The following is a 288358-nucleotide window of genomic DNA, read 5'->3' on the forward strand; positions in this document are numbered from 1 at the left end:
CGATGCGCCCAAATCTGTGATTATTTCTGAGGCAAATCCCATCCTGGACATATACCCCACCAAGGCATCTGCCACTGTGTTAGTTTCAATGTTAGTCAAGGGAATGGCTTCAGGGTACCTCGTGGCATGGTCCACAATGGTGAGAATGAACCTGTTCCCCCTCTTTGTGGCCTTGGGCAAAGGTCCCACAATATCCACCCCTATGCATTTGAACGGAGTGTCAATCACAGGCAAAGGGCACAACTTTGCTTTGGTCCTGTCGCGGCTATTCCCCTGCCTTTGACACACATCACATTGTTTACAGAACTCCCTGATCTGCTTCCCTATGTCAGGCCAGTAAAAATTCTGTGTGATTCTCTGCTGTGTTTTGTTCACCCCTAAGTGCGCAGCAAACATGTCAGAGTGCCCCCTTTGTAAGATCATGGGGCGATACTTTTCAGGTACCACTAGCTGACTTCGGATCCCATCTCCCCCTTTTGAGATATTCCTCAGGGTCTCTCTATACAAAATCCCCTTTTCCTCTAGAAATCTCACTGGGGTTTCAGGTGTTAGCTGGGCGTCAGTCACCTGTTCAAAACACTTTTGGAGAGTGGCGTCTGCCTTTTGCTCTTGGCCAAATCGGCTGTCTGTGGTTAAGGTTTCCACCACAGCTTCTGAACTCCCCTCTGCTTCCGTCTCTGGCTCATCAGTACCCCCCTGAACTGTCCCCGTGGTGGCTTGTGAACGTGTAATCACTAGCACCCGTTTCATATGTTCAGCCAGGTCATTTCCCACGAGCACGGCTGCTGGCAGAGTCGATGAAATCGCTAGCCGCCAAACTCCCCTCCAGCCTTGAAAGTTCACAGGTACCTCCGCTACTGGCAGTGAGATCACCTGCCCCTCAATCCCTGCCACCTTCATGCTCTCATTTGGGATTATATATTCCCTAGGAATAATATCTGGATGGCACAAGGTCACCTGGGAACAAGTGTCCCTCAACCCCCGATACTGATGGTCAAGTATTCCTACGTCCACCCCTGCTGTTTCAAACAACTGAGAATCTGTTCTCACAAGTAAGCAGCACTTGACCTCCACAAGAGGACCATTTTCCTCAGCCTGATCAGCAGATGTAACTGTTCCAGATTGAGTAGCCATGGCAACAGGCTCCCTCAGTGACAAGGAGCTTTGCTCTTTCTGGACACAGAACACAGCTTTTGGCTTGGTTCCACTCGAATCCTGAGGCACAATTCCTTTTAGCTGCTTTAATTTCTCACACTCTGAGATTAGATGGCCCTTTCCCTGACAGAAATAACATTTTCTGCTATATTTTGAGTCTTTCTCATCTTGTTTTGGTTTTCCCTCCAAAATCTGAGGTCTTGGTTTCATGTCTGAGGGCTTCCCTTCACCATGGGCCCCTCCCCCTTGCTGGCTTTTCCCTGGTCCTTGAGAGTACTTGCTGTAGGTTTCTTTAGGTTTCCCCATCGATTTCCCCTCACCCAAGGGCTTTCTTATTTGGGAAATAAAATCTGCGATCTCGGCGGCTTCTGCCACAGATTTCGGTTTCCTTTCCCTCACCTGGAATTTCAGTTCCCCATTCAGGACTGAATAGAACTGTTCCAGCGCTATCAAGTCTTTGAGCTGCTGAAAGGTCTCTGTCCCCTCCTGAGATAGCCATTTCTCTAGCAGCCTCACCAATTGGGCCCCCACTTGGGTAAAAGTCTGCTCTGGTTTCTTGGTGATTGACCTGAATCTTTGCCTCAGCTGTTCCGCATTTATCCCATGTCTGGCAAACACCAGTTTTTTAAACTCTGCAAAATCTTTTAACAGCTCCTCTGGCATCTCTGCATAGACTTCTGCCAGGCTGCCACTGATTAAAGATCGCATGATGGTCATCTTCTCAGTTTCCCTTACTGAGAAGTCCACAAACGCTCTTTCCACTCTCTCTATTTCAAATTGCCTTTGTTTCTCTCTTTCCCTTTGCTCCATTTCAAATTGCCTTTCCCTTTCCTCCCTTCTTTCTCTCTCTAATCTTTCCTCCATTTCCCTCACCCTCAGTTCATGCTGTTGGGCTAGGAGTATTTTTCTGAGCTCTGGGTTCTGTTCTCCCATGCTGTCACCCTGCACTGAGCCAAATTCATCCTCAGAACCTTGGTCAACCTGGGGGTCTTTCACTTCACCCATTTCTGCCATTTGGCTTCGAGTCAAGGGCATAATCCCCCCCCAGAACAGGCTGCTTTCAAAAGTCAAGCCTCAAAATAAAGCGACCACTTTTTTTTTCTTTTGCCTCAGAACCAGCTTTCTATAGATTACTGCTGTTCTTCAGCACTAACTTGCAACAGTTGCGAGCCAGAGTCTACCCCCCTCTGCTAGGCCTCTCAGCAGGCAGGCTAAATCACTTCTACTTTACACAGTTTTGCCTCAGCCTTTTTCCCGCCAAAACAGGTTGCCTCAGAGCTCCCTAATCTAGCCCCCAGTTGGCACGTTCTTCCACTAGCGCACCTCCCCGTGAGGTACACCTAGAAGATTACCTACGCGCCCTCAGATTGTCCCTGACTAGACCCCCCCTTGCTCTGGGCACACTTGCCAAGGCTTTGCTGGACCACTGGACAACTGGACCAGTCGTATCCCACACGCTGGACACCAATCAATGTGACAAACCCAGACCTACTGGGATATGCCACAGTTTCACTAAGCTGCCACCAACCATTCCCTATAAGAAGTCACACAGACCAGGGATGGATTTTTAACAAATAAAAGAACAAGGTTTATTAAATAACACACAGGGAAAAATAAAATGATCAAGTGAATAAGATACAGTAACGTGGCTTAGTCTCAATCATACATACACACAGTTTGGTTCACACAGAACACTTAACTTGAAGCACAGACCCTGAACCTATCAGTTCTGGCTAACCATACAGACACCTGAACCTATCAGGTTGGTACTGACTGACACACAGTAGTACCCTGTCTGACACACAGACTCCCACTCAAGCTTCTTCTCTCAGCTTTTCCTCCAGCTTCTAAACTTCTCCACACACGCTCCACATATATATACAGTACAGCCCCTCCTCCTGATGTCCCGCCTTCCACTCCCCATAGGATGGAACTTTCCCTCCAAACCCATGACAGACAGGTAACATCAGTGCTGTATGTAACAGGCTGTACTTCATCCTCTCTCTCATAATCTAGCACATTTGAAGATACAATTGGGGAAGACTGTATTCTCGAAGGCTTTCATGGCTAGGATCCGATGGTAGGCTATTTTGTGCAGCACAGACAGAGTTCTGACTCCTGTCCTCTGAAGATGCCGGCTACAGAGACAGGCAAAACGTTAGAAAGAAAAACCTCAAGAACATGGCCAGACAGCCCGAAAAACCTACAATAACCATTGGGGAAGACTGTTTAAAAATGTATTCCCTACTGGCTCAGGCAGAGGGAGAACCTGAGGAAAAGAATTCTCTGAATAAGAGGAATCGAATTGAAATGTGTGAGATATCAGATACTGAAGAAGAACACTCAGTGTCAAATTACACACCCAGCAGACTTTGACTTTTCATGTTTGGGGCTACAACTTCCACAGTTTCTTACCACTTACCATGGTGGATGAGGCTAAGGGGTGTTATAGGTCAAACCTGTGGCAGGCCAAAGGTTCCTCAGTTCATACTGGAGTCTGAATGTTGTAGTTTCAGTTCTTGCAAATTAGTGGTTAATAGTGCACTGCCAGCTATTGCAAGACAGCCATCTTGCCACATAAGAAGCATCAAATTCCTACTCTGAAGAATAGTTTGTGTGGAGGTTGGTTGGAATTGTCTAAATCATATTGGGGATCTTGGAGGGCCTGATAAGGTTCTTGAGCCTTATGTTTATTCCACTGAGGTGGACAAAGTGTTGTGCATGGGCCACATGTAGCCATCAAGACCATTTTTGTGGATCCGGGCCACTTGATCCCCTCAATCATAATAAATAAATAAATCAGGCAAAAATACTATTTTCCACATCTGCAGGCTCTAGGCATGATAAACTTGTAACAGAACAGGGTATAGGGTACCCTCCCAAACCTCCCACGTTTAAAAACAAAACAAAACAGAAGCAGACTTTTAGACACTTGCACTCCGCTTTTCAATATTTTGTCAGTAATTTTGTAGTGATGCGGGCCCCCTGGTGTATCATGGGGTCATCAATTTGTCTTCCAAGCCTTACAGAGTTGCCCATTCCTGTTTTAGGATCCTGATTTGGACAACTAACCTCTAGGAGTCTTACAAAATTTTACAGATCTCCTAGGCAAAGAGAACAGACTCTGTGATTTGTCATAGCTGACATTATTCCAGTAAAGGGTTAATAGCAGAACGAAACCAAATAATTAGCCACAATCTGTTTGTAAACTCATCTGGGTATCTCATTTTACATGTCTACATTGTTGCAATAATTCCAGGCCACTCCAGAACATGGTAATTCTATACAAGTTCTATTTATTTAAATAATTTCTAGGTTTCATGCTTTAAAGTAGCAGAGTCAAAAGTTATCAAAGACAGTTTCACAGAGGAAGAAAAAACTGTAAGCCCATATACTTAAATCCAGAAGTCATGTAGACATGCAAAAATAATAGATTCAAAATACTTTAAAATCCATAAAAACTGAATTTAAGCTTTGAACAAACACTTGTGTGAGAGATAGCTCACACGTCACTCCTATCCGTCAGGTTAGAGCTCTGATGTGGGAGCCTATGACAGGACAGGAGGGGCGGAACCAACAGAACGAGGGGGAAAAAAGACAGTTTGGGACAGTTAGGGCAGTTGCAGAGTTAAAGAGAGGAAGAGAGAGATATATAGAGGGATTGAAAGCGTTAAGATAGACAGGTTAGGATTAGGGCAAGGACTTGGAAAGTTGGTGTATTTGAGAACTGAAGGAGTTACAAGTAATAAGAAATAAAATAAACTGTTTGAATATTGTAACACCATGATTAAAACACCAGCATAAAAAGGATGAAAAAAGGCGTGCCCAAAGGCGAACCTGGGTGTTAGGGAAAACAAACAGGGAAGCTGGGGGAGGGGGTGCAACAACTTGTCAGAAAATACACCTCATTTGTAAGCTTATAGCTATCCAAAGTCCAGACAAGAATTTTAGTTGTGCCTGGATCAAAAGTTACAAAAACGTTATAAAATAGGAGCTCATAGCTTATGAATGCAGAGAATACATCTTTATAATATTTCATTTAAAACTAAAAAGCAGTATAACTCCAAAGGCTTTAAAAGCTTTTTCAAAAACACATTGAAGAACATAAGAGTTTTTTATAATAAGAAAATATAAAATGAAAAGCATTATTTAGCAATAGGCATATAGTTGACACACAGAACAGTATTTTCTCTAAAAAAGAAATGCTCGCCCATCTTTTCAGCCTTTATCTATGTTATTCCCATGGTTATCTCCTGGCTGCTCTCAGTCCATAAGCATCTTCCCACTTGTTTGCAAGAAGCAGGTGGCTGTGGTTCTTGGGAGATATGCTCTGTGAGATGATATCCAGCTTTTGGAGATGTTTCCCTCTGAGATGTTTCATAAGCATGAGAGAAGTCTCTATTTAAATACCTTTGATGTTTAGAGTTAGTCAAAACACCATGATACCGAATGTTAGCTCTCTCAGGAACAAGGATCTTCAGAGTTGGGTTCCCTTGGGTACAAGATATCTAACAGCTGGGAGACCTATATGAGGAGGCAGCTTCTAGCCAAGACATCTTGTAGTCAGGAAAATGTCCTCACTTGGAGTAACTTCCTTAAAACCATATTTGAGCAGTACATCCTGAATTAATGTTACATGCTTTAACATTTTAAATGTTTCAAACATAAATACTGTATTACACAATGTTTTATGAGTTCATACTCCTCATTGTTACCACACTGAATTAGGGAACTATTACTTATTATGAGGCTAAAGCTTTATAAAATGAACAGCACTTTTGTTTTCCTTTTCTACTTGCTTATCAAGAAGCATACTTAAAATAATGTCCCCCCCCCTTTTTACATTGTGTTGTAAAAGCTTGTATGGTTATTCTTATTGTTCAACACAGGCTTCCGTATCTAATTCTTTGTTAATCAACATTTTAGGCAAATATAAGTAACAAAACAAACGGTGCTCTGGTTTTTGTTGTTGTTATTCTATCTGTTCACATAATGTAAGCATCACTGTTTACTTCCTCATCGGGAACACTGGCACAAAACTCAATGAATTGAGTTACTGCCATCTTATCAGTTCTTTGTGTACTGAAAACGAACTGGCTATGTTTTGCTTTTGTTCCCAGCTGTAGTTTTTCAATAATACTTTCTGAGGCAAATTTTTAAAATGAAGTATCAGAGGAGAGGCAGGGGAAAGGGGAGAAGTCAGGATGTGTGGAAGGGATTATCTGATGTGGATTACAGCAGTGGTCCTCAACCTTGGGCCTCCAGATGTTCTTGGACTTCAACTCCCAGAAATCCTAGCCAGCAGAGGTGGTGGTGAAGGCTTCTGGGAGTTGTAATCCAAGAACACCTGGAGGCCCAAGGTTGGGGACCACTGGATTACAGGATATATAAAAATAATTAAGTTGAAGTACAATGGCTGAAACCCAGGAGTAAGTCACAACTAGAGAATGCCCATTGAATCATACGTAGCTCCTGACTTGTCAAATCCCCACTGATTCAGCGGGCCTACTCTAGTTGTGTCTTGCTGTTAGATTTCAGCCATTATTTCCAGATGTATCCAACTATTCTTGTAACTTACCAATATGAATCTTACCTGTGAACGTTGCTAAACAGTACCGCCTGTGGAAGTGCCCTCAAGAGGATGACACAATTACTATTAAATGCCCTAACTCAAAACACAAAGCTTAGTTTGAACCCTGGCTTACCTGTGAGTTTGAAGCAGCACAACAGATATCTGAATGAAGGAGGTTTTGATCTACCTTTCCCACTTTTACATCCAATCCATTGCTGGTTCTGTCTATATACATATATGCAGGAGAATATAGGTCTTTATTGTTACGTGTCTTTTTAAAATAGTGCACATATTTTATTTTGTGCACCTTGCCTAAACATTCTCTTCCTACTCACTAAAGTGTTTCTAAGCAATGTTTTCCACAAATATGAAATGTATTCATTTTTCTATATGCACTTTTTAAATGTGTGCATGGGGGAGACAGCAGTGGAATGATTCAAAAGCTCCAATTGCCTCCAAGCACACACCCTGTTTTGAAATCTCATTGCAGTCTTGGAAGCCTCTGAGAAACACAATGTGGCATCCAAACAATGTGTGCATTGCCTGTGTCTAGGCTTAATAGGAATGGCCAGATATGAGTTGAGATCTTGTTCCTTTGGAGTTCTGGATCATAGCCATTTATTTCAGTCCAGTGGCACAGAGATTTTTAGCAGTTGTGGAAGGACACAAAATAATTTCCCTTTGTTCCTTAGTCTGGAGAAGTGGTTGTTTAGATAATAATGTGGTTCAACTAGATTCAGAGCTAATTTAAGTCAGGGTTGCATCTCAAAGAATGTGGTCTAATCTATTTCCAGACAAGATATGAGCTAAAATTCTAAAAGCTTGTCCCTAATAAGGGTCAAAAGTAAATGCCTTTTAGTCTGGAAAACTTAATTTCTGAAAACTGTTGGGTTCTAATTTCAAATAAAAGGTATATGTTAGAGATATGACTAGTATAAGGGACCTTATACTACTGATTACGCTCTGCTCACCAACACAGTCAGTACCTGAATAAGGGCACACAGATTGGCGCTTGACTACTCTATGTAGTTTTTTGGAGACACTCAAAGCTAATTCTTGATTCAGATCATGCTGGTATTTGTGTTTCCAGATAGTGATGAGTATCATATCCTTCCTTCCTTCCTTCCTTTCCTTCCTTCCTTTCCTTCCTTTCCTTTCCTTCCTTCCTTCCTTCCTTGTGATTTTGAAGGATTTTAAACTGTTTCAATCAGAGTTTGATGTTAATACAACTTATTATCTTTGTTTTATTATTGCAACAATTTAAAAATCTGTATCTGCTTTAATCTGTTGTAAGTGGCCCTGGGTTCTGTACTGCAGGAGTTCCCAGCCCCTGGGCCATGGCCCAGTCCTGATCTGTGCACTTGGAAGGACTGGGCCACTCCAGAACAATCGCATGGTTATTTTAGAGATTATGAAGTCCTAAGCCACATCCGAAAGTAGTTTCAACATGAAAGGTGAAATCTCCCAGTCTGAAAAGCCAGGGCCCCTCTATGTCAAACTTCGTATCACCTCAGGTATGGAGTTTGCTAAGTAGCAGAGTGGACAGATAATTAGTTGAACCCTATTCTGTCTTGTGTCCAACAGCACTTGAACTACATTTTAAAGCTCTATCAAAAGGGAATCCTGTAGAGTTCTGTAGCACTTTAAAGACTAACAAGTTTTATCTGGCATAAGATTTCATGTTACAAGTGCAGCCTTCCACATAATGCTGGAGTGGATCTCCCATCAGCACAGCTAGTGGTGAACCATGTTGAGACAACATCTGGAGAAGCACACTTTGGCCATCTCTGCTGTAGAATCTATGTAGGTGTGTGTTGAGAGCCTAGCACAGGGATGGGGAATGTGTAGCCCTTCAAGTGTTGATGGACTGCAGGTCCCATCTGCCTTCCCAGCTATATACTATAATCTGGCTAGAGCTAGGAAGGAGAAAATGTATGGGAATTCAAAATTCTAACAACAGAAAACATATGGAGGGTAGGAATTCAAAACCAAGACCAGTGTTCTTCAATGAATCTTGGCGAAGTAGAATGTTTTATATCCAGTTACAACATGTCAATCTTAGAGGCCAATGTGTCTAGGTTTTTGTTTTTGTTTTGAAGAGTGTGGACTCTTTCCCCCCCAACTTGTTCTCTGGAGCAGTTCTCTATGTTTTAAAAGGAATTTCAACTGACTGAAATCCTATGCAAACTTGGAACCAAGTTTAGTTGAATTCAGTGGGACTTATTTCTGAGTAAGCATGGGCTTTAAGTGTGTTTTGGAACACTGAGTAAGAATTAATGGGAAAATAAAGAAAGGAATGTTTTATGTATAACAAGAGTATTATGTTACATTGTTTACTGGGCTTCCTTTCATATAGCCATTGCTTTAATACAGGATTAAGATCTTTGAAAATTGTGTTGTGTTTTATAGAGATGCATTAACTTTTGCAAAACATCAGGCTGAACATTTATATAACTAACCAACAGCCCAAAGATAAAACTAAGGAGGAACAGATTACTGTGTACTTGGTCTCATAAGACTATATTGTCTGGATTATGGTACATATGTGGGCTTATACTTCCCTTTCTGATCCTACAATAAGAAAACAAAAAAGAGAACCTGGATGGGTCCATGATTAGACCTCAGAAAAATTAGGTTCAGATGCTTGCTCTCTTACTGGTGGCTGGTGTCCATTGTGATTGGTGGAGTAGAAGACATAGTTGGAGATGGAATAGAACCAGGAGTGTCAGATGTAACCGGAGCAAAAGTCCATACATCCCTATCCACCCGCCCATTCTCCAAGGCAACTGAAAAACATACAGGAAGGGAACAAAGGCATAATCCTGACCCTTTGCTTCTGGTAAGGGGGCAGACAGGAGGTTTGCCAAAGACACTTTAAGCTTAGGTGAGGCGGGCAGCATCCATTTGCCCTAATGGATGAGTCAACACTGCCACTCATCTGTGCAACACATTATATGCTGAATCAGTCGCAGTGTCTCAACTTAAAACAGCCCTGTCAGGTAGATGGGTACAAGTGAACAATCTATGCAGTGATCTGTAAGGTCTTAGAAGGAAGTGAAGCAAGAAGATATAATAAATAACAAGTGAAAACATTCTGCCTGATCCTCAAAAAATTAAACAGATGAAATTGGTGAGTTCTTTTAAGCTTTTGTTAATAACAAAGATGAAGCACTTTGGTCTTCAGAGCTGTGCAGAATTTTCAATACACTATGCATGGCTCTGCCATTTACATATGTGGCTAACATACTGTGGTAATTGTACACAAATTGTGGTTTTATACATACACACTATAAGGCTAGCTTTTGTGGAATATGTCTGATCCTGGAATTTGTTTTCTAGGGAAGACTGTGATCAGCACATTAATATCCGGTTGTGTTGGTTTGTGTTTATTTTTATTTCAACAAAACTTTATAATTTGCAGAACCTGTCATTTAGAGAGACAGGTCAAAGCAGTACCTTTTTTGCTGTTTCTTGTGAGTGGATGTGGTTTTCTTAGAGTTCCAGACAAAAATTAAAACTGATTAAGAGAAGACAGTCTGCTCTATGCAGTGAATCTGAAGTTTTATGTTGCTTGTGACAGTTCGCCTAAATAAGTAAATACAGAAATCTTGATTTAACTAGTTCAATAAAGACATACTTCTGTTGCCTAACATTGGACCTGTCCAGACAGGGGAATCAGGAGTGGTCTGGTTTGCTGCTTAAAAGATTCTTATCTTCAGTGTGTGATCTATTTTATCTCCCACTTGAGCAATCCTTTTCTTCACACTGGAGATGTTTATTCTTATTCTCCTGTGAGAAGGGTTCACAGAGATCTTTGGATTGCTGGTTTACTCATAAGCAAGTCTACTCATGAAAACGTTTATTGTACCTGACAAGTAAGGAGGCAGCAGCAACAGTGGCAGCATGAGGAGAAAACATTGGGGTAAAGATTGGGAAGATGCAAGGCAGGTGACCCCCACCTTTCCCATATTTCTCCTCTGCTGGTTTGTGCTGCCTTGTTGGGCCAGAACTGATGGAGTGGAAATAGCCCCCTTCCTCACCTTTTCTTGTGGTCCTAATTATGAACATATTTTTAAAAAGATGGAAATAGAGGAGGGGGCTTCTCTGTCCTCCCTTTTAGTATCACAGTCCACCTAATATATCATGGGGTTCTCTGGTAGGCCCGGTCTACCCCCCCCCGGGAAAGCTGCCTCCCTGCCACCTATTTCAGTCCCCAAACTGTTAGAATACTTCACCTGATGTTGGTATCATGCCTCCATACTGTTATCTTGTTCACAGGAGTTGTGACTTCTGGCAATGGGTGATTTCCTTTTGAGAGGGGGGGAGTATAAAGGCAACTGCAACAAAGGCAGTAAAACAGATTTGTCTTCCTCACACCACTTGTTTTGTGGGAGGAAAGGTCTTGGGTCTTTTCCTCTTTTTTTGTTTTTAGAAGTTGTTGCCAAGCTGTTTTCCATGATGAGTCAATCCAAGAAACAAACAGCTCCGGCCGCAAAATTTTGAATCTACTTGCCAACAGAGCTCCTTGTAGGCCCCGTCTAACCCCCAAGGAAAACCGCCTCTGCCTCCGGAGGACTCCCTGGCCTTCCCTGCCACCTATTTCAGTCCCCAAACTGTTAGAATACTTTACCTGATGTTGGTATCATTTGAGCTGCCTCAAAGGACTCTGGGAATTGCAGGCCCACCTCAAGCCCAGAGGAAAAAAAATGCAGGCAGTCAGGGAACTTCTTTACTCCTGCAGCGCAGGAGAAGGAAGGAGAGGCGGGGTGGCTCCAGATCCTTCACAATTGTTCTTGTTTCCTGGTGATTCCTTTGGTGGGGTATAAACGCAGCTGCAACAGATGAAGTATAAAACCCTTGGTTTCCTGACCCATTGTTTTATCAGACGAAAGGTCTTGGGTCTTCTCTGGTAGGCCCGGTCTAAAGCTCCCCACCCTCCAGGAAACCCACTCCGCCTCCAGAGGGCTCCCTGACACCTATTTCAGTCCCCAAACTTTTAGAATACTTTACCTGATATTGGTGTTATGCCTCTGACTCTGTTCTCTCTTTGGAGTTGTCATCAATTGCCAGCCGTGCTGGTGATTGCAGTGGAAAGACACAAATGCAACATAAGCAGCAAGTTAGAATGAACTTCCCTGCCCTGGATCTCTTGCTTGAGGAAACGTCTTCTGGGGTCTTTTCCTCTCTCTTTTTTGGTTATGTTGATAGCGAGCCTCTGCTGCTTTCCAGATTCTTGTCTCCTGAGGACAACATGGCTCTACCTCAAAGAGGGGCAAAAAGTCTCTGCTGGACCAAATATTTATAAAGGTGATGAACTGCATCACAAAGTGGGATGACAAAGTTTGGTCAAGGTATTGTTACCCAGCAGGCCAAACATGGGAGGCCTGCCTTGTTTTCCTTACTGGTAGCAAATTGGAAACAAGGACACAAGTATACAGAAAGCACTTGTCTTTGCTTTGGAACCATCGTTTTAAATATATATATATATTTCTAGAATTTTTCTTATAATATTTTTAACATTTTCAGACTGTGGCTAAATGAATCAGGAGATACTGGTCCCACAGATATGGGGGTCCTACTGTATACATATTACTTGGATCACTGTTGGTATAATTTCGTTCAAATCAAATTATGGTCTCCACACGTTTCTACTTTGAGAGCTGTTCTGTTCCTTTTTGGCACAATGCGAGAGGCTTGTTTTGTTGGTGCAACTTAGTGCACTCCTAATTATCCTATTTTATAGCCTGTGTGGATGATTATTTCACACCGAAGTGGAGCTGTGGGCAGCATTATCCGAGGTGATAGGCATCCTTCAGTCTCGAGAGACTATGGTAACTTGCTCTGCATGGAGGACTTGGAACAGCATCTAGTGTTTTGACGCTGTATGTGAAGCTGGAGTGTCACCAGGGCACAAAGCCTGGGTAAAATAATATGGAGGATAGACTGTTCCCCAAGCAGCAAATCTCCCCTCTCCATGTCACTAAAATAGTCCAATGGAACGGCAAGAGCCAATACAACTGGTTTCAGCGACGTTGCAGGAGTTGACAGAATGACACAGACTGCCTCCGGGACTCCGGCTCCGGATTTTGCTTGGAGCTAACTTCTGAATCCTTTTCCATTGGTGGATATAGCCACAAAGCAGTGGAGGTTCGAAGTCAGAGTTGTTGTTGTTGTTGTTGTTGTTGTTGTTGTTGTTGTTGTTGTTGTTGTTGTTGTTGTTGTTGTTGTTGTTGTTGTTGTTATTGGTAAGCATTTGCCGTTTCATCTCACCTCCATTTTTTTTCTTTGTGTGGACATGAAAAACAAACCAGACCAGCACTGCCACTATGAAAATTTATAGTGCATATATAATTGTTTTAAATAAGTATAGGTATGAGACATTGACTGGTAATTCCCAACTGATCCAGGCTTGTATTTGTTTAATAGCAACACAAACAATGGGCTCTGCTGGTAGCTTCTAGAGTAGCTGTCTAATCATGACATCACACTGGCTGTCATAGTATATAACAGCATTAATAAGCCATTAAACATATCCCACAGAAGCTCTGCCTTTTATCTCCTTGCCAAATTCCTTTGTAAAGAAAATAATTTCATAAGTAGTTCCTTCTGTTCTCATTGGCCGCCATGTTTAGATGAACATGGCACTAAGAGAGAAGGCAGACTAGGGAAAGAATAATTGGTGGTTTTTTCTTATCCCCCTTTTGCCCTTTGAGGATTTAGAAGAGCTGGGAGGGAAATCATAGCGCATATTGGGTGGTTCCATGCACACAGAGGTTTGTGAACTGTGATTTTGCTACATGCTTAGTTTTATGGATTGTATCTAGGTTAATGAATGGTGAGGAGTCAATTTTAAATTTCAACTTGGGGTTCTGCAGCTGCATGTTGGGGCTCCAGGTTTTTCCTGTAAAACAAATTCCAGGACCACATGTGATCCATCAAAGCTAGCCTTGCCTAAAATTGGGAAGGGTGAATGGGTAATAATTTTCACACCATTGCCGCAGCATATTAACCACTTGGGCAAAAGGTACAAGCAGAGACATGCAGAAAGAGGGCACTTAAAATTATGGAATGCTTGGAAGCAAGGAAGGCAGAGATTTAATCCTCCGTATTTAAGAATGATAAAATTCAGCTGCCCACTATGACTTGTTTCTTCCTTGGGCAAAGCAACCTGGCTCCTTTTTTAATGTGACTGGGGGAGCTGAATAGGTCTGGAGATGATTTTAAATGTTAGAGATACTAGGTAAACATGCATATAGAACAGAAAACAGTGGTTGAATAGGGATAAACTCTCATAAGACAATAAAGTTTTTCTAAGCTTTTGCTGCTCAATGTCTAATGCAATATTTTCCAAGTTACCCTTTTTGGAATTTCAAATATTGAAGATAAAATGTCTCTTTCCTCCAATGTTTTTTGGATTACTTCTAGGATTTATATAGATTAAAACTACTGTACACTGGTTTGAGCCTTAGCGGAATGTCTGTGGGTCCCTCTTCTCTCACTCCCCATCAGGAAAGGATGCAGATGCCCTAATTCATGGGTCCACTCCTTCCACTATGTCTTTTTTTAACATCTCACTTGAGGAGGTAATCTGGACATCCTCACTGTTTGCACTTTTATGTCCTTTTTCATGGCCTACCAAAGCGATCATTATCCTATGTCAGTGTGCTATAGGCCCCTCATTGTGTACTATGAAAGATACATCAGCTGCTCTTGATATTACTGAGTGAAATATACATTTTATTAATATATATGAATTATACCCTTTTGCTTCTGTCAGGAACAAAAAGGGTAGGATTTTTCTAACCCCGCCCCCCAGAGGCCAGAATGGCTACCTTTCCCTGTTTGTATATCTGAAGATTCAGACATACGTTTGTCCTTTATTGAGGCACAGGAAATTAAGCAGCCCAGAGTAGACTCTGTCTAGAGGGGCGGGGTATAAATCGAATAATAAATAAATAAATAAATAAATAAATAAATAAATAAATAAAAATAAATAAATAAATAAATAAATAAATTAAATGCAAAGTGGCACATTCCCATTTGGTTCAATTGTGTTTGATTTCTATTTATCACGTCGAGGGGCCATTTGTTTTAAGGCCGTGAAGGGTGGGAGGTTCGATAAACACAATCATTTAGCCTCGTAGCGTTGGAAGTTACTTTTTTTGCCCTCCAACCTCAGACTCCCCCAGGCAGTGTGACTATGGGGTTGGGGAAATTACGGACGCTGCGATTCCCTCGCCCCCAATAACTTTTTCCGGCCAGAGACCGGTCCCGGGCGGGGTCTGGCAGCCAAATTAACTGTGGCTGCAGGAGGGCGGGCAGGGAACAGAAGAAAACCAGCTCCAGGCAAGAGCACTTTCTGGGGGCGAAGGGAGAGAAAGCGAAGCCTCGTTTCCTCCCTCAGGAAAGGTTCGCCTTTCTCACGCGAAAGAAAGCCGCGGAAGCCCGCTCTTAAACAGCGCATGCGTGCCAGAAAACAACTCGCAACCTAGCGCACACAGAGGCTGGAAATGACGGAGGGGCAAGAGAGTTACGAGACAACGAGACTCCTTGGGGGGGTAATGCGGTTCTGGTCTCTTTCTTGGAGGGCTTTGCCCAGCTAACTGCCAATACAGTTCGCTTTCCTCGTCCTGGAGATCCAGCAGCTGAGAGACGGTTGTCGTGGGCTTGCAATACGGACATTAAAGCTGAAAGACAGGAATGTCTGAGGCTTCTTTGCATACTACTTGGTTTCTTCTCACCCCGGAAGGAAGAGAGCCTTGTACAACGAAGCCTTGCATTGCAGCCATGGTCCTCATCAAAGACCGTAGTTCTCGGCGCGTCTACTCAACAAGTAAAACCCCTCCGATTCAGTGGGCTTTATTCCCACTGAACAGGTAAAAGACTGCGTTCTTAATGTTTATAACAGGCTTTGCAGTTCGGCAGAAAACTCACGAGTTCGTATTATTTTCGGGAGGACCGCCAAACGTAGACTCCCATTGCTATGCACGGGCCAGTTTGCGCCCAGAAGTTGAGGAAAAGCGGAGGGCGGAAATGCTACCCGGAAGTGTCGGAACAGTGTGCGACTCTCCCGGGCGTCAGTCTGTGGTCTCAAGGTTTCGGCGCGCTCCAATGCGGTGCTCGCTTCCAAGGGTGCGGCGATGAGGGCTGTCGCGGACGGCTTGGGCGGCGGCGCTGCAAGCGGAGGCGGCACAGGTGCCGGGAGGAGGAGGAAGATGAGGAGGATGAGGTTCCCACACCCCCGGCAGGGCCGAGGCGAGGCTAGGGCCTCTCAGCGGTGGGTGAAAAAAAAAATGGGGACGGGGGGAGGGGGTTTGCCCGGCGGAGGTGGGGCTGCGCGCCCGCCCCTCTCCGCTTCGCCACGTGCCTCCACAGGGACCCCCGTCTCTCTCCCCCCCCGCCGCTTCCTGTCTCCCGTGCCCGATCCATGTGCCTGAGAGGGCGCGGGCTCCTTTGCCCGTCCAGAGGCATTTAGGTTCCCCCCCTCCTCGACGTCACTTGCTTTTCCGATGGGCAGGGTTTTTCCTCTCCTCGCTCCTTACCTTCGCAACAGCCCTGCGAGGTAGGTCAGGCTGAGAGAAAGGGGCTGGCCAAGATCAGCCAAGTGAGTTAAAGCAGTGGTCCCCAACCTCAGGCCTCCACATGTTCTTGGACTACAACTCCCAGAAACCTTCACTACCACCTCTGCTGGCCAGGATTTCTGGGAGTTGAAGTCCAAAAACATCTGGAGGCCCAAGGTTGGGGACCCCTGAGTTAAAGGACTCAGTGGGCCCTGAAACCGGACTCTTCCCAAGTCCAAGGCTGACACCCTGCACGGGTTCAGACTGGTTTAAAAGCCCGGAGACTTCACGGCATTGACTTATTGCAGCTCCTACAACAAGACTGTCCGAGGTGCATAGTGTCACCTTTCTGTTGTGGCAGCATAAATAAATTGTGGAAGGAGAAGGGCCGGGGAGGTAAGGTGGGATGGTGGTGGGGGATTCTCAAGAGCACGGGACCCTTTCACCATTGAACACACAGGGCGAGATTTCACTTTCTCCACCCTTCACTTTTTGATTTCACTTTCTCCACCCTTTGGGGGAGAAAGAAACCTGTATGTTTTGAGAAAGAATGATTTTATCCCATTAAAAATGTGGTAGGTTGCTTAGCTGTTATGAAAGGTGGTTGTGACTCAAAAAAGGTCGGAAACCACTGCCCTTAGAAGGATCTGTATACAGAAAGGTGTGGTATCTATAATTACAGTAGTAAACAGAGGTGGACCACAATCAGTATGAAAGCTTATGGCAGTGACTTCCAACCTTTGGCCCATTCCATGATTTGGACTTTAAATCCTGGAAACCTGTGCCAACACTGGCAGTTGTTATGAATTCTGGGACCTGAATTCCAAAACATCTGGAGGACCAAGGGTTGAGGAGCTTTGGTGTTTGCCAGGAGCAGTCTATTATACTGTAAGGCAGGGATGGGAAAGTTTGACCTTTCAGATATTTTGGGCTACAACTCTTATAATCCCTTACCGTTAGCCAGGGTTTTAAGAAATGTTTAACAATCTACTTTAAAGTATGGTATTCTCAGGACTTTCATCAAGCCTCAGTTCCCAGAGTGTTTTAAAGGAAGGCTGTAGCAGTTAAATTAGTTGTATGAGCATAGCATAAATTTGTGGTGGTAATTAGTCTTGCTAGTCTTGATTTAACTGGTAACTTGATATCTATATTATGATTCCAATTTATGCCTTGTGATGTCAATGCCAGTGATTTTGTTAGGATTGTATAATACCAGAACATTGTGAAGGTGGCCAGTGAACACCATGCTTTTATCTTAGATTATGATTTTGATTATTATAGTAATAGGATTTGGGACACATACAGATTTTGCCTGATTAAACTTTAGTTGTGTCTGCATATACTGTAAATAAAACCAGGAGTGCTGAAGGATACTTATGTTGTTTTCTGTTGTCTTTTTAACTCAGAGCTTTTTTTAAAAAAACGTATTGATTGGTCTAAATTATTAAACATTGCAATCATAGTTACAAAAGCATCTATATTATTATAAAAATACTAACAGTACATTGGTTCTTGCCTGTGTCTATGGGTATCACAAGCAATATTAGGCTAAGTCCATTTTTTAGTCCAATTAGGTTACACCCATTGAATGACTGGGACGTTACATAAATGTTGGTTTACAGTCTACAGATCCAATGAGTCTACTTTAGTTGGGACTAATAGTTGGACTTTGTGTGTTGTTCCTTTTAGTGTGATTCTTGAAATGGCAGTCTGGCATGCATCCTCATTCCCTTGTATTTTTTGTTTTTGTACTCTCATTTGGGCACGCACAGAGTGCATACGTAAGAGTGTATAAGAAAACAAAACTGGCTAGCAGTGATAGCTGGCAATGTATTTTACCACTTCTGTTCCATGGCATTTGGGATAATAAGCATCTCTCATTTTGAACTCTAGCTGCAAAACATGTTGGTGAAGTTGATGCTTATTTGCTTTCTTTGTGAATGTGCATGTGATTTTACTGGCTCTGCTGGTAATGAGCCAAACAAAGAGAAGCATATATATACAGTATATATATATATTGGACGTTGTTGTTTAGTCGTTTAAGTCGTGTCCGACTCTTTGTGACCCCATGGGCCACAGCACTCCAGGCCCTCCTGTCTTCCAAGGCCTCCCGGAGTTGGGTCAAATTCATGTTGGTTGCTTCGATGACACTGTCCAACCATCTCATACTCTGTCATTCTCTTCTCCTCTTGCCTTCACACTTTCCCAACATCAGGGTCTTTTCCAGGGAATATATTGGACTAACTCCACAAACTTCTCAGCTAACAGCAGTGGCGGGGAGATTCTGGGGGCTTTTGTGCTAAAAAGTGTGATTGTAATCGGACAGGCGTTTAGGTTGTTGTTTGGTCCACTGTGGAGACAGATTGGTTTGATCACATTATGTAATCATTGGAACAAACCAAATTGACCCCAGAGTGTTTCCACCCACACATTTCTAAACCCCTGTCATGGGGTTCTACTTTTTTTGGTGTGGGTAGGATCACTCTGGTTTAGTCCATTTCGAGCTCATGTGATCCTTGGGAATGAACCAAAAGTGAACCTCTGGCTGTCAAGGCTCCTTCCGGTTTGAATCGTAAAGTGGCTTAAGCAAGCCACTTCAGGATATTGACAAATTGAAAACTCCCCCTGCTTTTCAGCAGAGAAGCATGGAAAATGAAATTGCAAATTGTACCTCTAACCAATCCCAAGCAATCCTATTTAGCCTGCAACAGCCCACTCCAAAAGGCCTTGTGTAAACAAGCCCTGGGTTTACTAAACTCTACGGTCTGGTTCAATTTCTCTCACTCATGCATCAATTTCAATATACTGTAGAAAAAGAGCCAGGTTTCTGCTTTAGACCTTTATGGGGCAAATAGAAGATGAAAATAATGGCTGATAGAGTTTCACTCTAACATGGATAGCTTACATATTTTGGTGGCGGTGAGATACCTACAAGTAACAACTTGCACTATTAAAATATTTATGGTGGTTATATTTTGCAAATCTGTACTGATATAGGTCATGCATGTTTGGGCATTACCTTATTTCCATATTTGATATACTGTATATTATTTTATTGTTTATTAAAGGCATGTTTTAACTGCTTCTACACACAGGTAACCAGTCTTGGATTTTCCATGCAGTTGCATTCTTGGGACGACTTCAACAAAAATTATTTCAAAATGATAACAAATATTATCATTTTGAGTGTACTTATATGCATCTCATTATCCTTTTGGATTGTGTCCATGACTGCAAGCACATACTATGGTAATATTTTACATTGTTAGTTTCTCATGAAATGATAATTCGGATACAGTGGTTTTACCAAAAGTAATTAAATATAATTGTTATTAATATTTATTTTCCCTTATCCTAAAAAACCAACAACAGCAAACATCTAGAAATCTCTTATGTCCTTTCTACTCCATAGTATTAATTAGGTTCTTGCAGACCTTTCCTTTCATTTAATATATTCTTTAAAGCTAATTGGATTATAGCCCTTCTGTCTGCAGATTTAGTGTAACCATAAATTATTACTAGGTGCTGAAATACAAGATTACTGAATGTAGTGATCTAGACAAAACTGCATGTTTTGTACAGTTAAATGGGATTACTGAAATCTGAAGCAGTCCAGAATGGATCCACCCAAGGGCCAGTGAGTCTGAAGGACCTGGGGCATACTTGTGATACCATAAGTGTGCAGCAAAAGTGGAGATTTTAGAGCAGGTTTATCTGGAACACTGGTGAAATAGATTATCTACTCTGCTTATTTCAACATTTCAGGTAATGTAGCAAGAGTAGTGGTGACACAGGTGGTGGAGACCCAACCCATATCAGGCAAGCTTCAAACTGCTGTTAAATGAGGGAATCTGAGTTTGCCCAAATCTGATGGCCTTGTGGAACTGTTTGGAAAGGTGTATGGTCTTTTAAAAAAGGGTCTCTGCTAACCTTTGGAGAGTCATCCAGGTAATAAGGGGGGATAACAAAAAACTACCACTGTTAGAATGCTCATAGGAGTATTCATAGGGCCCAGTTGCAGATTTTTGTGGCCTCTAGGGATGTAGATGTCATGTACTAAAAACATGTTGGACAGTAGAATAATCTTTGGCCTGAATGGGGAAGATCAGGCCCCCTCAGTTTCCCTCAGCACCAACATGCAAAGCAGAAATGAGAGAGTGAAAATTTGCATGGCAGAATGGGCGTTCACCTGTTTTCTGGCCCATGGCCTTTCTTTTATGTTCTGTTCCCTTGGCCGCTCTTACCTATATATACCTTTGGCTGAGGAAGGATGTGATTAGGAAATAGTGCTAGGAAAGAAAAATGAAAGACAGGACAAGGGATTAACCTCCCACTCAGTTTACAGTTTCCCCTGCCTTTGAAGTATTGGATTAGAGTTAGAGGGATGCTCAATGAGTCATGGAACTCTCCAGCTGAACTATGTTACTTTTCTTTACAGAATTCTGTTTATGTAAGTCCAGTGCATATGAGTGTGTGTGAGAGAGAGAAAGAGAGAATCACATATACTGTACAGTACTGCCCTGAGTTTCTGGGCAACTTAAAAATATTACGAAGAAGTGGCAAACTAGGCATTGAAAATCTTGTAGTCAAACATGTAGTTCCACCCAAGGCTTAGAAAGGCCTTCATTCAAAGTAGATGAATGAATTTTAGCCTCACATTCCATGGCACACTCATGGTCATCATCAGACTCTTTGATTTCACGCAGAGATTCTCCAAACAGAAGATCACTGTATTGATTTGCTGGGGGAGTGAGTGAGGCTCCTCATACTGAATATCATCTAGTGACCTTGAGAAGCAAAGCAGACATGGGAGAACACAGGATAATTGGTGTCAATTGGAGGTTTAACAGCAGTCTTTGAAGCCTTTTATAATGAAGGCCCTTACTTAATATGTTAATTTTTCCCCAAAACCAGATATCAAAAGTGGCAAGAGATAGTTTGAATTATAGTCACTCTATTTGTGTGTAAATAAACAAGGAAGATAATTTCAGAGTACCTCCATTTTAAGAGGAGCAAATGCAACATGAACTGTGACTCTCAAGTAGTTGAACTCTGTTTGTGTTCTGGTGTTCTAACTCCTGTCCTCTGAAGATGCTGGCCACAGAGACTGGCGAAACGTTAGGAAGAACAACCTCCAGAACATGGCCAAACAGCCTGAAAAACTTACAACAACCATCAGATCCCGGCCGTGAAAGCCTTTGAGAATACATTTTTTAAATGGTTTAAGAAATCTTTTGTGGAATGTATACTGGGAATATTGCTTTTCTGACACTTTTACACACATTAAATACTGTTGTTAACAACTCCTTTAGGTACTCTGCGACCTATTTCTCCGTGGCGATGGCTTTTTTCAATCTTAGTTCCGCTAATAATTGCTTCGCGAGGATTTAAGAAAAAGAGTCTTGATCATGGTGGAGCAATAGGAGGTATGTTCTGTGCCTTAATGTTGATTGCATATTTCTGGAGATGTATTGCTTGCACATACCTACATACATACAAATACAAATACATACCTGCACATGTACATGTAAGTTGCTTTGCAAATCATTCCAAAGTTATTTGTCATTGTAGAGATGATTCACTCATAAACAATACTGATATTTTCCAGTTTGAAGTTGTTGGAACCTTACTAGTATTAAAGTTATATGTCAAGTTCAAAATACAGGGTTAGCAAAATTAGTGCCATCTGTGAGCTGATTGTGGTGCATAATAGTTCGGAAGATCTACATGCGAACTAGAGATGGTGCTCATTTTATGTCCAACAAGTATCTTAGATAAAGAAACATTTGATGATGATGGACTATTGATGGCAGTTTGTACAAATTCAGCATTTGTAAAAGGAGAAAACCCCAAATTTTTAGTGCTGAAAAGAAAAAAGCACTTGTATTTGGGAGGTACGTAAGGATATGTTGTGAAAATCCAAACCAAAATGCAATATCAAACAAATGCGATCCTTGGTTAAAGGAAACCAAGCATTAGAGCAGTTGCTTCTTTATTGAGGCTAACACCTAAATCTAGCAAAACATTGACAATAAATAATAACTGCATGCCATCAAGTCCTTTCCAAGATCCTTTCCAGGGTTTCTAGGTAGAGAATACACGGAAGTGGCTTACCAGTCTTCTGGGGGTGTCCTGGAACTGCGCAGCTTATCCATGATTACACAGGTTTGCACAGTGGGGAATTGAGCTCCCAACGTCTGGCTCCACAGCCAGATACCTAAACCACTGAACTATTCAGCCAGCTAGCATAACACTAGCCAAGTGAAACTCCAGTGTAGTTGCACTGGATTACACTGTTACAGAGTGCACCGGCATCTGCACAACAAAAATAGTATTGGATATGACTCTTATGCTAACTCTGAAGTGCCACAACAGACCTTGCACTAGTGTAGTGATATTATGGGGTACAAGCCTAGTAGCAGACTCAAGGGTTGCTTTCTAATGGAAGTAGCTCCTGGTTAGGAAAAATGAAAAACAAATATGCTTAAGGCAATCCAAAGGATTTAAGATGCAGAACAGATATTTTAACTTTCTGTTATAAAACAACCTAGTGAAACTTGGTTGTGTTCAGTAGCCAATGAATGCTGAATACATTCAGGAAGAAAAACAATGAGAAGAGAAAATAGAATGGAATATCCTGAAAAGAGGTGTGGCAATGTTTTTGTTTTAGGGCCCCTTATGTGTAAGACTCTTTTGCCTTATTTTAAAACACATTTTCTTGATTTATCAGTTGTGCAAAGCAAGCAAAGCAAAGTGTGCTGCTTATATACCGCCCCATAGTGCTTCAGGCACTCTCTGGGCGGTTTACAAGTTAATTATACAGGCTACACTTTGCGCCCCCCCCCCCCCAGCAAGCTGGGTACTCATTTTACCAACCTCGGAAGGATAGAAGGCTGAGTCAACCTTGAGCCGGCTACCTAGGATTTGAACCCCAGTTCGTGAGCACAGTCTTGGCTGCAGTACAGCAGTTTAACCTCTGCGCCACGAGGCTCTTCAATATTGCAGATCAATATTGGCTTGTCTTCTCATTGCAGTCTATGTAATGAAAAAGAAGACTTATCTGAGGTTTTTTGGCTTGCTTGATTGCTTTGCATGTATATACCCTGCTGTGGACAAGGCAGTGATACTGTTGTATTGTCATCTTACTCTGACCTGAGTCTGAAGTAATTTTTCAGAGCCAGGAACTACCAAGTAATTTGGTTGCAGCCTAATAGGTTCTGCGCACAGTAACTTGTCATTTTCCTCCATCCCTTAGGCTTAATCGTTGGATTTATCCTCACAGTTGCAAATTACAGCTTTTTTGCTGCCTTGCTCATGTTTTTCATTACTTCCTCCAAACTCACCAAGTGGAGAGGAGACGTAAAGAAGCAAATAGATGCAGAATACAAAGAAGGTGAGTTCTGAATATTATTAAGACGATGGACAAGTAACATTACATTTTGACTGAACAAAGGATGTACATACAGTGCACAGAGCATACTACAGTTGGCCCCAAATATCTGCCTGCTCTCAAGAGTGGGTGGAAACTGTACTGTCCCTTCCTCATCCATAGAACCCTTACCAGCTGAATCCTTCCCATGATTCATATATGCTGCTGGGTGGGGTGGACTGCACCATTAGAGTAGGGGCTGAGTGGTGGAGGTGAAATTCATGGAAAACCCGGTGGATCTCTATTCAGAGAAGGAAGCTGCTCTGAATAGAGATCCACAAGGAACATTTGGAGGGGAAGCACTAGGTGGTGTTGAGTACAGAGGGTGGGAAAGAGAGCATCCACCTGTGTTTAGGCAGGTCTGTATCCAACCCTGTACTGTATAAATGTTTTTGGCATCTTTTTAATGGTGTATCAATTTTGTACTGGCATTGAATATATTAGTGATGGTCATTGCTTCTAGTTAATAAGGAAAGCCCTGATGACTCATGATAAAATATTTTTCACTCCTAGCTTTGATTGCCTTAGTGTAGGATTTCATGGGTGTTACATATGTTCCTGACGGCTTCTAAAAAGTTGTAACTTCCCCCTTTGTACCTAGGTGGGCAGAGAAATTGGGTGCAAGTGTTCTGTAATGGCGGTGTACCAGCAGAACTAGCTCTCCTTTACATGATTGAAAATGGACCAGGTGAAATTCCAGTTGACTTCTCTAAGCAGTATACAGCATCCTGGATGTGCCTGTCACTATTAGGTGCTTTGGCCTGCTGTGCTGGGGACACTTGGGCTTCAGAAATTGGCACTGCTATGAATAAGGAACCCTGGTTGATAACAACCTGGAAGAAGGTTCCAAGAGGTAGGCATGCATTTCTCCTTTTGTTTCAAAAATCCTGTTGGCTTAGTGAATGTGCAGTCGGCAACCTACTAAATTCCTTTTGGTAGGCTGGAAGACTGAAGGTATATGTTGTGTGCAGCTGCACACAAGTTTAGTCTAAACATAATGTTTGCTCAGTTAACCACCCACTGTGTCCCAGGCAAATGCAGCAAAACTTGCTCCTCTGGGTTGGCCGTATTCATATTTCCTTGGACTCCCACCTTCCTAGTTAATTATTATTGTAGTTTCATCCATAACTTATTGTGCTTTTAAGCATTAATTGTTTTAACATTGTGAACTGCCTTGGGTCCCGTCACCAAAAGAAAGGCAGCCTGTAAATCATCCATCCATCCATCCATCCTTTTCTTGCCTGTGATTCACTATAGGGTTATCTCAGATGGGGTTAAGGACTTATTACTGAATTGTTCGTACTGTACTGGCTTCCTAGATAATTAGGTTTGTATCAAGGCACATGCTTCTTCTTTAACTTTAACTCTGTTTCATTTTAAAGACACACTTTATCCTAGTTTTTTTTTCTTTTTCTCACACTCTACGCTCATACTAACTTACAAAGCTCTAACTTTTCAGTGACGTTAACCTCCTTTCCTTCCTGCACTTTTGGAAACTTAGCTCCCCACTGTCAGCTTTCAAATATCTGCACTTCCAGGTTTCCTTCCAAGGACTGATTGACTGGGCTTGAGAGGCAATGGAAGGGCAGATACAGAAGCTGGCCATCACACCCAGTATCATCAGCTTCCCCCGATTCAGTGATGTACCAGTATAATTTGGTGGAATGTCTAAAACTGTGGGGAGGGGTTATGGCTGCTTCTGAGTATGTCAGAAGTAGGTAGGGTTTTATGTATATGTGCTCATTGATTTTCTTTAAAAAGTTCTTGAAAAAGATGTTCAAAATGTATCATCTTTTTAAAAATGTGCATATATTTAAAATTTATTCATAGGAGACCACCATATTGGAAAGATTCACATGCTAAAAAAAATTATACTCCTTCAAGTGAAGCTTACACTTGAATAATTCTATTTTTTGAGTCACAGCTCTAGGGAAGAGTACTGACTGAGATAAATTAATGCTGGTATTACTGTATCTTTCCTCATCTATCAAAATGTGTTTTAAATTATAATTCTACACTTACATGGAAGGATGACTAAGTGGTTTAGCCAGAGCCAGAAGTTGGGAGTTCAGTTCCCCACTGTTATTTTTATTTATTTATTTATTTGATTTTTACCCCGCCCCTCTAGACCATGTCTACTCGGGGCGGCTTACAAAATAAAACAAAACAATATAAAAAAATATATATAAAAATATATAAAATCATAAAAATTACAACTACAGTTTCAATTTAAAACAATTAATTTAAAGAGAGGATTACCAAGATGGAATAGCAAAGAAAAAGAAAAAGAGAAAGACTTAATTGACTGGAGGGAAGGCCTGCTTGAATAACCAAGTTTTTAACTGGCTTTTAAAAAACTCACTGTTCCTCCTGTGAGTAGAGCCAGCCTGTGTGGCCTTGGACAAGTTGCAGAGTTCCAAGATGCCTCAGAAGAAGGGAGTGCTGAAGTACTTCTGAGTACCACTAAACCCTGAAAAGGGTTGTCGTACATTAGAATTGACTTGGCAGCTTATTATTCTTATTCGTCGTCGTTGTCGTAGTAGTACTATGTTTTCCCGAAAATAAGACAGGGTCTTATATTAATTTTTGCTCCAAAAGTGCATTAGGGCTTATTTTCAGGGGATGTTTTATTTTACAGTCATGTCATTTTCTGGTTGCTGCACAATGCTGCATAATGGGGGAAAGTGGAGTTTAACTTAACTGGAGCTTATTTTGGGGGTAGGGCTTATATTATGAGCATTGTGAAAAATCATACTAGGGCTTAATTTCAGGTTAGGTCTTATTTTCAGGGAAACATAGTAGTAGTAGTAGTAGTAGCAGCAGCAGCAGCAGTATTACTACTACTACTACTAGTAGTATTCACTTGACTGCATAGTACTGCAGTTGAACAATAAGAAGACAAAAATCATGACTACTGAAGAACTGCACAACTTACATGCTGACAATGAAGAAATAGTTAAAGACTTTGTACACCTTAGTTGAATTACCAATCCCAATGGAGATTGCAGTCAAGAAATCACAAGATGACTGAGACTTGGAAAGGCAACCATGAAGGAACTAGAAAAGATAATCAAATTTAAGGATGTGCCAGTGCAGGCCAAGATCATTCACACTATTGTGTTCCTAATTACTATGTATGAGTGTGAAAGCTGGGCATTGAAGAAAACTTATTTATTTGAAATAGGATTCTGGAGGAGAGCTTTGCAAATACTGTAGACTGACAGAAAGAAAAAAATGGGTTCTAGATAAAATCAAGCCTGAAATTTCTCTGGAAGCAGAAATAACAAAACTGAGGCAGTCCTACTTTGGGCACATCATGAGAAGGCAAGATTTGCTGGAAAAGACAATAACGCTGAGAATCGTTGAGAGTGTGCAGGTAAAACGAAAGACCAAATAAGAGATGGGTTTATTCCACCAAGGAACTACAGCCTTGAGTTTTTAAAACTGGACTGTTGATGGCAGGTCATTTTGGAGATCAAACAACAATAGTGTGCCATCAAGTCAGTTCTGACTTATGTTGACTTTTTATTGGTTATCTAGATAGAAAGTACTCAGACGTGGTTTACCATTCCACTTTCTGGGGGTGTCATGGGACTGTGTGGCTTTCCTAAGGCCACATAGGCTGGATCTCCTGGGATGCACAGTGGGGAATTGAACTCCCAACCTCTAGCTCTGCAGCAAGGGTCAGAGGCAACTTGAGCTATGTGACAACAGCATTATCACTTTACAATATTAGACTGATACAAGCCTAACATTTTTGCTGGCGTAATTGTAATAAAAATGCTGGAGGAGTTGTTTGCAATCTTCTTCTGCCCTCTCTTATGCCAATTTCCTGTTCTCTTCCTTTTCCAGTGGCAACAGAAACTTAGATTCAAAGGTAACTTAAAAGCAGATCAAAGAACACAGATATTCTGCTTCTCTGCTTTTAATACTGATGTGCTATGAGTAAAGATTAAAAACTATAAACTAGTCTTTTAAAATAAAGTTTGCACAAGTTAGTTGTCTTTTCTGTGATTTCTGCTCCATTTCTGGGCACAATTCAAAAGACTGGCAATTATCGGACAGCCAGTGTGGATACAGTGACAGACTGAGACCCGAGTTCAAATATTATTTATTATTACTATTATTATTTCATTTTATACTGCCCATCTGTCAGAGGCCACTCTGGGTAGCTTACAACATAAAAATACCATCAAGTATAATTTAACATAACAAAAATTTAAATAATGAAATACAAATAAGCAATAAACTCAAAGCATAAAGATACATCAAGTAAAACATTTTAAAACATTCAAAGTATTAAAACGTTGAACATGGCAGACTTTGGTCAGATAGGCTAATTGGATTCAGCCGAGTTAGCAGTTATGATGTTTTTGAATGCCTGCCTAAATAGTCAGGGTTTTAGTGACTTTTAAAATATCACCAGCGAAGGGGCCAAGCGAATTGCAGGGAGAGTTCTTTCTACAGCTGAAGAGCAACTGCCAAGAAGACCTAGTTTCTTGTCTTCTCCCTCTAGGCCTCTCTCGGGGTTAGCATCCTCAGCCAGCCTGCTTGGGATCTTCTTGCAGGGTGGGCAGATCTTGTTGGAAGCAGGTGTTCTGCCAGATAGTGAGGTCCCAAACCATTTAGGGTTTTATAGGTTAAAACCATCACCTTGAAGCTGGCACGGAAATGGACAGGAAACCACTGTAAGGCAGCCAGAATTGGGAGGGATATGTTGATATCTATTCACTCAGTAGTCTGGCCGCTGTGTTCCGGATGTGTTGAAGTTTCCATGACAGTCTCATAGGTAGCCTCACGTAGAGAGCATTGCAGTAGTCTAATCTTGAAATTACCGGTGCGTGGACCAATGTGGTGAGGGACCCAGTGTCAAAGAAGGGCAGTCCACTTCAGATAGAAATAGGCGGAGCAGACGACAGACAGTCTGCGACTCCATTGATAGTGCTGGGTCCAGAAATATGCCCATGGTGGTAACCTTATCCTTATCTGCTATGCCATGGAAGCTCTTGGGAACTGGGCGTGGCAGTAGTAAACCACTCCTTGAATATCTCACATAACTCAAAAGCCCAACTAGGGTCAGAAGTGACTGGATAGTCCAGGTTATCTGAAAGACTGTTATTCCATACACGTCTGCTGGATTTGGAGGTCTGTGCAAGAGGCTCATCCCTCAAAGGTATATGGTGATGACACGAGAAGGCATTTTCTTGATAGCTGCTTCCAGGCTGTGGACCATTGCCTACAGTGGCTAGGGTGGCCCCTGATGCCCACAAATACACAAAGAACTTTTTATTTTGCCTGACCTCCCAGAACTGGCTGGTTGTTTTCAAAGGGTATATGTTGTACATTTTAGTTATTATTTTATTTGATGTACATTTAAAACTGTTTTTAATTCAGTTGTGTTTTAATGATGGAATTTGTTTGTTTTTAACATATCTCCAGCCGGTACCCTACTGCTTAAATGTAGAGCAATTGTGAAAGTGTCCCCCGTACTCTGGCAGGTTCTTTGTTGTTCAGTCAGTATAAGAATGTGCATGCAAGAAGGGGCCTGTTGGCACAGGGGATGCTTACGCAATTGCCCTTCCGCTCACATTTAAGCAACAGGACATTGCCTCTGTTTCCATCTGTACTGCTTTTTAAACTCACTATATATATTGCCTTCATTCCCAATTCTGGGAGAAAGGCTGAAAATAAGTAAAAGAAGATGAAATCCTTATAGGCTGGTAAATGCATAGCTGATTTTTCTTCTGCTTCACTGAATGCACATTCTAAAATGTTGAGAATGTGAATCCTAATAGATTTTTAAATGTTGTTTTAGGTACCAATGGTGGTGTCACTTTAATAGGCCTAATTGCAAGTCTCCTTGGTGGCTCATTAGTAGGTTTGGCTTACTTCATCTCCCAGATGATTTTTGTGAATGATCTGGACATCTCTGCCCCACAGTGGCCCATTATTGTGTTTGGTGGATTGGCTGGTTTACTAGGATCTATAGTTGATTCTTATTTAGGAGCAACCATGCAGTACAGTGGTAAGTTGTTTTTGTGTTTTGGTTATTACAAAAGTAGTGTAGTCTAACTATTGGAAGAAGATAATTTTAGATGATTTTAGAATAGGCGTATTTAAGACTTGTAATTCATACAGGTTGAAAGGATTTTAAAAGTTCTAATTTAATTCCAGTTTCCTTTGGGAAACCAGGTTTGTGTTGGTTTGTGTTCTTGCATTCTTGAGTTTGAAACTGAATTTAATAATTAGCAGTAAGTACAGCTGGAGAAATTCATGACCAGAGCCAGTAACATAGTGGAAATACAGTGGTGCCTCGTTTAACGAGTGCCTGGTTTAGCGATGAATTCGCATAATGATGTGTTTTTTTAGAAAATAATATGCACAATGTTTCCTATGGGCAATTTTCGCTTAGCGAAGTTTGGGACCATGCTTCGCATAACGAATGCGATTTTAGGTACCCTGCTTCACTTAACGATGTTTTTTTTTCAATTTAAAAAGTGTCTTAGAAGGGTCAAAAACGGTTCTAAATGCTTGGATTCGTTAGAGGACCCCCTAAGTCGTGTGCAAACCTGATTTGGCTTTGATCTGACTTTTCGTTAATTTATGGTGAATTTTTTCTTTTTGGCCCATAGGAGCCAATGGACCTGTCAAAATCTGACAGCTCCATGCTTTCCTATGGGGGAGAAAACAATTCACCATAAATTAACGAAAGTTCAGATCAAAGCCAAATCAGGTTTGCACATGACTTAGGGGGTCCTCTAACGAATCCAAGCATTTAGAACAGTTGCTGAGTCTTCGTTAATTTATTGTGAATTTTTTCTTCCCCCATAGGAACCAATGGAGCGGTCAGATTTTGACAGCTGTCAAAAGTTGGGGGAAAAAATTCACCATAAATTAACGAAAAGTCAGATCAAAGCCAAATTAACTTTTGCATCCGTTTTAGAGGGTGCAGAAGCTAATCCAAGCATTTAAAATCATTTTTGACCCTTTTATGACACACTTAAATTTGCAAAAATTGACTTCGCAAAGCCATTGAAATGTATTGAGTCAGCTTCAATACATTCCAATGGAGGAAACATTGTATCTTTTAACGATGTTTCCTATGGGTTTTTTCGCTTAAGGACGGCAATCCGTGCCTATTGGAATGGATTAACCGGTTTCCAATGCATTCCTATGAGAAATGGTGTTTCACTTTTTTTTTTTTTTGGAACCAATTAAAATCGTTATGCGAGGCACCACTGTACTGTCTTTCAGTCCTGTTTACATGATTCAGGTAACAGAAATTGTGCGCTCTAAATTGTTTGGCCTAACTAAGTGAAATGAACATGTAAACAACCAGATGGTACGACTGCTTATTTGATCTATTTTTAGTGGTCTTTCAAGATCATAATCTTCAGAAGATGGTACAGATATACTGTATTTTTCCGTGTATAAGACTATACTTTTGTCTAAAATCTTTAGACTAAAAATTTAGGGTCGTCTTATACACGGAAGTAAGCTGAGGAGAAAAACCAAGTGGATGGGAAAGCAAGGATCAAAGTGATCCTGCAGGGCTTTGATCCCTGCTTTCCCATCCACTTGCTAAGCCTTGGCAAAAGGAAAGCAAGGATCAAAGTTTTGCAGGATCGCTTTGATCCCTGCTTTCTCCTCTGCTTGCTAAGTCTCATGGGGCTTAGCAAAAGGAGGGGGAAGGATCAAAGCAATCCCATGGGTGTATAAGGGGGAAAGGGATCTAAATGATTGTGCAGTTGTGGAATTGCTTTGATCCCTTTCCCCCTACTTCTAAGCCACGTGAGGCTTAGCACAAAGGGAGAAAGCAGGTATCAAAGCCATCCTGCAGCACTTTGATCCTTTTTACCCTACATTTGCTAAGCCCCACTTAGATTTCTTAATTTTGGGTTAGAAAAGTGGGGGGTGGGGTGTCTTATACATGGGCTGTCTTATACACAGAAAAATACAGTAATCGTATTTCAAATACAATCAATTTAAAATAAAAACATATTTAAACATACAGAAAATCTGTCAGCAGATGATGATATTAAGACTAGACGCCAATCGAGGATATAACTGATGGAAACAATTCTGCCAGCAGCTGAGCTGTTGGAGCAATTTCTGTTTCCTGAAATAGTGATTAAAAGTAATAATGACTGCTATATCTTTCAGTCAGTGTATATAAATGATGCATCGTGCTCTCCAAAATGGAAAGGGGAGCAATTTCAACTCTCCCCTCCACCAGCACTCTCAACACACCTCTAAACATTTGCTTTGGTTTGGTGGTGAAGGTTGGGTGGGAAGAAGAGGGGGAGAAAGGGCGGTTGTCTTCCACCAGCCTCATGCTGGATGTTGGTCCTCCACATTTATAGAAAAGCTGGGTAGTTATTTAGAATTAGTTATTTAAACCCACATAAAAAGCAGCTATAGCTGGGGCCAGTCACACCTCTCTTGGGAGAGCAGCTGGAACAGGACTAATATGATCTGCCCTATAACCTCCGCAATGATTTGTGATTGATCACACGTGCACCTGCTTAAGTTTCCAAGTCACATTCAGAGGCATGTATACACAGAGTGTATGTCAGTGGTCCAAGGATTGAGGCTACAGCCCCCGTTCATAGAGTCAAAATCAGCTAGTACACTCAAGTCTTAAGGGGAGCATTTTACCCCTGCCCTTTCCATCCCTGGTTTTCTCACCCTTGTACATGTGGAGGGTGAGGAATTTGAGTGGTAAATATTATGTTAAATGAGCTTTACTCTCAGGCAAGTGTCCAACACATGCACACTTGTATAAAACAATAATTACTGGTTGTTGGTAAAATCAACAAAATTCAATAGGATAGTAAAAAATGATTCTACATTTTGAATGTTTGAAATGTTGATCGCTGTAAGTAAAAGGAAAGAGTGCCTTTTCACTACTGCACATTTGTAAACATACTATTTTTATGGAATGCATCTTAATTATTGGAGCACAATGCCCTTCCCAGGTAACTGATATCTGTATTTTATTTATCTCTTTTGTCAGGTTTTGACACTCGTACTGGAAAGGTTGTCAAGCATCACACAAAAGATACAAAGCACATTGCAGGAAAACCTATCCTGGATAATAATGCAGTGAACCTCTTTTCTTCTGTGGTCATTGCTTTGTTGTTGCCTGGAGCCGCCTGGGGATTTTGGCCAAGGGGCTGAAGTTAAAGTATTGACTCCTGTACATTTTATGCAAAACAAGCTGTGATTTAAAGGAATCTTCACCCAGCACTTTAATTTAAACACCTGGCTGGAATATATTTTCCTGTAAATTCTTCTGAAGGTGCCAGGAGTCACTTAAGTTTCCTATGGCAGCTACAGGTATTTTTTGGCCAAATGGACTGTGGAAGGCTGTACTGGCTTGACACCACTTTATCTGTAATGGAATACAATTTTCACGTGAATTATTTGCCCTAATACTTCTACCAGACTGAATACTTTATCTCGACTGATTCCCCACAATCTAGCAATTAGAAGAGCAAGAAATTGAGAAATAAAAATCTTAACATGTGACACTGTACTACTGTGTTCACCAAGCAAAACAAAGGATCTTTGCCATTTTACATCTCTTTTGTTATTTTAATGCTGTATCTCTTTTGGAGAATAGGGGAAGCACTCCACCATTGATAAGGTTTTGAGAAAGCGACACCTTTTTTTTAGTTTCAAGGGAGTGAATGACCTGAAAAAAAATATCAGTGTTTCTGGTTCTTTTCAGTAGTATATCAATAACAAGCTTGGCCCTTGTGGGAATATATGCTATTTTTGTTAGCACTGCTGAGAGAAATAATAATACAAAATTAGTGGTGTCAAAAGTTTAATATATAATTTATTGAATTTAAAATCATATGTTTAGAACATAAGAATACTTGGTTTTTTGCTTTTGTTTTGGCCAATGTCTGTAGTTAATAGTTATGGTTTTATTCTGGCATCTTGAACAAATGGTATTTTCTGCATTCATCACAAGCAGTTCTGTTTTTATCCTTGGTGGTATTTGTTTTTTTAAGTCTGAAGATGGTGATAATCTGAAGAGTTTCTTAAATTGTCCAGAAGTGCTGTTCTTGTTTGAACATTTAATGTGGCCAATCTAGACCTGGATTCTTCTGCTTGTGGAAAGTTTATTTTGACATAAAAACCAGGATAAAGGGCAGTAAAAGTTGTTACTTCTGTATACCCAAATATAGTTTTTCTCATTATATGACTAATTTTTTTGTGCTGATAAAAAAAGTAGTTGTACAATTGTATATATATAACTTATTCTGCTGAAGTTTTTTGGCACCCAGAAATGCTAACATCTTGAATTTGGCATTAAACATTACGAAAGTGTCAGAGGCAGAGCATACAAAGAAAATATGTCCTTCAGTTCACTATAAAATGGTATCCATGCACAAATGCTTTTCCACCCTCAAATGATGGTTACAAATCTATGTTGGACTTAATTCTGAGTCATTGCACTGAAGTGATGAGCCACATTGCAAGAAAATGTTAAAGGTCATTATGGGAAACTAAACACCTGGATGCTCTGAAATGTACTTTTCAGATAATAAATACCTGGTTTCTGTGCAATATTTAATACAGAGAATTTTCTGTAGTGTGGATAGCATTACATTCAGCACAAGGGAGTGAATGGAATATCCCAAATCAAGATTTAAATGAGATGACTGATAGCAAGTCTAGAAAGTTGACAGGCGGGTAGGAAAAAAAGGAAATGAAAAGTAATAATTTAGAGCAACTCTGATAGACAGTTGTTTTGCTACAGAACCTCCAGCGTCACACAAACTGCCAAAACTGGCTGGAAGTCCACTTATAGTTTTTTAAATGGGCATTTTGATGTTGGTGAAGGGGTACCTTGCAACCTGTCTGAAAGATGAATTGCTGCTTCTGGAGATTTCCAGGAATGTCTGTTTGCATTGCTAACCCTGTCCTGAGACGAGACGAGAAGGTGTTGATGGAATTGGAAGATGGTTGGCAGGCAGTCATTGCCTCTGGTAATCCATGCATTCTAGCAATCACAGAGAATAGCATGCTGTCAAGAACAAATTGCAAAGAAAAGTGGAGGAGGATTAACAGACAAGATGTACGAAGGGAATTTTCACAGCATCTAAAAGAAACATAGATTAAAGTATTTTCATTGCCTTTCTGCCCTTGCTTTGAGATAAATGGTATCAGAAACTACTGATATTGAGCGTGTAAAGAGATTCATTTATGATCCAGAGGCAGAAATTCTGTTGCTTAGTGTAATATGTTGCAACTTGAGTAAGCCCATTCGAATAAATTGAATTTACAGAACAGTTGACTCACCAAATCTCCACTAATTGGCCTACTCTAGTTGCAACTTATTACAGTAAGCAACAGGATTGTAGCCAGAGGGGCCTTGTATATTTTATAATCTTGCTCAAATAAATCTCTCTTCAAAATGCCATCTAAATTTTAATGGCAGAGCTATTAAAATTATTTAAAATATAAATTAAAAGAAAGTCTCATAATTTGCTTGAAGACATTCAGCCATTTGTGGCAGCATCAGTTGTGTCTCTCTTAGACCACTGATTTACAGCATATTAAAATAGTGTATGAAGAAAAAAGCTTAATTGCCTTTGTTAGAAAATTAATGAAATTTAGCAAATGACAGCAGATAATCCAAATCTGTTTAGATAAATGTTTTTTTAAAATTACCATATTTTTTTCTCCATAAGACGCACCTCTCCATAAGATGCACCAGTTTTTTAGGAGAAGAGGAAAATAATAATCTGTTTTCTTCTCCTAAAAATTGGTAAGCCTTATGGAGAGGTCCATCTCATGGAACACACCCTAGGACCCTTTGGAAGCTCACGCTACCCCCCCGGGGGGCCAGAGGGGGCGAAATCGCCACCTTCAGGGACTCTTCCAAAGCTTCCCAAGCCTCAAAAGAGTTCCAGAAGGTGGCGATTTCACCCCCTCTGGCCCTGGGGGGGGGGGGCAGGGTGAGGCTCCAAAGGGTCCTAGGGTCTGTTCCAGGACCCTTGCAAGGCTCCCCCCACTCCCCACGGAGCCAGAGGGGGTGAAATCACCAGCTTCCAGGACCTTTTCTGAGCCTTTCAAGCCTTAGAACAGGTCCTAGAAGCTGGCAATTTTGCCCCCGCTGGCCCCATGGAGGGTGGTGGGAGCCTCGCAAGGTTCAGAGTGAGCCTTCCAGGACCCTTGCGACACTGCCCTCCACCCCCCCACAGGGCCAGCACGGGTGAAATTGTCACCTTCTGGGGCTCTTTTGAGGCTTGGGAAGCTTCAGAAGAGTCCCTGAAGGTGGCAATTTTGCCATGTCTGACCTCCGGGGGGGGCAGAGTGAGTCTCTAAAGGGTCCTGGAACACACCCAGGACCCTTTGGAGGCTCACCCTGCCCCCTCAGGGATCAGAGGGGGCAAAATCACCACCTTCTGGGACTCTTTGGAGGCTTGGGAAGCTTCAGAAGAGCCCCAGAAGGTGGCAATTTCACCCTCTCTGGCCCCGTGGGGGGAGCATCACAAGGGTCCTGGAAGGCTCACTCATCCTTGCGGGGCTCCCCCCCCCCCAGGGCCAGCAGGGGCAAAATCGCCAGCTTCTAGGACCTTTTCTGAGGCTTGAAAGGCTCAGAAAAGGTCCTGGAAGCTGGTGATTTTGCCCCCACTAGCCCCGTGGGGGTGGGGGGAGCCTCGCAAGTGTCGTGGAAGGCTCACTCGGACCCTTGTGAGGCTCCCCCCACAGGGCCAGTGGGGGCGAAATCGCCAGCTTCGCTCCATAAGATGCACAGACTTTCCCTCCCACTTTTTTTTGGGGGGGGGGAAGTGCGTCCTATGGAGCAAAAAATACGGTATGTTGTAAACTGCCCAGAGAGTGCTTTCGCACTATCGGTTGTATATAAGTTGAAACAACAACAACAAATCCACAAATTTGTCCTGATTCAGTCATTTAAAATTAAGATGAAAGATTTCTCCTTAGTTCTGTTACCTTACACATCTGTCCTAGTCTGTTTTACTTATAATGATCGGCAGTGCTGTATAGTGGTTAGAGTTTTGACATAGAACTTGAGAGACCCTGGTTCCTGTTCTCATTCTGTCTTGAAACTGGCTGGAGGGCCCTCAGACAATCATTTTCTCTTAGCATGGTCTTACTTCATAAGCCTCTTGCAAGGAAAAAATTGAAGAACAGGCAAGTTAGGAACATCCAGAATAAAAAAGCAAATTAAAATAGAAATACCACTTCTTGGTTTGAGTGGCTTCATTTTAGTCTCTGACACTATTTGTATTACTATACAATCCACACATATACAGATGTACATTGATTATACCTATTACATAATTCTGGAATTACTCCTCAAAATCAGAGAGTGATTATTATTATGACCCAGGATCCAGACTTTGGTGCTGCTGATAGAAGAAAGTAAGGCTATAGTTTTTGATTTCTCCTTCACTCAGCGCTGCTTGCAACACTGTTCAGAGGCTCCCTCAACCCTTTTGAGCAGTCAGGTTTTTAGAAGGATTGGAGACAGGTGATGCACAGATCTATTAATCAAGATTTTCTATTTACATTTCGCTTTCATACACTTTTGCTACTTTGTGATAATAGTTTACCCATAGAGCCAATTTTTAGGGTATAGGGGAAGTTTGGGAGGAAAAATCACCTTCAATTTGCAGGATCCTGACACTGGATAAAAAACTGATCCTGCTACTGCATCAAAAACCAGTTTGGGAACGCTGAGTTTAGTGACAACACATTAAGAAAGCACACATGCAAATTATAGGCCAGGGAGCCTTCCTACTGTTTCAGCCCCAGCCTGCACAGACAATGTATAGAATGACTAGAGTTATTATCCAAAACATCTGGTGAGCCAGAGTCCTCATTCATTTGCACTTTGAAGAAGCAGAGCTCATTTTTATCTGTTATGTCATTTTAATAGTACCGTACAGAATCTTCTTTAAGCTTTCTAGTGGCTGAGACAACCTTTGACCAACTAGTCTGAGTGCAATTTACTAGTTGTGTTTGGCGGCTGATCAAGACTTGATGAATTGTGCCTTTGTGTACCTTGTCGAGAAATACAGAAACAGACAAGTTGGCAAGCTTTTCTACTTGGTTGCTGGGGCTCTCTGTCCAGCTGGCTGACACATCACTTTATAGGCCTGTCTCACCATGTTCTTTCATTCCCCTCCCTCTACATTATGTTGTTCTTATTTTCACACCTGCTGTACCTTCTAATTATAAGTGGAGGGAGGGAAACACCCACACAAAGGAGGATTGTGATACCATGGAGGCAGAACACATCAAGGAGGAGCAACAGCTGTTCCCTTTTTTCTCCAAGGCCACATGTTCCTTCCTTCCCTCCCTCCGCGAAAGACTGATAAAGGTTCAGCAGATGAAAATCTTTTCTTGGCTTGCAACATTTTAAACTGTTTTGGCGATGGAACCAAAATCTTTTTTTAAGAAACTTTGCCACTGGAATCTCAAAGTTTTGTTTTCCTTACTGAGCTTTCCAGTAAATGAGGTGTAGCATAGTTTGACACTGGTTTCAAAATGATCAGACTCCAAAATGTATAGTGCTTCACTTTTGAGCCACTGGAAAAGTTAACTGTGGATCACTTTAATTCCTTTAATTGAAAATGTGGTATTATGGGAGTTTTAAAGAATACTCTCTTTTTTTCACACACAGAATCACAGATAAGGTTTGGCAGCAAATTAGTCAGTGTGAAATTGCTTTCTGAGCTACTCGAAGCATATCAAGACATTAATCAGTAGAAAGTAAAAGACCATGTTCCTATTAGAAGATAGCATTGTCTGCATGTATAAATGCTTCCAAAATTCTCTTACTTTCTCAAGTGCAACAAACTAACAGAGCTCAGGAAGGTGTCTAACAAAGGAATTAGTAAATGGCAATGCAGATAGGTACTGACATGATTTTCAATAGTTGAGGTTGATGACAGAGAAGGTGAGCGAGGTCGCCTACTCAATTTCAGGGATCAGTGTAGACTTGAGCCTCAAATTCCCACTTCCAATTGTGGGACAGTAGTCTTAAAGATGTCCAACAGATGTGCCCTTCAGGGTGGAGGGGTAGGGTTACAGCTACTGGTGAGCCTCAGCTCTGAGAAACTGGCAGAGTCTCCCCCAACTCAATTTCTCTACCCTCAACTAGTGTGGCAAGTTTTAAGAGGCCCTTTGCGTGCAGCTGAAGAAGGAACAGAGGTGGCTGTCATCAGCATTTTGCATCTAAATCCCAAAGCTTGGGTGATCTTACCCAGACAGGTGAACATCACCAAGAAAACTCTCCTCTGACAGATGTTATCATAGCATTTGTCTTACTGCTGTAGCTGAGTACCTGAAGCCAGAGCTCAGCTTTGCCAAAACATCTCCAGATTGTTTATGCCTTGAAACTTGCAGTTTCTAACACAAGCTGCTTGGGACTTCATGCTGCCTTGAAAATGTTGCAGTAGGTGTGTGGTGTAGAAATATTTCAGGTTATCAAATTTGAAAAACAAACAAGGGGGGGTAACTTATTTAAAAAAATGTGTCTTTTGTTTCTTTCATAGACGTCCACATTCATTAATGCATTAACATCCTTAGTAAAAGCAAGGCAAGGAAACTTCTCAATTCCCTTTGGAAAGGACCAAGATAATATTAAATTGCCAGAGCAATGAATCTTTCCTCATGTATTTAATCCTTACTTGAAAGAAGTGTCATGCGATATTTATTTACAGCAGTGAATAATGTGGTTCTTGCTCTCTTCATTAGCTCTACCAACACTGTCATTTGCCTGCTGGGCTTGGCACCTATCTTGCTTAGTATCAGCCTACCTTATGTGCACTCTTTGTGCAGAGGACAAGAGTGCAATGTTTACTATTGAGCAGGCCTGTATGTAGGGCGACTCCTTATCCATCACCAAAATGGAAGGCACGCATTACCAAAACAGAGATTTTCAAAACAGGACATGGTTTTGCATAAAAGTGTATATGCTTATTTAAATGTACATATGCAAAATTAGAAATGATTTTTAAAATGTAAACAGAATTGCAAGACATCTCAATCAACAGTGAGTGACCAGGTGGCTTGTGTGCCTCCTCAGTGTCACTCTGCAGAGGTTCACTGTAGAAGGGCAACTTCAAGGTCTCTATAATCTCCACCCTTGTGGTCCTTTCACCAGAATCCTGGTTATGTTAAACAGAATGTAACAGCTCTACAGCTGGAGCACCCCATGTTTGCCCTGGTGATCTCCAGCTTGCAGCTATGCAAGCCTAAGATCACCCTGTTGTAAATAATGGGGGTTTCCATTGTGCAAGGGGCTAGTGCACCTTGAACAAGCGATGGGGAAGGATGACCATACTACTTGTGATGAATAAGCAACAGTATGCTGGCATTTATCTTAAAATTTGACTTTGACCGGACAGCCCTTCAAACGGAACTCAACTTTTAAAGGCTTGTCTCCTGGCAGCCCTTCACATGAAAGGCTGGCCTCCCTTAAAGAGGGCAAATTCACCATCATAGATCCATGTCAACCCTGTTGTTTCTCTTTGGGAGCAGTGTCTTTACTCCGTAAGCAGGCCTTTAAGAACTATGCGGTGCCAAGTAATCCACAAGTTGCCCTGCTCTCCTCTCTCCCAACCTCTGGGCCCAGAGTCAGACTGCTTTGATCTTTGGCGAAAACAACAAGGTTTTCTGGGGCACCTTGACGATCAATATGTTTTATTTCACAAATGTTTTTCTGGAATTTAGCCTACTTCTTCAAGTACAGAGGAAGTTGGCTATGGTGCCAACTGCACCTTATGCTATATAAAGCATGTAAATCTTTAAAGGTGCCACAAGATTCTCTGTTTTTTGCTGCCACATGGTAACTCAGCTACCTTGCAAGGGATTTCTAATATTTTGTGAATTTGAATTTTAGCCTTTCCTCAAATTCTAAGGAATACAGTGGAAAATAGTACAGTACATGATGATGTAACAATGTGTAGTGTGCCTTGGTCTGATGCTACTGCCTGTAGAGGAGAAGGTGCCATTCTGTGGTATGTGATGACAGTCTAGCAACCAATGCAGTGCTGTAGCATAAAAATGCCTGAATGAGAGGGCATTGCATTTGTATTTTTCAGTAATATTACCGACAGCCACCAACAGCAGTCATAAAGTTCCTCTACATTTGTCAAGAGAGCACCAGTTAACCTAGAGAAGCCCTGTTCCAGGGGAATCTTGACACAATATTCTTTCATATTAGCAATTCAGTGTGACACTGTTCTCCAACTCACTGATACCAATGGCTATAAGGAAATGACAGTGCTATAACACACATGCCTTCTCCAAATTTTGCCCCTTGTGCTAAAGCTTTTTTAAAAAATTAGTTATTATTAATAGAAAAATACATACATAAAACTTCAGTTCATAAAATAACAAATCCACAGAGTGAAATCAAAGAATTGCAGGAAAGATGATCAATTCATTAGAATCAATTGAGCAAAACTTTCCATAAAACAGCATGCCACAGAGAGAAGAAATTTCCTCTTCATTTGAGTTTACAAAGTATATAAATGCCTCTCTAATACCTAAGACAAATCGGCTGAAATCCTGTTACCACAACACCATAATTTATGCTGTGTAAGGCTGATGACATCATGAGCACCTGAGATTGTTCAGAAATTGAACATTTTAAACTTTCCTCCTGAGACTCCTGTGTAATCCCTTTCATTGACAGGAAGCTTCAGGACAGGAGGGGGGAGTCTTTAATTACCAAACATTGCTGCCCGTGACATCTGCCAGCCTCACAAGCTTCAGGAGAGGAGTCAGAAATGTTTAATTTCAGAAGAATCACCACTTCTGCTGGTGCCATGTCTTGCATGGTGTAAATTACAACAAAAGGATTTCAGTCATCGTGCAATTACTCTGATTTAGGCATCAGATCCAAGTTATACAGCTTGATGGAACACACGCTGGTCTAAATGTTTCAGTGCAGAGTTCATCTAATGAATAACAAAAAAAAAAAAAATGAAAATGAATGCATTGTGGTCCAAGATTCTGCCCTAACAGATTTATTTCAGCAGGATTACAACATGCTTCCCCAGACAAGGTGTATATCCCCTTCCAGTGTGGGTGGGGGACAAAGTGAAGTAGAATGCAAGGACATGTAACTGTTTCTCAAAAGTGACAATAGCATTGTTAACACAGGTAATGAGCTTCTGAAGTGCTGATTATGTAAACATCCTGGTAATAAGTAGGGTGATTAACTAATGTAGATTCTCTACAGACTGTAGAATGTCTGTCTCTTCTTCAGTCAAAACTGAGAAAGGGTCAGTGGGTGTTCAGTTTCATGTAAAGCTTGAAAAAAATGTTTTTGAACCACAGCTCCTACCTAGAAGGTTCAAGCAGTTGGGACTGAAATCTGCTCTGCAGCATCATTCCTTTTGTCATTGTTTCATGCATCCTAATCTAGACTGGCATGAACAAGACCCCAGGGCATTCTTCTATTGAGAATTGTTAAAAAAACAGGACATTCAACAATCCATTGAAAATAGGTAACCTTGTGCATGAGCTTAAGTCTTAAATTTGTTCTATAGTAATACAGGGGGATGAGTGCCATCTACAGGTTTTTCTGGGTACTTTTTGGAACGTGCGATAGTGGACACACTGTACGAAATCTAATGCAACTAATGTTCAACAGGAGGCATAGAAGATATTTGAAAATATGGTCACTTTGCAGTGTCATGCTGCTTTCTAAACTGTAGGGCATGAACAAACGTAAAATAGGGAAGGGAGCATGAGATGATGAGATTTTCATAAAGAAAAAAGATTATTATGCACTTAGATGGTTTTTAAATTTTTTTAAATTTTCAAATTTGACGCTATGAAGTTTGTTTTTCCACATGAAGACGTATCACTGCACTCTTTACATTTTATATTAATGTTGTTTCTGCTTTTTCTTAAGGTAAATTCCACTTACCAAAATTCTATTGACCAATCCAGGGTTTGGCTGGAGGGCTCCAAGACTGGAATACTCTGGGTTCACCCAGGTTGTCTCTGGATTGCACTTGCACAAGTGTCGCTACTGAAAACAGCAGGGACTCCCCCCCCCCCCCCAAGTTAATAGGATTTTACTTTGCAAACCACAGGGAAAAAGGAATTATTCTTTACTCCTTAAAGTCATCAAGACAATAAAATTGTTACTACCTATTTTTCTTTTTTAATTAAAAGATGTGAAAACTGTACTGTATAAAAATTTGGCCATGTTGCTTTGACCATGAATGGCTAATCTGAAGACTTTTCAGAACTGTTAGCCTGTTTGAGTGTGTGCAACAATGGTAAAACAAAAATAAAAACAAAAGTATTGTGACATTTTGAAGGCTAACAGGTTTACACTGTCATGAGCATGTTTATGAATGACAATGTACATCTGTAGACAGATGGATTGACATATTTAGCCAGAGGTTTATGTATGAGTGTACTTTTTGAGTGCTGAGAACCAGTGAAGAGGATTACATTTTGAGATTTCAAAATGACAATAATAGTTGTTGCTTATAACAGTATTATCACCTTGAAATTTCATCTTATGTGTCTTCATCCATCTCCACTGATAATGCCAGGTATAAAAGTCAGGCTTTTCCTATAGAGAGGAGAGATACCATAAATAAATCGATACCCTGGCTTCTTTATTCTTTATTAAACCTGCAATCACCATCATGCTAAGCCGTCTACCTAAATTTGGTGAGATGTTGTTGTCCTTTTAGGGATCTCATCATCTCAAAAATTTCCTTTCTGAGACTGACTCTATTTAATATTCCAAGGTGGATTGGAGATGTAATAAAGAACTGGGCACATATCTGCACTTTTGGTGGGAATGTGAAATAATACAAAAGGACTTTAAAAAAAAAATAGAGAAATATTGGAAGTCAACACTGAAGCATAATAAAGACAGCATTGTTATTAACAGATAATCATGATGTAATTAAATAAAAAGAGATGATTATAAATATGATAATAGCTGCTCAATTACTGATAGCAAAAAACTAGTAGAAGAACTGGATTTTTTAACCACATGAATGGTATTGTTTCTATTGACTGGCGCTGAATCTCCAGAGCTTCGACTGCTAATCTATTTCTCATCTAAGAATCAGCATAATGTGCCCCCATCTTTCCTTGACCTATGCCCAAGATGCGCCTGAAAGTCTAGGGACAATAGTATATCTATTTCCCTTATCTAATGGTATGTATATGTGTTTTCTTCCTGGGCCCTGATATATGGCCTTTGCTCTCCTGCTCCCATGCTCTAAATCACTGGAAATGTTACAACAATCATTGCTGGTTTCCTCCTACTAGCATTCCAATGATGGGCCATCTGTTACATCAAAAGGTAGTTGGGGCCAGGAAGAAGGGCTACATTGTTATTCAACATCAGCTGTAAATGCTTCTTGGTCAGGTGTGAATGTTTCAGGGTTAGGTTTCCGGAGGGCCTGTGTCTTCTCTCCCCCAAGTGTCATGTCTAAAATCCAATTTCATTTTGCTCCGGTATCAGTTCAATAAAGGTATCACCCCTAACTCTTCCAGTTTCCTACAGCAAACCTTCTCACTCCAACCTGGAAATGGCAGGCTTAATATACTTCACGACCAATGAACTACAGTCCAACTGTAGAAAATTTCCCTTTAATCGGATGGTCAGCCTCAACCAAGTCCTTCACCAAATTCTCTGGTTTAGCATGTTTATAATGTGTACTAGAATGTCAGTCTTAGGAGCTAAAATGGCTTTTATTTTTAGGCGTGCGAAAAGCCATTTGGGGTACCTTCTGCTTCTTCCCAAAAGCATTTTACCTGCAAACGTCACACCCGTTTTTACTCAGCCGGGAAGGAAGGGGCCTCCACTAGAGCCTGTACGATTTCCTTCAAGTAAACCTCAGCGTGATAAGGCTGCAGAAAGGTATCCCTCCATATAAAAGGCCCATGCAATCCCAACCACTGGGGATGCCTAAAGCGGTACAGTCTGCGCACCTGGGCTCCCACGTCGCCCCGCCCCCCGTTCTGGCCTGGCTTAGACGCTTGCAACGAAGAAAACGTGTAAGTGCAACCATTTGCACGCGCCGAAGGAAGAATGATTGAAGGCAGCAGTACGGCCCTGCCCACCCGAGCTCGCGACCTATCGTATCTCTCGACCTGGTTGTCGCGCTGCCCCCTCCCTCCCTCCCTCCTTCCCCCCGCCTTCCCCCCGCCGCCCATTCTGGCTTCCCGAGGCAATTCTGGTTCCTCCCCCTTCCCTCTCTTTCCGTTTTTTGTTTGAGGGGGCGGGCCTTCAGAGGGCAGGAGCGTCGACCCGCCTGCGGGATGCCGCGTGACCGCACGTCGTGGGTGACGTAGGAGGAAGAAGGCGACGCCATTAGAAGGAGGCCGAGCGAGGCGCCTGGCTTCCCGGGAAGGGTGTTCCTGTCTCTGTCCGGCTGCGTCTGCGGGCGGCCTCCGCCTCGCCTCCTTCCGTGCGGTGCCCGGTCCTTCCTCGGCGTCCCGTCCCGTGAGAGACGAGCGGGGTTCCTCGGTCGCTGATGTGAGGCCGCGGCGGCGGCGGCGGCGGCCCCCCTTTCGCTGCGGATGGCGACGGCAGCGGCCACTTCTGGCGTAGGAGGCGGCGGCGGCGCTGCTGGCGGCGGCGGCGGGCGAAGCTTCTCCTTCAAGGTGGTGTTGCTCGGGGAAGGCTGCGTGGGGAAGACCTCGCTGGTGCTCCGCTACTGCGAGAACAAGTTCAATGACAAGCACATCACCACCCTGCAGGTAGGTCAGACCGGCCTGGTTTGGGGGAGCGGGTTGTGCCGCCGGGCATCATATGGGGGGGGGAGCAGGATGGTGCCCTGTTGCTCCCTTTGACCTCCCTGCCTTCTCAGGGGGCTCTTCTTTTTGTCGCGGGTTACAAAATGAGGGGTGCCGCTTGGATTCTTAGGGCGTAAAAGTTTCTAGGCTGGGGGGGCACGTTGCTTTTTTGTCTTGCATGAAATGAGTGCCGCGTAACCACTTGTTTTCATTACGAGCTGAAAGGGAAAACAATATATTTATGGAGAGCCAGCGTGGTGTGTAGATGGAGTGATAGACCAGGCCTCAGGAGACCTGGGTTGTGTGAATGCCTGCTTGTGGGGGTGGAAACCCTGTTTGGGATGACACAGGTAAAACCACTCCTTAAATATCTCGCATACCGTGAAAACCCAACTAGGGTTGGTATAAATCTGATACTTAATATCGTTATTTCATTGTTGGTTGATAGGATTACTAAACCTGAAGAGATGGGTGTGTTTATAATTCTGCAGAAATGTTGAATGTTATAGGACATATTTAGGAGTCATTGTTAGAACGTATAGAAATGTGAGGTAATCTTTAGTTCGTAGGCATGATAAGCTTTTTGCACCAACCTCCATCAGATAGTAACATGTGTATCTGGTATTTAGCAAGTTTGTTCTTAGCTTTTCTGTATCAGGAGGAGAAACTTTGGAAACAGCGACATTTAAAAACTGGCACAAAATTTTGATGTTATTGAGAGGAAGTGCTTTGAAGTAATGAGTTGAAACTTTCAGTAAGGTGGGTTTTGAAGATGAGAATATGTTGGGAAACTGTAGCTTTGTGGTCTTTTTGCAACACCCTGAATTTCCTGAAAAAGAAAATGGGATAGAAAACAGAAATGAGCAAATGAATAGTGGTGTTTATTGTATAAATCCCTGAATCATTGGCCTGTTTGTCTTTGTGTGTTTCAAAGATTTAACATATAGAGAAGTAGAGTTCTTAAATAATCCTATTGACCTATTCTTCCACACTTTAAACATTTAAGTTTCTGTTATCAAGCCAGGTTCTTGTGATTTGAAATTGAGACTTAAATTGTACATAGTTTTTTGAAATTGCCTGTTCAATTTCAGCTCTCTACTGAAGGTTGAGGTAGCCATTGAAACGTATTCTGTTATGAAATATTGTCTACACATTTGTATGTGGGGGTATCTGAAACCCTTGTTGCAGTTCATATTCTTGGGTCATAATGCACTGTTTAGAGACATAGCCAAATGAGTTGTGAAATCAAGTCTATTTATATTACAGAGTTGGGCATTCTTAAGAGCCTTTTGAAATCAGCTCTGCATATGATCAGGCTACAGTGGATTTGTTTGTAACACTCACTCTCTCACACACACACACACACACACACACACATACAGAGAGACAGACAGACAGACAGGGGGCCAGTTGCTTGGAGAAGGCAACTACCCACACTTTCAGAAGCAGAGATCAAGCCTTTAATGGACAAATCACTGTGTTCTTTGAGAAAAAAGACATCTCTGTGACACTGGAATATCAATGATGATTTGATCTTTCAATAAATTTGATCTTTCAAAATAATGTATAATTTTTCCTAGGTGACATTAAGGACAACATGCAGTCTTGTAATTATTGTCATTTTGTAACAAACAATGTATGGGATCCTCCTTACTCCTTCTGTAAACATGGAAATTAAAAACTTCAGTCAGCTGTAGAATACTGTCAGTTGTACAGGTTTCTTTCCTGTGATACTTTGAGCAATTCTGGACATCTTTCTGTTGGTGTAGAAGTGCTGAAACCCTAGCAGCCCACAGCTGGTAGTTGGGTACTGCATTCTAAGAGATGTCTTTAGAAAGGAGAAGAGGAAGGCCTGTTTCAAGCATACATTGCTTTGGGTAGCTTTCCCATTCCCAGAAAAGAGATGAGTACAACAATGTGTTTCAATAATAATAATAATAATAATAATAATAATAATAATAATAATAATAATAATAATAATAATAATAATAGCTTAGAACTTCTGTTGCTGGAAGGGACCGTATAGATCATCAATCCCAGCCCCTGTCAAGGAGACACAGTGGGGAATTGAACTCCCAACCTCTGGCTCTGTAGCCAGATATTTAATCCACTGAGTTGTCCAGTAGTTCATATAGCTTAAGCTTAACTTTTTCTAATGATCTAATTTTTTTGACATTTTTCCTGCTTTTTCTCAGTGCATCTCAAGCAGCTTATACAATCCTCGCAGTTTGCTTTACAATTTTATTTGTACAGTTGTCTTGCGGTATAAGTTATATTGAGAGAGAGATTGTGTTATCCCTTGAACTTTGTGGCTGAGTAGGGATTTGAACTTGCATCTCTCCCTGTCTCAGCTTACGGATGCAGGCCTAACTAAGCAAGATGGCCAGGGGCTGCCTGAATTGACACTAAGCCAGTTGTAACTGTGCTGATTCCAAACACATCCCGGCCTAGGGATGTTGTAAATGACTTAAATACCCTGATCCTAGCCCAGATTTGTGCTGGCATAGTGGCTGTGAGTCTGGCAAGTCTAAGCTGAGAACTCTTTCCTTGCTCCTCCTTTCTCTACCCCTGTTTTTGGCTTTTTTGGCAGCTGATTCCTGTCAACAGAGCAGTTTATTTATTAATTATTTATTTATTTAACTTATATGTCACCCACACTACCCAAAGGGGTCTGGGCTGCTTACAACAATTCAGTTCTGCTGCCAGGTCTGAAGTCAGCTAGCACAAGCGCAGTAAGTTGTGCAGGAACAATAAGCTTTTGCCCATTCCAAGCCCACAGCAGTTGATATATTGTTGAGTTTGGATTACACTTTGTCATGGCAACCATACTGTCATATTTTATCATATGAAGAGCTACAGTTTGGCAGTCTAATATGTTTATTCTCTTTGGATCAGAATTGACTTTGTCATTGATACTGAGTGAAAGTAGCATCTGTATAACTAAAGGATTTAGTAACTGCATCTGATTAGGAACATGAACATTTCTTTCATTTTTCTCCAAGTAGATTTGACTTAAATCATAATTTCATTTAAGTCACTACTCAAACTTGATTTAATGTAGTGATTCACTTGCACCAGACCTTTGTGAATGATATTTATCAGAATTATAGCAAACAGGAACAGTCTCCTTGGTGAGACTGACTCTACTTGCAATAATTTTCTATTCATTGGCCATTCCAGTACTGTATCTGAATGTGTGTATATTCAGTGAGTGAGTGAAGTGAGCATTGACTTTGCCTACCCAAAGCAGCACAAGGGTAGTAGGTGGGATAACAGTTTGAAGAATCACTCGAGGAAACTATTATAAGCAGTCCTGGAGATTTTATTCAGACTTCTCAGACTTTCTAGTATTATATTATGCTGAGGGGAAAAAAACTTCCAGAACTAGTCAGAGCTGGAAAATAGGGTTTATCATGTCTATTTTTTTACCTCCACATTCTGTTAACACACATGTATCTCTGGTGGTATATTGTAAATTCTGATAGTATCTCGCAGGCTGACTACTTGAGGAGTTAGAGGTTGACCTAAATCTATACAGAAGCATATAGAATTCCACAAAAATAAGGCTCGTTTTAAAACTTGTAAACATATGATACCTGAAATCCTGTTTCTTCATGTAGTAAGTTGCAACTAGAGTAGGCCAATTGAATCAGTGAATATTTGGTGATTCAGTTACTTGTAAATCCTAGTGATTCAAGGGGCCTACTCTAGTTGCAACTTATTACACTAAGCAGTAGGATTTCAGCCACTGTCTCGTAATATAGAATAGAAATTTGATTTAATTTGAATGTATAATTCTCATTACATAATTAAATCTTGAGCTGTAACACATTTTAAATTAAAACTATCATTGCATGGGGTTCTTTTAAAAAACAAAAAACACATTGTAACAATGAAAGTTAAAAACATGAGTTACCGTATTTTTCTGTGTATAAGAGCCCCCCCCCCTTTTTCTAACGCCAAATTTTTCTTCCAAAGAAGATTGGGCATCCTTCAGTCTCGAGAGACGATGCAATAAGCTCTGAATAGAGGACTTGGAACAGCATCTAGTGTGCCTGAGAAGGCCAATTCAAGAGTGACAGTCCCTTCCACATTGAAGACAAGTACAATTTGTCCCCTGTCCAGTTCCCTGATTTTGCTGGTTTCGGGACTGCCTCTTTGCCTCTGCCTGCGGGACAAGTGTCTCTTCAAAATGGGAGAGGCCATGAAGCACCGCCTGCCTCCAGGCTAAAAAGCAAGAAAGTGGAGGTGGAAAGCAGGGATCAAAGCACTTTGATACCTCCCCCCCTCCTTACTTCCGTGTATAAGATAACCCTCAATTTTTAATCTAAGTATTTTAGACAAAAGTATCATCTTATGCACAGAAAAATACGGTAAATTAATTTTGTAAAAGAAGTTAAAGATGTTTTAATCATTGATGTTTATCAATGCTGATTCTTCTTGTGCTTCTTAAAATATCTGTCCATGTTCTGTAAAGGGCTGCGTGACTTTTTTTTTGCCCAGCATGGAAATCCATGCATATTACAGTGTATTTATTTTGTAAATTACACATTTTAATGGATTTTCCTTATGTATGCATTTCCTCCACTGACTGTAGCATATTTTTACATATTTTTAAAGACATAGATTTTAGTTATCCACATTTTTCAAATACACATGGTTTTGTAGACATCTTTTTCTTTGCTGAAATGCATCATTTGAGAGTCTTAATAGTAGTAGATATTGCAAAGTTAAATTAAAAAAACAAGAATTAAATTTTTTATTTAAAATATGTGTTTATAAGTGCATGGCTCAGTTTGAAATATTTAAATGCAGTATTTCCTATTATTCTGTGTTTGTACATATCACTTTTATGTAATGTTTCATTAGTCTGGACTAACTTAGTTATGGTGCCATTCAAGGCTAAGTAAATTAAAGAGTGTAAAGTCATAAGATGTCCACAAGATCTGACAGTATGGTGCTGGTCTAGTCAGATGTTAGTGATTACTACATAGAATTAATTTGTGGCTTTTTGTTTGAAATAAAATCCACATGGTATCACAGTAGACCGGAAAGGTGCTGCTTTTTTCTGATAAGTACAGAGAGATAAAGATGTATCTCTATTTATCCGGATGCCTCCTGCCAACACAGTGCCGCAACTATGAGCTGTCTGTGTGTTGTCTGGAAGAAAATAGGGGAGCCTGCTAGTTCAGTGCTATATTTTGAACAGATAAAGAGCCATTGAACTACAGTCCACACATTCTTGTGTTACTGAGATTAATGCCTGGAGAGTAAGAAATTTCCTATTTTGGAAGAGGTCTCTGTTTTTCTGAACTCGGCTGGGCTAATATGTTATTTTAGTATGCACACAATATATAGATTATTGGCCTGTTCAACTCACAAAGATGTAGAACTGCTGTGCATTTTGAAGCCATGGAAGAAGTGAGACATGTTTTTCCATTTGAGAAATGGCATTTTGGAGGGAAAGTTAAATACATGCAGTGCAACTTTTTAAGTAGTGTCAAAGCTTCCTTTGCTGTTCCTTTACTATTCCTTTACCGCGCTGGCCAGAATCCTATTGATATTTGCTTAAGGTTTGCACAGCTTGCTGCACCTAATTGCAGCTAACTGAAATAATACCAGGGTGTGTTTTGCTTGCGCAGTTGGGCATGTGACAAAAACATGCCCCTGTGCTTTTTAATTTATCCATGGGGAGTTATACAACCCTTACACAAATACCAGTAGGATTCTGGCCACTGTGTAACATCATACATGAAACATCGTACTGTAGTTTCTATGGACGGAAAAGAGCAGATACGGATTAAATGGTTTTCAATGTATTCCTATGGGAAATGCAGATTCAACATAAGAACTTTTCAACTTGAGAACCACCTTCCAATACGGATTAAGTTCTTAAGTAGAGACCCCACTGTACTTTGTTATGTTTATTAAATACGAATATATCAAGTGTTCTCCTTTTCTTTAAAGTGCAATACACTTTGGGTTTTTCCATCTAGGAAAACACGAGAAAACAGTTTATAATGGTAATGGTAACCATCAACATTGTCATAAACAAATTGCATGGATTTGGACCTAAAGTTTTATCTCCATAGACAACATTAAAACATTTCAAAAAGAGAGGAAATGATACAGTAAAAAAACAAAAAACCTCTACCTGCAACACCACAAAAATGATAAAGCACAATTACTTCTTTCAGGTTTAAAGCAAAAAGCAAAGTGTGCTGCTTATATACCACCCCATAGTGCTTCAAGCACTCACTGGGTGGTTTGCAAGTTACAGTAATTATGCAGGCTACACATTGCCCCCCCCCCCCAGCGAGCTGGGTACTCATTTTACCAACCTCGGAAGGATAGAAGGCTGAGTCAACCTTGAGCCGGCTACCTGGGATTGAACCCCAGGTCGTCAGGACAGTTTTGGCTGCAGTACAGCGGTTTGATTACTGCACCACAAGGCTCATAAGTTATTTTTAAAAAAGCAATGATTGCCTCTATTGTAAGCCGCAGAATAAGGGCCACCAGCCTAAAGAGCGAAAGTTATTGAAAGCTGTTTTGATGAATTAGTGTGTGCTAATTCTTGGTTTAAAAATCAGTCACTCATTCTAACTGAGATGGTAGTGAGAGATTTTTTTTCACCATCACCTTACATTCCATTATTTCCCCATGTGAGCAATGGAAGCAAGAGAGAAGGAAGGAAACATTATTCCCTGCCTATTGTTTGCCCTTTAAGCTTCTTCCAGAGATTCATGTGGGGAGGTCACAAGTAAAATAGACACATGATATCAAGTTGTGAACTGAAGGGGATTATAGTTCAATAATCATACTTTTTCCAGTTGCTGTTTTCATGCGTACTGAAGAGAAATTTGATTATTACATACACATGGGTCCTTTAGAACTGATGTACTGTTGCTTTCCTATCTGTAATTGTCTATACTTTAGTACTGTATCAAATTAAGGTGTGGGTTGGTTCTTTGAGCTAATTTTTAGGCTATAAAGGCAGGGAACACTAATAGATTATGATACTTATTTTTTAATTATGGGAAAACCTATGCAGTATCTTTTATTTTTAATTTGGTTCTTAAAGCACATATTTTTTTATAGTAGTAATAAAGTAATTTACTTGGTTCAAGTACAGACAAAATAAGCTGTAATCAAGAGAAAGAAAAGGAATATGTTGAAATAATTAAATCATAGAGTAACAAAGGTATAATATTATCATGTTACTTATTCCAAAAGTTATGGATCTTTCAGTGAATAAATACCCATTTTGTTCTTTCTTGAACAAATCTTCCTAATCATTCAGAAATCTGCACAATTTGAGTCTTTTGTAATCACTTTTAGCAAAAATGTGTTTTGCTTCCCTGTAGTACAATCTTTTTTATTTTTATCTTTGGCTATAAAACATGTTATCTTTGGCTATAAAACACTACTTTGATCAGTGTAACTTAATATATTTAATGTGCGATTGTTCTTCATTTCTAGGCCTCTTTTCTAACAAAGAAGCTGAATATTGGTGGAAAAAGAGTAAACCTTGCAATATGGGTATGTACATATCCCATTACTATGTGTCTAAGAATAGAACATTATTTGCCACAGTAAAATATGAAGGACTATCAAATTAGCAGTGATTTTGTTTAGTAGTTTAAATGAGAACTAACAAATATCTTTGCTAAATGCAGGATACAGCAGGGCAAGAAAGATTTCATGCATTGGGTCCCATTTACTACAGAGATTCTAATGGAGCTATTTTAGTATATGATATAACAGATGAAGACTCTTTTCAAAAGGTAACTATACAGTTTTGAAATTAAGTGTAATGCTTATTTCATATAAGTCATTTCTTTTTTCTGAAATCTGTTCACTTTCAGGTGAACTATGGCTACTATGTAAATAATTAAGTTGTGCTGTAGACACCATTTGCATCATTTTACAATGTAATCTCATATATATTTGCTTAAAGGAAAGTCTTATTTTGCGGGGCTTATTTGTAGACAAGTAGGTATCATTTGCAAGCCTAATGTTAGAAACTAAGATACTGGTTTGTGTCAGTGTTATACACATTAATTAGATATATTCTTTTGAAATTTAGAGCCTCTGGCAATAGCAAAATAAAATAATTACAATTACTCTTGTCTCTGCAGGTAAAAAACTGGGTTAAAGAATTAAGGAAAATGTTGGGAAATGAAATTTGTCTGTGCATAGTTGGTAAGCTTTTACACATTACTAAATAGTTGAAGCCTGTTTTTTTCAGTTTAAGTGTTAATTTTAATTTCAAATGATTGCTCATAATCAGGGTGGATTAAAAAAATCAGATTTTTTAAAAAAATTGGTTTAAATTTTTAAAATAAAAAAATTGATTTGATTTAAATTGAATCCACCCTGCTCAAAACTTCTAGAAACCTTCTTTTGAAACAAGCTGCAATTTACTTAATGCTGCTGTTTAGGTTGATGAAGGGTTTTTTCAAGTAAAATTAATTATGTATCTTCTGGAGACTACTTGGGAAAACACTGAATGACTGTTTAAAATTAATTCTGAGTGCAACAAATCTGTTGTGCAGCTGCCATAGCTTCCTGTATGATTGACAAAGTGAATACATTTTGAAGAGTTTGTTGCAAAGTGATGTAATAACAGCTCTTTAGGTTGGAAGAGGAAACATAGCAGGGTCTTGGCTGCTTTCAGTGTCAGCAGGAGGAATTGCAGAAGGATCAGAATATGCTGTTTTCCATTCTCATTGCATAATAAGCTTATTAATCATATTTGATATTCCTATTGGTGCTATTGGATATTAAGTGGGTGGGTACAGTCTGAGCTTGAGTCTGTAAAAGCCTGAGCAAATATGTTAATGATAGGACACTTTGGAGGTCAGTTGTTCAGTGTCTTTATGAATCGGAGGCCACTTGACAACTTGTAAGAAAATTTTGGAGCAGCATAACCAATGCCATCTTGGGCAGGGAAATGAAGATGGAAAGGACTGTATACCTACCTGAAAGACAGTACATATTTGTTGAGCTCATAAGATTTTCTAGTATATTGTAGTCACTAAGGATGTCTGAATTCCTGACAGGTAACAAAATAGATTTGGAAAAAGAAAGACATGTTTCCATCCAAGAAGCAGAAAGGTAAGTTTAAGTTTCATAATTTTCATAATAAAACATAATAGTGTGGTGACTGTACTGTATTAGGTGGAAACATTCTAAGGTGGCAGTGCTCAGTTTGATTTAATATTTTCCCAGTTCTACTATTTTATTTTTATTAAAATGTTTTTCTTCTTGAAATACGGTGTAAGGAGCTTGGATGCAACAGAGGGTTATTAGGATCCCAGTGGCCCGTAAGTTGCTGTCACTGGTATGTGATGTAGCTGTTGGTTTGTATGTTAAGACAAATTTGACATCTTCAAAGAAACGTAGCACAGAGGTCTGGAGAGGTCGCAGAGGTGCATCGTGTCCAGTTCCTTCTGGCTTTTTGGACAGGTGTGGCTGCAGTCAGGCTCTAAAATCCCTTGCCTTCAACAAACAGGCAAAGACATTATTATAGCCACTCTAATTATAGTGTACAGTACTTTGTTCTAGGTTCCCCCCCCCCCCAGTTTGATATTTTTATTTGTCGTAAATTTATGTTTCACATTTCTGATAGATAGATAGATAGATAGATAGATAGATAGATAGATAGATAGATAGATAGATAGATAGATAGATAGATAGATAGATGTTAGTCTAGAGGGGCGGGGTAAAAATCCAATAAATAAGTACAAATAAATAAATAGTCTGTATTTTACTGTGAGCTGCTTTGAGCACCATTTGATGGAGATAGTCAATATAGGCTTATTTAATAGGTAACATCCTAGTTAATTAATAGAAGCTGCAAATAGGTTCTGCTTTAACAGCAGTTACAGGCATGGGCCTTTATGATAGTCACTAAAGAGACATACATTTTATGTTTACTCTAGCATTGACTTAAAAAGTGAATAGTATGCCTGAAATAATTGCTATTTTTTCAGTCGTATGCTGAATACTTTTTTTTTTGCAGTTATGCAGAATCAGTGGGGGCAAAACACTATCACACATCAGCCAAACAGAATAAAGGAATAGAAGAACTCTTTCTTGACCTGTGTAAAAGTAGGTGTTTTTTTTGGTGGCTATGGACTGCAAGCCATTGTGTTGCTGTAATAAAAGAAGCCTTTAAAGCATAATGATAACTGATTAGTGTGCATTATTTATTACTGGTTTTGTATTTTTAGGACTTCCATTCCCAGAATTTAGCCAGCATCCCCCAGCTAGGAGAGTGAAAGCTTCAAAACCAGAAGGGGTTAGATCTGCCCTTCCTAGCTTCATGCTCTTCCTATTCAGGTTTTTCTTCAAACAGCAAGAAAAGCAAATCCCAAAGCCTGTTAGGCTATACAGAGGCTGCCTCCAATGGAACTATATTTCCTATGTATCTTTGTAAGTTGCAGAGTTCTTTGTGACTCTCCTAATGCAGTGGTGTGCTCTTCTTCCTGTTCGAAGAAGAAGCATAAAGGGAAGTCAAAATTTAAGAATGATCTATATCACTAAAAAGGCAAAATGTTATTTGCCATAACTACTGAATCATTTGGAGGTTGTACTCTTTGCAAAAAATTGGGCTTCAATTCATACAATAGATGGTTAATTTTCAAACATTTTTAGAAATTTCTCAGTCAATTTTACTAATGTGATTTTAAGTTGCTTTTGTGACTTGAGCATTTATACAACTGTGTCATCTAATGTATTTCTGTGTAATATAATGCAGTATCTTTGTATTCTAGGAATGATAGAAACTGCCCAAGTTGATGAAAGAGCACGAGGCAATGGTTCCAACCAATCAGGAGCTGCAAGACGTGGAGTACAGATAATTGATGATGAGCCAGCTGTTCAGAGTAGTGGAGGGTGTTGCTCCTCTGGATAATTACATAAGACTGTGCATCTCGCCCCTTTAGTGAAGACTGCCGTATTCAAATTCTCATTCTTTATCAGTGCAAAATTGGAATTAACAGTATTTAAAATCATTTGTAACAATTCAGTACCATTAAGTGCTAAACTAGTGGAGTATGTGACCAGAGAATTGGTATTTTCTACAATGGTTAACAAAGCAAACCAATGGCCTTTTTACATATTTCTTTAATAATGAATAATATTGCATGTGGGAAAGACTTATGGCTTCATTTATATTTTAAATGAGATCATTATTTAATAACTTATATACATATTAGAATGAGACATTTTTTGCAGCCCTTTGTATTTTTGTGGTAGATGGAACTGTATCACTTCAAAATTGCAAATTGATTTCTTTTTAATTAGCTGATACCTGGATACAATTTTTGCAGGGATGGCATCAACTTATAACTGTCTGACTACTTTGATATATTCATCCTGTACTCCATGCTGGTAAAAAAAAATATTGTAAATGACATTAAATATTTTATCTGCTTTTACAAGTGCAGGTGCAGAAATATGTACATTAGTCTTTTTGATTATCGTGAAATGAATAGCAGTTGAAAAGAGAAATTCCATTATCTACTGCTCACTTCTTGTTAGCTTGTGACAATTCTTTTTGGCTTCTTCTAAAGTTTACACACTTTTTTGGAAACATTTCTCACAAGTACTAGTCTATAACACTTCAGATCCAAAAATCTAGTTGGAGTGCTGTGAACTGGTGCTACTTTGTTTCTGCTAATAGAGGTTTGACACAGCTAAATATTCAGCTGCTTCAGCTATTTATGTCACACAGGAATTGAATGCTATCTGATGGTCCCGTTTATCTGATAATCACTAAACAAGGCCGGCTTGTAAAACTTAAGTTGTCTTATGTCTGTTATTCTTTATGTAATGTTTTTCTTCCAGCTGAAAAACAAAATTAAGTGAAAATAACTTTGCTGTGACAATTTTCTTTTTATAGGCCATTAAAACTGGTAGGAATACAGCTATTGCTTTTGGATAAACATTGGTTAAAAACCACTTAATTGTTTTGTGGGAGGGATTTTAAAATTTCAGAGTCAACTTCTTAAAGGACAGAAATATGGTTAAGAAAGTTGGATGTGTCCTTGTGTCAAGGCTAGCTCTATAGCTAAAGGAGAATTATTACTTGAATTCTTGAGGGAAATACCACTTAAGAGGTTCTTTGGTAAATTGTGTGGAAAATGCCTGGTATACAGCTTAGCCTTTAGGTATTGATTGGTGTGATGCTAACATGTGGTGTTTGGAATTTTCAGCAGTGTAGTGATGAATACTTATGCTTGAACAACAAAATAGTTACACTGGGAGCTTGACACTACCCCTTTCATTTTATTTTTCAGAGCTTGACACAGAAACTTTTAAGAGTTAATAGTTCTAGGAAACATGACATGCATTTGTAACCCTATTTAAGTTGGTGTGTAAAAATACACTGAAGTTTACAGGAAGAAATCAGTTTGTCTCACATGGCCATAACCCACATAATTTAATATGTACACTGTACGTTGTACCTTAACCCTTACTGGAATTGTTAAGTTACATAATCTGTTAAAGTACATATGTAGCTTGGTTATTGTGACTTCTACCATGTGCTGCTGTAAGCTGCTGTCTTCATTAAATATTCGTACTTAGTACCTTCTACTTACAACTACTTTTCTGTAATGAATATTATACATCATGGGATAGTTACAAAGGATACAAAATATATTTGGAGGAATTTCCCCTTAATTCTATTTATTTGCATTAATATTCATGATTTTTAAAATTATGTTTTGGCCCTTCTGTCAAACATCTTTCTGTAAGGTGAGAAAAGAGATAAGGGGCACTCTAGTAAAACTGTCTTTAGTGGATGCAGGCAAGCAGTATCCTTTCGCAAAAGCAACATTCCATGTAACTTGATAGGCTAAGGTTTGGAGACTCTCCCTGAGACTAAAACTGATGAACACGGAGAAAACCAATCTACAAGCAAAGTATTTTAGGTGTGATTCCAGGCCACTCCTGGAAGACATATGTCCCTTGAATAGTAGAACTGTTTCTTTATACCCAGGGGAGGGGGAGACATTTTATCAGGCTTTAAAAAAAATAAACTGGTTTGTGGTGCAGCCAATACAATGCAGTTGTTCATAGCTAGAGATAGTACAAGCTGTCTTCTCCATTTAGAAGATCAGAGTTTTATTTCAGTCTCTAAAAATAGTGACTAATTTGTGGTTGCACATCAGTGTGGTTGGGCCTCAATGCCAAGCATCCTATTTTAACAAGTACCATTGGAAGCTTCAAATTAAAACATTTCACTATATACCAGTAATGCAAGTTATTTGGGCATTTGATGGCTGGCTGGGTTGGTATGTATTTGGTGTAAACTTTTTCAAGGCTTTTAAAAAGTGGGTTCTGACAGAATTGGTCTGGTGAATGCTGCAGTTTTACAAATATTTGTCTTGCGAGTAAGACCCATTTAATACAGTGGTTTGTGTCCAACAATGTTCTTCCCGTAGTGGAATATATGTAGCTCAGCCCCCTTAGCATGCACTCCTAAATCTGCCCTGAAGACCTGGAGGGGTGGTCTTATTCTTTGGGAAACAGCAGTGTGTGAGAGAATTGCCAGTTCAAATAGATCCAATCATGTAATAAGAATTAGCATCATTGACAGTACTGCCAGGTGAAGTACTATGCTAGCCTACGAGTCAACATACATACATACATACATACATACATACATACATACATACATACATACATACATACATACATACATACATACATACATACAATGGTAGCCTATAGCTCTTGATATTCTCCTTTGCTTATCTGTGCTTCCTATCCCATTTCCCACACCAGAACTCTTTCATAGGCTCAAGGGGCTAATGATTCAGGATTTAAAAACAATGAAGCTCTGTAAAGACTAATTCACAGATCTTCATGGAAAACCAGATGTGAGGGGATATGCCATTTACCAGAGAGGTGTGGTTGCTTAGTTGCCCTCTGGCAATGAGAGCCAAACTAGATTCTGGAGACCTCAAACCTAGATAGTGCAATCTTACTCTTTTCAGGCATACTCCTTGGTGTCTTGACCCTGATATCAGGGCTAATGGGTCTTCCCCAATCTTCGAAGTATGTTCAAACATTGAGATCAGAGTGATGTCTGGCTGTTTATTTGTTTGTTTAAATGAGAGCTGCCCCCAAAGGATCACTTTTATGTGAGTTCTTCCTGTTCGCTATTATACTTCAACTTAATATTAGCTGCCAAGGTTCAAGTAGAAAGAATAAAATTAAAGAGTTCAGAATGTGCCTTGTTTTGTGCTTACTCTAATTGGTTCTAGAAGCAGAGGTGCTAGAGTTGTAGTGTTTACAATGTTGCATATTTGGTTTTCCTGCCAACCGAGCAGTTCAAAAGCATCTAAAAATGTGGGTAGATAAATAGGTACCAACTTGGTGGGGAGATAACGGCGTTCCGTGTCTAGTCGTGCTAGCCACGTGACCATGGAAACTGTCTACAGACAAACACTGGCTCTATGGCTTGGAAATGGTGATGAGCACCGCGTCCTAGAGTCGGACACGACTGGACTAAATGTCAAGGGGAACCTTTATCTTTACCTATATTTGGTTTTAAAATTGCTTGAAATTAGTGTTACTGTACTTATTTATGTATAGATGACAGTCAGTGTGACCAGAAACATTAAGAATTAAGTGGCTGAGAATTCTGTTGATGTGTCAACATCAGAATTGTTGCAGAACTCTTCATCAAGCTGAGGATTACACAGCTGGGGGAGGGGTTACAGAAGAAACAGTAAAAATTCCCTAAATAGTTCTATATAATTTTTTATGCATGTCTTCCTCTTAGTTCTGTAATAACTAGCCTGATGCAGAGTTTTGCAGGACTGGAATGCTAGCCCATTTGTGAAATTTTAAGAGGCTTTAGAAAGGCATTGCCCACCTTGCTTTTTGGATTGTATATAAGGACCAGATGACTTTATTTTTTTGTTGGTGTTTTGTGTTACAGTAGCTATTGTGCCTTGATGTAGTTTGATGGTTGACCTTATGCTTTGTAGAAGTCCCCTAGGCCTAGATCAATCCTTAGCATGTTCAGATAGGGCTGCAAAAGATTCCTGTTTTAAATCTAAAGGGCCGTTTCCCAGTGAGCATTGGCATCAGACAGAACAAAGGTAACTGCACAAAGTCACTTTTCAGACAGGAATCTATATTAGTCTCTAGGTTCACAACAACAGCAAACAAAACAAGCATAACTATGACACCTTTATGTCTTAACAAATTTATGTCATGATGAGCTTGAAATATAACTAGAAAGTTTCTGCTCTGAACTATTTCCAAAGAAGAAGCCATGTTAGTTTGTCTCGGGACCTTGGCAAAAGGGAAAAAGAAAGTGGATTTTGATTCATGAGAACAGAAACAAATCTGTTAGTTTTCCTGGTGCCACAATTATTTTGCCCTTCCCCCTTTTTTCTTTAATTTTGCTGACTTCCTGTGAATCAGAATGCATGGTATGAGAAATTTTAAAAATGTGGAACAATAGTGGAATTTCTGTATGAAAAGGGTATAGTTACCATCAGAAATGTTGCAACATTTTATATATAAGCTATTGCTATATCAGAGAAGGCAGCATAAAGTACAAATCTTAATCATTTATATATAATAACATAGCACATATCATTAAAATATTTTCCAGTGACATTATTTCATAATTCCAGCACTGATAGTCTTTTTTTATTTTCTGTATAGCTTTGGTAACTCTCTAGGCCCTGTTTAAATTTAACTTTCTAGAAGTATTGGTTCAAAGAATTGCAGTGCCAGGTAGTTCCATGAATTCAAGGCAATTTCAGGCTTGTTTTGTTTAATGGCAACTCCCAGTGGTACTTCACTTCTGAAATGGAATAAAATTTCAAAAACATTTTATATTGCAAAGGGGACAGCTATTTAAAGAAAACACTATTTAAAGAAAAGTGTTCTATTCCTGAAGTCCTGTTGCATACGTTAAAGCATGAAAAGTCAATGTCATTAACCATGTTACATTTTCAAAAATTAAACATTTCCAATTTCTCTTCCAAAGGTCTTGTAGACTCCTTTTCATTATTAGGAAGCAGTTGAGGACCATGGGACAAGAGTCTTTAATTACTAAAAACCATTGTTGCCTGTAAAGCCATCCTGTCAGCTGTGATTTTTAGTAATTACTTTTCCCTTCCATCTCATAGCCCACACAGGTTCCCAGTGATGTTCCTTTATAGGAGCCTCAGGACCTTCAGAGGTAAAATCAGAAATGATTAATTTTCACAAATTTACTGCAGCTGACATCATTAGCCTTAGGTAGTATATGTATCCAAGAGGATTTTTACAGTAACTTCTATGGCTAGGATAAGCCACCAGCACAATGGTGATTCTGTCTGTGCCTTAGATTGAAAATAATTATATGTGTTTAAGTCAATTTTAACATATGCTGACTATTCTCAGGGTTTCCTAGGTACAGAGTACTCAGAAGGGGTTTACCATTCTTTTCTGGGAGTACTTTTGGACTGTGTAGTTTGCCAAAGAACACATGGGCTGGTTGTTTTCTTACAAGGCACAGTGGGAAATTACACTGCAGCCAGGTGATCTGACTCACTGAGCTAGTGGAAATTTCCATGTGCCTATTTGAACAAAATATGTCATTGTCTACCACACTGGAGCTGAAGAAGAAGGACCATTGGTACATTAACAGAACAAGTAGTAGTTGTGTTCAGATCTACCGAGTTATTGTCAGTTCAAATGTTAAACTGTGTTTACTGTTCTTCGTTTTGTGTTTGTGCACAGCATTATGCAAGCTAGTACATATGCCTCCATAAACATAAGTATACAAAAGAATTGTGAGGCATCCTAAGGAGAAAGTAATTAGGGGATTCTTCTAACTATCCTTTTAAATCCTATGGAGGTGACCCCAGCGCAGCAGAAAAGTTTAGTCCTTCTTACAGAGTTAAATTAAAACATGTCATCTATATTTTTCCAAGGCATTTTGCAAAAGGAAAACTTTTCTTTAATATAGTTCCTAGTGGAAGGCTTTTGTGAAACGTGGAACTCTTGAGAGCCATGCTGTAAGTTAAGGTTGGCCTTTATAAAGATGATGTTTGTCTTATTGCCTGGATTTGTTTCATTGATTATCATCATTGTGTTATTAAATGAATCTTTTATATTGACCTGAAACTCTAAAAGTCTAGTGTGAGTGTGCATAAACTATAGAGCACATCAACATGGAGCCATGAAATTTAACGCCAAATTCTAAATGTTATATTTCTGACAGAAATGCTATTGAACTCTATCAGCCAGGCAAATGTCTCATTAAACTTTTACTAGCAGCCACTTACTGCAACAAGATATACTGTTTCCCTGAAAAAGCCCATTGTACTGTATCCATCACCTTATTACCCTGTTTCCCTGAAAATAAGACCTAGTATGATTTTTCAGGATGCTCGTAATATAAGCCCTAACCCAAAAATAAGACCCAGTTAAGTGAAACCCCACCCTCCAGCATTGTGCAGCATTGTGCAGCAATTGGAAGAAGATGACATGACTGTAAAATAAAACATCCCCTGAAAATAACCCCTAATGCGTTTTTTGGAGCAAAAATTAATATAAGACCCTGTGGTGGCGCTGTGGGCTAAACCGCAGAAGCCTGTGCTGCAGGGTCAGAAGACCAAACAGTCGTAAGATCGAATCCACGCGACAGAGTGAGCGCCCGTTGCTTGTCCCAGCTCCCGCCAACCTAGCGGTTCGAAAGCATGCAAATGCGAGTAGATAAATAGGTACCATCTCGGTGGGAAGGTAAACAGCGTTCCATGTCTAAATCACACTGGCCATGTGACCACGGAAAGATTGTCTTCGGACAAAACGCTGGCTCTATGGCTTGAAGAGCGGGATGAGCGCCGCCCCCTGGAGTTGGACACGACTGGACAAAAATTGTCAAGGGGAACCTTTACCTTATTTTTGGGGAAACGTGGTAAAAGGTACATTCTTCCAGGATACAACCTAACCACATGTAGTCAGACAAAGTGTTCTAATGCTCCTGAAATTTTTTAAAAAGTCTGGCAGAGTCGGGCTTCTGAATACTGTATTCTGGAACCTGCTCAGGATGGAGGGGGTACATAGCAGAAATTTGGGGGAAATTTTTCACTGAAAATGCAGTGCAGCTGTACATTTCTGAAAACATGGTGTGCCCTTTCTTCATTCCAATTCAGTATAATACTTTGTTGTATTTGTTCAGTTCCAGTTGTTTCCCTAGTTCTACAATGACACTCATGGTTTGCTTCTCCTACTTCAAAAGTATGGACTGATTGCTAATGCATCCATATTATTTAGTGCAGGGGTCTCCAAACTTTTCAGTATGAGGGCCACATCATATATTTTACACACTTTTGAGGGCCAAAGGAAGGGAGGGGGACCCAAGTGATTGCCCACCCCCCCCACTGTCTTTGCAAACACAGCGGGGGGGGGGAGATCACTTCTGTTGGGCTTCACTCCTCTTCCTATGCTCGGGCCATATAAAAAGGCAAGGTGGGACCAGATGTGGCCTGTATGCCATAATTTAGAGACCCCTGATTTAGTGGATGAGTGGAATGTGTCGATGAGGAATGGGTTAGTGTTTGGGACATACAAATAGTAACAACATTCTGTTTTGGGGGTGGGGAAATTATTGAAAATGATATGTGAGAGGTAATGCAAGTGAAAATAGCGAGGAATTAAATGTGGAACTGAGATCGCATCTAGGAGACAAACCATGGGTAGGTGATTTTGAGGCAAAGGGAAACTTATTGACCTGCTTATCAGTGAAATAATTTTAATGACCCATTTCTATGGAAAATTGCAGCACTACAGAGGATACAGATTCCCTAAGAGTGGCTGAAATCCTGTTGCTTAGGGTAGTATTAGGTTAAGCATGCTGTCTTTATTTGTACAGTGGGGTCTCTACTTAAGAACGTCTCTACTTAAGAACAATCCAACTTAAGAACAGCTCCATTTGCTAAATTTTGCTTCTACCTGAGAACAGAAATCCAAGATAAGAATAGGAAAAAAAACCTTTCCTGCCCTTTTTTTAACCTTAAGTCATCTTAGGTTAAAAAAAATTCTCCCCCTAGTGGTAGAGTACGTATTAACCAGCTTTGCATTAGTTCCTATGGGAACTAATGCTTCAATGTACGAACGAACCTCTACATAACAAAAAAACAGCCAGAACGGATTAATTGGTTTTCAGTCCATTCCTATAGGAAATTTTGCTTCAACTTAAGAATGTTTCAACTTAAGAACACCATTCCAAAACGGATTAAGTTCTTAAGTAGAGGTTCCACTGTATTAAAGCCGCCTAGAGTGGTTACAATTGACTAGATAGGCAGGATATAAATGAAATAAATAAATAAATAAATAAAAGTATTGTACAATTTCAGATTATGGATGAAATTGTACAATATGAAATACTGTATAGGTAAAATTAAAAACAAAATATTAAGATAATTAGAATATTTTTAAATTAAAAGTGGCTATTTCAATAGCTTTATCTTGGCCATTTGCTAGATTATCTTTTGTACACATGGTGTACACATAAACGCTGCATTGATATAATTTCTCCAGTCACAGAGAAGTTGTCATGTATCCAAATAACCCCCATTTAACTTGATTCTTTAATCTTCCTACTTCACCTCAAAGCCTATAAGTTGACGTTCTGGTGGGAGACACTCCTCAGCATTCATCCATGTGGCAAGGTGTGTTGTTTTTGTTCTCTGCAGGTTTAACCTAGCCTCTTCTGGCTTAATATTTACTGTAGAACTTGAGATACGCACAGAAAACGTTGCCTTGATTTTAGCCATTGTTCAGGGGGCTGGTGTCCATGAAATGGATGGGTTTAGTGCTGTATTACCTTACTGTATTTTGTTATTTGCTATCACCTTCCTTCTGGAAGGCAATGCCAACAAATAATAGACTTTTCAATGGGAGTCTATTTGAATAATAGACTTTTCAATGGGAGTCTATTTGAATAATAGACTTTTCAATGGGAGTCTATTTGAATTAATAGAGCATATGAAGGTATTGATTCACCAAATCCCTATTGCTTCACTGGTCCTACTTGAGTGCAATTTACTACAATAAGCTGCAAGAAGCAGTGACATTTTACTTTCTTGGGCTCCATAATCACTGCAGATGGTGACAGCAGCCACGAAATTAAAAGACACCTGCTTCTGAGGAGGAAAGTGATGCCAAACCTAGTCAGCATCTTAAAAAGCAGGGACATCACCTTGCCGACAAAGATCCACATAGTCAAAACTATGGTTTTTCCTGTAGTGATGTATGGAAGTGAGAGCTGGACCATAAAGAAAGCTGACCGCCCAGGAATTGATGCTTTTGAATTGTGGTGCTGGAGGAGCTTCTTGAGAGTCCCCTAGACTGCAAAGAGAACAAACCTATCCATTTTGGAGGAAATCAACCCTGAGTGCTCACTGGAATGACATACTGTATCCTGAAGCTGAGGCTCCAATACTTTGGCCATCTCATGAGAAGGCTCCCTGGAAAAGATCCTGTTTAGAAAGCGTGAAGGCATGAGGAGAAGGGGAGCTACCAGCATGAATTTGACCCTTCCGGGAGGCAGTGTAAGACAGGAGGGCCTGGTGTGCTCTGGTCCATGGAGTCCCGAAGAGTCGGACACGACTAAACGACAACGCTGCAAGATTGTGGCTGCTTGTGTTCCTCATCACTTAGGTAAAGGTACCCCTTGACATTTAGTCCAGTCGTGTCCGGCTTGCCCACTAAAATATGTTCACACATAGAAATATCGTGCAGACTTATATGGCCCATCTCCAGTGAGCATTTGTTCAACTTTGCTTCCCTGCATACTGCAGCCTCGTGTCCACACGACAGGTCTTGATCTAGTTTTCCCTGAAGGTCTGCGGCGGAGATTGGCTCCCCTAGCTGATCACCCCACCGCACAGTTTACGGATTCCATATATATTTTACCTCAGACCAAGGAGCTAAAAGTCTTAAACAGCTAGGAATCTGAAGTTTAGGGCTCACTGATGTGCTAATACTGTAGGTGGGACAGGAAAAAAACAAGCGGACTCCCGTTTAGCAAGCGAGGTATGAAAAGAGCGCGCGAGAGGCGGGAACGGCCAAACGGACAAGGAACAACCACAACACGCCAGCCAGCGAAAGCCCCCTCCCTCTCCGCCGGATTTGCGTATATCGGCCCCGCCCCTTGACGCTTTCTTCGTGCGTTCCTTCGTTTCCGTCAGCCGCGCAAAGTCTGTTTCTGCGTTTTCTCCGCTCGCCTGAAGAAAGGACGCATGCGTGAAACGGCTGGGGCCTGCGGGGCGGGGGCGGGACGGGCTGGAATTGTTGTGAACCTGCTGGGAACACGTGAAGAGAGCAACGTCATCATAAACACTCGTAGCTAATATGGCGGCTCCTGCGAGCGGAAAGGTAAGGGGAAGGGGGCAAGGAAGGGAGTTGTTGACTCACGGCCGGTGGAAGATTCTCTTAAGGCGGTGTAACAAAAGCAGAAATTGCGTTTTCCACCCATTTCGTCGGAATGCGGCATGGGGGCGAGCGGGATAGAGAATTGGGGACGCGGGTTCATAGTGGAGGTGGAAAATGTTGGGCCTTTAGTTTAGTGGCTGGATCATGTCGGTGGGGAGGGGAATTGTTTGGCTGGGGGGGCAACTATTTAGTCCCCTCAAGTAGTAACTCCTGACACGTGGGAATTTTCCCGTGTCCGTGGTGATCAGGTCAGGGCTTCTCGTACGTGGCATCCCATGATGCTATCAGTGAGGGGCGCGTCGTGTACCCTCTAGAGCCAGACTGGACAGTTACTTTTCATTTGTTGGAAATTAAGGTTGACACATCCGGTTTAGGACCAGGGCTTTGCATGCCCGTCCCTGGCTGATTTGGCGTAAGGAAGCCTGTCTCGTCTCTTTCCCCCGATTTCTAATTTCTTGCATTAAGTCCACACCACAGTTTTAAAGTCTGTTTAGGAAACCAAACTCATTTGCATGGTGTTATTATCTCCACTGTGATTTGATCGACTCTTAATAGGAACCAGCTCTTGTATTGTTGAAAGGCAATCAGTGTCTTGTAGAAGAAATTAGAGCTCTCTTGTTTCTCTCTTGTAGAGGGAAATACTGGAAGAATCAGGGCAGTTAAGGATGCAAATAAGAAATCTGGGGGGATGAGGGGAAACTTGTGATGAGTGTGGCACTGACAGATTGAAGGACTGTCGAAGGAATGAAAACATACATGTTTTTGTAGAGGTCCTCCTTTCACCTGAACATGGTACTTTTTACAGTGATTACTACAAATTATGTAGAGCGACAAAGTCAATAGAACAGTGGATTTTCTGGTTGGTAGATTGAAGCTCAAAGATTTTCTTAAGTCATATTCTCAGGAGTGAATTTTAAAAACGGATATAAAACTTGTGGGTATTGAGGGGAAATTGTATTCTGGCAACTTATGTTTGGCTGTTAACATTAATGAAAGAATAAATGTGAAATAGTACGTGTGTGATTGGGAAATATTAACTTCAGTTTGTGTTTTGCAAACTTACAAAAAGTTTGAGATGATGATGATTATTGTTGTTGTTGTTGTTGTTATTGTTATTGTTATTATTTTTATTATTATACTTTAGGCATGCCTATGGGATGTTTCAGCAGGAAATCATGGGGCTTAGTTTAGCTGAAAATGGAATTGGGCTTCCTTCATTCACCCTGTTTTTCTAACATTCTAAAAAAATTTTATCTGGTTTATTTTGTTTTGGTAGCATGGAGTGTGGTTTGAATGACAGGTTGAAATTTGAGACTTCTACATTGTAATCCCTTACTGAGATATGAAGCCTTGGACAGTTGTTTTTCCTTGATACAATTTATCTCACAGGGTTAGTGTAAGGATAAATGGAGGGAGAAGGCGAGCCTTTGAGTTCACTGGAGGAAAGGCAGGGTATAAAAACCATGATTAATCGAATTGTACAAGTACAATTGATTGGTATAGATATTTGCCCCACATTCTTTGAGCCAGTTATAATGTAAGGAGGAGTTGAACTTGATGAAATCAAATAACTAATGTATCTTAACGTCCCTTTTCACCCAGTAGACTATTGGATGCTTCTGGGAAGCCCCCAGCAGAGGATCATAGAAACTGCCCTCTTCTGATGTTTCCTCCCATTTGGTTGGCATCCCCAGAGCATCATAGATCTTTTATTTCTTTGAAACAGATACTATTTTAAAGGCATCTATTAATTAAGGCAAGAGGAGGAGGAGAAGAAGACATGAGATGGTTGGAAAGTGTCATCGAAGCTACCAACATGAATTTGACCAAACTCTGAGAGGCAGTGGAAGACAGGAAGGCCTGGTATTCTCCAGTCCATGGGGTCATGAAGAGTCGGACATGACTTAACGACTAAACAGCAACAACATTAATTCTTTTAAACTGTCATGCACCAGGACAGGACATTTAGTCTCCCAGAATTATGTTTTGTTACAGAATCCACACAGGCTGCCAGTTTCATTATTGTGCAGTCTTGTTACATGATAAGTTGTGAATAATTACCATATAATTTTTTTAACAAACAAAAAGCCACTGTCAGGAAAGCCCCACCCCATGAAAATCTCTTACAGTGGACCCTCTACTTACAGAATTAATCCATATTCGAACGGTGGGTGCAGGTCGAAAGGTCTGTAGGTCGAGTCTCCATTGACCTACAATGCATTAACAACCGATTAATCCCATAACCGGCCGGTTTTGTTCCATTTTTGTACCATTTTGGTTTTTTTCTGGTCTGTAGGTCGATTCTCAGGCTGCAAGTCGAACCTGAATTTTATGGCCAGGGAAGTCTGTAACTCGAAAAGTCTGTAAGTTGAGTCGTCTGTAAGTCGAGGGTCCACTGGTACTTGTTTTTCAGGTTGATCAACATTTAAATGTTCCCATTTAAAAGAAACGAAATTTTCTTCCAATACCCAGTTTAGACAGTGTTATTAGTTTTGTATTCCTTAGTATTTTATCTGCTTTTGTTAGTAAAATGAACTCGGCACAAGTGAATGAACTGTGTATGCATTGGCGTACCATTTGTTCACTATTAGTCAGTGGAGATTGTACTACATTGTAACTGCCATGGTTGTGGAAAGTATTGATTTGAATCTTCTGAAGAAAAGAAAAAAGATTGTATTAATAATTTTGTAAGAGTTTGTGGTTGTGAACAATGTAAACATGCACCTCCTCAAAAATGTTTTGTTTTCTTCCAGTTTTGTCTGTAACATTTTTGTCTCAGTTCTTCTCCAGGAAGCTTGTGCTTGGTTATGGTTTTCTGCCTGCCCATTTTACCCTCACTCTGTGAAGTAAAGTAAGCTACTAGTGAGTGGTCAAGAGAAGTGTCATGTCTGAGCGGATTTTAGTTTCTCTTCCTATCTGACTGAACATACTAAGTCCGGGATGGGGAACCTGTGGCTTTTCTCATGGTGAACTGCATCTCCCATTATCCGTAGCCATTGGTGATGCTGACTGGGTCTGAGGGAAGGCCCCAGCTTTTCTTACTGGAAGGAAACAGCATCTGAAGAGCTACAGCTTCTGTGTCCTTGCTTTGACAGTTATGCTGTGTTGACTTCCCAGTCTTCTCTTTTCAAAATGAGCAATGCAGTATTATCTTTAGGATGAGGAAGAAGTTGAAAGTGTTTGTGAATTATGTAAAAGGAGATTAATAACCCATAAAAACAAGATGTGTTGGTATAGGTGACTGGAACCCCAAAATAGGAAATAAAGCAGAACCAAATATGATCAAAAGATTTTGCCAAGGAGTTAGAAATGAAACAGAAGAGCTGCTCAATCTATAGATTCATGTGTACTGTAAGTACATGTTTCAGGCCACCAATACAGTACTTCACATTTTATAACCACCATATGGCCAATATAGATATGAATTAAGCCCTGTAACTGGAAGCACAAGATGGAAAAACTCTGTTGTCTCTGGAAAAAAAGGTAACAGGGAGCAGACTGTGTTGCAGAACTTGAACTATTTATATAAAAAATTAGAATAAAAGTGAAGAACACCGAAAGAATCTTAGGTAAAGGTTCCCCTTGACATTTAGTCAGTTGTGTCCAACTCTAGGGGGCGGTGCTCATTCCCGTTTCCAAGCTGTAGAGCCAGCGTTTGTCCGAAGACAATCTTCCGTGGTCACGTGGCCAGCACGGCTATACACGGAACACTTTACCTTCCCACCAATGTGGTACCTATTTATATACTCACATTTACATGCTTTCGAACTGCTAGGTTGGCAAGGAGCTGGGACAAAGCGACGGGCGCTCACTCCGTCGCGTGGATTTGTTCTTACTACTGCTGGTCTTCTGACCCTGCAGCACACAAAGGCTTCTGCGGTTTAACCCGCAGCGCCACCACGTCCCTTGGAAAGAGTCTTACCAAGGTATAATTGAAATAATACAGTATTCCTTAATGCTTTAACAACCATGGTTTGAAGAAAAAAATTGCATTACTAAGTCTGGTTGACCATAATGCAGAATGACTGCAGATTGGAATCAGAAATATAATTGCGGAAGCATGTAAAAGAGATGTTTCTAGCCAAAATAAGATCTTTGGTGGATAAAACTGTTAAAATTGTTAATGAAAGATCAGAAGAAATTTGATGAGAATTCTAAATGCAGCTGTCCAGTAACCTATACATAGGGATGGAGAGAGCTGTTATTGTAATTATTGCAAAGAAACAGAGGATAAGCAAAAAGGAGGGAGAAAATACTTTTTTTCTGTAAGATGCAGGAAATCAAATGAAGATGCAGCTAGTATAAGGGACTGAAAGGTCATCCCAGAAATATCTTATCTGACTGGAGTAAAATAAAAACAAAATTGAAACAGTATATAGAAGAGATGCAAGAATAATGCATTCCTTCAGCGAAGAATCCTTGGGTGAAGTACCTGCAATCTAAGAAAGTAAAGTGAGATATGCTCTCGAAGCATTTGGAAAAAAATTACTTAATTTTATTACATTCAAAGACCAGTGTTAAACAAATAATACAATAGAGAACAGAATCAAGTAATATATATTATGGTGCGCATTGCATCTATATTATATATAAAATGTATACAAGCATCAAAAAAGGAAATATGGCTTGAAAATGTTTAGTTTGAACGATTTCTAAAGGTCAAAAGTTGTCATATCCCTTCATGGATGCACAGCTTATCGTGGTGAGGGAGATTGAATGTGTCAGAAACAGGGTTCCCTCTAAGGTGTGCACTTGTGTGACTACCCCCCTCCCTGTGCAGTTTTTCTCCTCCTCTACACACTGACACCATCATTTTCAGATCCTTTGGTTCTGGATGCAATGGAACCCCTCCGGGTGGGAGGAATCATGTACACAAGAGGCAGAACCCCGTCCAGCAGGGCTGAAAATTAGAGGGAACATTGATTAGGGAAGCTGAGAGGAATGCTGTCAAGAGGCTAGACTCTGTTATGAGCCTGGACTCTTAGCAGGGTCACCAAAGGTGGGGTGGTCGCAGGTGGGGCAGTAGACTAAGATGCATCCACCCTCTTCATGATTGACGGCCACATCAGCAGAAGGAAATAATTCCAGTAGTAATGAGGCTGATAAATTTCTCGAGGGCAGCTAGTGGTCAGCAGTAGTAGCTGATAGCGACACTGTCAGAGAATCTCTGAGCTGTCTGTGAAGGATCAGGAAAGAGATCTTGGTGTGCTGGCGGACAGCTTGATGAAAGTGTCAACCCAGTGTGTAGCAGCAGTGAAGAAAGCCAATTCCATACTAGGTATCATTAAAAAGGGGATTGAAAACCAAACATTATAATGCCATTGTACAAAATGATGGTAAGGCTGCACCTGAAGTATTATGTACAATTGTGGTTGCCACACCTCAAAAAAGACATGGTGGAACTGGAAAAGATGCAGGGGAGAGTGACCAAAATGATTACTGGGCTGGGACAACTCCCTTATGAGGAAAGGCTACAGACTTTGGGGTCTTTAGTCTAGAGAAGAGGTGCCTGAGGGGGGACATGATTGAGATGTATAAAATGATGCAGGTGATAGATAAAGTGGATAGAAGCTCTTTTCCCTCTCACACAGTGCCGGAACCAGGGGACATCCACTCGAATTGAGTATTGAGAGAGTGAGAACAGACAAAAGAAAATATTTCTTGACCCAGCATGTTGTTAGTCTGTTCAACTGCTTGCCACGCAATGTGGTGATGGCATCTGGCCTAGATGCCTATGAAAGGGGACTGGAGAGATTCCTGGAGGAAAAGTCCATCTCAGGTTACAAGCCATGATGAGGATGTATAATCTCCAGGCTTAAAAGGAAGGTACTTCAAAATGCCAGATGCAGGGGAGGGGTATCAGGAGACAGGTATCTAGTTGTCTCGTGTGGTCCCAGAGGCATCTGGTGAGGCCACTGTGAGATACAGGAAGCTGGACTAGATGGGCCCTTGGCCTGATCCAGCAGGGCTCTTCTTATGTTCTTATGTAAGCTAACTTATATTAGTAGTGTGAAGAAAGTGAATATGGTAAACCACTGCTGAACCTTTCTTACCTTGAAAACTCTATAATGAGAGATTCAGAAGTGAAGCAGGACATTGCTGGAAGGTGACAGTCCCGGGTCAGAAAATATTCTATCAGTTAATGGAGAAGGGCAAAAGATTTATTGCTGTTGCTAATGATAAAATTATACTAAAGCTGAAATGACATTTAATAGCTGACATGCACAGAGGTTAAAGGAAAGTCCAGTGCTGCCACAACACACCCAATTGGAAGATGAGAAGTATGAATCAAGGTAAACTGGAAACTATAAAGCAAGAAATGGAATATATAAACATTGGTGTCAGTAAACTGAAGTGGGATTTTTTCAGTCAGACAATTGCAAAGTGTAGGGAGCAAAGCAGAACCAAATGTTGCTGGCAAATTTGAAGAGGGGTCAGAAACAAAACAGTCAAACAACTCATAGAATTCTATTAAGCTAGCAATCTTTTTACTGCAAATACATGCTTCAGGCAATGGAAAAGAAAGTTGTACATGTGAACACCACCAGATGACCAATATAGAAATCAAATAGACTACTTAATAGGAAACAGGAGATGGAGAAGCTATATCCTCTCTACCAAAACAAGGCCAGGAGCATATTTCATGCTGATAATAAACCATTAATATTCAGCATTAGAAGAAAGCTGAAGAAGAGTTTTTAAAGAATCCTAATGCTAAAATATAAATTAAACAACATTGAGGAATTTAAAGTCTATATAAAGAACAGATGTGCATTGATATACTCAGTTGACCATGAACGAGAAGAACTGTGGATTGAAACCAGAAATATTATTAGGGAAGAATGCAAAAAGACAAGAAGATTTTAAAAAAGGAAATCTCTTACAGAAGATCCAAGAAATCAAATGGAAATTTAAATCTAGATTACTTTGGGCAAATCATGAGTAGGCAAGGATCTCTGGAAAAGACAGTAATGATGGGAAAGGTTGAAGGCAGCAGAAAAGAAGCCCAAATATGAAATAGATTGAATCCTTAAAAGAAGCCACAGGCTTGAGTTTACGAAAGGTGAGCAGAGCTGTTGAGGACAGGATGTTTTTGGAGACCATTCATTCATAGGGTCAGCCATAGGTCAGAGACATACCTAACAACAACAAAGTTATAAGGGCACATCTGAGATCCATACATCATTTGCATGGTGGTCTTATCTCTAAATACTTTGATAACAGAATTAATATATTGGCCACCTTTTGTATAGAAAAATCTTGTGAGTGCTGCAACATTTGGGACATTTACTACAACATGTTTTACTTGAGAATGCCAGGAGCCAGATGCAAAGGAGATTACTTCTAAGCATTTATAGCTTGATATCTGGTCTATGGAGTCCCATTGGTTCTTCATTCATTTAATTATTTCCCATAGGCAAAGATGTCAGACAAGAATATATTTTATGTTCTTAACTGTACAAAAGACTGGATGAGATTCAGGCAAAGGAATGAGAAAAAAATTGTAACACAAATAATTTTAGCTTTGCAGATGACACTGTGTTACTGGCAGAAAATATCAATGGCTAGAAACAACTGATGAGGAAGAACAAAGGGCAAATGTTGCATTACATTGAATAAAATAATGGCTAGAGAAATGTATGTAACTTTAATGTTAATAATAAAGAAATTGAAATAGTTAAAGATTTTTTTGTATCTTGGTTGTCATCAATAAAGAGTAATAAAAATGGAGACTGCAGCCAAGAAATTAGAAAATTAGTAACACTCAGAAGGCCAGAAGGAAGGAATTAGAAAACTTTAAGGGCAAGATCTTTAATACTATGGTATTCTCAGCTACCATGTATACCATGAAGGCTGGGCAATGAAGAAAGTTTACTGGAAAAAAAATATCATTTGAAATGCGATATTTGAGATGAGCTTTGTGGATACCATGGACTACCAAAAAGACAAATAAATTGATGAAATCAAGCTTGAACTCTCTATGAGAAGCAAAAAGGACTAAACTTGAAGCCATTGTACCTTAAGTATATCATGACCGAACCTATTGGCAAATACAGTAATGCTCGAAAAATTGAAGACAACAGGAAAAGAGGATGATGAAATAATATATGGTTTGACGTAATAAAGGAAACTAAAGCCTTGGGTTTGGAAGAGCTGCACAGAGATGTTGATGGTAAGAACTTTTGGAAGTTGCTAATTCATAGGGTTGCCATAAGTTGGAAGTGTCTTGTAGCGCTGTGGGATCATGGTGTTTGCCCAAGCCTGCGCAATCTGGTTGCGATCTCAGGAGGCATAGTGGGCAGTTGGACTCCATCCCTGGCTCTACAGCCAGGTGTTCCAGTCCACTGTGGTATCTAGCCAGCTATTCTATATTATGTCTTTGATGTCTTTGCATTTATTTGGTCAGGCTAGGGATGGTAGCATTTATTTAATTGAATTTTGTTTCATGGTGCTTCTTTCCCCCCATTTGTTAGACACTCTGTGTGACATCCTCAGGGGTGTGGGAAATAACCACCAGTTTAGAGTCCTGCTTTTTATCAAATCAGAGCTTCAGCCAACCACAGTTCCTCCAACTTCTGTAATGAGAAATTATGGTTAGTTTAAAAGTAATAGCAGATATTCCAGATCACCTCTTAGCCATGCCAAGCAAAAGAGGAAGGAAGAGCACAGAAGCCAGTCATTGTAAGAGGAGAGATTTCAGTTGCTTACCATATAGACCGCAGGATGATCCCCCTCCTCCTGGCTACAACAAGGATTGGAATTATCTCTCCCTACAGTATTTCAAAGGGTTCATTCTGCTGTTGATTTGTCCATGATCACCAGAGAAGGTAGATCTGCTTCTTGTGTAGGCCAGAGAGCATTTTCATCTTTTCTTTTGAACACCTGAAATTGGTAGTTAGACTTGTCTTACTCTAAAACATCTGTACTGCTCCCAACCAGAAAAGCTAAAGGACAAATTCTGAAAGCTAGTGGCAAATTACTTAATCCTACAAATTACTTATTAACAGCTTTGCTATGAATGCTTTATCTCCTTCTGTAATTGATGCCTGCAATGTTATTGTCTTGTTTTGTTACTGACACTTTATTTACTTATTATGTATTAACTTTGACTTTTTTTTTCATTAAAAATGTTAATTTTCTGTGCTCCTTTGTTTTCAAACAGTATGTGCATACTTCTTCTGGAAAGGTGGTATACAAATTGATTAAAGGGTGAGGCTCACAACTGCCTCAGCATGCTACAGTAAACCATGATTTGACATTATATTCAAATCAGGCCACTGACAACTAAAGATGACCGGGGGGGGGGGGGAGAAGTGAAATACATGATGATAAAGAAATTGCAGGTTCCCAACCTTGGGTTTCCAGATGTTCTTGGACTACAACTCTTAGAAATCCTGGCCAGCACAACTTATAGTGAAGGTGTCTGGGAGTTACAATCTAAGAACATTTAGGGGCCCAAGGTTGGGAACCATTGCGCTAAACCATGGCTTAATTCTGTTGCATTAGAAGGAACAGTTTCATCTTTGAGAGATGAACAAAAAGTGTTCTTGTTGCTTTTGGCTATCATTGTGTAATAAGAAAACTTGATGAGGAATTTAAAGCTAAACAAAAGCTCAGAGCAAGACAATTCATCACCATCAGATTCTCTGTGCTTTGTGGAAAATATGTCTGATATCCTTTTCCATTGAGGAACAAAGCAAATGAACAAAGACAAAAGAGTTGGCTTGTTGTTAAGAAACATGTAAACAACCACTGTTAAACAACAAATCTTTGTTTTGAGCAAATGTGCAAACATCAGCATTTTGTGGCAAGAAACTTTATTTTAAAGTAAAATGTTATTCTTGTTAATCTGATAACTCAGAATGTCATGGAATTCCTAGTTGACAGAAAGAATTTTGCAAGTCCTTGTCCTTGTGTTTTAGGAAAAAACAAGCGAGGATTTATATTCCTGTTTAAAACTTTCTAGAATTCCCTTGAGTTTGAACATAACAAAAATCTGTCTGTTTAGAAGGAATACTTCTGTTCTTTTTGTGACTGCACTGAGAAAGAAAAAAGGGAAATGATGGAAGGCCTGGCCCTGAGACTTGTTGTTCTTTATGCTTATAATGTAAAAAAATACCGTAGTTTAATGTTACAGGTAAAGGGGGTTGGTTTGTCATGTGCTAATTCACTGACATGTACTTGTTCAAACAACTTGCTTTAATCTCTCTCTCTCTTTCTCTTTAGGTGGTATATGAACAAGAAGGGGTTTTCATTCACTCTTCCAATGGAAATGATGATCAGGATTCTCTGTTATCTGGGATACTAAGGGTGATAGAAAAGGTGTCCAATCAAAATGTTAGTATATGTCTTCTTTTCTACAAAGCTACTTTTTAGTTTCCTTCCTATAAAGAGGATGATGTCTTTTTGACAAGCATGCTTTTGATGTGCATTGAAGTAAATGCAGATTTTTTTTGGTATAGAAAAACAATATAATCTTCATGGTATTATTGAATAACTGATAATTTGTGTTGTAGGATACTGAAGTGGTTGTAGATTGGAGACCACTGGATGATTCCTTAGACTCTTCTAATATACTCTATGCTAGGAAGGTATGTTGATTACTTGCATTTGGAAATGTTTGGAAAATTGCTTTAAAAAGTTGAATGGAGTATCCATTTGATTCACAGAAGGTATGCTATCACTATATAGTAAACTATCAAGTGTAATCACAACTTTTGATTGTAGGTTATGTATAGTGCTTTAGTGCTTGTTAGGTCTGATCATAAAAGGGATGGTGTGCTTTTCCACTGTCATATGCAATGGACATAGACACAAAGTGACTTAGTTCATATGTATTGATAAGTCCAGGTCCTAGGAGACCCCTGTTCTTTTCATTTAAGAGTGGCATGATCATATTTGCGGAAGCAGAAGCAGCTAAATAAACGATAGGTTTCCTGACTGTGGTATGATTATCCAGAGTCATCAGCAATGTTTGTTGGTGGTGTATGATGATGGTTTATTGATGGGAGAGACAAGCCAAATTTTTCAGTTAGCAGACCACAAATATAACTGCAAACAAAAATCTCAAGTTCATTGACTATGCCAAGCATACTGTTATTTTGTTCCTGATATTTTCTTTCCATAAAAACAAAAAAAGAGAAGAACTGTCAAGGCAAGACTCTGGGGGTCTTGATCCTTTCACTATGACATTATGTGAAAGCTATAGCAATGACTTCTTTCCTTTGTGCCTAAGGCTACAGAGAACATATTGGACACAATTTTCAGCTGCCATGGTTTAGGCTTATTTTTAACCATGTATACCTGCACAATAAAAGTATACACAAAATGTTTGTTCTTGTTGCTGTAAGTCTGGCAGTGAGTGGGTCTGCAGGAAAGGAGAGTTTGCAGTGACTTGTCCCAACTGTCAGGCATAGTCAGAAAAGTATGAAAATGTGAGGAAGGAAGCTGTTCCTGCCTGTAGCATTGTGCTGGGAAAGGAGTGATGACCTAGACAGGTGAATGTTTGAGTACAGTAGCCCAAGTAATTATTCATGAAGCTTTCTTGTTTTCCTTTTGAAATAACACTTCTGCCATTTCTTTTGTACTGAGCTGTAAGCCACAACTTCCTGATCTTTTGATAGTCAGTAGTCTTCAAAAGGCATTACAACTTGGTTCACTCTCTTCCCCAAATGTAATTTTGACAAAAGTGCAGTGTTTCTTTAACAAGATCACTCTATAGCGGGGGTCTCCAAACTTTTCACATGGAGGGCCACATAATAAATTTGTGATATTTTCGAAGGCCGAAGAAAGCAAGCGTATACCGATACACCCACCTGCATGCACGTACTCCCGCCCACTCACACGCATGCACGCACACACTCATGCCTGCATGCACAGACGGGTCAGATAAAAAGGCCAGGCAAGCTAAATGTGGCTCGCGGGCTGAACTGTGCAGACCCCTGCTCTGTAGTTATGTTCAGTAAAAATGTCTTTAATGACTAGTTGTAAATTGGAGATAAAAACTGCATGTTAATGTAATTGATATTACTTTGCTACCTTATTTTTAGGATTCTAGTTCAGTTGTTGAGTGGTCCCAGACTCCTAAAGAGAAAACTCTACGGGGGCCGGAACATATGAACAGTTATGAGGCAGAATGGGATATGGTCAACACAGTGTCTTTTAAAAGGAAGCCACATTCAAATGGAGGTACATGTATAATACTTTGTACTAAAATATTTCAGCAATACTTTTGTCAGTCTATAAAATCTTACAAACAAGCTAACTTTTGAGTCATGCAGGACTCTTCATCAAGCTGAGGATTACATTGTTGGGGGATTCAGAAGAAACAGTAAAAATCCTCAAATGATTCTGTATAACTTTTTCTGCATGTCCTTCCCCCAGTTCTGTAATACCTAGACAGATGCAGAGTCTTGCAGGACTGGAATCCTAGCCCGTTTATGAAATTTTAGTGGCCTTACGAAGGTATTGCCCACCCTGTTTTTTGGATTGTATATAAGGGCCACATGACTAATTTTTTTTGTTGATGTTTTGTATTACTGTAGTTACAACGCCTTGATATAGTTTGATGGTTGGCCTTATGCTTTGTAGAAGTCTCCTAAATCAATCTTTGGCATTTTCAAATGTTGCAATATATTTTGAGGAGTTGTTGCGGGGGAGTAACTAATTTATGCTTAGTCAGATTATAGGGAATTCTTTCTCTCAGTTGTGACAGGCAAGGGAGCTCATTTTCTCATGAGGAAGTAAAATTTTATGTGGGTGTGGGTGGGCGGGTGTAGACCCACATAGCTCCCTCCACATATATAACAGGAGAGAAAAGGAGTAAATGAAGTATTTTAATGCAGTATGTTAGAAAACAATGTAGCTGTTTGAACACTAGGGGGTAGGAGATTTTACTGTTATGCTGATACGTGAGAGTGATTATAATTACATGGTACGTGATGTTTTTCTTAGCATTTCTGTAGGTGGACTAAGTATTTTATAATTTATATCTGAAGAAACCATCTGCTTAGGAATGGAGTTTGCATTTCATTTGGATACCTGTTTGTTGTACAGCACAGATCTCTAGTGAATTCATAGTCTCAAGAAAAATATTATTCATTTTTTATTCTCTCGTTATGAAAACAGATGAACAATTTTAGATATGAAAGCTTAATACTAATTAATAAAGGTATTGGATTCACTCTTTTTCCAAAAAAAGAAAGAGCATTTTGACTTAGTCATAACCTCCCTAGCTTCTAAGTTTAAAAACTATGTAAAAACTGGCATTTAGAGAGAGAGAGAGAGAGAGAATGAATGTGGGCTGAATTCAGTGTTCTGCCACTGGTTGCCACTGAACATCCTTTCCCTTCCCTCTGCAGCCTCCTATGCAATGCAAGAACAGAATCTGGAGAGTTTCCAAGGTCTGCAGACCTTGTTTGACAATCAAAGGGGAGGAGGCTGGTGTGTGTGCCTGACCCCATATGTGGTTCCTTTAGAATTGAACATTCTGCCAGCAGGCCCAGTTCTTGCTTGTGTGCATATACCGTATTTTTTTGCTCCATAAGACGCACCTGACCTTAAGACGCACCTAATTTTTAGAGGAGGAACACAGGGAAAATATATTCTGAACCAAATAGTGTAATAAAATATTTAATAAGCTATAACAGAATAACATTTGAACCATATAAAGTGAACAGCAGTCAACAGTGGCATTAATATAGACCATTATCAGCCAGTGATAAGACCTATACCACTCTACCTATATTTTACACTTCCTCTCATCCACCTCCTCCCCATGCTTATAAAAACGTTTCAATGACAGATGAGATTGTTGTGCAACTCTGCCCAGCTACAGCTCAAGCCTATATTAAGTTAGAAATGGTTTGTCTGATTTGGCACTGCATTGAGAGGTCCTTTTTAGTTGTGTGGAGGATAAATAGTGGAATTAAACTATTTAACAGCTGGTTTTCCTTATTTACTTTAGGTTATGCAAAAGAACAGCAACACAAAGCTTAACCTGATCCCATTCACCAGCAGTAGCACATGCTCAGCATAAGACCAAATCTTCATTTTCTGACATAATTGAACGTTTATAGCATGCAAGGCACAACAGGTTAGGCCACACAAAGCCATGAACAATGTTCTTGACGAGCCAAAAAAACCTGAATAGAAACAATAGTAGCTGAAATCAGAAAGCAGGTACTGTAATCTAGTTAGAAGTCACGAGGCACAGTTAGTTTCCTTGCTGCAACACCCTTTGGAAATACATTCTCTAATTAGATGCCCAGAACTACTTGAAAAGTTTGCAAGTTGAATCCAGATTTCCCATAGAAATGCATTGAAAATTAATTAATGCATTTTTATGGGGGGGGGGGGAAAGGTCAGAAACTTTAAAAAACTTAAAAGAAAGTCACTTACCAGGTACTGTAGACTGAGCCTTGCTCTTCACAGTGCCTTGGTAGACCCCAGAACAGCCAAAAAAGCCCCAAACAGCTAAAAGCCAGCCGGCAGCCATTTTGTGCTCTTCTCCGCTCCTGCTCCTTTCCCCTCCCCTCTCCCCACCTAACAGCTGATCGGTGCTGGTCTGAACACTTCCTAGGCAGCTTTTAAAGCAAGTATGCACGTTTCTACACAAGCAGGTTTCTACACAAGCAGGTTTCAACTCAAACGGAGCACCTTTTCACCAAGCACTAACCCCAAACAAACAGCTTTTAAACTAAATTTTACATTTTAAAACGACAATACCAGGCAGTCCCAGCTCTCTCTCCCAGCTCTCTAACTGCTTGGACTAGCAAGGAAGCAGACAAGCAGCCTCTTCACTAACTGAAAGTTTGAATTTCCCGGCTTTCCCTGCCTTCCCTGCATATTAGGTATGCTAATATCTGTGCACTGGAGGATTGTGGGAGGAACATCCAGCCCCTGATGGGGGTCCTGTGGGGCACCCCAAAATACTGAGTAGCTCTCTTGGCCTCTTTCGGGACTGGGGCTGTGCAGCCCTGTTCTGATCAGGAGGTGCAGCCAGGGGGTCACCATGCCTTTGGGGGATAGGGCACAGAAAGGGGCAGGAGGTTCAGAGGCCATTCCAACTCATACCTGGCAGGGGAGATACCATGATCATCAAAGTGGTTTTCCCAGGGTGAGGCTCATCTATTGCACTTTGGATGTGCTGACCCCTGTGATTTCCCCAAATATGGGAAAATCAGCTGTCTAAATGGGGGACTGTGTTTGTGGTTTCCCCTGTTTTTTCTAGAATCACTCTTTCCCCTTTGGGGAAAGAGTGATTCCTGCCTGCTTTTTTCACTGCCTGCTGCCATAGGCCTGTTGGCCTTGCTGGTTTTCCAGGTGGGCTCCAGGAAGCAGATCCTAGAAAGCTAGCAGTGCAGAATGGTGAGGTCCAAACAGCAAGCAGTCTCTGTTGCTAGTTCAGAGGCCTCCCAGCATGGCAGTGGGGGTTTCTGGGTGGTGGTAGTTGAACCCCTTCTTTACTGTATTCGTTCCATAAGACACACATACTTATGTGTGTCTTACGGAGCAAAAAAATACGGTATGTATATATAAAAAACATTCAGAGATGGTTAGAATATAGATTGTGTTTTCTTTTACCTCTTCCTCTTAGAACAAGTGTTTTGCCTATCTCTTTTTGAGGCCACTGCAATCCCATCACTACCATCCCCTTGAAAACTTGGGGAGGCTCTCTTGAAATATTCCATGTAGTGTCCCATGGTGTTTATGTCATGGAGTTCCTCAGGGCTCGATACTGTCCCCCATGCTTCTAACGTCTACATGGAACTGCTGGGAGAGGTCATCAGGAGGTTTGGGCTGAGGAGTCAGCAATATGCTGACGACACTCAGCTCTGCTTCTTGTTTTCCACCAATCCAGGTGAGGCAGTTTCTGTGCTGAACTTGTGTCTGGACCTGATAATGGACTGGATGAGGGTTAATAAATTGAAACTCAATCCAGACAAGATGGAAGTGCTGTTAGTGGGTGCTTCGCCGGACAGGCTGGAGGGCCATTTCCTTGCCCTGAATGGGGATACACTGCCCCTAAGGAACAGGGTCCACAGCCTGGGGGTGCTCCGGGACCCCAGTCTAACTCTGGAAGCCCAGGTGGACTTGGTGGCCAGGGGCGCCTTCCTCCAGCTGTGTAAATTGTACCTGCTACAGCCCTATCTGGATGAGCGGAGTCTCATGACAGTTATACACGCACTGGTAACATCTCGTATAGATTATTGCAATGCACTCTGTGTGGGGCTGCATTTGAAGATGGTTTGGCGACTGCAACTGGTCCAGAATCGAGCTGCACAGCTGGTGAGTGGTGGGGCTGCTAGGGGACATATCAAGCTGATTCTGTTTAAATTACATTGGTTACCAGTTGCTGCCCGGGCCCAATTCAAAGTGCTTGTTTTGACATACAAAGCCCTAAATGGCTTGGGCTCTGGATACCTGAAGGACCGCCTCCTTCTATATGAACCTACCCGGCAGTTAAGATCTAGCCAGGTGGCCCTTTTGAAAGAGCCGTCCCTTGAGGTAAGAGATGGCTTGTAGACAAAGGGCCTTTTCGGCAGCTGCCCCCAGACTATGGAATGCCCTCCCAACTGAGATTCGTCTGGCGCCGACGCTGATGACATTTCAGCGCCAGGTCAAAACCTTCCTGTTCCAGAAGGCTTTTAATTGAAATAATATCAACTGTGGGTCCTAATGGCAATTTTCAGAGTATATATTTTAGTTGTATTTTAATTTGTTTTATGTTTTTTTTAATTGTTGTAAGCTGCCCAGAGACCTTTGGGTAGAGTGGGCAGCATATAAGTTAAATAAATAAATAATCGTGCACTTACAAAATAAAGTACATAGCCCCATGTGCCTTCGTCCATTAAAAAGGTGTTTTTTTTTTCTTTAAACAAATCAGGAAATGAACTTCTGATTGCTTCAGCAGCAGGGAAAGTACAGATCATGCATGACAATTGGCCCCATATGTGTCACAGTTGCCCATGCCTATATGAGAGATACTGTGCAGCAGTTAAATGTCATACCGTTTGATCCACTTAAGCATGCATAGAAAGTGCTTGCAAAGAAGTTCCACTGAAGTCAGTGGAATCTATTTTTGTTGCTCTCCTTGCCAGTACAGATAAATGGGAGTAGAGGACTAGGGGAATGCACTTTTCACATCTGGAAATTGGATTATGAAAGGGAGTTACAGTGAATTTGGAATCAGTATCTTTTATGTTGACAGTATGTAGTAGATGGTCAGCTGGGGTCATCATGTTATTTCTATTTATACTCAAAAGTATTGATATTTGCCAGTGACACATCTTGCATAGTGGGTTGAACTCCAGAAGCTAAAATAATTTTTTTCCTTCCCTTTCAGATGCTGCTGTTCGTACAAATGGAGAGAGCAAATGGTCCTTCATTTTTAATTTAACTGATTTAAAGTCCATTAAGCAAAACAAAGAGGGAATGGGATGGTCCTATTTGGTATTCTGTTTAAAGGATGATGTTGTCCTCCCAGCTCTTCATTTTCACCATGGAGATAGCAGTTCGTTGATTCTGTCACTTAAAAAGTATTTGGTGCTCTGTGAGTAAGTATGCCTTACAAGGATTCTTGAAGAAAAAGAACGTTAGTTTTACTCTTTGTGGCCAAGAAAACTTTACCTTTGTTGACGAAAGCTACATGTAAGGGCCATTGTACAGTGGCTGTCCTCATCTTTCACTGTCACACAGTTGCTTTCTTGGTTAGAAGAGGTGGAGAACTGCAGTGGATGGCCAGTTAGGCTCACTTGTCTGTTTGCTTCTTTACACTGTGTGATCCCTACAAGATTCTGGCCTGTATAGTCAACATACTGTAGCAGCAAATGGATTAACTTTAAAAAGAAAACTGGTCAGAAATTGAAAATTGCAGTTATACTTTTAAATGTTTAAAAAATTAGTTGATTTAATCATTCACATCTGTTGTTATTTTTAAATAATGAATGTAGTTCTTGGATACATCATTACAAAGAACCTGCAGTGTCCAATATTATGCCATGCAAGTTATGCCTGTGGAAAGGTTATGACATCATCAACGGGGTAGATTTTTGGTAATTTAGGACTACTTACTTCTGTTGTGTGGTTTGTCTTGCTTGTAATCATTTTCACTGCATGCAAGCCATGGAATGATAGGAAGAATAATAACTGGAACAGGATTTTGGCCGTGGGATGCAGTAGTAGGGTACTGAAAGCAAAGAAGAGGTCCTTTGAAAAACACATACACTGGTTTTGATTGGACCATTTTTGTACATGTGAGCCCAGACAGACAGCCTTGTGGTGTTGCAGGCACGATAGCAACAACAAAAGTGGGAGACAGGAGTGCTGCAGTAGCAATTTCCGGTTCTACTAATTTTTGGACTGCATAAGTTCTGTATAGTAATTTAAATAAATAAAGATGCAGAAGAGAGGACGGTAGCCATGTTTGAAGTTTATTTTCCTTCCAGCAGTCACAAGTATCAGAAAAGATGGCAGGAGGGGCAGAATGCAGCACTGCTTGTGCCCTTCCAAGAATGGCATTTCATGGAAGGGGGGTTGCCATTTTTCTTTAAACAAAATATCCCTAATGAACAAAATAAATATTTGGAGGAGAAATTGCTCCACATATACAGTTGTGTTTACAGCTTTTTATCTACTCTTTGCACACAACTAGGCTTTCAAGCATGCTCTTACCCTCTGGGTCTCCCAGCTCTGTCTCCTCAGTCCTTAACTGGTTTCAGGCCTAACCTCTTCAAAGATTTTGCTCTAGTGACTCATCTGGGCTCAAAGTAGGTGATCCAGGAAACAGCAATGTGAACGTTTCGTATAGGAACTTAGAGGATTCCGTTATGGTGCACACTGAGCTTTAAGTTCTGCAAGGCTGGAGAAATTTAGAATCTCCTGATATGGTTGAACTGTAGTTTCTGCCAGCCACAGTCAACTTGGCAAATGATGGTGGAATTGTTAATTTAGTAGTTCTTAAGTATATGGAAGGCCACAGGTTTGCCAGCCTTTCAGTATTAACCAGTCAAAGGCTTGATATTTACAGGAAGGAGGGGATATTTTGAGTGGACTGAACAAATAACATTGTCTTCAGTGTTGTTTTTTCAACAAGTTCTTTTAAAAAATTAGTAGCATCTTGTTAATATCATAAAGTATTAGAGAATGACATTTTAAAAGGATTGAGTCTTTTGAAAGGGTCTGCAGTGATTGGAGCAATTAATATTTGTATGTGTATTGTAAATAACTGTTCTGGACAAGCTAACACTCAGTATTGTGACTAAGACCCAAAGGAGGTTTAATTAAAGTGGAACCATTCTGAATCCTTCCCTCTCATCCTGTTAGGTTAGTTTCATATGACACAGCTCCACCTTTGCTTCCTGCACTATATTAGCAAGCTCCATTTTTGGTTTATTAGCTGCCGTATCATCAGGACTGATTGTATAGCCAGTTCTGACTTCAAGATGCAATCTCCTGTTGAATCTCATATCCTCTGGCACAAATACTGCATCCTTTTATGCTAGTATTGGAAAGCGATAAGCATTTATTAAAAGTCTTATCTAAGCCTTTAATAACAAAATAGGTGGTGTTCAGGTAACTTTGAATAAAAATCATGGTGTTTTGTTTCAAAAAACAGTGATAGTGAATTCCACATCAGTTTCCTGAATAAACATAGAGATGCCAGTCAAATTCATTCAACTTTTTAGCCAGTTTGTGTGCACACATATGCTTTGAAACTATTTCACAATGATTTCATTTTTGTAGTAGTTTTCTTCTCTTAAATGCAGTGGCTTTGTTGTTGGACTGCCCAAAGCTGAGTACCTAACTCTTAAAAGAAAATACAGGGAGAAAGTATGTTTTCTTCTTTTCCTCAGATCTCCCCAGGATAAAAGGATTCTTATGAACTGCCAGAGTGTTCCACAGTCCTTTGAAAATCTCCTTGATGAACCAGCATATGGTCTAATACAGGTCTGTGTGATTTAGTATTTGTTGTATTCCTTAAGTTTAAGATTCAAGATATTAATGCCTTTTTCTAGAAAGAAAGTCAAATTTCTCCCTGTTGGCAGATGTTCCTATTTTTCTGATTCTTGTATCTTATACATAAAATGAAACACTTGCAAGTTTACTATTAGTTGGTAGTAATTATATATTTGTTGAATAAGAGAGAATGATTTTTGTTGCTGTAATTGTTTTTAAGCGTACTTTATTTCATTTGTTTTATAAAACATGTCACTGCTCTCATGTATATTGTTACCAAGATCATATTAATAGGCTGTTACAGTACTGTATTTCATCATGTTCACATTCATCTGCCCTACATTCAGTGTGGAAGTGAGGGCAGTGTATGGAATGCTGCAAACATCTAGCATCATTTCTGTGTCCAGTTAGACCAAAATTTCCATGGCCTAAGTACAGTACTCACTGGGTCTGCTCAGTGAAAATGAATTCAGAAGAAGACAGGCAAACACCTCTGTCACTGAGGTTCATATAGCCTAGATATTGAAGTGCATAGACTTGGTAGTATTTCTCTTCTGTTTTTTTTCCATCCCCATTAGGTAATAAGAAGCTGCAATCCTTTCTGTTCGAGGTATATTTGTTAGCTTCCCTGTACCTAGACAGTATTTGTATCAGTTGCCACTCTTGAGATTTATGGTTCTAAGATCAAATGTTACATCATCAATACTATTCATACTTGCATGAGCCATTCTAAACATTTACTCCCATGCTGTTCTCAGAAACTGAAGAAGGATCCTTACACAGCAACAATGGGAGGATTCTCCAAAGTGACCCATTATATTTTTGATAGCTTACGGGGAAGTTACTCAACATCTCAGCAGAGGCCTCCATCAGAAATGGCAGACTTCATTAGTGATGCTATTCCAGGGCTAAAAATAAATCAACAGGAAGAACCAGGGTTTGAAGTAATTACACGAGTAAGTGCTGACTCTTCTATTTTTGAGATAAGAAGTAATTTATTTATTAACAGTTTTAAAATGAGTATCATGGTAATATTCTAACAGCTCTTTGGTACATATTTTAGATTGATTTAGGAAAACGACCTGAAATTCATAGAAGGCAGCCATTGTCAGTTGAAGAATGGACTAAGAATGTGGATTCTGAAGGAAGAATAGTAGATGTTGAAAACATGAAGCAAATGATATTCAGAGGGGTAATATCTTAAGAATTATCTTGAAAATCTTTATGGCCATCTGACACTTGGTTAGGTCTCTATAACTTTGAACGAAGTTAGCAGTCACACAAAAAGCAGTAACATTACTAGATATTTACAACTGTCTTCTGAGTCCAGTAATCCTTTCCTTGATTTCGGGTATCCTGAGCTAGGTTAGGAGAATCTCACTGTTTGTAGTGACAGCTAGATTGACTGGTAATAGATCACTCCTTGAGTGGCTGGTGCTAAATCAGTTTTAGGAGAATAAGTGTAGAAATTGCCAAGTTAATTGTATGCAGAAATATGTCATGCAGTTAAAAAGTTAACTCTCCTGTTTAAGGAGAGGAAAGAGTAGAAAGGGTGGCCATAATACAAGATAAATGTAGTTATATAGCCTTAAACATATGCATTCATAATCGTTCATAGAAAAGTTCAGGAAGATTGCTATAAATTGGGATAAAAGCTTACATAAGTAGAAGTCCACAAAATATTTAAGCAACAGTAACTAGCAGCACAATAGTACAGTATTTGATGTTTTCATAATCTTGTTTCTTTTAGATGGTTCCAGACAAATGCAAATGAGACTTCTATTGGAGAAGATTGCTTCTAATACATAAACATATTCTCCATAATAATTGTGACAATAGCATCTTCTAGCTTGTTTCTAAAGCTGCTGTTTAGAACAGGATCAGTGCCCTTAATTTTTAAATTAAGTGCTATAGGGATATTTAGAAAATTCATTCAGGAAGACTTATAGGAGAGTGGACAAAAAGTCTGAAAATGGAAACAATGTAGAAAATATGTATTTCTTGACATTCAGGACTTTCCATTTTTTATTTTCATGTTTTTGAAATCAAAAGTAAAAAAAAAATAGCCCCAAAAGCAGCAGGTAATGAAAAAAAGGAAGCAAATGCTACCTACCGTAGAATTGTTTCATTCCTTTGATCCTGAAGTGGTTGTTGTCACTTATAAAGTGTCTTATCTTGCTGTTCTTTTACGATGGTTTTCTTTAGGGACTTTGTCATGCTTTGAGAAAGGAAGCATGGAAATTTCTTCTGGGCTACTATCCCTGGCATAGTACTAGGGAGGAGAGAATGCTCATACAGAAACAGAAAATGTAAGTTCGAGTATTTTTGAGTAGTTAAAGCATGTATGAACAGCTTTAACATATGGATATTTGTCTTTATATGAAGTACTTTTTTCATATTTTCAAAATTGATGCTGATACAGTTGAATAGTAGTTTAGTAGCTAATAGCAAGCTATATTAAACTTCCTTACATTGAAAGATGTTCGTAACTAGATATTTTCACAGCTGTGGCGGGGGGGGGGCATCCTTACTACCTGTTTACAATGTCATAGAGCTCTGCTCACCATTGTTTCCAAGCATGTCATATAAAGTAGCATGTATTTGCTGATGCTTCTTTCAGATTTGTAGGTGTTACACTGTGCTTGTTTCTTTTTTCTTCAGAGATGAATATTTTAGGATGAAGCTTCAATGGAAATCTGTCAGTGAAGAACAGGAAAAAAGAAATTATAGACTGAGGGATTACAGAAGTCTTATAGGTAATTTAAAGATGCATATAATGCTAGAAATGTTTATTAAAAACTTCGGAATCTTCACAGTCAGGATTTATCAGTGCCTTAATAATAACAATAAAATATATTTTTACTTTTGACAAACATGTTAAATGTTCTTTCTATAAGCAAGCTGGAACTTATTTGTATCAGTAGTTAGCATTTTGATCACCATGCCAAGTCTGTTTCATTGTGAACAGAAGTCAGCTACTATACTAAGAATGTTAATAAAGGGGCAAAATACTGTAATGGCCTATCTGCTCTATTTAGATACCGTCTAATGGCACATTTTGGGGTGGTTTTGTTTGTTTATTTTGTTTTGTTTTCCCTATGCTTAGGTTAAAGTGCTTTTTGTTAGGGAATATTAAAAAAACCACTTCTGTTTGTAGTTCTGAGCAAACATTCATGAGTGAAATCCTGTTGTATAAGTCATGCCTGTGGAAGGGTGATGATGGCATCAATAGAGGCAATTTGCAGTAATTAAAAACTGTCCCATCTCATGTTTCATGTTGTAGAAGCTGTGGTGACTGTGGAATAGAAAGAGAAAGTCTTTAATTACTGAAAATCTCCCCATGCCAGTAATGTAATTCAGCAGTAGCGATCTTTGGTAATTAAAGATGTTCCGCAGTGGTTTTTGTACAATGAAACAGATTATACAGGAGTCCAATGAGCCATGGGGCAGAAATGGTAATTTTTCCTTGCTGAAAATTGCCCTCTGCTGGTGATATTTTCACCTCTTCCTCAGGCATAGCTTATACAACAGGATTTCAACACATGTAAAGTTTGAGAACCTGAGGTCCCACCAGGCAATATTATTTGGATTTCATTCACATCAATTAGGTGTCTCCAAAGTTTTTCTTGCAACATATGGATGTTGTGCAGCAGCTTGTGTTGTAGCCCTTATACCTTTTCTGATTTTGGCTTCCTGCTTTCGAAAATGAAGTTGAGAGTACATTTGCACAGATTTCATATTAACTAAGAAATACATAAATTGCTGATAATATGTTTAAATACTGTTCTAATCAAAAAGGTTATGACGAGTTGCATTGTTACCTGGTCTGATTAGCTACTTAAAATATTTTATGAGCTTGAAAGTATTTGGAGTAACTCAGTTGTAAGAGATAAGTATTTGAGACTAAAATGCTGAAACTGAAATGTGAATATAGACAACCACATGCATATACTTGTAAGTAAAGTACAAAATAACTTACACAATGGGATTTTTTACTTTCCTTATAAGCATCAGGCATTCAACCTTTTCTTTTCTTCAGTCCTATTTTGGTGAAGAGACCACATTCATAATCAAGAGAATAGTGTAATTGTTTAATTTTGGAGCTTAGAAATAGCAAATATGCCTGCTTTGGGGATTTAAATTACCCTAACACTGAATTGTTCTTACCAATCCATTTAGACTCCAGTAAATTGATTTTTTCCAGCCTTTTAATAGCATTTGAAACATAATAGGTAGTGTCGAAGTTGAGTCTCTCTGGAACAATAAAATCTATTTTCTGTCACAACTTATTTTTAAAAATTAAAATAATCTGTTTTAATCAAATGCTGGTAATGTGAACTGCTTGGCAGGTTGAAGTTACATAAAACTGCTGTGAATGTTAGAGACTAAACAGAAGACTAAGCTTGGCATTGATTAAAGAAACACTAAAAGTTGGGACTTTGTAATAATGCCATCTCATACTAAACCTAGCAATTAGAAATTCAACCATATCCCTTTGATTTAGGCTTGATTGCATATCAGCGTTTTCACCATTAATTTTAAAGTAACAGCATATATCTGTGTATTTGAGTGACATTTTACATTTAACATGTCTGAAATAGACTCTAGTGAATTTTAATTCAATGGAAATGTTTTACATTTTAATCATAACGAGTTCTGTAAAAAGTCTGTAACATAGAAAGTGTTTGAAAATCTGCTTATAAGAAATCATCTTAGTTGAGACAGGATTTTTTTTTTCTTTTAAATACTTTTAAAAGCTGCTTTAATGCATTTTAAATGACATCATAGGAATTCAGTTGTCTTACTAGACACATCAAAGCTCAGTGTTTGAGAAACTAGAAACTTAGAGAGCATCCTGCATTTTTTAGATATAGGCTTAGCAGAAGCTGTTTTGAAAATTCATTAAATGTGTGTGCTGTTTTTCAGAAAAAGATGTAAACAGAACAGACAGAACAAATAAGTTTTATGAAGGTCAGGATAATCCTGGGTTGATTCTGCTTCATGACATTTTGATGACTTATTGTATGTATGACTTTGACTTGGGTAAGTAGAGTTCTCCATGTGTATATGTATTATTGATCCTGTCTAGATTTGTGTCTTGAAATAATCCTTTAGAGAAGGCGAGATGCAGTCTTAAAAGTTTGATTTTTATATCAATACTTGATGAATTGGTTATGACAAGTGAAGCCAGCAACAAAACACTGTAGTTGATCCCTACCCCAAATACTTGTGTTTCATCTTACGATGTATTGTAATTTTGTTTAGACCTCTTGGTACAAGGACATTCAAAAGGTGATGGGGAGAGGTAAGGCACCCCATCACCGCCCCCACGCACCTTGACTCCTGGTCTTCCCCTGTTTTGTTTCAAAGTACTAGAGGTCTTTGTTGTGCTGTCTGAAAGTCACAAACCCGTGTCTGTGGGATTTATCCTTTTCTCCATGGTTCTTCCGAAACACGGCTGCATAGTAAAAGGATAGGAGCTGTTCTTGCCATGGAACTCATTTTCTGCCATGGCCAGGGTAGACATGCTCTGTGAGGAAGATAGCCACATTGCCAGCCTTCAGCAGCACAAGGCACCATGGTAAGGGGTGGAGCAAGGCTGGAACCTGAGGAGGCCATAGCGAAAACTTCTCCCCATCCCAACCACACACTGAGTCTTCTCACTGCTTATACAGTGGTGCCTTGCAAGCCGAACGCCTCACGGGACAAAAAAAAGGGCAATATGAACGGGTCTTGTGAGTTTTTTGGTGCCTTGCAATATTTGTCATTTTTTGAACAATTTTTCCCATAGGAATGCATTGAAATTTAATTAATGCATTCCTATGGGGAAAAAAAGTCACAAAAGTCACTTACCTGGTAGTAAGACCGAATAGACCGAGCCTCGCTCCTCCTTGGTAGCCCAGGAACAGCTGGATTCTATCGCCAAACAGCTGACCATCGGGAAGCAGCAGAGAGGTGGCAGCCATTTTGAGATGTGACCACATGGCTGCTGCCTTTCAAAATGGCTGCCACCTCTCCAAAAAGCCTGCCACCTCTCTGCTTGTTCCCAATGGTCAGCTGTTCAGCACTAGAGTCCAGCTGTTCCCGGGCTACCAAGAAGGAGCGGGGCTCAGTCTACTCGGTCTTACTACCAGGCAAGTGACTTTTTTCTGACTTTTTTCCCCATCGTCGTTTAGTCATTTAGTCGTGTCCGACTCTTCATGACTCCATGGACCAGAGCACGCCAGGCCCTCCTATCTTCCACCGCCTCCCGGAGTTGTGTCAATTTCATGTTGGTTGCTTCACAGACACTGTCCAGCCATCTCATCTTCTGTCGTCCCCTTCTCCTCTTGCCGTCACACTTTCCTAACATCAAGGTCTTTTCCAAGGAGTCTTCTCTTCTCATGAGATGGCCAAAGTATTGAAGCCTCAGCTTCAGGATCTGTCCTTCCAGTGAGCACTCAAGGTTGATTTCCTTTAGAATTGATAGGTTTGTTCTCCTTGCAGTCCAGGGGACTCTCAAGAGCCTCCTCCAGCACCACAATTCAAAGGCATCAATTCTTCGGTGGTCTGCTTTCTTTATGGTCCAGCTCTCACTTCCATACATCACTACAGGAAAAACCATAGCTTTGACTATTTGGACTTTTGTTGGCAAGGTGATGTCTCTGCTTTTTAAGATGCTGTCAAGGTTTGTCATCGCTTTCCTCCCAAGAAGCAGGCGTCTTTTAATTTTGTGGCTGCTGTCTCCATCTGCAGTGATCATGGAGCCCAAGAAAGTAAAATCTGTCACTGCCTCCATATCTTCCCCTTCAATTTCCCAGGAGGTGATGGGACCAGTGGCCATGATCTTAGTTTTTTTCATGTTGAGTTTCAGGCCATTTTTTGCACTCTCCTCTTTCACCCTCATTACAAGGTTCTTTTCAGAGTGGTATCATCTGCATATCGGAGGTTGTTGATATTTCTTCCGGCAATCTTAATTCCGGCTTGGGATTCCTCCAGTCCAGCCTTCCGCATGATGTATTCTGCATATAAGTTAAATAAGCTAGGGGACAATATACAGCCTTGTCGTACTCCTTTCCCAATTTTGAACCAATCTTTTTCCCCATAGGAACGCATTAATTAAATTTCAAGGCATTCCTATGGGAAAACTTGCTTCGCAAAATGAAATTTTCGCAAGACGGCATTAATCGTGGAGCAGATTAATTTTGTCTTGCGAGGCACCACTGTATAAAGCTTGGCCCCCTACAGAGCTGGCTTTTGCATTTCTGAGCTGCTCACTCATGCCTTTTTCTTAGGTCATGCTATTGCTTCACTTTGCTTTCAACTAAGGCCCATTACAAGTTGTTTATCAATCTTATTTAATAATTGACTGGTCAGGGAAGGAGTAGTAGCCAAGTTGGCTTCCTGGCTCTTGCTGTGCTAATAGTGTTCTCTTGAGCACCTACCTTCTCCTATTTTTTCTTTTGTGCCTCTTATGTCATAACTGTTTTACAGTTGGTACAATTTCACATGGTCTTTGAGGAATGAGTGGGGATGGGCTCTTTGCTCCCAGATACAAATAAGTTCTCGGGGACATGTTGCTGTTAGCATTTCCCTGAAAAATTGGGAAGCTGTTGCTCAGGCTATCAGCAGCTGTTCACCTTCTAGTGTGATAGCTCATGCCATATGTGACAGTTCATGGGTGGTTGGAAGCAAAATCTGTGACTCTGTCCTCTGCCTTGCTGTTTGTCAACCATTCATAGTAAAAGGTGCCCTTTACTGTTTTCAGTTGGTATACACTGATTTGTTCTCTTCACCTCCCCGTATCCATGGCTGCTTACAAGTACAAATGTTTTATTGGTGCATAAAATATGGTGATATTGACTCTAGATGGACTACATTACTTTTTGGGGTTTTTGGTTCTTTCATTTAACTAGCCTCTGCATAATTTAACATAAGCATTAGAGTCTTATACATTCATATCCTTCCAATAATTACTTTAACGTCTTGCCTTTCATGTCCTGTCAGTTGTGCTAATGAATCAGCTCTATTTTTTTTTTTAAAGCCATGGACCTTTTCAGTTTGTTGGAAAAATACTTACCCCCCTGAAAGCTTCAGGAACAGGCTTAATAATATGTATGCCATATGTACTTGCCTTGCTTCATGTTATAGAGGTGGGCAATGTTGACATACACCAAGAAGCTGTTTGTGTTGGAGGAAGACATCCGCCAGCCTAATTTAAAGCTGCCCAATATGAAACACTTATTCATAGAAAGAAAAGTTTTCTGGTGTAACATTGAGACTTTGAATTGCTGCAGTCTGAATCTTGAACCAACAGAATGGCCTCTTATGGTCTGTGTTAATGCTAATATGAAATGAAAGGTATCTGCTGAGCCTTAAAAGACGAGTGCTTCCATTTTAAAGTTAGGTTCATAAGGTCAATCAAAAATTAAATCAATCCACTCTAAGCCTCATCTAGGTGATAATGTTGTATGTGGGGTGTACCTCTTCAGGCTGCTGTTGTGACACAGAGTTGAGTAGAATGTAATGTTAATTTCTTTACAGCTACATATCAGTATTGAGTAGTTGAGGCCCTCCTTATGTAGTCAGACTTTATTTTACATCAGCCATAGCCAGATGTAAGAAATGCTTAGCAATTATAATTTCAACAATCTGTAGACAGCTGCAGTTGCCCAACCCTGTTCTGCACTGAAAGCTAACATGTCACTGATGATTAAACCCTGGCTTTCTTCTTGGTATGTGAATTTGCGATGTATGCAGAATGTTTTATTTACTATCATAAATATGTATTATATAATGTGCTATATCTGAGAAGGAGGAGACAGTAATGTGAGCTCTCAACTGTAGTCTGAAGTGATACCTCTTACATAAGTTTACCACATCATTTAGAATGAGGACAACATTTGGGAACAGTGGAAGATGAAATTGCTTCTACCTCAGTTTCCTTCTACTCTTTTTTTTAAATTGTCTTCTCTTTTTTTAATAACAGTAAATTGATGTGGTTTAGGGAATGGACTCTGATCTGTTTTCCCTTCATAATCTATTTATAGGCAGTGTCCCAGTAACTGAGAAACAATTAAAAGCACAGGTAGAAGACCCAAACACAATTTTGAATCTACCAAAAGAAGCATCTTCCCTCCCGCCCCCCCCCGTCCCCAGTTGTAGCCCATGCTGCTAAAGTTCTTGATGGAGGAGCTAATTTTTTTAAACCTCAATAGCCAGAAAGGATTAACCTCAAAAATTTACTAGCTGTTAATTGATAAGCCTTATGGCAGTGCTTTGGGCTTCAAAGCTGTAGGTGTAAAAAGCTCTAGACTATACTTTTATAAGGATATTTGGGAAAGTATATCGAACAAAAAAATTGAATCACTGTCAGCTGATATATATGAACATAGTCATAATCCCATGTACTATTGATACCAGCCACTGCTCACATTTATATTGGTAAAAGTAAGTCTTATCTGCGTCTGTGTCGAAAGTGCCGAAGGTAATTGGTTTCTGGACATAGATATTTAAAGCAATGTAACAAAAATGTAAAAGATCACACTAACTCATCTTCTGAATTTTGTATCCTTGTTCATGGAATCCAGTCAAGATAGATTTGATTTACATCACAACTCGAATGATAAAAATTGGATTTTTTAATTATTAAATTTAAAAATTGATCTTTAAAATTTAAATTGTTATTTAAATCATGATTTGCATCAGTCTTTTTTTTAAAAAAAATTCTATCCACCCTGAATCTGTTGCAACTTTAAACCATGGGTACTTTTCTGTGGTCTGGCAGCTAGTTAGGCAAAATCATCCTGAAAAGAGTACTTTTCATTATTTATGCGAAAAGGTTTTGTAACTTGACGTTAATAGAACTAGCCGCACATTAACAATTAACAAACACATGAACATCAGTAAATTCTGTTGTGCTGTATCCCTTTATTCAATATTTCAACAATATTAAGTACATTACATTCCCCTTCTTCCAGCTATGCTGACCTGTGAAGACAGTTATTAACTTGAAGACTTAAAATATTGACCAGTCCCCTGAATCATAATGATTTATTTTGTCCACCAAGTGCTAATTGTTATTGTTGCATAATAGTGGTGCTGCAGTTGTGCAGTTCTGTTTGTGTTCTTGTTATGTATCGTCAAATTGCTTCCAACTTCTGGCAACCCTACAAATTAGTGGCCTTCCAGTGATCCTGTCATTAACAGCCTTAGTCGAGTCTTGCAATCTTAAGAACATGAATTAGTGTATTGAGTCAATCTGTCTCATATTTGGTCTCATTCTTTTCTGCTGACTTGAATTTTTCCAGTATTATTACCTTTTCCAGTGAGTCTTGTCATAATGTACTCAAAATACAGTAGCCTCTGTCCAGTTATTTTTGCTTCCAGAGAGATCAGTTGATTTCATCTAGCAACTCCTCCTTTATACATGGTATCTGTGAAGCTCTCATCCCAAAACCACATTTCAAATTAATTTTTTCCTGTCCGCTTTCGTCACTGTCCAATTTTCACATCTCTACATAGTAACTGGAAATGCTATTTATTTTTGTTTTCTATTTTATAAGTTGTAACCCACCCAGAATAGTGCTGTGACACTAATCGGAGCGGAATACAAATTGAATGAATGAATAAGCAAATAAATGAATAAATAAATAAATCAGTAGTAGAAATTGTTCAGTGTTTTCTCTGTACTTCAGAGAAAAGTACAAATGGTGGCATATCAGGAGAGACTAAATAATTATCTAAAAAGCATTGAGTGCAGTTTACAATTGTCCTGTTCAACAGTTTCACATTTCTTTTGTCTTTTTCTTTAAGGCTATGTTCAGGGCATGAGTGACTTACTTTCCCCTATTTTATATGTGATGGAGAATGAAGTGGATGCTTTTTGGTGCTTTGCCTTGTACATGGATCAAATGGTAAATATTTCCATCTTTGGCCAGAAATTGTATTGGAATAGGTTACATTGGCTGGGACAAAAACCCTACCCAATTAGGAAGAAGTAATAGGTTTGTTAGGAGTTATTCTGTGTGTGTCCTGGCTGTTCTTATTTCTTAAAAAACAAACAAATACATAAATAACAACAACTTACATGGCAATTGGATGAAATGAGGAGACATGGATTACAACTGTGCAGGTGACAGTGCCACAGAATGCCTACACTTTTTGAACTGTGTAATCAAGCATGATTGTTGGAGGCTGATGCCCTGTCCTGCTACAGAAGAATAAACACATTTCAAAATATAGCTCCATATATAGGCTGAAATCATGTTGGCAGTTTATGTGCATATAAATATAATTGTGTAAACCACAGCAGTGAATGGCCACTAATTGATGAGCTGCTGGTCACTTGATTTCTCTGGTTGCTACAGTGCAACCAGGAACATGACTAGCGCTTCATTAATCAGCAGCAATTTGATACCGCAACTTACATGATTTCATTTATACATGCATAAATTGCCAGTAGGGTTCTGGTCATAGAATTTTGTAAAATGGTAAAAGACCAGTTTATCATGAAATATAATTCAGAGATATACTGTAAATAATTTAGAACCATTGGTTGTTGTGGGTTTTTTGGGCTCTTTGGCCGTGTTCTGGAGGTTGTTCTTCCTAACGTTTCGCCAGTCTCTGTGGCCGGCATCTTCAGAGGACAGCATCCTGTGCTCTGCTCAGCAACCTGACCGAAAAACCCACAACAACCATTAGATCCCGGCCGTGAAATCCTTCGCGAATAAATTTAGAACCATCTTCATAAAGGATTTACTGCTTAAGTGCAGTATAGGAAACAATATAGTATATAAACTCAAGCTTCCTTACTGCTTATTCTTCCTCTTTCTTTAAACATCTGTAACTTTACATACATAACAGTTTGTTCTTCTGAAGAAGTAGGATTGAAAGCCTTTTCCACAATAAGTTAGTTTTTATGTACCACAAGACTTTTGGTTGTGTTTAGATAATTAAATTTAAGAACTCAGCCTTTTGGGTTTAGTTTTATACTTAGTTTTGAGACCAACATTATCCTTTGCTTTGGAATAAAAAATTACATTTATGATTGGTTTTGGAATTGTGTAAGTTTGTAACCATCTTAATAACTTGTTTTCCCATCAAGCATCAGAATTTTGAAGAGCAAATGCAGGGTATGAAGACACAACTAATTCAACTGAGTACTTTACTTCGCTTGTTAGATAGTGGATTTTGCAGTTACTTGGGTATGTATTAAACCTCAAAATAATGTACTGCTTCCCTTTTATTCAGGTAGTCTAGCTGTACATTTGTAGCTGTTAGGCTCCATAAGGAAGCAGTGACTAAAGAACATTCTGAGTAGACAGTGAACCGTACACAATAATGTAGGAATGATTGTTTGTCTGTTTGCCTGCCTATAATAGATTATATGCCAAAGTAACCATTTTAGTAGTTAATTTGAGTCCCTTGGGTTTTATTCTGATGTGATTAAAATATATTGCTTATGTGTACAGCCTTGTGTTATTCACAGCTAATTTGTCAAGAATTTACAGATGTATGCTTTTGCTTTCCTCAGAATCACAAGATTCAGGGTACCTTTACTTTTGCTTCCGATGGCTTCTAATAAGATTTAAGAGAGAATTTAATTTCCAAGATATTCTTCGCTTGTGGGAGGTAAGATAGCTGCTTTCTAGTTTTACCTCTGTCTGTAACTCCATTACACCATCAGTTAAGGAAAAATTACTGTGGAGAAAGAGCCAAAACTTAGCTGAATTGTAGAATGTGAAAGAAAAAAAATACAACAGCAGTATATTTCTGAGGGGTCGAAGTCTATCATTGGGGGGTGGCTCTATGCTTCATTGAGGTATGCAAAGAAGAGGCTTTAAGATTATGGCCACTTGGCCTTGGAATTGCTGCCTTGATGTGCACACCAACCACTGGCCTGAAGTTTTGGCCCCTCAACTGTTGGCTGATCATTATGTGGGAAGATCAGAGTGAGAATTGCTTTCGCTTCTCCTTCTGCACTAGCTGTGATGGATGGGTTAAGTCTGAGAGCTGTTTTGTCTCTCATTTTTGGTGTTTTGGTTTTTTGTCTGATACATAGTGTGAAAATGTAGTTTTTTAAAATTGTCCATGGGTGGCATGTGCTACCATGATGTAGCTCTACCATTTGCCTTGTCAGGATCTTTATTTTAAAAAAGCATGACAAGAAATTAATTATAAAATTTAAAATACAATGCTTTGCTTATGAGCTATGTAGATAAGGCTTTAATTAGAGCTCCTAACACTGAAACATTTATAACCTTTAATGAAATCTGTAATGAAAAGTTGGTCAACTATCCCCCCCCCCATGCATACATTTGAACGTAATTACGTTTCCAGAAAAATGAGCATCTTTGCAGACTTTGGAAATTACAGATTTAGTCAGTTCAGCATTGTGGAAAAAATTCAGAGTTAAATTATTCTTCAACATGGAACTTCTAAGCATTTTAATAATAGAACAGAAGCATGCATTTGTAATAGTATAAAGCAGTGGCAACGAACCTTTTTGGGTCCGAGTGCTGATACTGAAAAAAAGCAAAAACAACCCAGTGGGCAGTGGGTTGCGATGGCAGCAGAAGTGGTGGTGGTGGAAGGAGGGAATCCCGGGCACGGAGGTGCCTCAAGACCCCACTCCGGATCCGCCACCAGCACCAGCTGCTCCAGATCCTGGCCTGCCACCTGTTGAAGCACCAGCATCGTGGCTGCAGCCGCCTCTTGATGTTTGGCTGCGGGGTGGGGGAGTACCGATCCGGCAACTTATGGCTCGCATGCCAACAGAAAGGGCTCTGCATGCCAGCTGCGGTATGTGTGCCATAGGTTCGCCATCCTTGGTATAAAGTATAAAAACATGAATTGGTGCATCTTTGCACAATAGCATGTAGCAATCCTGTTCAAAAGCCCTTGGCTTCCATTTTTTTGTCTCAAGGTGATTGTGCAGAGTAAATAGACAAAAGGAATAGATTTTATGTATCATAACAAAAATATGAAAAAATACTGACATAATTTTAGTTTCAAAAAAATCTAGAGAGGTTGACTTACCCAAGCTACAATTTTCTGTTTTTATACCATAACATATGGAATTTCAACATTTGAGTAGAGGGAAAAATGCCAAGCTCTTTTGTCTTATTTCACTGACAAAAAGCAAAGGAGAAATTTAATTTTACCAAGCTACTGACACTCTGCCTTTGCAGAAAGAAGAACTTCATCTGTAGCCAGGAGAAATAAGCTTTGTAAAGTATGTATGAAAAATCATGTCCTATTTTGTCTATTTGACAATATATAAAATACCTAAATCACAGAAAACATTAAATTAATTTCTAGTGCTTTTTTCCCTCATAATGTAGTGAACTAGAAAATTCCTAATTTAGACTGTTTTCATTCCATATATGTGGTACCATATTTATGTGGAAAGGGCACTCGTTAAGTACTGAGGAGTGCTGCTGTGATCCTGATTAGAGATGGGTAATTGCAGTACCACAGATGCCACAGAGCCCATTCCCTCTTCCCAGAATCAGCTGAGCCGCACGGTGCTCAGCTCCAACGTTGCTTTTGCACCAATTGTGGAAGGAGCCTAGCTGACTTTTCCCCACCTCCCCCGCACAGTCAAATACTCTTCAGCTGAGCGAGGAACTCCCCAACCTGTCTCAGCACAAAAGTGGTTGGCTGCGCAGGGAGGCAGGGAAGAGCTGCCCAGGCTCCTTCCGCAATCGGTGCAACAATGACAATGACAAAGCTGAGTGCTGCGCAGTGGTGAGTGGACCAGCTGATTCTGGACGGAGGGAATCTGTGGCATCTGTGATGTCCCAATTCATATCCATATCCTCAGGGATACAAATAGCTCATCTCTAATACTGATCCTGTCTCAAGTATTGAACATGCTTCTTGGCTCTGCCTTTTGCATACACTTACTTCATAGAAACTCCTACATAGGTGTTTTCTTTACAGATTACTGTTCTACTTTGTAGATGTCTAGATGCAGCATGCAGGGCCATGAGTGTAGCCTTGTGCCTAGTACCTTCATGATACAAGGAACTTAAAAGGGTAATTCAAATGAAGAAGATGATGAGTGGTCTTGTTCAGGTATTTTCATCCTACCCTTCCTCTACAGAGCTCAAGGTGGCTGCTGGGGAACCCTTTAATTTTCTGAGTACCTTCCAGGCTCACACCTGTGCCTGGCCCCAGAGAAGGTGACTCTGTTGCTGTTGACACCAGACGTGACAACAGCTAACCTGCATTTGAGTATCCTCGTTTAGGCATACTAAATTGGCGAAAGACAGGTCAGATAAGAACCTTATGGAAAGCTTAAGGCCAATCTATGTGTGTTTACTGTTTGGGCTCTTTAGTCTATGGGATGTTGTGATAAGACCAATGAAACTTTGAGAATTCTGAAACATATAACTTGTACAGATTTTGTACAAAGTGAAGGATAGCTTATTTGTTTGATCTCATTCAGAACTTGTAAATCTTGTACTATCTTCAAAATGATTTGGATTCAGGGGAGTTTTTCTGTGGTGAATCTGAAATGAATTAGCAGTTGAAGGACCTGTAACAAGGGCAAAGTGCATCCCATGTTCTTCCAGATGTTGAACTGGATGATATTGAACTGCACCTCCCATCATACCTGCCCATTGGCCGTGATGACTATGGCTGGTGGAAGCAGCAGTCCAAGGAATGAATGTTGTACAGTTAGGCCAATTTAGGTGGCTACAATTTTCTATTACATTTCAGTACCTGTCTCACATTTCTGGTTAAAAAACCCCCTCACTTTTTGATTCATCAGCATCTTTAATATTTTGGCAGGTGATATGGACGGACTTGCCTTGTCAGAACTTCCATCTTCTTATCTGTTGTGCTATCCTGGAATCTGAAAAGCAGCAAATAATGGAGAAACATTATGGCTTTAATGAAATACTAAAGGTACCTGTTGTGTATTATCTTAAAGCCAGATTATTCCTTTTTTTAATTCCTTGTTCTTACATCTGAAAATGAGTAATAATGTATTCCATAATCCTGCAACGATTGAGACAGCATAATAAATGGTATTACTCATTTGTCTGTCTGCAAGGTTGAAAGATGGTTATCTTTTGCTTAGCGGATATCAGTAATACATTCACTGGAGAGACGCTGTGTAATGAAGCAGATATCTCATGAAACTATATCAGGCTAGTTATTTCATACCCAGAGCCAGGATGAAGGATCCTTGTTTGTCCTGAAGCAACTAGAAGTGCTTCATAAGTGTGTTTCCTTAGTTTGAGTTTTCCATATGAAACAGGAAATTCCAGGTGGTACTAATGCTGTAACTTTGTGTTGCCAGTTTGTGGTATGAAGAAGTCACCCACAGACCCAGCAGGTGCCCAGTTTAAAGACTTTCCTGGAAAATGTCAGTCCACTCACAAACCTAGGTGTCTTTCTTGTCGCCTTTGTTGTGTAGCCAAGTGGTCATGGTGATAGGTAGCTGCAGATGAGTCTGGGAAAATGGCCAATGTATGCTTGGCATATGAGAGAACTTTAAATACATACCCTGATAAATGCATGCCATACCATATCCATGAGTTAATAGTGCAAATATATTTATCAGGTTAGTATGGACATGAGTGGAAGATGCCCAGAGAACAAAAACTATACAACTCTGAAAGCTGTGCATAATGGCTTCCAACCTTTGGTACCCTTTGGTGTTCTTTTGTTCTGTTTTAGCACATCAATGAACTTTCTATGAAAATGGATGTGGAAGATGTACTTTGCAAAGCAGAAGCCATTTCTATCCAAATGATGAATTGCAAGGTAAAAGTAAAGCATTTATTGTGAGCTTTGCAGGAGCGACTTGATTGTTTTGAATCAGGTTGCCAGAATCCTATTGATTAGTTACATCAGCATAAGTGCAATCATGTAGAGCAATGGTCCCCAACCTTGGGCCTCCAGATGTTCTTGGACTTCAACTCCCAGAAATCCTGGCCAGCAGAGGTGGTGGTGAAGGCTTCTTGGAGTTGTAGTCCAAGAACATCTGGAGGCCCAAGGTTGGGGACCACTGATGTAGAGTGTGGCAGTGAATTGCCAGTAGCTAATAAGTCACCATTGTAACCCTTGTTTTTTGCCCGTCACATGTGTTAGTGTGGAACAAGAGATAGAAGCCTTTCAAGTGAAGTGGTGTGTGTGTGTGTGTGTGTGTGTGTGAGAGAGAGAGAGTGAGTGAGTGAGTGAGAGAGAGAGAGAGAGAGAGAGAGAGAGAGATACCTGGAAATGGAAAAATCTCATCCTTGAGAATACCTGTCACAATAGTATGCTCCATTGGCTTGCATTAGAAATGCACTACACCTCTGTAGCAATAGTTGAGTGGTCAACTGGTCTGTTTTGCTGATTGGCTGCTTTTCCAGATGCATTTGCTATTTGCTTTAGATGAATTGCGTGGCTTAATTGGATGATATATCCTTTTATACAATCTGCATTTGTTCACACTTTAACAAAATATATTTCCTTCAGAAAGTCTGATGTCCTAGTTAAGCTAGTTTCAGTACATTTTATAAACCAGTACTAGTACACCCATAAATTGATACCCTGAATGAGAGGTAAAATCAGATTTACCTGTGTCAGGTAAAAGTTTTAAAGGGATGACTATAGTTTTTGCATCTTCACCTGAAACGTTCTCAGCTCCCCTAGTATTGCTTCTTTTTTGAAAAAATGAACTAACTCCTTTCAGGATTCATAAAATATTTGTTGTAAAATGAACTTTGAATTCATTGACAGTGTACATTTTTGTGCAGTTTATGTGTTAAGAAGAAAATGCAATCATTGTCATGTTTCATAGGAGCTGCCTCAAGCAGTCTGTGAGGTCTTGGGATTAGAAGACAGTGCATTATCAACACCAGATTCGGACAACGGAGAGGATGAGACTGCCATTGGGATCAGTTGCCCTCTATCAGCATATCCAGAGACCTCTATGCCTGTTGCGACTGTCAATGGAACAAGCAAGAGTATGGAACAAGTGATCCACACAGTGCCGGCCAACTGACACACATACAACTGATTGGTCGTATTTTTGAAAAGACACTTTATTACAGCTGTTTTGTTTCTTTCAAGCACTTGAAGTGAATATTTTTAAAAACTGTGTTGATTTAAGCTTTAAGGTTTTGGAAGAAGAGATCATGTACTGTAATACTCTTGCATCAAAGCTTTACAACATGACCTAATTATTTTTGTAGTTACTTCTACCAAAATAGCCTTTTTGTTTTTCAGTAACATTCCTTAACACTTTTGTAGCCCAAGTGCATTTTTATTTCTTTTCATGGAAATGGGAATTGGATGAATGTGAATTACATGGAAATAAATGCACCCTTCTATTGCTTTTTCTTTGGCAAGTCTTGAGCACTGATGGGTCTGGGATATTGTAAGAGTTAAACTCTTTTTTAAAAAATATTTCCAAAACCAAAAAAAAAAAAAAAAGAAACACTAACTGCATAAAACAGTGTTTTATGAAAGAAAGGAGTGTGTTCCTTCTCAAATGTTTACCGAAAACAAACAAAAAACCCAAACCCCTTTTGAAGAATTTGTGGTTGAATGCAGTTTTGTAGTGAAATTTTTCATTTGTGCAGCTTTCTCATGCTGAATTTTTTGTAATCCAGGTGTGGCTGAACAGTCCATTTTTACATTTTAACATCTATTCACTTATACATATGTATGTATAAATAAGATACATATTCATACTTGGGAGTATTAAATGATAAATCTATTTTTGAGTAAATTAACTTGGCTATTTGTTCAGGCAGTTTTGACCAAATTTTAATACATAGGTCCAAATCTAGCTATTTTTGCAAATCATTTTTCTAAACAAGGATAAAATATGTCTCGATATATTCAGGTTCTTCACCTGGTGTGATTATACAATGGCTTTCTTGCTCAACTAATAATGTTTATCCTTGCTGAATAGTATAGTATTTGAATTAAAAAAACAGCTTAAATTGCCTTTATGTTAGACTACTCAATCAACTTTAAAAAGCAACTAAAATAAATGCAAGTTTTTAACCACCTTGTAGGAGTGTGTTCTCCCATTTAATTCTACTGTGAACACACCTTAGTGGCACAGCTAGCACAGAAGAATCTTATAGTGGATTGTGCTGTTTGCCCCTAATAATAAATTACTTGCATATGAAAAGTATAAGTTTATGCTGTGCTATTGTTTGACTTCTTATAGTAATGCAGAATTTGATATAACTGATTCATTGTATCTGATATTATTTGAGAACCATTGTACATACTATGAAATAAAATGCAGAGTTTACTTAACTTTAAAATATACTCAGTGAAGACCTGTGTAGCTATTAGGAAAAATGTTGCACACTTCCAGTGATCTGCACACAGATTTGAAATGTCTTAACAAAATAGTACTTCAGTTCTGTTGTGGCAGACCATTCCCATCAGGCTAAGGTTACAGATGAACATGACAGCATTATCCTACTAAAATCAGCAGCACTGTGTTCACAACTAAGAGACTGAGTTTCAGATAAATTTGAGCATGTAGAAAGGAATGTTGTATTTGGTTGGTGCTGCATGGTCCCTGTCACAGTAGTATCCTAATCCATGTAATCACACACACACACACACCACACAATCAAAAGTCATGTCTTTTCTAGCCCTGGGAAAGGGATAGTTGCCGGTTGCGCCATCAGTCACATGTGACATGGCACTCAGCTACCATTGTTAAAAGGATTGATTTTATTCTGTATACATTCTGAAAACAAATTTACAGCGCCTGAAAAGTTGATACTCATATGGGCTTGGTCACATCAGATGATAAAAACAAGTTGAATTAATATTGTAAAAATAGATAAAACATCCAGTTATGAACCCACAAATCAGAAGGTGAAATCTCTGCAGTTTGCAGTTTTAATATCATCAGTGCACTTATCTTTGATCAGTTAATAACAAGGAAACCCATTCAGCAAATGGCAAGGATTCAAGGCCCACCGTCCCAAGGTTTTCATTTCCTGCTTACAGGAAATAATTATTGAACTGCTTTGCCCCTTTGTTCTCTCAAAGAGTTTTTGTTCTACATTATTATGGTATACATGGGCTTAGGATTCAATAATTTTTCTGTTGTAGTCCGTTGGCTAAATAGGAGCAAGAATCTAATTCGAATATTGTTTTAGTTCAAAGGCAATTTATTTATATAATAAGGACCTTGTAAAAATTATGTTTTCATACAAAATTCTAAAAGGCTTTACTGTTGGGAAATGGAAAAAGAAGAATTGAATATTTTGGCTGCTGTAAATATACTGTTAAACCTTATTTGTGATTTTTGGGGACATTTTGGCTTGTTGGAACCAGTAGTTACTTTCACAGAAAGTAAAGACTTGACCATGACAGAAGCTGAGAGAGACACTTAAGGATGCTGCAACATATATCACATATGCAGTGGGGCTTCCTGGTCTTGTGTTAGGGAAAAACCACCCTTCAACTATCAAAATAGCAGTTTCTGAATTATAAAAACAAAATATTTTTCAATAAGACATTGGGTAAGATTCAGTGGGCTGCACAGTTTGATGAAACAGAAATCTAAAGGGGAAGATGGACTCCAATCCCCACTGCAACCCAGAAATCTGCACCAGAGGACTGGCAAATTTAGAGAGCATTTTGGGTAACACAGATGGCTGCAAACTTAATAGTATAAGCTGAAACTTCTGTAGCATATTAAGCCAACTAAAAAGCAGCTGCTTTACTTGTTTACTTTTAACCATGCAACAAAACATCCATGCAAATATAGATGGAAGTACTGTACATTCAGTAATAAGAGGGTATAGAGGAGGTAGTCCTTCAGGTCATCTGATCATAAGCTGATTGTTTCACTCTTCTGAAACAGTGAACAACCTTCACTGAGTTATTTAAATGTTTTAGAAAATATCTTTAACTGTTGTACAGATTAGCACTTAGACTGTCTTGGCTTTTTTAATGCAATAAAATACTGAGCATCTTTGATGCAAGTGCTATATAGTGGATCAGCATAAAGTTGTCAACATTGATGCTTCACTCTTCATGGGAATTGGGGAAGACCAATTGAACTATCATTTGGGAAACGATATTACAATGGTGCCAGCAAGTAATATTCAGAAATACCAGGCGTAATTCATCTACACAATACATGCTTATAGAACATTTTATCAAATGATGGTCTTCTAAAAAATGGAAAAAAGCCCAATAAATATACATAAAGCTTTCTCATTGAATGGTAATAGTATTCAGGCTTTGAAAATGGAATATAGTACTTTAAGCAGATACTACTAGGAAACTCAAAAGCAATGGAGTACATAGAGACATTTACACTCTTCAGCATAATGTGAACAAATTCTGTACCATCAAGTCAAAACCAGCTTCTAGTGACCCTAATGGGGCTGTCAAGTGAGATATTGAAAGAGTGATTTTACTAGTGACACCTGCTCAGTTTTCACCAAGTGGAGCTATGAATACAGGTCACTCTACCGACTACCACACTGGGTACATGATATGGCCTTTTTCATCAATACTGTTTTTTGAATGGGATGGGACCCATAGTATTTCAGAAATGTCTGCTTTTAGCTTTGTTCTTTAGAATGCTGGAGAATTTGATGATGGAGGCTTTCACAGAATAAAATTCTTCCTTACCTAGAAGGAGTGCTCCCACAAGTTGTGAATAAGATGTAACTGGGAAAACATGGTAAAAGAAACATTCGTGTCACTGAGATCTTTGGAATGTAAATATACTTCATTTGCATGCCAAAGTTTGGAAACCTGCTTTGCAATGGAGATCATGTTGCTGGGAAGAAACATTGCATGAACAGAACAGACGCATTGCCCTGAACGTGTGTTTTGGCTTTCCAGCTGGACAAGTTCTCTAGGAGATACTTGTTTGTTGCTTGTAGCCTTTGAATGATGCTTATTCTCTTAGGGCAGGGGTCTCCATACTTTTTACCATGAGGGTCGTATCATATATTTTCCGCATTTTCGAGGGCTGAAGGAACATGCATACATCTGTACGCCCACCGCCCACACCGGCCTGCGGATTTGAGCCTGCGACATTCGCTGGGCCAGATAAAAAGGCTGGACGTGGCCTGCAGGCTGTATTTTGGAGACTCCTGTTTTAGGGCAATGAAAAAAACAACAATGCCATGGCCATGTTTTAAATGCAACTCATGGGAATACAGCCTCACCAGAAAACTTTTCTTATTTGGTAATCTCGTAATAGATTTCTATCTAATAGTGACCAATACAGAAAATAGCAAGTATTGTGCAAAATTTTGTGTGCTGTGCTTTTCTGTGGGTGCATACCACCTAGGTGGACCCTGCAACTTTCTTTTATGTGGAATGTACTGAATAATAGAGTGCTATTAGAAACCTGTATACCACGCTCTTTGGTTTGTGCAGTTAAAACATTCACTTAGGTATGATTAAAAATCACACATGATTTGAGACAAGCAAAAAGTGAAATTTCTCTAATTTTCCCCCTTTGTGCAAATAGTACTTCTAGGAAAGGATGTGCTTATTGCATCATTTTAAAAAAAATCCTTAGCCAGTTTTAATTCATGTATTAGACTTCATACGATGGTTAGTATTTATGTTTTCCAAAAGCCTAATTCTATCCGATTAGGCAGTGAATGGATGCTATTTGCCTATTGATGACAGGGGATTAACATCAATGTTTTCCATGAGCTCTTTAATAAAGAATCAGTTTCCTTACATAGTTATTCAAAGAGTCATTTGAAGCAAGATCCCAGTAAGTCAAGTTTTAGAAACAGAGCAGAGGCAAACTTAGTGTACAAACAGTAATACCTTACTGTTGCAATTACACTTTGGTCCCAGAGACCAGGCCAAGTACAAGCAGGTGGGGAAAGGGGTAGCAAGTTGAAATGCAGCTGTTGGCAGGAGAAAAATAACGTCATGTCAAGCAGCAGACATAATATGAATTGATCCCTTTGCTCTCTTTGTAAAAATCATACTTCCTTTGCTCTGGGACTGATTGGGATAATGCATTGCTTTTAATGGAAGCATCAAACTGCCCAGGTTTGCTTGAGGTGTCCACCTCCTGTAATAATATGCTGGCCAAATTCTGAGATACTACTTTGGTGCTTTCCATGGCCCACTTATTTCAGCATATAAAGAAATGCAATGCTAATGCCTGTTGAAGATCAGGTTTTTTTTTTAAAAAAAGTTTTCTTATTTTTTAATGCTCATAAGCTTGTGACAAAAGTGACCTCAATAAAAAACAAGTAGACAGAAATTGCTAGGTAATCCATTGCATCTGGAGGGTAACCTGATCAGTTAATCTCTCTCTCTCTCTGTGCGTGTTTATGTTTTTCTGCCACCCGGGCTTTAAAGGTGGCAGCTTCAGTGAGGCTGTCCTAATCAGCCTTTCATCAGTTCTTGCCTAGGCATATAAAAACCTGCAGGAGAGGAGGGGGAAAGCACTTGGATTGCTCCCTGTTCAGCACCAGAGTGTTGGACAGCTCCCGGAGAAGACAGACACTCTGTGGCTGTGGAAAGAGAAAATCACCCAGGTCATAATGCAGCCAGCAATGATGATGTTCTCCAGCAAATACTGGGCAAGACGGGGCCTTTCTTTGGATTCAGCCATTCCCCAGGAGCATCTGCTCCATGGCAACCTAACTGTAAGTATCCAACACTGTGTCAGTACTCAACAGAACAAATCCTCTTCTGGCATGACTGGGTCAGGCTTTTTAAGGAACTTCTTGAAAGAGGCTCAAAAAAGTGTCTTTTTTTTTTTATCCAAAAGAGCTAACACTGAAATAAATCTGTTAGTCTTTAAAGAGCTACAATGTTTTCTCCCCTTCCCCACTTTTTCCGCCTTTCATTTTGCCAACATATTAAGACAGACTAACACAGCTGCTGCTTTGAATACTAAGAAAAGAGGTCTGGTGGGCTGGTTTTGCTTGATAGATTTTTCTCCTGCCCTGCTTTCTACCATAGCGCAACAGCTCTGTACAAATAATCAAGGAAGTACTTTAGTAACAAATGGAGAATTTGAGAGAAAATATCTCTCTTACACATGTCCTTTGATTAGATCTTCTCTTTTCAGTTCAGCTGTGTATGCGACAACCTATCCATTTTGAGATACTTTTATAACCAATATACATACCAGGCAGTTTATGACTTGATTGTAAGTTATATAGTCTTGATGTTTGCAGCCTTTTCTGACAGCCTAAGACTGTGATCTTCAGCACATGTGTGTGGAAGTAAACTAATTGGATTTAATCAGAAAGAATCTCATAGCACTTAAAAAACTAATCAGTTTTACTGACAGTGTATGCTTTCATGAACTGTAGTCCACTTTATGAAATGCATCCATTGAAAGAGGTTTCAGTCTATCAAAGTTTGTGTCAAATAAAACTTGTCATTTTCAAGATGCTGCAAGACTCTGTGCTGGTTTTTCTCTCAGACACTAACACAGCAAACCCCACAGGAAATTAATTGATGAGCCTTTCTTCCAAGTAGGATTAATACAATACAGAGATAATTGTTTCAAATAAATAAAGAACTATAGACATTTACAATAATTTTCATTGTTGAGAATTGCTATAGTAATAATACCCTGTTTCCCCGAAAATAAGACAGGGTCTTATATTAATTTTTGCTCCAAAAATGCATTAGGGCTTATTTTCAGGGGATGTTTTATTTTTTTTCATGTGCAATCTATGTTTATTCAGATACAGTCATGTCATCTTCTGGTTACTGCACAATGGTGGAGGGCGGGCTTTCACTTAACTAGGGCTTATTTTTGGGGTAGGGCTTATATTACAAGCATCCTGAAAAATCATACTAGGGCTTATTTTCAGGTTAGGGCTTATTTTCAGGGAAACAGATGATGACTATCACTGCAGGTGCTATTTAAAATGAAAATAGATTTCTGCAGAATAGGTTTTCATTTACTTACTTTTTAAAAGGCATGGACCCAAAATAATATGTTTTCATTACTTTTGTGTTTAATGGATGATCAGATTTTTCATGAAATGAGCCTTTGCTCTCGCTTTATTTTAAGAAAAAATGACAAATATATGGTGGAGAGAGCAAAATTATGAACCACAGAAACAAACATGTCAATCAACATAACTAGCATACAGAGGATAATGTACAAGGTGTTAACTGCCTTAAGCAAAGTGAATTAAAACTGAAATGTCACCTGTTATGAAACTGTTCACTAGAAAGGCAAGGAATGACTTAACAGTTAAGAAACAGCCGAAATTTGAAGTGCCAAAATCTGCTTGAAATGTGGTAGAAAACAGGAAGTAAAGTTGATGTTCAGGAATAACAAAAACCTTGGAATAAATGTGCATCAGTTAATTTCTAAAAAGGAAGCTTTCAGGACACTCATTGAGAAAGTATCTCTGCTTTTCTGGTTATTGATAAATGTTTTTAAGTTGTATTCCTGATGTATAAGGATGTGCATGCAGGTTGTATTTGCTTCCTTTGTATCAATCTGGACAGATTTTGCTGGGGGTTAGAAAAGGAGGGAGCACAGCAGCCCAAGATGACATTCAACACAAAAATGTATTTTTCAAGTGCAGGGCTCAACACCCATTTATTGTATATGCTCATTAATTCAGTGCTCCCAGTGCTTATGAGAATGACTCATACTTGCAAGTTCCTCTTCACTCCTAAACCAGACGCCATCCTTGAGGTTGCTGATGATTTCTAAAATTGCCAGCAATAGTAGCTGAATCTGCAGGGCAGTAATGATAAAGTTTGCCCAACATTAGTGTTGGTGGGTCTCAATCTTCAAAGACAGAGTTTGGTAAAAATTACCTTTTTGAACTACAACTATCAAGAGCAGCCATGCTAGCTGGGGGAATCTTGGAAGTTCAAAAAAGCAACTACTCTGAGCTGTGCTCAAGAATGGCCTTTATTCCCATTACACATTTCTTATTTAGCTTTCTGGGAAGCTCTAGAAGGTGTCCGACGCAATGCATGATTTTTGTGTTTCCGAATCTTCATTTTTGTTTTACAAAAGAGCACCTGCAGGGTTCTGAGCCAACACCATGCTGTAGGAAAAGAAAAGGAATTAACATGCTGATCAATGCTTTCCTGTGCTGTGTTTCCCAGCTTAAACCCCTCAACATAAGTAGTATGAGCACCAAAACATCAGCTTACATTTGGACCAAATAGCAGTTTGGAAAGGGGAGATTTTTTGACAATGGTGCAAATTATGGTGGAGTTAATGCGTTAATGCAGATTTGTGGATGGTTTTTGAAAAAGGGAAGGCATGGGAATGTCGGCATAAATGTGTGAGGTCTGGTCCCTTTTGACCAGTTAATGGCTGTCAATGTTGCAGAAGCTCTATGTGGGAAATCTTATGATACATTTTAGGAACCTTTTCTGCTGTATTTGAACAATTAATTCTTTCCCAAGTTTGTTTGGACAAATAATTTAAAATAATTTGGACAAATTGATGGAATATGGCCTATGAGCTTAGGAATTCTGAGGTGGGGCTATTAATCTAACAAGTAAATAAATAAACTAGGTATTTATAACAATTGAGTCTAATGCTCAGTGAAATGATCCCCTCCTTAATCTGTTACATCTTTAAATAAAATGTTAATATAGGAAGTATATTGAACCTAGCAGTTCGAAAGCATGCAAATGCAAGTAGATAAATAGGTACCACCTTGGGGGAAGGTAACGGTGTTCCGTGTCTAGTCGTGCTGGCCACGTGACAATGGAAACTGGCTATGGACAAACGCTGGCTCTATGGCTTGGAAATGGGGATGAGCACCGCGCCCTAGAGTCGGAAACAACTGGACAAAATGTCAAGGGGAACCTTTACCTATAGAAAGTTAGCATTTACTATTTCCCCCTGAGATCATGCACATTTTACTTGTTGGAATTGGAGTGGGGTTGATTGTCTAGGACTTCAGCTGTATATTTGCTATTTATTTATATAAGGTAGGCATATTTTGATTTTTGTAATCAAATATATGCATGATTTTTCTACATAGTAGAATCAAGTGGTTATAGCACTGCTATTTAGCATTTTTTGTTTGTTTTACTTGCAAATGTTCCTCTTATTCTGTTATATTTGTTTAAGAAATCTGTCATGGCTTTGTAACCCTAAGAACTCTTTGATTAAGTGTTTTATCTTGTTTGTGCTTATTCTTTGATTATCCTTGCAATTTCCTAACAATTAGCAATTTCAGAAACTGTTTTTCAGTACATTAAGAGTTTTTTTTTTAAAAAAATCTACATCACATTTTAGTTATTGTGTGCAATTATTGGAATTCATTGACAGAAACAACCTACTGAGGCCCTCAAGAAATGACATTGAGTATCAATCTCATCCAATTATACTGAAGAGTGGTAATTCAGACATATTCCCTTTTCACAAAAGTTTCTATCGTACAGAGGTGATGTCTTGAAAACCTCATAAAGAATACAGTTGATCTATGTAATAGCTAGGGTTGGGGAGTAGATCAGTGTGTCAGTTACAGCCTTTCAGATAGCATAAATTTACACATGTGGAAGCTTTCCACTGCTGCAAAGTTACACCATCTTATGGCTGTGGAAGTAATCACACAATCTAACCATGGCAAGAGGTTGCACAATATGACTGTGGAACTGTTTGCAGCATATGGTTTTGGGTGACTGCTTATTTCAATTTCACAAATATTTCGACTGTTCCAGGTTATGCCAGCATTAACTGTGCAACAGCATTTTGTTCAGTATTTCATTAGTTCTACAAGTTACCAGTGTATTTACAGGCTCAATAAAACATGCTTGATTAAAATTCTGTAGGACTTAGTGTGGGATCATGGGGGTTTATGTGTCTTCTTTCTTTGCTTGGTTATGCTAAGACAGTAGGCTTGTGGGGAAAGCTAGAAATTTTAATTTCTTGTACAGTGCAGAGCAGTTAATGATAGGATAAATTTAAATAATCACAGTTAGACATTTTGTGTATTAAGTATCCATGAGAGGAGAAGTTAAATTCTGCAAGTAATAATCTCCTTAGTGATGGACTTGCATTTTACAGTTTTTCCTTCCAATATAGTCAGGTCTGCTCCCCTATGTTGTTAAGATTTTCCTGTTAAGCAAATCTTTACTGTAAATTTCACCTTTTGTCTTGTCAGCTAATTAACAAATGTTGATCAAGTTCTTAAAGCTCTCATGGGTTACTTTCTTATTACACACAAAGGGCAAATTCCAGTTTCCTCTTATACTGCTAAAACTGAAAGCGATTTTAGCAATTCCTCCATTATGATTAAACAGTTATTTCATTAAACATTTAAGACTTAATTGTGTTTTAATCAATACAGGTCCCTGTGTTGACTTTGCCAACAATTCTACATTATTTTTGACATGGGAGATAGACTGCTTTTCTCAAAGAGTTACATACCTATGGGAAACTTTACAGTGAAGGGAAATTGTTCTTTCAGTATCTTGCTAATACTCTCTCTACAGAGGGATGCTCCAATTTGCATTGGCCAATCTGTGCATAGGTTGCTGCGTTAGGTCTTGTAAGTATGAAATGATGTCTAGAATCTGTGCACACATAAATGAACTGTAAAGTGTAGGTGGGTATCATCCTTCTATCTGTGCAAAGAAAGACAACAGGTGTAATCCTAGTTCCATTATATGGCTTGGTTTTAAATCCTTTATATTCATCTTCTATTCACTTTTTAAAAAGATCATCTTATATATATACCTGAGGTAGGGCTGCTTTATATAGAAGTTTCTGAAATGACGGCAAATGCAGCATAGCTGGCCTCTTTTCAGACCACTATGACGGGCAATCCTGCCTTACACTGTCTTGATTCTTCCCCAGCCTTGGACTATAGAACACTATGAATTATCTCACACATGCAGAGAGTACTAATGTAGGGGAGGCTGTTGTATTTGAGCCCCAACTAAAGCATAATATTTAAAAATAATAATATCTATTTGAATTGAAAAGCTTATTCCCTTTTCCCTTTGGACTAAGGGAAGGATGAGTGAGAAATTGGGGTTTTTTTTCATAAAAACCTATCTAAAATTCATACATTTCCTCATAAATGGGATAGAAAAAGTGCATGATTTAGAAAAACATAAGAAGAAAGCAAAATAGACAGGTTGCCAAATCCAGGCAGGAAGCTTTGGATAACAAGTCTGGCTTCACGTTTGTGGTAATCATAAAGTTTGCCACTTCTAAGGGATCCTTCATTTTAAGCCACCAGGAGATATGACATGATCCCAGCCATATTGGAAATAGGCACCCCTCTTGCGTTGGCCAGAGCAAAATGGTCAGGAATTTGGTCTTTATTTTGATAGGAGCTTGCACAAACTCACATTCCTTATATATTAAGTTAAACTGTGGGGAACTGAGAGATCCCTTTATCCCTCAATGGGACAATTCCCTTAAATCTCATTCTAACCACACAATAACCCACAAGCAAGAGGAATTCAGCAGCAAGCACAAGCAATTCAAAGAGAAGCAGACTGAAAATGTAATTTTCATATTATTCCAAGTTTTTTTTAAAAAATGATATGGTAGATCTCCCCTTTGCCCACCCATAAACAGATCCATTAAGAAAAACTGCCAGTGATATAAAGTGTGTGAAGACTTACATTTGAGATTATTTAGAACTGAGAAGCTATAGGACCCTGCAAAGTTTACTTTTTCCTTGGCAGTAGATGCAAGGCACACAGCAGAAGAATAACCGGAGTTGTAACAGTCTGATGATATATTCCATAATTCTTTTTTGTGATCTTTTAAAGTATAATATTTCATGCTTTCTTGTAACCCATAATTCTTTTTCTGAATATGCTTTTTGAAAAGAAGGGGAAAAGAACTTCCACTCTGAGATATCTATTTTATAAAATCAAACAAGAAGAGTCTGCTTGAAAGGAAAGCTTAATGTTTTTTTGAGGAGTACATAAAAATTCTTGTATTCTGTATCTATTTTCTTTCAGCTAAACAGAACCAGTTCTGGTAGAAATGATGACAAAAAAGGTAATAAAGGTGCAGGAAAGCATGAATCAACGTCAGAAAGTGGCAAGACCGCTGTGGTGTTTTCTTTGAAAAATGAAGTTGGTGGCTTGGTAAAAGCTCTCAGACTTTTCCAGGTAAAAAAAAAAGCTGCATCTTTTTGCAAAGCATGAACATGGATGTTATCACACATATATGTGTGTTTATTGAATCTGAGGCATTTTGTGGATTAATAGCTGTTAATCTGAGGGTAGGTAAGCGATTCATTCTATTCTGAATGAAATGGACTTTGGAATATAATGTTCTTATTTGAGGGGAACTTCTACACCTATGGATGTCCAAAGCTAATTGTGATGGCTGGGAGTATGTTTTGTGGCTTTCAACTGGTGTAGTCACTGTGGCCTTTCCCAGACAAATCAGGCCTAGCTTTAGTAATTCATGTGCTGGTTACATCTTCATTATACAACTGTGATACCTTTTAGTATGTGCAGAAGCCTCTGAATTTTACAATGTATCTTTCTTCTTGTTATGTGCTCTGAGGTTGCTTATGATGTCCCTAGAAGAGACTTCCAAAAAGGTCCTTCATTAACAGCACTCGTCAGGTCTGGCAAAGTCATATTTAATCTTCCTCTTTTCTTGCTACCTTCAACTCTTCCTGGTGCCATTGTCTTTTCCAACTGGTTGAGTCAGGTCATGATGTGCCCAGATTGCAAGAACCTCACTTTAATCGTGTTTCCTTATAAAGAGAATTCAGGCTTGAATTGATTTAGCAAGTGTGTGATTAAGCATTTAATTTTTGTTGTGGAAGCCTATAGTTCCATAAAACTCTCCTTCAACATTGTGTATTTCAGATGAATTGGTTAGTTCCTTATCAGCAACTTTATTGTCCAGCTTTTGCATCTGTACATTGCAGTGATTATTATTTTAGTACGTTTGATCTTGACTTTGGTCTCCAATGACACACCCTTATGCTTGATGATCTTTTTCAGTTTTTTCATAGCTGCCCTTCAAGGTCTCAATCTTCTTCTGATTTCTTGGCTGCAGTCCACATTTTTATTGATGATCGAACAAAAATCTAGAAGCTCTTTAACAATTTCAGTGACTGCATTGGCAGCATTAAAGTTACGTGATTCTTCTGCATTCAAGATTTTATCATCTTGATATTCAATTATAGTCCTGCTTTTGCATGTTCTCCTTCCGCCTTCATTAGAAGTCTTTCTAAAGTCATTGCTGCTTTCTGCCAGTAATATGGTGTCATCTGCATGTCTTAAATTACTGATGTTGGTTCCACTAATTTTCATTCTTTCGTCCTCTGAGTCTAATCCAGCTTTCTGTGTGACATCTTCTGCATACAATTTAAACCAGGCGTTCCCAACCTTGTATCCCCAGATGTTCTTGGATTGCAACCCCCAGCACAGGTAATGGTGAAGGCTTATGAGAGTTTTAGTCCATCTGGGGTCCCAAGGTTGGGAAACACTAGTTTAAACTGATTGGGAGATAAAATAGATCATGCCTGGTACCTTTGTCAATGGGAAATCATTCTATTTCTTGACATTCTGTCCTAACAATAGTTTTCTGTTCACATTTCTTGTCCACTGCTCTTTTTTAGTGTTCAGTTCAAACTGCTGAGCTGAACTTTTAAAGCATTTTATTGCTTGAGATCAAGTGACATGTTTCCCTCCAGCCTTCATACACCTTTTCACAAATCAAACTGCTGTCACTGACAGAACTCTATCCCTGAAATCTATCTATGCCATTTAGCAAAAACAAAGGTCTTCACATTGTTGCTATCCTATCAGTCCACAGGTTTTTATGATGTAGAAGTGTGTTTCTGCCACCACCCTCCATCATAAAGAATAGCTGCAGTTGCTGCTGAACTTTGATGGTGGGAAGCTTCATGACCCCAATGAACTGGGGTATGGAATGTAGAACCTCTCAATACTGGGAATTTGCTCTCTTCTGCCTTAAGAGCTGTTTTCTCCTCACATAAATGGATCCATAGCTCTTTAATCTGTCCTGAATTGGCTTTGTCTTTCCACTCACACAGCTGCTATGTGCGTTAGGTCATCACAAGTGTTCAGTCTGTTTATTCACAAAGATAATAGTTTCATTGACTGCACTAGGAAATGTATATAATGATGTGCTTTCCAGGTATCCAAGACCAATAAAAGCATCTATGTGCTTCAGCAATAGTGCTTACTGGACCTAAAAAAGACTGAGATATTATTCTACATCATCAATGTCATTTCTTCTCCATTTATTTATTCTGCCTATAAATTTGGCACTAAATTTTGTGTGTGTGTGTGTTACAATTAAAAACTGTTTATATGAAATTGCCCTGGTAAATCACTTTTAATTATCCTATGTTATTTATAGTTACCATCCTCAATGTTTAATGAGCAATGAATACATTCTGATTTTATAGAAGGCATATTCAACAAAAATTGCAAACATTTAAATTAATGTCTTCATCTGCATATCAAATGGCAATTTATTAAGATACAGCCACTAAACCATTGTTGTCCTAAGTGAATTTAGTATGTCAGTGAACTGGTCCTTCTTCTGCCCACAGGAGAAACATGTGAGTATGGTTCATATTGAATCAAGGAAATCCAAGAGAAGAAATTCAGAAGTAGAAATTTTTGTTGACTGTGACTGCAGCAAGAAGCAATTCAATGAGCTCATTCAGTTGTTAAAGTATGAAACAAACATTGTCACCCTGAATCCACCAGAAAACATCTGGACCGATGAGGAAGGCAAGATCGCCCTCTTCCCCTTTCATTTTATTTTTAAATTAGTGCAGCATTGTGAAGAAGCCACTAGAATCTGATGCCTCCAATCACTCTATTTTTTTCCAGAGCTTGATTGCGTTCCTTGGTTTCCCAGGAAGATTGCTGAATTAGACAAATGTTCTCAAAGGGTTCTAATGTATGGCTCCGAACTAGATGCAGACCACCCTGTAAGTATTTAAGAAGTGTCAGTGGAAGGTGGTAAAGTAAATATGTAGAGAAAGGGAGAGTAATATGAACTGCTGAATGCAGATACTATATGGTAATGGCTGAATCCAGTTGTCAATAATAATAATATTTTCGTTTTTAACTGTACATTAATAACAATGATTATTTAGTGAAATCCTGTCTTTCTACCAAATCTTGCCCAAGGCAATTAACATTACAAATAAAATACAGAATAGTAACAAAAGCAACACAAAAGAATGCCTTTCCTAAAACCTTTGAATGCCCTTCATACATTGTTACAGCACACTTGTCATAATAGTTGATAGTTGAAGACCCAAAAGCAAATTTTCTAAGATATTTGAATTACAACAACTCTGTCAAGTGGGACCTAATCATAGTTTGTAATATTTTCTTTCTAACTCCAAGACCTGTGGAACAAACAATAAATTTATTAGACTGATGTATAACATTGCCAGAAGAAAATTATGAAATTTGGATTGAAGTAGTCGGGAGGATTTTTCTTAGATTAGATCAATTTATTCACTACAGGCAATACCTTTAGGTCATTGATAAGTCCAACTGCCTTCACAGAAAAAGAGGTGCATGAAATCCATGTTCTGTTGTAATTAATATCTTTTCACTTATTGAATGAAGTCTCTCTGAAGCTGCCTTACTGCAGTGCCAATTTGCTGCACGGAACCATGGAGGCTTGTAAGCCATCAAATCCAACCATTTGGTTAACTCAGCAGCTATTCAAAAACTGTCTAGTCTCTGCTCAAGGGACTCCAGTGAGGTGGATTTCACCAATGTCCTAGGCAATTGGCTCAGTCCTACAACTGTTCTTAGGGAGAGCACAGAAAGCTGCTTTATACCTTCTGGCCCTTGATCCATGCAGCTTAGTAATATCTACACTGACTGACAGCAACTTTCTCAGATTTCAGACAATCTTCTACAGCCCACCCTGAAGATAATAGGGACAATGTGGATCTTCTATCTGTCAAGCATATTCTCCACCACTGAACCACATCCTTTGCCTTACTGATGTTGCTTTCTCTTGATATCAGCAGTCCAATAGGCTTAATCCTATCCTCTGAGGCAATAGAAGACAATCCTGTACTGTTTTCTGTTGTCTCAGGCAATGAGTCATCATTCAGATTGTGTGAGATATTTGTGTCATATTTCTGTGTTGAAAGCTGCCATCAGGAATGTTTGCTAAATGATAAAAGTATACATGGACTTATATAAATTTATAGAATGCAGCTTTTGCATAAGAAAAGCACTGAAGAACTGTGGAGAGATCACTTCCAGTCCTCCATTCCCATCATACAACGGTAGATTTCCTTAAAAAACAACAAACAAGAAACCCCTGTAATACATATAATCACACACAATGCCATAAGTTCCCTTAAAATAATGTTCCTTTTGATGTGGGAGGAGAAAGAAGACAGCCTTTAAAAAGCTGCTCATACTCAGGGAGATAATTATAAAGCAGAAATCACGACATACTTCATCCTCAGCAGGAATGCAGCTGGCATGTAGTTTTGTTGTGTTTTCCCTCCTGTTTTTAATACAGCAGTATTGCCTTGCCTCATATTTAACACTCTCCATAGGTTCATACACTGCCAAAAACTATGAATACAAAGCTAGGGGAAATTAACCTATTGGAATAATATGTTTAGCCTTCATTGCCTCCTCCCACTCTACCCCAACCAGGATTAACCTCAGCACTTGCTTTAAATGTGATGATGTTAAACCAAGAATGGGGAGTGTGATGCCCTCTAGATATTCAAGAAGTGCTGTTCCCATCATCCCTTAAGACTTATCAGGGGCTGGGGTTCTGAAAAGCTCCTTTGGGGACAACAAAACCCAGAATCTCCAGGCATGGTAAAAGGAATGAATAAAAACAACATAAAAACAATGGCTGGAGGGTTACACAACAGCATAGATCAGCCATTCTGATAATATAGATACAATGTTGGACATTGAATTTTAAAACATCTGGACTGGGTGTCTCTGTGTTACTGTGTTGAGTGGCACACATTCTCAAATGTTTGTGAATGTCATCACTGGAGATTGGAGGATTAATATCAATGCTGAATACAGTGTTGCCTCGCATTACGACGTTAATTCATTCCAGCGAAATCGCTGTAGAACTAAAACGTCGTAATGCGAAAAGAAAAAACCCATTGAAATGCATTAAAACCCGTTTAATGCGTTCCAAAGGGCTTGAAACTCACCGTCCATCGAAGATCCTCCATAGGGCAGCCATTTTCGGTGTTTATAATGCGAGGAATCCATCCCAGAAAACAGCAGGGGCCATTTTGTTTACCCGGCAGCCATTTTGAAATCACCTATCAGCTGTTGGAAAATCATCATTTTGCGAAGAATTGGTTCCCGAAGCAGGGAACCGATCATCACAAAGTGAAATTCCCCCATAGGAAACATCATTTTGCGATCGCAAAAACTTCGTCGTAATGCGATTTTGTCGTTAAACGGGGCAATCGTAAAGTGAGGCACCACTGTATTTAGGAAGCTTGGGGTATACAGACATTTCAATAGCTCTTTACAAGACAGTATCCTTGCAGGGTAAGTTTTACCTTGTTCTCTTCCACAATTTCTTCCCCCTGGATTTTTTTTCTACATGTCAGTCAGTGACCAGGCATTTCAGCTGAGATGCTGGAGTAAGGTCTCCATGTTAACACCATCAAAAATGCTTGAGAAAATGCAGCAGCTAATCATTACAGTGAATACTAGCATTTCCTATCAAGCTTGATGGGTTTACACAATCGAGCAGATATGTTCTCTGGGACATAACAGTTGCTTGAACAATCGTTGGGTCCTTATTGTGAGTGGAAGGCCCAAGTCCAAAAGGCTACCACTGGCCTTTATACCACTCATTTATCTTTGTGGTAGAAATTCCAAGAAGCTGAAGAGTTGAGAGGGAAAACAAGTACACACACACACACACACACACACACACCCTTCATGATAGAAAAGGGTGTTTTCACAGCCAGCAGGCATACCTTGGAAGGGCACTTAGTCACAGAGATACAGCATAAGCATAATTAGCTCACATCCAATCTGAGAGAATGGCAGGTATTAGCCTCTAATGCAAGGAGAAATCATGCTTTTATGCCCAAAGAAGCAGTGATATGAAGAACAGGAAAATTCACATCTTTCCCCTTAATTTCCACATATAGCATGTCAGGGGAATTTTAAGAACCACAGATGCAAAATTCTAACAATATAGTACTTTAAATATGGAAAACATGTGGCAGTCACAAACAGCTCACCAAATGGCAGGAAATAGGTAGGTGCATGGGACAGCTGTACATGTTAACTTCCTTAATGCCAAACTCAGCACAACACATTTTTTATTTTTCTTTGGTGCTCAATGTGTTGGTTTCTGAGGCAGCCGAGTAGGCTCATAATTTGAAACTGAAGAGACATCGCAAATATCTGCCTGAGAAAACAACAATTTTCTGTGCAATTTCTAGGGCAAAAGGAGATGGAAATCTTTCCCAGTTATGATCTTTCTGGTCTCTCAGGAAATATAACCTTTAGCATACATGTCCTACTGTACAGATGGGGATCCTTTTCTAAAGCATTTTACACAATTGTAGATAAACTGCAAGGGTTAAAGAAAGACAATAAAGACCCATCTGGGAGTTGTGACCTTTATCTCATCTCTTTCTCCAGTTGTCTTTCTACCTCCATTCTGAAATTATTTTTGCCAACATATGTCTTCACATCCCTTTACAAAGTCTTTGAACTATAAATATAGTATTGTACAGTTGGATAGCAAAGCTATGGTTAGTAGGAGCCATTCTGCTCACAAGTATTTGTAATGTATATTTGATTTGACCCTCATTTCTTGATTTTTGCTTCTGTTCTCAAGCCCTGATGCTCAGGTGTTCCCAAATCTGAGGGCATGAGACCAAGCTTGGAAACTTACTTTGTTCAACTGCAACTCCCAGAAACTTCCAAGTACTTTTTGGAATGTTGGCTGGGGGATTCTGGGAGCTGTTATCAAAAAAAGGTAACTTATTTGAGGTGTGTTACTATGGATAGACTCACTTCTCAAACACACATGTCTATGGGGGCATGCTGGCAGCCGAGCCTTCCTTTCTTTTTCCTGTGTTTGTTAACCATGTGGAACATGAACGAGTGAGTGGTGTTTAAATACCAGCAACAGAAAGAGTGAGGCAGGAAAAATCTTTGTCTGTGTTTGTTTAAAATGTTTCAATGTAAATATTTACTTTGAGGGAACATTATGGTTTTACCACAGCTATGCTTTACCACAGGAAAGCTAGCCAACATAATTTTTGTAGAACATAAAACATACTGGAGGCAAAATTTGCTAAAATTATTAAATTGCTATTTTTTTTATTTTAGCCTTTAGGTACAAACTAGAGCTCAACATTGTGTAGGGCAGTGGTTATACTGCTGGTTTTGACTGGATACTTTCTATTAAAACTTCCTCATTTCCATTTTACCTTAAGCATAGATAGCTTGAAGCAAAACAGTATCAAGGATAATCTCAAGTCATTTGTTCTAAGGGGAAGAACTTTTCTACCCTACAGTTATGGTAGCACAGTTTTTTTTTAAAAAAATTATATTAATTTAAATTACATTTATAATTCCGTTTTCAACCTGAAGGGCCCTCAGGCCCAGTTACTCTTTGGGCTGATGACCTAAAATCACTTAACATCAATTTTCATTCTCACAGTGAATAGAAGCATGGGAAGAAAATACAGGTTTATACTTCTCTCTGGACCTTTCAACATTCAAAATTCTCAGGAGGGAGAGGGAAGGAAGCAAGGATAAAAGCTTGAACCAGCTGAAATGTCCTCCCCTCAGTGCAATCAACTGCCAACTGTCCTGGATGAAGGGTTCTAGGAGAGGCAGGCAAGCAGACTGACAAAGAAAATCTGAAAGCAGGAAGGAGAACCTAAAATCTGGGCAATATCTAACCCTCCTGTGGTCCTAATCATCAGAGATTCCCTACATGACTATCCCCCCTCCCCATGACACCAAGGTTTGATAATTCTCAAACTTGTACCCACCTACCCTTTTTCCATTCTAAAAGGTTGGTGTTAGAGCTTAGTTACTGACACTGACTTTTAAGATAAAATTTACTGGTATTTTTGGTCCTGTCCTTTTCTCAGTGCCATGAACTTCTAGAAATGGAATTCAGCCCTTTGGCTGAAATAAATTTCCAATTTTTGTGTCACTATCTACTCCAGCTGGATTGTTCCATACCCTCGCTTCTTCTTGAGATAATTACCACCACCACCTGCTCTGAGAGAAGCCCTGCTGCTTCTATGTTGATATTATCTCCTGTTGTTATAAAATATAAATCTTTATGTTAGTTGTAAACAATCTTAAAAGAGGGATTTATATACTGAAAGTGAAATATAAACAACCGTATTGATAAATAAGCAAATAAAGGAGATTAATAAATTCCATAAGATGTTTCTGACAGAAATAGTAAAAAACTATTTTTCTGGTCTATAACTCCTAGAATTCCCCAGCCAACATAGACAGCTGTCTCACTGAGTTGTTCTGTGAGATTGAAAACAGAATGTTTTCAGGCTCCAGGTCTTGACCCCATGTAATTTTGTCAGAGTTCAGACCCTGAGCCTTTTCTGAGGGACGGTGCATCATCCACCTGAAGCAGCAGCAGCAGTAGCAAATTTTGGGTGTCATTGATAGGGTAACGAAACTGTTAGGCACTCAAATTGGTATCTTTATATTCTTCCTGCCTGGGAAGGGCAAAAATATCATTGGGGTTTAATGTCCCAGGTGCCAAATTAATACCTTTGGCTAGCATATATTGATATGGGTGACTGAGAGGTGCCGTCTACTCTTCGGTCTCAGGCAGTCAAATGTGTTGTGCTGGGCCTGGCCTTTTTTTGTGGACATGTAAAACTATAATTGTAGGCCAAACGGAGCAGTTTGTGGGAGGTGATATTGTAACGAAAGCCTCAATGTTTCACTTGAGGAAAGCAAATTTTGGAAGCTGAGGTTATAAATAACACCTTAAGTGTCTTACTTGGTGAAAGCGCAGATGAAAATATTTTTTTATCAGAATTTGGAGGTTTAGTCTTCAAACTCCTTGCTGCAGATTAATTCAATTCAAGTGGTTGCCTACAGTAATGGACTGGAAGATTTCATTAAATTTAGTCATTTTTGCCATTTTGAATTTATGGTATACTGTATGTTTATTGGGTTTACTGTTTATAGAAATTATAATGCCACCCAGAATAGACCTTTGGTCTAGATGGGCGGGGTAGAAGTCCAAATAAATGAATGAATGAATGAATGAATGAATGAATGAATGAATGAATGAATGAATAAATAAATAAATAAATAAATAAATAAATAAATAAATAAATAAATAAATAAATAAATAAATAAATAAATAAATAAATAAATGAGGATTGGCTTTCTTCCCACAACATGTGCCTTCATTGTGTTTGCTAGTAGCTCTGTAGGTGGTATGTATTAGAACAAAAATAAGCTTTTGAAAACAATGTGATGATTTCTTTAAATCAGTGGTTCTTAACTTTTGTTACTCAGGTGTTTTTGAACTGCAACTCCCAGAAACCCCAGCCAGCAGAGCTGATGGTGAAGGTTTCTGGGAGTTGCAGTCCAAAAACATCTGAGTAACAAAGGTTAAAAACCAGTGCTTTAAATGTCCCTCCTGTTGATTTTCTTTCTTTTTAATTTTAATTCTACTTTTGCTTTGTTCTGTTTTTACTTTAGGGGTTTAAAGACAACGTGTATCGGCAGAGAAGAAAATATTTTGTAGATGTTGCCATGAGTTATAAATAGTGAGTATTAACTTTTTAAAGCCCCAATAGAATTGCTACTGATTCAGAAAGTATGCACAGATTGCTTCTTCTTATTGTGAACTTCACAATCAGGAAATGACAACTGTTAAAGTGTGGACTAATTTGGATGGTGAACATATGAATTGAGCTGATTTGTACATGTGAATTGACTTGATTTGTGGAACACAGGAAAGTACCTTATGTAGAGAAAAGGTATTGATACATCTAGCTCAGTATCCCAGTAGCTCTCCAGCATTCCAAAGACAAATCATTCCCAGGTAAAACTGGATGTATTAAAGAGCATCTGTTAGAGGAAGAAGGATGCTGAGAAATGCTGCAGGCACCTTGCTGAAACCAAGCAGGTTTGAATATGGTTGAACAAGAGACTTCCTAGGAACTTCATGATATATTGAGTTCATTCAACATGGAAGGTGGGATAGGAATGCATTAAATTAAAAAAAAACAAGAGATCCAGTAAGGACTGGCGGAGTGATTGTTGTTTTTAAGTTGTATCCATCTATTTGTGACCCCATGGACCAGAGCACACCAAGCCCTCTTGTCTTCCACTGCCTCCCAGAGTTTGGTTAAATTCATGTTGGTCGCTTCGATGATACTGTCCAACCATCTCATCCTCTGTCATCCTCTTCTCCTCTTGCCTTCACACTTTCTCAACACCAGGGTCTTTTCCAGGGAATCTTCTCTTCTCATGAGATGGCCAAAGTATTGGAGCCTCAGCTTCAGGATCTGTCCTTCCACTGAGCACTGAGGGTTGATTTCCTACAAAATGGATAGGTTTGTTCTCCTTGCAGTCCAGGGGACTCTCAAGAGTCTCCTCCAGCACCACAGTTCAAAAGCATCAATTCTTTGGCAGTCAGCTTTCTTTGTGGTCCAGCTCTCACTTCCATACATCACTACTAGAAAAACCATAGTTTTGACCATGCAGACTTTTGTTGGCAAGATGATGTCTCCGCTTTTTAAGATGTTGTCTAGGTTTGTCATTGCTTTCCTCCCAACAAGTAGGTGTCTTTTAATTCTGTGGCTGCTGTCACCATCTGCAGTAATCATGGAGCCCAAGAAAGTAAAATCTGTCACTGCCTCCATATCTTCCCCTTCTATTTCCCAGGAGGTGATGGGACCAATGGCCATGATCTTCTTCTTTTTTTTATGTTGAGCTTTAGACCATTTTTTGCTTTCTCCTCTTTCACCCTCATTAAGGGTTCTTTAATTCCTCCTCACTTTCTGCCATCAGAGTGGTATCATCTGCATATCTGAGGTTCTTGATATTTCTTCTGGCAGTCTTAATTCCTGCATGGGATTCATCCAGTCCTGCCTTTCACTTGATGTATTCTGCATATATGTTAAATAAGCCGGGGGACAATATACAACCTTGTCGTACTCCATTCCCAATTTTGAACCAATCAGTTGTTCCATATCCAGTTCTAACTGTTGCTTCCTGTCCCACATATAGATTTCTTAGGAGATAGATAATGTGGTCAAGCACTCACATTTCTTTAAGAACTTTCCATAGTTTGTTGTGGTCGACACAGTAAAAGGCTTTTGCGTAGTCAATGAAGCAGAAGTAGATGTTTTTCTGGAACTCTCTGGCTTTCGCCATAATCCAGCGCATGTTAGTAATTTGGTCTCTAGTTCCTCTGCCCCTTTGAAATCCAGCTTGTACTTCTGGGAGTTCTCGGCCCACATACTGCTGAGGCCTACCTTGTAGGATTTTGAGCATAACCTTGCTAGCATGTGAAATGAGTGCAGTTATGGTTGAGAGGGTGGTGGCAGATCAGCTCCAGGTGCTTTTGGACGAAACCAGCGCTCTGGACCCATTCCAGTTGGGCTTCAGGCCGCGCTATGGTACTGAAAAGGCACTGGTCGCACTGATGGATGACCTGTTGAGGGAGGCCGATGGGTGCAATATGTCCCTGTTTGTCCTCCTTGACATCTCAGCGGCCTTTGATACCATTGATCACGGTATCCTCCTGGGGAGGCTCTCTGAGTTAGGAATAGGTGTCCTAGTGCTTGCTTGGCTCCGTTCCTTCTTGGAGGTCCGGCCCCAGAGAGTACAGCTTGGAGAGAGTGTCTAGGCCCCGTAGAGCCTCAATTGTGGGGTCCCACAGGGGTTGATCATCTCTCCAATGCTGTTTAATATCTACATGAGGCTGCTGGGGGGGTCATCAGGGGGTGTGGGGCATTGTGTCACCAGTATGCTGATGACACACAGCTCTACATCTCCTTTTCATCTACCTCAGTGGATGCCGTTCTGTCCCTCCAGGGCTGCCTGGAGACACTACTGGAATGGATGCAGTTGAACGGGTTGAGGCTGAACCTGGACAAGACGGAGGTCTTGAGGGTGGGTGGTCCTTCCGTCAGCAGTATAGGTAACCCCCTTTCTTTCAGGGGGATGACCCTTGCCGCAAAGAGTGAGGTCCGCAGCTTGGGGATACATCTGGACCCAGCGTTTACAATGGAAACCCAGGTGGCGTTCATGGTCCGCTCCGCCTATTTTCATCTATGGCGGATTGCTCAGCTGCGACCATATCTTGATCGGGGGGCCCTCACTACTCTAGTACATGCGCTCGTAATCTCAAGATTAGACCATTGTAACACACTCTACATGGGGCTGCCTTCGAGGCTGACGCAGAAACTTCAGGTGGTCCAGAATGCGGCAGCCAGGCTCCTTAGTGGGGTGAGAAAACACCAGCATATCTCCCCCACTCTGGCTGCTTTGCACTTGTTGCCCATCCGTTTCCACGTTGACTTCAAAGCCCTAAATGGTTTGGGACCTCAATATTTGGCAGATCGTCTTCTCCCACCCAGATCTACCCGAATCACCCGTCATAGCCAGCAGGGACGGCTGAGGGTTCTGACGCCAAGAGAGGCCCGGAAGGAAAAAATTAGAAACCGGGCCTTCTCGGCGGTGGCCCCTCGGCTGTGGAACACCCTTCCAACAGAAATTCGGCTGGCACCCTCGCTGGGTGTTTTTAAAAGCCAGTTAAGCAGGCCTTCCCTCCAGTTAACTAAGTCTCTTTTATTTTTTCTTTTCTTATGTTATCCCATCTTGGTAATCCTTCCTTAAATTAATTGTCTTAAGTAATGCTGCAATTGTATTTTATGATTATATATATTTTTATATTGATCTATTTTATTTTGTAAGCCGCCCCGAGTAGACATGGTCTAGAGGGCCGGGGTATAAATCTAATAAATAAAATAAATAAAATATTATACGGTAGTTGGAGCATTCGTTGACACTGCCCTTCTTTGGGATCGGGATGAAGACTGATCTTTTCCAGTCCTCTGGCCACTGCTGAGTTTTACAGTGTAGCACCTTAACAGTGTCATCTTTTAAGATTTTAAATAGCTCCACTGGAATGCCATCACTTCCACTGGCCTTGTTGTTAGCCATGCTTTCTAAGGCCCACTTGACTTCACTCTCCAGGATGTCTGGCTCAAGGTCAGCAACCAAACTATCTGTGTTGTCCAGGACATCCAGATCTTTCTGGCATAATTCCTCTGTGTAGTCTTGCCATCTCTTTTTGATGTATTTTGCTTCTGTGAGGTCCCTACCATTTTTGTCCTTTATCATGTCCATCTTTGCACAAAAAGTTCCTTTAAGATCTCCAATTTTCTTGAACAGATCTCTGGTTTTTCCCTTTCTGTTACTGTGGCTGTTCGCTACAATTGCCTGATACATAGGAGATTGCAATAGATTTTTTTTATGCCATTGACATTTGTTGGCCAGACTTTAGTCCAGCAAAACCAAAGAGATCACAACTCTTTGTTGGTTGGAGTAGAAAGCTTGGCTTTCATCAGTGAGAGCTTGTCTATGTGTGTGGCTTCATGAGTACTTGGCATCCCCATTTGGAACAGCACACACTTACACACATACCTGGGTTTCTGGTATAACAATAATAATTTTGTGTTGTCATATCAATTTTGACTTATAGTGATCCTTTCCAGGATTCCTTAGTTATAACCAGGGGCTAAGTTTACCACTCCTTGCCACAATGACTTAATTTCTTGATGAGCACCCATCATAATGAGAGCTTGACTTAATGAACAGCATTCACAACTTCTGTGGTCAAAATATTTGTTGCAGGAGGTGGAGATAAGAGAAGGAGGGGGAAGGTTTATATGGTTCATTGTGAAGAACATGTCTATTCTATCTGCCTGGCTCTCTCTCTCTGCTTTAAATACATGCGAGGGACCTGCACCTCTCCCTGCTTACTGTCACTTTGACATTGCCACCATTAAAACATTTCATTTGAAATTCTACATGCATTTAGTAATCTAAATGCGCTAGTGACATTTCTCTGTAAATTCCATGGTTTTCTTAAGTAATGAGTTAATTAACAATGATGCAAACAATTGAATACATATCTGCAGTCTCAATGTTTACAATGATGAATTTAATTTTCTCTTTCAATGATCAGTATTAAGAAATTAATTTTTCAACTTGATGTCTGCATTTGCGCCTTCTGTGCTGAAATGGGAAATACAAATCCCAGAATATCTCACCATGGAATAATATTCTGAAGCACATTCAATGGGATTTACTCCCAGGCAAAGCCTGTCAAAGTCACTTTTCATGTTATACTTTCCTTTTTAAATTGTCAGTTTTTTCCCTCTTATCTGTGGTTTTAGTCTAGGTTTTTGAGGTTTTCCATGCACATAAGGCATTTTTTTCCTGCAGCAGTGGAGGTAACTTGGCAGGAAAAAGAGCATGATTAAAAGCCCATAAAAATACTTTATATTCTAGGTATCTGTAAACTAATAAGGATACAGCCTGAGAACAGAGAATGAATTTGCATCTCCTTAGCAGAAGGAGCAGTTCTTCTTTGCAGTTTTCTGAAGTATTCTGGACTGGTATTTCTAATGGTAAGGTTTCCCATTTTGGCACAGAAGGCTCAAGTTTTCTATTAGCATTTCGTTTAGATATGGATCTTCTAAATGGTCCTGTACAGATTCATTTTGCTTATCTCTGTTCACCTTAGGTTGTACTGTACTTGACTGGCTAACCAGCCTGAGCTGTTTGACATCTTCCCTGCTTTCCTGCTGCCGTAGTTTTTCAGAACTATATATAAAAATGTGAACTGTTTAAATGTGTACACAATGTAGATTAATTAACTCACACAAATGAACGATTGATTCCCCAATTCTGGGCAGGGACAAACTATCTTGAGCAGCTCCCATTAGTTCTCCAAATGAACTTTATTTCAGGCTTGTTTTGGATCTAAAATATTCCTCTTTTTGGGAGACCATCAAGAACCTGAGTGGTTTTTTCTGAGTGTGTCCAGACAAAGATTTAATCACACAATCATCTCATACACTGAATTTTAAGAATGTATGAAGCTGCCAGTTATTATAACTGATACTGGAATTTGGATCAGCACACAAACTGGCACAGACACACTGCTCTTGTTTCCTTCCCAACATCGGGCAAGAGTTTTTGATTTATAATTTTTTTAGAAAGTAAAACAGTTTTATCCCCCATGCAGAAACAAATGGCCTTAACATCCTCAGATTTAAAACAGATCAAGTAAATTGAAAAGACCAATCTTGCTTACCTTGAAAGAGATGGTTGCCCCCCCTTTTTAATTTGTAATTATGGGTTGTTCTGAACGAGATCGGTGTGCCTCAGTACTTGATTTTCTTGATGCGTAACTTATATTGTGGACAAGAGGTTACTCTTAGAATAGAAGATGGAGAGACAGAATGGTTTCCTATAAGCAAAAATGTCAGACAAATGTGTATTTTATCTCCCTAAAAGAAACATCAATAATTTAAGACATGCAGATGACACCATCTTACTGGCAGAAAGCTGCAATGACTTGAAATAAATTTTAGTGAAAGAAGAAAGTGCTAAAGCAGGACTGCAGTTGAACATGAAGAAAACAAAAATCAGAACTACAGAATTACACAACTTTAATTTCAACAAAGAAAAAACTGAAATCATTAAACATTTTGTATATCTTGATTCCATCAATCCAAATGGAGACTGTAGCCAAGAAATGAGAAAAAAGCTAAGACTTGGAAGACCAGCAATGAAGGAATTAGAAAATCATTCACACAAAATCATTCACACTCTTGTATTCATGATTATTATGCATGGATGTGAGAGCTAAAAAGTGAAGAAAGCTGAAAGGAAAGAAACTGATTTATTTGAAATAAGGTGCTAGAGGAGAGTCCTGGATTGCCAGAAAGACAAACAGGTGGGTCTTAGATCAAATCAAGGCTGAAATATGATAATGAAACTGAGGCTGAACTATGTTGGGCACATCATGAGAAGGCAGGATTCTCAGGAAAAGACAATAGTGCTGGGAAAGGTGGAAGGCAGCAAGAAAAGAGGGAGACCAAAGAAGAGATAGACTGACTTCCTAAGAGAAGAACAGCCTTGAATTTACAAGAGCTGAATAAGGGGAGAACAAGGAGAGAACTATAAGTTGAGATCAAGACATTTTGAAACTTCCCATATATCGGGTCTCCACAAATTGGAGATGAATTGATGGCACATAACAACAACGATAATGTTAAACCTAGGAATGAGATGGAACTCCTGGTGGAAAGGGATTCAGAGAAGATGTAAGACTGCACTCTCCCAGTTGCAATCAGAAAATTGAGGCCAAACTAAACATTGATCAGGAAGCATCCTGCCTTTCCAGCATTTTATGTGCTGCCCATTCATTTCTACCATATTCTGACATCAACAGATTTCCCCAGCACAGTCCTTGATGCAGCTGTGTGTTCTTAGCAAAAGAATGAAGTGAAACTTTAGAGACAGGAAAGAAGATGATTGGGTTTAATGAGAATTTCCAGACTGAATAAGCACTCTCAAAGCACATTAATTCCAAATGATTGTGTCTCCATGGGGAAGACAGTGGAGTATGTTCTGTAGGGTTGGTATCATATCTTGCATCTAAAGAATATACTACACACATCCTGATTTATGGAGTAGAAATAAGTTTTAAAAGAACAAAACAAAAAGGGGGAGATTTTGTTCAGTAATAATAGCCCCAAATGCTTCAGTCGATGTGTTGTTCTAAACTTATTAGTATTCAAATTGTTGCCACAGTCACAACAACCTGATGGAAAATATGATTTTCCTGGTAGAAGACTGAGACTGTGAACGAGGGACAAGACCAGCCAGGGATTTCAAAAGCTAAACTAGGATTTGAACATAACTGACAACCAAGCCACATATTAAGAACAATATCTATTTCCTGTTATTGCAATATTTCCCCCAGGTACACAATTCCTTCAAAGCTCTGTGCCTGGGCATTCATATTTGTAAATCAGGGTCATTATTACATCTCATTGACAAATCACAAACCTTAAGCAAGCTGATTTTCAACATATAAATCAACCCCACTCTAACGGCAGGACCAGCTCTGGACATTGTTTAATATGATTTTTGGGTCTCATGAAAGGGCAAACCATTTGTTGTTTAGCCTTCTGTGCCAAGAGATGAGGGAAGACAGTAATGAAATGTCTGCCATACCTTCCAAAATAAGTCAACAGTTTTAGGTTACTATGCAGCTAAGCGGAGATGGAATATTTTCTTCAGACAGGAAAATGTCTTGAACTGGTTCCGTTAACCTCTGGAACCAAAAGGCAATAACACAGATCTAGTTTAGAGGCCACTTGCAAAAATCTTAGAGACTGCTGAAAGAATATGTCTGATGAAGCCGGAATGCTATATATAATAAGTACACTAGCTCTTCTGGATTGTACTTTGTTGTTGCCTGAAATCTAGCCACTCTTCAAGTCATGCTGAGTACTCCTGAAGGCTGTAAACTGCCACAGTTAGGCCCCAATTTCTACCTTTCCCTTGCAGTCATGCCTGGCTCGTACAACACGACCCAGATGTTTTCTATGAAGAAATGTACCTGACAAGCAAACCTGCAGCACGGGGGCTATGCAGGGAATAAAGAGCAGAAAACAACAGGTTTTTCTAAAATCACAGTCTAGAAACTCTTAAGTTTAGGAGCTGGACTGAGAGTTTGTTATTCCCCACACTATGTGAAGATTTATCACTAAACTCTTATTCCCATTCATTAGGATGAAGCTAAGCCTTGGGACAAGCAGGAGACAACAATAGCATCAGGTTTTGCTAGAGATGTTGACAGATATAGGATTAAGATATAGTCACTTCTTTTGTTATACCAGCAATGACCAACCATTTGCAATCTGTCCATACAAGGTAGGGCATGTGCAAAACATCCACTGACTATTACACAGAGGTAGCATCACCATTCTGATGCTATTAAAAACTCATTTGTCCCAGATACATGCGAAACCAGATCTGCACCCTTAACAAGAAGGCTACACCATTTCCCAATAGCTTCTTTTGGATCCTCTATAATCATAAGTAGCAAGGCTAGCACATGGATGATGCCAGCCCTTCAACTAGGAAACAGAATAAATACATTATTAACCGTTTAATATATTGGTTAAAGAATCAAATTGGGGTGAGTTCAGAAATAGTTGCTTCTAGAATAAAACGAACAAACAAAGCATTGGCTAAGGACATGTTTCAGGCTTTTAATAACTCAAGCCATTTTCCATTCTCTTTTTCAAACCTGTCACCTTGTAGTGTGTTGTCCTCTCTTCCATGTTAGCTAAACCAGGTGACTAATGATTAAATAAGGCTTCACTGTAACGACATTCAGTGAAGTGACACTCCTGAGCCTTGATAGTGCAGTTTCTTGTCCAACATTGCACGGTAAAGGCCAAGAAATCTCTTCCACAACACAGTTACACTGTACCTCTTGGAGACATTGCACCTCTCAGAGAGGTCAATCCAGACAAGCAATCAAATAGTTTTGGAGAACTTAAGCATGAGTCCCTTGGTGCTTCTACAGGTAACTATCAGCTTGTATAGTGCATTAGATTGGATTGTCTGGCTGTAGAGTCAATGGCTGAGAGTATGAATCCTGACTTTGTCACCTGAGAAAGTGACCATCTGGGGTCAATTAGTGTGTGTGTGTAGCTGGTGGGGTTGTGTGTTCAGTCTTGGGGAAGCTGTATGATCCCAGTGTCACCACAAAGAGGCCTGGTAAATCATTTCTGAGTGTACCTACTTGTCCAACAAGCCAAGGCAAAGAGGCAGTCACGAAAGCAGCAAAATCAGGGAGCTGGACAGGGTACAGATTGGATTTTTCTTCAGTGTGGAAGGGATTGTCACTCTCGAATTGGCCTTCTCAGCCACACTAGACGCTGTTCCAAGTCCTCCATACAGAGCATGTTACCATAGTCTCTCAAGATTGAAGGATGCCTAATCTAAAAATACCTAGAAAACCCAGAAAGGATAGTTGGAATAGACTCGACAGCACATGCTATTGGTTATTTAATAAGACTAAGTTATAGGCATTGTGTGTGTGTTGTCTTTATGCATCTGCCTATGTCTTCCGTTATAATAGATTTATTCCAAAATAGGAGAAAAAGTATGGGGGATTTGGTATGGCTTTTTGAAGGGCAGTGGGGTATAACTGGAGATATGCCTCCCCGCAACCCAAGAACTATTGTGTGTTCTATAATTATTTTGCTAGTGGTCAGCCAATACCTCGAGTGGAATATACACCTGAGGAAATAAAAACATGGGGTGTCGTGTTCAGGGAACTTACTAAACTCTATCCAACTCACGCTTGTCGAGAATATTTGAAGAACTTCCCCCTGCTGACAAAGCACTGTGGCTACAGAGAAGATAATGTCCCTCAGCTGGAGGATGTTGCTATGTTTCTTAAAGGTAAGGGCCAAGCTTGGCTTCTAGCTGAACAAGGTAATGTAAACATCATGATCTAATTCTAAACTATATATCCCTGCCATTGATATGAGTATATGTGAACATTTTTGTAAAATACACATACATAATATTGTGCCACAAGTCTGAATCAGAGTTTAGAAACACAACATTTCATAGCTCTGCTCTTAGGCTAATGGTATGTGGGTGATCCCAATTATTGTAAGTGCCACAACTCATTTGCATACAGTTTTAGGACTGCCTATATGTCACTTGCAGCTATTTTTTATGGCTTGTACTAGCAGTGCAGTATATATTTTTGTGTTAACATTAAGTATGATGAAGTCTCTGGAAAAATAACACATGAGGGGATAAAAATTTACTTTTATCTGATGTGGGAACATTTCAGCCACTAGTCCATCTGGCCAGTAGTAGCTTTCTAGTGCTTCAAGTTGGATTCTTTCTTACTCCTGTCTGATGATGCCAGCGATTGTATTCAGAACATTCTCCATGCAAGTATGCGTTCTCTTATTATGCCACAACCAGTTGACTGTGGCCCATTGGAGAAGTCCCTCTCATGTACCACTAAGGGATGATCCAAACATTCTCATTCATCCTGGAGGAATGGTCTGAGATTCACCAAGCAGTTAACCTCCTCTGTGAGAATGGACTCTGGTATAAATGCCTTAGTGGGCTAAGATCCAATTTGCTTAGTGTCTTTCCTTCTTCTTTTTTTTTTTTTTTAAAGTAAAGTAAGTCATAAGAACAGAGGGTGTGATGCCTATGGAACTCCTCCAAAGAGATGTTGTTGTTGTTGTTGTTGTGAAGAGACAATGAAGTCAGAGGGTCTCAGTTTGTCCAGTCTGGTTTTCAGAGATGGGTACAGGTATTTGCTTTATGGAGAGGAGAAAGTCACATCACTCCACCACATTGCACTGCCACTGGAATTGAACATATAAAATTTTGGTGATTCTCATTAGACAGTATAAATGTCATCCACTAGAGATTATTTGAGGTGACAGGAAAGCACAGTCTGTTCAGCATTGTTTGGTATATAGTGGCTTCTCTCTGCAAAAATAAAATAAAATAAAATCCACTGCCATTACTTGAACAATGAATACTATTGTTGCTATTGAACAAAGAGCAACCAGACAATTTCCAAAGTATAGTGTCACCTCCTCCTATTTTTACAGCCAAACCATTGAGCCATTGTAATATTGCTCAGAATATGAGAAGAAGTGTATATAAACTTAACAAGACTTATGCTAAACTCTACCTCTCTTTGTAATGAACCTCACATGCCCAGTGGCACATAGCCTATTGTGCTGGTAAGGTGGTTTGGAGTGATATGGTTAAAAACAAACTAAGATGCTCATTGAAGCAGGAAGCCTACGTACCTTTCGCACTTCGTCAACATGGTGGAGTGGGTAGCGTGTCAGATGAGGGCTGCAGAAACAACAGTTTTCTCCCACTAGTGAAGCTTACTGTGTGACCTTGATACAATTATTACCTCTGAACCTAACAGGTTTAACAGAGTTGTTAGAATAAGATAGTGAAGGAGTAAGGCTTAATGGAGCAGGGTGGGGGAACCCCTTGCAATTTATTTTTGTCACTATAAAATAAATTTGCTACATTTTAAAAAAAGAGATAACCTATGTGGAGGAAAAAAAATCACATCTTCAGGGACCTCTACAGTTTCTCCATTGGATCGTTATTATGACTGAAAAAAATCCTTGCTCAGTTGTGGGAATTTTGTTTGACCTAAATATCAAAACAATAAGAGCTAGAAACATGGAATTTTGCAGAGATACTACTGAATTCTGCAGGAGCTGCGATGGAACACTCTCATGAAAATACATCTTTATGCAAAGAAAGATGTGGCGGCCAGCTCTCTTTGTCTTTACTTCAAATCAACCTGATAGCTGAGGGTCACTCATTGTCCTATATCCCAGATGGCCTCTTTGGCTTTACAGTTACAGGAAAGTGATTAGCTGCTACCATTTGGAGCAATTCAAGAGCTTATGTTTTGTACTGGAGAAAATATCGAACATGGAGAGGGAGGAGTGACTGTTCCCCCCCCCCCCCATTCCCTCTTACTAGTGTGGCAAAGTCACAGCAAAGTATAACAATACGAAGTTACAGAAGCCTTTTCAATTGAAAATAAAATACAGTGTATGGTCTGAAAGGCTAACCAACCCAGCTCCCATTTCCCTCCCCCTTTATTCTGCCTTTGTGGCTGCCAGCACTTAACATTAATTGGTGTGCTGCTCTTTGAGCCTGGTCATAGATTTCAAAGGTGCCTCCTGCGTTGTTCTTCTGGTCCCCAAGGAATGGAGGTGAAGTTCAATTACTTTTTTTCTTTGCTAGAAGATAGAAAAGCACTCTAAGGTTCAAAAGTCTTTTCTGAACTAAAGACAACAGCCATAATTTCTTTCTTTCTTTCTTTGTGTGGTCCCAAGCTGGGATCATTTTACAGAAAACAGTAACTAACAAGATAAGAAACAGGTTGGGAAAGAACCAACCTCTTCAAAGTCATCACACATTTGGAAACAACTCTGCAGAGAGAGGTTTTTGATCAAGGGAGCCTTTCTTTACAAAGAAGTGTGCACCAGAATTTGAGATATTTATAGAGGAAACTATTATCCAGACTTTTCAGTGTATAAAAAACCAAGTACAACCAAATATTTAGCTTAAACTCAATTTCTGATTGTCAAGCTCTAAAATACAGGTGAGGCTGCAGCTTCTTGCCAGATGTTGTGTGGCAGTTCCTCTCATTCCTTACCATTGGCCGGGCCGGTTAAGGCTGATGGGTATTGCCTCTAATAAGATCTGGAGGACTGAGATTCCTACATCTCTATCCAGAGCAGAAGGTATTGGATCAGAGAAGAGGTCTATCTATCTGGCATTCTGTTTCCACAATGGTCAAGCAGATGCCCTTGGGAAGCCCAGAAACAAGATATGAGTCTGATGCTCTCCTGTTGCTTTTTCCCTAGCAACTGATCGTTAGAGGCATATAGCCTCTGATACAAAAGCTTATATGCAGCTATCTTGTCGAGTGATTACCAATGGCTGACTCCTTCATAAATTCTTCTAATCTCCTTTTAAACCTGTCAGAGTTGGCAGCTTTCACTGCTTTTTGTGGCAGGAACTCTTCAGTGAATCCCGTATGAAGAAGTACTGCCTTTTATTTGTCATGAACCTTTTACTGTTCAGACTCCCTGGATGAGCTCACGCTCTAGTGTTATAAGAAAGGGAGAAAAGTCTTCCCATCTACTTTCTTCATAAGTATCTGACGGTGGAGCCAGAGGCTGGGAATTTGATTCCTTATTCTTCCTTCTTGACAGAGACTGGGCTTTATGATCCATAGGGTCCCTTCCAGTTCTGCACTTCTAGGATTAGTATAATTATTGGAATTATATTCTTGCATCCCTCCATCTCCCATTGTTCATCTTTTCTCCAAGACAAACACTGCAGTCTTCTTTCATAAGGAAGTTGTTGTGCTCCTTTGATCATGTCAGCTCTCCTTTTCTGTTCCTTTTCCAGTGACACAATGGCTGAAATCCTGTTGCTTAGTATTTTAAGTCACAACTAGAGCAGGCCTACTGAATCAGTGGGGATTTGCTCAATCAGTTCTTCTGTAAGTTCTAGTAATTCAACAAACCTGCTCCAGTTGTGACTTACTATGGTAAGCAAACAGATTTCAGACAATATGTATTTTAAGAAGTACTTATAAAACAATACATAGTATTCAAAGTGTGGCAATATCATACATTTGAATAAGTATAATGAGTTACTGTCAGTTTCATTTTTAGTTCCTTTCCTAACAATATATGCTGCAGTCTGCCTTTTTCATAACCCCTGCATGCTATGCCAACACTTTCGCTGGGCTATCTATGACTCCACTATTCCTTTCCCTACTGATCATTGTCAGCTAAGATTCCACCAGATCCCATGAAGCTGGGGCTTATGGTTGTTGTAGGTTTTTCGGTCTGTCTGGCCGTGTTCTTGAGGTTTTTCTTCCTAATGTTTCACCAGTGTCTGTAGCCGGCATCTTCAGAGGATAGGAGTCAGAACTCTGAAAAACCTACAACAACCATCGGATCCCAGCCGTGAAAGCCGTCAAGAATACAGGCTGGGGCTTGTTTGTGGGTTGTTGTTTTTTTTTGCCCCCTGTGCATCATTTTGCACTTGCTAACTTTGAACTGTATTTTCCATTTTGATGGTTACTTTCCCAGTTCTATAGTACCGTATGCAGTCCAGTATATATTACAAATATTTCGTGATTTCTACCATCAAATTTAATCAATAACTTAAGATGTATTTACATGTAAACAAAACTGTTTTTGCTAGCATTTGTACATGTTGCCTGAAACAGCTCCACCCCAGGACATTTTTACATGTACCTGAATAAGACACATCACTGGCAACAGATCTTTGTTCAATGTGTAGGTTAACAATTTTACAGGTACACAGCTAAAATGCTTTCTTCCATAGCTGTAAAAAGTATAATGCATGATGTGTTCCTGAAATGACTTTTTTAATTTGATGGTGCATATAAATAAGAAATATGGTTTCTGGAATGGCCTCCATGGATATTATTTTGGATTTTATAGGTTTTATTTTGTCCCCTCTCTTAACTAAATGATCTCCATCAGTTTATGAGTTTTATTTTGCTAAGATGCATATACTTCTTGCAAATAATATGTGATCATTTAAATAGACCTTCTGACAACATGATCTTGTGTTTTCCACTGCCTGGCATACTGAACAGGTTTAACGTTGACCTTTCTTCTCCTTCAGAAAGGTCTGGCTTCACAGTCAGACCTGTTGCTGGGTATTTGTCACCACGTGACTTTTTAGCAGGTCTTGCCTATCGTGTTTTCCACTGCACACAGTACATACGCCATGGCTCTGATCCTCTTTACACTCCTGAACCGTGAGTATCATTTGCCATAATTTAATATTTATTTGTTGGATGTATATTCTGTCTGTCTTCCACTATGCTCTATGTGGCATTCCTGTTTCTCCTCTTGCTGACAATGTCCTCACAGTAATTCTGAGATTGGTTGTAAAAGAGAAACTGGTCAAAGATTGACTGACTGGTATCTTGTTGCTAGTCCTAAATAGAGTACAGTGATGCCTCGCAAGACTAAATTAATTTGTTCTGTGAGTCATGTCATATTGCAAAAATTTCATCTTGCAATGCACGGTACTAATAGTTGTGTGATTTGTTTTTTTTAACAAAAAAAGGAGGAATCGTCTTGCGAAGCACCAAAAAAAATTGCAAAACACTTTTGTCTTGCGAGTTTTTTGTTGCATGAGGCATTCGTCTTGCGAGGCATCGTTGTAGATTCATTGACTAGTGTGATTCACCCAAATGTTGACTTACCATTCAACAGTTAATTCAACATCTGCTCTGATTGGGACTTGAAAGAGAATACTGGCCACTACTTACTTAAAAATATTTTCATATCACTTATTAGTAGAAAATGAACAAGTGAACAATATAATGAAATAAAATGGCAAGGAGAGAGAAACCAAGTTAAACTTCTCATTCACTGAAGATCATGGAATCAGGTACATGGCCAAAGTCATGGACATTAAACTTGGGTCTTCTCAGTCCTTATTCAGCATATTAACTACTGTTCTGCTGACCAAACTGAGCAACCAAGCATTTGTGAGGATAAAATTGGGTGCTGGAAGCTGGAGAGCCATTTGCACCACCTTAAAGAGAACCAGGTAAATGATGAATAAAAGTAAATGGTGCAGAATGTTTGCTCATCAACCCCAGTGTGCCAAGAACTTTTGGGTAGGAGGAGGTGAAGCTGTTCTATAGCACAGGAGGGGAGGGCAAGGAGCAATCTGCCGGCACTCACTCTTTACTCCTCAGCATTTTTTCCCAATATTTAAGAGCAGGGTGTGTGTGCAAAGTGGCAATCACAATGAGAGCAGACTCCTGGGAAGGAGGACATTCACGGAGCACAAAAGGTTTAGCAAGCGCCCTGCATCATCCTTTTTCTGAGGCAAAAATCCAAAGGCCTGCTGTGACTACTGATTAATTATTCAAAAGGATCGTTCCTCATTGTTTGCCTTGTTACCATCTGGCTTTTGTCTGTGTAGCAGAAAAGAGCTCCCAAGTGCCACTGTGTATAAAACAACACTCACTCCTCTGCTCAGAGGGCATCTTTTCTGAAAACAAGCATATATAGGACTGCATTTAGAGATGACATGATCCCCAGTTTCATGTTTGTCCCCCCTCACTCCCCATTCCAGGCTGATCCTTTTACTGCTGCTGCCTTTCTTCTTCTGTTTGCTATATTTTGCTTTTCTCCATGGATAGCACTTGCATTTTAAAGTGAAGAAGATGGCATTTATGCAGCTGTCTCTTGTCTTGTCTTTGCAGATTTAAGACCATGTAAAATGCCCTTTGGGAGTAAACCACAAGAAGAGAAATGTGCTTGTGCAAAGGGAGACAAAATAGGGAGCTGTGGAGTGGTGGTTGGTAGGAGGGAGAGATGCAGATACTTAGTGATAGTGGCCTTCTTTAACCACTCCCCTTCTACTCAAGATACAGTAGTTTTGCAGGCCAACCTACTGTTGCTACTATGGTCTGCTGCCATGATAAAGCATCATGCATCTACAATTTAATCACTGAGAGGGCTGAGCTACTATGTATGATCTAGAAATGGGCTGGCCAAATCCCCCACCCCTTAAGCCACTTTTTCTTTGCTTGGATATTTGATGCAGCACAAATCTTGGTTGAAGAGAAGTAAACTGGAATGGGTGGAGTGTTGCAGGTATCTGTAACAATTCACCATTTCTCATCAGGAAATCAGTCTGTTTTGGAGCTGGATGCAAGAACCTGTATCTAGTGCCAGGACAGGCAGAAAAAGAATATTGTTGATATACCACATGCTGGGCTGCTCAACAGCCTCCTTGATTGAACTAGCAAAAGCAGCATTGGAATGCTGGAGAAACGCTTACACCAGATTTCATATTGTTTGGTCTAGCTTAGGACTTAATGGGAACTCTAACCATGTGGCTGTCTCAGTACATCATTCCCCCAAAATATGTTGCATGTAATACCTTCAATCAGGTGTTTGTTGAAAGTGGACTGGGAGTGTTGCAACCAAATATGTCTACTTTCAAAGTACCCCAGGTATACATTGCCCATCTGCTCCAGAAATACAGAGATGGACTCAAGTGTTGGAGTTAAATAAGAACACACTTAACTGATTTCAATCCCTCTGTTGAGGGGTGGATTGTGGGGGGGGGCATGTTGGAGCCTCGTGGCGCAGTGGTTAAACCGCTGTACTGCAGCTAAAACTGTGCTCACGACCTGGGGTTCAAATCCCAGGTAGCCAGCTCAAGGTTGACTCAGCCTTCTATCCTTCCGAGGTCGGTAAAATGAGTACCCAGCTTGCTGGGGGAGCAATGTGTAGCCTGCATAATTAAATTGTAAACTGCCCAGAGAGTGCTTGAAGCACTATGGGGTGGTATATAAGCAGCACGCTTTGCTTTATATTAGCAGCACGCTTTATAAATGGTGTGAGGGATTGGTTAGGGCTGTCAGGCATGTGGGACATGGAAGGGTGAGGGGAGTGCATAGTGGGATGCTTTTTGTCCATGTGGGGCAGAGGAGTCATCATGTGGCATGGTGTGGGATTGGGAGGGGAGGATCTCCTGGGATAACCATAGCTTTGACTATGTGGTCCTTTATCGGCGAGGTGATGTCTCCACTTTTTAAGATGCTGTCTAGGTTTGTCATCACTTTCCTCCCAAGAAGCAGGTGTCTTTTAATTTCGTGGCTGCTATCACCATCTGCTGTGATCATGGAGCCCAAGAAAGTAAAATCTGTCACTGCCTCCATATCTTCCCCTTCTATTTGCCAGGAGGTGATGGGACCAGTGGCCATGATCTTAGGGTTTTTTTGATGTTGAGCTTCACACCATTTTTTGCACTCTTCTCTTTCACCCTCATTAAGAGGTTCTTTAATTCCTCCTCACTTTCTGCCATCAGAGTGGTATCATCTGCATATCTGAGGATGTTGATATTTCTTCTGGCAATCTTAATTATGGCTTGGGATTCATCCAATCCAGCCTTTTGCATGATGTATTCTGCATATGTTAAATAAGCAGGGAGGCAATACACAGCCTTGTCGTACTTCTTTCCCAATTTTCAACCAATCAGTTGTTCCATATCCAGTTCTAACTGTTGCTTCCTGTCCCACATATAGATTTCTCAAGAAATAGATAAGGTGGTCAGGCACTCCCATTTCTTTAAGAACTTTTCATAGTCAATGAAGCAGAAGTAGATGGTTTTCTGGAATTCTTTGGCTTTCTCCATAATCCAGTGCATGTTAGCAATTTGGTCTCTAGTTCCTATGCCCCTTTGAAATCCAGCTTGTACTTCTGAGAGTTCTTGGTCCACATACTGCTGAAGCCTACCTTGTAGGATTTTGAACATAACCTTGCTAGTGTGCGAAATGAGTACAATTGTACGGTAGTTGGAGCATTCTTTGGCATTGCCCTGTGTTGGGATTGGGATGCAGACTGATCTTTTCCAACCCTCTGGCCACTGCTGAGTTTTCTAAACTTGCTGGCATATGGAGTGTAGAACCTTAACAGCATCATCTTTTAAGATTTTAAATAGTTCAACTGGAATGCCATCACTTCCACTGGCCTTGTTGTTAGCCATTCTTTCTAAGGCCCACTTGACTTCACACTCCAGGAGATCTGGCTCAAGGTCAGCAACCACACTACAGTGGTGCCTCGACTTACGACCATAATCCGTTCCAGAAGATGTGCATAACTCGAAATGGTCGTAAATCGAAGCACCATTTCACATAGGAATATACTGAAACCCCATTAATCTGTTCTTGCTAGGACAAAACCCCCCAAATAAATCAAATAAAAATAAAACACAGCGAGCCCCATAGGAATGTGCTGGGGCAAAAAAAAAAAAAACCACACCAAAACAAACAAACAAAAACCACAGCCAGCCCCAGTGGAATGCTATGGGGCTGGGAAAAAACACTTCAAAAACCCCAACACACACAGCCAGCCCCAACAGAATACCATGGGCCTGGGGGGAAAAACACAACCTCCTCACACACAGCCAGCCCCAGCGGAATGTGATAGGGATGGGAAAAAACACTCAAAAACAACCCCATGCAGACAGACAGCCCCAGCGGAATGCAATGGGGCTGGGGGAAAAACACAACCCTCACACACACACACCCAGCCCCACCAGAATGCCATGGGGCTGGGGGAAAAAACACAAAAACACCCTTCACACACACACAGCCAGCCCAAATGCGATGGGGCTGGGGAAAAAACACACCAAAACACAAAAACATCACAGCACAGGAGGGAAGGCAGTAAAAGTGGAAAAAAATAAACCGAAATCAGTTTTGCTTTCTTACCTGGTTTGTGTCTTGGCCTGTATAAGGAGGGAAGGCAGTTAAAAAGGAAGAAATAAACAAAAAATAGTTTTGATCTCTTACCTGGTTGGTGTCTTGGCCCATATGAGAAGGGAAGGTAGTAAAAAAGTAAATAAATCTAAATTGAGTTTTGATCCCTTACCTGGTCAGTGCCTAGCCATAAAATATGTTGTTTTACCTAGAAGATAGTTATGTGATATATATTAACATTTATAAACCACTATCTCTTTAAATTTTGAGCAAGTAATTAACACAATGAATATGGAAATAAATACAAGAGAAATCAACCCAGAAAGAGAACTATTAAGCTGAACAAGTCAATAGATCCTGGCATATTAACACATTAAATGGGTAAATATTTCAGACACAATAATCTTTGGAACCCTTCAGACTCGGAAACAATATGTAAAGAGGTCTGTTGTTCATTTCTGAACAACATAAACAAAAACTGTTTTTCTAATTATGGTTACTAAGGAAGGAGATTAACCAAATACAATCTAATGAATGCTAGGGATGAAATACACAGATTAATCACGCAGAGTGGGCAAATGTTTCAGAAATGAAACATTTCTGTTTCAATTCCAAGAACTACACCCACGGCTCCATCAGAAAGGGGGCACCCAGAAAAGGATCCCCACAAATGCTACTCTTTCCCATCTGTGTGTGAAGTCTATTGAAATCCAGCTTACATCTGGCTGCCCCCTAACAAACCCATTTATCTCCATTAAAAAACAACAGCAACCTCTCAAAAGTACCACATCAACTGCCCTGCCAGACTTCACCATCTTAAACCTACGCTACCCCGGCAACGCCTTAATGTAGTTTCCAGAGCTATAGACAAAACAGGAAGCAATCCTGTCCGTTGATACAGAGTACATCTCTACAAACTGTGCACCTGAATGGCTGAGAAAGTCCATGGTTAAGCCTGGATGAAAGGTAAATGTAAGTAGCTTTGAAAAGCCAAGGTCTCTCTAACTCACTCTGCTCCCAATGGCTGTTGAGCCAGGAAAGCAGCAAGTGGGCAAAGGCCAACTGTCAAGAACTTAGAGCACTGTTGCTCCAGCAATCATGTGACCTCAGAGGTCATGTGACACCTTCACTCATTATTTCCTCAGCGGTATGTCAATAGTTATTTAAATATATCTCACACTCTTAAGCCCAACTTAAGGCTGCTTGCAAGAGTGAAATAAAAGTTTTGTCCTGTGGATCATAAATACTTCTGCATGGGCTGCTGTAGGGCTGTTTTGTTTTTGTTTTTCTTATAAGCTCATAAATGATAAGTAGTATCTCCAAATGAGCATCCATTAACTATCTTAGTTAATGACGTGGAGCTATTTACCTACTCCTTTTTAGGTCAAGAGTCAAGAATGGAATATTAGAAGATGTTGGAGAACTAATTGCCATTCAAAGCACTATTTATGTCACAGAACCCTGGTCCAAATTCAGAAAAAGTTAGCACTAAAATAAATCTTCCTTCCTTTTTCTTGTCCTGATTTAGGGCATAATCCTAACTAGCTAGGCTGGCCTTAGGCTGGCTGAACCAGACTCTCACTATTAAGAGGGAGATGCCTGTTAAAGGTACAGTGTGCTATTTCCCCCAAATGCAAATCCTTTCTGCAGCTGTCATGAAACCCATTGCAACACCAGTTTGTGCCGTAGAAGGCTAAGCCCCTCCTAGTGCATCTGGTGCAGTCAGAGTGCCCCCATGACATTTGCCTTTCTCTAATTTAAATGTCCACCCACCCCACCATCTGAGAGAATCACAGGAGGCAGCCAAAGAAAACTTATGTTTATTGATCTGTAGGATGGCCTCACATTACCCGCTCTTCCCCCTGCCCTAGCTCATGATTAGTGACAAGGTTAGTGACTACAGCTGTGTAAAGTTATACTTCAGGCAAGAATTCTTAGGCTCTGCTTTCCAGGGATCCTATAGTCTGTTGTCCATCTGACAGAACTCTACACAATTCTACAGAACTGTATACAGTTCAAGGCCTGGCCCTTTCACTGTCCATCTTCCTGCCCTCCTTCCTGGTTGGGTAATGTTGAGTTTGCACTTGGACTCTTCCTTCTGTTTTTACACATGATTGGGCAGCTTGGTCCCTTCTACAATACTAAATTTGTGGCTTATGATTGGAGGGCCAGGTTGAATCCCTACCACTGTCAATCCACCTGCCCCTTACCTCCTGGTTCATGATTGGGGGGGCAATTTGAATCTATCCCACCCTCGCCTCTTAGCTCATGATTGGTGGGGCTAGTTTGTATCCATGCCAGTAATATCTTGCCCATTCCCTACCTCCTGACTGATGATTAGGGCACCCGCCTGTATCCATCCCAGTGTCTTCCCAGCCCCCTCGGCCTCATGAGCCATCCCATTCACACAGCTCATGATTTGCAAACCATGCATTCCTTCCCACCCTTCCCACCATTATAAATGAAAATATTATTTGTGTCCCTTCCTTTTTCCTGCAATATTCTTCCATAGGAGCATGGCCCTGAGCTACCTTGTCTAATAAAGAAACTTGACTCAGAGTTGTTGTACATAGCATTTTATTGAGCAGGTATCTCTCCTCAGAAGTACCCTTGTATCTTAGACAATGAGTAGACAGACAGCAGAGAGACATGTGCAAAGTGCTTTTTGTAGCTGTGCTACCGCTGATGCATAACTGTCTGACCAGACCAGCAGCAGGACTCGGGCAGTTCAGTGGCAGTGGCTGCAGCCACACATGGCTGGGTGTTTTTGGAGCTGCACCTGTAGCACAGCTGGCTGATGATTCAAAATCCAGAGCAGGGTGAGTGCATTGGTGAAAGCCATCCCTGAGCCTCGTCAGGAATTCATTTGGGGATTCCGTGGGTTTTTTTTTTAACAATCTCATATACTCTCTGAAGGTTTCACAGCCTTTCGCACTCCTAGTTTGAGATCATGAATTACAGCATTTCTTGCTGCTTTCATCAGGTGGGCCCCAGCAAGCTTATTAGGATTGGGATCAATAATGTGGGTTATGAGGGCTGCTGCTTCAGGCCAATCAACTGTTCCATTGCCATTGGCTATTTGTTGAACCCTATGAGTAGTATACCAGGCGTAGGTCTTAGCAAGAGCCTGGCATTTCTCCTCTTATGAGGCTGCTCAGAAGAGTGGTGAGTAGTAATGATCCATTGGATCAAGTCCAGGTACTTCTGAAGGGCCTCTCGATATGGTGGAAGGTCTTGTTTCCAGTCAAATAAATCAGCAGTGGGGAATGGGGTATGGGCCAGAACTAATTTATTTCCCTTTGGAAGCTCCATTAAGGGGAGAACTTTATCCACAGGTTTAGGTGTAAAGCAATCTGGGGGCACTCCTTGTGTGGTTTGTTTAGATCAGGGGTCCCCAACCCCTGGTCCACGGCCCGGTGCTGGTCCATGGGCTTCCTTCAACTGGGCCATGGACACGGATCTCCACCCCCACCCACACACATGGGGGCGTGTCACACTTTTATGGTTCCCCATTGGCTGGCGGGCGGGTTGGCAGTGCCTGTTACTGGCTGCTTTGTTCTCTTGGATGAAACGTTTGTTTCCCCTTGTTGGCCGTGGCTCTTCAGCCCTGGCGGCGGTAGCAAACAAGCAGGAAAGGAAGAGCGAGGGAGAGAGGGAACGAGCAACAGACCATCAAGACAGATGGACGGACAGGCACGAGATTTTTGCGGCAGTCTGTGAATAGAAACTGGGGGGCAAGGAGTAGGTGTGAGAAGGCTGTGCTCTTGGCATCATCCCCTCCCACAGCATGTCTGGGCAGGGAGCAGAGGAGTGCCAGGCAGAAGGAAGGAGAAGTGCGCAGCCAGGTTGCAAGCGGGGCCCCTCCATCACCTCAGCTGCAGAGAGGACAAGGCGGCAGCGGCAGCTGCAGTGGCACCAGCACCTGGAGAGGTGGCCCAATGAGGCACTCAAGGTAAGGGCTCCACATTGCCCCTCCTTCCCTCCCTCCCTGGCACATCGCTAGAGCACTTCAGAGCGCCTCTCCAGGTGACTCGTGAAGAGCGGCGGGGTGGGGGTGGGGGAGAGAGAGAGAGACCTAAAACCAGAAGCCTCGGTAGTGCAAAACTCCTGATCCGTGAGCTCCACCGCTTCGGAGGGAGAAGACTACCGGGCAGGGAGAGGGCTCCCCTTCTGGATGCATGGGTGCTTCGGGGGGAGGTGGGACCCAGCCCCTACACAGTGGGGAGGGTCGGTGGCGGAGTTGCTCCTGTGCCTTCCAGGACCAGGGAGACTACTCTGAAGGAGGACACTTCTGGGACCCCCTGATGAGGAAGCCCCAGGCTCGCCAAATAGGTGCCACTGCTGCTGCTGCTCCCACTCCTGGTTGGGCTAAAATTAGAAGCCAGGCAGATTTTAAGAGTGGGTGGGCGTGTCGCACTCGCACACATGCGTGCAAGCGTAACACCCCCCTCTGTAAGCATGCCTGTGTTCCCCAACCATTCCACATATGGAGCCTGCACCCCCAAAATGGTCCGCGGTCCCAAAAAGGTTGGGGATGACTGCTGTAGGGTCTTCTTTTCTCAAGGCTAAACATTCCCAATTCTTTCAGTCCTTCCTGCAGCATATATCCTACTAGTAGATTTGCATCAATGCTTCTGAAAAGAAAGGTTATCACAGAAAATCAAGTTCCCTAAATTATCTGTGGTGATCTTGTTCTACTCAAGAGTATTCTCACATGCACTTGAGGGGAAATGTTAGTACTGAACAGAAGGGGACATTGTAATAGAGTAGAAAACTTGAAACATTAACTTATCACCTGCAGGCAGCTTTGGATTCTTGTTCAGCTGGCAACAACGTGGCTTGATTCCCAATGGTGACGTCTTTGACAAGAGGCACAAGGTGGCAGCTGAGAATTGAAGATGAACGCCAAGGCTTTATGACACCGGCTCTATTCATAATTCCCTGCTACCTGCTTCTATATTGTCAAAGGCAGAAAAAAAGAATACAAAAAAATAGACATAAACCAGGAAACTCCTGCTTGCTTCATAATTACCTTATTGTCCTATTCAGGCACAGCATATTCCTTGTGTATTTGGCTGTGATTCAAGAAACTCAGTAGATGGTTTGGTATCAATAACACAGGCCTGTGCTAGTGAGTTGTGCTGTTTACACTGTGAGATGCATCAGGAATTAAATGGCTGGTGTACAAAATCTATATGGGTACAGAGATATACATATTCATATTCCCCTTTCAGACTGTATTTTGATGAAGTATTATGTTGCTTGAAAACAGAGGCAAAGGGCACTTTTCTTTTCGTGATGAATAGCAAGAAAGATGAAAAGTAATCTATTTAAGTGGAGGAGGCTTCCTCCTTTTGGGACTGCCACTATTATCACTTGGAGACGCTTTTCTTGTTTGTAAAAGATGTGTGGTGTGAATCTGGATGGGACTATATACAGAGGGGGAAAATTCCCTGCTCATCAAAGACTTCTTTCTATAAATAGGCCTTTTATAAGTTGTGACAGATGTATATATTTAAAGAAAAAAACTTAGTGAACTGTTTATTCATGATTGTTGAAGAGGTTTTTATTTGCTTTGTTCCAGGCTACTTCTAACACATTTACTAACATGGCTTTTTAATTCTGTGGCAGGGATACATGCCATGAACTCCTGGGACACGTGCCTCTGCTTGCAGACCCTAAATTTGCTCAGTTTTCCCAAGAGATTGGATTAGCCTCCCTGGGAGCATCTGACGAGGATGTCCAAAAACTTGCCACTGTGAGTCATTCTATTTTTAAGTGTGAGTTTTCCTTGGTTCTTAAAAATCTGCTGCAGTTCCTAAAATATTTGTTCCTTCTCAGTGTTCTTCCTTGATGGAGGCCCAGCAGCATCACTGAATATCTTCCTTAGGATATAGTTTTGGGGCAGTGTGGTTTGGATTCGTGAGAACAGGCTTTTTCCTTAACATGTTTTTACAAAGGTTCCCATAAGTGGAAGGCTTGTCCTTTGTTGTCATGACAACGTCTGAGACAGAAAGTGAAAAACAAGGTGCAACACAAATTGTGGAAATGAGCTTCAAACTGAATGCAGTGATGTTTGGTCTGACCTGTGAAGAGAGGAGGGCCTTGTGTGAGTGGGAGACCAATGTGTCCAGCACATTCGTCCTTGTCTACAATGAATATGTAGGCTAGGAAGCTACTTGTCAGCCTGAGAAACTCTGTCATTTCAGGTCTTTTCTGCAGAAAGTCATGCAAAAACAAACCTCTAGTACTGCTTAAATATACAGTATAATCTGCATTTATGGCCACTGTGGTTAAAATGCCCTTTTCTTTTATTTATGCATTGAGTGTTTGGAAATACTATAAATACTGAAATAAATCTGCAGTGCCGTTTTTGGGCAGTTTTAGAGAAGTGCTTGATTAATGCAGAAAATATGGCAGAAATAAGGATGAAAACAAATGGTGAAGGTGAAAGTGTGGTTTATACCAAGGATGGGCAACTCTGGCAAGCTTGAGGCCAAAGGTTGCTGCCAGATCCTGCAGGAGTGTAAACGGGGCTGTTTCACCCTCCTTTTAATTTTTTTTATTTTTACATGGTAAGGAGGCTCTCAGGTGGCCTTAGGGATGCATACTGCCCATCTCCTGCTCTGTGCGAAATGAAATATATCAATTCAAATTTTGTGCACATTACCGTAAGTACAAGAAATGCAACTTACTCCATGGCAATGATCAGTAGCTTTTTATTTTTTATTTTTTTATTTTTTGCATCCAGAGTTTCACATGTACAAGGGCTTCCTACCTTTTTCTGCAAAGAAGCTGGGGATGGTTAGTGCTTGCAGTGAGAGGTTTCTCCATGTCCATGGATACGCATGAGCTCCTGGACTCATGGAGCTTTGGGTCATATTCAATATTTATAATTTGTAGGGAAAATTGCTGTCACAGAGTCACGCACGCATACAGAGATAAGTGTTTCTGCCGATACTGGTAGTGGAACACTAGCGTTTGAGAGATTACACAATTGTAGTGACACCTGCACTTCACTCTCAGCCATTATCTGTTGGTCTCAGCATTTGGGATAAGAAATTAATGCTTATTATTCCAGAAATTAGGAAGCCACCATTTCTAAATCAGTCTTCTGCAGCCTGTTTGTCTGTAGCACTATCTACAAATCAGTACAATTAAAGAAATTGCTGTCAGGTAGTAATTGGCTCCATTAAGCCCTCTCTCCCTCTTTTTCTTTGAAGTGACTTTTCCACTTCTGTCTTTTATGTGTTAAAAACTGCAACCCCTTTTCCCTTCCTTGGTTACATTTATTGTGACATTTTAATCTAGTGCTGAGGAATAGAAACTAAACAATTTCTCTTCTTTCTCACTGATCTGTGTACAAAAAAAACTGTAGGAATCAATTGCATCTGAAATGGGAGAAAATTGAGGTTTTGTAAATGCTTATGGAACACTTTTTTAAGAAATATAAATTATTTAACTTTAATAGAATGATAAAAGGAGCAAAAGTTGCAGCAAATATATTTTAAAAATAATATTTGCAAACACATGTCAAAAGAGCTGCATATGCAAAGAAAACTATGAGCAACCTAATTTATTAAAAGAAAATTAATAGCATTTTCTTCTGATTATTTTATTTAGATAATGACTTTGGGCTTTTGTAAAAGCTTAAAATACTAGCTCCTTAGAGTGACCAGTTTTGTGAAAACATGTATTTCTGTTTCTTTTGTTTTAGTATTTTAAATATTTTCAGACTGAGGATAAGTGAAACCACAGATACGGGGGTCCTACTGTATTATCACATATTATACCATCTCTTCAATACAATGCTCTCTGGGCTGCTATCAAAATTGCTAAAGCAATATGATTTATCCATAAGTGTATGATTATGGAGAAATTATTGTATAATTCAACCCTTAGAAAGTTGGGCCCCTCAAACTGGGTTGTGTTACAATCCCTGTCTTCCACAACATGCATGTCTGTTGGCTCTGGCATCTGGGAATTATGGAAGTTGTGTTCCAAGCAATCTGAAGTACACCATGTTGGGGAAAACAGGTATAGTTGTTACATGCATTGACTTATGTTATTTATCCCCACATTCACAGTGTATAACCTGCACTAACAAGACACTATTTTTACTAGTCCAGAAACCAAAGGGGTGTGAGGAAAAAAAGACACTACAAAAATTAAGAAGTAGACAAGCATACACTAGATGTTTTATGATGATGCTTTCTAAGGGCTTGTATAATGAGCATTACCCAGCATGTCAACTCTCCGGCACACACAAAAAATAGTAATAGATTTTGATATTCAAGTTAATAAGAGAATAATGTGAGCCTGACAAAGCATTTGCATGCTCATTATGTCTGCTTCTTTCAGGGGAAATATCATCATCATTAAGAAATTGCAGAATAGGCAATCCCAGTCCTCGGCTGAAGTTCAGTTGCTCATGCTGTGAATCTGTGATCTGCCAGACTTGGGGCGGGGGGGGGGGAGAGAAAAGGAAAGGAAAAAAGAATAAAACTCTTAGAAATAGTTTGATGAGTTCTATAGTCCTTGGGAGTAACTGAAGTAATTAGTTAAGTAACTAAGGTCACACTTCAAACATTTGTTTTTGCAGATGTATATTACAAGATTTCATCTTCTTTTTTATTGCTATGCGCAGAGGTGAAATCAAACCAGCAAGGAAGCATGTGTGGGTGGAATACTGACCTGATTAACACAATTCATCCGGGATGAGCTTTCGTAAAAGACCAAATGAAAGTATCACTTGTTTTACTCGTTTTGTCAAAAGCTTATGGGTTTATAACAATTGTAACTTTCTAATTACTTTCACGTAACTTTTGTTTCTTAAAAATAACACGAAATGACAAAGCCATTTGAATGGATTTTTATAGAAAACATTTAAAACCTACAACTTTCAGTGTATCAGGCAACCTGCAAACATAAATCAAAATTACAATAATAAAACAAAGCTCCTCTTGGATGCACCCTTTAATATGGTGAGGAGGGTGGTTGGGTGCATCAGGCAAGCTGAAAGCAATACCATTAGGAAGCTTGATTTTATGAGTCCAGACATGTGGTCAGCCTAGGGTGGAGTGCTGAGAGCTGAGGCACCAGAACGAGATACATCCCACCTCTTCTAGAAATAATGGTCACATGAGCAGCAGTTAGGAACCAGCAGTGTCTGGAGAGTCTCAGGTCCTTTTTGGTGTTGGGCCTTATCAGAGAGTGGCAATTGCAGCACTGTTTGAAGGTACCACGAGTGCCACTGAATTCCCAGGAGCTTGAACAGAACCTTTCGGCTATCCACATGTCAGCTCCCACAAATTCCAGCGAGTATGGAGAATAGAAAAGGATTGTGGGAATTGTAATCTAAGACATTTGGCAAACATTTTCCCTCCTGTTCTCTGGAGAATTCCTGGCTTGCAAAGTGAGCTTGTTGATAACTCGCTTTGATCAGTTTCAAACCTGGGTCTTAGTGAATACTCTCAATAAATTCAATTGATTTGTCTAGAAGTATGAGCAGACTTTGGGATAGTGAAGTTCAGCCCCCTGTAAGCACCTACCATTCTTTATGTAAATGACACAGATTCAAGATTATGAAAGACTGTAGTTTTTAGATGTTTCCTACATTGTTTTCAATGTCACAGCCAATTATGTAGTACCAGTTGAGCAAGCCCTCACTTTCCTGTTGTTGTCCAGAGGTTTGCTGGGGTATTTTGCAGGAGTGGAAAGTGCTGGATCATTCTCAAGGATATAACCATATTTATTTGTTTGTTTTATTTATGAATCTGTTTTATTTCTGTCACCTTTCTTCTAGTGAGGCAGCTCAGAAATGAATTAACACAAATTGAGCTACAAACACTATGGCTGAAATTCTGTTTCCTAGTGTAAGCCAAATTGTGACTTTTGCAACATGCCTCCCTGTGTTCTTTAGTTTCCACAAGTTTTAGAAAAATAAATGGAAGGGTGAGGAGACCACAGTGCTAAGCAGGGCTCAAAACATTGTCCCCCCCAAACCCCTAGAACATTTGAGGTTTTTTAACATAATTTCTTTTGCAGGTCTGGGGAGGGCTGTAAAATGATTCTGGGATAAGACAGCTGATCTATGTCTAGTCTCTGAAAGGCCCAGCTGTATGATGTCACAGCTGGTATAACAGAATTTACAGGTAAAAGATATGCAAGCCATAGGTTCTCTATGTAAAGATCTTATTTGATGACATGATGCTTGTGCATCTCAAAGCAGCACAGAAATAGTCTTAACAGGAAAAGGCTATGCAAGCATGCTTTCCACTTAACATTTGGCAAAGTTGGTTGTCTTTGTTTTACAAATGATCACTTGGGAGGCAGCATGACTTTATTTGTGTTGTGTGGAGGGATAATGTGGTTAATGGAGAAAATACACTTTTGCCTTTGTGTCGGATTTGACCCTGAACCTAGGAATGTCCATAGGCTGTTTACCAGTTCCAAGAGACTTCATCAAATATATGTAAAATCACCTCTTATTTCTCCTGTCAACATTCTGAATTCTGTTTTGGTTCCTAATTCAGATCAGTACTCCACTTCACTTCAAAAGAATTGTCTTGCCTGTTTCTATGCTAACAGACTTATAAAGGTCAATTTGAAATCATTAATTGTTTACGTACTTAGTCAAAAGAACCCCAGGAGGAATTATTTGGAACAATGTGTACCTAGAAATATGCACATGAATATGCAAAGTCTAAGTCTGTTTAAAAGTCTGTTTAAAAGGAGTAGGATGACTGCAAGCTTTGATTTCTGATTCATCTTTGAGTGTCTGGTTATAATGGGAGGAGTCCCATTTCCTCAGGAATCTTGTATTTGAAAGTTGCTGGTCTTAAAGTTTTCACAAAACTTTTTGTTTCTGTTTTGTTTTGGGGTGTTTTTCTGCTGAAATACTAACATGGCTACCTTTCTGAAACCTGTATGTGGACTTTGCTGCTACTTGACTTTAAGGATGGTAATAATGGAGTGGCAAGAAGGAACATTTTATATGTGGGGCAGTCTTTAGCTGATGTCCATTTGAAATGCAGGAAGCTGCCTTAGTCATTGAACCATATAGCTCAGTATTGACTTTATTAATTGGCAATGCCTTCCAGGCCTTTGGATGGTATGGGGGTGTGGGGGCTTTCACTGAATTTTCCAAGCAATACCAGGTATTGACCTGGAGGCTGTTTTTTTTGGGGGGGGGTTGCATGCAGAGCATGTGGTCCGTCACTGAATGATGCCTCTTCTAGGATGAATAACACAAGTATTTGAAACTGTCAAATCAGAACAGAGAAAGCCAATCAAAAACGTAATTTAACCTCTTCAGTGTATTTTCCCCTCTAGAGCAAAGCAGCTGCAAACATCAAGATCCACTAGAAAATGGTTATTTTCAGCTGTATGAATAAAATATATTTTTCTAGTCAGTGGAAAAGAGATTCCTTTTAGTGTTGAGTTGCTGTATATTAAAGGAGATCACTTTAATCACTGTCCACTGTGAAGAGCCAAATCAAGTTTGTTTATTTTACCTGATTCTTTTTTCCTCCTTGAAGAGCTTTTTTTTTGTCCAGCTAGTTGAACAAATGAACATAACATCCTTGACAATATGTCTAAGGCAGGGCTTAACTGATTACTTGATAATACTGTTTGGAAGTGCTGGCATTTTAGCATTAAAGGGCAATATGGATGGATAGCATAATAATATATTTGATTTTTAATGGAGTGTGATACAGTCTTTTTGTCAGAACAGCTTAATAGAATTTTTATAAAGTCAGCGTTCTTATCCTTGAACCAAATGGGAATTTTAACATTGTCTTACATTCCCTCTGGAACAAATATTATTTTCATTTGCATTTAGCAACCTTATAATATTAAACTATGTACATAGAAATGCACATGGAACAGAGTCTCATATTATTTATTGTTTTGTTCTCAGAATGGAACATGTATGTTCCATTGTCTATCCCAGGACTCCCCAAGAAGAGGGAAATAGTAAACCACTTTTGAATACTCTCTATCTAGAAAACCCTGAAAAGGTTTGCCATAAGTCAGAATTGATTTGTCGGCACGTCATCATCATCATCACATTGGTTGGTTGGGTTTTATAAATGAATTGTTGTTCTCTGTTGTTTTAAATGTGTTTCAGTATTGCTTTTGCTACTATTTTTAATGTAATGCTTTTTAAATATTAGTATACCTACTGTTTTTAGCTTCTCCATATTGTCTTTTTAATGACGTAAGTCGCCTTGGGTTCTTTTTAAGAAGAAAGGTGGGATGAAAATATTTTAAATAAATAAATAAGGATTTCAGTCATATCACCCAGTGCCCGTCTAGTATTTTTTTATATAATTTTTATTTTTTTAAACTACTGGGAATAGGGTAGTGAATACAAAAGGTAAAAGGAAGTGTAAGGGATGGGAAAAGGGTTTTGAAGATAGGAGAACACAGAGTATACAATCATCCAATCTATTCATATTAAGTATACATGCATCAGGTCTACACACACACACACACACACACACACACACACACACACACACACACACACACACACACACACACACACACACACACACACACACACACACACACACACACACACACACACACACACACACACACACAAAATTTGGTTATCCTCTGAATATCATCTTACATTCATGTTTAAATTTAAATCTAAGTTATTCCAACTCTATCAGGAAATCGAGACCAATTATAAAATACATCCCCTCTTTCAATTTCCTTCTGTCTTATACGTGCAATCAGCCTGCCTGGAAAAATCTCCATTTCTAGCACTTCCCATATTTTCTCAGTGCCCTTCTCTTGTTTCTGTAACTCTATTTTCTTCCTGTTTTGGGAAAATAAAATTGAGTGCAGGACAGTAGTCTGATTTTTAACATCACCTTTTCTGGCTATTATAGCTGAGTAGCTCACAGAGTAACTCTTACTCTCATCTATAGTACCTGGCATAGCTCTTGGTGTAAATTGTATTGGTGTTAGGGCTGTTCATTCAACTGTTGTTTTACTTCTGCTGATTTCCCTTTGATAAGATCTTCCACCTGGTTAATGTGCTCATTTACCTGCTGGAATCCTGTTATTATTGTCATTTGCATAGTAACCAGCCATTCATTATCTGGCAAAATTCCCAATCTTTCGGAGGGCATTTCCATCTCTCTGGTATATATAGTTTGTGTAAATAATAATATTTTTTGATTCCACTATTTTATCAACAAACCAACCCTCCCAGAAATGTCCTCCCAAAAGTTCGTGCCAAAAGTTGAGACTAGGAATACAATACTTTGTACCTCTTGCCTCCCTGTCACTTCACAATACCAGAGGACACTCTCATTATGCTTAATTCAAGTTTGAGCTAAATGCTACAGTAAATTGCCCAACTGCAAAGTGTTTCAGCTCTTGATGTGTGACATATTGCATTCCTGTTTGGAGTGCTGGCCAATATTGTCGGCAATTGCTATATACAGAAAAAGAAGACAATACAACATGGCAGTGGTGCCTTATTCCATAACAAACACTGTATGATCATCTTGTCATCCTTTGGAGAGAATAATACAAAGGGATTGATCACATGGGAAAATAGATTGCAATTTGGACTGCTTGTTGTTTTTAACCACACATATTTTAAAACTAAAATCTACACTGCAAGACCCATCAGAGCACAGAAACATAACCCCCCCACCTAGCCCAACCCACCAAGCTGCAAAAAACCCTGTACAGTACAATAAATACAGTGTACTTAGCCAGAACAGGCAGTCTCTCTGTTTCAAAAAAGAAAGTCAAAAATCCCAAAATCAAAAATTAAAAAAAATCCTAAAAGAAATACAGTCCGTACAGTACAGTGCCTGGCAGTACCAGGCAGTCTGGAGTCTCTTTCCATATCCACACTCTCTAACCACTGGGGCGAGCGAGGTAGCAGACAAGCAGCCTCTTTGCTGGCCAACGGTTAACTGAAAGTTCAAATTTCCCACCTTCCCTGTGTTTTTTTCCTATTTGTAAGTAGAAGCAAAATTTTGCGAATGGAACTGTTCGTAAGTTGAAATGTTTGTAGTTAGGGACGTTTGTAAGTAAAGGTTCCACTGTATATGAGACATTGTTTTTAAAAAAACACAGCAAAAAACAAAAACAAAAGCCCCAAACCTTTCCAAGCTGTGATATTATGCTCCTTATTGCATTTCCTGCTTTGGCAAGGGTTAGACTCAGTGACCCTTGGGGTCCCTTCTAGCCGAAGTCTGTGAGTTTATGGTCTTTCAGAAATATCACTAACTTCTGGGTACATACGTAGCCAGATGTTACTCTGAGGAAAAGAAGAGCTGGCCCAAAGAAAAGAGTAGGAAGAGGAGTGGAGTATAAATTATTAGAAGGTTCAGATTCTTATTATTATTGTTCAGTTTCTAGTTGCTATGAATGTGGAAAGAGGTTTCAGACAAGGCTAAGGAAATCATGGAGCAGGAGTTTGTTCAAGATATAACTCCACATGTACAGTGGGGTCTCTACTTAAGAACGTCTCTACTTAAGAACAATCCAACTTAAGAACAGCTCCATTTGCTAAATTTTGCTTCTACTTGAGAACAGAAATCCAAGATAAGAACAGGAAAAAAAAACTTTCCTGCTCTTTTTTTAACCTTAGGTCATCTTAGGTTAAAAAAAATTCTCCCCCTAGTGGTAGAGTACGTATTAACCAGCTTTGCATTAGTTCCTATGGGAACTAATGCTTCAATGTACGAATGCACCTCTACATAACAAAAAAACAACCAGAACGGATTAATTGGTTTTCAGTCCATTCCTATGGGAAATTTTGCTTCAACTTAAGAACGTTTCAACTTAAGAACACCATTCCAAAACCAATTAAGTTCTTAAGTAGAGGTTCCACTGTAGTTTCTATGGACGGAAAAGAGCAGATACGGATTAAATGGTTTTCAGTGCATTCCTATGGGAAATGCAGATTCAACATAAGAACTTTTCAACTTGAGAACCACCTTCCAATACGGATTAAGTTCTTAAGTAGAGACCCCACTGTATTTGTCTTAGCATGGCTCTTTGAACTATTTGGGTAAAAATCCCAGTAGATTAAGTGGGTCCCACATCTAAACAAAGGTGTTTGAAAAATTGATATATCTGTACTTATGAGGAAGCAGGAACTGGCAAAGTTACTTTCCAGAATCTCCCAGCTTCTGGCTGAGGCATTCTACAGTGGTGCCCCGCACAGCGAGGTTAATCCGTTCCGGATTAACCTTCGCTGTGGGAAACATCGCACTACGGAACACAAAAAGGCATTGGAACGCATTAAACAGCGTTTAATGCGTTCCAATGCCATAGAATACTCACCGTTGTGCGATGTTTCCCAGGGGCCGGCAGCCATTTTCGCGCCCTCCCCTCGCACAACGAGGGCGCCAAAATGGCTGCCATCAGCTGTCCGGCGGGTCCAAAATGGCTGCCGGAACAGCCGAAAGGGGGCGGGGCGCAGCGTTTTCGCGCCCTTGGTAAGCAAGGGGAGCACACGAAAACGCTGCCGGAAGCCCCGAAATGGTTGCGCGCAGCCATTTCGGGGCTTCTGCAGCGTTTTCGCGCGCTCCCCTTGCTTACCAAGGGCGTGAAAACGCTGCGCCCCAGCCCCTTTCGGCTGTTCTGGCAGCCATTTTGAAGCCGCGGAACAGCTGATCGGCGGGTCGCAAAGCGAAGGTCGGTAAGCAAGCAGCTTACCGACCTTCGTTCTGTGATTTCCTGCCTATACGGGCACCGTTTTGTGATCGCATTTGCGATCGCAAAAATGGCCTCGTAGAGCGAATTCATCGCTCTACGAGGCGCCCGTTGTGCGAGGCACCACTGTATAATGTCCAATATAGTCCACAGAAGTGAAACACTATAGCAGCTAATGGTGATAGAGGCTTAAGAAGAAGGAGGCACATTTGATTGGCACTTGCTTCACCATTGTTAAAGTACTGTATCCTCCTGGATCTTGCACTGCATTGTATTTCTTGGTATTTATGGAAGTCACAGTGCCTGGCATAGTTCCTTTACTCTGGTTAGTTGGATAGAAGGAAGAATTTCAGTAGAGCGCTAAGCTGGTGAGGACAGCAGCAGCTTCTGAAAGTCTCTCTTCTCTGTACTTGTCCATAAAATAAGTGCAAATATGTGCACTCTATTTTAATCAAACAGCCATGTCAAATTCATCTCTAGATTTCTCTCTGCTCTGGGAAAAACAGGATATCTACCTATATATTTATGGCCAGAAATAATGAGAGCTTTTCTTAAATCTCAACCACATTTTGACAAATCCAAGACACTTTTGTTTAAATAAGCCCCGTACATTCTCCATTTTAAACCTCTAACACCTTCAGTTTCACAAAATGTAGCCCATGTGTGTCAAACATTTTCAGGCACAAGAATGATTTTTTTTTTGCGTAGCCTCCAGGTTATGAAATTTTTGACACAATTTGATCAAAAGGCATATGTACAAAAATGATCTAAGATCATGAATGAGTGAAAGTGAATAATTAATAATATTGATGAAAATTACACATAAACCTAGGTGACTGGAATTCAAATTGTGATGCGTTTTTGTTGTTTTGGGGTTTTTTGTTTTCGTTTTTTTGCAGAAAAGCTATACCTCAAAACAGGGGAGATGGAACTAAAAACAGATTCTCCCTTGAGATTCTGTCATATAAAAGCTGAATCTCAAGGTAACATCGGAACTGCAGCTTCTGTGAATGAATCCTCCCACCATCAATGTACCATTCCATTTCTCTATGATTTTCATTCAACACCTACTTGTCCAACAGGCTCTCTCTTCCTGCCAGATATTTTCTTGTTCATTTCTGGGTTTAAAAGTACTTCATTAGCCCAAGCTAAACTACCTTGTCCTAGTTTTGGATTTTGCCTCAGCAGCACTTCTGTGAAACTCAAATGGTGAGGCTTGCGTCATCGTTAGCATAACAATTCATTGTACTAATGACAGATTCCTCACTTTTTTATATCTTAAAAAGTTAGGGTTGTTACAATTTTTAATAATAATAAGTGCAGCTCCATTCAAGTAGAAAAACTGTTTAAGAAAGTTGCTATACACTGCTCAATTTGGAGTTATGTGCTGAGATGTTTATTTTTTAGCTTGCTTTTTAAAATATTCCCCTCCTTTATGACATATTTACAGATTTTCGAGTAGTGATGCAGTGGTGAGTCACCCAGCATATGTATATAATCTTTTCTATTCTCAACACAGATTTTTTGTATTCTCTGCAGACCTAAATGAAGTTTTAAGAAGGAGGAAAGAGAGCAAGAGCAAGAAAGCTGAAAACTTACCTTCAGTCTGAGGGAATCTTTCAGTAAGGGCCTGTCCAGATTGGCCATTTTGGTGCAGGTTGGATTGGGTTATAAAAGGTTGGTTGAGGTGAAGGGGAGGAGCAAAGTACCTTTTAGCATGCTCCTCCCATCTGAACTACTTCTTTATCTTCGTGTCAATTTAATGCTTCCCCTAATCATCTGCACAGAATCAGGGGAAGTGAAATTATTTTTTAAATGTCTGCTAGATTGTTGCTGATATGATAAATCACTTTGATTACATTATTTTTCTTTGCCTGTCTGTGTATTGTCAATTGAGGAACTGCCCACAGCTGCATTTTCAACTGGCAATACACAAACAGGCAAAGATTTTGATTAAAATTATTCATTGCATTACCGATGATCAAGGAGATGTAATAAATACTGTATAAATTCACTTCTGCTCACCCTCCGCAGACAATCAGGGGAAGTGTTCAATTTCTGATATCCCAAAGCAACTCATAAGCCATTTCAGGATACTGGAAACTGACAAAAAAAGGAGCTGCAAGGCTCTTGTTTGTTGTTTAGTCTTTAAGTTGTGTCCGACTCTTTGTGACCCAACAAGGCTCTCATTTAGTCTGTTCCAAGTGGCCACACTTCCTGGGAATGGACTAAACTGCAGCCTTCCAATAGCACAACTCCCTGGTGGATTCAAAAAGGTGCAGGTTGGGGCAAACTGGGCCTCTCCAGTGATGTCCACATGTAGACACTAGAAAAAAGAGTGAGCCAACCCAACCCATCAATGCACCAAACAGAGGGACAAATGACTGTGTGGAAAGCCCTGACATAATCTGCAGCTGCACAAAAAAACAAAATTGTTCTTTTAGAAGAGGTAGCTGTGTTAGTCTGTATTAGGATATGAGGCAAAAACAAAACAAAATTAAAAATAAAGAAGACAAAAACATTGTGGCACCTTAAAGACTACTGCTATATTTTAATATGAGTTTTCATATATGAAGAAGGGGACTTGTCTGTGAAAGCTCACATTAAAATATAGCAGTTAGTCTTTAAGCTGCCACAACCTTTTTGTCTTCTTTATTTTTATTTTATTTTTGCCTGAAAACCCATAATTTTATCTCCCAGTTCCCTCCATTTTTTTCCCTTTGATGTCTCATTTCAATTTAAACAAGTAAATGTGTCTATATATGGAAGCCTCCCAGTTTTTACAAATCAATTTAAATCATAATCTTAATGCTCAACTGGTAAGAACCAGTGTGGATTGAGAGGGCAAGGAAGGTACCCATCCACCAGCCTATCCTAGTGGGGAGGGGTTCTGCATGTGGTGGCATGCATCTGTATGATTCTATTGCAATGAAGGTGTTCCTTGTATCGGGAGGTGGAAAGTTGCGGCTCCAGTTATCCTATTGGGAATTGCTAGAGAGGTGAAGCTATGGCAAGTAGGTTTGCATTGACTGGATTCAAAACTGCTCCATTCTCCCAGATGTATCTAAACCAAACTAGTCAGCTGTGCCAGTTCTGGAGATGGCTTATTTAGCCCTTTCCGTTGCTATCAATAGGAGGATGTGGAAAAACAAGGATACCAGCCATGACGTTGTTCATTATGTCATTTATGAAGAGTTGAAGCCAATAATACTACTGTTTGTGGAAGGCACTTGAAAAGAATGGACATTTCACTTATGTGGGTTGGAGCAAATTGCCTAGCTGTTTTGAATGGTCCCACAAACTTCTGGAACAATGCTTTGAGTGTTACAAAGAGCTTTAAAGATGAGAAAAAATTATCAACAATTGTTGCTTCGCCTCCCTCCGTGGTTGTGGAATTTTCCTCACAAGTATTCTTCTACTTCATCATTTCTCATGAAAAAATTTACATTGAAAAGACATTAGTTTGAATAAAATGAAAGTCAGCTAAAGCAGCTTTTAATATTTACTATCAAAAGTACTTCTAAAAATCATAGTTATTCTAATGTTTACCAAACAAGATCCTGGAACCACGAATGCTTAGATTCTTATTTACTTCTTTATTATTAAAATTTGTACTCAGACTTCATTCACAGTTTATGGTTAGTGTAATGCTCATCTTGTTGATGTGTTTATAGATTTTTACATGGATTTGGGTCAAAAGAGCACCTCAAACTATTGACAAAATGACTTATTTTTGATAGCAGTAGATAGGTCTCTTGAGATCAACCAAATGTGTTTGATTCACCTGGTCCTGCCATCATTTAGGTTTTAGATTTACATAGGTCTTGATTTATGGATGATTTAAATTAGTATTGTTTAGGGTTGATTTGTGGGGTTGGGTTTTTTGTGATCTATTCCTTTTATTGTCAACCACCTAGAGTAGTCACTAAGTTGGTATACAAGTATATTACAAAATTTACATTGAAAAGACGTTAGTTTGAATAAAATGAAAGTCAGCTAAAGCAGCTTTTAATATTTACTATCAAAAGTACTTCTAAAAATCATAGTTATTCTAATGTTTACCAAACAAGATCCTGGAACCACGAATGCTTAGATTCTTATTTACTTCTTTATTATTAAAATTTGTACTCAGACTTCATTCACAGTTTATGGTTAGTGTAATGCTCATCTTGTTGATGTGTTTATAGATTTTTACATGGATTTGGGTCAAAAGAGCACCTCAAACTATTGACAAAATGACTTATTTTTGATAGCAGTAGATAGGTCTCTTGAGATCAACCAAATGTGTTTGATTCACCTGGTCCTGCCATCATTTAGGTTTTAGATTTACATAGGTCTTGATTTATGGATGATTTAAATTAGTATTGTTTAGGGTTGATTTGTGGGGTTGGGTTTTTTGTGATCTATTCCTTTTATTGTCAACCACCTAGAGTAGTCACTAAGTTGGTATACAAGTATATTAAATTAATTAATTAATTTTGTTTATGGCCCAGTGTCAGATGATGCAGTCAGCATGTTCTGAGATTTTCGTGACATTGTCCCCCTCAATGTAACTTCATGAGCAGTAACATGAACATAACTATTGTATTTTGCATCCATTTGCACTCTGGGATATGCTTCATCTTGGGTAGTGCATGTAATTCTAACATTAATTCTAATTAGAAGCTAATTTTAAAAGATGTCTGTTTATGTAAGGTACTCCTTTCCAGTTTTAAGCTGGTGAATGCAATTTTTTTTTCCTTTGGGATATCAAAAAATCCTGAACCTGATGTTTCTTGGCTGAAATCCTGTTGCTTAAGTAGTAAGTCTCAACTAGAGCAGCAGGCCCATTAAATCAAAGATTCTTATGTAGATGTTAACTCATCAAACCCCCACTGATTCAGTGGTTGCAACTTATTATGCTAAGCAACATGAGGAAAAAACCACAAAATATAATTCTCCTATTTAAAAGCCTTTCCTTAGCAGCCAAACAGAGTAGCCCTACTCTCAAATAGTGCTTGTGTGTTGAAATCAATGTATGATTAGGTCAAGCAGCCCTGCTCCCACACTAGGCATCTTGATTTTCTCACCTCCTGACACCCATACATTCAATGTGATGCAGTGCAGTAAAGAAGCCTTGGTTGTATAGCTGTTTCAGGGAAAGAATCCATCCATGTTAATTGGAATCTTGGCTGATTAGTGCTGCAAATCATACGGATGCCTTGAGGCATGCAACTGTATGTTCAAAGGCTTCCTCACTGCCAACACTCTTGCTCAGTTTCAGGAGGTGGGACATGCCCTGTTGTAGGAATGACATTAGTTTATTCAACACAAGGGCATTACTTGTGAATAAGATTAGTTTCTTTTTTTCTTTTCCTGCATTCTCTAAGTATGGTATAGCCTTTATGCCAAGCAGTCGGTGTTTGTGATGTTCTGTGAAGAGACGTTTCTGTACTAAAGAGCTTAAAATATAATATTGATCTGTAAGTGCGGGGGAGGAGGAAGATGGCAGATGTGTAGGCATCCAAGAAAAGAAATGTATTTCTTGTGGAACTCTGGGTAAGAACCAAATATATAAAGGTCTATAATTAAAGTAATACACACATCTGAGAATGAGAAAGGAAGAAGTACTTTGAATGTGTGTCTACTTCTTCACTGGTGGGGAATTTCTCCAAAAAAGTGACAGCGGCTGTTCTCTCCTGAAAGGACAGATTCTTTTTACCATGTGCTATTTTGGCCCCAATGAGGTACTATGTATATGAGTAAGTGGGTGCAGTTAAAACATATGCTTTCCATCTTCTTCATACAGAAAAAAATGATAGGATTGAATGCCTGACATTCGTGCCAAAAGTTGAGACTGGGAATACAATACTTTGTACCTCTTGCCTCCCTGTCACTTCACAATACCAGGGGACGCTCTCATTATGCTTAATCCAAGTTTGAGCTAAATGCTACAGTAAATTGCCCAACTACAAAGTGTTTCAGCTCTTGACGTGTGACATATTGCATTCCTGTTTGGAGTGCTGGCCAATATTGTCGGCAATTGCTATATACAGAAAAAGAAGACAATACAACATGGCAGTGGTGCCTTATTCCATAAACAAACACTGTATGATCATCTTGTCATCCTTTGGAGAGATTAATGATCACATGGGAAAATAGACTGCAATTTGGACTGCTTGTTGGAGCAGTCCAGTGCAATCTATTTCCCGGCAGTCACACAGTGTACGGAGAAATGTACTCCAGCCTGACCCTGATCTGGGCTTCTGCTTTTCAGAGACAGGCTCAAGTGACTCCTTGGCAAATGGAAAGGTTGCTTTAAGGGATATTACTCTTAAAATCATTAAAGAAACCCTTCCTGGTGCAATCAGGGGCACACCCTTGCAGCCATCTGATCATACCAAGGGTTGAGCAATCTTGGGCGCTCCGAAAGTTTAGGAGCTGATCCCCAGAAACTCCATCCCATGGTAAATGATTATCGGATAAGTAGCCTAAAATATATTCTCCATCTCTAGAACAGCAGATCCATGTTTTACAAAATAGTTGTGCATATTCCAGAAACTGAGTAACATGGCAGGCATTCATGAAGCACATTTCTAACCCTCTTCATGTATTGATTTCAGCTGAGTTTGCCTGAGAAGTTTTGTTTCTCTCTAGGATGACAGCTCATTTTTCTCAAAATTGATACAGCACAGCAATGTCCTAAGTCAGTGGACTAAATCTAACCCTTGCACTAGGAAGGGAAATTATGTTTCAGTGATTTTATGGAAGGCACAGTAATTGGTGAAGGGTGTCAAAAGAACAGGATGGTGCCTACTTACCCTGATTCCCCCCCCCCTTGCCATTTGGAGGATCCCTTTCTCTAAGAGTCCTGAAAAAGATGTCTGAAGGCTGATGTTTCTTCTCCTGAGATAAAGTGTGAACTATTTTAGACAGCCAAAACTAGAGCAACAGCTTGAAAGAGAAATGAACAAATGTTCACTTAAGCTACTCAAGAGAACTTTGAATATAAATGAAAGTGACATACTTTTTAATGTCAATTGGAAGGGGAGCTGTATTCATGGCATATTGTTCTTTCTTTAGAATGCCAAGATAAATTAACAAGGTTAAATTCCAAATCTTTGAACCTGCCAGAGATAAGAAGCAAATGATAGCAAAATGAAAGCAGGACTTGCAAAAGCTTTCAGATATCAGCATTGGGGTGGTCTGTTCATTTGCCCAGGAGAGTTCAGCATGCAGCCCTGTGATTGTTCCATCAAACAACTAAAAACAAACAAACAAAAAATCTGCAAAGAGGCCATGGATGGCTCCAAATGGAGAGGAAGAAAGAATGGGAGCTGTTTAACCCATTGTCGGTCAACCATTTATTTGCCATCTTCACCTGATGCTTTTCTTGTGAGTTTCATTTTTCTCTGCAACTTCTTTGTGTTATGGGGGGAAAGGCAAGGCAGCCTTGCCTAGACAAGTGGCTGGTAAAGAAACACTGATGAAATAGCCCATATCCACACTGGTCTACTAAGCATGCCTTTGTGTAAACAACCCCTCTTCCTATGGTTCTGAACCTTGGAATCTCCTGTGGCTTCAGTAAAATAAAAAATAAAAAATCAGAGGGAATGTATTTGTTTGTTTTTTTATTATTAAGTTGTCTCTCTCTCTCTCTGAAATTGGAGTACCTGTTTCCTAATTATATTTATTTCCCATCTTTCTTGTAAGAAACCCAAAGCAGCATTCATTATTCCTCCTCCCTTATGACTTTTGTTTTCACAACAAGCCAATGAGATAGATGTGGGTAAGAAAGAGAGTAATTCCACCAAACAATCATCAGAGCCAATTTGTGTTGAGAGAATAATAATATGCTTTGTAACATTGGATATCAGTGGGAGACAGGCTTTCAGGACCTAAAGGGATTATCTCCTTTCCCACTAACCTATTGCTAAAGTTCTTTTTCCTGCTTCTGGCTTGGCCCTCTTCTCTTTCTGTTTGTTTGCTTGGCTTTCTTCTGTTTTGATAGTCTCTCCTCATCCATGATTTCTGGCCATGCAGCCAGTATGGAGGGTCTTTCTCCCACTCTCCTTGTTTTTTTTCTTTTTATCCTTCTGACTGTAACTATAGAGAGCAACTGTAAGTAAAGACATCTTACTTCCCCCTTTAAATGCTTCTAGAGTGGTTTTATATCAACAAATTTCTAGTCTCTGTGGTGGTGGAGGTATTGATGACAGTGGACTGATCTCTCCACACTTCTGTTTCTTCTAACTAAAAGAGAACAATCAAAATAAATTTCCCAAGAGTTTAAAACATAGGTCTTTCTAGCCCTTCAAGTCTTCCTAATGCTAGTTGAACACTATGAGTTGAGCACACTAGTTGAACATATTTGCTTTAGCTGACTAGACAGGAGGAAATTGGCAGCCAGTCCTTGTATGTAGCTTTTAAGGTAGCTGTACTGTAGCTCTGCCTCCTACAAACCTAGACGGCTACAACAGAGCTGCCTTAGTAAGCTGCAAAGAAGGGCTCATCATTAATCCCCCCCCTCATCTGTTGACTCCTATGTGGTTGGCTAAAGCAAATTCACTCAGGGAAACCCAATTTCCGAATTTCCAGTGGATTAATTCTCATTTTTCCTGCTGTTTTGTCACACCCTCAGTTATGTAATCTTTTGTGGGACAGAAGTTTAATCACAACTAGGCATTGTTGATTTCTTCCAATAAAATTAGGACTGAAGGGATTGCCGGGGAAGCATTGGATTGCTCTGTATCTCAGTCACCACAAAACAGTACTTGTGCAGCCCCATATGAATGCCAATGCATAAGCTTTAGCCGCCTGAAGTGAACTTTGCTAAACCATGACCGATAAGTATCGTATGCCAGAACAAAACTTCTCTGAATCCTGTAATGCCCATCCTCTTGGGATACAGCCAATTATTTAGTCTGTCTACTCTTTGAAAGAAGAAAAGATCATGGTGGAATAAATTTTCTGAGGTCTTTTGACCAAAAAATTTCTAGGACCTTATAAAACCACCTGGAGTGACTGAAATGAGCTTCATGTCTGTCAGATCTCCAGTGATTAAAAGTGGCAAGAAAAATTAGTTATGGGGAGGCAGGGACAGTAAAATAAATTCAGTGATGACTTTGGTTTTGTAGCTTCCTATTTCACTGTAATGGTACAGAGAATTTGAAGTAAAAAAAAATCTCCAGAAAGATAAAAAATAGTGGATTAGTTGAAATTGAACATCTGATCCATCTAGTGGTTGAAGCAAGACTTCCAGATATTAGAAGGTATTTCATATAATCATACTTCCTGAAAACTAGTAGGATAGCTGAGGAACCCAATAAATAGGGCAGTCATAGTACCTTTATTTGTCTTGATTTTTTTAATCAAGTGCTTTTCATTTCATCCTGTAGTCTATTGTCTAAAGTTTATTGTCTTACCTTGACTAAAATGTTCAACAAGGAATGAAAGATGGTCAGTAGTGCAGTTATGCAATTTTAGACTCAAAGGCTTTATGCTGAGATTTCCTTGATGATGTGTATTGTATTACTTCAGCATGTGATAAATCAGAGTGGCTATATTTGGGTGCCTTCCTTTTTATTTAGTTTAATGGAGCCCTCAACATTTGCCCCAAGTTTCTTTCTGACATCACCACATAACTGCGCCAAAAGAGAGTTGAGCGCTCTGGCTGCAGTGCAGTTACAACTCAAGTAGTCTCACTGAATCAATGGAACTGACAGTAGAGTTGATTCACCAGATTTCCACTGATTCAATGGACCTCTTCTAGTGTGACTTATTATTACTGGATTTCAGCCATTGAAGCCTCTTCGAGTAAATTGAATTAAGAGTACTGAAGACTATGTTAGACTGGAGAACTTGAGTTGACTGTACAACCACCCTCAGTGACCTCCAGCAATGTTGTATTACAACCCCCTCATCTCCAGACAACGTATCCATGGGTGATTTGGGGCTTGCAATCTCAAAAAGCTGGAGGGCATCAGGTTGTGGAGTCTTAATGCCTACCATTTGCTTAAAATGTGCATTGTTGTCCTATTGATGTTATGATACCAATAAAATATTGAATCCCCAATGCAGGAAATCCACTAAATCCATAGCTGTCCAACCCCTGTTTAAACACTTCCAACCAAGAATAATCCGCCATTGTCTGAGGTAAGTTTAAAACAACGATGCTGATTTCAGCTGTCCTTGCTTTATAAATTTTCACCTCAAGGAAGTTTTCATTATTTCTGCCTAACACAAGTTTGGACAGTTATGCTCATCTACAGCTCAAAAAAGAACCCTATATCGATAAGGAAACAGGCAAAGCAGATAAAGAGATCTGGCTATATGGAAAATTTGCTGTCAGTATGGTGTGTCCTAAGTGCAAAGAAAGCCTCATTGCTCCTGCTTATAAAGTACGACACAGCAGTAGAATCCTTGCCTGATGTTCTGTTTATAAATAGACTCTTCCCAAGAGGGTGGGCTAGCAACAGCCCTAAGTGCAAAGTAGTGGGAGAATGCCAAGAAAAACAGTGCTATTAGAGAGAAAAAGAGACATGGTTGGGAAGCCACAAACAGCTCTGAGTCTAGATGTGTTTTAAGGTAGTAATTTACAGAAAAGGCTTGAATGAAAAGGAAGCTTCATTGGGTTTCTCTCTCGTCCTATTGTTGTTATTATGTAGAAACCAGGTTTTTGTTTTAAGTGAATCTGGAATAAAAAAGGATGGAAAATGCATAGTTTGTGCACAGAACTATTCCTCACCATTCTGTCAGGCTTCTATCAGTCTGCCTTGTGAATGAATTGCTATAATTTAGAATTTTGTGTGAAATATTGAGAGAAAGCGAAGGAGGGAGGGAGGTAGTTTATTTGTCAGATGTAAAGTCTTGTTCTGAGGAATTTTTTCCCCAACAAGCATTATTCCATTGATGGAACGTTCTTTGTTCCTACTAACATTTCTGTCAGCAGAATGAGGAGAGAGGCAATTTTTAACAATTCTCCTCCCCCTCCAGCCCTCCCCTGAAATAGGCTTTGAAGGACTGAGAGACCCATCTAAACAGCACTGAAGTGGACTGAAGGCTTGCAGGACAGAGGGGGAATTCATGAAAAACTGCTCTATCCTTATTCTTCTGCTGGAGCCTTTTGTGGAATGAAAGGGCATTTGTTGAACTGAGTGATGCCAGCAGGATATGTCAATAAGAGGTTTAAAACAAAATTATGGAGGTCCATACAAATCCCTCTGCATCATCGGCAAATGTTGTGGAAGAGGTTCTCTGGGTACATGGGTTTGGCTGACCCTCTGACAGAACTACCCATTGCTTCCCTCCTCATCTACCAAAGACCCATTCAATGTTTGGGGCAGAGCTTAGAAGTAACACAGTGAAAATGATGACATTTTGGGTGAGCATATTCCCAATAATATAAAATAATGGAATGGCTGGTAACATTGCTACTTTTGGGTGTAATACGTATCATTTATTTTTTAGTCGTAAAACATCACTTTTAAAGTCATTTGGGGAGATTTTTGTATTTGTAGTGTATTTTTAATGAAGAAAATAATAGTGTACTATGAACAAGGAATGTAAAAGGTATTCTAATAATATGTTGTGAGGATTCCTAAGATGTTATTTCTTCAAAATGAAGAGCAAATGATTGCATCCCCCCCCCTTTTAAAATAAAATTCCAAGCTTAGCTTTTGTAGGAAAGAATTCTCCAAGGCTGCATGGAAGAGATGATGCCAGATACTCTCTTGCTGTACTTGCCCTGATTTAATGCAAAATTTTATGTAAAGGTCACCAACATCATGTTTGTAGGAAAAATCTTCCATTCATGTAATGCAAAAATTGGCTGTAGAAAACAACTGTTTTGACCAATTCTTTTAACTCATGTTTAGTTATGTTCCACACTACAGTATTTACCTTAAAGCAGCAAAAGTTCAACTTAGAATAATTTAATCAGAATACATCTAGTGGGAATTTTCTATGTGCACACTTTTTGAAGTGGGTTTCATTGATTAAAATATGTCCATTTCACTATGAAACTTATTTTTCTGATCTTACTATTCAGGGAGAAAGACAGGCCCTAATGCACTTTTAATTAGTGAAAGTCCCTCCAGCTATTTCACATTCATTATATGAATGATTTCTTTGCCCAGTGACATCTGTGGTCTTGATTCTTTATATTCATCATTATCTTCTAGACTAGTGGTTCCCAAATTTGGGTTCCCAAACTTTCTTGGACTACAGCTTCCAGAAATCCTGGCCAGCACAGCCAGTGGTGAAAAGTTCTGGGAATCTTACACTTATTCATAAATAGGTTAGAGGCAAGTCTTTTCCTCTGAATACTGAGTATTTTTGTTCACAGATTAACCTGAAAAATAAATGCAACAATTTTAAAAGCAACCAGGTATTTCACATCCAGAATAGCATCCTTTGCTTTAGCAGCTGAAAGAGTTGAGACTACTTTACAGGAACACAGAGATTATTGATTGCTTTAATTACAGTTGACTAAGCTTCCTTTGCTTTGTTATATTAACATGTCTTTTACATTTTACTGTGCTGCACAATTTTGCTTGGTACGACTTGCAGAATTTACAGTGTAAATAGATACCTGACTTTTTTATCATCTATGTTCAAGATAAAATGATGATAACAACAATGTTTTCTGGAAGTGGCAAAAATTATTTTCAAATAAAAGTAGAAGGTGGAAGGTGTGGAAGGTTGTCACTATTATCACACTCAGGGCTAGCCCTATTATTAAACAGGATTCATGCAGCACATTCTGGAGGTCAGTAATGGCAGCTCCCCAATTTTTCTCCTGCAGTTGGCAACTGTGGCCATCCAAATGTTGTTGGTCTTCATTCCCCCTCAAGCCTGGTCAGCACATGGTAAGGGATGCAGGTAATTACAGGCCAAAAAAATATCTGGAGCTACTCTGCTTTAAATGCTTTTCAGAGGTAATCATTAACCTGTCTCAGCGTGCATAACAAAAACAACAGTATTGGTGTACCTTCAGATTAACTACAGTGCAATCCACACTCAAAAATGTGCTTGGCTGTCCTGCTCTTGGAGAGAATCTCTCATGCAGGCACAACTGCTCTTGTGTGTATATATATATTTGCCTGAAGCATATTCAATGTGTATATCTATCTATATCTATATCTATATCTATATCCTTCATCACTTCTGATAAAATGTCCATTTCCACTGTTTCCCGTATCTTCTCTATGAAATCTTCTTGTTTCGGTAATGTCGGACTTTTCCAATTTTTGGCATAGAGAATTCTGGCTGCAGTAACTATGTATATAACTATATATTCCTTTGACTTATTTATGTTATCAGGTATCATACTCAATAAAAACAATTCTGGGGTTAATGGCACCTTACATAGCATGTACTCTTTTCCAATACTGTTTCGCTACTCTACATGACCACCACATATGATAATAGCTTCCCACTTGTGCTTCACATTTCCAACACAGATTTGATACATCTGTATACATCTTCGACAGTTTTTCTGGAGTCATATGCCACCTATAAAACATCTTGTATATATTCTCCTTAAAATTAACCGATCTTGTAAGCTTTATATTACTTTGCCATATTTTCAACCATTGATCAATATCAATATTATGCCCTATGTTTTGTGCCCACTTGGTCATACATTCTTTAACCATTTCATCTTGCATTTTAATTTCTAACAGATAGTTATACATTTTCTTAACAATTTTGTCTTTTGAACCTAATAAAAGCTTATCAAACATTGTTTGTTCTGAGTAGAATGCCTGGAGCATATGTAGAGAGGAGGAACACAGCTAGGCCAGCCTTAGGACACTTTCTCCCCGATACAGCCCATACATACTTACTTATAACAATGTGGAAAATGTGTAATAGTATAGCACAAATAAAAACACAAGTTTGTGCCTCTTAAAAGAACATATATATATGCACAGTAGCAGTAAGTATGGGCTGTATCAGGGAGAAAGTGTCCTAAAGCTGGCCTAGCTGTGATTCTCCTCTATTCAAAAATGTGCCACTGGGTACCAACTCCCATTGACTCACTGTCTTTCAGAGTATGTGCTTAGGAATGTTAGCTTTGATGTGATTCAACTGGATCAGTTAATTAACTGAGCTGATCTCATGCTAGTGATGAGATGTAAGAACTACTACTGTATGTCATCTCTGTTGCTACTGATAAATCTTTAAATCATCTGCATCAACATCATCATCTACCTTCATTGATTTCTGGCCCAAATCTGCTTCAGGCAAAGATCTCTCTGGTTTCATCAAAGATCTCCACTGGCAGAGTTAGAAACTTTCTTTCATCAGCTGTGGTTCTTTTAGTCCTGTAGGCTGCATTGATCATTTCCACAGGAGGCTCCAATTTAATGGTCTAGTAAATCTAAACTCCCTGCTGATTGTACATTTCTAGGCCTTCCTTTGGTTCCTGCTGACATTAATGGGCCAATTTCCATTGGCCCACATTCAATATGTCTTTACACGTGAGTAGGTGTCACTTGAAAAGAGTATCCTTATGTTTAGGTGTTTGGGCAAAAGACATTGACTTCAGTGAAAGTCATGGGAATGTGTGGGTATACAGTAGTGCATATTTTGCAGTGATATCAGAAAGCTGTACTAATAGATCCTGTATAACAGCTGTCATTACAATAATCCATCAAGTTCAATAGGATATTGAACATTGGCACCAGTTGTATTTGTGCAAATCCCCATTAACGGACAGAGGCAAAAATTTACACAACTACATTTGCACAACTAATATATAAAGATATCATGGGCAGAAAGGTTTATAAAAGCGGAACAGCTGCTTGTTTTCCTTGTTTATTTTCCTAGCAGTCATAGAATGCTAGAATCCTACACCAGAAATGTTTGTTTAATAATTGGATTGGCTTGAGAAATGCTCTAATTACTCTGTTCTAATTTAAGAGTGGTTAAAACAACATAAAAGGCTTAACAGAAAATAATGACACTTCAGTTTGTTCGTTAAAGAAATTAAGGGGAGTGAAGTCTGAAAGGGCCCTGATCTTCTTTAAAATGTAAGCACTATACTCTTTAGCATCATGTCTTAATCAGTGTGATTTATTGCCAGAATGGTTCTCCGAGGCTGTGAAATCAACAGATGTAGCATGCTGAATATTCTGCAAAGGTTAAAGTAATTGTATTAAAGACTAATGATCTGAAGATGGCAGCATTGAGTGAGATACCTCAATTTGTGTTGCAACAAAGGCATTGTGAATGAGGCAGACGGTAAGGGAGCCACTTGATACAACAAATGTACTTGCAACAGCTTTTCCATCTCCCCCCTACTTCATGTGAAAGGTTTACCTAAATATACAATATTGATAAAAATTAGAACTTGGCAAAAACACATGAGATGTAACCATCTGGGCCTTTTAAAGTTAGCTTATATATATAACCACATAATATAGACTTTCTAATGGCTGTTATGTCTTAGAATAAAAATTTTAAGAAATAAATAAAGTTAGAACTATTAATTATTTTGGCATTTGGTTCCCCCCCCCCCCCGCCCCATATGGTGCAGGAAAGAATCCATTTAGTGTACTAATCCCAGCAGTTAATCTTACACATAGCTGTAAATCAATTAAATTCCAGAACATCTCTCATGTTCTATACAGGTAAATCTCATCTAATTTCTGCTCATGAATAGTCATGATAGATGTCATAGATTCATGACCTTTGGACCTTGTCCCCTGTGCTGCCTGATGGAATAAAATGAGGCTACTCCATGTGGAGATGGAGAACTTTCAGCATCATCCACTCTTAGCTTTTGGTCTCAACAGAAGGTGTGGCCCTATTTTTTGGATGTGTTCCCAATAATACAGTAGTTTCATTCCCATTATCTGCCTACCCAGATAGGAGTCCTTTAACAAGAATTACAGCCAGCTCTTCCAAAGTGGCCAGGTTAATTTCTATACAGGCTTTTTGGGTGACATCAACGTTTGAGAAAGTCTTTTGATTTAATCTTCCTCTTGCATTCACATTCTGTGTTCAGTAAATGCACATCCTCCATTACCATATCCATCAACATGTAGTTTCTAGTTTGATAAGGAGAGCTTGCTCTATCCTTGCAGAATTTCCTTATGTTTTGAAATTTTGATTTAATACACTCCCAAAATGTACAGAACTGCATTGGATACAGCACAAATAAAGGCTATCCTCTTCAGACCATTGTCCTCCATGTTTGACAAAGTGGATGGGATAAGTACAGTACATTCCCACTCCTTAAAATCTTACTAAACACAGATGTGAAATGGCTGAAAAGGGTGTTTGTTATTACAATTTTTTTAACAGTTTAATCATCTGGGCTCATAGTACCTGCCTATGGTCTTAGCTTTTGCTGAAAGACAGTTAATCTGAAAATTGTTGAGGTCAGACTAGGTATTATAGAAAATTTGATTCCCTGCATGTAATAGTTTTTACCTCCAGCAATGAGATTTCCTCTCAGGAGTCAAACTTGAAAAATAACATTGTGATTACCTTCCAGTGACTAATCAGAAAACAGCAAGTATCTAAATGCAAGATACATGGGTGAGGAGAAGCATGTTCCATGACAAAGACATGCCATTCAGTACTTGAGGAAGAATTGTTTCTAAATATGTGCTATATATACTGTCTACTCTAATATAATGACTAAAAACAAAATCCAATCTACGGTTAAGAAAAACAACTTTATTAGAGCCAACCAAAGTGTCAAAAAAGTGGGCAAGTTTTTGACTTCCCTCAAGCTGTTTATATGGTTAGCAGGGATAAAAATAATTTTTAAAAAAGCATATGGAGAAATAATTAAATACTCCAAAATTTGGGCCAGAACTTATAGCTGTGAAATCTTCAATTAAACTCATTCCAAAGATGGAGACTACAGAGTGAATGAAACACTGCTGGTACGTAAGTAGCAGGATTTATTAATATTAATGTTTTAATGACTGTTTTTAATATAGGGTATTATTATAACATTGCCTATTTTTAATGTTTTTAAAGTTTTAATATTGTTGTACGCTGCTCAGAGACCACTGGTAATGGTGTGGCTAAAAAAAAGTATTGTAAATAAATAAATAAATAAATATTGATATGAAAAATCAGTACCTCCCTTTCTGAAGATGTAAGACTAGCTTTCAGTGACAAATCTGCTCATTATCTTGGCAGAAGCAAATAGGTTCCTGAATTGGCATGGAGGAGAAGCAGAGTGACATGACTATATATCTGTTTTGCTGTTTCTACAATTCCAGCATGCAACGCACACACAAACACCAGCTGAGCAAGATGCCCTGTAACAAGAACATTGACATCAAACAGAATAAGAGTGATATGAAGCCTCATATTTATTCTCCAGAAAGTTTCCCATGGTGATTTGTCTGACAATGTTTATAGACTACTTAATTTTAAAGCTGCAAGCAATTCATAATAAAATTCAGGAAAACCATTTATTGAATTATCAAATGGATCCTAAGAGAAGCAATTCATGTAGCCTCAAAACTCTCCACAAACCACAGGACATACAGGCAATGATTCGCTGAGCTCTCGGGCTTTGGAATGCAAAGCCCTGAGAAGCCAGATTGGTCCTACTCCCGCTTGTCCTTCAGTCCTCAGGCAAAGACCTTCCTTTTCGGGCAGGCAGGCTATTAAGCAATAAGTGAAGATCTAGGGAACACTCCATTTATAAAATGTAGGTTTTTGAAAAAAAAAAATTAAAAATGTTTTTAAATTTGTTTTTAATCTTGAGCAATGTTTTAATTGTTTTTAAATATATCATTTTATATAGCATTTTCACTGGTTATTATGGTATAGTTTTCATTGTTGTGAGCCTCTTTGGGTCACTTATGAGGATAAAGGTGGCATACAAATATTATAATCTTAGAAGGGCAGAGCTGGAAGGGACCCTATGGATCATCAGACCCAGCTCCTCTCAAGGAAGCATGGGGTTTTAAAACTGATCTCCCAACCTCTGGCTCCGCCCTAAGCCAGTGAGCTATCCAGCATGAATGAATAAACCAACCATAGCCTAAATTCAGTTGGTGATCCATACTGAAGAAGTCAAAATCAACCAATGGCCAGAATAATTTGAGGGCTGTGTGCTGGAGTACATATAATTGCATAAATCATGGCAGGGAATTGCTGCTTATTGACCAATTGCTCCTCATATTCCTGATGATATGCCAAGCTGAATAACTGCCTTGTGACCAGGAATGCAGGTGACCACTCAGTACTTAGTGACAGTGCACCGATTATACCTATGCCCAAAGGATTCTGAAAAGTGGGATTTGCTGACTCATCGTCAGGCAGCTGGTTCAATGGATCTACTGTAGCTGGGAACCACAGTAGGATTTGGGTCTATGAAATGAACCCTGTGAGATCGAAGAGGTGTTATTCTTTTCTTGAAGCAGCAGCTACCACTGCCACGTGGCAAATTGTTTTTGAAAAAGAAGGGAGTATTAAAAGTCATTTTTTTGGTAAATTAGAGATCAGCCACTGAAAGATAAAATGCTGAAAATTTAACTTGCCTGATGCAAGCTCTTTGTGTGAACTCAAGCGGTGTCGTGGGTCCATGGCAATATTGAAAAACACACAGATCATAGAAACTGGTTAAAATCAGGAATAAACAAAACAGCAATCATCATGCATTGTTAGGCTAGTTTCCTGGGTACACATTACTCTGCTGTTCTATGCTTTCCTAAATAAAATGGTACGAATTCAAATCACTTGAGTTCAGGCATTCAGAAATGATCATACACTGACATAGAATAAGAGAGCCATAGAAATTTACAGATTTCTTTTCACAACTCTCCTTCAGAAAACCTTTTGGCATTTTCCCCCTCAAGAGTCCTCCAAAATTCACAAGTAGACAATTGCCATAAAGAGTTATTTCTGTAGCCACAGTAATGCCTCAAACTATTAGAAGTGACTGAAAACACATTAACTGTATTGACAAGCTGCCCACATCTGAAACGACATTCCAGAGTTTAGGTAGCATGTCCAGACATGTGGGTTTGTGTTTTAAAAGCTACATTTATTTCTGCATACAGTATTTATCAGTGAAATTAAAGATGTGGTAGAAACTATGTCAGCAAAGGCGCTGACATCTTCTGAGAATCAGCTTGTAAATTGCTACTGCATGGTTCAGATGTAGCCTTGGTTTACCTTTCTTGCTTCTAGAGTCTTACAAGTTTCAAAATATTAACCAAGACTAAGTGGGCAGATGTGGAATGATATCACTCAACAATTACAACTACATGTAATTCAGGAACTTGCATGAAGTTGCCTAAAGAGTAGACCTTTGGTCTAGATGGGTGGTGTATAAATCTAATAAAATAAATAAATACATAAATAAACATACACTCCTGCCTTTCTGAATAGTCCTTCCTTAGGCACACCTGCCCACTGAGATGGGATACATGGCAGGAGGAGAAAGCACTTTGTGGCTCAAAAGTGACCTTTCCACTATTTCATGTTTTTACCATTTCATCCAATGTATTTTTTAAAACTGATTTTTTATTTTTAAAAACTGATTTTTATGAGTGTTTTTTTTCCTGTTCTTGTTAGATACACAACTTCATTCATTTTCAAAAATGTTTTACTTGATGTGTTAGATGCCTTGGAGTAGTAATACTAAAAGTGTGTACAAAGTGCATATGTGTTCATGTTGGATTGTTCCTGATAATTATTTTGTTTTTCTTTGTTGATTCCTAATCATGAAGATTATTTAAATTTGCATAGCTTATTATGACATCCATTATACTGATTGCACTGGTTGCAGCAAATGATATATGTAGGACCTATATCTCTTCTGTTTGGTGGTACTGTGAATGCTATGTAGCTGGAGAGGAGAAGGTTTGATACTATATTCAAGAAAGTGAGGGTAAGATGGGCTCTTTATAGGTACTGCCTTCCATTTATAATGATTCTTATAGTGATTTATGAAGTAAAGAAAAATAAAATATTCCTCATTTTGTTCTTTGTGGGGAAATGACATTTAAAGACCTCGACTATGGATGGCCTTGTCTCAACTTATTTCAAAAAACGATAGTCTGGAGAAGTGGTCTAAGTAAGCAAATGCCCTGATGCCTGCCTGGCTGGCTTGCGTGAACATATGCAGGCGCCTGGATTTATAGATGGTTTTCTTTTTCCAGTGCTATTTTTTCACCATTGAATTTGGACTTTGTAAGCAAGATGGGCAGCTACGAGCTTACGGAGCAGGTCTTCTGTCCTCCATTGGAGAACTGAAGGTATGGATGTAAACACAAAGAATTGTCTTGTGTTATTTATTAGTAAGAACCAACTCTGAGTTCCAGGCAGAAGTGTTCATATTTCTTATGTGATTTTATACCGATCTTATGGTTGTTTTACCTTTTTAAAAACTACCCTGGGAAATGTCTGACTGCATATCAATAGACAACATATAAATATCCAAAAATTATATGTATACACATACAGACTTGGTGACTGTTTTGTAGCAGATTTAGAGGAAAGAAATGACACAACCATCTCATCTGGGATAGAAACTGACTGGTAGCAGATGTGATTTTCTCACTCTATTCAAACAAGACTACCCTCCCGTAGAGTGTCTAGCAGAACCACAAGAGTCCTTATCCCAGTCATCTGCTGTAACAAGTCTTGGAATTTGAGCTGCTAAATATGTACAGAAATTGAATGTGGAAGGTTTTGGTTTATTGATAAAATTACAGACCTGAATTAATTTTTTCAGGCTGCGGTTCTTAGCTAATTTATTACAGTGCTATACAGTATTTCTTAAAGGAATAGATACCAGTCATGTGATAATGCATTGTTGAAAGGCACTCATGCAATGAAAATATCTGATGAATTTAGACAAAACTAGCAAGGCTTTGATCTAAGCTTGGATCCTCTATGCCTGTAAATTTTTTTGCCAGCAGTAGAATGATATCGGTAAAAATGAAAGCCCTCGTATTTGGCTTTATAGCTCTTTTTACCACGAGAATCTTCTTCCATTTGTGAAAACAATATAAAAAACCCTGTATTGATACCATAAAACTCTTGTTTTAACATCCATACACACCATCTGAAAATGCTTGTGATAGTGCACAAACTGACGACATTTAAGCATTTCCCCCAGAAACTTTTCTTTGCTCCAGCTAAGTGGCAACAATAATAGGACAATAAAATCAATGTAGGGACTTGGCTTGGCATGTACTCCATACTGATGATAGCATTTACCATTCATCTCTCTTTTTCTCACACCTTTTATTAATGGGAGGATTTGTGTTATATCACTAGTAGTGCTGTTAATTTGTTATATTCTAGAGCTCTGGCACAAAATTTACAGTTTACAGTTACAAATTTCATTTTGGAAACATAATTGTATTAAGAGCCAAAGTCTCCCAAGAAGCAGTGCATGGAAGGAACCAGATGTGGACAGGATCAGCCCCACTATTGGGCAGACTGGAACAGTTGTCTTGGGTGACAACAAGGTGATGAAGGAGAGAACTGTGTGCTATGCAGCTTACCCTTCTCCTCCCATGCTAGCCTGCTGCCTTCAGATATATTAGAAAATAGTACCTATCACTGTTGTTGTTGTTATGTGCTGTCAAGTCACCTCCAACTTATGGTGACCTTATGAATGAGCAATCTCATTCATAAGGAGACTTGCTCAGCTCCTACAGATTCAAGCCTGGGGCTTCCTTCAAGAAGTAAATCCACCTCATATTTGGTCTTCCTCTTTCCCTGCTTTCTTCATCCTTTCCCAACACTATTGTCTTTTCCAGAGAATCTTGTCTTCTCATGATGTGCCCAAAGTAGGACAGCCTCAGTTTCAACATTTTTGCCTCCAGAGAAAGTTCATGCTTGATTTACCCCAGGATCCACTTATTCATCTTTCTGGCAGCCCAGGGTATCTGCAGAGCTCTCCTCTAGCAAATTTCAAATAAATCAGTTTTCCCCCATCAGCTTTCTTTAGTGTCCAGCTTTCACACTCATACACAGTGATTGGAAATACAAGTGTGTGGATGATCTTGGTCTTGGTCTCCAGAGACACATCCTTACACTTGATGATAATCACTAGTACTAAAGAAAAAAAAAATTAATTGTTTGCTCAGAACTCTTCTGTGCCTGGAATGAGAGGGTGCATTAATCTTCCTATTCAGCCTTAGGCAGTAAAATATTTCTGGAGAACTGAAACTTAGAATAGTTGCCATTTTGAGATCAGTACTTGTACTAAGAGATGCATTATTTGTTCATATTTCAGTGTACTATAGCATCCCTTTACAAACTTTATATCAGTAGATTTTACAGACAGAATTACTGTGAGATGTTATGTTTGTGTCTGCAGTAGAAAATTCACAGTGTATAAATTCAAGTCACATAGTCATTTCAGCCCAACCCTGCTTTTAAATCTCTTTATACTACTACTCTAGGTCACAGATTTAGTGTTGGTCCAGCAATCGTTTTCTTACTGAGGGAAAAAAAGAAAAGAAACATTGATTGTGCTTCCCAGGGCACTTAGACCTATTCCCCAGCCACCTCAACTTTATTTATTTAATTGCTCACTTGCTTCAGATGGATATATACTTACTTCATAATGCACATCCCAGGGCAGCTTACAATACAAATTAAAGCAGTAACTATAACAAGACAGAAACAAGCAGAATTTTAAAAAAAGAATTAAAATGCTAAGAAGTTCAAGAAAAACTTAGATAATCACCTGGCAGATATGCTTTGATTGTATTCCTGCATTGAGCAGGGGTTTGGACTTGATGGCCTTGTAGGCCCCTTCCAACTTCGTTTTTCTGTGATTTCTATGATTTCTAAGTTGTTAACTAGGGTATTTAATAGATCAACAAAATGCATAAAGTTACCCATGAACAAGTGGCACCTGTCTTAAATTAATATCATGGGCTTTATGTTGGGCTGTCTCTGCAGATAGTTCAAGGAACTTGGACTGATACAGAGTGGAGCTTCTCGGATGTTTACATATGCAAGGTGGTTAGGATTCAGGATAAGTTATAACTCTATAGTCTTAGTTATAACAATTGCCAGTGCATTTCCAGAGCTGGTTTAAAGCCCTAAATAGTTTGGGGCTCAGTGACTTGAAGGCAGTGGTCCTGGTGTCCATTGAAGTTGGTTGGGGTAGAAGGCACAGAAACAAATAATAGGAAGCACTAGGAGTAGAAGTAGATATTTATGCATACAGACAGGCACAGAGGCATTCTCTCTCTTTCAGATATACTCAGGCAGGCAAGTATTCACACACACACACACACACACACACACACACACACACACACAGAGAGAGAGAGAGAGAGAGAGAGAGAGAGAGAGAGAGAGAGAGAGAGGCTCCTTTCCCTTGGTAATAAAACAGGTAAGAATGGGATGACTAGGAATAGACTCAGATTACCTGGGCAACACCCTAACTGTACTACTGGATGACTTGCTGATGCTTGAAAGACCACCTGCATTCATATTAATCAGCTTGTGCTTTAAGATTATATGAGTGGATCCAATCTAGCTTAATGCATAGTAATCTATCAGTCAAAAGAGATGGGCAACAACTTCAGTGGTTGATCCAGAAATGCAATCCATTCTCCACCATACTCACTGTTTTGCAAAGCTTTCACTAAATGATTGGTTTCTGAGTGTCTTTCCCTTTCTAGAGTTACCATTTGAATCTAGCCTGGTGCTTAAAGAATAAATACATCTGAAACTGAGTACCTGCAGAACTATTCCCTGCAGACCAGGCAAATTGTGAGCACGACTTAATAGCAAAATGGCCCAATTACAAAATGAAGAAAGGGAGAGAATCCCCCCCAAATATTGGTATGTCTAAAACACTGTTTGATATTGAATTCAAATGTGGTGGCATTCCCTGGAGAGCTGAGCGTCAGTCATCCATGACAGTTACCTCTTCCCAACATAAATCACATCTGCAGAAAAGAGAGGATTTTTGGTTTTTCCCCCCCCTTCCACAGGATGATTCAGTGGGCCACTTGTGTGTTCCCTGACTGATTATAAAATAGAAATTTCCCCTCCAAATGTAGAGCACCAGTTTAGAATGCCTGAATGTTGTGTGAAATCAATGTTCTATTGAAATGCTTAGCCTGATTAATTTAATCCATTTTCTCTTTGTATCCATGAAGTCTTTGTCCAGAAATGTCCAGAAAAGGGAGGGTAGCCATGTTATTTTGTTGCAGCGAAACCAAGAGAGGGCCAGACCACACAGCTGCAAAGACTCAAACCTGATTTCACTGGACAGGGTTGCTTCAACAGGAGCATTCTTCTCCTAAAGCGAGCCTTCCGTCTGCCAAGAAATTGGTCCAGATTGGACCAAAACAAAGAATCCGTACAGCTGGACCAAAATGTTCCAGACAGGGCACGGATCAGGTTCAAGCTAAAGTGCATTTCCCTGTGTGTTGTATGAATGCTGGGAAATAGATTGCACCAGACTGCAAATTGGTCCAAATTGTGATCTTTTTCCCTGTGTGATCTCACCCAGAGAGTCTCAAGGCACCTTGGAGACAAATAATCAGTTTTATCTGGCATAAACTTTTGTGGACTGTAGCCCACTTCTTCTGATGCCTCTGATGGAGAGGGCTACAATCCACAGAAGCATCTGTCAAGCAAAACTTTTTAGGCTAGGAGCCTGTTGGGTTCTGCTGGAAAGTAAAGTGCTGCCCAGCATCATAATGTAGGATCTCCTGCTTGCACAGCTGTGATGCCTTTACACAAACGGAGGACCTGTTCCTAGTAGTTGGTGGAAGTCCTGCATGCTGCTGCATGAGTTAACTGATTCTGTTACAATCCTGATCTTTAAGGTACCACAAAACTCTTCATGCAGAATTCACTGAGGCTGCATGTGTGTATATTTACCCAAAGAAAATTGCAAGATCAATATTTGTGATATCAAACTCACAAATTTTACATGTGCTGGAATGATTAAAACACTGTATAAATGGACTAAATCCAGGAACTTCACTGTCACATTCTAGTATTTTGCATGCCCTATACTGCATATTATATTACAGCTAAAAATTAGAACTAGAGTAACACCCAGAATGAATATCTTAAATATCTCAGGGCATCAATGTATCAAATCTCAACCATCTTTGAGGGAGGCTTTTCTTAAAGGATTCTTCTGTTCAGTACTTTGTTCAAGTACCAACATCAAGTAAACCCTCTATCAAAATTTGGTCACTGGATAGCTCATGATGAAGATAGATTCTCACTCCATAGAAATCCAGAACATTGTAGATCAGCCATTCACTATCTAGTTCCTCCTACCTTCTTGTGCAGAGTGAATATTCATGAGTCATGACATAACATGAAGTCCTACAAATGCTCTATTTGTTTGATTCAATTTCCAATGGAATGTATAGTTGTAGAATATTTATCTCTCTTATTCCCTCTCTCTGTCAGAAGGGAGCTCATCTAACACACATAAGGAATTTGATCTAGTAGCTATTTTGGAAGCAGTTGCATGTCATTTTCATTTCTTCTTGTATCTGTATACGTGCCAGTCTGTATAGTTCTTCTCTAGAAATGTGGCTTTGTAATGCTACTGGCAGAAGAGCAATTTTTAAAAATCAACTTTTTTAAAAAACCTATGTGGTGGTTGTCATATATTCATGTCACTCCTGGATCTAAATACATTGTCATGGTGTGATACTGGCTATTTGAAACATATTTTGTGAGTGGCATTGGGGAGATTTAAATTTTACTGGTAAGAGTGTGAACATTTCTGCCTCTGCTTTGAAGGCAGGGATAATTTTAGCTGCAGCAGTGATCGTGGGTGGAATATTCATTGATAACCTTCTCCTTTCAAATCTGAGTTAAGCCACTCCTGCATACAAGGTAGAAATCAGGGATGCAGAGAGGCCTTTGACCTGCTCTGTGCCTGAATAAAGGGCATCCAGAGAAGGGACAACCCACTCTGTGCCCTTTTGGTGACACTCAGACCTGATCCTTGTCCAGATCTATGATGATATTTTATGGGTTTCCAGTTCTCCGTGAAAACCCCATTCCTGCATGTGGAGAAATGCAAAAGGCAAGGTCAGTTCACAGTCTGAATGATGCAGAAGGGCATCAATGGCAGTCTACACAGCTGGGCTTTCTTTTTAATTTTCCTCTTAGTTTCTAGCTGTGACAGGAAAAAGTCTCTATCGGCTTCCTAAGATAGTCACCAGGGAGGGAGGGAGGAGGGACCTGACAAGGCTGGTGAGCATGGTCGTCTTTGATTCTTTCTTAAAAGAGCAAGGCAGAGATCCTGATATCCTGTACTTCAATCTAGTTTATGCTGGCAGAATTGTGCCAATAGGATTTTGCCTGATGACTCTGTAGCAGGAAAAACAATGAGGGTTCATTTCTGAGATAGAGAAGATGCTCTTCTTGGTCTTCATTACCTTCTCTAATCCCCACTTCTAATTATGACCAATGAATGCTGGGTTTGACACAAGAAATCCAGGGGATTGCTAATCTGCTCTGTGGGTAACCAATATCTCTTTGCTCTGCCCCTTGGCTGCTCAGAAATGCAAAAACACCCTGGATAAAATGTGTGAGACTAGGGACTGCTGGTGAGCACTGTTTGCTAGAGACCTGGGGTGTGTGTGTGTGGCGGCACTAAAAGACTGGAAAGTTCATCAATGAATTTAACCAGTGATGTGTTTATTTTGCAGCATGCGCTGTCTGATAAAGCCAATGTGAAAACATTTGATCCAAAGACAACCTGCTTGCAAGAATGCCTTATCACGACTTTCCAGGAAGCTTACTTTGTTTCAGAAAGTTTTGAAGAAGCCAAAGAGAAGATGAGGCCAGTCCTTTCCTCCTTGACCCTTTAAAACAGACCCGAATCTAATTTCCTCTTATCTGGAGGCACAGAAATAGAAATTAATTTTCTTTTCTCTTTTTTTTCCCCCAGGGACTTTGCAAAATCAATCAACCGCCCCTTTTCTGTATATTTCAACCCCTACACCCAAAGCATTGAAATTCTGAAAGACACCAGAAGTATTGAAAATGTTGTCCAGGATCTCAGGAGCGATTTGAATACTGTGTGTGATGCCTTAAGCAAAATGAACCGATACTTAGGGATATGACTTCTGTGTTGTTGCTTTGGAGCATATCTACACAAACATCATGCTGACGTGCGATTTACCTTTCTCAGTACTCTCTGTTCCCTCTCTATTGCATGAATCTTGCATTTGCTCAGAGTGTTCTTCCATCCAGCTGTAGCTTCAGATATCAATACTAATATGCAAAATTCACACGGAAGTGGAACATATTTTCTTGCTTTATGTGGCAAAATGTTTACCTTGCCACAAGGCTTTCAGAAGTCCCTAAGGCAATATACAGACATCTGACACTCACAAAAAGAGCCATTATATAAATAAAAGCACATATCAAAGAAATAGCACCCTCATCCAATCAATCAAGAGGGCCCATGAAAGAAAATTACAATAAAAACAGGGCTTTACTAAAAAAATAAATTCTTATGCTTCATGTAATAAAATCATCAATAGTCGTTTCCTGAAGACTTATATTTTCCAGATGATTTTCAAAAAAGAGTATCTCATAGAGAAGCTGATAAAAGACACCTAAGGTACTTGAGCCTCTAGGAACAGAGCTTGGTCCAAGAATATTAACTGAATAGAATTGAATTTATAAAGTCCATATACCGCCTTACTTAGTGAAATAAATACTTGAGACAGTTTACATATTATGAAACAAATCATACAGACCAAACCAAAAATAATCAAGAGTAAAACACCTTCCTTTAATTTAATCAATTAAAATATTAACAATTTAATTTAGACCCTGTCTGTCTTGCTTGCAAGGCTGAAGGCAGCTTGCAACAAGGATTTTAAAAACAGATAAAACTAAAAATTACAATCAATAAGTTTATTAATGTGGTGTTAAATAGATCATCATCACATTAAAACAAGTACTGAATTAATACGGTTTAAAAACCGTCAAAACACACACAATATAAACACAACACTTCCTCTTAAAAGGTTGTTCCACATCAGTCAGTTACAGGCCAAAAGCTATCTAAATAAAAATAACTTTGCTTGTTGGCTGAACAGTGGAAAGCAAACCACCCTAGCCAGCCTCAAAAGGAAGTTCATAGGTTGGGGGGGGGTACCACCAATACAACCTTTTCTTATGCTCACATCAAATGGCCCTATAATGGTAGTGGGACAGAGAAGGACCTGATGATTTTAAGTCTCATATGGAAAATAGCAACAACAGATAGCTGAAACCAAATTATACAGGCTCATATCCAGCACTTTGAGTTGTAGAAAGGGACTGGTAATCAGAGAAGCTCTTACAGCAAATAAATTCTATTCTTATTATAACTGAGTACCTCTAAATGGGCACTTCAAAGAGTGTGCAACTACATGAAGAAAGATAAACCAGCAGCACTCAGATATGGCCACCAATTTACAAAAGTGTACGTGTGGCTGATTTACACCTGCTTATCGACTGCTTGACGAAAGTAGCATCGAGTTTGAGTTGCACATGAATGAAAGCCATCACCAAATACATCAGCATCACCTCAACCACAATGCTTTGCAATCAAGTCACTGAGTCATCAAGTGTTGAGTCATCAAGTGATGTACATCAATGTCTGAGACCACTTTACTGTCATCTATAAATGTGGTTCCAAAAAGAAAATCTTGTTTGGCACTGGTTTTGCTTTCAGTAAGTAGTAGTTCTTTTGGAAACTAAAAGGTAAAATGTGACTCTTCCATTAAAGGGACAGATTCTCCTCCCTTCTTCCCAAACAAAATTTTCATCTGCCTTGTAAGTGAAGACATATGGTATTTATTTCTTGTTTAGCAAGGACCATCCTTCCTTTGGTGGCTGCGTGTTTGGGAATCTCTTGTGGCTCAGCTTCATGTCACCGTATGAAGTACAAGAATGTTATATATTTTAGTTAAATGTTCTTTTGGGAATGCAGACAACAAAATCCACAATGGACAAATATTTCAAAGCAAACAAACACAGACAAAGCACTGGAGGCCTTTTCATTTCATATAGGTACAGATACTCAGATATGACCAAGTTGGATTCAGAGGGATCCAATGAAAGTGGAGCATGTTCTGTTTGCAATAACAGGGTGAGCGCTAATAGAGCCACCTCTTGAGGGAAAGGATGTCCATCAAGTCCTCTTTGTCCAAAGACTCCAACTAACCTGTGCCACCTCTTACACTGTACATAGTGGTCTTCCCTTTCCATCCCTCTCTGCCCTTGAAAAAAAAGGAAACTAGCCAACAGCAAACAGAGTGAAGATTAAATGAAGCTCACCTCCCACTTCCTCCAGTGGGAAAGTTCTGTAAATGAAGCTCCAGCTCTGAAACTATAGGTTAGTAGAAAGGTGTCTTTCCTATCTTTCTGCACATGTGCACATTTCCCACCCACCTGTGTATCTATATCTTTATACATTTACCTCCTTATAGCCAATTGATAAATTCCATTACTTGAAAGAAATATTCATGACACTGTTCTTAGTCCACTTTCTTGAAAATATGCCAGGTATGACAAAATCAAAAGTTGCTTACACTGTAATCAGCTAAACTCTGTGGATCTTGCTTCTGAGAAAATATACTGTAAGGGTGCAACTATACAGTGAAAAAAATGCAAATTGGTTTGCTGTGAAGTTACACCTATGAGGTTGCATTTCTCCAGGTAAATTCACATTCAGGCCACACAGGAAGAGAGGAGAAAATTGAGGAAGAGCTTTGTTTGCAGCTTAACATAGCTCTGCTGCAGGGCTACAGGAGAACTACCTTAATAAGTTGTAAAAAGCTGTGAGTAGCAATTTCCTCCCTTCATTCTGTCTTTCTCTCTGTGAGTGTGAACATAGCTCTCCCATAGCCCTCCTATTTACAGGAGACATGGCTATAGGAGAACTATGTTAGGGTGATACTACACAATGAAAGAACTACAAATTCACTCACATTCACTTGTTATGAATTCAAATTGGGCAGTTCTCTTTATAACCCTGTAGCTGGCAATATTATAAAGAGCTTCATTAACAAGTGATGAGGCCCCTTCCTCTTTCAATTTCCTCATTTATTAAAAAAAAGAGATTGCCATCAGAGCTTTGCTCTCCATTCTTAAACTGTTTGAAAAACAAAACAAAACAAGAGTGTTGCCCATGGAAAAGAAGCTTTTAAAAAAAGTCTGGAGAGAGAAATTTTGCCAGGAGTGTGTGTGCGCTCTTGCCTCTTGAGGCGAAAGGCCAAGGAGAAGTATGCATGTGGTGTAGCTTGTCCTTTCTTTTTGTATTAGTTCAAGCAATCACATGCCTGAACCAACGTGAAAGGATCTAAATCTTCAAAAGTAGAAACCTTCTCAGGAGAGGGGAAAAGACTACAGATTGGAGAAGGAATCTGGGCTGATTTGCATTTCATGTTGTGTAGTGTTATCAATGGGGAAAATGCAGATCAACCCACTCCACACCGGCAATATTTCCCACATTTTTTGCTAGTTGCTCCAAATAAGCTGTAAACAAGGGCCGAGTGGCAATTTCCTCCTAATTCACTTCTCTCTCTCTCTCTCTCTCTCTCTCTCTCTCTCTCTGGTTATCTGTGTGCCCTAGCACAGTACTGCTGCCACCAAGCCTTTGTTTTTAAAGAAATGCCATTAATCGCAAAGATCCAAAGATCCTGGTGTTTTTACACTGCCTCCATCACCACCATTCCATGGCACCAACAACCAATATCCCTGCACATGTTTTCTGCAACAGTTCAAGTGAACATACCACCCAAACCAATCAAATGTTCCCCCAAAAGACACACAAAAAGTAGAAGCCCCAGCAGTGGAGGGAGAAAAATAGAGATGAGGGGAAGTCTGGGCTGATTCTCATTGGTTTTTACATCATGTAGTCCATAAAAAAAAGCAAATCAGACCATCCCAATCCCATAGCATTTCCCACATTGTATGTCAAAATAGTTGTATCCTATGTCAATTACCCGTCTCTTTCTTAGCTGACAGAGAAGGAAAAAAGTACTGCATCCCATCAAAAGAAATGATGCTTTACTAGGATGTTTAATCAGATGTACTATAATTCCTCTCAGAGGCACAACATGTTGTTTGGCAAATAACAAAGATGCAGCAATAGCAGAGGTGCCACATATTGTTCAACAAATCCTCTAAAATGCATTAGTTTAAACCAGAGATATTATCCAGATTTGAGGGCCATGTGTTGTGCTGCATCTCATAAACAAAGGGAAGCTCTCTTTCACAGAGGGCAGCTCTGATTGCAAACAGCTTTTAAACATTCAAAATCTTAATTTGCAATTGAATGTGACAAATTAATTACAAACCACACTTGGCTCCAGAGAAATAATAAGATTCTAAATTAGCTGTGGAAATCCTGACATCATCTTTCCTCTCTCACAAACTCTCTGGGGTTGTCTGGTGTTCCTTGCCTCACTAGCCAGAGTTGTTTACACAGAAATTCTGTAATTCTCAGTTTGCTGCTATGTGCGGTCATGTTGTAACCAACTTGAAGTAACCCTCATAGGGCTTTCAATGTAAGTGAAAGATATCAGATGAGTGGATTTACCAGTTCCACAGCCCCTTCCCATAGGTTTCTATGGCCTTGCAGGGAATCGAACCCAGGTCTCCTGAGTCCTAGTTCATTCTTCTATCCACTACACTGTGTTGGAGATCCAGTTCTCAGTTAAGTGAAGGCACTTTCAACTTGCACACGAGCAAGGGAGTTTTGTCTTCAATGGAGAACATTCTGACACTTCACAAGTAACCCGATGGATATGGAAGTCACCTTTTTGTCACAGCAAGTCTAGTCTCATTTGATCTGAGCATGCCACGTGAATGGGAGAAACGTTCCAGGGATTTGTATCTTCAAGAAAGGATCACTGATATTTATTGGAACTGCTTGTTCAGAGGATGTAACAAAACATCCTGTGTTAAATTTAAGGATAATGCAAAAATCAACCATGATTGGGGCAATCAAAGGTAATGTTATATTACAACAACGTCTGGGATAATAGCCAAGGCTCAAATCATATGTACAAGCTGTTTTGCTGCCTCACTGGAAATGTAGCCGTTTTATTTCTTGAGCAGTATTTTAAGCTATCTCTTAGAGTACAAAGCCCTCTCAAGGCAGTTTACAAGTTTATAAAATAAACCACAGAAGTAAGCATTAGGATTTTAAAAACCCAGTAACAATAACAGATCAGCCATCTGACTAAATTGATAGTATCAAGGCCAAGGAAAACACAAAAGAATCTGCCCTTTTCTGAAGATCGCCACTGATAGGACAGGATGGACCGCAGTTATTAGCCTACAGTATTTCAAAGACACAGGACCACTGCAGAAAAGACCTTTGCATGGGGTCCATCAGTCTGAAAGTTCACAGATACAGGAAAGGAGGAAGAACTTTAGTCTCATCCTCTGTTGCTGATGTTAAACCACGGGTGGGCTCGTACAGATGAATGTGGTTTCTTGAGCAATTTTGTTGTAAACCGCTCAAAAATTAAACAATACTTTAACTGGCTTCTCAAGCACTGTGCTGACTTGTGCTTCTGGTGCAATATAATTATCATATGAACTGAACCACCCATTAATACTTGGGTGGCACACTCAGCACCAGATGAACCATGAAGCGGATTCATGTGGCAAAACACTGTGCACATGCTTCAGGGAATATCAACAATGGCAGTGCAAAGTTCAAAAGAGCAGGAGAGAGAGAGAAGAAAAAATTAAAAAAAAAGAGAGAGAAGATCTTTTGCTGTGGGAATTTCTAAATCTGAGATGGGGCTACTACATACACATTGAAAGATGTAGTTTCCTGCACCTACTCATATTTTAAGCAGCCATCCATGTGACTGGCCTCCTGAATGGTGTTACCAGATGTCTGGGAAGTGGATGTAAACTTGCATTGCACATGTGTTCAATATACGCTTGATCCAAACACATGCTCATATATGATGGCGACAGACAGAGGGTTTACGTTTGTGTGCTTCTGTTATTTCCCTGGTGGGTGGAAAAGCTGTAGTTCAGTGGTAGAGCACATGTTGTGCATGTAGAGGTCCCAGATTTAATCCTTCACATCTCTAAGTAGTACGAGGACTATAGAAGTACTATAGTCTGAAATTTCAGAGAGCTGCTGCTCATCAGGGTTGACAGTATGAAGCTAGATGGATCCCATGGTTTAAATTGGGAGAAGGTAGCTTCTGAGAGTGGCATAATCAATGTCTATTGTGATACAGAAAGCTCTTATTGTGTCTTTTGCTTCCACATGATCAACTACTTCTGCAGCATTACAGGGGATTATGGCGTAGATCTTGTGGGTTGCATGCAACTTCATCACTACCTGTTACAATGCAGTCCCACCCCAGGCATCTATTTGAATTACTGTACCATTGGGGCAGATGTATTCATATGGATTGGTTAATGCTGCCATCATTGTTATTGGGTACAGTGGGAGCATGTTATAAAGTAACAGTTTGCTCCAGGATCCTTCACCTGAACTTCTGGTTGCACATGACTCTTTCCTTTTCTGAATAGTCAAAGATGTGCTGTGATTCCATTTTCCTATGCCATTGTTATACTTTGTGAGGAATGAATATCACAGGGAAAATATGTGATAACTCCTGTAGCAACAGGAGCAGAGACTGATGAACAAAAGACAAGAAGAAAGCTACAGAGTAGCAAGTAATCCTTGTTCAGAGGTTTTGACACATGAGCTCATTCATCCATGAACGAGCCACCACTACTTTCTTAATATTCCTCCTTTTAAGAGAGTGTCTAATACAGTGGTGCCTCGCTTAATGAGCACCTTGGTTAACGACGAATCCGCATAGCAAGGGATTTTTTGTGATCACAAAAGCGATCATATTGCGATGTTTTTAATGGTAAAACATCGCTTTGCGATGATTGGTAAGCTGTTTCGCTTACCGATTTTCGCATAGCAATGTTTTAAAAACAGCTGATCGGCTGTTCCAAAATGGCCACCAGAAAAAAAATGGCCACCCGCAGTGTTTTTGTGCCCATTCCTCGCATACCAGGCAGCGAAAATGGCAGCCGTATGGAGGATTTTCGCATGACAGTGAGTTTTAAGCCCATAGGAATGCATTAAACGGGGTTTAATGCATTCCTATGGGCTTTTTCTTTTCGCATAGCAACGAATCCGGATAGCGACGATTTTTCTGGAACGGATTATCATCGCTATGCAGGGCACCACTGTAGTTCTTTCATAGCACACCATAAGCAAATTACAGACTATCAGGATTTATTTCAGTGGCTCTCAAAACTATTATAAAGGAAACAAGTGAATCTATGCGACTTTTATCAGGTAGTCAAACACAAAGGACTCTTGGCTGTGAAGAAATGTGCCTCCATTCTGAGAATAACTAGAATATGAGCATCATGATGCCTTTTTTTTACTTTATAGTATAGCACAAAGAAACATTCACTAATAGTTATAATGTCAAGATTTATCCTAAGCTAGCTATTCTGAAATTTTTTTCTCCTCCTCACTTGAAGAAGCAGCACACCTTAATCACTTTAATTGTGTATACTTAGGATGCAAATCTTAGTATAGATTAAGGAACAGCTGTTGAAATCCCATACCATTTCAGACTAATGGGGTCAATGTCTGCTAAGATGACACAACATTGTCACACACAAAAAAGACACTGTGTAATAAAAAAGGTTGTCTATTACCATAACATGCTTAATACAGTACTGTAGTTTAATTTCACTGCCAAATGCATTTAAAACAAATATAACATTCTGGAATATTGTCAGACCATTGTTTAGTGTTTTCTGTTGTTTTTTTGTTGTTAGTGTTTTGATGGTGTTGGATGCACTCAAATAACAGATGTTCATCTTATTAAATCCCAGTTGTATGTTATCTTGGTTAATGCATGGTCCCAAACACACCTTTACTGATGTAATGGGATTTGGACATGTGGGGAAGTGAAACCAGTAAAGAATAGAGACAAGATGGGTACATAACGCGTCCCCCCCATTTACCGATTATCTCTTCTTGTTCTTCTACCCCATGATCACTGGGACCATCTCTATGGCTGAGGGGTGGGTGGGTTGCACAGAACAGTGGCAGACCTTAAAAATGCTAAGCATTTTACATTTGCAAGAGAGTGACATTCTGTTGCAAACACCCTCCAACCAAGTATTAGTGGGTATATGCATATGTAATGTAGACAAAGCATAGGTGACTTATAACTGAAGCAAGGCAATGCCCTGCCCCAAAATTTCGATGGTGAGGCATTCTTTTGCCAATCTGGAATGTGAGCTGCCTATGAAGGCTTCCCATAAAGTCTGGCTGCTGAGACTGGATACTGCGGTACATCACTGTTACTCTAGAGGGCAGACTACAACCAGTGGATTGAAGTTGTAGGGAAGCAGAATTAAGACCAGTGTCCTACTGCTAAACCCAAGTAAAACAGACCCACTGATCCAATGGGATGCCTGACTTTCTGTTGAGCAGTTATTCAGTTGATCTACTCTTAGTTGGGATTAGCAAAAAGGAGAAGTCAAGAGCTGTTCAATAGAGTTACAGTTGCTTTGGGAGTTGCTAAGACTTTACAGTATAGTCACCAGTTAAGGATACACAATTTGCATTATGCATAATGGATCTTGCACTAAGCAGAGCATTGGAACAGATAGCCTCCAAGATCACTTCCCTCTTTCTTATTCTAGAGAAAGATGGCTACTCCTTTTTCCAAGGGCACGGGAGAAGTGCTCAGTTCAGGAAATCAAGAGGCCAGACAAATCACTCTAATGATTCTTTCCGAGCCTCATGAATCAAGAGTATTGCAGCAAGAATGATCACTCCCCACACATAAGGGAATGTGGGGATCAAAAGCATTGAAATGCTGCTATGCATCTCAGAACATTGAGCCATGGGCTGTTGCAAGAAAAGAAACACTCCTTCCCTAAAGGTGATGAGAACAAAAGGCCTCAAAAAAAAACCCTTCACTTTAGAAAAGCATGTAATGGCTTTATGACTCAGATAGTTTTGTCTGAGTTGCAATAGATCTTCAGAGTTTTTATTAACAAATTAAGATCAACCATCTAATAGTTGTCTTGGTTGACAAACTCATTTGGCATAATGAGGGCATTATCGACAGTTATCAAATTACATTCTCATTCCTTTGGAAATAGGTTACATTTATCTAAGGTGTTTCACTTAGCTTTAGTGATCTGGACTCTGGAAATTGGGTGTCTGGCTCAGGCTCATTTATTTGCTCTGTAACTCAGAATAGATGCTTTACGGTATGAGATATAGGCAGACACCTGCTTTGCTTGCAAAGAGTAAATGGTCCTGAGCTTAATGAGTGTAAAAGACGGCAACATTTACAGGCGAACAATGTCTAAAATGAAGAGCAATGTTCTGAGACACATTATCAGAGGCAGGCACACCAGCCTGCATTTGCAAACAAAGAGATGGGGCATTTCCCCCCATTTTCTTTCTTTTATTTAAAAATATCAACAACAAGGTGCTTCAGCTTAAGTTTGCCCCAGTTCCTGAACTATAGGGGTGGGGCAAATGGAGCCAAGTCCTTAATGAAAACCACAAGCTCCCTTTTTCAAGCCTTCTCAAGCAGTGGTCCCCAACCTTGGGCCTCCAGATGTTCTTAGACTACAATTCCCATAAGCCTTCACCTCCACCTCTGCTGGCCAGGATTTCTGGGAGTTGAAGTCCAAGAACATCTGGAGGCCCAAGGTTGGGGACCACTGTTCTCAAGGATAACCAAATCGTGCCAAAGTCAATTTCAAGAAATGTTAGTTAAGGGGGCCATCACAATACCTTAGGAGCTTAAACTTCCTCTGCCTCTTGTAATCTGAGCCCTCCTGAATTGTACTTGAGTCAGCAGAAGCAACTTTTCCAGTCTGAGCCAAAAGGAAAATAGGTTGTTGACTGATTTTCATGTCAAGATTGCCCTACTTTGGAAATGAAAGAACATGAGGAAATTTATATAGGGAACAGGAAGCAATCTTCATTGGAATGCCGCCCTCTTTCAAAAGGTAAAATTTCAGGACAGTTTTCTTGGATAATTCAGAAGCTGGAACATGGTTGCCTGCTGACACTCAGGAGGGGGGTGAAAAGAAGGGGAAAGCATTTGAGCCATAGTGGGTTCTGGAAAACTGCACTCCAGATGTTCTTGTGCTTATTGAAGCAGTGAAACTGCTGACATGTTTCTCACCAATGCCTCACTTCGGAGAATCCGGCTGCCCATGTCCCAGCTGCAACATTTGCCATTCCAGAAAACACCAGTGAGGCCCAGCTGATGGATCCCTCCCTGAAAAAAGGTGTACAAACCCCTCAGGAACATAAAAATGATGACTGTCCACTCCTTCACTCCTACCTTCCCTAGGAATCAGAAATTCTACTACCATGTAAGCTGCTCAGTATCAAGATCCTATGATCTCTTCTGTAAAAACTATTCATACCAAAGAAGGAAAAGGGAGAAAAAACCTAGTAGCATCTTAAAGTTTAACTGATTTATTTCCCTGTGAGCTTTCCTGGATCAAAATCCACTTCTTCAGAAACCAAGGTAGTGAACTGTGCTCCATGAAAGCTCACTCTGAGAGAAATAAATCAGTTAGGCTTTAAAGTGCCACAGTACCTTTGCTTTCATTTTTGCTGCTCACATTGCAAAAGACTAACACAATAAATCTTGTTGGAAATGGACAAAGACCAATCAGGTTGAATGTCCTATTTTGTACAATGGCCAATCAGATGTCCCTGGCAAATGCACTGGTAGGACAGGAAGTTAGTGACAGGACACTAACTTCTCCATCAGTGTTGCTTCCCGCCAGCTGGTCTACTGTGGCAAACTGCCTCAATCCTGAAGGCTGTGTGTTATTTTACCTTTGTGACTAATACCTGTGGAAAATCTTCTCTTCAGTTCATTTGTCTAGTATTCTTTTGACACCACCTCAGCTAGCAACATATCTTGTGGGATCAAGATCTTCAAATTATTTATTTCTTACTTATATTTACATTCCATCTTTCCTTCAGTTATCCCCCAGACTGTGTATGTATATCTTCAAATCCTCAGTTTATCATCACAATAACATTTGGAAGTAGGCCAGGATGGCCAGGCTGAGAGAAAGAAAGAAAGAAAGAAAGGTTGAACCCCTGGTATTATCGCTCCTCTGCTATTTACCAATCAATATGTTGTCCCTCTGAGAGGAATTACATTGGATTAAATGTCCAGGTAAAGCATCGTTTCTCTTGATGCACTGCCATACTTCTTTTCATTTATACGTCAGCTAAAAACAAGATAACTGACTGTCTGACTAGTAGATTTCTTCAGAAGCAAGGCCCACCAAGTTGGTTGATTCCAGCCTAAGAACCCTTCAAGTTTCTTAGTACCTGATAGTATATGAATTGAAATGGCTAGGATTCTCTTGTAGAGCTCTACCAGTGCAGCAGGAATGATGGTACTGGCAGCAGCAGATTGCATCTAAACAGAGCATCTATTCTGATTTGGGGGTACAACCAACTTCATCTCATTGTGTGTGAATAATGTGCACTCAAAAAAAGAAAGAGCTGTTTAGTGGCAATTTGCCACTGCCAGGTGATGAAACTCACACTGTGCCAGCACATATCTGCAAGAGGATACTGGCTAGTGGTAGTGTCTTTGTATCAGCTAGTGGAATCCATAAATTACCATATATATATATTTAGCTACAAATATAGATACATACATAGGTGTAGACATACAGTATGTGTATATAGGTGGAACATGAGCATAGTGAGAGAGAGGGAGAGAGAGAGAGAGAACTTTATAGCTGAAGCACCACTCGCCACTTTCCTAGTGGAGGAAGCCAGGGACTGATTTTAACTTAAGATGTGATTAGATAGCAATTCCTCCTTGTATCAGCACATCCAGTGTTATCCATCTTTCTCTTACAGTCCACCTACATGAAACAGTTGTGTAAACATTGGAGTGGTCAATCAGAGAATCTGAGAAAGGATTTTCTCCCAATCCTCCTTGAATCAAAGATGAATTTTGCACTAAAGCGAGTCTCTAAAGATTAAGGCAGTGTGGCACAATTGCTAGTTAGACAGTCCAGTAAGTTTCAGCATCTGTGTTGGGAGTTTAGTATGTCACTGTGCACAGTAGAAGAAGAGCCAGCTGGTATGGCCTTGAGCAAACCACACACCCAGAAGAAGGGAACAGTAAACCACATCTGGAGAATCCATGCCTATGAAATGTGGAAATGGTCTCACCATACATCAGAATTACTTTGATCTCTGTCTAAATGGTGGTGTTGAGAAAGCCAGCATAATTTCTTTTTCCTTTCCTTTCTAAACATGCCTTTATAAAAATGAGTGCTAAAATGGTTTTTCATTTAATTTCTGTCACAAGTAGTTCATCAACTTGAAAGCATGAAGGCAGTGAAACTCAGTGAAACTATAAGAGAAAGTAAAAAATAAATAAATACTCTGATCAAGTGATACCAACAGCAAAGTGAACATGTATTGAGGCTGAAGTATAGAAATAGCTTACACTGAAGATCATGACACTTGTTTCAAAAGCCACTCCTCTTTATCAGATATAAAAGTAGCTCACAAGCACCTGGAGAGCAAGTGCTCCAATTCCATTCTTCCCAAATAAATGCCAGCTGTTCTGAGTTTGAAGAGAGAGAAGAACCCTTGGGAAAAGACACAGGGAAACCCTTTGATGATAACACTCAGAAGATGGCCTGTAAAACCTCTGTGAACAAAGCTTGGGGGGGGGGGGTCATCTACCTTGTTTTTCATCACAACCCTGCAGTCCACCAACTGAACTGAAGTGCAAAATAGTGGCTCAGGAAGGCAGATCTGAGCTTTTACACATGTACTCAGCTCAGGAATTTGATTTTAGTTTGAGAACTCAAGCTCCTCCACAAATACTTTCACATATAAATCTAGCACTATTTATCATCACCAAACTTTTATGACTCCAGCAGCATAATTTAGGGAGGTACGAGGAAGTCTTTTGCTATCTGCTTTGTTAAAACACCTATTCTTGCTGGTCTTAGTGCAAATCATCTAGATAATCCCCAAATAGATATCACCCAGACTTGAGGCCACTCCTGGTTAACACAAAGGAGAGCTTGAAAAAATTAAGTTCTTTTGTTCTGCAGCTTCTAGAATCTTTTAGTCAACATGGCCATTCTGGAAGGTGCAGTTCAAAAAAGTAACTTTCCCAGGCTTTGCATCTAAGAACTGGATTTAATTCTCCATTTGTTCCCTTGACTGGCTATGAACATTTATACTCCTCCTGCACATATGGAAATGTCAGGCAGTACATCTCCCTGGATGCACTCTTGTGGTCACTTTATTCTATTAACTCTTGCTAATTAGCAGAGACCCAGAACCATACTGAATCAGTGACATTATCCATCCTTAGCATTTGCAAACTAGTGAGTGCTTTTTTGTCTACAACCCTGATTCCAATGAATAGCTAATGAGGCCAATTATTGGTAAATGTGTCTGAGGCTAAGAACACATTGAATATGCCTGCACAGCAGAAGTCACTCCGGAGAATCAATCTGGATTAATTCTCTTCTGATAATTATATCTGATTGATCACTATCTATGGAACACTGAAGGCACACATTTCTCCATTTGTCCATGTGTTCTGGATGAAAAGCCCAGCCTTGCAAGGGCAGCAGAAATGCTACTCTGCATTCTGTTATGAAGGCCAATCGATTAAATTAAAACTGTCTAGAAACTGCTATTTTCAACTTGCCTGTTGCCATTTTGGTTATGGGGCAGATATTCATCCATATCCCAGCTTCTTTGTTAGGTTCCAGCCTCCATAGTAGAGATATGGCATGTTTTCTTTAAAATAATGTGATTTTTTTTTTGTTCTAAAAAGACATTTCAAAACCAAGTAGAAATGCAAACGTTCCATGTGACTTCATTCTAGCAAGATTTGGGATCATCAATGGTTGTTGTTACATGCTGTCAAGTTGCCTCAGACTTATGGTGACCCCATGAATAACAGAACTCCAAAATGTCCTGTCCTCAACAGCTCTGCTCAGTTCCTGTGGACTCAAGCCCATGGTTTCCTTTATGGTTAATCTATCTCATAGTTGGTCTTCCTCTTTTCCTGCTGACTTCAGGTTTCCCGAGCATTATTATCATTTTTAGCTACTCTTGCTTTCTCATGATGTTTGTAAAGTAGGAGAGCCTCAGTTTTATTATTTTTGGTGTCTTCTTCTAAAGAAGAAACATTTTGGTTTCTATATAGACAGTATGCTAATAATATATGTGAAAATACAATCATCCATTTTATTATTTTTGAAAATTTATACCTTGCCTTTCAGGTTTAAAGGCAACTTGCAGATTATAAACAAAAAATTACGATAAAAATAATAAGATAAATGCAAATACCATTATCAGCTGAATCATTAAAACAACAGCATGAAAGGGGCATAAAAGAATTGGGTCATTTAAAAAATATATTGTCTCAGCAGGGAGTTAGAAGGATGAGATGCACTGTGGAAGAAAACCTGTTACATAATACAGACGTTAACTCTAATCCAGTTTAAATATGTGTGACTCACATATCACCAGAGCTGCTGTTTGGTTCTGTTCTGACAGAGCAAGAGTATATCTGTCTCCTCAGCAGTAAGCCACATGATCAACTGAGCCTTTGCCCTAGACCACCAAAATAAAAAGGCCACTGAAATTTAGAGGTAAATCTATTAAAAAGTCATTAAAAACTCTCTTATGCAGGCAAGCATTTCAAAATGTTCTATCTGAGGAGTCAGCTGAACTTATCTAGCCTTATTTTTGAGCAATTCTGCCATTTTAAATGTTTATTTATGTAAATGTAATTTAATGATTTATGGTTGTATTATTTATTTGTATTTTATTATTTTTATTTTCTGTTCCATCAAATTAGTATTTTAATTATACTGCTGCTATGTTTTGTTGTAAACCGCCTAGAGTGGCTCTCAGCCAGATGGGAAGTATAAAAATATTACAAAGAAACAAACAAACACTGGTGAGTCCTTGGAAAATTACAATGACACCTCCTGGTCTTAATCACTTGTTTAAAAGTATGATCTAATATGTTGACTTGGTCTTATCCTGGCTGGTAGACTGGATGGCTTTTAAACTGTTGTCTGACATTTCAGTCCATTTGTGTGGTAAGGTCAGTGGGTTTTTTTTATTCATCACATGTCATTCTTTTAAAGTCCAAGAGAGTCCCAGTGGGTGACATCACCTTGCTTTTTTAGTGTATGAAATATCATGAAATGCTATGCCTTTCTTCCACAGTCTTTCCTTGTTAACAACAACAACGAAAAAACCTGTACTGACAATACTGTGTAAACGCCGTTGTACTCATGATGCTCCATTTCACAAGGCACCTTGAGTTCCTCCCCTTCCCCCCAACTTCCCATTAAAAATGAAAACCGAGTCCAAAAGGAGTGCATTAAGTCTGTAATGTAAATGTCCCTGAGTCTGCAAGGAAAGGAAATGCTAAATGAATATGGGGAGATGCTAAGTGTAGAAGCAGCAATTCTTTCTAGCTGTGTAGCTAATGGACTGAGGGGAAAAAGAGTGAACAATTTGATTCATATGATGATTCACTAGCACTTTAACTGACAAGGTTTCAATTTCTAAGTCCTGTTTCATATTCAGCTCCTTGTTTTACTGAGCAGTACTACAATTACCTGCCTATCTGTTGGGTTGTATAAACAGAGATGGATTGGACACAGAAGAAGAATAAAACAGACATGAAACTCCCTGTTGTCAAGTCAAGAAATGTGTTTATGTGAGGGAGAAAATGCAGGATTCTTGCCATGTTTTATTTTGGCACTCCTTATAATTTTAGTTACATTTTCAGCTAAAAATATATCTTTACTATCTCTAAGGTGTATGACAATAATATCTCAACAAATTAACTTAAAAACAGAGTGTTAATACAGGTATAGCTAGAAAGGCGAAAGACCTGCATTGACCTCAGTAATATAATGCCAAAAGGGACTGGTAGAAGAGCACAGGGACTCGTTTTTTCTATTTCTATTCAACATTTTAATGTGCTCCTCCTCTGCCCAATTTGTCAATGAGAATCACAAAGTGCTTTCAGTTTGAGGTCAGATGGCTGGCTGCCAATAGTGTATCCATGGGCCTATTATGGAAGTGAATTGACAATGCATAGCTTTTAAGGGAACTGAATGGTTTTCCCAAGGAGCTTGAGTGTGCCATACTTAAGTACTCATTTGGAAAGCCACTTTGGTAGCTTCAGGTTCACAACCAGCTTTTCTGACAATCAGAAACCACTGGGCTTATTCCTAGATTCAGATATGATGCATTACATGTTAGAGCAGAATGGCTTACTTTGTTGTTTACTCACAAGACATCTTATTATTCAGTAGTATTAACTGACTCAGAACAAGTCCATTTTGCAATTAATAATATCTAGGTGACTAGTTGTTGGGACAGCTGGCTAAAAAGTGACCTAAAACAGAGAAGTGATGATTTGGTTAGAACTAGAAGTTGATTCTTTACTGTGCCACCAGCAGGAAGAGCCAGCCTGTGTCACCTTCGGTAAGTTGCACAGTCCCAGGGAGCCCCTAAAAGAAGTGAATGACAAACCACTGTTGGGTACTCGTTACCTTAATAACCCTGAAAGCCACCATAAACTGGAATGTACTTGATGGCACATAATTTGTAATGATAATTCACTTAAGAAAGAGAGCAGCAGTTTTCTATTTTCAGGAGCTTCTATCCTTTTCACTGGGATGGGTTTTTCCACTGAGCTTAGATTTAGCAAACTTGTAACGTCAACTAAAATTTGCAGAGTAGAGAAACTACCTGTCAGTGGACTTTTACATAGCTTAGGTGTCAATTGATATCTCTGTATCTGGACTGGTGGGAAAATAAGATTAAATGCCCAAACCCCTGCTAGCTTAGCACAAATTCAGACATGATTTTGCTCAACAGAAAACAGAAATTAACAATTAACTTTGCAGAGCAGGTACACCGAAGAAACAAAATATGTGAGTTGGACAAGTTAAACAAAATGTAGTTCTGTACACAATATTCTAGGAAAGAAGATCAATCAATCAATCAATCAATCAATCAATCAATCAATCAATCAATCAATCAATCAATCAATCAATCAATCAATCAATCAATCAATCAATCAATCAATCAATCAATCAATCAATCAATCAATATTATTTCCCATATGAAATCTTTATAAAAGAGTGGGAACTGAGGAAAGTTTCAACTCATTAATGTTTTCACTTTGAGAACTAGTGGTACAAATTATCTGCCAAACAATTATTTCCAGAAGGGCACAGTCATGCCCCCAGTACTGACAGATAAGAATTGCATAGGCAGGAGGCATACTACCTTCTCAAAGATACATGCACAGTTCAATTCATCTTTGGTTGAAATTATGATTATTTGCACCTCTTAAACCTTGGTCTAAATCCACGGAATTGTCCTAGCTATAGCAAACCCACTGAATGAATGAGACGTGTTAAATCAACATGTTGAGCCAATGAGTCTGCTCTAGGTGGGATTGATAATTGGATTTAGTCCAAATACCTCAGCAAATCTGAGAATCAAACCAGCTGTCAAGGAAAATACACAGTGTTTGCTTTCCTCCTCACAATGGGATGTTCAAACAGCTATGTGCTTCAGTAATCAGTCTCACAAATGAAATCTGCCAATGCCTTCCAAAGACAAATTGCAACACAAACCACATTAAATGCAGGAGACCTAGTTGAAGAAAATCATGTGCTCTGACAGACAGACATTCTTGAATAGTCAAGAGGCTACCTTTTCTAAAGCACATGATAAAAGCATATCTAGCTTGACTCTCTAGTGACAGTTTTATCCAGAGGCCTGTCTTGCATACTCCCTGAACTGTCCTGGCTGCTCAGTTTTTCTCTTTAGCAAAGGTGAAAGCCTCATGTTACAAACAAATTTAGGAATGGTTGTTGTGGGTTTTTTGGGCTCTTTGGCCGTATTCTGAAGGTTGTTCTTCCTAACGTTTCACTAGTCTCTGTGGCCGGCATCTTCAGAGGACAGCACTCTGTGCTCCTCTGAAGATGCCAGCCACAGAGACTGGTGAAACGTTAGGAAGAACAACCTTCAGAACACGGCCAAAGAGCCCGAAAAACTCACAACATTAGATCCTGGCTGTGAAAGCCTTCGTGAATACAAATTTAGGAATATTCACTAACTTAGTTAAAGAGCAGCTATACTCAGTGAGACGGAGATGTACAAGGGCAGTACTCTCATGCACTGTTAAAAATGTATACCCTTGTAAAAACAAGCAAACGAAATCAGTCAACCAAGTCAGTTCTGTCTTTAAAAGCTCAGCTTCATCAACTCACACTGATAACAGCCAGGAGACAAAGACAGTGCAGTAGTCAACCTGAGGCATACTATCCAGAAAGCAGTTTTCAGAGAGGTAGCTGTGTTGGTCTGTTTTCTGCAACAAAACCAAAACCAACTCCCAAAACATATTGTGGCACCTCTAAAACGAATAGATCTGTTTCAGTGTGTGGTTTCTTGGACTGTAACAAACCATATCTTAGATTCTTCTTCTTTGCTTGAGTATAATCCACAAAAATTGACACAGAAAACAAGTGTGTTAATTTTAAAGGGGCCACATTCATTCATTTTGTTTTGGCTGTCACAGTATCTAGACAATAGCTTATCCCAGCTAGCCAGAACTCATGGGAATTGGAGTTCAACAACATCTGGAAGGCCAGTTTCCATAGCCTTGGTTATTACGTTTCTACAATTTAAGATTCTCCCAAACTGCTGCAACATATTTGCCAATAAAGCTTCCTTTTCATGAGGCAGTTGAATATACATACTGACCACTTAGATATTTAAAGATAATACTAAAAATGGACTTAATCTCAGGGTCAGTTGGGATGTGGTGGATTTGGGGGGGGGTGTTGGTCACATTGTTTCACCCTGTGTGGGTGATTAATTAAACCACTCTATGGAAAATCCTAGACAGTGGAGTCAAGTGAGGTCTAGTATGAGAAAGGAAGGGTTGCTATTCCAGGGTATTGCCAGGGCCAATAGAATGAGTATCACAATCTAAGGGGCATTATGGATGTTGATCATGATTAACCAACTGCCTCAGGCTGTGGTAACCTGTTTTGGAATTGGACGGGAAATAAATTGTACACACTCTCTCCCTACCCCACCTGTTGGCCTAGAGGTACTTTTTTTGTTGTTATCAGCAGCACTTTCATTCTCACATGTGTTAAATCCTGTTCCAGTTTCCTTGTTCACCACAACTTCTCCTGTAAATGGTTGTTTCAGATGCCATTAAAACAAATGGACGTTTCAGATGCTGTTCCCTTTCACAGCTCTGCTTTCTCTTGCCAAGGGCACTACAATGTAGCACAAATGGCACCTCGTGTTTCTATCAGAGAGGTTCACTTTACTGTCTGCTGCTCTGCACATTGCAGGGTGAAAAAGGAGCTTTCTTTTCTTCTATTTTTTTTTTAAAAGAGAAGCTATTGGGATGTTTACTGCATACCTGTTTTCATATTGTGCTATGTATCTGCACTGGGTACCTTTCATACTTTGCCTTTAACCTTTGTTGTCTTCAGGGCTGGATTCACCCTCTGGCAGAATGAGGCAACCACAGATGCTGGGTGGGGGAGCATTAGCAGCCCCTCTGCTGTTGTTTCTGAGACTCCTAGACCATTCTTCTCTCTTGGAAGCTGAAACTGTTGCCTGGACTGGTGGAATCTGACTTCAGCACAAGTGATGGGGTAGCATTTTCCACCACACATGAGACTAGTTAGCTAGCCGAGGGGCTTCAGGGCAGGTTGCCCAGAACAGACATCTCTGTCCTTCAGAAAACAGAAACACTTGAGGGATATGTATGCTGCCTCTGACGTCCTTTCATCACTTGCCATCTGCTGTCTGAGGTAATCACCTCATTCTGGCCAATGGTTGAATTGCAAGTGAGGATATATATATATAACAATATATAAATATTAAATAGCCAGATCTTTGAAAATGTACTCCCCCCAAAAAAGTTCAGGATGTCTGGGAGACTGAAGAATCTTTAGTCTTAAAAAAATCCTACTCTCAAAACCACTCCCCTAGACTCTCAGTACAACTATCTACCTACTTTGTTGTTGTTGTTTAGTCGTTAAGTCATGTCCGACTCTTCGTGACTCCATGGACCAGAGCACACCAGGCCCTCCTGTCTTCCACTGCCTCCCGGAATTTGGTCAGATTGGTAGCTTCAATGACACTGTCCAACCATCCCGTCCTCTGTCGTTCCCTTCTCCTCTTGCCTTCACACTTTCCCAACATCAGGGAATATTCCAGGGAGTCTTCTCTTCTCATGAGATGGCCAAAGTGTTGGAGCCTCAGCTTCAGGATCTGTCCTTCCAGTGAGCACTCAGGGTTAATTTCCTTCAGAATGGATAGGTCTGATCTCCTTGCAGTCCAGGGGACACTCAGGAGTCCACAATTCAAAAGCATCAGTTCTTTGGCGGTCAGCCTTCTTTGTGGTCCAGCTCTCACTTCCATACATCACTACTGGAAAAACCATAGCTTTGACTATGTGGACCTTTGTCAGCAAGGTGATGTCTCTGCTTTTATCTACCTACTTACTTGCCAATTATTGGGTTTTCTCTGCTTGTTACAAAATAGCACAACCAAGAAATGTAACCCAAGGTGGCAGGGTGGATTGCAGTAGTTCTCCCTCTATTTCTGTGGGAAGAAGTAACAGACAGAATGTGGAGAAATGAAGCCATCATTTGTTCCAGGCGCCACAGCCCCTGCCATTGTAACTACAGGAATTTCATTAGTCATTAATCTCACCTTGGGCTTCTAAATATGGTGAAGCTATTGAGCTTTCACTTGCATAGATATTTAATTGACAAGGCTGGCTTGGTTTTCAAATCTCCTGGCAGTAATTGCAGCTCAAGGTTCTGTAAAAATTGCTTATGGGGTTATCAAGCAAAAAGCAGAGCTGACATTATCCAGCTTGCCCCTATTGACCATGGCGTACCTCAAAGTGCGAAAGGCTTGTGACAACTATTTGTGAAGAGCTACACATGGCAAATAAAACTGGGTGCTCCTTTCTGCCTTTCACCGTGTGGTGGTCTTTCTCCTTTGATATGTTGTGACCTTGCTCCAGATCAAAGCATTCTGTTTTGTGCTCCTGTGAACAGATGGACAATTGCTTTGGTAGCTCTTTCTGACATTATGTCCTTTTGCACATCATTTATCAAAAGAATGGCAGCCAATTAAGCAAAAGTTAACAGCTTCAGACAAAGGCTTGTTAGAGAGATTTAAAATAGGATTCTTTTCTGCAATGGATGGACTTTTTTATATAAGTAATGACTGGGTTGTGGCTGTTGTTTGTTATTTTAGTGGCAACCATTCACATCGGCTGCTTCCTTTTTTTTTCCATTCAGGTATCTTTGCTAGCTTTACTGCTTATATGGGTCACTCAAGAAAACTGGACAATCTGCATATTTGGGGGATTCATGGGTTCTAGTGGGTTATTTTGCCAGCAGAACATGCTGAACCCTGAAGAATGACAATTGCTGAGCCAAAATTTCCAAACTCACCCCCAACATCTCCTTCCCAGAAACATGTTGATATTTTGTCTTCATAAAAAAGGGGAAAGAATTTCAAAATACTACTTGTGCACAGCTATAGTTGGAAATAATGATTAACAAGTTGCCCAGTTATTTGTAGATAGTTTTTTTCCCCTGGTAACAAGGGTATTATCTGTATGCTATACAAAATGTGTAAGTTACAGTTTGATGGTAACAAAACAAATAGGAGCAAACTTACTTGATTGTTGCAACAAGCAACTTTCTAGTTACTTCGAAAACTTACCCTTTGAGAATATTTAAAAATATTTTTAGAGATATTCCAACAGCCTTTTTTTGGCCTCTGAAAAATGCACAAAGCACAATCCTAGAAATTATTATTTTTTCAATGCACTCAGATTAGCCATAACAATAACCGTTTCTGGCTGCTTCCAAGCTTCCAGATTTGTACTGCATTCCCTTTTAAAAGTATTTTCAGCCTCTGTTGAGGTTGAAACCTCTGTTAATGGCGGTGTGAAGAGCTGAAGCTCCATCTCTTTGGACCCAGTCCAACTTTCGAACCACAGCACCACATGAACTGTCAATATAAAAGGGGCAGCAGAGAGTGTTATCTATCCATGTGCCATTACAAGTGTAATTAGTTTATCACCAAGGGAATTTATTCTGGATCACAACCAGAGTCTTTTGAGAGAGTGCAACCCATACCAGATTAGGCTTCAACTCCAATTTAGTGCTTCAGAAAACTGCCTGATTCACCCCAGCACAGTTCAGAGGCTGCCTGGTTTAAGTGAGGCCCAACTCTGAAGCAGGAATCCTGGTGTCCCCTTGGAGAAATCCTATTTAAGGGATGACTTTGATCTTCCTTATCTAAATAACACAGAAGAGCAGCCTGTATCAAAGGGCACTAGGGACAGATGGGGCAGCATCCTGTTCCACCGTAAGAAAAGTCTGTCAAATTCTTCCCTCCGGTACTAATTCAGAAATAGAAGCCAAGTGGCCAGTGAGATGTAAGGAGTACAGGCAGTCAAAAGTCCAGGCTTGGTCAGCTTCTATAGTGTAGTGGAAACAGAGCTCACAGGACCATAGGACCTTCTGAATAGGCAGCCCTGGTCTAGGTAAGCTAAGATAGAATGCTCACAGTATTTGGGAACAAAATGGATTAGATTGCTGCAAGCTATCTCTGTAATGGCAAATTATTTGACAGTTTGTTCTCAAAGGCTTTCATGGCCGGGATCTGACAGTTGTTGTAATTTTTTTGGGCTGTTCGTCCGCATTCTGGAGGCTTTTCTTTCTAATGTTTTGCCAGTCTCTGTGGCCAGCATCTTCAGAGAACAGGAGCTAGAACTCTGTCTGTGTTCTGGCCAGTTGTTTGGTTATGAATGGGCATTCAAGAGCCATTGACATTACAAAAGACATCCTCATCTGTTTATATAGACCAACAGATCCAGTTGCCTAGATTTTGGATTCTTCTTATTGAGGGGTAGCCTGCACTTCCAAATTTACTACTACACCACAGGACAGCCAGATCAAGCAGGATAATCAATGACAACATGCACATGAAACTCAGGGCCAACTTTACCTTTGATCACTTTTGAAGGCATAACCTTCATGAGCCTCAACGTATGAAGTAGCTTCATTTTGCCAAAGTTCATGAACGTTCTGACAGGATAATGGTTTTAAACCCTGTAATTTAAAGCTGGGGAAGAGACACAGCTTAGTGGTATTCCTTGGTATGCATTAGATACAGGTTCATTTTCTGGCATTCCAGATATCAGAATCTTAAGTAGAAGCACTGGGAGAGCTCTTGACATTTGACATAGAAACAGCACTGGGCTAGATGAACCAACAGCAACATCATAAACTTTAAAACACACAGAAACACACACACACATATCACTGAGCCAGTCATAAGGCCCGTTGCCCTGCACAAAGGAGTTTTCCAGCTAATAATTATAGCTAGTATAGTGTCATCAACTCAAATCCAAGGTACTGTATTATTGCCCTCTCCAGTGTTTCCAAAGTATAGAATATTCAGAAAGCTACTATTCTCTTTCTCTGGGGGTGCCCTGGGACTGTGCAGCTTACCCATGGCTGTACAGGATGGCTCGTCTCCTGCAAGGCACAATGGAGAATTGACCTCCTGATATTTGGCCCTGTACACCAGTTCACTGAGCCATCCAGGCAGCACAGCTCCAGAAATTCAACAGATAGCATGGTCAGAGATGATGGTGGCTATGGATGCTGGACGCTGTAGTCTCTGCTTTAAAAAATCTCTTGCCTCTAGAACCACCCAATCTGTGGCCTACAGCAGGGGTGGGCAAAATGTGGGCCCTGGACCTCCTGTGTCCCCAGGCTCAAATGTAACTACTAGCACTCCAGACCTCCCACTCTGAATTCTTCTTGCTTAAAAATCCTCCTTGTACGTACCATTTTGGAATCCATAGGATGCCATTTTTGCCATGTTCAGAGTCACCCAACACTACTACCCTTCCACAGATGCCAATTCCCCCTTCCTTTTCAAAAGAAAAGTATTTTGGGGTATAGCCTGAAGGCAGGAGCAAATGTAGCAAATGTTCAGAAGTTAGCATGTCTACTCCTGAAACCTCTGGAGGTTGCCAGACATGCCCTTCTCTATATACAGTCAACCCTCGACTTACAAACGGCTCGAGTTACAAACATTTCGACTTACAAACCACTCTGATAGAAAAATATTGACTCAACTTGCACACTTAGATTCGAGTTACAAACCAAAAAAAATCGTGTTTGAGGTGGGGAAAGCATGAAGTTTGAACTTTCAGTTAACCGTTGGCCAGTGAAGAGGGTGCTTATCTGCTTCCTCGCTCTTCCCAGAGTTTTGAGAGTGGATTTGGAGACAGTCTTCAGACTGCCTGGTACTGCCTGGTACTGCTGGTATTGCCTGGTACTGTGCGGTACGGACTGTATTTGTATTTCTGGCGCTTTTTTAATTTTTGATTTTTGGATTTTTAAAAGGTGCTTGTATTGGCTTGTCTTGATTTAAAAGGTGCTTTTCAAGGTGATCTGTTGTCTGAAAGGTGCTTGATTTTTTCCAGAAGGTACTTGTCTTGGCTGAAAATGTGCTTTTCAGGGTGTTCTGTTGAAAAGGTGTCTGTTCCCTCCTTCTCTCCCTCATTTCTTTCCTTTTTTTAACCTAAATCATCTTAGGTTAAAAGGAAAAAAAGAAAGAAATTCTGCCCCTAGTGGTAGGAACGGATTAACCGGCTTTGCCTTAGTTCCTATGGGAAATGCCCCTCAACCTAAGAACCAAAAACAGCCGGAACAGATTAATTGGTTTTCAGTGCATTCCTATGGGAAATGCTGATTCGACTTACAAACTTTTCGACTTACAAACTTCCTTCCAATACGGATTAAGTTTGTAAGTCGAGCCCCCACTGTATACTGTAGGACAAGCAGGAAGGAAGGTGGTTTGCTGAGGTTTACCTGCAGATACTCATGGCTGCTCATGTAGTTTGGTTCCGCTTGGGAAAATATATACAACCCCAATAATATCTGAAGTAGGTCACAGTATTACAGCATTCTGTACCCAGATTTCTAGTCTGCAGGTATAAGAACGTCTGATAGCTTGAGTCATGATAAAGAAAAATGTCTGAAGCCTTGGCAGAGGTTGAGATTTCCTCCTGTAAAATAATTCCTATTGGCAAAACCTGTCATTATGACATAGCTATTCAATACCAGAGCCATTTACTTACCTTGGGCTATTTGTTTGTGCTGGAGCTGCATGCATTGTTCATATCAATTATTGGTTTTTTGGGTTCTCATATTATAGATTGATGTGAGTCTCTCAGGGAGAGGCAACATTGATGCATATAAGTTCATCAGGTCATTCCTCTGTTAGACAGGTCTTTAACTGACATAATCCATACCTGTGATAAAAAGGAAAGGAAAAACTAAAATGTTTGGAAAATGTGCACATGACATGCTTTTGGTGGGTGTACCTATGATGCCCTCCACTAAGCATGCAGTATATTTTCTTTAAACTCTGGCACTATAATTATAGCCATTTATATTCAACAGGATGATGTCTGGATTTCAGTGAGATTTTCTCAAAGTAAATACTTTCAAGAGTAGAGCCTTAAACAAGATACTACTGAAAAATAGCACAGATAGGGAGTGGAGGCACTTAGCAAAATAAATTAGAATTGCTTGGAGTAATGGCTAGATGCAGAAATAAATCCAGAGGTTAGTCCCAAGAAGAGAGGTCCCATTCCATAAGAGGGACTTGTTGAACCAACATGTATGTAAGACACATTGATTCAGCAAGTCTACTCTTCTTGGGAATGACCACTGAATTTGGAGCTGACTTGGAAAAACCTTCTCTTCAGTCATTTAAATTTGTCTGAATAGCTTTTAAGAAAGCAGACCGCCGAAGAATTGATGCCTTTGAATTGTGGTGCTGGAGGAGGCTCTTGAGAGTCCCCTGGACTGGAAGGGGAACAAACCTATCAATTCTAAAGGAAATCAACCCTGAGTGCTCACTGGAAGGACAGATCCTGAAGCTGAGGCTCCAGTACTTTGGCCATCTCATGAGAAGAGAAGACTCCTTGGAAAAGACTTTGATGTTAGGAAAGTGTGATGGCAAGAGGAGAAGGGGACGACAGAGGATGAGATGGCTGGACAGTGTCTGCGAATCAACCAACATGAATTTGACACAAGTACAGGAGGCAGTGGAAGATAGGAGGGCCTGGCGTGCTCTGGACCATGGGATCACAAAGAGTCAGACATGACTGAATGACTAAACAACGACGAAATAGCTTTTCATGCAAAAAAATATTGGGTCATGCAGCCAGAATGAAGAATCAAGGGGAATTTATTGAGGTCTACTTGGTGAGCAGGAATACTTGGCTGTGAAGCTTTATTCCCTGCTGTGCCGGCCTGTGTGGCCTGGGGCAAGCTGCGTGGTCCCAGGGCACCCCCAGAAGAAGGGAATGGTAACCCCTTTCTGAGGACGCTCTACCTAGAAAACTCTGCAAAGGGTCATAATAAGTCAGAAGTGACTTAATGGCATGTAATGATTGTTTATTTTTATAACAAGACAACTCTTAACTCTTGCTTATTTGCTCCCCCAAATAAATACACAATTTTTAAAACTGCGAAAGCATATCCAGGGAAAAAGTAACCAAGAAGAGAAAAATATCCCATGGCATGTCATTTTCTGTGTGGAGACAGCTGTTTCTGCAGTCTGTACTGGTATAGCCTGTTATAAGTCTTTTTTTAAGGTGACTATGTAGTTTTCCTGCCTTTCCCATAGTGAGCACAAGGTGGGGTACATGGATCTCCTCCTCTCCCCACTTTATTCTCACAACAACCTTATGAGGTAGGTCAGGTGAAGAGACTGTGATTGTCCCAACATCACGTCAGTTTCACAGCTTACTTGGGTCTTGAACCTGAGTCTCCTTTTCCACTCTAACCAGTACCTCTTCTTAGCCTAGGCACAGGTTTCCTGCTTCTATGGGAACTAGACCACTATCACACTATTTACTGTATTCAGATTTCCCTTGACCTTGTATTTGTGGGCACATTTGGTTCAAAACAACCATTAAAATGTTTGTAACTGTTTCTCTAATTCTCTTTTACAATAAGCTTACAGGTCTATGGGTCTGTAAGACTGGGACAGGGGAACAACACTACTATGAGCTGCACCATTCAAAACATTCCCCTGCTTCATCTATCAAGGATCAAGGCACTAACCCATCATCATACGTTTGATATTCCAGGGAGATAAAGGCTGCATTTGGAGTTACAGAAATAGCTTTCTAATTTTCTCTGTAAAGGAATAAAGCCACCACAAACTCTGTAACTGAACAGCTATAATGATCTCTGAATGATTTTTAATTGGGGGGGGGAGAAAGAGAGAGAGAGAAGATTGGAAGATGTAAACTGAAAACAAATATAGTCATGTGGTGCAAAGAAAACAGAAATGAGACAAAAGCACAGTTAAATGCCTTAGTGATTTGTGGGTTTGTTCTCTAGTCTATGAGAAGGTTTAAGATTTATTTGGTTCCTAAATAACCACATTACTGCAAGCAAAACTATCTGAAATGGAATGGCAATGATGCAGAGTGGGCGTAACCAGGCTGGCAAGGGATTATGGGAATTGCTGTTTAACATGTATACAGGGCCCAGATGGAGGAAAGCTGCTTTAACACAGAATGAGAGGAATTCTACTGAAAAATGGGAGACATCTTATGTTCAGCAAACAACATTGAAAACATAGCATGAAAACCACTAGCTTAGTCAAGATGACCTAATCTACAGAAGGTATTTAGTAAGACTGGCAGGATATGCACTTTTATTTGCCCAGTCTTCAGATTAGTAACATTTTAGCTCTTTTGAATTAAGATCTTCCTTGACGATTACAGAGAGTAATTTAAACAAACAACTCAACTTCACCCTGAATTCTATAAACTGACTGGGTATTAAGACAGGGGAAGGAGTATCAGTGATCGTCACCATCATTGTCTTAATCTTAGAAGTCCAGTCCCTGTCAAGGAGGCATTGTAGGGAATTGAACTCCCAGCCTCTAGCTTCACAGCCAGGTATCTATACCACTAAGCTACCCAGCAGTTCATAGTTACATTCAGCTATTTGGCCAAAGCTCTTGATCGACCTTTAGGTTATATTGGCATTTTTATGTCATGAAACTTGGACAGATATCCACTTGCTGTGGCCATTGTCAACGATTTCCAAGAAATGATTAGTGTCACTGGGTTCTGCCACTCGACCTGCCCTTGACTGCATTCAGATTATGCTACTTCATGTGGTTTTAATCCAATGGGAAATAATTGGAGCAGACAAGGATGGAACTGCCAATTCTTATGAAGGTATACATAAAGAGCGTGGAATATGTGGCCAACCAGAGATTGCTGGACCATAATTCCCATTATCCTTCATCCTTCTCTATACTTTCTAGGACTGAAGTCCCATGACATCTGGATAGCTACATATTTCCCCATCTCTACTACACTTTTAACAAAACTCCAGGTCAATTAGGCTCATTTCTTTCTTCTAGCATTCCCACATCCCAACTATCTATATTACCCTGAATGGTATGGATTAGAAGCACCCAGTGAAGATCTCAGTTCTTCCTTCTTCCTCTTCCATCTTTATTTTACAGCAGCATCTTTATCTTTATGGCAGAAATCTAAATGGCATAAGTTTAAGAATTGCTGCATCTCTTTCTGCATCTGTTGAATTTTCCTTGTCAGAGGATAGCTAAAGAACAGAGAATCTCTGTATGGTGGATGGTAATGGCAGTTCCCCAGATACAGATACATGGGTGAGGAAGTTTTGGGTAAGTTTTTGTAGAAGAATATTCAGATATAAAGAGGGGATATAAGAGTAAATGGTCCATTGATGTGGCTGCAAATGACCAAGACTAGATTGTGGGCTGGGAAAGATGAAAAAGACACTTAGATGTTCTTTCTTATTGAGATTAGAAGGAAACAAGACATGGAGTAAATTAAAGGAATCTTTTTAACCAGAACATACATCCGTCCGTCCGTCCGTCCGTCCGTCCGTCCGTCCGTCCGTCCGTCCGTCCGTCCGTCCGTCCGTCCGTCCGTCCGTCCGTCCGTCCGTCTGTCTGTCTGTCTATCTATCTATCTATCTATCTATCTATCTATCTATCTATCTATCTATCTATCTATCTATCTATCTATCTATCTATCTATCTATCTATCTATCTATCTATCTATCTATCTATCTCAATCAGCAGAATTGGCAGCAAAAGTGGTGTTCTTTCATGTCAAGAGAATTATCACATAAAATTCTACTCCAAACTTTGGGTCTGTTAAATGTGTGTTCTGTATAGCATAGAAAAGAGGCACTAAACCAAAGAAACTTTAGTGAAGAGTCTGTGATTCCTGTTTGAACCATGGAGCATATTTGAGATCATTTCTTTTGTGGCTACGTGCCTTTTCCAAGGGGTGGGTAGCACTTATTCAAAGTGAAGAATATGATGTACAAGAGATTTTAGGGGCAATAAGAAAGCACCTGGTAAAAAATGTGTGGAGGAATATGAAAATGATCAAAAAGAGAATATAAAAGACCTCTAAATCTCTTTCTGTGGCTCACTCTGTCCTCCATTTAGATATGGTTTGCTTGTGAAAGAAGTTACCAACTGTAGTTTATGAAGCTAAGTCATTTCTTTGATCTGTTTTTTTTTTCAAAAAACATACTGATGTTTCTGCTTTCCATTATTTTAGCAATTTGTTGTGGAAAGCACTGCCCTCCCAGATTTTCTATTTTACTAACTCTGGTGTTAAGGTTTTAAAATATGTTTGTCTCATGCCCTTTTAATGGAGGGAGGAGGAAATGACCAACTAGCCAAAGGATTACAAATTATAGCTCTGAGAAGCAGTAAGTGCCTCACTGAGAAGAATGGAGCTTTAAGTTCTGACTGTACAGAGACATGACTGACTTTGGAATAAACACTGAAATAACAAAAGGGAGAAGCAGCTCTGTATTCTCCCTTTGGTGTCAGCAATGAGCAATTATTTGCTAGCTGTGTGGGCTGTTCCTAGATAAATTAAGCAGCACTAGAGCAAGACATTTTGCTGCCATAGGCAAAAGACCAGCCATGACCTCTCAGAAGCCAGGTAGTCTATCGTTACTCTGATCATTCATGAAAGTAATTTGTTGCATTGTACATTATTAAATGCACTGCAGTGTTATTGCTATTGGAAGCGACTGGGTGTGACTTGGTTCATTCTCAAGAAGATGTGGGTCTTTGTATGGGAAAGGAAGTGGATGTCTTCAGGTTTCCTAAATTGTCCTATCCGTGCTCTGACCTGGGCTGACCTTCCTTCCACCTTAGATTGCTGTTCTTAGGGTTGCTGTTGTCACTTCCTTCCCTCCAAGAAGGAGACACATCGCCTTTGTTATTTAGAGATGAAAGGGTTAGTTAGCTAGAACTAAGAGGAAGAATTATAGGTCAACAAAGGTTTACAGCTATTATGGAAAGAGTAAAAAAAAAATTACAGGTTTGCTTTAAAGAAAGTAGTGTAATGACAGCCCTATAGAAAGGGAGACATTTTGCCATGTAACTTCAAGGAATTAGGACAAAATTTTCTAAGTAATATTGAAAGTATTTCTGCATCATAAAAGCACAGGGCCATTCTGTTTGACTGATTTCTGAGTGCTTTTAGAAAACATTATTTCAGAATTTCTGAGACTAGTTTCCTGACTCGAGTTTTCAAAGGGGAATCAGCTCCAGGTCTGGGGCAATCAGAACTTCTGAAGCTGTCAATCAAGACCCAATTGAAATTTTAATTCCTGGACAAGCAGGGATGCGTCCTTCCAAAGGCATTCTGTGTCTGGTTGTAAAAATATTAAAAATATATTTTTTAAAAAATAATAAAAAATAAATATTCTGAAACTCATCCATTTAAACTGTAAAATTATAACATAATATCTTACTTGCATTGCCAGCAATACATAATAAAGGGTAGCCTGAAAACTGGTAGCACAAATGGTATCAGCCAAGATGGTCTACAGAGCATACTCTCTTCTGATCACTACCATTTGCACTTGTTCAAAAACAGTCCTGACAATTGCTTTGTATTTGGGTGAGAAGTGGTTAACTGATAAAAAAAGGAGTCAGTTTCTGGAATTTTCCTTTTCACAATTGCAATGTGCACAAGAGGATACCTTGTAGACCATCTTGGCTGCTGCCATTGGTGTTGTCATCATTCAGGCTGCCCTTTGCTATGCAAGGCTGGCATCCGTTTTCCTGTTGAATGTGGGTATGATATTGTGCAGCAACACTGGGGCATTTTCTGGTGTTTTGAATTGTGGATAGAGAAGCAGAATTACTCACATTCATAAACTGAGGGTTTTTGAAAAAGGGAGTATGTATATTTTACAGAAACAGTCCTTGTTATTGTCATGTGCTGTCAAATCACTTATGGCAACCCTATGAATGAATAATCTCCAAAAAGTCCAGTCCTCAATAGGCCTGCTTAGCTCTTGACTTAAGGCAGTGGTTCCTTTAGAGGGTCAAACCATCTCAAATTGGGTCTTCATCTTTTCCTGCTGCCTTCAATCTTTCTCAGAATTATTGTTTTTTCCAGTGTTGTCTTGCCTTATCATGATATGCCCAAAATATGTCCACTTTAGTTTCATCATTTTTGCCTCCAGAGATAGTTCAGGCTTGATTTGTTCTAGCATGGACTTGTTCATCCCTTTGGCAGTCCAGGGTATCCACAAAGCTCTCCTCCAGCACCATATTCATGATTAAATGTTTTCCTTTTCAGCTTTTTTTTTTAATGTCCAGCTTTTACACTTATACCTAAAGATGGGGAATAGAGAAGTGTAGATGATCTTGACCTTAGTCTCCAGTGACATAGCCTAACACTTGATTATTTTTTCTACTTCCTTCATTGCTGCCCTTCCCAGTCTCTGTCTTCTTCCAGATTATGAGCCTGGACTCATAAGGGTCACCCAAGGTAGAATGTTGCTCTGGGCTTCTATCTCCACAGCCACGTATCTGACTCAATGAGAAACATGAATATTCTTATGGGAGAAATGCTGGAACAGACAGCAGTTACATTATAACTACAGCCTTAAGACACCAGACCTCAGCTAGATCATAGTGCAAGCTTGGCACAACTGTGCTCAGGGCACAGTCTACATATTTTTGCTTATGTGTATCATACTTGAACATCAGTTACTACTGTGTGCTCAAAAACACAACTATGACTGCTTATACTAGGCTTGGCACTTTATTTTTAATTTGAGATGAAATATCACAGGGAATACCTTCATGAACCAAGTAGTTGGCCTCATAGTTCTACAAGCCGTTGTTGCAATACTTTGCTGTTGCAAATTCCTCTGCATTGTAGATAAATCTTTAAATGTCATCCAGTTTGCATTTCCCCAGACTTTTTACAGAAAAGAGATGAAGCAGTTCTAGCCCATTCAACCATATGCTGCTACTTTGGGATATACTTATATTAGGCAGCATTTTAATAGTTTGTCTACATGCCATCCAGAAGGCTGTTTGCAAATAGGACTGGAAGCCAGACATAATATCATGGGTATTTTAAAAATCTGTCTGTCTTGTTGGCATTGCTTTGTATCCTTTTCATCAGGCAATTGGAGGGAACAAATGTGATTGCCCCCTGCAGATGGACCATGCCCCACCAGTAACTCATCACTGGAAAAGGTGTGCTTGCTGCTTACTGTTGCTCAGATCTCAGGACTGCCAGTTGGGTTGCCTGGTGTGATCTGAGTTGTAATAATGATACACAGAGAGAATTGCTTGCTCTGCTGACTGTCAGATACCTAGCGCTGGGAAGAGATAGAACTACAGGTAAGAGCTTCTTGATTTGTTACAGCTAACAGTGAAGTGATTCTTTGGTGCTCAGTTCCAGGAGAGGAAAAAATAAACAGCCACAATGGAGAAACTGTCCAATTATGTAGGTATTGTCATCAGCCTCCCCCAACTTGGTGTGTAACTACAACTTCCATCATCCTCACAAGCATTGCCAATGCTGGCTGGGGATGATGGAAGTCAGCATCTGACAGATCAGGGGACTCCCCAGCAGAGTAATAATAATCCAGTTTCTGTGATTTTTGGGTCTGCATTGCTCCCTTATGGGGATCTATTGCGTCTTTTATGGTCAAAGCTCTGAAAATGTCAACAAGAATAAACAAAACTTACAGGGTGAGAGAAAATTCAAAGGATAAGAGAGTTGGAGGGACTTTTTAAATTTTGTTTACTCTGTTTAAGCAGATGGTCCTTGGGATGGAGAATTAAACTCGACTATTCTTCAGGGTAAAATCTTACAGTCTTTCCGAGTGTGAGAGAAAATTCAGTCTCCTTAATTACATTTTAATGATTATTTAAAGACTAATTCTGCAGTTGGCACACAGGAGGGAGATGGAAATACTTTTAAAGAGATGGTGGTTGATTTTACTTGTTGGTTTCCTGAAGCTGTTATGTGGTTCTCTGCTGGGGAAAGGGGGGGGGGAAATTAAATGATGAAATAATTTCCAGGATTGTTTTGCAGTAATCACAGTTAAATACTTATATAAAAATGATATTAAGAGTTCTACAAAATGCTTGCATTAAATAATCTCTTCTACCAACATAGCGTATTTTAGCATAGCGTATGAGTTAATCAGTATGGTTTTAACTGAAATCATCAAAGCTAGGGAATTCTATTCTCAGATCCCTCACCTTTGCCCTTAGGCGAATTAAATGGTATTTCTCTGGGAATACTTTGGGATAAGGGACAGAATACGACAATCCTCTTTTAAAAGCAGTCAAGAGGATAATGCAAAGATATCCTCTCACCCACTTGGAACTGTACTGAAGTCTGAAAACTCCCCCCACCCCATCTTTCAGAGGTTATATAAGGGACAAACTATACATGATTGTTTAATACAGACTTTCTCTCTAAAATGTACATTTAGAAATATGAACAGCATTGACTGTGGGATGATGATTAGCATGGCGATGGATGAAAGTACAGGGAGCAGGAAGGAATGTTTTCTTGCACTGAGGGAAAAAAATCCTCTTCTGTAATTGATGTTTGCTTTCTGAGGAAGGGCAGCCTCCCCCCCAAGACGCTTTGCTTTCCCCCTCATTTCTGCCAATCTTGCCTGCCTTCCTCGCTTTATAGTTAAAAAGCTGTCTCTTTAAATTTGTTAGCAAGAAGTAGCCACTGATCTGAGTGAAGAAGCAGTTGACAGGGCACAGCTGGTTACTTCTTTGTTGCATCTTCTTCATTTTTACCTGCTAACTATTTCCAATGTGTTTTCCTTTTCTTCCCTCAGCAGGAACATGCCATGTTGTTGGGTGGAGGTTTCTTTTTTGCTTAACTAGAATGCCCACCTACACAGGTTGCCGTGTTTCCTTGGAGTGCTGATTCTAGCAAAAAGAGCAGCACGTGTTAACGGAACTGCAAAGAACAGAAGACGTCGGCCTGTGATTTTAAAAAAGATGGTAACTAGGAGGAAGAACAAGGTTTGTTTTCATTTACTTAACTATTGATTGGGATGCTTTTCTAAGAAAAATAGGGTTTCCCCCACCTTGCCCCGGAATCCACCAACCAAAGCCACATGAACACAGAAGCTCAGGCCAGAAACAGAGGTGAGGGAGAACCTGCAATTAGAGCTGAATGTTGCAGAGAGGTGATTGAGACCATCTTACCATTTGTGGGAAATCAGACTTCAAAGGAATTACATCCTAAACGCCAATCAGCAAATCAAGTTAATCTGCATAATTCCAGAGGCAATTGCTGTGACACTTGGTTTATTTTATTTTATTTTATTTGTCTCTTTTGTAGGCCACACTTTTTCCCAATGAGAGGAAAAAGTGTTGGAACAAGTGCTGTTAAAAGCACCATAAGTAAAATTAAACATGCAACAACGACGATGATGATGATGTGCCATCAAGTCAAATCTGATTTATGACAACCCTTTTCAGGGTTTTCCAGGTAGAAAACACTCAGAGGTAGATTACCACGCCCTTCTTTGGTGGGTGCCCTGGGACTGTGCAGCTTTCCCCAAGGCCACACAGGCTGGCTCTACTCGCAGGAGGCACAATGGGGAATTGATCTCCCAACCTCTGGCTGCATAGCTAGATACGTAAACCACTGAGCTATCCAGCCAGCTAAATAGTAATTAATTAAAATAGTAATTAAAACAATCACTCAATTAATTAAAAAGTATCCAAAACTTTAAAAGCACATTTATAAAAGCAAAGAGGAAGGAAGAGGAGGAGGAGGAGAAAGCCTCATCTAGGGATCCCATCATAGTTACTAAAATTCTTCCTGAGGAGGTATGTCTGTGGATAGAAGGATGAAATCTAACCTTCAAGGGTGAGGATTCCACAACCTGGGAGCAACCACAGAGAAGAACCCAATCAAATGTGCCTGTGCTGCCAGTGAAACCAAGAGAAGGCTCTTATCTGAATTGGAGGAGGGGGACACACTGCCCTTCTCCAGTTCCTGCTGTAGGTCATCCACCAAGGTGACCAAAGCTGTCTCCAGTCACATCGCCTGACCTGAAGCCTTATTGAAATGGGTCAGATGCTTACATTAGTTAAGAAGAGCCATCTTCCAGTCATGAGCTGTATCTAATGAGTGTTTCTATTTCCAGGAAAATAGGCATAGACTTGGGAATCAGGGCATCTCTGACTCCCAGGATTTCTTTTCAGTACCAGAACTGTAAACACAGTCCTTCTGCACACAAAAATCCATTCCTGTTTTTTTTTCTTGTCTTTCTTTGTTTCAGTAGCCTTGTTTGCTACTACTGTATTGTTAAACGTCAAAGCAAAGCAAAGTGTGCTACTTATACATTGCCCCATAGTGCTTAAAGCACTCTCTGGGTGGTTTACAATTTTCTAATTAATTATACAGACTACACGTTGCCCTCCTCAGCAAGCTGGGTACTCATTTTACCAAACACAGAAGGATGGCAGGCTAAGTCAACCTTGAGCCATCTGTCAGATCCGTTGGTATTGAACACTGACCGTGAGCAGAGTTTTGGCTGCAATACTACAGTTTAACCATGGTGCCACGAGGCTCACTTCTCAACAGAGAAGTAGAAATTTCTGTGGATCTACTGATTATGACATAGCTCTTCATACTTACTTATAGCTCCTGAGCTACCTTCTGCCCATCCTTGATATGTAGGTTAATACTTTGGAGCTGTTGCTGATTCACAGCCATGGGTCCATCTCTTGAGAAATAAAATGTTTTAAAATCTATATTCAGGCCATTTGTAAGGCGAGAACTATCCTTAGGTGAGATAAATAAAAAAAATCAATAAATATAGTAATATATATGTTTACTTGGACTTAAATCCCATAGAGTTCAGTGTGTTATTCCTGAGTAAGTGTGTTTCAGTCTTGGTCCCTGTTTAAATCCATATTATCGTAGACCTTTTTAACCAATGAAAAAAGGAAATGACAATCAATATATCTTTCAGCTTCCATCCTGAATACACCACAAAATCCACTGTTCAGTGTGTTATTCCTGGGTAAGTGTGTTTCAGACTTGGTCTCTGTTTATCCTAGACCTTTTAACCAATGAGAAAAGGAAATGGCAATTGCCATATCCTTCAGTTTCCATCCTGAATACACCACAAAATCTACTGTTTACACACACACACACACACACACACACACACACACACACACACACACACACACACACACACACACACACACACACACACTTTTTTTTGGCCATGGACTTAAACATGGAAGAAATATAGGGCAATTCAGGACTGTACAACTCGCATAACAAACCTTATAAGGTGGTGTGTGAAGAACTGTTTTCAGTATGTGACCCCCTTCAAACGTGCCAGGACCCCCCAGAGGACCATATGACCCTGTTGAGAATGGCTGGCTTACATCCAAGCCTTCAGGTACAATCACAACTGCTCGGGTTCACAAGATAGAGACTCCTAACTCAAGGATCTACAAAACATATTTCTCAGGCTACAATACCAATCCAGTATGGTTAAGGAACAAATTAACTGGGCAGGATGAATACCCAGAAGTAACCTACTGCAAGACAAACTTGGAAGAGAAAATAACCTAACACCACCGAGTTGTTACTTTTACCCAACAACTGAGACCACTCACAAGCATCATAAATGATCCCAACTAGAGATGGGGTATTTGTAGATGAATATGAATACCTTCATACAGGTGGACATAACGAGAGTCTAGCCCCCTGTGGTTGGACTGTCCAGTCACCTTCCGCTGTTGCTGCGGGCTCTGCGCTCCCTTCTTATTGCTCTGGAGCTTGTGCTCTGCAAGCCACTCCTGGCAGGAGGCAGGAGGACAAGCCTTTCTGCAAGGTTGAAGAGTGGCTTTGAATACCCCCATCTCTAATCCTAAACCATCCTTGACAAGAATACTTCATTGTCCCAAGCCCTTGGTTGCAAGACTATACTTGCTTACAGACAAGACCCCAATCTCAAGGAACTCTTGCCACACAATGACTTACAGAACACGGATACAGTGATAGGTATTAAACACTTCTACAAACCCAGGTGTCAGCTTGGCATCCACATGTACTTTGACAACATGATTATAGGACCCAACACAAACCTTCAAGGGAACTTTTACTTGTTGCTATGTTAATGTGATATATATTTTGCCAACAATGTCCCTCTGCACTCTACGTAAGAAAACAGGACAATCTCAGCACAAGTATTAATGGACATAAATAGGGCATTAGTCTTCTCAGACACTCTTTACATTTGAAAGTTGTTATTCTGGAGAAGAAACATTACAGAACAAGAATCCAAAAGGAGACAGCCTAGATCAAATACATACATATGCTTAATACCCATCTCAATGGAATAAACATTATTCAAGGGTTCTTCAGCCATTACCAAATGTAAAATATTACAGTAATTATGTTGCTGTGTGCTTTTATTTTCCATAGCCTAGGTTCCTTCCCAAGTAACCACAGCCACCTTTACCAAACAAGTTTCAAAAGTAAAATCAGGGGTTCTAATTCATTAACATACGTGTAATGGCACAAAGATTATATAATAACAATATAATAATTATAATCATATTATAATAATAATTAGTCATCTTAGAACTGCAGAGCTGGAAGGGACCCTTTGGATCATTGAGTACAGTCCCTGTTAAGGAGACACACTGGAGAATTGAATTTCCGGTCTCTGGTTCCACAACCAGATGCCTAAGCCACTGAGCTATCCAGCAGTTCTTATACTGTTTCTGCTGTTGTTAACTTGACCCAAAGGTTCTTTTACTCACTAACAATGTCCCCTCTAATTTTCATTCCCAATGCATGGGAGCCTCACCCCATGCGTGTGAGAGAGCAGGGTTTCATCAAAAGCTGGAAGAAAAGAGCTCCCCAATGGAGCTAGCTCTGCATACACTTCCTGCTTCCCATGTTTGCTTTTTACAAAACAAAACTTCAAGGGGAAAGAACTGAATATCAAACAGGGGTCTTAAACCATCGCTAGGTGTGAAATGGCATATTGACTCACACTATTTGCAACTTGTGTTTACCAGCTGATCACTGTCTCTTTATCTTAGACCCATGTATAAATGTTTTGACATATAGTCTCTGTATTCTCACTCTTTTTTATGAGCAAGTGGACTTTTTCCAAGAAAGTGCACATTAAAATATAGCAGTTATTTTTAAGGTGCAATATTTAGATCTTATCTTTTTCATTTTGCTTTTGTTTTATTTCTTTGTTTTGTCTGATAGACAATTAATATAATCCTTCTAATTTCACACTGTTTGGACTAGAACCAAACTTTGGAGAGCCATCAAAATTAGTGGAACATAACTTACAGAAGACTTCATTGAAATACATTATTTATTGAGAGGACATTCACATCACAGCCGCTCCACATGCTAATTATTAAGTTTTAGATCTAAGTGTTAGATCAAACTCCTGTTGAAATTAGCACTACTAGTTTTGATACATCTCCAAAGTTTGGATCCAATTGAATGGTAATAATGCATAGGAGTATTTCTGGAGTTCGTCTGCTGGAGATGTGTTGACTTCAGCCTTTCCTTGAGTTGCCAACACAATTCATGTCATACCACGTCCTCCCACCAAGGCCCAAATATTTCACATCCCGACTTTTGTACATGTGTAGTGGAAAGTGGCAGAATGTTTACTGGGTAACTGTATTTATGGAACTATCAAGGAAACATCTATAATCTGTGATCAAATTATCAGGCTGTATATTAACTCAGGAAGAGTTTTCCCCTTCAACTACTATAAAAAGATAATATTTTTGTAACAATGCATGCATGAAGAAGAGAAAAAGGGGCAATCTTTTCTTCTGGATTTTTTTTTTAAAAAGGTAATGCAATACTGAAAAAAGACAAAGCAAAATAGACCAAAGAGAGGTATGAATTATAGCACATTTGCAATCATACAATTCCTAATAATAAAAACTCCCCTACTAAATAAGCGACATGCAGAAATAGATACCAGCTTGTAGGGACAAGGCCAATAAATATAGAGACTGCTTATAGACAATATGCTTCAAATACGCCTCTTATTTATAGAAGAAATAAAATAAAGTCTATAAATATTCTCTTAGAGAGTGGAAAATAATATAACTATCCAAGGAAATACTATGTGCAGACCAAGCTGAATGCAGCTTGAAGGAAGTTAAAAAATCATCTGTCTACTGAAGTTTTCAGATAGAAAAAATTTCCAGTTGCATTTCTGGGGCTGGGGCAAAGCCAAAAGCAAAGTGTGCTGCACTCTCTGGACAGTTTACAAGTTAATTATGCAGGCTATACATTGCCCCCCCCCCGGCCACCTAGTGAGCTGAGTACTCATTTTACCAACCTTGGACGGATAGAAGGCTGAGTCGGCCTTATCCGGCTACCCGGGATTGAACCCCAGGTGGTGTGCACAGTTTTGGCTGCACCAACCACCAATGCTGAGGAGACTGAAATTGACCAATTTTATGAAGACTTACAACACCTTCTAGAACTGACACCAAAGAAAGATGTTCTTCTCATTATAGGGGATTTGGATGCTAAAGTAGGGAGTCAAGAGATAAAAGGAACAACAGGTAAGTTTGGCCTTGGAGTTCAAAATCAAGCAGGGCAAAGGCTAATAGAGTTTTGTCAAGTGAACAAGCTGGTCATCACAAACGCTCTTCTCCAACAACACAAGAGGCGACTCTACACATGGACATCACCAGATGGGCAACATCGAAATCAGATTGATTATATTCTCTGCAGCCAAAGATGGAGAAGCTCTATACAGTCAGCAAAAACAAGACCTGGAGCTGATTGTGGCTCTGACCATCAGCTTCTCATAGCAAAATTCAAGCTCAAACTGAAGAAAGTAGGAAAAATCACTGGGCTACTCAGGTATAATCTAAACCAGGGGTCTCAAGCTCAATTTACCTGGGGGTCGCTGGAGGCAGAGTCTGGGTGAGGCTGGGCCACATCAGACTTTCCGCCAAGTGGAGCAAGAGCCCGAGGAAGCCGCCCAGGAGTTTTTTTAGCCCGTCTGGGGCTCTGAGGAGGAGGAGGAGGGGCGTGCGAGCCCTTGTCACTGGACATGACCCCCTTCAGCTCCTCCTTCACTACCACCACCACCAGCAGCAGCAGGATGAAGAAGCAGAGAAGGGAGGGAGCGCCAGTGACCACCTACCTGGGGGGGGGGAAGGAGGGCACAACATAAAATTTAAAAAAACCCTCACAGAATTTGCCTTGCCAAAGGAGAAAAGCCCCCATCAGTACCCGCGAAATTAAACAGAATGGGCCAGGGCCCCCGACAGGTGCTTTTGGACATGCGGGCATGCGCGCACACGCACGCACGCGCGCACGCACACGCACGCGCGCACGCACACGCACACACACGGAGGTCCAGCAACCTTCCTCTGAGGGCTCCACTCAAAAAAAGGTGCACTCAGCAGCACCAGCAGCTACCCCCACCATGACAGATGAGCAAACTTTGCGAGGCAGGCCCAGGCAGCCTCCAGAGTCGAGGTGGCAGAAGCAGGACGAAGAGGAGGAGGAGGAAGCACCGCTGGGTGCTGAGGCGGCCGCTGGCCAGGCTGGTGCTGGGGGTGGTGAGAGAGAAAGAGAGCCACATAGCCTGGAAGAGGCGGTGGCGGCAGCACTTGCTGTTGGCAGTGCTGTTGGAGGCACTCTTTGAGGACAGGCTGTGAGCAAGCTCCGCTCTCAGGCATTGCTCGGCGGAGGCTCAGGTGCTCGGGGAAAAGGGCCAGCAGCGTGCCTTGCTCACCGCTCTCCCCCAAGACAGCGCCTCTTGCACCCTCCATCCGGAACTGCAGTCTGCCACTTGGCAGACAGGCGGGCTGGCTGGCAGGCTGCAGTTCCGGATGGAGAGTGCAAGAGGCGCTGTCTTGGGAGAGAGCCAGTGAACAAGGCAAGGCTTTTTTTGACTCGTGACAGCAGAGGACATGTGGGCGTTGCGGGGGGGGGGGAAGCAAGGCAGGGGCCATAAACTATCATCTGGCGGGCCGCAAATGGCCCCTGGGCCACATGTTTGAGACCCCTGATCTAAACCAAATCCCTTATGAATGCACAGTGGAAGTGAAGAAGAGATTTAAAGAACTAGACTTGGTGGACAGAGTGCCCAAAAAACTCTGGATAGAGGCTCATAACATTGTTCAGGTTGTGCTAGCTATGGCTTTTGCGAATTGCAGTCCAAAAACATCCAGGGCCAAAGTTTGGGAATCACTGATCTAAACAACGGGAAATTCCTTAGAGGGTCCTGCTCTAGTTCTACCTAAGATGTGCCTTTTGATTAGTAACAGAAATATTTCCCAAAAAGGTGTAGCTGAGTATACAAAGGAAAATTTGGAAGGAGCTTCAATTGTGCTGACCCCAAGAATTCCACTGAAACCATTTTATTTTCTCTAAACTGTCTTAATCAATGCATGGCTATATGGTTATTAGACTCTTTGTCAAATGTCCATAAGAGGGCTCTCTCACTTGTAAGACAGGCTTTTGCTTCTCCTTGTCACTTCTGTCCTACTGCTTTCTCTGGCCTCCTGAATTAGAAGGGCAGTTTTCTTTCCCTGGCAAAGGCAAATGACAATGCCCTTGCAGAAGTCTATGGCACCACTATTTGAGATCTGGTAACTGGCCAGAGTGTAAAAGCCCTTGGTCTAGGTACACCAATTAAAAAGCACAAGAGGAACAATTCATGCACGGGAATCTTACATATTTCAACATGGTATTTTACAATGCACAGCAGCCTATGCCAGACTAAGTACCATCCCAATCCTACTTTAATTATGGAGCTGGTATGTTGTCAAAAAACTCAAGTAGTGTTTATTTCTTTGTGAGTAAATAGAGAGCTGATCATAGTCCTTATGCTTTTTAACAGTATAACGAACAGCTTCCTTTATCGGTGCCTTTTATGCCTCCTGGACTTTGCCAAACGGGAAAACACTTGTTTCATTTAATTCAGAGAATTCAGTGATGGCTTTGCAGAAAATTGATCCTCATGTTGAAGAAATAAACCCCTGCCACTTGCATGCTGCAGCACATTTGATGCTGTGAAAGCAAGCATATAATGAAGGCACCATGCATGGCAGAAAAAAAGGAAGAAGAATAACATTTAGAGCACTCTTCCATAATTCAAGAAGGTAGTTGATTCTTCCCCAATGTACTCGCTTCTCTTTTTTTGGTGCTTTTGTGAATGGTGCTAGATTACAAGCATAGAAATCTAGAATGGCTGTTGTTAAGGGTGTCTCAAATGAACCTTTAATTCCATGTACAGTTAAAGCCAAAGATGGCGAAGCTCTATACAGTCAGCAAAAACAAGACCTGGAGCTGATTGTGGCTCTGATCATCAAGTTCTTATTGCAAAACTCAAGCTTAAACTGAAGAAAGTAGGAAAAAATCACTGGGCTAAATCCCTTATGAATAGTGAAGAACAGATTTAAGGAACTAGATTTGGTGGACAGAGTGCCTGAAGAACTATGGATGGAGGCTTGTAACATTATACAGGAGGCAGCAACAAAAACCATCCCAAAGAAAAGGAAATGCAAGAAAGCAAAGTGCCTGTCCAATGAGGCCTTACAAATAGCAGAGAAGGGAAGGGAAACAAAATGCAAGGGAGATAGGGAAAGATACAGAAAATTGAATGCAGACTTTAAAGAATAGCAAGGAGAGACAAGAGGGCATTTTTAAATGAACAATGTGAAAATGTAGAGGAAAATAATAGAAAGGGGAAAAACAGAGATCTGTTCAAGAAAATTGGAGATATTAAAAAAAGATTTTGTGCAAAGATGGACATGATAAAGGACAAAAATGGGAGGGACTTCACAGAAACAAAAGGCATCAAGAAGAGGTGGCAAGGATACATAGAGGAATTATACCAGAAAGATTTGGATATCCCAGACAAGCCAGATAGTGCAGTTGCTGACCTTGAGCCAGACATCCTGGAGAGCGAAGTCAAGTGGGCCTTAGAAAGCATGGCTAACAACATGGCCAGTGGAGCTGATGGCATTCCAGTGGAACTATTTAAAATCTTAAAAGATGACGCTGTTAAGGTGCTATATTCAATATGCCAGCAAGTTTGGAAAACTCAACAAACTTTTCCAGAGGACTGGAAAAGATCAGTCTACATCCCAATTCCAAAGAAGGGCAGTGCCAAAGAATGCTCCAACTACCATACAATTGCACTCATTTCACACGTGAGCAAGGTTATGCTCAAAATCCTCCAAGGTAGGCTTCAGCAGTATGTGGACCAAGAACTCCCAGAAGTACAAGCTGGATTTTGAAGGGGCAGAGGAACTAGAAACCAAATTGCTAACATGCGCTGGATTATGGAGAAAGCCAGAGAGTTCCAGAAAAATATCTACTTCTGCTTCATTGACTATGCAAAAGCCTTTGACTGTGTGGACCACAGCAAACTATGGCAGGTCCTTAAAGAAATGGGAGTGCCTGACCACCTTACCTATCTCCTAAGAAACCTATATGTGGGACAGGAACTAACAGTTAGAACTGGATATGGAACAAATGATTGGTTCAAAATTGGGAAAGGAGTACGACAAGGCTGTATATTGTCCCCCGGCAGAATACATCATGCGGAAGGCTGGACTGGAGGAATTCCAAGCTGGAATTAAGATTACCGGAAGAAATATCAACAACCTCAGATGATACCACATTGATGACAGAAAGTGAGGAGGATTTAAACAGCCTCTTAATGAGGGTGAAAGAGGAGAGAGCAAAAAATGGTTTGAAGCTCAACATCAAAAAAACTAAGATCATGGCCACTGGTGCCATCACCTCCTGGCAAACAGAAGGGGAAGATATGGAGGCAGTGACAGATTTTACTTTTTGGGGCTCCATGATCACTGCAGATAGTGACAGCAGCCACAAAATTAAAAGACGCCCGCTTCTTGGGAGGAAAGCGACGAGAAACCTAGACAGCATATTAAAAAGCTGAGACATCACCTTGCCGACAAAAGTTGACATAGTCAAAGCTATGGTTTTTTCAGTAGAGATATATGGAAGTGAGAGCTGGACCATAAAGAAGGCTGACCACTGAAGAATTTATGCTTTTGAATTGTGGTGCTGGGGAAGGCTCTTGAGAGTCCCTCGGAATGCAAGGAGAACAAACCTATCCATTCTAAAGGAAATCAACCCTGAGTGCTCACTGGAAGGACAGATCCTGAAGTTGAGGCTCCAATACTTTGGCCATCTCGTGAGAAGAGAAGACTCCCTGAAAAAGATGTTGACGTTGGGAAAGTGTGAAGGCAAGAGGAGAAGGGGTTGACAGAAGACGAGATGGTTGGACAGTGTCATCAAAGCTACCAACATGAATTTGACCCAACTCCGGGAGGCAGTGGAAGACAGGAGGGCCTGGCGTGCTCTGGTCTATGGGATCATGAAGAGTCAGACACGACTTAACAACTAAGCAACAACAGTTAAAGCTGTCATTTAACTTTCATGAAATAAAGAGAACTGAACTATGTGATGAAATGGATGGCTGACTGAATGCCATGCCTGACCTCACCAATGAGTTCCATTTCTGTTTCTGAGAGTCATCTCAGTGCCTCAAGAACTGGTGTAATCTTGCCCATTAGATCTTTGTTTTTATGCATTGTAACTACCAATTGCTACCCACTGTGATAATGATGAACAGCTGCCTACACAAAAGCTGAATGGAGATAATCGCTTTGGGTGGCTTCAGGGGTGATCACAATGTCTTGGGCAACATTTGAACTAATTATCTAGAAACAAAGGGCTGTATTAAAATGTAACTGAGGCAGAGGCTCTCTGATTTTGTAATAACAGGCACCTAATCAATTTCTTTTATTTAAAAAAACGTATATAAGCTCTCTCCCTCCTGTTTTGGGTAAAATAACATGCAGAAATGCCACCCTGGTTATAGCATGATACAGGCTTCAACCCTTCCTGTTCTTGTCCCTCTAGTCAATCCATATGGAAATTAATACAGTATTTCCTTTAAAATATTTATATGTTTATGATGTGCCATCAAGTCACTACCTACTTATGGTAAGTCTAATGGTGATTTCCAAGTTATGTGGGATGTTCAAGAGTGGCTTGACATTGAAAACCCATAGGGAGTGTCTAGGGCAGAGCAGGGCTTCAAACCTAGGTCTCCTGAGTTGGACACTGTATCTGCTGTGCTATACTGGCTCTCAAAATAATTCTAGTCCACCATACTGTATCTCTAAACACCTCTGGGTAGGGTACAATTATCATAATGATTTCTAAACTGTTTAAATAGTTTTTTCTTTAAATACACAACTTAGCAATCAAAATTAAACCTGGAGTCCAATTGCCTGAAAGCTAAGCCATGATCTCACTAGGCCCAAAATGCTGGAGTAAGCAGACAGGTTTTGATTTGGCCCAAAATGAAATTAATGTTAACATCATTTGGGCATCAAAGGGAAGGCCATTCTGCATCCAAGGTGTTACAACTGAAGAAGCACTTTCTCATGTCTCTACATGGTATACCACTCCCAATGGCAGGATACCAAAGAGCCTTTCCCTATGCGATAGCTCTTAATGAATGGGCAAAATAATGTCTCTTTCTGAGAGCAAATAGGCTGTTCTTTGGTTTGCAATCAATTTATGTACGTTTGGATACAAAATCTGACAAAACTGAACGGGACAGATTTCCAAGAAAATATGTTGAGAATTTGCATCCTTTAGCAATTTACAAAATATCAAGATAACTGATCTTTTGTTTCTTATCAGTAGTCTATGTAGTAACTAATTTGCAAAAAATTCAGAGTCGGCATTTACAGTTTTGTTGTTGTTGTTGTCGTCATCCCTTTATTGGCATAATAAAATAAATAAAATAAAATAGCAAATAGGGAACCAATAAATAAATAAAATCCGGCTGGTCAAAGTTTAAGGAAAAGAATACATACACAAGTGTGAAACCAATGATAAAATGATACCCAGTTTTGTCTGAAAGATATGTGTGGCACAGGGACAGATCTCCTCAATTCAACCCTAAGGTTTTGTTATGCAGATTTAGTGCATAATACAAATTGTGGTCCTAATGGCACATGTGCACTGCCCAGGCTAATTTCCCAGAAATCTTAGAGGGCAAGATCATGGATGGTGCAGTATGCATGGCAAATCAAATATGGTGCCCCTTATGATATTTGCTGCCATCAAGTTGTTTCTGACTTATGGTAACCCTAATAGAGTGAACTGGAATTTTTAGCATGTATACATTACTGAAACAGCAACATCTACGTTGGCTTGGGCATGTCATGAGAATGGCTGATTGGCAGATTCCAAAAGATCTCCTGTATGGAGAATTAGTACAGGGAACTCGCCCCAGAGGGAAATTACAGCTGCGATACAAGGAGATCTGCAAGCAGGATCTGAAGGCCTTAGGAATGGACCTCAATAATGGGAAACCTTGACATCTGAGCGTTCAGCCTGGAGGCAGGCGGTGCATCATGACCTCTCCCAATTTGAGGAGACACTTGTCCAGCAGGCCAAGGCAAAGAGGCAGTCCCGAAACCAGCAAAATCAGGGAGCTGGACAGGGGACAGATTGTAATTATCTTCAGTGTGGAATGAATTGTCACTCTCAAATTGGCCTTCTCAGCCACACTAGACACTGTTCCAAGTCCTCTATTCAGAGCATGTTACCATAGTCTCTCGAGACTGAAGGATGCCTGATCTAAAAATCTAAAAATAGAGTTTTCAAAGTGTGTTATGCAAGATATTTAAAAAATGGTTTATCAACTAGATAGTTTTCAACAGAATTGCAGAAGAAACCTACTGATAGTTAGGGGAACCTAGAGCTGCAATGCATTCTCTGACACTAGAGGACTTCAAGCAGAGCCTGGGTTGCCCCTCTGGTGGGGAATGTTCCAACTCTGGGTTTCCTGCATTGGGCAAGAGGTTAGGCTAGTTTTCTTACAAGACCGGCTCCTAGTCTGATTTTGTGAATTTACTTTATGTGGCGCTCAACATGAGACTTAAAAGGAGGCTATATAAATGGTACGTTTCAGGATGAAAAGAAATGATGATGAGAACATATCCAGAAAAACATTTGTTATTCTGCTGTAGCCCAGACAGTAAGCTCATTCACTGGCTGAAATCCTGTTGTGCAGTTACACAAACAACATAATTTTTGAAGCGCTATAGATGCCATTTGTTGCCTACTGAGTTGTGTGGCTTGGCATACAACAGCTAAAATCTATGGATTTTTCTTAATTTAATGAGAACTTGTCTTTAAATGTTACACTCTTCGCATAACTGTGAACAGAATTTTAGCCACTAAGTCGAAGGGGATGTCTCAGTCAAAGAAAAAAGGAAGTAAGTTGCAAAATCTATCAATAATATGACCATCAGTAGCAGAGCATGCAAAGATAACTGAAATGTCATATTGCTACAAAGTATTCCACTGTCTTTGCTTCAGTAAGACATAGAGATTCTCTTGTAATCCCTGGCCCACAAAGATATACGTAATGATCCATCAGCCTTATTATTCATTTGCACATATATATGGCATGGAATTAAGGCCAAGCCAAAATGTACTGGAGCAACAAATAATAGGCAGTCAGTATGGTGTAGTACAGTGGTTCCCAGCCTAGGGTCCCCAGATGTTCTTAGACTACAACTCCCAGAAATCAGGGCTAGCCCAGCTAGTGGTGAAGGCTTATGGGAGTGTTAAGATTCTGGGAACCCAAGGTGGGAACCACTAGTGTAGTGGATACAGTGATGGCCTAAGAGATATCATCACTCAGCCCTGGAGACTCACAGGAGTGTGGGACTTGGAAAGCCGTTCCTTAAATATCTCATTTACCTTGAAAGGCCAATAAGGGTTGATTTTTTTTTTTTTGGTCAGAAATCAGTTTTGACTTGATTTATTTATTTAATTTATACCCCGCCTATCTGGTGTCATGACCACTCTAGGTGTGGCACATAACATAATGGCACATAACATAATAACATGGCACATAACATAATATAACTAATAGGCCTGATGACTTCCCATTTTTCTGTTGAATCCAAGTTGGTGGGATGACCTTTTCAAGATCATCTTAGCTTCTGCCTTTTCTTTAGTTCTATAGAGCCGGTCCATTTCCTAGCATATACATCAGTTTAGTTTCAGAAAAATCAATGGTGTTATGCTGATATATAGCAGCTGAAAGTATGACTCTTTTCTTTTATTATTCTGATGAAGACTGAATCTGATTAGGAGATCAGATGTTGAAAAGATCTTCTGTGAATGGGAGAAAGGAGAGAACTGATTAAAGTTCTATTTGCTAATGTTCCTCACCAATTTATGTCCAAGTGTTAGCTTGCTAATTAATGACTGCTGATGAAATGCCATGTGTCAGCAATGAATCACTTACCTTTGTTGCACCTCAATAGTGTATGGCTAATGAACTAGGACAAGTTGTATAATTAAAAACTAAAATAGCCTCCTTGCAAGATTCAGTTATACCTATATTCTGTATGTGGCATAGATGAATCAACTGTCCTTATTAGCAATTTAATTTAAAAGTAGAGTAAAAGACTTGGGTCACTAAAAAATAAAATGAACTAGCTCTTTTATATTGGAAAAAAAAGTTAAGAGTGGAAACCATCAAGTCGATTACTTTTTAAAATCACCGAAGCTATTGTTTGTATTAATTATTACCTTTCCTCCACAAATAGAGCCTTCCACAAGGTCATCACTGCTTTATTGGAAATGTAGGCATTAAATTAAACCAAGTAGGGAAAATCAAGGAGAAGAGACTGCCTTGCTTCAGTCATTGGTTGAAATCCAGTATGAAACTAATGCTGTGTAAGGCTGATGACACCATCAGCAATGGTGTTTTTTTGTTCTTATTGAAAAATTGAGTCTCCCTTGGAATCCCTTTCATAAGTACTGTACTTCCGGCTATGTTTAGGTATAGCAGTAGCACTTTTTGGATATTAAAAAAGTTCTCTGTGGGTGAAAAAAAAGGATATGGTTATGATGGCCACTAAACAGACACACAGGTCACCTGATCATGTTCTCTCACACAATGGTGAAATGTATTATTTAAATGTATTATTTAAATTAAAACATATATATGCACACACACACACACACACACACACACACACACACACATATATATACACATACATACACACACACATACACACACGTGTGTGTGTGTGTATATATATATATATATATATATATATATATATATATATATATATATATATATATATATATATATATATATGCATATATATGCATATATATGCATATATATGTTTTAATTTAAATAATACATTTCACCATGATTTCACCATTGTGTGAGATTTCTTTCTGACTAGGGAGTTGCTATTGACCTACATGATGCCAACTATTATCTCAGATGATCTTATGTTAATCATCCAAATGGAAGTTCCCAAGTAATATCCTCCATCCAGCTTTTTACCCTAGAATTTAAGTATCTCTCTGGCAAAGGATGATGCCAAGGCAAAAGACTTAAGAAGTAGTGGACAGGTGTGTGTGCATGTCTCCATGAATGACATGAAGAAGCTGTTTCTACTCTGTAATTTCCAATAGTAAAAAGGGGGTGGTGGTGGTGGTGGTTGTAAGGAGCAGAGTACAGTATCTTAACTTCTTTTTAGGTTTCTACCACTAAATCCGCCACCCTCAACTGTTGCTTCCGCCATCCACCTTCACCCTTTTCAGTGGTTATTTGAGAGATGTTGCAGCCCGAGGGCCTGGGATTCTTAGTGGTAAGAATATGGGTACAAAATGAATTAAGGAGATGTAAAGTTAAGTCTTCAAGTTACGGCAATTTCTTGTATACAGCCAAGAAAAGACTGGTATTATTCCTTCTAGAGTCCTCCTGGTTCTTCTAGTCTATATAGAGCCCAATATGGACCTGCATGTGACTAACCCAAGACATTCAGGAGTGGGTTGGATCAAGAAACTAATATCTCGCAAAAATCATGACAGGAAAGGGTTCTGAGGTCCTTCCTCCACATACTGGTCATCCAATGGAGATTGCACATTTAGAAAGGGGAAATGAGCAAGGGAGAAGGACATGTCACAAGCGGTTTGAGCCATTAAGTGCAGCAGTGTCATCGAAATGACCAACATGAATTTGACCAAACTCCGGGAGGCAGTGGAAGACAGGAGGGCCTGATGTGTTCTGGTTCATGGAGTCACGAAGAGTCGGACATGATTAAATGACTAAATAACAACAAAAAATTAGCTTATGCCAAATCCCTCATCAAAGCAGAGAAAAGTTTCTTTATAGCCTGTGTCTAGGTCAACAGTTGGGAGCCAATCTGTGCATGTAATTTATCCACTGAAGAGTGTCGTTCCTGGAGCAGAATTTCTGTGATGGTCTTGGCTACCCAATTAATCAAAAAAGAAGGTGAGGAGGGAGATGAGGGGGATGCAAAGTGCCTGGCAGCCTTTTCTTTAGAGTCAGGTGATTAAATTCCAAACTAGTGGCTGAGGAAGAGTTTGAAATCCCTCCACAAGCCTTTTGCAAAATGCATTTGTATTCATCTAAAAATCTAACCTGGCCTCAACAACGGCCATGAGATTTTGGAATTTTAATAAATGTATTTTTTGAACTACCCACAAGAACCAAATACATAGCCTGAAGAAGATACATTGTCATTGAAAGCTAGCTGTTGTTTGTTTGATTTTTTTAGGGGTCTTATAAAGTATCACCTGCTCCTGCAATTGTTTTGTTTTGGAGACCATGTGGCCCTTTTCTTATTGTTTTCATCTCCTCCAGTCATTTTGCCTTTTCATATACCTCTTATGTCTCTTGTTCTTCCCATTGCTGCCCCAGCTGAAGTAGGTATATGCTGAAAAAAAATAGCAAATTTCAAAGAATTCTTTTCCTCTTTCACTCTTTTTTCTTTCCTCTTTTTCAAACACTTTGTCCAGCATTCCAGCAGCCTTGCAAACAGTTCTACAAACCTTGGTCTCTTGCAAACATTTTACAACCCACTTGCCTACATCAGTGGTCTAGAGCAGAGGAAGAGAACCATCAGGCCTTAGGGGGTGAAAGTGTAAGAATAACTGGAGGTCAGATATCTCCATCTCTGGCCAAGAAAGAAGGAAAGAATGATTAAATCAATTGTTCACAGAACCAAATAGGACATCATTTTTAGCATTTTACTGAAGATGTTCTCTCAAGCAAAGAAAGATGTCGGTTTTCACTGCATGCTATTTTTCTCACCTTTGTATATTACATTTAGCATGCTTTGGTTTAAGATGAGCCATTAGAAATTTCACATGGGTTTGGTTTGCAAGCACTGAGGCAAGCATCTCTATGGAAATGCCATTATGGGAAGGAAGATGAGTTAATTGCAGGAAATACCTATTTTTCTCAATGTCCAAGGTGTGCATATTGGGCAAGTTTATATGAAGTCAGTTAAAACACTTTTGCATTTTCTCTCAAAATGCGTAATCTTTTTTTAAAAAAAGCTTCCTAGAGCATGATTCATGGTTATTATTTTTGTTTGTCTGATTACAATGCTTGGAAGAAAGTGCACACGCTGGGCAGGTTTGGTGGAATTAATGATGCATTTTCATATATTTATCAGTATGCTTAATTTGTGTTCAGGAAAGGGTTTTATGCTCCTTGGAAGCTCACCTGCAGTTTTTGAACACCAAGTATGTGGAAACTTGATAAAGGACACTGCGTTTATCCAGGTGAGTTTTAAAGCAAGTGAGGTCCAACAGTTGCACCCCATGCTTTGCAATCTCAGGAAGCTTTCCAGTAAAAGGTGGAATGCCAACTAGACAAGGCCTGTCTAGCTTTAAAAAAATGGTTCAGTTGCTTTCTACTGGCTCTCCACATGAAGTTAAGCTTCCAAAACAGAGGTGCTGACTGCAACATATCTTTTTCTTCACAATACGTCTGAGATCTCTAATGACATCATGAGACCAGACAGTTTGGTAATGACAAACCAGGGAATAATTTCTCTTTTAGACATCTGCCCATATGTGTTCCACTGCTTTGTTTTGCTTTGCTGCAGTTACGCTATTAGTTTACATCAGCAGGGCTATGGATTGCCATCTCTCATCTGAGCTATGAGATGGCAACACCATGGATTCAATTAATTCCTGTTTTTCACTCACTCAGAATCTCTCTTGGCTGAAAAGACATCCAGCTTTAATAGAATCTAGGAAGCATGAAGCAAGTTTAATAGATTGAGAGAGTAAAAAGGAGCCACAAACTGGGCCTGACGGTTTAAAATACATACAGAGTGTCAGAAGAGAGGTTAGCATTCGTGCCATTAAGATGAATGTGAAGCAGGTTAGAAAATTGTAAATCTATGGGGGAAAGTGGAGATGAAAATATAAAGAAGAATGAACGAAAGCCAGAACAATTTTGCTAGTAACATTTGATAACCATATATATGAAAGGCTACAAGTGAGCTATACGAGCATCTTGCTGGCATCTCACTGCTCATTACAGGAAACAATGAAGCACCTACTGCTCCTATTGTATAGTAGAACTAAATATCTGAGGAAAAAAGTATGCAAGAAAAGAAAATACAGTGGTGCCTCACTAGAAGATGATAATCCGTTCCACTGAAATCGCTGTTTAGCGAAATCATTGGCTAGCGAAAAGCATTTCCCCATTGGAATGCATTGAAACCTGTTTAATGTGTTCCAATGGGGAAGAATCGTCATTGTCTAGCGGCCATAGGAAAGCTTTGCGAACTGCCAATCAGCTCTTTAAATCGCTGTCTTGCGAAGCTTAGGTCCCTAAAACACCTGTTTGCGAGCACGGAGGGAGCTGTCAAAATTGTCATTTGCGAAGCAGGGACCAAACATTGTCCAGCGAAATTCCCCCATAGGAATCACTGTTTTGCAAATCGCTATAGCGATCGCAAAAAGCCAATGTCTAGCGAAAAAACTGTCATGGGGGATAACTGTCTAGTGAGGCACCACTGTAAGAGGATTCCCTGCCCCTGCCTCACAAATGGCTGCATTTCTTGACGAAAGATAGGTATCTCATTGGATTTCTCATTTATGAGCAAGGTGGAAGCAGAAACCAATGAGCCCACAGTAACTTGCTGGGGACCAGATACATCATACTCCAACACAACATTATGTGAGCCCATGTCTCATGTCCTAGCTTTATGTTTCCAAGCAGTCCATGTGACATACAGAAAGCAGCAGCTGGCATCTTAAATGTTTAGATTTAGTTCTGATTTGGATTCTTTGCATCACTTGTTCCTCATCACTCCACCTAGATTTAGTACATTTTCTTTATTTTTTAAAATGGCCTTAATTTATGCTTTGACAAAAATTACTATTTGAGCTCCTTGGCTTTACATTGATCTGAGGATTTCTTGCATTCTTAAAGTCTGATCCTCTAAGAAACACATAGTTGGTATCGCAAAAATATCCAAGACATTGTGTAAGTTACTGATAAGATTACTGAAAATACTATTTGAGGCATATAAATATTTTTTTTAAAGCTGTGGTTGTTTTCCTTCATAAAATAACTGTTTCAGTCTGGTGAAGCTTTTAGGTTTTAGGTTTGGACTTCTGGCAATAAATATATAGATAAACTCAATGCCATTTGGCTCATATATTCAATATAAACTTATATTGCTATTGTGCTGGCAGAGCAAATTAACATTCTGCAAGGCAATTCTAAAAATGGGGGCAGCCCAAGCAAAAAATTATAACTTTGAAACTGGACCTCTTCAGCTCACTTTATGAGCTGAAGTGGTTAACAAATGAGAAAAGCAGTCAGGATCTGGGATTTTCCCTTGCTTGGTGATACTGTACTTTGTTAATGGTATATATTTGAAGGTTCTCAGCCATCCAGAAAGTTGAGTCATGGCCTCTGCAGTCCTTCTCCACCCATTGTCATGGGTCATTAACAATCGTTAACAGTGGTCTTTCTGGTGGGTGTGATCCTGATCTTTCTGGGGAGGGATGAAAGGGCAGCATGATAAATCGGATACAGATTGTGTCTAAGGCTTCCATTCCTGTTGAGTGAGGGATTTTCTGTATGCACATGTATAGCCTCTCTGACCCCTCTCTCAAACCATCTACTTGGTCCAAGATGAGTACATCTTGGTCCTCTAGCTATCCTAATTAGACCAGGGGAAAGTGAAACCAATGCGGAGGATATATCAGGGGTCTCCTGATATCCTACCAACTCTTCTGAGACTGAAGAAACTACTTCGATGAGTAGCGAAATTTTTCAACCTAATAAGAAAGAAGTCTAATTGTCATGACTCATCTTCCAGATTTGTTAATGGTAGTGAGCATGAGAGGGCATCTGTACACCATATTGACTGATGCCATCAGTGTTGTCAACATTCAGGCTGCCATTTCAAGCTTGGTATCTTTTTTCTTGTTGGCAATGCAGGCATAATATTATGCAGTAATATCAGGTCTTTTCCTGGTGTTTTGAAGCATAGATAGAAAAGAACAATATCCTACATTCATACAATGCAAATTTTTAAAAAGCATGACATTATTTATCATGGACACCAAATATGCCCTTTGGGAAATAAAGAGTATATTGTGGGATGAGCTCAGAAGCACGTTGACTTAAGTTTTGGAATGAATGCTGTGCATAGGTCAGCAGTGCATCCAAGATACTGTAGCTACCTTCATGTAAGCACACACACTTGGACAACTATTCCATAGTGGATTGCATGGTCTGAATGCATATGTTGCATTTGCTTTGCTGAAACTGAAAAACTCTGGAGTGTGCTTAGTGCCAGGATAGGAGATGGCTTAATTGTTTGTATTCACCATCCTGAATTCTATAACTGAAATACCATAAAGCAGCCTTCCTCAGCCAGGGATGACTTTCAACCACAACCCAGAGGGCTTCTGATGAGAGGTCATGTGGGAAATGAAGTAAAAACATATGGAGAACACTTGATGGTGGAAGGTGTGCAAATGCTCACAATTTGCAAAGGTCATATATCTGATCCTCTTGCCATGGTTGCATCCTCATACACATCTGTGAATTACATACCCTGTTTGGAGTTTATGCATGTGGCTTGTCTTAGACGCTAAACAGAACTGTTGAATGTGGAGCAAAAGCTCATTTCTTATCATGTCCCAAATGCATGTTGTATCTCTTCCCCTAAAACAAGTGCCCAGAGACAAGCCTGGAAACTGTTGCCTTTTTCTGGTACTAGATCACCCTTGTTTCTACTACACAGGTTGATCTGACAGTAAGATACAATATAAACCAAGCCTTTCTCAGGAATATCAGTCGGAACTGGAAGATCAAACACAGTTGTATGATACTCAGTTCAGCAGGATGTCTTCTGCCTCTCATAGGCTTACTTATGTGCCTCCCTGAGGATATATGTCTTCTGGAAATAAGAACATGTTGTTTATTTTCCAATGGAAATATAATGGCTTCTTGCTTTGCTCATTTTTAAAACTAATGCAGTAATGTGAATAAAGCAAATAAACAAGCCCAGGACACCTTTATCTGATGAAGAACAGATTGAATTTTCGAAGAAAACAAAGAAGGATATATTAATATATTCTCAAAGGCTTTAACGGCCGGGTTTTTCAGGCTGTTTGGCCACGTTACGAAGGTTCCCCCCCCCCCCCATTTCGCCAGTCTCTGTGACTGGCATCTTCAGAGGGCAAGAGCTAGAACTTGGTCTGTGTTCTGGCTCTAGCTCCTGTTCTCTGAAGATGCTGGCCACAGAGACTGGCAAAACGTTAGGAAGAAAAACATTTGGAACATAGCCAAACAGCCTGAAAAACCTAAAAGGTGATATTAACTCACACAATAGTTATGTCAGATTCCAAAAGATCTCCTGTATGGAGAATTAGTGCAGGAAAATTTCCCCAGAGGGAGATCACAGCTGCGATACAAAGATATCTGCAAGTGGGATCTGAAGGCCTTAGGAATGGACCTCAACAGATGGAAAACCTTGACGTCTGAGTGTTCAGCCTGGAGGCAGGCGGTGCTTCATGGCCGCTCCCATTTTGAAGATACACTTGTCCAGCAGACCAAGGCAAAGAGGCAGTCCCAAAACCAGCAAAATCAGGGAGCTGGACAGGGGACATATTGTATTTTTCTTCAGGGTGGGAGGGATTGTCACTCTCTAACTGGCCTTCTCAGCCACACTAGACGCTGTTCCAAGTCTTTTATTCAAGAGCATGTTACCATAGTCTCTCAAGACCGAAGGTTGCCTAATCTAAAATTTATGTAGATAATGCAAAGCAGAGAAAAAGCATAGCGCATGGTAGATTCCTTTTACATCTCTTGGTTATTAGACATGGTGGATAAAGGGAATAACCAGTTTTTAGAAATAAGAATAGCTGAGGTGGATTATAGCCCTGGTTGTATAATTTACTCATCAAAAAATATTTTGTGTTACTGAATGGATCAACAGAGCTTGAAATTGTCGTTGTGTTTGGGCTACAACTCCCGGGCAGCATGACTAATGACCAATGACTAGGGGATTCTGGGAACTGTAGTCAAAATGATCTTAGTTCTGGGAATCATATTAATGAGTGTAAAAGGCTTTTGAACTTTCTTTGATTTTGCCAAGATAAACCAATTCAAAATCAACATTCTAAACAAAGAAAGGAGAACGCATCAATCAGGTCTGAATTGTCGTGCAAGAAACAGAGGGCAGAAACGAGGATTTGCCAGGCTTGAGACCCTTCTGGCATTCCTAATCGGAGCTTGGACAAAGGGCCTACAATGCTTCATGCTGGCTTAATTCAAGAAAATGAGAGTGTGGGGGGGGGATAATGTTTCCAAGTTCTGCTCCTAACTAATGACCCTTGATTAGAAATGCTTACTTTTTCTTGCTTGGCTCTGTCTACTGTTGTGATATTTCTTGAAACTCTGGATAGAGCTGCCACATGCTTAATTGCAATGGAAGGCATGAGCCATCCAATTAAAGTACAAGGGAGTCAGAGAAAATTCCAAGTCACTGGTAGAAAATTGATGTGAAATACCATCTGACATGGCTGCAGCATCATTTAATTAGTTAATCAATTTAATAACAGAATGTTTAAACCAGCACCAAAAAGAAGTCACTAAGCAGAACCAACTCAGTTTATAAATCAGACATTTTTTGATCTTCTATTTTCATTCTGTAATTACATTCCATGGACTAATTGACAACCCTTGATGAAAAATGAAGGTGCAGAGTGAATATAGCAGGTGAAGCTGTCCTTTTTTTAAAAACTAGCAAATTAATTCCCACTCTTCTCCCCTTCTAACAAGTCTCTGTTTCTTTTCCTAGCTCACTCCTTCTTCCCACATTTTCAGGTGCATCCAGAGACACTTGGAACCACAAACACAGAAAACCGTCTGAGAAAATGATTAATTGTGATAGTAGCTAATCTCTTACGAAACACGTTTGGCATTTCATGACACCCAGTGGCAAACAATGTCTGTCCGCAAAGATATATATCCCAGAAGGATAAAATTCAGAATATATATATATATATATATTCTGAATTTTATCCTTCTGGGATCACTTCTGGAAGTATTTTGTTTGTTTGCTTTGGTACTGATGAATGAATAGTCGCATTATGCAGAGGTCTTCATATAGTATGTGTCTGCTTTCTAAATCACACAGAAACCTGATGATGATCTCTGAATTGCATATAAAGTGTGTCAAAATGATTTATGACGACTCTCATGAGATACACTGAAATGATTTAGAGAAGGGGAAAAAAGATGTTTAAAAAATTCCTCTCAGTACCTAACTTCTAATGCTGCATCCATAAGGTTAGTATTTTATTTTAAAAGGAGTCATGTTCTCAGGCAACTGATAAGTCAGTTGAAAAACATTCCAAACTTTTATCCTTCAAAAGCCTCCCTGGTAATCTTCAAGCTTATTCTGGATGCTTCATCCAGCATTCAGTGGGTTGGGGAAAATCAGGCAGCATTTGGAATTCTTGAAGCAGAAATTAAAAATATCCTACCTCTTATGCTGTCATAGGTATAAGCTTGTGTTTTTTGTTTTGTTTTGTTTTTTTGAGGGAAGCATCCAGTTAAAACTCATTCGGAAAGCACAGCAGAAAGGAGCATATGTTAACTCCACAGGAAGCTTTTATCATAGAAGGGAACTAACAGCATTATCTCATGGGAGTTGACATTTCTTCATTCCGATTGAGATGTTAGAGATGAGAGAGTCATTAAAAAAATACCCTGCCTGTAACGAAGTGATTAACCAAAATGCCCTAAAAGGAGATATTGTAGCTGTTATGTGTCCATCTCTCTCAGGAATTAAATGTAATCATAGGCATCCTTCAGTCTCGAGAGACTATGGTAACATGCTCTGAATGGTGGAGTGTCCTCTCCAGAGCATGATGCCTGGGTAAAATAATATGGAGGATAGGCTGTTACCCAAGCAGCAGATCCCAAATGTAATGCTCACTTGCTAGCACAGTCGTGAAGTATGATTTCAGGGTCAAATAATCCAGCATAAAAAGGGTTAGCTAGATTCCTGTGTGACACTATGACCCCCTAAAGAAAACCAATTTTGAGAATCTAGAAAGCAAAGTAAGAGCCATCTAAATCTACAGTATTTCTTACATTTATGGTGGTGCCGCTACTTATGAACTTAATCTGTCTCAGAAGATGTTCTTAAGTGGAAACATTCGTAAGTTGAACCAGCATTTCCCATAGGAATGCACTGAAAACCGATTAATCTGTTCTGGCTGTTTTTTTGTTTGTATGTAGAGGTGCCGTTTGAAAGTCAAAGCATTAGTGCCCATAGGAACTAATGCAAAACCGGTTAATCAGTCCTCTACCACTAGGGGGAGAATTTTTTTAACCTAAGATGACTTAGGTTAAAAAAAGAACAGGAAAGGGGGGAGGGAAGGAACAATGGGGAACAATTTACACCAACACATTTTAAACCAAACACCTTTTAACCAAACCAAGCACCTCTTAAACAAAACACATTTTAAACCAAACCAAGCACCTGGGGAGCAGAGAGAGAGAGAGAAAGAGAGAGAGAGAGGACAATGGGGGGGGGGAGAGACTTGAGTCTAAACTCCATTTTAGAGTACTGTACACCAGCCAGCGTATACCCTTGCAGAAAGGGTCTGCAAGACCCATCAGAGCACAGAAACATAACCCCCCCACACCTAGCCCAACCCCAAGCTGCAAGGGAAGCATGCAGGAACCATTGCAAATGCACAGAAAACAAATAGAGCAGATCAGAAATGCACAGAGAATGAAGGGACAAGGCCGGAAATGCACAGAAATTGAAGGAAAAAGCAAGGGAAGCATGCAGGAACCATTGCAAAAACAAACGGAGCAGATCAGAAATGCAAAGCAAACAAAGGAAAAAAACGTGCAGGACACATCAAAAATGGGAAACCCCCTCAAGACCCATCAGAAATGGGGAAAAAACACTCGCCAAACCCCCAAAAAACAAACAAACCCCCAGCAAGACCAATCACAGCACAGAAACATAACCCCCAGTCGAAAACCATGATGCAAAAATACCCATAACAGTTTTTAAAAAGTATAAAGCAGCACCTTACCTTAGCAGGCATCCTCCTCGGATCCCATGCTCTCTAACTGCCCAGGCAAAAGAGCTACAAAAAAGCAGCCTCGTGGCCACCTACAGTTAGCAATTTGAATTTCCCACCCTTTTCCCCTGCCTTTTTGTGTTTGTACATGGAAGCTCCATTCCCAAGTAGAAGCAAAATTTTGCGAACGGAGCTGTTTGTAATGTAGGGCCGTTCGTATGTAGAGGCACCACTGTGTACTTCAGCTTTCCTACAATGAGATGATGATGGTCCCCCTCCCCATTTTTTGTCATCACAGGAACCATGTCAGGTCAGTTAGGCTAAGAGTTAATGACTGGTTCCAAGTCACCTTGAGGGCTTCATGATCAGGATTTGAATTCTGATCTCTTAAGTTCTGGTCTAACATTCTAAGTGCCATACCATGCTGGCTCACATAGTAGTATTTATAGCCTGGCTTAAGGGCCCAACATGACCTTCTCAGGAAGACAGTTCCAAAAATTAATAAATAATAATAATAATAATAATAATAATAATAATAATAATAATAATAATAATAATAATAATAATAATAATAATAATAATAATAATAATAATAATAATAATAATAATAATAATAATAATAATAATAATAATAATAATAATAAAAGATTGCTGGTGCAGAATAGGCCTCATTCTGTCTCCTCACTAACCCAGCCTCTTTTGCTGGAGGGACATATAGCAAAGGCTCAGAATAATAGTTGCTCTGTTGGTTTTCATTGGGACTGTGGGATTAAGCTGTCTCCTGTTATATCAAGGTCCCAATCCTGATGCCCCTACCCCAGCTCGTATATAGAATGGGAAAAATTCATGTTGTGTGCAAGCATGTATTTAATATCACTGGGCCTTCAGGAAGCAGCTGTTTTCCTTGAGAAGTTAGCTGATGGCAGACTTGTAAAAGCACTAAAGCACAGCTAGAGAATGCAGTAAAAGATCTTTCCTCTAGCTTCATACCTATAGGTGCTTTATCTTAATAAAACACAATAGTAGTGTTCTCAGCTGTAGGGAAATTTAGAATATTGATATTTCAGCTAGCATGAGGAGCCAAAACAGGACATTTCAACTCACTGCATGGCAGGGATATCTCTGAGCAAAATACATTCAGTTAAACTATCTCTTTCTCCCTCTCCTTCTCCTTCTCCCTCCCCCTTCCCCCACATCCCACATTTGTTCAGGCTTTCCTTGTGAAATGTTAGCTGGTGTAAAGCTGCGCTTTATTTACTTTCATGTCAAATATTTTTGACCTAGTAGTGGAAGAAGCAGATATTAGGAGAGAAAGTTCCGTACTGAGCTCCATAATATTTTGGATTTATGCAAAAGAACACATTCATACTTTGGAAAAAGATTATAGGAGTATTAAAATTCTGGATAAATACTGATAATAAAATTGTTTTCAATGGTAAAAGTACTGGAGAGACCTAACAGATCTTGGTGACAAGTGAAAGGTGATAACTATAAAAAATATTCTCGGAATGGGTATCTCCACAATTCAAGTGTCTGGCTTTTGCCCAAGTCTTTATTTCTGAGTCTTAAAAATGATATGTGTCTAAACCTCAGTACTGCTTCTTTTTATTTTAAAGTGGAAATTGCTGTAACTAAGAACAGATATGATTGGAATTTGGAAGGGAACATTTATCATTCTGAAAATGGGTAGCTTGTATTTACAGTTCTTTGGGATGCATCAAACATGGAACGCCTCAGCTTTTCTTCACTATCTACAATATTGTTCATTAGCTGAGGAAATATGAGGGAGAAATCCCTCTGAGACACATTTTCATTCCCTCTTGTAAATACACTCTAGCAATTTTTATGTGGTGTGTTGGAAATAAACCGACATTTCCCTAATAATCCTAGTTTCTTCCTCAATGTTTGACATCAGGACATGCAATACTCTCATAAAATTGTTACAGAAAAAAGAAAGTCCTTTCAGATCTCTTTACTGGCCTATCACTTCATGAAATTTCAATTATAAAGTAGTAATAAATACGTATGTGTACTTTAATGTATGTATGGTGCAAATTGTCCACAGTCATACAAGAAAATAGTGAAATACTTGGAGTATTTTCCTATCACATGGATTAATTTAGGCTCCTGTGGTTTGCTTGCTTTGAAAGCAAGATTATTTCCTTTTCATAGAAAGGGATGTTTAAAGATTTACATTGGCAAGATACAGCAGGAGGCTTACTTAGTCTGGTGAGAAAGATAGAAGTTTCTTTAATCTACTACTTGCTAAATCAATGTATTCATACCAGCCCGTAATTTCACTCTGACCAAATGAAGGGAGTTAAAGAAGAGAGAGAGAGTTGAACCGGAAAACTACTTACTTTATAATGTTTACTGAGCCCGCCCTGGTTTTTATTCTGTCAAAATAAGCTTCTAGATATGAACTCTGGAGCACGGCAGAAAAATAAAAGCTGTATAACCTTCTTTTGTGAAGGGGAAATAAAGAAGGTTTGGGGAGATAAGTCTGAGGGCTATAATTACACAACTCTATAAATGAAACTTGGCTAGGTCTTTTGAAGATACTTTCTAATATGTGTTTGAGAAATTGAGCAATTCATAAGATGCCAAGTGCCATTAATTGAAACCTCTGTGCCTTTGCTTTGATAAGCTCGCCTTAGCCGCTTTACTCTTGAACTGTCTGGTTAAATGGGTTTTGTACATTAAGGGAGCTGCTGAAGTTGAAAAAGGAAGAAAGAAAGCAGTAAAATTGTAGCTTGTATTTTGTGATGCAGGAGTCAGATATTCCAGCCCCTGCACCGTTTCCCACTGCAGTGGGGTGGGGTGTTGTGATAATGGTGATAGTAGAGCACTATCGGTTTTTAAACTACTTTCACCAGAGCGTTAAAAACATATTTTAAAAAAGTTTTGATTAACAGGGGACAGTGATGAGTGGCACCTTCTGCCACCCTTTAGCCACAATATGGTTGTAAGCTAGTCTAGCTGTAAGATAAAGTATTTGAGGGTGGCTTATTCCTGGAAACGCAGTTAAGCTGTGTTACCTTTCCAAGAGATCAGCTCCTGGTAGAGATGGAAATTACTAGAACTGGCTCTGTGCAGTAGCCTGCATTTTGTTTATTTTTCTTTGGGATGTTGATGGCTGCAGGGATTTTCCTGAGGTACCACTGCTGTCAGGGCCTTGCTCGGAGCAGCAAATGCCACTAACTCTGGTTCTATCTGTCATTTAAATTTTCATCATGATAGTGAGTGTTTCCATGATTTTGTGTGGGAAAGAACCATGGGGGCTCAGACACAGCCACTCAAGGTGGAAAATTTAAGGCAAGCGCCAGCAGGCGCTGCTCCGGGAGCTGTACAAGGGTGCTACACCTTGATGTTGGGCTCATTGGTGCATAAGGGCCAAACTGCATTTAAATAATTAATGTGCACATTTTAGGTTAGGTAAATAAGCAACCAAAATGATGCTGTGGTATCTGATTTTTTTCTGAGTTGGATAATAACTTTATTATATGTCCCAGTCCTGGGCCGGGTATTAGCTGGGTTGATGTGGCCACCTTGCACAGCAGAGTTCAGAAATTAAACAATGGGATAAAAGAGCCCACCTTCCCTTGTCTTTAACTCCATCCATAACATATTCCACAATATTTTATTCTGATGCCTATACTATCCTCATCAGCCTTTAAACTTGCTGGGTTGTTTTTGGCAAGCCAAGTCCCCTACCCTAGCACAGACTATTTTGAGAATAAGCCAACTGACAAGCAAATTACAGTATTAGCTTAAAATGCTATGAAAGAGGTAAAAATAGTAATGATTTTTAACTAACTTCCACATCTGATAATTCACTAGTGACCTGTGAGATTAGAGAATATATCCTGTTTGATTACGTTCCTGTTCTACTGAAGCATCAGAATTGACAGAATTAATAAGTATTGCTAAAAGTCATTGTCACTTTTAATAGTTGATGTACCTTGCAATTGTGGGCTTATTCATAGGCATTCTGAAAAATTGTTATTATTCTTGCTAGCTACCAATATTTTTGCTCTATACCTGACAAACAGAGGCTTAAAGACTTTTCCTGAGCATATGCTCCAAGTAGTTTGGTGGAAAGCATCATTAAAAACTTCTCATTTCAAACATGTGGAAAAACATGTTTTTTCTGAAAAGAAATTAAAATAGCCTTTGTCATGGTAAGTCCTGACTCACTAGGCTTTTAGAGAATATCACCAAATACAGAGATATGGATCATCTAGTAGACAACTGTGTACTTGAATGCTGAGAAAATTCAGGACTTAGTCCTTTCCCGAAGTCTTTGTAACTCAATTTAGCAGTCATATGATAACCATACGGGTTCTCTTCCTGGCCTTTTATGGTTTGGTACCTAGTTTAAGCATAGAAAACAGATATTAAGGAAAAAATGGTGGAAAAAAAGTTGAGTCCCAAAGATCTGTAATAGGATTGGTGATTTTTGGTATGTTTTGTGAGGATTTGTTCCTAACATATGAACAAATGCAAAGTCATGCTTGTAAAACTCAGTGTAAAATGGTTGACTGATGACATGCAGCTGAAACAAGCTTAGGTAGAGCTTGTTAACCACGTTCAGCTGCTTTGTCTGTAGTGATAGGCTGCTCTTGCTATATAAGCAGAAGAGTAGGAACAACACTTTTGCCACTCAGTAGTGAGTCTGGTGGTCTCTACTTCTTTGAATGTCTGTGTTGCTCTAAGAGATTCATGGACAAGCTATGTATATAATGCCATGTATATATGTATGATCTATGTTGATACAGTATATGAAGTCTGAATATATTATGCCATAAGTTCTTATCAAACTCTCTTAGTGTTTTTTTCCTAAACTCTCCGTGTCTTTATTCTGATTATTAAAAGGGAGGATTTGAAGCTGCCTAAAAAGAGTCTCTATTTAACCTGTTACCTTGGGCTCCAAGGTTTCTTTTCACCAACAAAGTGCTCTTGTAGTTTCAATATCCAAACACTGACTCCAAGCTTCTGGAGAGGCAAATGCCACATCCTTGGTTGGAGTTGGCACCCAGCCAACATGTTTGTACACAATCTGGATCAAGGTGGAAAGTGTGTAGATAATGTGAAATAATTCAGGTATCTATTTTGTTTTGGAAAAAAACAAAAATGGATAGTGAAGAACTCTAAAATGAGCTTTCCAGATTGGGTGAACAGTTTATAAAATAACTACCACAGAACAGTGCTGTATAAATGTAGGCATTCTTCAGTTTCGAGAGACTTTGGTAACGTGCTCTGAATAGAGGACTTCGAACAGCGTCTAGTGTGGCTGAGGAGGCCAATTTAAGAGTGATAATCCCTCCCACATGGAAGATAAATACAATCTATCCCCTGTCCAGCTCCCTGATTTTGCTGGTTTCGGGACTGCCTCTTTGCCTCAGCCTGCTGAACAAGTGTCTCTTCACATTGGGAGAGGGCGTGAGGCAACGCCTGCCTCCAGGCTGAATGCTCAGATGTCAGGGTTACCCATCTGTTGAGGTCCATTTCTAAGGTCTTCAGACACCCCCCCCCTTGCAGATATCCTTATATCGCAGCTGTGGCCTCCCTCTGGGGCGATTTCCCTGCACTAATTCTCCATACAGGAGATCTTTTGGAATCTGCCAGTCAGCCATTCTCACGACATGCCCAAGCCTACGTAGATGTCACTGTTTCAGTAATGCATATGGGAGCAAATTTTAATAATAATAATGTGGTGTCAAATTAATTCTACTTATGGCAACTCCTTTCAGGGTTTTCCAAGTAGAGAATATTCAAAGTCATTCACCATTCTCTTCTTCTAGGGGCGCCCTTGAACTGTGCAGTTTGCCCAAGGCCACATAGGCTGGCTCTACTCATAGGAGGCACAGTGGGGAATTGAACTCCCAACCTCTGATTATGCTGTTAGATAACTAACCCCTGAGCTATTCAGCTTTTTATGATTTCTTGTGTTGGGCATGACTGACCATGACAGGGATCTGAGGGTTGTGAAGACAAAGTTAATGAAAATTTGATTCCACTATGCAGCTCCTGTGGAAAAAAGCAAATTTTATGTGTGGGGATCGTTAAGAAAGAATTGAAAATTTTACTGCCAGTATCATAATGCCTTTATGAAAATTATGATGCAATGCTACTAAACTTGGCATACTGTGCAAAATTCTCATCAGAGCTTTGTAGAAAAGGTATTATAGAAAGTGCAGAAAAGGACAACTAGATTTTTTTAAAGTGAGCTTAGCAATTTCCCTGAAAAGAAAAGTAATAATGCTTGGGTTTTTATAAAGTTTTTATTTAAAATCTGCAAGGAATGGGGAACATGACAGAGGTTTTTAAAGCTATGCAAAGTATGAAGAAAGTGGATCAAAATCACCCCCCCCCCCGTGTCTCATAATGATACTATCACCCATTAAAGCTGAATGATAAGGGAGTCAAGACAAAGAAAGGGAAGTGATTCATGCATGAATGAAGTACAGAATTAACAATCACAAGATATGGCGATATTCATCAAGCAACATACTTTACAATGGTCTCAGATAGCATGTTGTTTTAGGGGCACATGAAATTAGTTGCTAGGGGACTACTATTGCTGGAGAAGGCTCTTGATGTAATGTGTTTAGCGGTGCTTCCCACAGGCATCTGTAGGCTTCTGTGGGCAACAGGAAACTGGACTTGCCAGGTCCTTTGGCTAGCTTCTTAGTACTTTAGTTTGTTAAAATAGTTTCAAATTTGAAACTATTTTAACAAACTGAATACTATTGACATACAGAGAGATCTACTCATGCATGCATGAATGACTCATAGATGAATGCGTGAATAGCCATTGCTGTGAAAGATTCTGTTCTGTGATGTTATAAGAAGATATTCAGGCTGTCACTATAATATCTGATCTATGATGGGGGGGTTCCAAATTAAGTCATCAATTGATCTTTGGATGGGGGATGTAAGTTGGAAGTTAAAAGTTGCAATATCCAGTCATATATGTTGGCATTACTACAATCTATCCAGAATCCGTAGGTGTGAATCCCCTCTCATCTGTATCTCAAATAGATATAGACTTTTGGGTAGAAATTTCATCAGTACAAGAAGGGAAAGCAGAACATGGAATGTTAGGTTTGGAAATCAGTGTGTTGGTATTAATGAGTTAGAAATTGCTTATCGTTTTAAATAGAAAACACTTAACTGTTTGAATTAGTGGCATTACTGGATTGAAATAGTTAGTTCTGGGGTGAAAAACAGTGGGGTTTATAAGTTTCCTTCACTATCGACCTCTAATGGCATATTTTTTGTTGTGTACTTATTTATTTATTTAACTTATATGCCGCCCTCTCTACCCAAAAGTCTCTGGACAGCTTGCAACAATTAAAATACAATAAAAATACTATAAAAAGATAAAACAATTAAAATACAATTAAAATAGATACTCTAAAAATTGCCATCAGGAACCACTGTTGATATTATTCACAAGAGCTCAAAAGGAGGATGATTTTGAGCTTCACAAGAGCTCAAAATCACCTTCCTGTAGCTTATACTTTTTTCCTTGATGGGTTACAAATCCCATACTGTTGTTGTCTGCTGGAATGATAGTATACAAAATGTCTGAATGTTACGAGGCTGAAGAAAACTGTTTGCCCTAAAACCTGGGGTCTAGTTTCCTCATTCCCAAATATCTTACCTCCCTCCCCATCATTCAGGGATCGCTCTACATAAACCAGTGGCAGACATCCTTAACAATCTGATAGCTGTAGCTTCTGTAATAAATGATAACCATCTGGTTACATTAAGGTGAAATAAAACAAACTTTCTCATTTACAGTTTAATAAGCTTGCAGTGCTAATTCTTAAAAGTTCTCTCTTAGAAGGACCAGTTCTCTCTGTAACAAAACAGTCACCTCTTTGCAGAAGGAAAGCCTCTTTATTATGAAAAAGACCAGCCACCTCTAGAGAAGAGAGTGTGCAGATAATCCAAGCTTCATCTTCCATAGAAGCAGCTTTGCTCCAAATGTAAACTTACAACAGCGTTTTTCAAAAATCATCCACAGGAGACGCCTCCTCCCAGTCCCATTAGAAACAAAACTTGCAGGAAAAGGAAGAATGAGCATTAAAACAATCATGAAGCCAAAGTTTAATCCAGTTCCCCCTGTAATTCCCTTTTGGGCATTGACTTGTGCTTTTACTGAAAGCTCAGGACATTTACACTCGCACTTGTCTGTGCTTCTCATAATACACGAGAGTTCAGAGTCTAAAAAGTATTGCTTTGCGTGATGGGTCACAGAATCTCCCAGTCTATATGGTCAGCTAGAAACTGAATTTTTTAAAAAGTCACTTCACAAGTCTTGAACCCTGAATCTATCTCTTTCATTAGATGTATAGATCATTCTGCACAACACCGGGGATAAAGAGGAATAACTGAATCATTAAGACACTTAGAATGGCAAATATCCTGACCTAAAAAAAGGTAGATAGGGTTGAGAAGCAGCGAGACAACATTTTTATACTCTATATACTTAGGAATTGGTCTATGTAAAGGTTTGATCATCTTCTAAGAGGAGTGATATTACTCCACACATTTTTGCAATTTAGAAAGTCCTTGGAATGAGGTACTAATGTTATTAGTTCAGGAACAGATGGTGAAGTATGTGAAATGTTGGCATATGGCTAGACAATGAAATGGAAATACTCTTTGGTGGAGTGCATTAGTACAATTATTTCTGACAGATTATACTTTTGAGATATTGATAACATAATTATAGTTATTACTATTAAGTGGTCTCATATTTCAAAGCACAGCTTGATCAATAATAGGATGTTTTTGTCATTTCCTGTTCTGATGTCATTTTAAGCACTTGGGTATTATGATACTTTGCAGGATAGCACAATTACTGTATCTCATTCTGAAACTTTGGCCTCACTTTCTTATTAAACAAAGTTGGCCTGCTTTTGCACCAGTTTTGAGTTCTTTAATAGTAGATTCCATGGATACTTCTGAATTTCTGAGCTTGGAAAATGACATCTGAGGAGAAAGAATATAATGACTTGTTGAAGTTGTCTATAACCGAGTAACAGCGGGCAATGCTATGGCTCCTAGACCACCACTCTACTACTACTGAATTATAGGTGGCTTCATTATATCCAGTTTGGATAGATGGCTTATGGTTCAGCAGAATTGTATCCATTGCCCGGAATGAGTGTGTCCCAAAGTGCCAGCTGTGTAAGAGCTAGATATGTTACTTTCCAAAACTGGTATCTAGTAAGCAGTTGTTCTGGGTTTTTTGGGCTCTTTGGCTGTGTTCTGAAGGTTGTTCTTCCTGACGTTTCACCAGTCTCTGTGGCCGGCATCTTCAGAGGACAGCACTCTGTGCTCTGGTGTAGTTTGCTTGGGAGTGCAGTCTTTATGCCTGTGAGATAGGCTTTTGTCTTTTTCCTGTAGATGGGTGATTGCCCCTTAATACTAGGTAGCTCTCCACCGCACAAACAGGTCATGTATCCTTGATAGAACACTGTCCCAATGCAATATCTACTCCCTTTCCTCTTTGGTCCATCTTGGAGTGCCTTCTGCGCATATAAACCTTGCTTCTGACTACCTGTACATCATCTTTCTGCACCCTGTCATCTTTTCCTAGAGCTACAACTTCACTGACTAGAAAGGCACTGAAAAATGCCACCAATAACGCTGCCCTGAATCGTGCCATTTCTTAGTTATCTCTACAGAGATTCACCCAGACTTGGCTAAGCTGCACTAGAATATCAGGGGCAAAAGGTCATCTATCATATGGAAGTCTAACTCTCTCCTTACTCCAGCCTGCTATCATTTTTCTGATGTGATAATCACCTGTATGATCAGGGTAGCCTTGCACCTTGGCTTAAAAGGCCAAAGTTGACATCTTACCCTGAATGGAACTAGGCGAAAAACCCTTCCTATGCAGATATATCACAAATTGTTGCAGATGTTCTAAGCCAATTAGTCTGTGATCCACTAACTCTAAATCCTTGAAACTCCCTACTCACAACTGAATACCTTTTACATGTCCTTGGAGCCTTATTCCATGCTCAGCATTGTCTCACCAATTATCCAGATCTCTGGAGGAAGACTCTCAGGACACTCTCTGGTTCTTGGAGCCTTGAACCACTCAATCTGTTGATGTGACAGGGCTTCAGCTCTGCTGTTATTGAGCCCAGGGATGTGTCTTGCCTGCACTACAATGTTAAACTGCAGGGTGCACAATGTGAAGACTCTAACTAACCTCATGACTCATTTGAACCATGAGGAAAGCATGCTCCCAAACCGGCCAATATTCTTTGTCAGAAGATGACTGGGACAGAGAAGCCACCGCTGCTGCCTTGCGTTTGGCTGGCTGCTTACCTTTGCTTTTGCCTTGGCCCTTTTTTGGACTAATGGCCATGCTTTGTTAGCCCTTAACTTAAACCAAGCAGAATCAGGGTCCCCAGGGCAACACGGCCCTAATGTTTTCGCAGCTGCTTTCTTATGTCCCCCTCCCACTTATCTCACTACTGTTAATTTAAATTTTATTTTATTTTATTTTATTTTTATACTTAGCTTCTTTTTAAAAAAATTCAATTGGGTGGGAGCCTCCCCTTTCTTGTGGGATGGGCCCCTCAACCTCCCACCCCAATTCCTTGTATATTTATTTATTTTGTACACTATTTAAGCAATTTGTTTTATTTATTTATTTACTTAATGAATGAATAAATAATTATTTAATAAATAAATCTCTCCTTTTTAAAATTGGGTTGGAAGAAGTGAAAGTTGAGGGAGGGTTTTCTTCCTCGTCCGTTCTATCCTAGCCCCTTTGACTCACAAGCTTGATTGCTGCAGCCTCCTTAGAGATCTTGCTCCCTTAAAAAAACACCCTTGCTTAGTTTATTTTTTAGAATTAATAAAAATATATTTATTATTAAATTTCTTCTATCTATCTATCTATCTATCTATCTATCTATCTATCTGTCTGTCTGTCTGTCTGTCTGTCTGTCTGTCTGTCTGTCTGTCTGTCTGTCTGGAAATATTTACAATCTTTCTAGCCCCCCCCAAAGGGGGGGAAATGCCTCTTTTTCTCCTGGTTGCAAGAATTAACACAAACATACTTATAGAAGGATGGACGAGAAACCATTCATAAGAATACATATGCACACAGAAACAAAATATCAGGCTGGTTAGCACAGATCTGGGACATGTAGTCGAAGCCATTCACCCATCCCACAGTGGTCCTCCTGATATTTTGCAGATTTATTCCCTGGGGCACCTCTATAATGTATATCGTTTTCGTGTGCAGACATGGCAAACAACTCCTTTTGTGATAAACAGTTGTGGGTGATGTCCCACATTTGTTGCTAGAGTGATCATGTGGAGAAAGGAGCACTTTCCCATTTAAATCAATGGAAATCTTGTTTACAAGCCAAGATGTACTTCTGGGAGGCTTTCATGAGTGTGAATTGGCTTGTAAACAAGGCACACATCCCTTTTTCATGGATGAAAAGACAAGACCTTGACTTCAATGAAGAATAGCATCCCTCTTCACCTTTGTTGCCACCATGATAACTGCTATGATAGCAAATATAGCAGCTGACTCATTTCCCCTCCACCCCACAGCAGAAAGCGCTGTTGCATAAAAACTGCGGGGCCACTCTGTTTGACACTCAGCAGCTTTATGACCTCCAAAGGGTCAATTAAGCCCATATGCCTCTTTGTAGAAAAAAGAAAGTTTTCAGTCATTGCCTTTTAGCAAAAGCAAACAGCACAGTTATTTGCACATGCACACACATATATGCCTATTTTTGTACAACATGAGTTGTCATATAACGACATTCCATAAATTTAATTAAACCTGCACAATTCATGCACCTCTTTCAAAAAAGAGAGAAAGTCTTCAATCATTGTCTTTTAACAAAAGCAAACAACCTTGAAATGTTATTTGCACATGACCTATGCCTTAAAAAAAGAGGTATCATATAACAACATTCTATAAATTAAAATATAAACTATAATAGTAGTAACATTTGCCACTACAATTACATCAAGTTCTTTATGACATTAGCATTTTCCAGCTATTGTTACATAGTTTGAAGCATTGAGGGTTATCAAAAGAGATTGTCCCATATTTTGTCAAGGGTATTTGGGGCATTTTTCCATCTGTGGGATAAAACAATTCAATGGGAAGAAACATATTAAAAGTCTCCTCTGTTTCTTGGTTCTCTGGAGTGCTTGATTCTTTCTGTGGTAGCACTAAATCTTTTAGTCATTTGTGCCAGTTTGTTACAGTGAGATATTATCAATTTACCACTAGCCTATCCCTTGTCAAACAAGGGTCCCCTGAGAAGGAGACACTATGCTTGCAAATACCTCCTGATTCTGCCCCAAATGTTCGAGGTTTTTGTTGCATTTCCAGTGATAGTTAATGGGATAAAATCTGGATAGTTAATGGGAAACAGAATCTTGTGGCTGACGCATACCTGTAACAGTTCTTCACATTCACTGTTCTTTTCTGATAATAACATAAACGCAGACTATGACATACAGTGGTACCTCATTTTACAAATTTAATGCATTCTCCAGGACGTTTCATATTGCAAAAAATTTGCAAACTGAAACACAGTTTTTCATAGGAAAGCATGCACGGGGGTGGTGCTATAAACCTCCCAGGTGCAATGCATCCTGGGGAAACTTGCTTCATATTGTGAAAAAAATTCATAAACCAAGGCATTATTTTCAATGGATTTTCATTCGTAAACTGAACATTACGTTAACCGAGGCATTTGTAAACCGAAGTACTACTGTAAACTTAAAAAGAACATATCCATTTAACTTAGTAACTTTTTACAAGTTTCAGAATAGCATGATTTTAAAGACCAGCAAATTTGCTGTGCCATACTCTACAGAATTTAATGTGCCCTTACAAGTTTAAAAAAATAAATAAATTTAGGGGCTATAGGACACTGAGTTGTTTTTTGCCAAACTAGACTAATATGGTCAACTAGCCATTTGGAATGCTGAAGAGCGCATCAGTTCATAAGGCTCCATGATGACATTTTTCTTGTGCCAGAAATTGTTAGGATAGCACTCCACCATGCCTCACTCAGTCTGGACTTAAATGCATTTAATTGATCAATAACATTTTACAGTAGTTTAATTTTAAAGAGACAGTGGAAAGTTAGAATCTGTGGAAGAAACTAGTTTATTTTTAAAACACAGGTCTATTCATCGGCTAAACTCAAATTGGAACTTGCCAACTTGCCATCACACTCCAAACCTCACAATCCAGAGGGACACGTAAAGGGTCTCACCTGAGGATGTCAGTTGAGGCTGAGCCGGATTGTTTCACCACTGGAGAAGGAAAACAAAATGATGCTCTTTCTATTTACCAAAGTCCACCAGAGTTGAAGCTGAACCTTATGTCAACCCTGGCTAATTCTATTTCACTTGAGGGTAGCGGGATGTCTCAGAGGGCACAGTGTAAGGTGTGTGATAAGCCTACAACCTGGTTATAAATATCTTTCTGCCATTGTCTCCACCTGTGGATGCTGGTTTGTTCAGGAAAAGTGATCCCAGCAATGGCTACATAAATGCTCTAACATTTCAGCTTTCCATACAATAATGTTTAGTGGAAAGGCTTCTTTGTTGTAAATACCTATTTCCTTTATATTTGTAATGTAATTAAATATTAATAAAACTTAAATCATGGCGTGTAAGGCACATGCCTGGAAATGACTACTTTTGTGCCACTTCTGTAAGTGTGGCTCCAGCTATATTCTGGTGTAGACAGAATATGTTTCTGGTCTTCAGCTAGTAAGAACCTGGGTGTTTTCTGACAAGACCTGCTGTATTGTTCCATTTTTCTCAATAAAATGCACTACAGACAGTGCCTGTGCTGTAATCTCAATCAATAACTACTGCTGCTATGTGCCTACGGTATGAAATTGTTTTCCATGAACTAAAATATATTAGGGCAATTCGGGTTATTTCATGAAATCAAATCAAGAAAGGGAAAATGTAAGGCTCTCTATCAGCAGAAGTATCCCTTCTGTGAGATGCATTAAATGGTTCAGCCTCCCACACAAACTCACAGAATCCTCTTTGCTTGAGTATGAGATTGCAAAATTTAATGACACCTTAAGAAAAAGGTATCCATAGAATAATCCGAAGGCTAGAAGTGTCTTGATAGCAATCTAACTCGGGGGGGGGGGGGGAGAGTCAAGATCTGCCACATTCAATGTTTACTTAAATAACAATTAGATGTATTAAATGATGATAAATAAAATGAATAGGGCACCAACATACATAGCAAATACTTTGAACAAGAGAAGGAAGGAAGAGATGTGATAATATGTGAGATGGCCCATTTCCCACTGTCTTTCTAGTCTATGTATAGAATGCTACTTTCAGGGTCACTTCCTTCATTTTCCTTTCTCGGAGATCCCTTTTTATTTGTTGCATTCCTAATTATGCGTAGCAGAACATGGGCTTCTCCATGACAGCTGCTTAAGTAGACTTGTACAAGAGAAGCCAGCTTCAATGGATTCTGTAGGTAATTTCTTCCCCTCCTGTTCTATCTACGAAAGGATTTTTTAACCTAATTTATTGTGTCATCAAGTAGCTACCAAATTATGGCAACCTAATGGGCTTTTGAGATGTGAGCTATTCAGGGAGTGGCTGATCATTGCCACCCCTCATAAGTATTCATTGATAAGCTAAGATTTGAATCTACCCTTCTTGAGTCCTAGTCCAACACTCTATCCCCTACACCACACTGGTTCTCCTTTGAGCAATAAACAGTACCTGTTTCCTTTGTACCTTATTAACAGTCTCTAGAGTGGTTACTCTTAATCAACAGTTCAAGGCTTAGCATTAGATGGTGTTACTGCCAGTGTAAATAATGAATAGTCCTAACAGTTCTCAGTCGGAACAAAATTTGCTTGCAACAGTCTCCTCCCATAATATGCTGTGGTGTATCTCAGTATTTATGCTCTAGATCAGAGGTCTTCAACCCCTGGTCTGCGGCCTGGTGCTGGTCTGTGGCCTGAGCTGAACCAGGCCACGAAGACAGACCTCATGCCCCCTGCATGCACTTCCCTCCCCACAGCTGCTTTGCACACATGCCAGCACCGGTGTGAGTGCTCCCCCACCCCTTCACACATACACCCGAGCACCCAAGTGCCTGTGTGAAGGGTTGGGCGGACATGTGGACGTGCAGGTGCCCCTGCGCATGTGTGAAGGAGTGGGGGCGCTCATGCCAGGGCAGGTGCACGCTCCCCCACCACTTTGCGCATGCACCCAAGTACCCGAGTGCCCATGCGAAGGGATGGCCAGGTGCTTGGGTGGGCATGCAGGCGTCCCTGTGCATGCGTGAAGGGGTGGGGGAGCACTCAAGCCAGTGGGTGCTCCCCACCACTTTGCACATGCACCCGAGAGAGTGCGCACCTGCAAGGGCCCCCACATTCCTCGGAGACTCAGTCAGTCCGCAGTCCCAAAAAGGTTGGGGCCGCTTCTCTAGATACTGTACTCAGCAACTGATATTTGGTAAACAAGATGTCCAATAAACCTTGTATTAGTGATACTTGATATTGGTCTGCATTTGATAGCTGATGTATTTATGGTATTTTATAGTATTTTGAAAGTTGATGTGTAGTCGTGTTTAGTATTTGACAGTTAATGATAATTTATTTGCATGGTATTTAAATATGCTTGATAGCCGATACGAAGTATAATTTAGATATTGTATATGTAGGCATGGAACGGAGATAAGTACATTTTCAAGTACTTGAAAATGATTGTAACATGATAGCTTATAAAACTGGGTATTTTAGGGCAAGGGTTTCACTCCAGCTCATCACCATTTTAGGATTAATAGTCTAGTACTGTGAAATACTATGTGAAAGAGAGGTTTTACCTTATTGCTGTTCTTTGTGAGACATTCTTGCAGCTCTAAAAAGGAAAAATGTAATTTGTTTGTTTTGATATTTGCTTGGCAAATAATACTCACAGTCCCTAAAGCTTTTATTTATGTACGCATTTGTTAGGAATGCAAACACTTTTCTTCCTCTTGGTACCATAATAAATAAATGCTATAATTAGTCTAAATTCCATTTAGAATCCCAAATACAGCCAGGGAAAGTTATGCATTGCTCTTGTGGCTGAAACTGTTTATATACTATATGTATATGTCTTACAATTGATTGTTTTTTGAGTCATCAGATAGTAATCAAAATTGTAGATATTTACTCCATTAGGACCACAATTTATGCAAAAAATAATTCGGTATTTATTTCACTCCTGATAGCTACATTTTTTCCATTTATGGAAAATTTGAAATAATATAAATTGAATGCTTGTTCTTTTTTCTAGCAGCACTATCACCCTCAAAAACAACTGAGATTTCTTTAAGTAATTACTTTTGTTCTGAGAATCATGAGGACTTGGAGTAAGGGCAGTTTTCTAAATAAAAGGAGCACTTATCAACACTTAAATTTTTCAGCTGAGCTGCATTGTCCTTAATAGCATAGGCATCCTTCAGTCTCGAGAGACTATGGTAACATGCTCTGAATCGAGGAGTGTCCTCTCCAGAGCATGAAGCCCGGGTAAGGTAATATGGAGGATAGGCTGTTACCCAAGCAGCAGATCCCCCCTCTCCACATTGCTGAAATGGTCCAATGGAAAGGCAAGAGCCAATACAACTGGTTCCAGCAATGTCGCAGGAGTTGGCAGAACGACACATGCTGCCTTCGGGACTCCAGCTCCGGATTTTGCCTCGAGGTTAACTCCTGAAGCCTTTTCCATGAGTGGATATAGCCACAAGGCAGTGGAGGTTTGAAATTGGAGTTTTCCTTCTCCTAGATGGGCTGCCTTCCAGGGCTGACGAGCCCCACCTACCCGGCGGGTAGGTGTCCTTAATATTCAGATGGAAAAACAGAAAGAAAAGGAAGTCACTTCCAAGTAGGAAGGAAAGAAGCCCAAGAGAACCGATCTACGTTTTGGTTCAGAAAAGGCAAGGAGTAAATCACACTGAACCTATTTATGGTTTTCTTCTTCCTCCCTCATATGCTGCCATACTATTCCATAAAATTAAAGCAGGCTGATTTACTAACTATAAGTGGCATGAAGAAATCATATAGAAAAAAATAATCCTGAGATATTAGAAGCTCAAGTTGTGTAAGGATATTAACATCGTAACAACAACAACAACAACAACAACAACAACAACAACAACAACAACAACAACAACAACAACACCTTGTATTCATCTCTGAAGGAAACCAAAGCAAACCTTCTAAAATTGGCAGAGCACATTCCCCGCTTTCATGGATCTCCAGCTGGGAGATGAGAAGTGGCATTTGAACCAGCTAGCTGCAGCTTCCATGTTGTCTTCAAAAGCACTTGCCCTGGTGGATTGTGCAGTACCTTCTAACAGAGTGAACAGCATAAAAGAAAAAGAAAAGGTGGGGAAGAAAAGCCAGTGTGTATTGTAAAACCTTCAAAGAATCAGTGCAGAGAAAATGTTGCATATGATATATGAACTCTCGCCTGACAGCGCACAGCAGTGGAGCACTCTTTGATTGTTTCATTTACTGTTTGCAACTTGCTGTAAAGAATGGAACTACTGTATAGAGAGATTTTGGCATAGGAATGATTAAACCTTCCTTGACTAAGCTGGGGCGGAGCTTGTAGGGAGAGACAAAGCATGGAGTTTAGTTTGTGGACCTCAGATTGATCCAGGGTGTTCAGAATGAATGGATTAAAAGATGGATGAAAGCCACTCAGCAGTTTCTGCTTGCTAGCCTTTGGCTTATTTGAGGAGGATTGCCAAGGGAAAAAAAAGAAAACAAAACAAAACTCCTTGAAAACCAGGGATTTTTCTTTTGTTGTCTTCTGGAGGGACTAGCATGCCAGGTTGTTCTTGAGGGATTAAGGAAGGGTGAGTATGGCACTACAGCTGGGTTTTATGACCATACCTGTTGATATGCACATATACTCAATCCAATGTCGTCTGGGAATAGTCAGCTTCCATTTTTGCTGCTGATGCCTCTTTTTCAAAAGAGTTGGGTCACTACAAAACAATGGTTCCAAATGACCATTTTTTAAAAGGTTTCACAGGCAGAGGATTTATATTACATTATTAAATGCCATTGGTATCATTGATTGCCAATATAATGAAAACATTAGCCTCTGGTTCATAGCTCAGAAAATGAGAAAAATCACCTTTTCTATGTTTTGTTCACTCCCTGGTGATATTATTGGTTGAACCCAGAAAAGGACTGCTTAGATTAGACCTTTTGAAATCAATGGGACCGAGCCATGACTAGTCTAATCCCCCTGAAAAAGTTTTAATCATGACTATCTCTGGATCTAGTGTTCTTTTTCCCCTGTTGCTTTGAAACTATGTGGGTGGAAGGACTTAGAAAGTGACGGCTGCATGATTTTATCTAGGTTGAATGGTACAGCAGCCATGAATTCCATTTTACAAACACACGTCCTCTATTTGGAGGTACAGTATCCGATATTTGAGAGGCTGACTTGTTTAAGTCCCATTTATGGATGATGAAGAACAGGGATCTTTAAGCTTTAATTTGCTCTTAGTTCACGGAAAGGAAACCCAGCAGGCAGATAGATCCCCTGGTCATAATCAGATTTGGCACATATCACCAAGCTGATATGTACCATAATTACACTGTGTTTTCCTTCTACTGGCAAGCACACACAGTTTTATTCAGACTGGCCTTGGACATCTGTGCTGGGCAGATCTTGAGCTGGCACTTGACTAGATGGGTGCTCTTTTAGGTCATGCATTTTAAAATTCTTTATACATATTTCTCTTTTAATTGTATATGGCTTTCATTTGAATTAGTTTATTAAGTGCCATTTGGTGGCAGAAAGGCAGGCTATGGATTTAATAAATAAGTAAATAAATTATAATAATTATTTTAACCTTTTATACATGCCGCCTAGAATATAAAATAGCATATTCAAAATTAATGCAAAATCATGCCATCTTCCTTGGTGGTACATTTCTTGTGTTTTGTCCTTTTATTTTAGGCAGTGTATAAGTGGGCTATCCTGATGCACACACAATCAGACATCAGTATGAGAAGACTTCAGATTCAGAACCATTACATTTTGCATTGCAACTCTTACATGATGACTGAGAGATTCTGGGAGTTGTAGTCAAAAAATAACTCTCCCAATGTATAGTTTTAAAGCATTTTTTTTCATGATTCCATTCTGACAATAGTTTCCATACAGAGCCTTTTCTTTCTACTTCCAGTATTCTTCTCTAGGGCTCATCCTCCAAACTGAACTATATTGGTCACTGAAATTCTCAGTTTGTTTTCAGCTGTCCAGATGATGAAAAGCTTTCATGGGTGTGTCAAGGAAAGCAGTGACGAACTCCAAGATTTTCTGTGATTTCTGTCCCTCCTCTGCTGGCATAGTTTAGAGTTTAGCACATGGCACGTGTGAATTCAGAGTAAGAGAGGATCAGTGATTAGAGTAAAAAAGATAACTGATGTACAAAAGTAAACCATTGTTCAAAGATTTTAAGGATTCCAATATGTGTTTTCTTGGCTTTTTTATGCCCTTGACCCAAGAACAGTACAATCCTTCCATCTGGGATGGTTTTTCTCTTCAATGAGTGTGGAAATTCATGAGGGACACATATGAAGTGGTGAGGGAGAACGGGAATATCCACCTAACCAGCCAGATAGCTGAATAAACTCTGGCAATCAATGGGGTGGCAGATCTTGCAGCCAGATCACCCTCAGATCCTTCTTTTTGTTTGGTTTTGGTTGAGACTAGAGGTGGGTGTGGCAGAATGCCCAAGTCATCCTTCTCCGCCATACTGAGCTCTAGGGCAGAAGCCTATGGCAGGACAGGAGAGGCGGAGTCAAGAGAACAGTTGGAGACTGTGAGGGCATTAGAGAGAAGGGTTTTGAAGGGTTAAAACAGAGATTGGAAAGTTGGTGTGTGTTAGACAGTTAGAGAACAGATAAGAGATAAAAGTAATAGGAAGTAGATAGTCATATTGTTACTTTGAATGAATACAAACAAGCAAACGTGTAATCCTATCCAAGTTTAATGACTGAACAATAAAAGAACATCTATGACTTTTCTTCTGTGATTTACCAATCAAACAATAAATAAACCTGTTATATTTGGCAGCCGGGGTCTAAGAAACTTATCTGGTACAGTGTGGACAAAGATCCAGTGGTGGCAGCGTGTAAAAGGGAGAAAATAGTACATCGTGTCCAAAGGTGGACCCGTGTTTGAGGGAAAACAAACAGGGGACACTGGGGGGACGCGGCAGTGGGCATGAAGCAAAAAACAAATTGGAAAATTCATTGAAAAGCCCCCATTTGTCAATTCACGTTTGTCAAACTTGACAACCCCAAAGAATACAAATAAAATAATTTTTAGCGATTTTCAAGTAGATGATTTCTCTATTTTTTAAAATTAAATTTGTTTTTCCAGAGGCACCCCAGGTACCTAGAGACACTCACTGCCCCTTCCCCCTTCCCACTGCCCTCGTTACCTCTCTCACTTCCCTACACTGCTGCCATCTTGAAAGGTGGGTTTGCGGGCTCCTACAGGGCGGCTCCCTCTGCACATGCACCCACCTTTTTAAAGAGAGGCCAATGGCTTTTTGTTAGCTGAGTTTTCTTTTCTTTTGAGCAGCAGCCTGGCTGGCTGTCTCTGTGCCAGTGCGGTTTACACGCAGAGGCAGCTGGCCTGTGGGAGCCAGCAGGGCTGCGTTTAAAGATGATAGTGGCGGTGGTGGAGGAGGCAGTGGCAGCAAAAGGTAGGGAGGTGACGGGGGGCACTGGGTGTCTCTAGGTACCTGGGGGAGGCTTTTATAGGGCTGACAAACCAATCATGGTTTATCAGGAAAAAGTCAAAAATTCATGGTTTGTGGACTCCAATGAACCACGAACCAAAGACAAGCCACTATTTTGCTGGTTTGTGCCCATCTGTGGTTGAAAACTAGATTGCAATCATTTAGTTAGGTACAGACAATACATAATCACAGCTACCGGGCAATTGTATAGGGATATGCAAGCATAATTTGCAAACATAATTGCTTACAATATAATTCTGTTTAAGTACATAGATTTAGGATTCTTGGGGGGGAGAGTGCTCCCTCCGTTAGTAGAAACCCATGCTATTCATAATTGTAAATCATTGTTTGGGTGATTTGTTTTCCTGCTTTTGGGACTGATGATTGTAAGTGGAGATTTTCCTGCAGTGTTCAGAAAACCTAAGTATACCTTCCTGATGATTTGCCATGAGTATGGAAAATTGTATTGATCTGTCCCAGCAAAAACAAGAAAGAGACTTGAGACACTTGAGCATGAACACAGTTATTATGACACATGTTTTTGTTTTCTATATGTGTCACTGTGGTTGCACATTCTCCAGTAGTCTTGTACATGTTCTTGTTCATGTTTTCAGGACAGTGGCATTTATTTCAACCTTCACTTTTAATTTCTTTTATTTTCAGTTTGGCTGGGTTACAGCTAAATTATAATTGGTACTGATAATTGGTAACAGGCATTTGGGCAGGGAGTTATACAGGCCACAAATCTACCACTTTATGCTGAGGCAAGTCCTCAACCTTCAGCAGTGCATAGCATCTGTCCCTTGAACAAGCCTAACCAAGAATGTTTTCCTTTACTCAGTGTTTTGCAAGTACTTCAGCATGGGCTTTGTGATTCCTTAGAACTCACAACAGCTCATTTAAATAGGACTTCTCTATGGCAACTAATCAATGGCCTTTATCAATCTTCTGGATTTAGCCAAACCTTGCTGGTCCAAGACACTAGTCCTCAGTTGGGATTTTAATAATTATTTTTTTATTAAGAAAATATAGTTTTATAGAAACAGTTTGTTTGCTTAAGCGTAGCATAAAGACATGTTCAAAGGATTACCATAGTTAAATACAACAACTACTTCCCATTAAAATAATAAACACTAAAAAGCTGAGCTAAGGTGGTCTAGCCCCACCTCCTTCTTTTCTTACTATGCTACATTCTTTTCCATTCAGCTACATAGCACAAACCATCAAGAACTTCTCTTAGGAAAAAAGTTCTCTCCCACAAAATAGTCTCTCAAACATAACCCATCGTCCATTTTTCTACATTCCTCGGACCTCCTTCTTAATGGCTGTAAACCAATTAACTCAAGAGGCGTAATTGTCCACTCCACCTCCAGTTCTTGTGGAGATGCAGGTATGTTATCTCCATTCCAATTAGACGGGAATTTGTTGGGTCTCCGCACTGGGGCCTCTTTGACCTTGCATTCTTATCAGGATTCACTCTGTACTAGCCTGGCAGTACATTAGGAAAAACAGCCTCTCAGCCTTTTCCACATTCCCATGTCTTCAACTCCTTTCATTTTAAAAACCTAACTGACTCCATTTTCTCTCATCCTCATTGATTACAAGACCCACTCTCCTTCAATATCAAGACAGGTACCATAAATACAAACAGAGTATTTGCCTGGCATACTATTTGTAGATAACCAATGGTCTGTGGTATCTTTTTTAAAAACCCGACAAACTCTCATTCAGTTGTCAGTGTCTAAGAGGCATTTAGTGATTAGAAAGTAAGACCTGATAAAGTTTATCTGAACTTTTTCCCTTTTAATAAATTATCTACCAATTTAAGCATAGATAAATAGCATTGCACTCTTTTTAATGAGCTTTCAAAGCTTAGTCAAATGAATTCTAAAATCTTAGCCTACAGATCTTCCTGCACGCAGGCTCTTGAACATTTTTGCCTAAATAGAAACCTCCAGGTACCATCCATAAAAGTTTGTCAAAAGAGTATGGGGAAAACACTTGGGGGAAAATGATTACCTTCAGGCAAAAACATGTCAGATACAAGCATTTTATAATGTCTTTTGGGCTGTTTGATCAAGTTGGGGGGGGGAAGGAATATCTGAGACATACTTTTAGAAGGAAGGATCTATTTACCAAGCTATGCCATTAAATACTGTATAGACTAAAAGTCATGGTTCCATACTATGTAATGTACCTTTTGACTTAGAAATTATATTGGTAAGAACCACTGTTCTGATGTGATATAGGACTACTATTGGCCAGAAAGAACTTGAGCAGAGAAGGGGGAAGAATGTTGGAAAGCTGCCTTCGTAGCATTTTCACATGGCAGGGATCAGATGTTGCTTTTCCATGGGTGGAACTAGGATGGACAAGTAAGTGTTATTCTTAGGGGGCATTCAACCATGGGCACTAGCTGCAACTGTGCCACTATCTAATACACAGCTATGATAAACCATGATTACTGTTTGATCTGTAGGTGTATATAGACTCACAAGACTGAATTTTCTGTTTATTGATACAAAATAATGGTATAATCACTGAATAACTGATAGAGATGACCCATTGAACTGAATGACTGTGATCTACATATAACTGTGATCTACCCTACCTCCCACCATTAACTTATCAATGATGGTGCACATCAAGTAACTGAAGTTCTCCCACTGTAGCACAGAGGAGCACAACACAGTGAAAATAAACAGATAATAGACCTTCAAACCTCAGATTATTTACCCCATGACCTCCTAGTGCAATGTACCATTCTTTATCATTACTGTCTGGATTGTTCAAATGAGAATACAAGCTTATTGGTGGTTAGGTGCTGCAGCTGAGTACTTATCAGTGCTATGAATCTTTCCAGATTAGTGCCTCCATTTTCCACATATCCTGGAGAATGCTACTTCAGTCATTTGGTGTTCAGCAAACCAGACATGAGTATGAGCAGTGTTGAACCCTCTTGATTTGCTGTTGCTCCATGAATTGTAATGATTTATGTGTCATGGGTTTTCCATAGAAAAAAACTATTATCCCAATAAAATGACACTCCACCTATTGCTATACTGCATTTCACTAGATGTAAAGGGGAAACTTTACCTTTACTTATTCTCCTTACTTTTCCCCTCTCCCATCTTTCTTGTGCAAGCAAGCTGAAACATACTTTCATCGTCTAGTCATTTAGTCATGTCCGACTCTTCATGACACCATGGCCCAGAGCACGCCAGGCCCTCCTATCTTCCACTGCCTCCCGGAGTTGGGTCAAATTCATGTTGGTTGCTTCGATGACACTGTCCAACCATCTCATCCTCTGTCATCCCCATCTCCTCTTGCCTTCACACTTTCCCAACATCAGGGGCTTTTCCAAGGAGTCTTCTCTACTCATGAGATGGCCAAAGTATTGGAGCCTCAGCTTCAGAATCTGTCCTTCCAGTAAGCACTCAGGGTTGATTTCCTTTAGAATGGATAGGTTTGTTTTCCTTGCAGTCCAGGGGAATCTCAAGAGCCTCCTCCACCACCACAATTCAAAAGCATCAATTCATCAGCGGTCAGCTTTCTTTATGGTCCAGCTCTCACTTCCATACATTGCTACAGGAAAAACCATAGTTTTGACTATTCGGACTTTTGTTGGCAAGGTGATGTCTCTGCTTTTTAAGATGCTGTCAAGGTTTGTCATCGCTTTCCTCCCAAGAAGCAGGCATCTTTTAATTTCGTGGCTGCTGTCACCATCTGCAGTGATGATGGAGCCCAAGAAAGTAAAATCTGTCACTGCCTCCATATCTTCCCCTTCTATTTCCCAGGAGGTGATGGGACCAGTGGCCATGATCTTGGTTTTTTTTGATGTTGAGCTTCAGACCATTTTTGCACTCTCCTCTTTCACCCTCATTAAGAGGTTCTTTAATTCCTCCTCACTTTCTGCCATCAGAGTGGTATCATCTGCATATTGGAGGTTGTTGATATTTCTTCCACCAGTCTTAATTCCAGCTTGGGATTCCTCCAGTCCAGCCTTTCGCTTCATGTATTCTGCATATAAGTTAAATAAGCCGAGGGACAATATACATTGTCGTACTCCTTTTCCAGTTTTGAACCAATCAGTTGTTCCACATCCAGTTCTAACTGCTGCTTCCTGTCCCACATATAGGTTTCCCAGGAGATAGATAAGGTGGTCAGGCACTCCCATTTCTTTAAGAACTTGCCATAGTTTGCTTTAGTCCACACAGTTAAAGACTTTTGCATAGTCAATGAAGCAGAAGTAGATGGGGGGGAAGGGTGGCTTTTTAAGATGCTGTCTAGGTTTATCATTGCTTTCCTTCCAGTCTCCTCAGCATTGGTGGTTGGTACATAAACTTGGATTACTGTGATGTTGAAAGGTCTGCCTTGGATTCGTATTGAAATCATTCTATCGATTTTGAGATTCTATCCCATTACAGCTTTTCCCACTCTTTTGTTGACTATGAGGGCTACTCCTTTCCTTCTATGGGATTCTTGCCCACAATAGTAGATATGATAATCATCTGAATTGAATTCGCTCATTCCTGTCTATTTTAGTTCACTGACACCCGGTATGTCAATGTTTATTCTTGTCATCTCCTGTTTGACCACATCCAGCTTCCCAAGGTTCATAGATCTTACATTCCAGGTTCCTATGCAGTATTTTTCTTTGCAGCATCGGACTTTCCTTTCACTTCCAGGCACGTCCGCAGTTGAGCATCCCTTCGGCTTTGGCCCAACCACTTCATTAGCTTTGGAGCTACTTGTCATCCGCTCTTCCTCAGTAACATGTTGGACGCCTTCTGACCTGAGGGGCCCATCTTGCAGCATCATATCTTTTATCCTTTTGTTTCTGTTCATGGGGTATTTTTGGCAAAGATACTGGAGTGGCTTGCCAGTTCCTCCTCGATGTGGATTGCGTTTTGTTAGAACTCTCCACTATGACCTGTCCATCTTGGGTGTTCCTGCATGGCATAGCCCATAGCTTCTCTAAATTATTCAAGTCCCTTCACCATGACAAGGCAGCAATCCATGAAGGAGATTTGCTATCATACCATACATTAAAGATAGGGGGCATGTTTAGAGCAGACTTGGTCAAAACAAATGAAGGTTGTCACATATATTTTTCAATGTTTTTCATTGCATAAGTGTGTTGGCACTGTCATAATTGCTGCTAGATAATGAGCCACCTCTTAGATCCCCTGTCCTGTGTCTACTCACACAGTTGGTATGCAACAAGGGATACATGTGGGAATGTGTTAACTAGTGGCAATTTGTTACTCCAATTTAAGCCATTGCACTGAAGACCAGAATAACAAACCAATAGGATTCTGGTTATTGTGCTGTCTGGTTACTATTTTTATATGCATTTATTTATAAATTTTCTTGGGTTTGAAAGGCCCAAGAAGAAGGAATCATATTGTTTGGAATGGGTTGTGCAAAATAAGCTATTCAAGCACTTTGAAAACTGTTTTTTTATTGTGGTTTTTCTTTTTTACTTCAGCTGTCAAATGTGTTTCCCTTTAAAAAATTTCCTGCTCTTAGAAACAACCTTATATGCTCAGTGGAAGTGTGAGAGAAATCATACCTGGTGAATGTGCCTCCTGACACTTTTATGCCCCTTGGTCACACCCCTTAATTGGCCCATCAGTGATAGTATGGGAAGGACCCAGCAGATATGTCAGGATGTGACCAGTAGGCAGAGTTCTCCTTTCCATCCCAGTATTTGTAAGAAAGAATGTAATGAAATGTCAACGCATTATGAGTTTCTTCACCCAACTCCTTTGCTGCCTTCAGGGGAAAAGTGTGATGAGGAAACTTGTGCTATAAAACCATGTATCAGCCATAATCAAACTTCTCTGGAGGTAGCAACTATTGGTTGCTTTTTGAATGGTTGGTCACGATGGCCTTCTCTTAAATAAGCGCAGTCATCCACAACTAGAAAATCATTTCTTTGACAATATCTTATATCATGTACCTGCATTGTAGCATTGCTACAGTCATGGAAAATGCTTTCTAACATTTTTGAGAAACACAAGTAATAGCCCGTTGCATTAAGAGTAAAGAGATGGGGGCCACTGCCTGGGTTAATTAGAAGGTCACTATTACCTCACAGTGCGCATCAGCATATCTTGTAGGAAGCAAGGAGAACCCATATGTTGACAGCACTCACTTCGTCCCTGACTGAGATGCCCATGGACTGCAGGTTATCCTGCCCTGAAGCTCAAAGGACCAGCTCCACCAATTATCATTGAAATTGATAAACAAGCTAGGATAGACCATCCCTCCACCTTTACAAGACTACAAGGCAGCCCCATCCAGATAGTCATTCCTTCTGATTTATCCTACCAATCTGGGGACTCTGCTTCTTCCCTCTTGCCTTTACACCTAACAGAGGGGACAAGAAGCTGCATGGTTATTGTCTTTCCAGCCCGGAAGTATCTTTGTATACTGCACAACAAAGGTCAGATGCCTAGCATGCAGCAGGCTTCAGTTCCTGAAAAACTTTGCAGAAACAGTAAAATTCCATAATGACCGAGAATACTGGCCATCACAAACATCATGGCTCGCTAGCCACTCCACTAGCTAGTGGGCTCTGCACAAGTATTGATTTATATCACCTTTGGCAAAGTGTGATTTGCCAGATGTGGTTGGATTGCACTTCCCATCAGGCCTAGCCAGCAAAGACAGTGGTGAGGAATGCTGGGGGTTGCAGTCCATAAATTGCAAGAGCTGGAGAGCCAGTACTTTGCCCTCCTCTGATTTATATCCTTTCCATAAAAATTGGTGATGGAAATCAGTAGAGATAAGGTGACATAAACATTTATATGCCAGGACCCTGTCACTCTTTTAGACATTATATTATTGAAATGCATAGCTTTTAAGCATAAACACTGAGCTCTACATATATTATCAAGACTGACTCTGCTTTAATCTGAAAGCTGAGGGGCAACAGGAAGTCAAAGCTATTTTGGATCATTTCAAAAATCTTTTATAAAATTCTCATAACAATAAACACAGAAAATATTCTGTGTCACTTATATTTTCAGGATGAATGGGCCCACTCTCTATCAAAATGTTTCTCACTTCCATAAGAAAGGGTAATCCACTTTGTAAGATTGCTAGACCTTTTCTAAATCTATTAACCCCTCTGGCACTATTTTTCCTAGCTCTCCTTATGTTATGTCGCATCCCTACTCAATTCAATGCCACGTACTGCTTCTCCCCCTCTTGCCTCGTCTACATCACCGTGGGCGTAGAGCAGTACTCCAGATGGTGCTAGTCTGCACCTTCCAGCATGTGCCTCCATGAAAACATAAGCTGTACTTTACCCATGTTTACTCTACATACTTCTAGCTTAGCACTTGTCTCTTACACTACTTCTTTTGCAACAACACAAATGGATCAGCAGAGACCTATTTTACTCCTCTTCTCCCTTTTGAGAAATCTTGATCATAGCAGGTGAATAGAGTATCCAAAGAGAATGAGCACTAATATTTGCTAATAAACCTACGCCAACTCTTTGTAACAATTACAATTGTAGTAATACAACAAACCAATATACAGGTTAATGATCCATATAATCATAGACGTGTAAAGATTCTCCAAGTCAGTGTGTTCTAAAACCACAAATAAAAATGCATGAGTTATACTTAACAGTATACGCCTGCATAAGTTTGCAAAAAGGTTAGTCTCATTAATCATTATATTATAGATTAATATACTATCTTTCCAGGTTCAATAAAAACAATATAACCATGAATATGCAATGGAACACAAACAATTAGTAAAACAGCAGGTAAAATGGCAACATAAAAATCATGCCAGATATAAAAAGGACCATGCAGTGAATTTTAAAATGTTTTTGCTTAGTGCCCCAAATACTCTAACATATGTGCCAAGTGAGCCTCCCCTGGGAATTGGCTTCTGAAATGAATCCAGCACTTACCTGATAATTAAGCCTCCAGAAAGCCCGTGCAAAGATTAAAGGATGTAGGAAGTTCCCATGTCATCTCTCCCCCCCCCCCCCGGAAAAAAAAAATCTTCCTCAAGATTTCAATAGAACCTTTCAGCATCAGAAGCACAGTTTTTATTCTGGATTACAACTCACTCTACTCATATAGGTAAGCTTTAAAAGATAAGCATAAAAAGATAGTTATAGTTTCTAGATTGCCTCATTATAAGATTTTCTCCAAGAAAGGGGACTCCAAGGAGTGTAATAGCTATAGGACCATTGTATCAATTTCCCATGTAACCAAAGTGATGCTTAGTAAAGACGATTACAATTTAAGGAGTGAGAAATGCCTGTTATTAATGCTGGATTCTGAAAAGGAAGAGGCAATAGCGATCATATAGAAAAAAATGCATTGCCTAATGGAGCATACCAAAGAATTTCAGAAGAAGAAATGAAACATCGTATTGTATTTCTATTTACTATGCCTGGATGTGAAAAGCCGGAGTGAAAAAATGGGGTTACTCAGATCATGGTGCTGGAAGAGAGCTTTGTTGAAACCCTGGCCCACAGAAAGACAAATAAGTTGGACATAAATTACATCAAGCCTGAACACTCTCTAGAGGCTGTCTGAGGCTGTCATACTTTGGGCACATCATAGAAGACAAGAGTAGCTGGAACAGACAATAACGCTTGTAGAACTTGAAGGCAGAAGTGAAAAAAAGAAAGCTGAATATGAGACAGATTATGTCAATTAAAGGAAGCAATGGCCTTGAATCCACAAGTGGTGAGGAGAACTGTTAATGATATGATATTTTGGACATCACTCATTCATAGGATCACCATACATAGGAAGATACCATTCTTTGATTAGTTCACTTCTATGTTAATGGCACAGAATGGTCAGCTCGCTGTGCGTGATAATGAGATCCGTGGGCAAACTGACAACTCATCCTCGGTTTTGTTCCAGCTTAGACCTGAAGAAGCTTCACAAAGAAGTCTGCCACCTTGGTTCACCACATAGGGAAGGTGTGCACAGATTCCAGGAACATCTGACAAGATAATGAGGAAATTTCCAGCACAGCTTTGGGCTAGTATCTTGCTTAGTTTTCCAGAACAAGACACTTCCTATTTTCTCATCTTGACTCTCTGCTAGGTTTTCTTGGCAATGGTCATGCTTCAAGGATTTCCTTGGCTCAGCTGTAACAGTATGAACTGCATCAGGACATCTTTCTGCCTCCTTGCTCCCACCCTTGGAGTGATGCAATTGTTCATACACTGATGGCTGGGGTAGAAGAACCAGTGTTTCACAGCCTCCCAACACTCTGAGGGGCAATACCTGGTAGATTAATCTAACATGGTGGCTTAATTTTTTCAAGGCATGTATTCGTGAAGGCTTTCATGACCGGGATCTAATGGTTGTTGTGGGTTTTTCGGGCTCTTTGGCCATGTTCTGAAGGTTGTTCTTCCTAACGTTTCACCAGTCTCTGTGGCCGGCATTTTCAGAGAGCACAGAGTGCTGTCCTCTGCCGGCCACAGAGACTGGCGAAACGTTAGGAAGAACAACCTTCAGAACACGGCCAAACAACCTGAAAAACCCACAACAACCATTTTCAAGGCATATTTCCTTCTCTTCTGCAAAATACAAAAATGCCCAAAAGCAAGCAGTTAGGGAATCACTTCTTTCATACTATGTGATCCTGCAGCAGGGAAGCAAAAAGTAATGGCATTTTGGAAATGTGAAAAAAAAGAACCTTATCTTAACTATAGAAAAAATAAAGGTATAGACAAGAAAAATATATAAGAATTCACAGATCATCAAAACAATAAGCCACTGCATTTACATGCATATAAACAAACAAACAAACAAATAAATAATAAACTTTCATAAAAGCAAAGTTATGATTAGCTAACATCTTTATTAGATCACTAATAAGCTACAAATAAAGAAAACATTCACATTCCATGAAGTTCTTTCTTAAGCAAAGATAACATGAAAGTTGGATTTCGAATAAAAAGTCTAACAGTTTGGTCAGATATGATGAGCCATGGATACCTGGATCAGTTTCTGGACATTCTTCTTGAACTCCAAATTTGATACCATTTTGGACTGATGAAAATTTCTCTAGAACACAAAAGCTCACCTTATTTGTAATGTTTAAAAGGATTTAATAAAGGTATTGTCCAATTCAGAACTCTGGTCCAATGACACAGTACCTGTTACATAGGATGTGCGAACCAGCTTATGATCTTCTTTTTAAGGGAAAATAACCCTGTTTATACTACATTTATGAGCTTATTTACTATGAAGTAAGTCCCATTGAAAGGGACTTCAGAAAGTGAGGAGGAACTAAAGAACCTTGTAATGAGGGTGAAAGAGGAGAGTGCAAAAAACGGTCTGAAACGCAACATCAAAAAGAAACTAAGATCATGGCCACTGGTCCCATCACCTCCTGGGAAATAGAAGGGGAAGATATGGAAGCAGTGACAGATTTTACTTTCTTGGGATCCATGATCACTGCAGATGGAGACAGCAGCCCCGAAATTAAAAGACGCCTGCTTCTTGGGAGGAAAGCGATGACAAACCTTGACAGCATCTTAAAAAGCAGAGACATCACCTTGCCAACAAAAGTCCGAATAGTCAAAGCTATGGTTTTTCCTGTAGCAATGTATGGAAGTGAGAGCTGGACCATAAAGAAAGCTGACCACTGATGAATTGATGTTTTTGAATTGTGGTGCTGGAGGAGACTCTTGAGAGTCGCCTGGACTGCAAGGAGAACAAACCTATCCATTCTAAAGGAAATCAACCCTGAAGTGCTCACTGGAAGGACAGATCCTGAAGCTGAAGCTCCAGTACTTTGGCCATCTCATGAGAAGAGAAGACTCCTTGGAAAAGCCCTTGATGTAGGGAAAGTGTGAAGGCAAGAGGAGAAGGGGACGACAGAGGATGAGATGGTTGGACAATGTCATCGAAGCAACCAACATGAATTTGACCCAACTCCGGGAGGCAGTGGAAGATAGGAGGGCCTGGCGTGCTCTGGTCCATGGGGTCACGAAGAGTCGGACACGACTAAATGACTAAATGATGACAAAGTCCCATTGAACATAACTGAGGAAACATACTTGTAATTGCCAGGCATATCAAATTCCCTATCATTTATAGCACATAATGATGTACTATTTGCACACCAATAAAATTTCTATGACTCTATATATTTATGGTTCATATTTGAAAACAAATATTTAGAAATGTTTCTATTGCATGCATATATATATATGATTAAGTGGCTAATGCTTGCAACGTTCCTTGAACATATGACATGTCATCATAAATGTTAAGCACCCGTATCATTTATTACGAGGTGCAGTTATTGCTATCAAAATGTTGACTGAACCTTGCTGTTTTTATAGGCTCAACTTTTCCTTACAGCAACAGTATACCAAATATGTGATCACTAAATCAACAGCTGCTACACCTCAAGCAAGTTATGAATTTTTCTTGATTTACAGCAACGACTTCCATATTTGTTTTCAGAGCAGCTGGGAAGGGGAGGAGGAATAAGACATGTTATTTGGGGATTGGGGTGGGAAGATGACATGAAACCCAAAGTTTGTAAAAGAAGGTTGATTTTTAAAGGGAATTGCAGCTGCTATTTTCCATTATTTTTCTTTAACAATGTATACTCCATTTTCCCCTTTAGAAATGTACTCCTTTATGTTAAGTGCATGAATCTGCACAGAGGCACATATAAATGAGACCTGATTTTCAAAGGGATTAAGCATCTCTGACTTGAGTGATTCTTGATCTCAAAATTCTTATATCCTTATATATGGGAACAACTGAATGATCACATATAGTACAGGTTCATCTGCATGTGTGTAGGCTGTCTAACATAAGCTTTAGAAATAAAATGGAAACATTATATTTAGCAGCAATTTACTCTATTTTGCATTATAGTAATTAACATTTGGCGTCTTGGTGTACAAGAGTCATGTTGAAACACTTTGTGCTGGCATAGTGACAAATCCATGCTAAGCACTTGCATGCTTCCGCATTTTTGGATCAGTAATCATACCTTCCATTGAAGCCAATGGCTGAATTGGAGATTTGCCTGCAAATAGATACTGAATGAGTCCCTGGTGCCTGAAGTAAATGTGCTCAAGATTGAGCTCAGCTTAGGCACCAACCTGTCAAAGTGCCAATTCTGCAATCAGAACTGTCAGTTGGAATCAATGATGAATTCAATCAGCTCTCTACATTGGCAATTTCAAGATTTTATCATTTCTATTACAACATGCACTTGCTCATGCAGTGACACTTCTGTTATGCACTGCATCCACTTTGCGCAGGAAAACACTACTGTACTGATTGTCAATGGACTGTTAGATCCTAGAGTTAAGTACTTGTTTGCAAGCAGTAACTAGCTGGTAGAAATCTCGATCTCATATTCTATTGGGTTGCACCACAGAAAAATTCTCACTTCTCACAAGTATACATGAGGCTACCGAAAGGAATATTGTAAGATCAAAGACTGGCTGTAGATTTTTCTTTTAATATTCTGTAGTGCAAGCCTCTCCCTACAAATACATAACTTGTTGCAGAGGGGAGGAAGACAGAAAGTACAAAAAAAGAGAGAAGGGAAATGGATATACAGTACATAAATTGGATTAAAACAGGCCATGACTTTATTGAAGGAACATGGTATATATGCATCTAAAAAGATCAATGTGGAACAAAGACCAGCAATTCTAATTCTGTCTAGAATGGTACTAAATGAGACTGCCATAATGTCTTAAATCCAGTTGGCAGAACAGCAGGACTGGTGGCAGTGATTTTTTGAGCTTTAAATAATTTCCTATCTCATTCCACAGCTCCCAAAGGTTTCCTAGGATGAAGGTGATCCTTAGAAAACCATTAAGCATGGAGGGGGGTTGAAGGGGATAGGAAGCTTTCAATTCCCTCAAAATGGCTGTGGGTGACAACATTAATGGAGTTGTGCAATGTAACTTGTGTAATAGGGTTCTGTGGCAGAAATAATTGAAAGTTGTTTGTATGAGACATTGGGACTCTGATGTTTGTACCATCCCTGATCCTTGTACCACACCTGTGACTTACTATTTTTTTTACCATGGAGAGCAGTTTAACAACAGTTTGAGCTTCTTCAGCAGTCCTGTCATCCACAATTTTAGCTGGACCTGCTGGACCCCCTTCACAGTGCATCTCATTGTACTGAGAACATTTCCTACGCCTATCCTAGTCTTTCTTCCTAGCCTGACTTTCCTCAAAATCAAACATTGATAAACTTAACAAATCACTAGGAAGTTAAACCATAAGTAAAATGGTTTGTCCCCTACCTCCATGGTCTTTGAAACATTATCTCAAAGGACTTGATCCACATAGAATATATCAGAACCTTTTTCAGACAAGAAAATCCAAGAATCCCCACAAAATGAAAGCTGAACAGTTGGGGCATCTCAAAGTAACACCTGGCTGCCCAATCACACCAGAATATTGCTCTAAATAATGCAGAAACTCCCTGCATGTGCACAATGACCTAAAACATTCCATTTAGCTCTAAATTCTGTTTAGTTTTCTTAAACCAGAAAACAATGATTTGTTTCTATAGAATTAAATCATTTGGGAAAACTCATGGATATTATTTTTTTCTCCAGAAATCTGAGCCTATTCCCATGCAGGGCCTGACTTGACCATGTCCTCTAGGCACAATTGTGTTAATGATGCCTTAAGCAAACTGATTTTTACATATGGTTTAACTTGCTAATTGTCAATACTATATGCGGAACATTTGTTATATTAAGTAGTAATATAATTGCAGAATAATAAACAAAGTTGCAGAGGAAGAAAATCATCAGTAACCAGAAAATTGTTTTTTTTCAGTAAATGAGTTCTGTCTTCTCTGTCACAGAGGAAATATGTTGGGAGGGTCATTCATTCTGTTTCCCAAAGAATTCCAGTATACTCAGATATGCTTTCCAGTTAATTTCCCATCGGCCCCCAACCAAATAGCTCTTTGCCAGATAAAAATTCAGCTACATGAATCCAGTGACATTAAATTGTTTTATAATTCTTATTTCAGTTATCTCTATAGAAATAGCATGGAGGTGAAAATAGTCTTAATTGTGTAGTATTTGCTGTCTTATGATGAAGAAATGGGGGGGAAATGCAGATGTCCGGCTAATCTGCCCCCTCCAAAGTTCTTGAACCAAACTAGAAAAGGTTCTGTTTTTCTGCTTCTGATGCTTTTTCTACAATTTATTTTCCTTGGAGGAATCAAATTGTTATGTGAGTTCCAGTTCTCCAGGCAATGAGAATTTCCTGGAGTGGTGCAGTGCTTATTGGGGTTTGGTTTCCTCTGGAAACAGGTTGTCAGAAGTTCATAAAAGTTCTGTAGTACGTATTTACATTTATTTACAAATATATAAGTTAGGTATAGGTGATGTACCCAGTTAAAATAGCTTGGCAGACACATAAATTTCACTGCTTTCACTTGATTGATTGATTGATTGATTGATTGATTGATTGATCGATCGATTGATTGATTGATTGATTGATTGATTGATTGATTGATTGCCTGCCTCATTAGTACAACTAACTATTCTGGGCAGTTTGCACCATACTAAACCCAGCAACTATAAAAATTATAAATAAAAACAATTATAAAATTATAAATAAAAACAATGAAATAATAAACAAACTACAAGAAGCATAGTTACAAAGTAGAAAATGGCACACAAAGCATAAAAATAAGACAGGGGTGCCATGAAAGGCTCTTACGAAGAGTTGTGTTTTTCAGAAGCCTTTTAAATGTTGTGGGGGAGAGGTCCAGATGCAGCTTCATCAGGAGCTGGTTCCAGAGTGTTGGTCCCACAGCAAAGAAGACCCAGCTTCTTGTGGATGATATCTTGGCCTCCACAGGAGTAGCCAAACAGAGGAGCATTGCCAGGCAGGATCTGGTGGTAGATGACCTTGGGCAATGATGCTCTGTGGTCCCCAACCCTGAAGGTGAGGATCAAAACTTTGAATCTGACCCAAGACACAACACCTAACTAGTACAAGTGGGCCAGGACTGGGGATATGCAATCAAATTTGCTCACACAGCCACTAGCCTAGCCATCACATTCTTAGCCTGTTGTAGTCTTCAGGTCAGCCTCATGGGAAGGCCCACATAGAGAGAATTGCAGTAGCCAGTCCAGGAGATGACCAGTACATTCACCAGAATCCTGTGGGCTCCCTTGTTTAGGTAGGGGTGGCGCTGGGCAATGCACCTCAGCTGATTAAAGGTAGCTCTGGACACAGCTGCAATCTGGGAATCCCTGGACAGAGCTGGCTCCAGAAGTACATCCAGATGGTGGTCTTGTATCATCCCCCCCCAAATGGGAGGACAACACAATCCAATCTAGGAGTATTCTGCCCCCAAACCATCCAAGGGACCACCCAGGAACAGAATTTTCATTTGGTCCAGGTTCAGTTTGAGCCTGTTAGCCCTAGTCCATTCCAAGAACAAAGCCAGGCATCACTCAAGTGTCCGGACAGCATCCACTGCAGAGGTGGTCAAATAGGGATAGTGTTGTGTGTCATCAGCATACTGATGACACCTTACTCCAAACTCCCTGATAAATGCTGAAAAGTTTTGAGGATATTAATGACTCCTAGGGCACCCCACTGTATATTGTCTCCCTGCTTATTAAACTTATATGCAGTGTACATGCAAAAGGCTGGACTGGATGAATCCCAAACTTGAATTAAGATTGCCAGAAGAAATATCAACAACCTCAGATATGCAGATGATACCCCTCTAATGGCAAAAAGTGAGGAGGATTTAAAGAAACTCTTAATGAGGGTGAAAGAGGAGAGAGCCAAAAATGGTCTGAAGCTCAACATAAAAAAAAAAAAAAAACAAAAAACAAAAAAACCTAAGATCATGACCACTACTGGTTGCATCACCTCATGGCAAATAGAAGGGGAAGATATGGAGGCAGTGACAGATTTTCCTTTCTTGGGCTCCATGATCACTTAATGGTGACAGCAGCCACAAAATTAAAAGACACCTGCTTCTTGGGAGGAAAGCGATGACAAACCTGGACAGCATCATAAAAAGCAGAGACATCACCTTGCCGACAAAGGGTCACATAGTGAAAGCTATGGTTTTTACAGTAGTGATATGAAGTGAGAGCTGGACCATAAAGAAGGCTGACCACTGAAGAATTGATACTTTTGAATTGTGGTGGTGGAGGAGGCTCTTGAGAGTCCTCTGGACTGCAAGGAGATCAAACCTATCCATTATGAAGGAAATCAACCCTGAGTGCTCACTTGAAGGACAGATCCTGAAGCTGATGCTCCAATACTTTGACCATCTCATGAGAAGAGAAGACTCCGTGGAAAAGACCCTGATGTTGGGAAAGTGTGAAGTCAAGAGGAGATGGGGACAACAGAAGATGAGATGGCTGGACAGTGTCATCGAAGCTACCAACATGAATTTGATCAAAGTCCGGGAGGCAGTGGAAGACAGGAGGGCCTGGTGTGCTCTGGTCCATGGGGTCATGAAGAGTTGGACACGACTTAATGACTAAACAACAACAACAAAGAGCACCCCACAATTAAGTGTCCAGTGAGCTGACAACACATTCCCAGGCTGAACTCTCTGGACACAACACTCAAGGAGGCATTAAAAGCCAGCTTAGTGTTGATTCCCAGGTGGTGAGAGCCTGTCCAGAAGTGATAAAATGATAAATTGTTCTTTGCTGTAGCAGTTCTCTTTCTTTATACTATAGATTGTATCTGAACAATCACATTGGAAATGCAGCCTGCATTTAACTTCCAACAACCAATCACCAAACAAAGCTACTTCATTTGCAATACAGGAAGGCAAGAAAAGCTTGGTTTTTGAAAGTCCAATGCTTTTTATTACTCTAGAGAGCACTGTTTCTAAATGTGGAGCTGATTGTTTGGTCTAGTTTCAGTGTCAACTATTTCTTAACAGGGCTCTTCCTGCTGCTAGGAAGAGTGAGGAAGACACTTCAAGTAACCAGTCTTGAGAAGTGCCACATTTTGTATTCTCAAAGGCTTTCACGGCTGGGGTCTGACGGTTGTTGTGGGTTTTTCGGCCTCTTTGGGTGTGTTCTAAAGGTTGTTCTTCCTGATGTTTCACCAGTCTCTGTGGCTGGCATCTTCAGAGGAACAGGAGTGGGAACTCTGTCCATGCTCTGTTGCTGTTTGTTGGATACTCGAGTATTTATAGCTGTGGGACCAGCTTTTGTCCTTTTCAGGAGATAGGGTGATGATGGTTATCAGTGTGTTTTTGTTGTGGATGTATTGTTGTGAGAAGGGGGAGAGATTATCTGTCATGGTGATTGATGGGTTTCTTTAGCTGGTTTTTTGTGTGCAATGATCCCTGGTCCTTGTGGCTGGGTATAGTTTGTTGACCTTTTGCAGGCTGTATTTTCAGTGCTGGGAGCCAGGCTTTGTTGAGTTTTAGACCAGCTCTGCTGGTGTTTATGGATTTCAGTGGCTTCCCTGTGCAGTCTAACATAATGATTGCTAGTGTTGTCCAGTACTTCAGTATTTTGAAATAGAATTTTATGTCCAGCTTGTTTTAGGGCATGTTCAGCTACTGCTGATTTTTCGGGTTGTTTTAGTCTGCAGTGCCTCTCATGTTCTTTGATTCTGATATGAATGCTGCGTTTTATGGTTCCAATATGTGAATTTCGTTGTATGGGTATACTGTGTATATACTTACAATGACAATAAATTATATTATTATATATACCTGGCCACAAATGCAAGGTATCTGGTATACTCCTGCAGTGGTGAAAGGGTCCCTTTTGTCCTTTGCTGACCGTAACATTTGTTGTATTTTTGTGGCAGGTCTGAATACTGTTTGTAGGTTGTGTTTTTTCAAAAGTTTCCCCATGCGGTCCGTGACCCCTTTGATGTATGGCAGAAATACTTTATTTGTGGTGGCTGTTTTTCCTCTTCAGTTTGGTGTTGCTTTCTTGGTTTGATGGCTCTTTTGATTTCATTCTTGGAATAGCCATTCACCTGTAGGGCCCAATTCAGATGGTTGAGTTTGGTGCTGAGAAATTGAGCTTCACAATTACGATTTGCACGGTCTACCAGTGTTTTGATTATGCCTCTTTTTATTGTGGGTGGTGGTTGGAGTTTTTGTGTAGGCACCGGTCTGTGTAGGTGGGTTTTCTGTAGACCTTGTGTCCCAATAGGAGGTCAGTTTTGTGTATGACCATGACATCTAAGAACAGGAGTTGGCCCTCTATTTCTTTGTCCATGGTGAATTAAATATTTGGGTGCTGTTAAGATGGTTTAGAAATTCTTCCAGTTTTTCTACACCATGATTCCAAACTGCGAAGTTATCATCCACGTATCAGAACCAGACTGTAGCTGTGAAGGGTGCCAAAGCCAGGGCCTGTTTTTTGAAACACCTATAAATACTCAACTATCAAACAAACAGCAACAGAGCATGGACAGAGTTCCTACTCCTGTTCCTCTGAAGATGCCGGCCACAGAGACTGGTGAAACATCAGGAAGAGCAACCTTCAGAACATGGCCAAAGAGGCCGAAAAACACACAACAACCATCAGTGCCACATTTGCCCCACTCCTGGGAAAGTGAATGATTTATTTGATATTGGTTTTGGTTAGCAATTTTTAAAAAAAACTTCCAATGGCACACCTTTTTGCACGATATGCAACTTATTCATCAATGTATCATTATATAGGACACAAAGTTCAGAGATTCTCTATATCTTTCAGATAATGTATTGTAGGATTTCCATGTAAGTGAAAACTTAAAACAAAATTAAGTTAGTATTCTCTCAGATTCAAACAGCTGGTTTCTTTATGCCCATATTTTAAAACTATACTAGCACAGCAAGATCAGAATAGATAAAGGAATGTGAAATAAATCATCTGGTGAGCCATTATCAGTCACTTTACATGGGGTCGAAAACAAATATCATTGTCATTTTCTGACATTCACTACAGATAAATTGGAAATGTATATCATTCTTTAAGACTTTAAAGAAACAAAAAGCACTTCCTGTTGTTCTATGATATAAAT

The 288358-nt window shown here is 39.8% G+C and overlaps 4 protein-coding genes, 3 long non-coding RNA genes and 1 pseudogene across 8 annotated transcripts; 5 read left to right on the plus strand and 3 right to left on the minus strand.

Annotated features, from left to right (window-relative positions):
• The first annotated feature begins 15475 nt into the window (after positions 1–15475).
• On the plus strand, positions 15476–34297 carry TMEM19 (transmembrane protein 19). 2 transcript variants are annotated; one of them, XM_020804657.3, is made up of 7 exons: positions 15476–15603; positions 19383–19536; positions 21600–21713; positions 23543–23680; positions 24318–24569; positions 29532–29741; positions 32733–34297. In XM_020804657.3, the coding sequence occupies exons 2-7, from the start codon at positions 19404–19406 to the stop codon at positions 32894–32896; spliced, it is 1011 nt and encodes a 336-aa protein (XP_020660316.3). In that variant the 5' UTR covers positions 15476–15603; positions 19383–19403; the 3' UTR covers positions 32897–34297. The 2 variants fall into 2 exon arrangements, with proteins under 2 accessions (XP_020660316.3, XP_020660308.3); XM_020804649.3 differs by lacking the exon at positions 15476–15603 and adding an exon at positions 15867–16004.
• On the minus strand, positions 33532–41678 carry LOC140707362 (uncharacterized). Its single transcript, XR_013537079.1, has 4 exons — positions 41445–41678; positions 40656–40761; positions 36692–36864; positions 33532–34757 (listed from the first exon to the last, which is right to left on the minus strand). It is a non-coding gene; the product is annotated as an uncharacterized LOC140707362 (long non-coding RNA).
• Positions 41679–42880: 1202 nt separating this feature from the next.
• On the minus strand, positions 42881–44795 carry LOC144583339 (uncharacterized). Its single transcript, XR_013537080.1, has 2 exons — positions 44690–44795; positions 42881–43310 (listed from the first exon to the last, which is right to left on the minus strand). It is a non-coding gene; the product is annotated as an uncharacterized LOC144583339 (long non-coding RNA).
• Positions 44796–45054: 259 nt separating this feature from the next.
• Positions 45055–57305, plus strand: RAB21 (RAB21, member RAS oncogene family). The gene is made up of 7 exons (XM_020804808.3): positions 45055–45460; positions 52976–53035; positions 53173–53280; positions 53635–53698; positions 54559–54613; positions 55521–55609; positions 56275–57305. The coding sequence occupies exons 1-7, from the start codon at positions 45281–45283 to the stop codon at positions 56412–56414; spliced, it is 696 nt and encodes a 231-aa protein (XP_020660467.2). The 5' UTR covers positions 45055–45280; the 3' UTR covers positions 56415–57305.
• Positions 57306–66651: 9346 nt separating this feature from the next.
• Positions 66652–105236, plus strand: TBC1D15 (TBC1 domain family member 15). The gene is made up of 17 exons (XM_020804618.3): positions 66652–66901; positions 77186–77296; positions 77476–77550; positions 79009–79147; positions 84306–84516; positions 86815–86908; positions 87676–87873; positions 87981–88109; positions 89123–89226; positions 89579–89673; positions 91844–91960; positions 97712–97812; positions 99003–99102; positions 99432–99529; positions 102698–102814; positions 103592–103678; positions 104700–105236. The coding sequence occupies exons 1-17, from the start codon at positions 66878–66880 to the stop codon at positions 104901–104903; spliced, it is 2004 nt and encodes a 667-aa protein (XP_020660277.2). The 5' UTR covers positions 66652–66877; the 3' UTR covers positions 104904–105236.
• On the plus strand, positions 82026–82180 carry LOC140707828 (U1 spliceosomal RNA; annotated as a pseudogene).
• A 4839-nt stretch (positions 105237–110075) lies between the features above and the next one.
• TPH2 (tryptophan hydroxylase 2) lies at positions 110076–189180 on the plus strand. Its single transcript, XM_073000373.2, is given in 11 exon segments — positions 110076–110526; positions 116813–116965; positions 119401–119584; positions 119642–119787; positions 126554–126621; positions 136173–136369; positions 141164–141299; positions 151407–151533; positions 181601–181696; positions 188111–188244; positions 188353–189180. Coding segments are annotated over 11 exon segments (1521 nt in total). The 5' UTR covers positions 110076–110421; the 3' UTR covers positions 188528–189180.
• An 11030-nt stretch (positions 189181–200210) lies between these two features.
• Positions 200211–203084, minus strand: LOC144583340 (uncharacterized). Its single transcript, XR_013537081.1, has 2 exons — positions 203001–203084; positions 200211–200360 (listed from the first exon to the last, which is right to left on the minus strand). It is a non-coding gene; the product is annotated as an uncharacterized LOC144583340 (long non-coding RNA).
• Positions 203085–288358: the final 85274 nt, after the last annotated feature.

Source organism: Pogona vitticeps, chromosome 5 (genome assembly GCF_051106095.1).
Source record: "Pogona vitticeps strain Pit_001003342236 chromosome 5, PviZW2.1, whole genome shotgun sequence".
Taxonomy (NCBI): domain Eukaryota; kingdom Metazoa; phylum Chordata; class Lepidosauria; order Squamata; family Agamidae; genus Pogona; species Pogona vitticeps.

Excerpts from the sequence above, each read along its gene's own strand:
- RAB21 (XM_020804808.3), top strand. The coding sequence starts at position 45,281 with ATGGCGACGGCAGCGGCCACTTCTGGCGTAGGAGGCGGCGGCGGCGCT. Across the intron at positions 53,036-53,172 it reads GAGTAAACCTTGCAATATGG|GATACAGCAGGGCAAGAAAG; the intron begins GTATGTACATAT and ends TGCTAAATGCAG. Across the intron at positions 54,614-55,520 it reads TCCATCCAAGAAGCAGAAAG|TTATGCAGAATCAGTGGGGG; the intron begins GTAAGTTTAAGT and ends TTTTTTTTGCAG.
- TBC1D15 (XM_020804618.3), top strand. The coding sequence starts at position 66,878 with ATGGCGGCTCCTGCGAGCGGAAAG. Across the intron at positions 86,909-87,675 it reads CAGCATATGGTCTAATACAG|AAACTGAAGAAGGATCCTTA; the intron begins GTCTGTGTGATT and ends TGCTGTTCTCAG. Across the intron at positions 103,679-104,699 it reads TCCAAATGATGAATTGCAAG|GAGCTGCCTCAAGCAGTCTG; the intron begins GTAAAAGTAAAG and ends CATGTTTCATAG.
- TMEM19 (XM_020804657.3), top strand. The coding sequence starts at position 19,404 with ATGCAGTTGCATTCTTGGGACGACTTCAACAAAAATTATTTCAAAATG. Across the intron at positions 19,537-21,599 it reads GACTGCAAGCACATACTATG|GTACTCTGCGACCTATTTCT; the intron begins GTAATATTTTAC and ends CAACTCCTTTAG. Across the intron at positions 24,570-29,531 it reads CTGGAAGAAGGTTCCAAGAG|GTACCAATGGTGGTGTCACT; the intron begins GTAGGCATGCAT and ends ATGTTGTTTTAG.